Source organism: Amblyomma americanum, chromosome 7, assembly GCF_052857255.1.
Source record: "Amblyomma americanum isolate KBUSLIRL-KWMA chromosome 7, ASM5285725v1, whole genome shotgun sequence".
NCBI classification, from domain to species: Eukaryota; Metazoa; Arthropoda; class Arachnida; order Ixodida; family Ixodidae; genus Amblyomma; species Amblyomma americanum.
In genome coordinates, this window is record NC_135503.1 from 54,741,256 (window position 1) to 55,029,613 (window position 288,358).

The 288,358-nt window shown below is 47.8% G+C and overlaps 5 protein-coding genes and 3 pseudogenes across 18 annotated transcripts; 5 read left to right on the forward strand and 3 right to left on the reverse strand.

Moving 5' to 3' along the window:
• The first annotated feature begins 22,146 nt into the window (after positions 1-22,146).
• LOC144099131 (dual serine/threonine and tyrosine protein kinase-like) lies at positions 22,147-118,291 on the forward strand. Of its 2 annotated transcripts, none has more exons than XM_077632227.1 (17): positions 22,147-22,515; positions 92,282-92,569; positions 96,905-97,098; positions 101,797-101,925; positions 102,984-103,184; positions 103,862-104,089; positions 105,507-105,688; positions 107,299-107,600; positions 108,496-108,654; positions 109,162-109,265; positions 109,647-109,709; positions 110,098-110,328; positions 110,448-110,843; positions 112,441-112,524; positions 113,987-114,236; positions 115,059-115,311; positions 116,882-118,291. In XM_077632227.1, exons 2-17 carry the CDS (start codon positions 92,419-92,421, stop codon positions 117,000-117,002), a joined length of 3,048 nt encoding a protein of 1,015 aa, XP_077488353.1. In that variant the 5' UTR covers positions 22,147-22,515; positions 92,282-92,418; the 3' UTR covers positions 117,003-118,291. The 2 variants fall into 2 exon arrangements, with proteins under 2 accessions (XP_077488353.1, XP_077488354.1); XM_077632228.1 differs by having other exon boundaries at positions 22,193-22,515; positions 117,796-118,291.
• A 5,758-nt stretch (positions 118,292-124,049) lies between these two features.
• On the reverse strand, positions 124,050-126,289 carry ND-B17.2 (NADH dehydrogenase (ubiquinone) B17.2 subunit). The gene is made up of 4 exons (XM_077632230.1): positions 126,106-126,289; positions 125,367-125,449; positions 125,218-125,290; positions 124,050-124,339 (listed from the first exon to the last, which is right to left on the reverse strand). Exons 1-4 carry the CDS (start codon positions 126,198-126,200, stop codon positions 124,162-124,164), a joined length of 429 nt encoding a protein of 142 aa, XP_077488356.1. The 5' UTR covers positions 126,201-126,289; the 3' UTR covers positions 124,050-124,161.
• A 352-nt stretch (positions 126,290-126,641) lies between these two features.
• On the forward strand, positions 126,642-132,664 carry LOC144099132 (rRNA N(6)-adenosine-methyltransferase ZCCHC4). The gene has a single exon (XM_077632229.1). It carries the CDS (start codon positions 126,842-126,844, stop codon positions 128,219-128,221), a length of 1,380 nt encoding a protein of 459 aa, XP_077488355.1. The 5' UTR covers positions 126,642-126,841; the 3' UTR covers positions 128,222-132,664.
• Positions 132,665-134,027: 1,363 nt separating this feature from the next.
• Positions 134,028-199,232, forward strand: LOC144099137 (uncharacterized). 10 transcript variants are annotated; one of them, XR_013307318.1, is made up of 4 exons: positions 134,060-134,149; positions 143,120-143,295; positions 148,469-148,614; positions 152,821-152,960. XR_013307318.1 is itself a non-coding variant. In XM_077632237.1 (3 exons), the coding sequence occupies exons 1-3, from the start codon at positions 159,041-159,043 to the stop codon at positions 195,086-195,088; spliced, it is 312 nt and encodes a 103-aa protein (XP_077488363.1). In that variant the 5' UTR covers positions 158,916-159,040; the 3' UTR covers positions 195,089-195,831. The 10 variants fall into 10 exon arrangements, 2 of the variants coding, with proteins under 2 accessions (XP_077488363.1, XP_077488361.1); XR_013307315.1 differs by lacking the exon at positions 134,060-134,149 and adding an exon at positions 134,506-134,809; XR_013307320.1 differs by lacking the exon at positions 143,120-143,295 and having other exon boundaries at positions 134,028-134,149.
• Positions 140,331-154,637, reverse strand: Ts (Thymidylate synthase). Of its 4 annotated transcripts, XM_077632232.1 has the most exons (8): positions 153,233-154,637; positions 153,069-153,132; positions 150,802-150,929; positions 148,454-148,633; positions 147,919-148,089; positions 147,664-147,764; positions 146,160-146,306; positions 140,331-141,664 (listed from the first exon to the last, which is right to left on the reverse strand). In XM_077632232.1, exons 2-8 carry the CDS (start codon positions 153,104-153,106, stop codon positions 141,527-141,529), a joined length of 903 nt encoding a protein of 300 aa, XP_077488358.1. In that variant the 5' UTR covers positions 153,107-153,132; positions 153,233-154,637; the 3' UTR covers positions 140,331-141,526. The 4 variants fall into 4 exon arrangements, with proteins under 4 accessions (XP_077488358.1, XP_077488360.1, XP_077488359.1 ...); XM_077632234.1 differs by lacking the exon at positions 153,069-153,132 and having other exon boundaries at positions 153,233-154,634; XM_077632233.1 differs by lacking the exon at positions 153,233-154,637 and having other exon boundaries at positions 153,069-153,185.
• LOC144096806 (uncharacterized) lies at positions 178,650-189,310 on the reverse strand (annotated as a pseudogene).
• Positions 199,233-252,712: 53,480 nt separating the features above from the next.
• Positions 252,713-252,882, forward strand: LOC144099602 (U2 spliceosomal RNA; annotated as a pseudogene).
• Positions 252,883-268,643: 15,761 nt separating this feature from the next.
• On the forward strand, positions 268,644-268,813 carry LOC144099594 (U2 spliceosomal RNA; annotated as a pseudogene).
• Positions 268,814-288,358: the final 19,545 nt, after the last annotated feature.

Here is a 288,358-nt window from a genome sequence, read left to right on the forward strand (position 1 = left end):
TTTGTCGTTAACGGCGGACTAGACGAGCCGTCCCCCAAGGATAAAAAGCATTCCGGTGAGATTCAGAAAAGAACTCTTATCAGTGAAATCAGAGATATTCGCCTGCGTGCAAAGACCACAGACAGGCTACCCTGCGCAGTGAAGGGAGGCTCAGGTTCCAGGAAGACAAAGGGCAGAAAATAAAAAAAATTGAAATTGGGTCAGAAATAGAAGTGGGACCATAAAATTTAGTACTGACACAGTTTGTATTTTGGCGCGCAGGGATATGAATGAATGAATGAATGAATGAATGAATGAATGAATGAATGAATGAATGAATGAATGAATGAATGAATGAATGAATGAATGAATGAATGAGGGCCAGGCGCCCAAGAGTGTGAGTAAGGGGTGCGGAAAAGTGTAAGTTGTGGAAACACTGCACAATAGGGCACATTGCTGCACACTGTGTTTTTAGGTGGACCTTGCATTCACGGGCGAAGTTCCACAAGCTTATAATAGTGGCTGAAGGATCTTGTCTCGGTCGGATACACTCACCGTAGCAGTGGACGTGTGGGGTCCGAGGTCGCGCGCGTGCCGAGGCGAAGGCCGGGAAGTGCGACAGCCGTTTCCTAGTGAGGCAAATGCTTTGAAGTTAAGGAAATAGCGTTCAATGTTTGTCGTTTCAAGGAGGATGACTGCTCTCTCACTGACGTTAGAGCAAGTACCTCGAACCTGGTAACGGGAGGGCATTCTTATGATGACATCAGACCATGAGCTTGATGATCATCCGAGATGCCATCATCGAAAGAACACAAGCGCCATGAATTTACTCCACTGTGGTGCATGTAGCCGTGCACTTCCTCCATAAACGAGGAGGGTTATATAATAAGGGCTATATTAGAAACAGGTCATGCGATCCATCTTAAGGGGAAACATGGCCCATGAAACCCCTCACAAAGCATGACCATCGCCGTCTTGCAGACACATTACCCATGAACAGCTGACACCTAAACTCGCGTCGCATCAGGCAAGCACCCCTCAGTTTATTGTGTGAGTGTTGTTCCAAGTTCGGAACTGGCCCTTTTCTCTACATTGGAAACCACGCGCACATTAGAAGGCAAAGGCTTCACTCACTAATCATGTTCCTGAGAACTACTTAGAGGTAAGTATGTATAGTAAAATGTGAGACAGTGTTTTTCAACCTCCAGTTTGCGCTGGTTCCAGTTCTGGCTGAAAAAAAAAAATGTCTCGCAATCTACTGTAAAGTTATTCCCTGCCAGACAGGCAATTCTGCCGAGATGTTCAGTTTCAGGAAAATACTTGACAAGAATTCTGCCGACGAGGTTCATTGCGCGCATACTGCAACAACCGCATAGGACTGCGCACCCATTTCTCCACTTATTCCCATTACAAAGAAAACGCTAGTCACTGGGGGGATCATTCCCAAGGCTTTCGACGCCGGCGCGACGGCCGGCGAGAACCGACTGCCCCGCCCCCTAGAGTCGCTTATCTTGTCCACCGGCAGGACCCCGTCCGCGGAAGCGCCAAGTGAGAAGGGGCGATATTGCAACCCGCCCGGCGGGAGGCATCGCGGCGCCTCGGCGCTTCACTGCTCCAGTTTGCGCTGGTTCCTAGCGGGGGTGGACGGGCTGCCCCGCAGGGAAAGCACGGGGCGTTACGGCGCGGAGCGAAAGCGTCCACGAAAACAACGCGACAAATGGCGCCGTCCCACCGGCTATCTTCTTCGCATTAAAACTTACAAACTCATCCGTTTCACACACACTTCGCAAGACGCGGTGGCAAAGTTCGGCGACTTCCTGGAGACGACAGTGCGCAACTCCATGACGCAGAGTCTGAACCTCCAACCGCTAGGGAATGTAGATTTATGGTTTGACATGTCAGCTAAGTGCACGGAGCAAATATGTGCAGGTCAATTATGGTAACGAAGTCGGTACTTAAAAACCAAACGTAGCAGGATGCTTAAGATGCATGGTAGCGACGAAGATTGCGAAGGTTACGGGAACAAGATGGTCGCAGATGGTTCTTGGAATGATTATTTGGAAGGCAACAGGAGAGGCCTTCGTCCCGAAGTAGACATAATTGGTCTGCTGCGGCTGCGGATTATGATGCCAGGTTTAAAGGCCCAAAGTTGCAACCAGTATAAAAGATATGCCGTAGTCGAAGGTTTGGGGTCAATTTCGACCGACTGGATTTCTTTATCCGGAACTGCCGACCTTTAACGTGTAATGACGTCGCGCAGTACATCGGCGTCTTGGCATTTTTCCTACATCAAAATGAGGCCTCGGCGGCCGGGATTCGAATCTAACATGCGATGTTGGGCTGAGCAGCCCAAAGCTGTAGCCACTTCTTCATTTATTTGCCTCATTTAGGATTTCATTTATTGAGATCTCCTTAGACATTTTCTTAAACTCACTAAACAGATTTCATCGTCAATGCCACCAAAGTTCCTTCTAAAAAACAATGTTATCAGTATAAGTGCATCTTTGTTTGTGTTACTTGTCCTGCGTCGAAATCAATTAACCCTGTTCCTACTTTAGTGATTGGCTATAATTGCTCTTCAGTTTGTCTTCCACACAAGACTCCAATATCCGTCCCATACGTCTGCCCAGAACCCCGAAAACTACCAAGATATTGATGTTTCAAGAGTTTAAACTGTGCAGACTTCACAAGCCCATAGAAATGAAGTTCTTTCTAAAAGTGAGGATGATTAAACTTATTGATGAAGGGTTCTTTTTCATGGCATCGAACAGCAGTACCGTGCCGCGTCATGGCACAGCCGGCCTCAGATCCAGTGGCCTGAGCTAAGTACCGTATTTGCTCCCATAATAGAAGAACCTCCTACATTACATCTTAAAATTTGCAAACATTTTCACTGATAGGAATTGAAATTTCCATTATCGTAAAACCTGTACGATACGCCCAGCGATGTAATTCTCGTATGAAAATGAGGAACATCGTCTTGGACTCCGAAATTTTCCCCGACCGGCGTTTCCAAATGTTTCGGAGCAGCCTTGCCGGGGTAACATTCGGATTAACGGAGGTTTAGGTTATAATCGAATTTCCTCTAATTCTTCTTCCAGATTTGAAGCAGACAAGAGTGTTAAATATCTGCAGCGTTAAGAAACTCGCAGGCAGTCACTCAGAGATGAGACGTTCCTGAGACCCCAAAGTCACTGAAGCTTGATAAACGACGCTCTGAAGCCGCTTTTCATCACGACTGCTACAAACGCTCAGGAACTGTCATATTTCTGTAGTGTTAATGCCGTGACAAAGAAATCCCCCCCCCCCACCAATTCGTGCTTTTTAATTTATTCCTACTCAGCTCAAATGGGCCTCCTTCCTGATATTTTCAGTAACGCATCAGAGAAGTCAGATTCATGAGTTAGTTTGCTTTTGCTTTAATGAGAAGTGGTTGGCCATGTTACCACACAGTGATACCGCATTTTATCTGATGTGCGATGACTAGTGAGATGGCCAATCACGTTCACTCTATCCGCGAGTTGCAGAGGGCACCGATTACGCTGTGGCGTCACTCGTGTCTCCAGGCGCCGATCACTCCATGGATTTACTATACAGTGACGCGCTAAAACACGTCTCCAGGCCAGATGAGCCCTCTGGAACAAACCATGCAGTCTGAGAAGTCACCGTCAGCTCCTCAACAGAGGTCAGCGAACTATGTTTCTTCCTGTAGGCGTCGGAGCCCGCAGCCTCTGCGCTGGAGTCGGTAGTACACGCATACGCCCCGTTCAATTGATTATTCTTTTTTTATGATTGATCTTCAGTCATTCACATCGATGGCGTTCGAGATCATTAATATATACCTCCTCCGCATCTCCCTTCTAGATTTTTTGTCCTAATATTCGTTGCGGTTCTTTGCTCTTAAGCTGGACTCAATGCCCGACATTCAAGTTGGTTTTCTTTTTCTTCATAGTATCCCTTTCTGCGATGACTCTCAAGTAGTGGCAAAAACACAAGTGAGTAAAATTAAGCAAACTTATTTTTAATACTTTATAACCATGTGCTGGGACAAAAGTGGGCAGTTGTCCCTGCTTAAAATTTGTGCCTGTTCTCTCTCTCTCTCATAAAGGCCGTTTATGGCAGCGGCAACTTCGAAGAAGAAATTAGTTGTCTGTTCAACGGCAAATATTTCAGCCGAATTACGCACTCGCCAGGGATGAGAATGATGCATTCAGGAAAGAATGGCCCAAGAGACGTTTTCAGACGTTCCATATGTAAGGCACTGTGCAGCTTGTGTTCCAATGTCGGTCTTCTAAGAAAACGCAGGAAGACAAGTGTAGTTAGCCCGCACGCGAACACGTGTCAGCTTGGAACCATGAACAGCCTGTTGGAATCTACATATTAAAAACTCTGTGGAAAAGTGGCGATCATCTGCTGGGCCCTTTGCCGGACGCTTGGGAATCTCTTCAGGCAGTCCGGAGTTACTTCGCTATGTCAGTACAGTAGTGCCGGTTTCGATTCTCGGCTGTGATCCGACACGTCATCAATCTGCTTGTATAATACATCCGCCCTTCTGCAAGCATCGTTTCCAACCATAACGCTCTCTCCCCTTTCCCCCTCTCATGTTGAGAGTAACAAGTTGGAAAATCCTAACTCACGTAAACCTCTCCACTTTTCTATGAGAAAAAAACTTCATTCTTGATGTTGTGGAGAGGTAAGCGAAAGCAAATGTCTACCGAAGTCCTTTTGGCCGAGGTCCAAGATTAATTCAGCTTAGGGCTTAAGTGCGATAGCTTCAATGTATACACTCTGAAGCAGCCTCATGTGAAATGAAACATGCACAAAACAATGTAAAACGCGAACAACTAAACAGGATCTTAGTTGAAGAAGGCTGAATACTAACACAGCTGCTTTTCACTTCGAAGGCGCGATTACCCTTCTTTGCAAATGTTAACGAGCCTCACTTTCCACCCAAGACACGTCATCGTGTGCAAGTGAAGATGGGAGCGGGGTTTTGCTCCTGGAGCTCTGACCAGAAGTATCTGTATCATTTTAAACGTTTATAAAAGATGCTTCCAGACTCGCCGCCCTCATACAGATCAGAAAAGCAATAACTTATCCGCTTTCACCGACAGGGACAGCGTGCAGTGTGAGGCCCCAAATACGCCAAGATCACGTGGCTCGCAGGACCACACGCAACACGTCCTCGAAGACGTCCACCTGTACAGCATTGCCGTTGTTCTGGAGCTGAACCCTGGGTTTTTATGTAACGACGCAGGAGGCTAACGCCGCTTGCCTCCGTTAGTCCATTTTGCAGTTATCGTTGTAATAACGGCAGCAAAGTATTCATCCGGAAGAGGCGAGTCCTTTGAACGCGTTTGATGCCATGATGTAAGACACACCACACTGTCAGAGTAGCAACAACAGCACGCGCAAAAAGATTTGCGATTCCAGGGATCGAGTCAGCCGTCTTGGAGTGAGACCTTGGAGGCGTGTCCCTCTTCCCCTCTCGTGTTTGTCCGCAAACAACCGCTACTATATGTCCGGCGCATGTGGCTCCTTTGGCGGCCAGCGGTCTTGCCGATAGCATGGCGCTTGTGGCATTTGAGCGACGCTCGTATTCGGGGTCGTGGTTTCGTCACACGCTCCCGCAGTGCATGCATATAACAGTGAGGAAGCCGAGAGAGAAAGCCGCTGCTAGCTGCAGCAGATCTTGTCAAAGATACACGCGGAGAGGGTGACGGACACCCGAGCTCCGCTGCCGGCTTGTCACGATACGGCAACCAGTTTGTTCTGGAGGGAACCGGACGGGAGCCTGCGCGTCTGGGAAAACCAAACTAAACGCTATATCGGCAAATAAGACATTACCAGCTCATGGTACGTACACGATGGTAAACCAGCAGCTTGTTAAAATTGTTAAACAAGACATGGAATGGCTGAGTATAGTAGGAGATGGATCAGGCCCGTTCAGAAGCCTGAGACAAACATATTTGCATGCACTGTACAGCAGATCAAATGTACTACCATGACCGCTTAAGCGCAGCAGAACAGCGGGAAACGACGCATGCGAGATAGAGCCTTCCGGCTACAGACACGTAAACATCCCGATGTACCTTGCCGATGTAACCGATGCATGTTGCCAGTGTGCACCTGTGAGGCTAAAATCTGGAGGCAAATTGAAAAGCTTGAAATCAAATTAGAGACTGCACTGCGGGCTACGGAAGGAAATTGATAGCGTAGCGGTAAGAGCCAGAAAGCGAGAAGCAAGAATTAGCGAACACAATATCGATATACGATCTGATTTGAAGATGAGAAAACAGACTTTTGTGGGATATTTACTGTGCGTAAAAGAAAGATCAGCATGATTTCTTAGGAGTGCTTTCTTAGTAAAGACACGCAAAGTAGGAGGGTGCAGGGGTAAGGTCGGGAGAACAGATAAGGATATTCACTATCATCATTAATATCGGCCAGGCTACGTGAGCTACCTCACAAAGGTGTCTCACAATGACTTCCAACCAGCCTTGCCCCGCGCTAGCCGTGGCCATCACATGGCACCAACATTTCTTAGTCTCAACACCCTACCCAACCTTGTCTCTTCCGCCCACGGTTCTGTATTTATAGCAGCATGGAATGGGTTTCATTGCAGTTCTCTTGCAGTACCTGACTGAAATGCGGTCTCTCGCTGGTCATTAGGCAATGCAGATGATTATCTTCTTTGGTGACTTCCTATGGAAACCATAAAACACATTGCTAATGCGTGAGCATTAGTGGGGAGATGTCGCGGAGAAAGTGAAGACCTAGGTGAAGCCCTGAAGCCCTGCTCATCGGATTGTGAGCAAACTGTCCACAATGGCAAGTGACAAAAATAGGGTGAGGCAGCCAAAAAAGAATGTAAACCAATAGGCCCCTGCCTGTGCCACTTATGTATAACAGGCTTAACCCAATCGTAATATAGATGAAAAGGCCCGAAGGCAATGTTGTGCTTTTGCCACCCGTAGGTGGGAAAACTAAAAAAAATGAGGGGGGGGGGGGGAATGCTACTAAGCGACCCACAGCCGGGGGAGCGGGCCCGGGGAGACTCCCCTGATCTCCCCTGGGACGTAGCGGAGGGGGTGGGACATAGGTTGTGGGAATGGGAATGAGGGAAGGGTTGTGGGTAATGGGATGGGAACTGGGGACAGCGAGACATTGACCCTCATTTTATCATTGCTCGACTCCTGTCTGGCTGGTGACATCTACCTTAATGACATAGGCAACTATTCCCTCACTAACATGTTGCCTAGAGGAGCCAAGTTATGCCACAGGCAGAATTCCACCTGCCCAGCTGTGAGGTGGATGTCCAAAGGGCATCAGGTGGGGCCTATGCCATGAAGGACTTATGAACAATCTAGAGACTGTCCCATCTGTGGTCGTATAGTCACGTGGGACTGGGGATGCAGTGCAGCTGTATTGTGATTTTGTCGCCCAGGAGGAGAACGAAAAGTTGGAGGGCTTTTCGTCGCAGGATGAGGTTGGTCAGGAGTAACTGGTTGAGACATCGGGCCCTATCCAGTTCAAGGACTCGCTGGCCGATTTTCTTAGCCCTTGCACAACATGCCAAAAGCAATGAAAGTAAAGAAGGAACGAAAAAGGAAACAATGAAACTTCCGGCACATTTTTTACCCTTCCGGTACAAGAAAATTCTGTTGACTTTGTTGGTCAGGTGAGCCAGGGCTTGGCAGTACTGCGGGTGAAGTGCTCTGCCTCTTCGATCACACAGCAAATAGCCTTTGTTTACGAGTACAGGTCAAGATATTGTTCCACTGTTGAACTTGCGGCAGATAAGTTCAGGATGTTGACGTACAAATAAACAAATTGTGTAGACAGATAAGTAGAGGAATGCACGTGAGAGTTGTGTTCTGCTTGGGACGCGCCTGCGTTAGTGCCAATATTAGTCATTGTTTATTCTGCTTCATTCTTAGTTTGTTTTTTCTTGGTGCGAGGGTGGGGGGGGGGGGTGTTGTTTCTTTCAGTCGGTTCGTTGAATGGTGGCGTTACGCATGACAGCCCTTCAAGGAGTGTCTTCTCTTATTTTTCTTAATGTGTCTTGCTGGTTTCTCATGGGGGAAATGGTAGATGCATCAACATGTTCTTGATGCGTCTGCATCTTCTTGCCTTGATCACTTGACACTCAGTTTTATTGTCTCTCACAGTCAACGACATGATAGTGAGCTAACGCCCCTGGATAAGTCTACTTCAGTCAGAAATTTCATGTCAGTTTCGTTTCCTATTGTTTCTTTGCGACCACCAAAGAAAATCGCCCGTGGCTAGGGTATTTGTAGATTTTTCTAGATTTTCAGTCATTGAGCCGTCGGTGGAAGGAGAGAGCAGTAGAAAGTTTCTAATATCCAGCTTTCAGCGCATATATGAATGTCATTCCATGTTTCTGTATGCTTTTATTTTAACACGTAGCACAAGACAATCTACGACCATTCTCTTTAGGCGTTGAAACGTTTTTTTTTTTTTTCAGCCCAGTTGTACGTAACATACAGAAATTCGCAAGGTCTTCCCGGACCAAGAATGCAGGGTCGCAATATATGGAACATTTTTCGCAACATGCTCCGACAGTCTATAGGAAAATATCTTTTGATTCGCTGCTTTCCACATCCCCCTCCAGAGCCCCATAGATTTCATTCATTCATTCATTCATTCATTCATTCATTCATTCATTCATTCATTCATTCTTTCCCTCTTTCCTTCCTACATTTGTTCGTATGCTGACTCATCTATTTCACACAAGGAGCATGATTACTAGAAGCGATTATCCCATGAGGCTACACTATTACGGGACGTCAAAATCGAAATAGGAGAGAAACAGAATACATGTGGCTTTGAGTGTTTGCTCTAGCTCTCCTCGTTTCCATCGTGATAGCTTAGTCTTATCGGCAAATTGTTGAAGCACAGGAATGTATATACGTCTCACGTCTAGTATAAAGAGTGCACCACAGCTCTTTCCGTTTCGCGATGAAATTTAGGGGCCATTAGCAAGTTCGAAGGCCTTTACTACATCTCTAGCGTTTCTCGGCACTTGAACCTGACACTGGCATCTGAGCTTTTGATCTCATTCTAAGCCACTGAGCGATATTAAAGCAATCAAAGCAAATAAATAAACACTTGTCGCACATTCTTTGCTTTCGATAAGAGCGCTAGTGATGGCTGCTGGGCCTCGGCGAACGACGTACAGGGTGAAGGATGTCGTCTGGCACGACAGTGATACTCTGGACCTTGAGCGTGCTCCTCGTATTCGGGTTGTGTACGCCCAATGATACACACTTAAGGGGAAAGTCGCAGTACGCACACATACTTGTGCCAAGCCCTCTGTGCCTCTCACAATGAAGCTGCTCGTCCTCGAAGCCAGTAAGGAAAAATATTAAATAGTTTTTTTTTTCATTTGACGCCTACTTGATCTCCTGCAGATTCGTCTGGCTATACGTAGGTGCCTCAGCCGACGTGTCGCGTTAATGGCCAATCACGCGGTGATAGCCGATCGCGGCATTTTATATTTGTTTTCGCCACAGCACTCTCCTCTGACGCACTCTGTTGCCACTGAACCAGACTTGTCGGACAAGCCATGCCGTGGGAATGAATGTTGGCCTGGTTTGCTTGTCATGTTGATTATCAGTCTGATCCTGACACCAAGGGATTAACTTCACCTCTCTGACCCTGCCCGCATACAATCACACTCGGCACATACCAGGAAGTCCAGGCTGGCCACGTTGGAACAGTTATGTGTTCTTAAATCTGGATTTAGTGTTTTTATTAGACTTTACCACAGTCTCTCTTTTTCCCACATCCCATGCACGTGATGCAGCTGGCATGCCATAAGATGGAAGCGAAGCTCCAAAACAGTTTTGTTCCCATGAAGATTCATTCATTCATTCATTCATTCATTCATTCATTCATTCATTCATTCATTCATTCATTCATTCATTCATTCATTCATTCATTGAGCTTAACCGGCTTGCAGAACAGAAAGCAAAAGTGAAAGAAATGGCGGTATTGTCGTCAAGCTGAGTGAAGGCGCTATTATCGTCCTCCCGACTCATAACGACCATAATTATGCATCCCAGGTCCGATTCAGAAAATAACAGCATTAACAAACTCAGGTCATCAAGTGCGTAATATAATTCCTAATTCTCTTGTGGAACGAGTATTGCACTGATAGAGACACGCTTGCTTTCTACGAGAACAATTTCAATTCGTTCACTCGCAGTCGCAAAGCTTGAAAAACCTTAGATCTTGATACTGAAAACGGAAAGTTCTCGCAAACTTTTACGATACGAAAAACTGGCTTCAAAGCCTGAATCCCGGTTGGCCTGAGAACCAAGAAGAAAAATCACACACCATAGATATCAGTACCAGTCTTGAAACACCGTCATAGAAGAACGGCCAGGGAAAGAAGGGCAAAGTGCGGGCATCGCGCGCTGCGACATGGTCTCAGAGCGACCCCTGAGAGAGCTGCCGCAGAACCGCATCCCGGGCGCGTGGCGGACTCCGCGCGGCACAAAAATAGACCACTGTCCGTTGCTGATAACGCCTGCGATACTCACTGCAAGCTGGTTTTCTCTGAAGATAGCGCTCTATGTGCTATGTAACGCTATGTGCCAGCTTCTTGTTTTTTTATTCATGCTTGCCAATTCCCGCAAACGACCCAGCAACGAATTAGTGGTTTCGCGTAGGAGAAATTTTGAGCCTTCAAATTTTCGAAACCACGACTTTTTTCATTCCATTCCCAATGCATGAGAAGAAAAGAGGTCATTACGCTGGACTTGCAGGATAAATCTGCGGAATGCGCATTCGCATGTTGAAGTTCATTCCAGTTGCTGGTTAGCGTCCATGCCGCTTCTTTAATGCTTACTTGTATTCACCACTCTGTTCGCTACGACTGTACAAATGTCTCGCACTTTTTTTGGAGGGGGGGGGGGGGGATGTCGTCGAAAACAATGCAGATAGAGGACCCACTGCTTAGCGCTGGAAGGATGTTATAAATTTGCACATTTAAAGACTCAAGTAGTGTTTCCACGAACACAACGCATTTTCGAGGCTATCAGCAATCTTATTTACCTGACAAGCGTGCTTCTTACTGCATCCCTGCCTTTAATCCAGTACAGGATAACCAATTAAATGGAACACCCTTCTGGTTAACCTTCCTGCCTTCCATCTTATTGTGTCTCTGTACACAGCAGCACGTCATTGCACCAGTTTATATATCTTTACTGTCGGACTCGACACATCAACACAAAAATATATGCCGTCAAACAAGAAAGCTTTAGGTTAAGGCTGAAGAATGTGTTGACCACGCATAGAGCTTTGGGCACATCTCAAAACCTTTTTAAACTGGATAGATGCTCCATCGGCCTCCGCGCTATGCCACCAAAACATAAGTGCTGGCATAACAGGGCCACAGGAGTTTGACATTCGTAGTTTAGTACGTAGTCGTGTGTAGCCACGTCGCTGCCGCTAGCGGCGCCATATTCGCGTGCTGTACAGGCTCCATGTTTCTTATACGTCGGGGGGGGGGGGGGGGGGGGGGGCAGACACATGTGAAGTTGGTAAGCTTCATAAGGGATTCACTGTAGTGTGATCGAACGGCTAAGCATGAAACATTTTCTGAAATGTACAGAGTAGGTGGAATAGCCTCGTCATGTTTGCTGATTATGCTGCTAAACCGCAGCAATCAAGGCTGCGATTTGAGCGGGTTGGTGATGATTCATAGCTTAGTACAGAACCGAGACAGACACGACACAGAAAGTAGATATGAATTGAACGTGAGGTGGACAAAAGCCATGCCACGCGTGTCCTGAAAACGCTCGAGCCTTGCAAACACGAATGGCCAGAGGGTCACGATGATCACGGTATCAGTGTGCGCGAGCTCATCATAGTGCCCAGGATCATCGAACGCAGTATAATCTTGTCCTCACAGCTACTTTATGTTTGTCCTTTCTCTATATGGTTTGCCCTCGCCCATGAACTACAGCAGCTCAGTGTTCCTAGCAGTTTGTACGGGTTTTAAATTACCTTCGCAACTCAGTATAATATTATTTATTTGATCTAGGGAAACGCACGGTGCCTATTGCTATCTCTTTATGCGTAAAAGACTCAAATGTAAATTAAAGTATAGACGCACCCTTTCACCCTTTCATTCTCTCCTCTTTCATTATTCTTTCTAAATTTTATAACTGTGACAAAAGAAAACGAGTTGCTATCCTAAGAAAAACGATGAACATCGCGAGTAGAACACGGCGCCAAAACAGCAGCACGAAAGTCCGTAAATCCGAGAGCACACCCTGGCTCTTCATTTCAAGGAGCACGCGGTGACATACTTCATAAACTGTTATCACTAAGGTTGTCTCTCAAGTCGGAAGTAAACGTGTTTGAGCAAACGGGAAAGATAACCTGTTGCCCAACGAGTGACTGTGGCCGATATCAAGGAAGCATGCGGTAGCAAGACATTATCTCCTGAATCAAGACGCCATGCCCAAAAGAAGGCCAGTTACTACAGAAGCTTCGTAGGCTTTTAATCGGACGCTCTGTAACAGAGAACAGAGACAGACACGGAGTGATTAACAAGGGCTAAAGCGGGGGGCGGGGACGCAGATAAGATTACGGGTGCGAAGACCTAAGGAGGAGAAGAAGTGGGAGAGCACAACAGAGGATTAAGGTCACGAGCGAAAAAGTACGAGTGCGCAGGGGTTGACGACAGCATATATGCAGTCCAAAGGAGGAGGGACGCGTTCGAGGAAAGACAGAGAGTAAGGGCCCCACGTTTCTTTGGCCAGGGTTCCTCTCAAGGCGCCTAGAAGTCCGCACAGAAGCGTTTGAGATAGCTTGGTTCCCTGAGCGGACTGGTTCAAACCAGCTAGGAACGTGCATATGATTTTTCTGTTCCGGTTCCGGAGATTCGTGAGTATCGTGTGGCACAAGCTTCCGGAAAAGCCGACACGAGAGGGCCGAGATGACAACAGCAGAACTTGCGGTGGAAGAGCATCCGCACTGTGAAGCTTAACAGGCTGATAGATAGATTTTATTTTATTTCCACAATACTGTAGACCCTCATTTGAGTCCAGGCAGGGAGGGCAGAAAAATAGATTCACTCAATGCAAGAGCAGCTACATCGTAAAACACAGAACAATAAAATTGTCTAATGTAGTATGTACATATATCTAAAATAGCTCACAGAGTGTCTTGTCAAAATCAACAGCCGATATCACCCGTAGAGGCAGGGCGTTCCATTCGTCAATCGTTCGCGGAAAAAAAGAAAATTTAAAAGGGTTAGTATGCGCGAAGTATGGTGCTAAAGTGTGATCATGATGACGACGAGTTCTACGCGTTTCTGAAAACTGCACATAGGGGATTGAAGAAATGCCTAGTTTTCCATGAATTAGTTGGTGAAGGAAGGATAGGCGGGCTGTCTTGCGTCTGACGTGAAGTGGTTTGATATCATTTGCTGCCATTAACGAAGATGGGGAATCAATTCTATTGCACCTATTAAATATGAAACGTACTGCACGTCTCTGTATTTTTTTCTAATCCTCTTATGTCTTTTTTTGCATGGGGGTCCCAAACGATGGCAGCATATTCGAGTTTTGATCTTATAAGCGTATTGCAGGCTAATAGCTTGCAGCTGCTAGGTGCACCCCAAAGTTTATGGCGAAGAAAACCAACTTTACATAAAGCTGAGGATTTAATGTGGTCTATATGGTCATTCCATTTTAGTTGCGAGTTTATTATAACACCAAGATACTTATACCTTGGTACTTCTTTAATTGAAACGCCATTAATGCAATAGTTGAAGGAAAACGGATTTTTTCTCCTTGTTATCCGCAAGAGCATACTCCTTTGAGTATTTATTTCCATGCCCCATTTTTCACTCCAGGAAACGACACTAAGCAGAGCATTATCTAAATGTTCCTGGTCAGAAACGGAAGGTACCGGAGCATATATCATGCAATCATCGGCAAACAGAGCAATCCTAACAGCTGGATTAATACCGGGAATCATTTACATAAATCTTATTGGACTTCCCTTCGAATCGGGACGGTGCCAAGTGCTACCTTTGACTAGTAAAACAAAGTGGCTGTTTTATTTATGCCGCATGCTTTTCTTTTTTATTTTAATTCTTTTCTGGCTGTTTCCGCTTCCAACCTGTTTTCTGTGTTTTAAGCTATGTTGCTTTAATTTGTCACAGTTCGCGCAGTTTTTTACTCTACGTTTAAGCCACCAGAACTCCAGTATTTTCTTTCTCGTCTCCACTGCTGACGTGGTAATTGTGCTTTCTATCTCTAAAACCGAGAGCTTTTGCAAGGCTGATCATGTTCGCTTTGATATATGGCTACATTGCTTTACAGTATACGAGAACAGGTTTAATGTTACCTACACTGCTCCCAAATGCTACACAACCACCATCTGCTTGTTATATTGCTAGTGGGAAGGGAATCTAATCTAGTCTAAAAAGGTCGGGCACAGTCTCTAGAATTACCACGCAGCATGTCAGACTGAATTTCGCAATTTCAGGCTCGCTAATCGGTCAATGATTCTTTTTCCTATTATTTTTTTCTAGTTAGCAGTCTAGGTTTCGCAGACATTCTTTTTGCTGTTGATGGTAAATTTCTTTTCCTTGTTGCCTGTGTTCTATGTCTTAACCTTTCTAGTCATTTTCTTCCACAGCGTGTCCACGTGTTTATTTACAAGTACCTCAAGACCATGGCGGCCCACCTCTTCTCCATCTATTCTTCTTACTCTCTGCTCAAATGATATTTTGCTCTGTGCTACCCGTGCCTCAAAGGAGGACCAACTCACGTCCCCCTGAATAGCTTCGTTTGTAGTCTTTCCATGAGACCCTAGAGTAGACGTCGCAACCGTTCTTTGGTTTATCTCTATTCTCTGTAGGACATCGTATTTCAAATAAAGCACCGTGTACGCAAATGTCATCCCCGGAACCATTGCACCCTTCCACAGTCCTCGTATTACTTCGTATCAGTTGTAACCTCATAATGATCCAAGTCTCATAATGACCGCGTTCCTCTTTCTTTTATTTGCTAGATGTTCTTGATGGGTGTTTAAATATTCTCTTATTCCTTCGTTAATCTGTACCCTCATATATTTATGCTTCTCTACGCATGGTATTCCACCTATCTCTATGGATGCTATTCCAGTCCCGCGGTCGTCAAAGACATTAATGCCCCATTTTTAACACTAAATTCGAATCGAGTGTTTGTGCTCATGCGTTACTGTTTTCTTTTTCCGTTAATATAATGTAGTATTTAAGTGCGATCAGAAGTCATGCAGAGTTTATCTAGGTCTTTTTGCCAGCGCGAACAATTGATCACCTAGTAATTTACGCACCAATTGTCACATTCGAATCTCTGCTTTCAATAGGAAATTCTGCCGCCATTAAAAAGAATGCCGTTAGTTAATAAAAGCTTTCTCAAGGTAAAAACGGAAGGGGAAAAATTGGATCACCACGCTGTTGCGCCTGTCGAGTGAAAGGGAGGGGCATCACGGAGTCTGCGTGTTGACGGCTGCGATAGAATTGCCGCTGAGCCGTCGCGGTAACTCATGACGTCTGTGCATGTTATCGCGCCAATGTCCTTACAAGCACCAGATAAACCTACTTAATCCACCGCTCTTACCGTGTTGTACGACAGTGAACAAACAAAGCTAAGTTAGCAATGGCAGAACGGCGTTTGGCGAGGAGTACTGTAACTTGCAACGCCTGAAAAAGCTCAACTGCGCTCTTAATTCTGTGAAACCAGTCTCACCGAGCCCCTCCCTGGCTTTCCCATTTTGTTGGCATCTTCCTTTGACTAAGTGCAGCGCCTAATCAACAGACAGTTGGCTGGGGCAAGCATGCCAACGGTACTGCTCTTTTTCGGTTTCAATCGAATGTTAAGAAATGCTTTCGGAGTACCTTTGTTGGTCCTTTTTTTCTTTGAAACCCAAAAGTCCAACCACTGTGTATATAGAAGCCCGACTAATATTTCTGAAGCATTTTTGATGCGATACATTACAAGCGTCATGCGGCCAAAATGCGTCGTCGGTCGTAATATTTGCCCATTTGTCGGAGGGAAGGTACGCCACCTAGCTGGAAATGACGTCACTTTCATTAAAGGCATTAACGGCTTCTATTGCTATCGCAATGACAGCGCATGATGTAATAATGCGGCCCTATGAACTTTTTTTTATTTCCTTCGAGCTTTTGACCAATGCCTGTCCTGAGTTGTGCCATGATTTCAAGGACGCGCACACAACAAAAAAAAAGTAGTGCAAACGCCGATTTTCTTCTGGCATCTGCTCATGGCGGGTTCCGGAAAAAACACCCTCGGAAAAATTGTCCCCGGATCAAATGTCCCAGGAAAAAATGCGCCCTGGGAAAACATTCTTCGAAAAAATGTCCCCATTTTCGAAGCAGGCGAAAATGTCTCCAGACGGGTGCCACCAATTGTCCCGTAACCCACTGTGATTTGAGCATCCGCCTCGCATGCGGGAGATGGGGGTTCGATCCCCAGTTCCACCGAGTACCGAGCGGTTTTCTAATGGGCCCAAGTCTTCCCCTGTCCTGGTGCTCAGCTTATCTTACGTCACGTGCAGTACCGGTATGCAGGGCGCTCTACACTGTATACTCGTTCCTGTTGGTTCCGTATTAAATGCAATTGCTGCAGAAGTGCTTTAATTTTGAACCGTTCCCCAAGGGACTAATGCCAGAAGCTGCCCGATGAATACTAGGCTGCTTCGATACACGATATATTTCTGTTACCTACAGGCGGGTAAACAGAGCTAAAACAGCACCTTCCGGCGAACGCCTCCTACTTATAACCCTGCGATGCGAAGCGCCCTCTCGGCTACTCTTGATGGAGCACACAGGGTCAACAATCGTGCAACATTGTACGCTACAGCGATTCCACTCATCGGCATCGAAGTGACTGAACAACGAGCATATTCTGGGCGTTCATCCTCGCGCTGGTATTGCTACAAACGTAATGGCTGTCCTCGAGCACCCTGACGGGTTCCGGACTGAGCAGCAATGAGTCTCACAATAACTCTTCAAGTTTTTAGAGGAAACTTGCTTTATGGAACAGTGGTACAGCCACAACCATTTAAATCAGTGATTCAGGCGGAGCAATTGCCTACAGGCCACTTGTCTAATCCTGCCTGTACATTCACACCACCACTACCACCCGCCCGCCGTGGGGTGTCCGTGCGAAAAAATAATGGCGGTGGAAAGGGAATTACCGAGGGCAAGTGCGTTTCTGGATTATTGGGCGCTTCAGTGAAGGCACCGGCGTAATCGCTTTGTGGTGTGTCTTTTCTTGGCATGACCTGCAATACATGACCATGCGTGATGTGGTACTGAAAAATGCTGCATGCTTGCATCTACACTCAAAGTCAAGAAACACTCCAATAAAGTGGGCAAAATTTTTCATCTAGGTTCCCAAAGAATTCATTGTTTGGGTAATTTTCAGTTGGGGACTCTTTTGCCTAGTGGGCGCTTGCTCAGTGAACTTTTTTACCCGGGAACGTTTTTTTTTTTTTGGTGACGTTTTTTCTGATGAAAGTCTTTTCCGGGGACATTTCTTTCGGGGTCAGTTTTTTCTACACTCGCTCATGACAACTGAGCTCGCGCTGTTTTCGGACGCAGCCTTCTTGTTTCGTTAGCCTTGGCTTCGAAACAAGTAGGGCACCTAACGTAAGTAGGATGCAAGTATAGCATCCCATGAATGTATCACAGTGAGCAATACCCCGTTAGTCTCATAAAAAACAAACACATTGCTTCTGTGTACTTGCTTCAGAGATTCGCAAGCACCGACTGCAATCACTCATTTCCGAAATGGAAGTTTTTGTACGCAAGGACATGGAAGCAGAGGTCCCTCGGTACGTATACCCTGCCAGTTCCCGATAAATAATTTCGAGAGCTCTCTGGCGGCTCTCGGAATGATACGAGAAGCACTCCACCGATCGTAAACGGCAGCATTATGTACAAAGAGGAGGTCGAAAGCAACTTTGAGACTTAATAAAAACGGACGCACGCCGCCATAAACACTTGGCCCAGACCGCTTGAGAGAGTGCGATTCGCAGCATCTACAACCCGCCGCAGAATCTGCCACGAACCTTATCAGAAGAGCGAGTCCTCAGATGAGTTCTCACAGCTAACGCTGGAGAGCATCGTACAAGTCGCAAATTTTTATTTCCTTGCTCGGAGCAGGCCCCTCTCACTACCGTGTGTCACGATGGCATGTCGTGCTGCGGAGCTTTATCGTACCTGGTCTGCTAGGGCGGCCATGTCGTCATGTGGTATGTACTGAAGTTTGTGTCTCCCTCGCTAGAAAGATGTGCAAGTTGCCTCAACTGAAGACCGAAGAGAACCTGCCTCATCACCTACGCCCCCATCTCTACCGACTCCCCAACAATGACCGAGGGCCATCCCTCTCTTGCAATAAATGCTTTATTGAATCATTCGTTTTCTTGATTGCTTGTTTTTTTGCGGCACCCTTGCGCCAGAGTGTCGCGGTGCTCCCCATGGTTTTCGTTTAAACCCGAATTAATCGCCTAAATATTTCCATGTTGAAGAACCCATGCACAGCCACGGTGAGTCCGACTATTCGACTGTGAGAAATATATGAGCGCGCTCTACTAAAAAAAAAGAAAGCAAGTACGTTTACAGCCCTAGATTAGCGCGAAACGGAGCTGAACGTTTCTTTTTTTTTTTTGCTTCTCAGCGTAGATGCGTTAGAACCAATCATCATTGCCCCAGCCCCAATGAGCTTACTATGCCTGGACGCAATGCCTGAAGAACAATGGCGGTCAACAGTCCGGCCCTCCGTTACCTCACCTGACCCCTCCTACAACATGGCAGTAAGCATCTCCATTCTGCAATCAAGTCCTCCTATAGAGTCCGCCACTCACTCCAGCTGCGTTCCTACATTCACACATATTGTCTATGCCGCCAAGCCTCTAACTCCCCGACCATACCTCCGTCACATCTCGTGCCTCCCTCCAACAACCTCACGTGGGCCCAATGAACCGCTCCGCCAACCCCTCTGCAGCCCGTCCTCTGGCCGCTTCTAGTCACCCACATCCGGCACATTCCGTCCGCCGCGGTAGCTGAGTGGTTACGGCGCTCGGCTCCTGGCCCGAAAGACGCGGGTTCGATCTCGGCCGCGGTGGTCGAATTTCGATGGAGGCGAAATTCTAGAGGCCCGTGTACTGTGCGATGTCAGTGCACGTTAAAGAACCTCAGGTGGCCGAAATTATCCGGAGCCCTTCACTACGGCGTCCCTAACAGTCTGAGTCGCTTTGGGACATTAAACCCCCCTAAACCAAACCAAATGTCCAGCGCACCCAAGGTGCACGGGGCCCTACTCCGCCCTCTCCGCTGCATAGCGCCCATTAAAAAGGCGACTAAGACCCGGACATGAGCAAAAAAAAAAAAGTCTCTCTCCCTATCTCTCTCTGCGTTCAGCGTCAAAAGACCGAGAACTTGAACTCTAGGCTGTCGCAGCTTCCCGAGCCCAGCCGCAACATCTTTGCTGCAGCTGTGGGGCATCGCAACGGAGGAGACAATTCGCGAGGTATGCGCAGCAATATTTCATGCGGGCGCCTCCAGACATGCATGCGTGCAAGGGACACCTGAGCGCGTGCAGCATATTTGATAGCGAAAAGCGTACGAACGTCAGCTCGGAGGGCAGCCGCCGACAAGGCCCAAGACGAAATAAAAGCGCCCGTGCCTCGGGCAGGCAGGCAGGCAGCTTTGCAGGCAGATAAGTGAAAGCCGCTTGACGTCAACTGAGAACCTCGAACATTGATTGGTAACTAAAATAAATTTTAAAAAAGTCACTTTCTGGAGCAAGTGTTGTGATTTATTGGGTGCATGCTTTTACCGAATTGCCGCCGCGGTGGCTGATTGGTTACGGCACCCGGCTGCTGGCCCGAAAGACGCGGGTTCGATCCCGGCCGCGGCGGTCGAATTTCCATGGAGGCGAAATTCTAGAGGCCCGTGTACTGCGCGATGTCAGTGCACGTTAAAGAACCCCAGGTGGTCGAAATGCCCGGAGCCCTTCACTACGGCGTCTCTCGTAGCCTGAGTAGCTTTGGGATGTTAAACCCCCATAAACCAACCATAAACCAGCTTTTACCGACTTCGTCCCTTGGCACGCTGAAAATATGGGCTGGAATATTATAACGATTCTTCCCAGTCCTATTCATCCTTACCCTTCGCCATTGGCTGAGGTGAAGTCATGACCTCGTTGTTGCCACGATCAGCCAGAATTGGGTGAAAGGGTTCGTTTCTTGCAAAAGGAAACTACCGAAGGGTTACTTTTCGCTCGCTTTTGTCTCGATTTCGTCTACAGAGTACGTATCAGCCACATGCAGGTGCGCGAACTCAGTTCACTGTTCCACAGAAAAATCATAATAATAATGCTTGGTTTTGGGAGAAAGGAAATGGCGCAGTATCTGTCTCATATATCGTTGGACACCTGAACCACGTCGTAAGGGAAGGGATAAAGGAGGGAGTGAAAGAAGAAAGGAAGAAAGAGGTGCCGTAATGGAGGGCTCCGGAATAATTTCGACCACCTGGGGATCTTTAACGTGCACTGACATCGCACAGCACACGGGCGCCTTACGTTTTGCCTCCATAAAAAGGCAGCGGCCGCGGTTGGGTTCGAAAAAAGCGAGCGTTTTAAAGATTGGTTTTGGTTTATGGGGTTCAACGTCCCAATGCCACTCAGGCCATGAAGGGTGCCGTAGCGGAGAGCTCCGGATAATTTCGACCACTAGGGGTTCTTAACGTGCACTTACTTCGCACAGTACATGGGCCTCGCTTTTCGTCTCCATCGAATTGCACCGCCTCAGCCGGGATCAAACCCACGTCTTTCGGTTCAGCTGCCGAGCATCATAACCACTGAGCCAACGCGGCGGCAAACGTTTTAAAAAGCTAATAACGCTGTCCCCCCTGCAAGGTCCTCATTGCACATTACTATAACGGTCAGTGCATCCGACGTTAACGACTGCCAGCAATAACAAGCGATAACGATAACGAAAGCAGCAGAAAAGCTGGGACAAACGACCCAGAAAATGGAGATGCTAACGAGCGCATTCGTTTGAATAAAGTAATGGCGCTACACGTCCTAACGTTATGAGGGCTAGTTTGAAGCGGAAGAAAAAAAATCTGAAAAGATTTCATGCGACTAAGCTGCTTAATACTGCGAACTCCAGTTCGGAAGAACGGTAAAATACCGCACAGGTGACATTCACGAAGAAATTAAGCTGCGATCGTGTGGTAATTCGCTCTGAATAAAGCTATGGCAGAGAGGGAGTAGGAAGATCGAATCTTGACACTCACTAGGTGATGAAGGGATGGCAAGCACCCTGAGGCTTTCCTCTCCCTTGTTCACTTTGCGAGTGTAAATAAAGCTATGCGGATTAAGGAAGCAGGAAGGAAAGAAAGAAAGGAAGAAAGAAAGAAAGAAAGAAAGAAAGAAAGAAAGAAAGAAAGAAAGAAAGAAAGAAAGAAAGAAAGAAAGAAAGAAAGAAAGAAAGAAATACGTGCGAAATCTACGCGCGAGTCCGTGTACCCGATGAAGCTCTACGCAATAGGTGACGTCAAACAGCGCTTACGCCTAAACAACCGGCAGCTCCTTTCGTAAACAAGCTTCCGAGACGCATACCGAACGCTCAAAACGCCTTCCCTTCGAGATTTCAGTGGCGGGAGTGTTTTCCGCAAAGGCGAAGCTACAAAAGAAAACTTCATCGAACGTCGCAAAACATAGTCCGAAACGTGCGTGCTAATGCGCGACGTTCATTCCGTGTTTAACGTTAGTTACACCGCAAACCAGGCCACATGAGCACTATGAGGCAAGGTCTCAGCTGCGTGGACCCCAACAGAAACAAACACGTGCTAAGGAACAGCAATAAACTTAAATTGAAGAGATGTGGGAGGTCGGATGAGGGGGGGGGGGGGGGGGGGAGACAGAGAGTGGGGGGTGGAGACCACGCGACGCATTCGGAGGAAGACGTTATAGGAGGAAGACGGACAAAGAACTTCACGGACCCACGCCTGGCGAAAAGCACGAAGGTATGCGGCCCAGCCGTTTTGCTTTTTCGCCCTTTTTCTTTTTTCTTCTCTCTTTCTCTCGCTGCCGGAGCTGGAACAGCTGGCGATCGGCGCATGCGCGTGTGGCAGCCGCCTGTTTCGATTCACACGTAAGCAGGATAGCGGCGGTCGCAGCCGGCAGGCAGGCAACAGCTGAGGCGGCCGGCAACCGCCACTGATCCCGCGGACACGTTCATAGCAGCACGCACTGCAACTCTGCTGCGCATCACCTTCGGTTGCCAACTTCATGTCCGGTACTGCAGCGACGTTGCCCTCCAGGCCTGCTGGAACGACGAGTACCGTGCTACGAGGAAGCAGTGCCATGGATTACTGCTGACAGCTTCCGGCGACGACCAGCGCCTTTAAGGCGTACTCGCCGTTAGGATCGCTTTCTGCCAGACCTGGTTTCGTCGTCTTGCGTCACGAAGGTAAGTCTCGTGGGTGTACCACTCACTGCGCGTCTTTGGCGGGCATATGTTTGTAACATGCAACGTGCGGAGTTGTGTGCAGATGCGTAAGCTCGCCGACAAAGCCTCCGCTAATGATGTTTTGTTAGCGCGTAGCTGAGTTTTGCTGCTGCAGTCGTGTCTTGCTTGCTTGGATATATGTTAACTTTGCAAGTAATACGAATTGCATTTCTACCTGCATTTCAACCTGCTAAATGTCGACGAAAATTAAAAAAAAAACTCACTTTCGCAGAGCCGCGATCCTTTGCTGCTGAAATGCAGAATCGCCCCTGCAATTTTCGCTGCGGCCATAAATGTCGCTTTCTTAAGAGCCCTTCTCGGGCACATTACAATGTACCTCCACTGTTTCAATGCTTCTTTTAGTTTTATTTTTGTTTTCTCACGCATGAGGTAGCGCTATACAGGTGAGGCCCTGCATTTCATAGTAGCTGCATACCGTTTCCTGGATCGAAAGCGCGAGTGAATGCGCGACGTTTGCAGCCTGCTGATGCCGCTAACATGTCCGGCTTTTCAGTAACAGCGAATGTGTGTTGCCACATGCAGCAGCATTTCTGGAGTAAATCTGGGATTTGGGAACGTGTTATTTTCATTCCACTGAAAATGCACGCCTCCCTATGGATCTATGGATCTCTTCTATAGATTTATGGATCCAGGATCCTCTGGCGGATTTATGGACTTCCATAAGCTTCAGATTTCGAGAGCAGGCAGTGAAACTTATGCAGAATGTGTGTAACAGCCATGAAAGCATAACAGTGAACTTTTAATCTGCCAGCATAAAATTAATTGATAACGAAACGACGTTTATTTTCATAGAATGCAGTAGTGTCCCCCGGTCGCTACAGTATAGGCCAGTAATCGTAAATCAAAGAAAACTAGAAAATACCTGACACATATTTTTGAAATATTTTGTTTGTAAAAGAAAGATTGTCGATCGTTGTATTTTTTGTAAATGCTTTATAAACTTATAGGTCCCACCTCCTGTCGCCGCTATTAGTTTATAAAACGTATACAAAATTACAACGAGAGATAACATTTCGTTTACGAAGAAACTATTTCAAAAGTATATTTTTGAAATATTTTTCTCAAACGAAATGTTGTCGTCCGTTGTAATTTTGTACGGTGTTTTATAAACGAATAGGTTGCCTTTGCTGTCCCATCATTTACTGGCTGATGAGCCGCACGTTACCATGGAGGCGAAACGCGAAGGCGCCTGTGTGCTGCGCGATGTCAGTGCACGTTTAAGATCCCCAGGCGGTCGAAATTATCCCCGAGCCCTCCACTACGGCATTCATTTCTTTCTTTCTTTCTTCCCTCTCTCAGTCCCTCCTCTATCCGTTCCCTTACGGCGCGGTTCCGGTGTCCGCCGAGATGTAAGACAGGTTCTGCGCCATTTAAATTAATAATAATAATTGGTTTTGGGGGGAAAGGAAATGGCGCAGTATGTCTCATATATCTTTGGACACCTGAACCGCGCCGTAAGGGAAGGGATAAAGGAGGGAGTGAAAGAAATTCCTCAAAAACCATTTTTCATTTCATTTTCATTAACGCATAACTAACCATGCATGTATGGCACCTACCAAACACACAGCGTATAGTTTTCAGCCCCGAATTTTCTTTCCCAAGTTGCATTGCGCCCATCACGAAGAAGGCTGCGAAATGTCGTTGCCGCTAAAAGTAAAAAAGAAAAGTAAAGCAGAAAAGTGGCGCCTGCGCTGCTTCGTGCTACACCAAGGGCAAATTTCAGTGCGTCTGTGTCGGCGATTATGTAAAGATCATGAACGGTGACCCCCCCCGCCTTCTGCGCGCATCGCGCGCAAAATGTGGGGCCGCACTGCTGAAGGGTCAGGAACGAACGGTTAGCGCTACACCGCTCAATCATCCTGTCAGAACGAAGGTTGCGAGGGAATCGTGGCATTCGGCGCTCTGCTGCTGCTAATTCCGTTCCGCGCAGAGCATGTATACGACGCCTGCGCGCGAATTCCGCAGTGCCTCGCGATGCGCTCCTTTCGAATCTTCTCGACACGGCCGGTCTCGCCCATAGACGTGTTGCAAGCACAGTGGCTGTCTTTTACAAATATATGCATGTGTTTAAGTTTGTACGTCACCATATACGCAAAAGCGATCGCACTAGCATATGCACTGGAAGGAGAAAAAAAATGCTTGTTCAAGCTTCTGTTCTGTGCACTGCTCTTGACGTGGCGCCATTCACATGGCGTGTTGGTATGATGGCATTAACATAACATAAGCTAACGATTACTATCAGGTCATCAAAGCTAATCGCTGATTTTTTAATTAGCGCTGACTCACTGCTTAGACAACGTGCTGCAGGTGCAACACAGATGAAATGTTCTCTTAAGGCATGCTGTTATTGTTTGGAAGGAGGTGGGCGCAGACAAAAGACGAATCAGATTGGAGGGGACGACCACAAGCGCTTGCTATGGAATCGCTGTTCAAACGGCCCTAGCTTGTTCTAAACCGGGCTGTCTGGCGTTAGGAAGAACGATATCCAGGTGTTTCAGTTAGATATCTCCTGTTAACGGGGAGAACACGCCTCAACAATCGGCTTTTGGAGAATCTAGGATTCCGGAGACCCTCTCAAATGGAACTTTCATGGCAACTGGATACACTGTCACCATTTGCAAGGCTAGACAGGGGGATCTCTTTGGGCAAGTCAGCCAAGTATAGTGTCTCCACCCCTCCGATTAGGCTAGCAACCATCTATGCCCTTTCTTCTGCCTTGCACAACTGAGGCTAATCGAGCTTGACGCATCGCGGTTCAATGCGCTCAAAGGAAGTGCCGCCGCGTGTGATTGATTTCTGCGCCTCCAGCATTAATATCTTGCCTCGCACTAAGGAAATGGCTAACTGAGGCATGTTCATCGATTGGTCGTACATATGGAAACACGCATGACCAAATAGTGTAGCGGTCGAGTTGACTAAGGGTCTGTTTCTGTCACTACGGTATACAGCTGCAACCGCATCGGTTTGCCTCTTCGAAGAGGACGCTGCAATGTTCCACAAGCTGCGTTTTGATGGCGCCTGTAGCATTCGGGAGGTTAGCACCTCGCCGTGCTCTGGCGGGTGAGGCTAGATCCTGGCCCGCCAGCACCTCATTGCGACATATAACTACATCCTCCCGTGCCTCCCTGGGCTCTAGAACAGTTCTCGTTGATATCTCACTAAACTCTAGAACCTAACCCGCCGGCACGTCACTGCTCTGAAACCTCATCAGCCGGCACCTCACACTGTTCCGAGCGTCTCATCCTAGCACCCCACAGTACTACGGAACCTTATCAGCCGGCACCTCACCGCGCTCTAAGACCTCTCTCGCTGGAGCCTCATTGAGCTCCAACCTCACTAAGCTCCAACCTCACTCGTAGCAGTGGCCTTGAGAATGGCTTTGGCGGTGGGATGCTGAGTTCTGTGTCACGAGTTGCATTTGTACCGCATAAGCTGAATTCTGCTGGACGCAAAACTACTTGGCTGTTCTAGTTTTGATGCACGTTAAGCTTTAAAAAATGCGGTTGGAGAAATTTATGGGAAGGGTTTCTTTACAGCGTGGCTCACAGCTCCGTAGCTTTTTATGTAATCTTTACTTTTCGCTCTGTTGGCTCAGCAGTGAAGCCGTAGCAGGAGCAACTAGCCCAAACCACCGTGTTACTTCAACGTATTTCTTCTACACTGGGCTCTTTTCAGCACAGTCCTGTCTTGTTTGTTCCTTGTCTTCTGTGCGCGTTTTATTCATGCTGCGAAAGTTGTCTCCATTATGAACTCTTATCTGCCGCGTTAGTCATAGCACAGTCACTTCCAAGAGTTCACGGGGTCAACAGCCCAGCAAAGCAACAGTGACGCTTCGAGAAGGCATTTCTCGGCATTCAAAGGTGCTCTAGCGGCCGGGATAGCAGAAAACCGATGACAATGGCACTTCTTTTAAGTCGCATAATCTCCAGTGCTATGCTCTGAACTTGCAGCCATATGTTCATTTGTTCATAAACGAATATGAATCCGGTTCTATTTGCGTCGTCGGACAACATGGCTTAGTCTCGTCTGCGAGTGTGGTATCAAATGAAGACGTTAGATGTTCAGTGACTCACTCACTCAGATCGGATTTCGTGGCAACGTTTTACCTTTTACATAGTGCTTAAATGTTTTAGGGAGCACTGCATTGTCGAGCGAAAACTCAACATTAAGACTACGTAGACACCGTTTAAAAGTATAAGTCCGCGTCGGCGTAGTTGTATGTCGTGACGCAAACCAACGTCAATTTGCTGTTGCCTGTGAAAAATGTCGCCCATGTGCGCCTCATACCCACGGTACATGGAATTTGGTGAGCGGGTGATATACATACTACGCCACTTCTAGTTTTGGGGCCCAGATGGGCTTTGGATAGGGTTTGACGCTGGGTGTGACATGCGGCATGGCTAGCGCTTATCATTTGTCTGAGTGTGGGCGGGAAAGAGTTCTTTGGTTTTATTCGGTTCCCATGAGTTCACGGCTGAGTACAAAGCGTATTCACAGCAACTATACTATGATCCTCCATGCCAAATACAGAGTGCATGACGCAGGCAGTTAAATAGGAATTGCATATCGTTCGGGAAACTTACGCCGGAAAGAGAATGCGAAGCTACCATATATTACGACGCAGTTCCAGTTAAACGAACAATGACTTCAAAGCATCCGTACTGGTCCGGACCCCGGTGATTCATTGGCTTGCAACCTTTAAGAGCAAGCGGCCGGCAACTTACGGGCGGCAGTGACGACAATTGCTGTGTTATAGGGCTAAAAAGAAGAGCGCGTGTCGGACTATATTGCTTATGTTTTATTATCGCAAACTCATCCTGCTTTGTTTTAACGGTGCATCACTGCTCTCGATACAAAAGACTCGCCCTCAAGAACATGGAGCCGCAGATCAGGTGACCTGCCGCATGTAGCATCTTCAGTAAGGCTGCTTTTGCATACATTTGGGAACATGAAGCTCACGTCGTGTAAGATTATACAGTCAAAACTATTTATAAATGCACTGTTTATAACGAAATAATGGATATAACGAAGTAACGACGGTTCCCCTTTGAAGCTCTGTAAACACTGGATATAACAAAACTATGGCTATAACGAAGTAATCGTCGGGCCCCTTCAGCCTCGTTATAATGAGGCTCAACTGTAGTAGCTGCCATTTAGTCTGGAGCGTAGTATACCTCAAGATCTTCAACTTCCCTCTGACTACCAGCCGTTTATTTAAGTATGAGGCTTCCGTCTACTCTATAGCAAGTCGTAGGTTAACTTGACAAAACTGCTAAGACTATGCAGGGAATGTATCAGCTTCCGTACCATTCGATTACGTCATAACGCCCAAGACATCAATGTCTCCTGGAGCGGGGTCCTAACCGAAGTTACCGTAGGCTGCGTAAAGCCAGCTGTATGCCGGCTTGGTGCGAGAGTTTGGAGCGAGTCAGATCTTGACAACGGTGCAGATCGCCACGTAGGCCGCTGAGATTAGAAAATTTGCTAGCACTGTGCAAGGTTAATTGGATATTATAGGCAGAGGTTTTGTCCTACAGTGCACATTATGCCCAGAAATTCTGGAAAGCGCATTGTTCAACGGGAAATAGTTTCTGAGCGCAATTTTTTATATATCGTAAGATTTCACTATAACAATAATTAAATCCACCGATCTCCCCTCGGCAGGCTTGAATTTTTGGCTATTAAAGGTTTTACTATCATCAAAAACGTTCCCCACTGGTTTTCTGTGCCAGTCTTAACCACTTGACGCGAGTGATGAACGAACTTCTAAAACAAGATTTTGCTACACATCGGAAGAACGAACCACGCCTTCGCTATTCCCATAACAGTGCGTTGCCATATTCCGCGCTTGCCTCAAAATTAGAATTGATTTCCAAGAATCCTGGACTTTAGACTGAATGATGCTGATGTGACATGAATTGTTACTTCGAATGTCATGCCGTAGATAGTTAACTGAGGCATTCTGCTTTCACTGACGCAACACGTAGCATCGTCGCGTTCCAGCCCCACACAAAAGGCTAACCAAACAGGAGGTGGTAGACTGGCGCAGACTACAAGCCTGTACCTACCCACATCTACAGAAACTACTCAAGACTTTCTTTACACAATACGTAGACAAATGTCCGTGGTGTTAGTGTAAACTGACCCTAGAGCAAGTCACATGGACCTGCCCTAACGCAGACCTAGACCCAAGCATAAACAACAAATTGTGACTCAGTGGGAGCACTTGCTGGCCAGAGAGGACGATGAAGTGCAATGATTTCTCGTACGCCGAGCCACGATGGCAGCTGTCAAGTGTGGCATCCTGGACCGAGGATCGAACACGGCGTCCAGGGACACGTAAGGGTCACGAACACCCCAAATAAGTGGCGAATAGTTTTTTTTCGTGCATCCATCCATCTGGGGAATGACGAAGGGTTAAAAGAAACAAGAGTCCATGCTCGAGCATGACCTACACCCACGTTCAGCCTGATGACCACTCGAAGGTGGCGACTGCTGCTTTTTGTAGTTACGGACAGTCGATCGAATAGGCTTCACAGTGAACGCCCCTTATAACTGCCACGTCACGGTGGACCTGAGGCCGCCCGCCCAGACTCAGTTTTCACTTGTCCACGCACAATGAACGCACTGAGGGCCGACACAGTTGGCAAACAATGGAAGCGCTATCAAGCCTCCGAGGAATGTACGTATCCCTGCCGCAGTTCGTCGCCTGCGATTGTCTCCAGCACTATTTATTGGCCTTCTTATTTTTTTTTTATCCTCGCTATCAGCTACTCCACTGCTGACGCAATACGGCGCAGGTGTTTTGTGCTACATGTACAGAGACTGTCTGTTGCACGAAGAGATTTTTATCAGTTCCACCGGGTCGTGCATCCACGTCACGAAGACTTTTGTTCCCGCAACATCAAGTAATTTATGTCGCGATGATTCACTGCTACAGTTATCGGTATCGGTCACGCAGGATGTTTGGTGGAAAAGAAGACGAGCGGGAAAATTCGTCGAGTCTGTCACGCATCCTTCTGCAATGCGTCGCAGAAGGAGACGTTTGCTGTCAAATTTATGGGCCAAGAAAGGCTCAAATTCACGCGCATGACATTTCTTAGTCTGTAAGATATTGCGCTATATGATATGCTACAAAGAAGCGCCACGTATCTTGTTTGTCGCCTCCTTCGCAGCTTTTTTGGACGTTCCACCGATTTTACCCTGTATTTTATTTCACATCTTGAGCAAGCAAAACGGGTTTTGTTTGCTTTGCCCGCTTGTTCCTTAGTGACTGTGGCGTTCTGCTTTTGCGTGCAAGGTCGCGGGTTCTATTCCGATCGTGGTGGGCTCATTTCGCTGAAGACGGAATATTGAAACGATCCTGAATAGAGGTGTTTTTTCGCGTTCAAGATACTCCAGTGGTGGAAATTCATCTTGCCTCTCGACAAACCGCGTTGCATTGACAAGTAAAGGATCCGTTATATAGGTTACTTTGAAATGTTCTTGAGAAGGCATGAAATGTCGACGATCTGCCTTGTGAAATGAAACAAATTATGGATGCATGGTTTTATCGGCTATTTGGTTTCTCCTTGTTCTGACTAAATTTCGTGGCTCCTAAGTCTTTTGACCTCGAGCACAGATATGCATCTTGCACCTGAATCTTCTTTCTCCCTCTAGCCCACAAACCGCCATCTGGCGCCCAGTATGCCTAGTACAGGCCTATACCTTCCCCACCGCTCTCTACTACACTCTAAACACTAATACGCCTATATGGGAGTGAAAAGGGAAGTAAGCTGTCCTCGAGCACACTCCCTATCATAGCAGGGTGTGCGCTAGAAGGCACCTTACTTCTTCTTACTCCTTTCGGTTTAGAGCGTACTATCATCTCTACCGCACCGTCGGTCCGCCCCAATGTACCGTCTGTTGCAAGTTTACAATCCACCGCGCCATTCATTTCAATGTAGTGGTGAACTGCAAACTTTTGCAAGTCTGTACTTGCTGTGTGTGTAGGCTTATACTTTCCCCATGGTCTGGCACTGCCACGCCATTCGTACCCTGACCCTCATCTCAACCTTACGTGCTGTCAGTGGCGCCCTAGCCAGCAATGAATGACTGGTGGAGCTTGCAGGAATAATGTCCGCTACGACTGATACAACTGTCTAGGTGCTTAAGACATTATTAAAATAAAGATGTTCAATGACTAACCCACTCACTCGGGTCGTATTTAGTAGCAACGTTTGACAAGCGCAATACTTGAAATATTACTGGCGTAGGTCGTCTGAACCATTATGTTGTGTACGTTGGAAATGGAAAATAGTGACCAGTTTTCCTTTGCCACCTTTCAGAGAGCACACATATCTCATGAAAACCGTGTCGTCCTAGATACCTGTGTGAAACTACGCGCTTTAAAAATACATAGATGACTATATCCTCTCGGCACTGTATCCAGGTAAGCCCCACCATCGATTGCTTCATTCCGTCCAATGCCACAATTCAAACACAAGGTAGCCAGGCGATAAAGAACTACCGGCACCAACCTTTCCAGTTTCCTGTTCTTTCTGATTTTAATGAGCACCGTTTGACATTCCGCAAGAAAGAAAGAGCTGTTTCAAATTTTTTGGCCATTTAATGAAGCCAAGTCTATAGACTACGTTCTAAATGCGAGAAGCACTGAGTGGGGAGTAACGCCACCGGGTGTCCACGCACACATAGCAGGCGATGACGTATGCATAAAAAGCTGTGACGCGTCCCCTACGCGCCAGTATCTCGGACCAGCCGTCAGGAGCAGCCGTCATCAGACGTCAGCACAACTGACTTAAAAAAGATGTCACCCAATACATCATCGAGCAGCACAGTATCGTCGCAGTTGTCAATGCAGCGAGCCTTGGTGCTTGAGTCTTTCACCTCGCTCTACATGATTCAAGGTGTTTTCTATCATTATTTACGAAGGAAATGTTAATTGCGCACTTAAGCATTTTCCTCAATGTTCCGTTCTAATATCCTCTAAAAGCCACATTGACATTATCAAAGACTCCTCAGGCGCCATCCGCAGTCTGCGGCGTGTTCTCAACCCCGACTTTATGGCTCAGGAGACTCAGGACCTGACAAATTCTCTGTGACGGTGCGGGTACAAGGACCCGTCAAAGTGCACACCCCACACAAGCATTGGTGGATGGAGCACGCCCCAACCAAGAGCCTGCTCGTCCTTTTCAGTCGGCCCCCACCTCAGGAGACGACTCCGGCGTCACTCGAGCACTTCTCTTAGTGTTTTTGTATATGCTATATACAGGAACACCAGCTTCCCCCACCGCGCGGCACCCGCCTTCCTTGTGGCACTGTATGATGGGAAGAGGCTTTGCTTCGAAGGTTACGCCTTCATGTCGCCCTCACTCCTATGTTAACCAAGTCGTAGCCGGCACAGTGCCATGCCCCCTTCGGCAACTCCTGCCCCCGATGTCCCGCTCCGGCTTGCGAAGTGGGCATTGGACACCTACTCTTGACCTGCCTCACCCATGCCTTCCGACAGAAACACCCGCTCCGATGCGGACCGCAGCCAAATCGACAGCCAGATGCGGAATATTGGATGTCGGGGCCCGACCACCGGACCTTGTTGGTCTTCCTTGGGGAATCCGGCACGAATCTGTATCTGTAGGGTACTATTTAATGCCAAAAGGAATGCTGCTGTGGTTATTTTCACAAACGCCTCATGGGAAAAAAATAAACTGGGTGTAAACAAAGAGAGACGGTTAGGAGAAAAGGCGGGGGAGGTTAATAATAATTATTAATAGTTGGTTTTGGGGAAAGGAAATGGCGCAGAATCTGTCATATATGGTTGGACACCTGAACCGCGCCGTAAGGGAGGGGGTAAAGGAGAGTGAAAGAAGAAAGGAAGAAAGAAGTGCCTTAGTGGAGGGCTCCGGGATAATTTCGACCACCTGGGGATCTTTAACGTGCACTGACATCGCACAGCACATGGGCACCTTCGCTTTTCCCTCCACGAACCAGTAGGCGGCTCTGGTTTGCTGGCGTAGACTCTGGAAAGGAAAGAGGGCGCATAAAGGGGAAGGGGAAAAATCAGCTCTTATTAACAATGGAAAGCCACGACAAATAAAACAATACAAGTTCAACAGCCTGTGTGTCCCTGCAGCCGTCGCTCGATGTTCGCTGTTATGTCCGGTTCACTTAGTCCAATATTAAGCGCTGAGCGGTTCTTGCAGTAAAACACGTTGATAGGTGAGCTCGAAATGTGCATAGCTTAAGAAGCGCAAGAAAGGACAGCACACAGAAGAAGGGACGACTGGAAGCGCATGTCCCATCGATCCTTCTTCTGTGTGCTGTCCTATCTTGCGCTTCATCTTCTCAAGCTGAGCTGGTCGTTGGCCTGGAGGACCAGGCTGTATAGCTGCTTGTCTCATAGGGCCGACGCCAGCTAGGAACGTAGGGACGAAAAGGGGCGAAAGAAATGAGGAAATCGAATAGCGACTCGACAAGAGAAGAGGCAATGTCCGAAATTACCATCACTCTAAACAGAAAGGAGTAAAAAGGAAGTAAGATGTCCTCTAGCACACACTCTTTAATATAAGGGTGTGCGCAAGAGAACAACTTACTCTCTTTTTACTCCCGTATAGGCGTATCCGTGTTTGGAGTGTACTCGCAGGGACTATTGAGGCCTGAGAAGGAAGACACAGGTTCAGGCGTGCAAGAGCGATGAGGTTGTCTGGAGTTTACGAAGTATCTGTGACGAGCTGGCTTTAGTCGATATAAGTGATTCTGCATGATGCTTGACACCACCCCGTTGTCATTCTTAGCGCGGCATTCGAATGACCGGACATCACGTGTCCACACACGGATAGTAGCCGCAGCAGCAACGCGCCGCTTCTCGTGCTGCCAGGTCGACGCCCTCGAGTGCACGGTGGCAGCGTCCTCCTCAAACACACGATGACCGTGCGCACGCGTCTCAGCGTTTCCGCGGTGGAGTGTCCTGAGCGGCCGTTGGTATTTAGCAAGGCCAAACAGCGCTCTGGGCAGTTTGTTTTGAGCTAAGGCTCTGTCTAACCACGATACTCGCCCGGTGCCGAAGAACGGAGTCCTTGGACGGCCCTGAAACCCTGCCACGTTCGGCTTCGCTTCATGAGGGTGTCGCACTTGTGGAGCAGGTTGTGCGAGTGGTGCACACTACTCGCGCTGATAGCAGCTGCGGTGCAGTACCCCTTTTTACAGTGACACCGGCCATCATCAGCAGCATAAATACGTCCTCTGCAGGAGAAAGGCATGTGCCGTTGACCTCTGATTGACCCTGTCCTGCGCCAAATGCTGCCTCCGTATCCCAGGAGACTTCTTCATTATGTCTGTCCGCCTGAATCTCTGCCGCCGCGACCAGGTTTCCTCTTTCTTGGAATCTACTGTTAATAACCATGACAGACCATCTGTCATGCCTTCTTCGGTATAGCCGGTATGGTTCCTGAGTGGTTATGGTGCTCGGCTGCTGATCCGAAATACGAGGCATTGCCCTGCCGCGGCGGTCGCATTTCGATGGAGGCGAAATTCTAGAGACCCGTGTACTGTTTGTTTTTAGTGCACGCTTAGGAACCCCAGGTGGTCTAAATTGTCCGGATTGCTACACTAAGCTGTCCCTCGTAGCCTGAGTCGCTTTCTTCGAATGTCTTACCCCGCCTAGGTCCATTTCCCCCTCTTTATTTCCGCTACAAAAAATAGAAGAAAATGGACTGCAGCTCATTTTATATAATGAAGCGAGATAAAAGACTGCTAAGGCCAAATCTGGGCTGTTACAAACCAGTCTGCAACCTCAACTATTCTCTCTAGTTCGTATGTCGCAGTACCATCCTGTATAGATGCGAAAGAGCAGTGGCCGGCATTTCCTTTTTTTTCACTACTTTTGTCTCCGCTACTGTCGTTGACGCTTGATATTTACTATCCGTTTTTTTTTTGCACTTCCTTTTCACATAGGTTTTTGTTTTTTTCTGGGCTCAAATGCATGCATCATGGAGTGAGGTTATTGGCCTTTGCCAAAGCATGTTTTGGATCTCAGGAAGCGTTGGTATCTCATTCAGGTCGATGCGCAGAGGCTACAAACGCCGATAGAGGGGCAGTCACTCTTCGTTCACGGGTGTCCCTTAGATGTTAGCCTTCTAGATCGGTTGTTGACCGCTCATGGGAAGCTAATGTTGTCCTCAGTTCCAGCCACGTAGCAGTAACTGCATAGCCCTGGTGCAGAAATCGTCGCCATTTAGTAAAGGTATTAGAATTCGCTTCAGCGACCACCATCCTGGACGTTAAACTGCATTCCAAAGATTGAAAGGTAGGTGAAGGAACGGCGAATTACTGTGACAATATGAGTAGCCCAAATACTCAGTGAAACCACCGTGTGTCTCAACGACAGAGGGAGAAGGCGTGCTCTGTAAATTGAACGCGCGCAAGTTTATACTTTGCCTTCCACGAGAAAAAAAAAAACGCGCCAAACATTTACAAGTTTTGCCCTTAATCGGAGCTCTTGTCTGTCTGATTAGTTCGATCTTTTCATGCCGGATATGCATTCGCCCCCTTGAATGGAAATTATATATTTCGGCCACCATTCACTCATAAATCCGCACGCCATAACAATTTCATGTGTCTCAGATACTTTCTTGCCTCATTTTTTTTAATGGCTAAAATTCTTTGTTCGGCTACAGTTCTACTTTTCTGTGACTACCTACATTTGTACCTCCGCCACTCTGTTTACGGACCATCTCGCTTGTTTGTATAGCGCACTCGAACTTGTACGAATATCTAGTGCGTAAAACTTTCATTCGGAATAGAACGTGCACCTCAGACAATTGCTTCCCGCAGATATGAAGTAGACGGTAGCTAGACGTCACCTGTGCGGGAACACGCAGTCTGTACATCATCACTGACGCACGTGATGAGACGGCACACACCGCAGCTCAAACACTATACCGCCGGAATTTCGCCACCCGAGGGCTATCCTGTTCCTCGTAGCGCTCTGAGAGGTCGCGTGACTGTTTTAAGCACTGCACGGAGCATCGACCTTTTCACCCCGTAGTGTCTCGGTTAATAAATAAGCTGCGGAAGTGCAAATTGCGGCCTTAACGGAGCAAAGACGCTGGGACGCAGGGAAAACTGCTCTGTGCACCTGATACAAGCATTGATATTGCCATAGTGTGATATCGATACTTTATAAAAACATTACCAAGATGATTGTGGCTCAACGGAAGCACACAAGTGAGGACTGAGGTACGTCCTGCTCACTTCTATAATAAGAACTGAGGAGGGAATGAGTGCCACATGGCGCTTTGAAAGACATTGTTTCCTCAAGGAGGAACCTGGTACTTTGCAAGCAGATTCATCGGCTTATTGCCAGACACATTTGTGAATGGGGCCGCTGCGGTGCCTCAGTGGCTCTGACGTTCAGCTGCTGAGTCCAAGGTCTTGAAATAGAAGCCCGGCCACAGCTGCCGAATCTCAATGGAAGCTACGCGAAATAACGCCCGTGTGCTGTGCGATGTCAGTGCACGTTAAAGGGCCCCAGGCAGCAAAAATTAATCTGGAGCCCTCCACCGCAGCATCGTATACCCTTTTCAATTCAATCGGATTCTTCTAGCCTCAATTTCCTGTCCCCGCGCGCGAACCTGGAGCGCTGTCTCCAGGTCTCCAGGGCGCGGTCGCCTAGTCGCACTTCAATCTGGCTTCATCACTCACCCTGCACTCTTCCCTTGGAGCTATTGGCTTGCGTCGGATTGCTCGGTAGGCCAAACATGCCTTATCCACGAGCGCTGGTACACCTTCAGAGCAGACATTTAATTTACTCTGAAATAAGATAGGTTTTCCCTTCTTAACCCTCGAACAGCTGTGGGATGCTTAGCACCACCTACCACCCCAAATACTATAAACACTGAATATGGCAGCTATAGGGATGTATGTGCCCTATTATAAGCTTGCCGTTCCGGTTAGCTCAGTTGGTAGAGCAACTGCTCCGGTGAAGCGTTGGTCCCGGGTTCGAACCCAGGAACAGGACGAATTTTTCTTCAACTGCAAACTTTCTGAGAAAGCTGTATAGCTTCCCTTTGTAGACGCATGGCTGCGTTCAGGTGGATGCCAACGAGTAATTACTCCCTTATTACATAGTGCTATTTTACATGCAAATCACGAGTTCACTACAGCTGACAAGCGGATCAACTCTTGCTGGTCTGTCGAAGCACGTTTATATAATTATATGTCCCCTCCGCACAAGTTAAAAGCTGTTGGCAGTCAGCGCCTTCCATGCCATTAGTGTGTCCTTACTATGCGTACGTTTAGGCGAGCTAATACGAGTCATCTAGCTCTGCAGCGCTGCCTTATAGTAACAGTTTTGCCTAACGTTTATCTGAGGCGTCGCTATGTGATAACAAATGCTAAGTATAATGCAAAGCCTGTCGCGTCAGCCACCAGCAAAAACCCTACCCTCAATACAGGACAAGCGAGTCTATAAGCTGCCTTATTTGTCGAAAAGCTAGGCGGAAGGGGGGAGGCTTGCCCTCGGCCTTCGAGGCTGAGATATAAGAACTCTCACCAGTTGAGATGAGGGCTCCTTGCCACTGTATTGGAAAATGTTTATTTCGTCAAAATGCAGATGCAGAGGGTCCGCGCTAGATGGCCTCCAGCCCATAGCTAGCGGTGACCTTAGTGGCCCACTCGGTGGCCAAGGCTTGAATGCCCGGGTCCTAGCTGACCAAAACGGCCTCCCTTTGCTCAAGAGGAGGAACTTCTACTAGATCCTCCGGTGGAGGTTCTTCTTTACATTACCATACTATGGGATCATACGTAGCTGTCTCGCCACAGAACCTGCACTCGGGGTTAAAGTCATCCGGGTACATTTTTGCAATAGATAGGGGCTAAAAAAGGACCTCGTTTGGAGTCTCCTCCAGGCGGTCTCTTGCGCCTTATCCAACGCTTTGTCAGGTGGTGGAAATTTGTTCCTTTCCAATTTGTAATGGCTTGTAATACCGCGGAAAGAGGCCAGCCCCTCCTTGGAGTAACCCATGGATACGGCAGACCCGCCGACTCGGCTGACGAAACCTCGAGCCATGTTGTTATATCTGTTGCTAAAGTCGGCGTCGTCGCTTCGGCGGGTGCGATTGTTGCGACGAGCGTCTCTTCTTTCAGTACTTCCTCTCACTTCTCTTTCAACTCTCCTCTGTCTGCACGTGGCAGCGATTGGAGCTCAGCTTGAGCCAGTGGACAGGTCCGTCCACTTTCCTTTTCATCCTATCATCAGTTACAACAACAGGAACATATATTACCGTGGAACTTTGTAATCGTCTTTTTTCTTTCTCTCAAGGCATTTGTTTAAAGCCACCGGCACCCGTCCTTGTCATTTTGGTTGTCAGGCAAGAGACGACCAGAGTCATATTTAATTAGTTTAGCCGCACGCTCAACTGTTTCCGCAGTATTCATGATTGTTGCATGTGCTATAGGCGTGTTGTCTCGAAAATTCGTCGTCACCTTTTAAAATGAGCACTATTAACTCGACGATCGTTCAATCCACCCGCTACCCTCTCTGCCGAAGAGTGGTTTTGTTTGTGGACACGAGTTCGTGCAATGAACATTTTGAGCTGTGCCCCAGCCTGATCGTCTGTCGTCAGCTGTAGTGCCTGTCACAACCACGCTACAACACAGTTCACGAAGAAGAGACGTCCACGCGTTAGAAGCATCAACAGTTCATAGAATCACCCGCAGTAATTGGGCTGAGTGTAATTGAGAAAAAAAATGGCGGTCGATTTGCGTAGTTAGGCCAGATGCGAACTGTGTGCGCAGGCACTTCGGTTTTCCGGTGCTCGGATCCATTGTTCACGGATGGAAGTTTTTTAGATGGCGATAATGGGTGAATGCCCACATATGCGCAATTGGGACTTCTCTACTTTACATTCATAGGCCCCTGGGAGTCCTCATACCACTCCTGGCGCAGTGGTGCAGTGGTTAAGGGATACGCCACTACTAATCCACAGCGGAGTAGCGAAAACTCGTTTGCACCGCGCTTTCCGCGGTGGCGCTCGATAAAAAGATGTGAAAGACGGAAAAAAGGAGCAAGGCATTGAGGTCATCGCTGCGAAAGATGACGGAGCGATGAAGCGCACACCGAGGGCGGAGGACGTTGATCTCGGGGCGTGGAAAGATAGTCACGACTGATTAGCAGTCGGAGTGATTGCGCTCTGTTGTTCCCCGGTTGCATCATTTTAGGCCACGCTCTTTTTCTTGGTGTATATGTGCTCGGCGGGAAAGCGCAGAGAAAAAACATGCGCAGCTAACTGAGCTCCTGCAAATGCTCGCATTTGAAAGGCCCTGTGCCAGAGAGAGAGCAGTATGTTTTGTAGTACATTAGGCTAGCATTTCGAGCCTTCAGCGTGGCGGCGTCGTGGTCGGTCACGTGGCTGGTCACGTGGTGCGGAGCAGCTTCCGGCGAAACCGAGTGGAGGGGGGGGGGGGGGTAATGGACAGGAGGAGAGAGTGAATCCACTTCCAGGGACGAAGATGAAGAAGGAACGCCCAGCGAAACGGAGCGGCGAAAGACTGACTTTGCAATTCGACTGAGCAAGTTCCACTCGGCCAGCTGTAGCTATCGCGTCACTCCAGGTTTAACCAGAGCTAAAGCACAGCCATTTTTTTTTTTGTTAAGCGAAGCTATTAGTAGCTCTCTTCTGGCGTGAGCGTCGGCGTTGTCGTCTTCATCGAGCGGAGTAACACATCACGTGATCGACACAGATCATGTCACTGTTACGTCACCATAACGTCAACGAAACGGTAATGCCCTATATCTGACAGTGAGAAGTTGTCCGAGCGAGCTGAGCGCAGGTGAGCGAGCTGAGCGAGCTGAGCGATGAAATCTCTTGATTTCATCGCAGAAAAAGCGATGACACAAATCACGAAAGCACAGACAGCCCATCTTGGTCGAACGCATTATTGCGAAAGCATAATCGTAGAGGAATGTTCTTTCCTGTTTCTACATTTCCACTAGCCTCGTGGCTGCTTAAGACAAGTGGACAATGTTATCTTCTCTATATCTAAATTTCTTGAATTTTGTGACTGGCAGATGATTTTTTTACTTCATACATCTGAGGTCGTCGGTGAACATTTCCAAATAATACTGATAACCAAAGAGTGCTGCTAACACATACTGCTGGGGTTTTCCGGTGATGTTCAATGCACACATACGCCCGCACACGCAAACACGTGTCCCTACACGCGTGCACGCGCGTTATGACTTTATGCGCTGTCCAGCGGCGCTTGGGTATCTTTCTTATGTATTTCTTGTTTGTTGCTTTTTTTCTAATACAAACATGCTTTCTTGGGCTTGCGAAAGTCGTTTTCACGTCCTCACGTAGCACCCACGTGGATAACAATCTAGACTCAAGACTACCTGGGTAAGAAAAAATACCAGCCTTTATTTAAAAGCCTTCACTGTATTCATATGCGTGGCCGCGTACAGTGTACGCTGCTTACATGACCGCTTAGATAGCAGTAGACGCTGTCCATATTGTCCAGGTGAACTTGAAAGAATAGTAGACGACGAAAATAAAGTATAGGCAGAGGAAAAAGAGAGCCTCTCCTATCAATCGGCGGAGATACATTTTTTCAGCAGCTGCGCGCATCGTCTTGCATGTATGTGCATTTTTCTTTTTTATATGAAAGCTGACTGACTCGCCCGGTCTGCGATCCGGCAGTTGCTCGAACACGATGAAAGCCATGCAACGGATGCGAAGGTTATTCCCGCCGTCGTCGGCACCTGTTTTTTTTTTATCCCCAGCGTAACGAGGTTCAGTGCCGCCTACACAATACTAGAAAACGTCGTTAAGTCGTATGGAGCATGTTTTTGCCGATGTATCGAATGAAGGTTGGTCGATGAACCCGCGTCATCAAACACGCAGTGTTTTTCGCGGACGCCACCGGCCCACACCATGGATGTTGGTACACGGCCACAGCCGACCACCAAAACACCTCAGTGAACAGCCTTACGTTCAAAGCACAAGACGTAAAACATGCGGAAGAGGTGGCAATCGCGCTCGCCGCCGCCGATCAATACTCGCGAGTCATCATTACCTACTCGCGAGGGGCCTGCAGGAACATCGAAAGGGGCTTTATTCCCTATTCGGCATACCTAATACTTCAGCATAGTAATCATCTCGGGGCTCCCGCGTCCCGCACAATAGTATGGACTCCCGCGCACACGGGTCTCGAGGGCAACGAAGCGGCCGACGCCGCTGCCCGCGCGCTCACTCTCCGGGCATCACCCTCGCCTCCCCCCGATGCGGACTCCGACCCTAATCCGGCTTTTACCTTCAAGCAAATCATCCAATATTACCAATTCGGCCACGCAATCTTTCCTAAGCCCTGCAAGGGTCTCACGAAGGCGGAGGAACGCTTACACCTTCACCTTTATACTAAAACACTTCTGTGTCCGGCAGTCATCAAACATTTCGACCCTGCGGGCACAGGGGAGTGCCCGCACTGGAGGGAAAGGTCTTCGGACATTTACCACATGGTGTGGGCATGCCAATCAACTCCGCATCTTCCCCCTATCCCCAGCCTTACCCGGGAGGACTGGGAGGCGGCCCTGCTCGGCTGCTCTGACCTGGCGAGCCGAAAGACCCTGGTCGTGCGCGCCCGAGCAGCAGCTACAGCCACAGGGCTCCTGTAATGAGCAGCCCACCTAGCGTTTGTAAGGAACGGCCCCTTAAGGACCGCTCTACTAGCTCCCCGTGCATATTTTGAACAAAGTTTTTCAGTCAGCCAGTCATCAACATTGTGGCGAATCAGGTGTGAAAGGGTTCTGAAGGTCTTTTATTTTAAGGTCGGTCCGTTACAGGAACTGCGACTTCAGTCTTCGATCCTTATATGCAGTACAGAACAGCAGCGACAGGCTCCCAACTGCGGTGTTCCCCTGTTTTCCCTAATGCGTACCTGCAGTGCGCCATTGCCTCCGCTTTCCCCTGTTTCCCCAATGTGTATACCTAAGCCGCAGCATTGCCTCCGCTCTAATCTCCGTACATTATCACATGCTCAAAGGACGTATGCTTCACAGTCTGCTGCGTTTCCTCGGTAGAATTTGCACGAATGAAGCAGGCGGGTGTGCACGGCATTTTTCTGCACTCCAAAAACGGAAGCCCGTTGTATTTTTGCATTGTTCCACCCTTAGCTAGCGTTGCCAACAACTTGGCTCGGCGCGGGTCGTTCAGTGAGATGCGTTTAGCGTCGGCGCCTTTTCAGGTAACGCAGCCGTTCACCATTAATTTCTGGCAGTTAAGTATCTGCTCCCCCAACCCAAGTAAAAAGTGGTGTAATCTGGCTGCAACTAAAAGAAAGTTGTTGCTTTGGTGCCAATGTGCAACCTCTCTGTCCGAACTCTAAAATTCAAGTCGTCACGACAAGCCAGTTTTGATGCGGCGACAGGAGACAGTGCTACACTACACTAAATTGCACTACACTACACTACACTGCACTACAGAAGATGCTACCGCTATGCCAAAAATTTGTCGTTACGACAGGTTCGCTCTAACATGTTACGCTTATTTTTCTGTTAACAACAAGAACACCTTAGATCTTTCCTGCGTGTGTCGCTTCTCCCTTCGCCTGTTTATACGTGCGGCCTTGCATCATGTTCATTTTCGAGTATAAAAGACAAAGTGGAATGCACAGACAGGTTGCACTTATTCCAGGCCGTTTGCCAAGACAACATGCAACGCCTAAGTTCTATAGTTGTTTTTCCTTGTTCGCTTCAGGAGAAAAGATCAAAGTGTAAACTGCACAAAGTGCTTCTCAAGCCAACGTCCCGGGGTAAAAAAAAAAAGAAAATGCTTCAATTGACGACAATAAACGCTTCTTGCTCGTTATAGCGCCTTTTCGCAAGGGCAAACCGACTCTTCGCTTAGCGTCGAGTAGGGCGCAAAATAAGCGCTGCACTATGTTTCAACATTTTTCGTGGTTGCAGTAAGAATTGTCGTTAAGCGGAATTCGCCGTGCTGCGCAAGGCAGCAGTAATGCGCGCGGTCGTTCTGCCATATCTAAGGTGATGCTTCACAAAGCGCACTGAATACAGTTAACACGTCGATTTTCTTGCAGGCTGTATTGTCCTCGCATTACACTGTCGGCTATTGCTTTGCCATAGCAGCACTCTACACAAATGCCAGGTATAGAGATCGCCCCTATTCGTCGTACAGTTAGCCGTGATCTCAGTGTCAACTCATTTCATTGTGAGTTACAAGAAACCATCGGATAGCTAACATAACTGACACCATTCGTACGTCCAATTCGGCCGGTGTATCGCGGGGCACGTTTAAACGGTGAAGGTACCTTCAAGCCTGTAGCTTCTATGCAGAAAGTAAGTCCGGCTGTTTACGGCTAAACTAAAAAATAGAATAAAGGGCGGCTCTGAATAACTTGAAAGGCTGGGTAGCTGTCTCACTTGCAGTGAACACTTCTACCCCAACATACAAGGAGAGGGTTAAGGGTGTAAACGGCGAAAAGGAAGACACTGTAGGGATAAATCACGCACGACCCTTTCGCTTCGTCGGGCTGAATTCGGCTACGAGAATGTGGCAGCACGAGAGCTGGAGGTGGTTTGTCAATTCCTGATACGTGTGCAGAAAACAGACGGAAGCTTAGCAGCCAACGTACAGGCATGCACAAGTGGATAACCATAGTCGAACAATGAAGCGTTACGGGGAGTGCTCCCAGGTGGCCTTCCTGGTTGAAGCCTTCCTGGCAAGAATTTATTTAGGCGATATCCTCATCATCATCACGCCCACTGCAGGGCGTAGTCATAAGCGGTGGCCACCGCCTCCATCCATTTCTCCAGGCATTGCTGACCAGTGCTAACGAGGTCGATCAACCGAGAGCCAAGATGAGCCGATTCCCTTCTCTGTAATTGAGATTAAACATGGTTTGTTACGAAGAAATATCCCGCGGGCACAGTTGAGATCCTAAATAACGGGATTCGATGCCTTGGAACTGCAGGGGTAACAAGGATTTCCATTCCCTTTGCTGTCACGCTTACCGTGGATGCATGGCTGCAAACAGCACAGTTCCCCAGTTGAGCCTAAACGGCTGGAACGATGCCAAATGAAAGCACACGCAGCCCTCGTTGCACTCAAAGCTGACATCGCCCTAACATCGAGCTCGAAACAGATGGCGGCACGGAAAGCTGGAAAATATCACCGCGCTTTATTTTCACGCATGCACTTGTAGAATAAATTGAAGCTCACGACGTGAGGAAGAAAAAGATGTCGAACGACGCAGTTTAAAGTGCAGTTCTTGCGTTTTAAACGCTCCGTGCACACAAAGTGTGCAGAAGGTCCCACGTGTATACGCCACCTGTTAAAAGTCGCCACGACAGTTTGCACATAAAGCGTACTTTCTTATTGCGGGTCTAATTACTCATTAGCATACCCTGAGCCCAGCCATGCGGCTACAAAGAGCAGCTACACATCTTTTCTCAAAAACTTCGCAGTTGAATAAAAATCATTCCCGCGTCGAAGCTCAAACCTGAGACCACAGCCAGCCTGAGACAGTCGCTCCATCAACTCGCTAACAAGGATGGCTAGCAACTGGCAGAACAATGACCGAATTGATCAATAATTCAACATTTCAGCCGTGTGGCTGCGCTGAGCTGTATGTGTGCAATTACGGAGCCTGGCAACAATGATTAGGGCGAAGCTGTCGGAATTATTTGCCCGGGAATTGTTCCAGGGTAAATACGGCAGCTCGCATGCAACCACTGAGCCAAATATGTATGAATTTCCTCCTGGGTTTGACTGACAAGTTTCGGCAATGCCGCGTTTAGTTCCACCACTGTCTTCCCATTTTTTTATCGCTTTGTCCAATCCGTTCGCAAAATATGCACGGTTTCAAAGTGTTTCAACCACCGCAATAAAGCGCTGAGAACAACGAACGTGGCCGCCAGCAAAATAGACAGCCGTCGAATTTTCGCCGAACACCTGACGAGCACTTGCTTCACTTGTGTCAGCTTTGCTTGCTTATATTAACTAACACAACTGTTCTTACCTATACTCCAAAATAATCACTATGCAAGTGCTATGCAAACGCTATACTGTGGAAATACGGGGGAAACAAAGGCCTTTCTCCGGCCCGCACTCCCACTCCGCGGATGCAGCGTTCCCGCTCGCTAACCGCGGAGGGGTTCGTGCTCGAGGGACAAAGGGAAGGGACGACACAGCGTTAACACCCATATGCTATTTATTACACTTGCAATTAATACACAGAGTGGGCCAGCTAGCTTCAAAACATCAACGAGGCATTCCTCGGAAATAGAAGGCTACGTAAGAAGGACTTCCGACTTACCGGCTGGGGCAGGGGCGCGACTTCGGAGGTATCGGCGGCGAACGTTTGTATGCGCCGATAATGGCGGCCGGGTTTTCCCGTGCGCGCTGCATTCTTGGGGCAAAGCCATTCCCTAGCATTTGCCGGGGAAGGCGACCAGAGCGCGCGTTTGCTGCGCTCGTTTCGTTGCCTGGAACCAGAAGTCCAGCGGCAAGGCACAACGGATCCCCGTGCGCCTGCCGCGGAAGGTGACGGAGCGTGCGGCTCCAACCGCTCACCACGCTGGCCGGATCCCGAAGGGCCTCTCTCCGGTTCCGCAGAATTCCGCGTAACCTACGAGGTGGCGCTCCCGTCGCCGTTCTCTTTCCCCCATGAGGGAGACTTCCCTCCTCGCCCAGCCGGGGGCTGTCCGTCCCGGCGGCCGACGATGAAGATGGGCCGCATCGAAACGGAGGGGGGAAACAGGTTCTCCACATCCCTCCCTCCTTAAATGTCGGCCTACGGTTGAACCCGTCCATGGATGCCATCGACGAAGGGGCCACGAGCGTTGCGATGATGACTGCAAGACAGCTCGTACAGGCGGGGTGCCGGGGTCATCCGATGAGCAGCAAGGTCACCAGGCACCCGTCCTTGTCCCGCGGCAGGCATCCAAAATTAGCGTGTCGGGAGGGTGTTGTTCGCGCCGACGCGCCTTTGTTGGAAGGTAGAGGGGCTGGCCCCCCTCTCGTAGCCGCTGCAAACTGCTCGCCGGAGACTCTGCAGCTCGATGACTCATGGCCGCAAGGCAGCAGGCAGAGACCCATACAATGGACAGCAGGCCGGGGCAGCTTCTCTTGAACTCTGCATATCGCTCCTAGGATCTCCAAAAGTTTGCATCAAAAACAATGGAGACCGCGTAAACTCACCATTTGGTAAAGTGCGGAGCAATGCAAGTGCCAAACAATCCTATCCGGCACCGCCCAAACGCTCGGTTCATTTGAACGTAGCTGGCTCACTTCGGACGAAGCACGTTCGCGGTTCGCTTTCCGGCATGGTGATGTTAAGCTCACTTGAGCTGCGTTAGCGTATCTGGTTCCGCGAAATTATAAATTCGCTTCGCAGCCCAAAAAACAAGTTCGTTCGAACAAAGTCAGCTTTCTGTTGTTGAGCGAGATCTCTCGGCTCTAGCGAGGTTAAATATAAAACAAGCAAACCCGTTTGCGCGTGCTTGTGCCACGGTACGACTATGTCCTCCCAAAAGCGACAGGCAGCTCCCGAAGAGCCTTAGGCCTACTCGCTCTTACACTTCCGGGTGCCAACAAAGGGCCAAGGACAATAGCTAGAACACAACGCCACGAGGAGATACGTTTCTGCCAAGGTGACCCTAACGCGAACGGCGCCTACCGCTTCTCGCGGTGTCGCAGCGCCCCGGTGCTTTTCCTGTAATCACGACTGCAATCCAAAACAGCTGACTACGGCACCCGGCTCCCAGAACCAAAGAGACAGAACAGAGAATATTTACAACTATGTACAAGAAAAATCGGGCCACCCTCCAGGCTTCCGCATTCACTCGCTTCTGGCTTGCTGTTCTCCGTGGACGTCTCGGTCTCGCTCTCCATGAGCGGACCTCGTAGGTTCACCTTCCACAGGTGTACCGATGAAGTGCTCATCAAAAGCGTAGCATGCACGGCAATCCTCCCATGCTGCTATTACGCTCATCTCGCTGTCAAGAAAGCATCTTCGCCTTGTTAGCAACTCCGAATTCGGTTCAGGCCTAACGCTGTTCCAAATCCGGGCGGGCATTCCACGAACCGAACTGACTGCCGTCCCTCGTCCCAAGAGCATGCCACACGTTGGGGCGCCATTGTGGAAATACGGGGGAAACAAAGGCCTTTCTCCGGCCCGCACTCCCACTCCGCGGATGCAGCGTTCCCGCTCGCTAACCGCGGAGGGGTTCGTGCTCGAGGGACAAAGGGAAGGGACGACACAGCGTTAACACCCATATGCTATTTATTACACTTGCAATTAATACACAGAGTGGGCCAGCTAGCTTCAAAACATCAACGAGGCATTCCTTGGAAATAGAAGGCTACGTAAGAAGGACTTCCGACTTACCGGCTGGGGCAGGGGCGCGACTTCGGAGGTATCGGCGGCGAACGTTTGTATGCGCCGATAATGGCGGCCGGGTTTTCCCGTGCGCGCTGCATTCTTGGGGCAAAGCCATTCCCTAGCATTTGCCGGGGAAGGCGACCAGAGCGCGCGTTTGCTGCGCTCGTTTCGTTGCCTGGAACCAGAAGTCCAGCGGCAAGGCACAACGGATCCCCGTGCGCCTGCCGCGGAAGGTGACGGGAGCGTGCGGCTCCAACCGCTCACCACGCTGGCCGGATCCCGAAGGGCCTCTCTCCGGTTCCGCAGAATTCCGCGTAACCTACGAGGTGGCGCTCCCGTCGCCGTTCTCTTTCCCCCATGAGGGAGACTTCCCTCCTCGCCCAGCCGGGGGCTGTCCGTCCCGGCGGCCGACGATGAAGATGGGCCGCATCGAAACGGAGGGGGGAAACAGGTTCTCCACAATACAAACGATGCTTTTCCTGGAAAACAGCATTTGATTCGATTCCACGGAATGGTTTAAGGTCATTGCAGGTCGCGAAGGCACCGTTAACGTCAGGAGAAACCGGAACGCGTTAAAAAACTGTATTAATCTAAGTCGGCCTGTGAAGTCTTATCCCCGAAGTGTAAAGTCGTTCCCCCTGAATTCTGCTGCAAGAGTTGCACGTTTGATCACGTGGATTAACTGACACGGGCATAGTGCTACCGTAAATAGCGTAAATAATTTCATTTTACTTGTTACACTAGAACACTCGGCATCACGTGTGACCGCGGAGGTAAGACGAATTGCCGCCGCCGCTGACGGTAGTGTCGATGTTGCTGCTACGAACTTATTAAAGTGACGGCTATGTGAAAAAAATCCGCAGTTGTATAAAGGTTTCGGCATCGGAGCCGTACAGTGAAGTACTCCAACGCCTCCAACGCCTAACCTGCTACCCAAATTCACTGGTGGATATAAGGCATAAAAGGGCATGTGGACGAATAAGAGGGCATTGTGGTCACGTGACCTATAGATGAGCTTCCCCGGGTGGGGGTGGAGTATTCGTGGCGGTGACGGGTAAGCTGTAGAGTTTATTTCGGGCGAGAACGAAACGAGAACGAAAGATTTGCTTCTTTTGTAGCGAGAGCTACACTACGCCAGCTCTTCGAGCCTTCAGCGTGGCACCCCTTGAGCTCCGTGGCGGCGCCGTGGCCTTGAGCCGGTTGGTCACGTGGTGCGGAGCAGCTGTTGCCAGCGGCGCGGCACGCCTCTAAACCGAGCTGCAACAGCTGTGCGCATGCGCCGTGTCGAGTGGAGAGGGGAGTGAAGAGGGTGAGAAGTGCTGTAGCTGTATTAGTAGGCTGCTCGGCGGAGCCGCCGGGGCAAAGATGGAGAGCGGAGGAGAGGACGAGCCGAGCTCGGCGGCTCTGAAAGAAGCCAGGGCTCGGCGTCAGGCAGATGTAGCTCTCGCGTCACTCCAAGTTTAACCAGAGTTAAACCACAGGCAATTTTTTTTTCAGTACGTGTCACTCCTTCAGCCCGTAGACGTCACTAGACGTGTCCAGTGAGACGAGTTTTAACTCCCGTATCTAGAGTGCCTACCGTATCTGTCCCCTTTACACTGTCTCGCACAAACTCCGCATGTAGTGCATGTAGGAAGCCGTCGCGACTCGCGAATATACCGCAACTGATACCGTCTCAGCCGCTTTGCCGTTCTTATCGGAGGAAAACTCCCGTTATCGCATCCCGATAGCAACAACTAAAAACGTCTCGTCTGGCGACCATTCCAGAGCAGCTCCTGTGCTCGCAGCGCGGGCCTGTCGGCGCGCGTTCAGCGCTGCCTGTTTTTGATGTTTACACGTGGACGAAACACGAGCTCGGTGAAACGGGGAACATCCGTCTATTTGTCTTCTCATTTGTTTTAATAAAAGGCACCCTATAAACCACGGGCGGGAAAATGAACGGTACGTAAGCCAGCTGAGTCTGAGAAGCTTCAGTTTAAGATTATTTCATAAAGTTATTTTGGTGCTTTGTCAACGTGTTGATTACGTTTTGCGCGCTAACTGGCGTGCGATTCACTTTTATTGATAGAAGACGTGCCTGTGCAGCGCTTACCCAGCCTTTAGCGAGTATCGAAAGAACTTTTCTCTGCGTCTCATTCCACTGCCAGCGATATCCATTGTCGCTACTCTTGCTAACTACACCGATCCATTCTGCGTGCTGATTAGAAGCCCCATGGGGCCAAAATGCGTCTTCGGTCATAAAATTTGTCCATTGGCAGGAAGGAAGTAACGTCAGCCGACCGGAGAATTCCCATTGGCTGACGAAAAATGACACCAGACCAGAAGTGACGTCCTGCATCCTGGCATTAATTCCGCAATGGGTCAGCGCAAACTATGATGAGGTACTTTAGGTCCAGTACTACTGATAAAAAGTTCTACACAGTATGTTTTTTAGTACAAGAATCAGTGCGAAAGCACGGATTTCTGCTACGTAGAAGACGACGATGAGCGAGCGGTGGCGCGGGACGGAGCGCTTCTTTTATAACTTACCTCGCGGCGCAGTTCAGGTGTCCAGCGTGATTGAGACACTCACCGCTCATTTCTTTTCGTCGTAATCCCATTCCTCCTCCTTTTTGCGCGACAGCTGACACACCTTTCCACGCACACCGAGACTCGAACACTCAAGCAGGCTGACGCTTGGCTTAACGAGAAGACTACGAGCATAGAAAAGGCGCTTTCATTCCGGAAGTAGCTTATCTAGTATTAATCGGTGAAAATAAGCTTTATATATGCACAGCGACCAAACAGTAAGCAAGTTCCCTACGCTTGTTCCTGCGGTTGACTATCAGACTGTTTGTAAATTTTGATTTAAATATACATTCTTGTACTAATACCCGATTGAATAAATGGTGGAGGACGTACTTCGCTGCCGCATTTTGAATGCGCCAAGACCTGCAGTAAGAAACCTTATAAAAAATCACTGGGAAGAACTTTTCGAACATCGGCTACAGATCTGTTTGCCAGCGTTCAGGGCACCATCCAGACTGATTCACGCCGACACATGATGCTCTTTGCTAAAGTGTGGTGTTGCTCACGCTTGTCATCAAGCGTGTTAAACAGAGACTATACCGGACTCATGTTTTTGGTCCAAGCGTGAAACCGCGCAAGCCACACATGTGGCCTTACCTCATAACCAACGTTCTGGGCTTAACAGGTGTACAGCCTTTGCCAAAAGTAACCAGGCTGCGTGGTTTGCTTCTCATTCGAATAGTGGAGCCCTTACGGCTTGCCTAAAGATCTAAAAGATCTCGGAAAGTGAGTACAAGGTTTATCCTTACCACATAGAGTATTAGAGTTTAAAAACTAACATAATAGCATAAATTTAGGCCTGAGAAGCAAACCATCTAGCTTGGTTACTTTTGGCAAAGACTGTACATGTAAGTTCGGCTTGGTGTTCCTGTACCGCGGGTTATACGAGACTGTCGGCCTATTGAATTTGGAACTGCCTCCTCACCTCAAATACCGTATTCTCTAGTTCGTACTAATGGCTTCATGACAGAGGATGAAGAGATGAAACAGTAGATGCTCGTTCCACCTTGCCATGCGGGCTGTACAAATCTCAGAAGAGAATGCCAGCTTCTCTCGACCGAGAGGCACGCGACAATGCCACGTACTTTTTCAAATTATATGGACTAAATTATGGAGGAAAACTGCGAAGACTGCGCAGCTCCAGTGTACGTGACCCAAAGGAACACCCGTAATTAAACACCGATAGCTGTTCAGCATGGTGATTCACGGAGTCCTATCGGAATATATCCAGCGGACGGCGTGGGTTTTTTTTTTTTTTTGCAGACGATTGCGACGCGGATCGCGCGAGCAGATAGACAGAACAATGGCACACCGTTGCTTCGGCTGGCCGCAAAGCCAGATAGCGGCGCTTTCGGTCGGCCGACGCGCGACACAAGTAGTCGTGCCACGGCAACGGCCTTCCCCGCTCGCCACGTACCTACTCTACCGGCACACAAACACTGAGAGCTACGACTTAAGTGTCGAGACTCCGTGGTCGGTGCCACCAGTGATGCGGATAGTTTAGTTCGGGCTCGACGTGCTGTGTAACGTGTGCGCTATTGGAGGAACGTCTACACTTACGAAGTATCCGCACCTTTCCTGTCTCAGCGGTGTTTGGCGGCGGCTTGGATTCTTCTGACTCGTACGTATAACCACTTCGGATCTCTTTGGAGTCGCCGTCTGCTTGCATAGATCGACCGACTGCTGGCGTGCCTATCCTTAATACACAGGTGGTCCCGACTTGCAGGCTTCCTAGGCAAATGTTCCGCGGGCGTGACGCGGCGGCCGTTTGTTTCAACAGGAGTGAAATTCGGAAACGCCGGTGAACCGGCACTTATGAACACGTTAGGGAACTCCAGGCGGTTGTAAAACCACTCCGGAATCTAAGTAATGATGTCCTATTGGAATTCAGTGGAGATTTTAGTGCGCGAATCTTCATTACACCTTCGAAGCTTACGTGTAAGTGTTTGTATCTATTGTTGGTATACGAAGTGTTTTGAACATAAAACTTGCGTTTCGATTGACCGCCTTGGTCGCGCACAAATCAGATGGGGAAACCTGAAAAGTATGAGGCGCCATCTTCTCGCTCCGTTCTCTCGCATAAAAGTTCTTTCCCGTCGAGATAAAAGTCAGGCTAGCTTCAGTGTTGCTAAGGCACACCTATTCTGGGAAACGTAACCGATATTTTCGTCCATCGTTCGCTCAAGTGCGCTTTATGAAACACGCAGTGTTTCACGAAGGATGGTTGAAAGCAGACGTGGGGATTTTCCGCGCTTCCTCGTCACGGGCATATCGTATGATGTGACGTGAGTGGAAAGCGCGAAGACTTTGTTTTATTTCCACTTATTACGCTTATTTTTTCGCTGCGCTTAAGGCTGTTCCAACACGAATACGAAATCCTATGAATGTGTGTACAAAGCGTGTCAGTACGCTGAGTCACTATAATGATTTTATCTGTTTGTTTTTCAATTTCATAGTTCTGAAAATGTATATATGTTGAGTACTTTCCGCGCAGGGAAAGTCATTTCAAGTCTGTTCGAATTGCTTTATTTCTTTTTCTGCTCCAGTAAGCTTTTTTCGCTCCAAACCTGCCGAGACATGCCACTAAGTAAAACCCTCACACAAATTTCTTTGCACAGTTCAAAGAAAATCTGTGGACGCTGCAGTGAAACTTTTGTGAAGGATGCCACTGTCTGTTTTCCAACTTATTCCACCGACGTTATCTTCAAACATGTGCCGCTACGGTCAGCATCTGCGTTTAGTCCACTGATTTCCATGCACCGACGCGTAAAGGAGAGCATTTAACCCACCCTAAGGAGAACCGTGTACTCTTCATCAGAAACAAAGTCCCACGAAATAAAAAAATATAATAGTGGGTAAAAACGAGTAAGGGGGAAAAATACTCGGGATGTACATGGCATACGGGCTGGACATTGGACGACTTGTGTCCCTGTTCTTGTGCCTTGTTCCTCATGTTCTGCGCACCCCGTATTGTATACTTCACTGATTACAGTTGCGAAAACAAAACCGGCGGAAAAGTTCCTGCGAAGAAAAAGAAGCTAGTCTTGCGGTATCTCTTTTCGTCATCGCGTATGGGTGTAGCCAGCTACCGTCAGCTCGGCTATCAAAAAAAAACACGAGAAAACTGAAGCGCTTGCTGAGAGATAAAGCACTCGGCCGCTTTGCACACTCGTGTTCGAGAGTTCTCGTTGGTCGGCTGTGTGCGCAAACTGCTTCTTTGACGAAACTTGCACTGGCATTTGAGCCGGCTCTCTAAAGAAAGAAGATGGGGCTATGAAAACGGAGAGGCTGAAGAAAGAAAGGCAGTCGAGGAGGTTAACCAGGCAGTGCCAGGCTGGCTACCCTTGAGCAAAGGGCAGGGGATGCAAGTAACGAAATAAAAGATAGATGGAAAGTTGCGTTCAACTCACTTGTGTGAACGGAATATGTTCATGGACCCCTTTGTTGTTTCTAGGAAGAATGAACATCCGATGAGTGTCTACAGACTGGCGCTCACGCATGTGGCTCTTACATATTAAGCACTTTGATGGCCTTTCTAGCTAACGAAGGTTGGGGCCACGGTTCAAGAATATTGGTCTCCTTTAGAGGAGGCGAGCATAAATTCCGCAGTGCTGCCTTGAAATACACATATGCGATGTCAAAGCGGGGGCAGTGACAGAGTAGGTGCCCGGTCCTTTCTTCGCACATTGTGATCACTCGCTAGAGATTCTACCATCACAGGGAAGCGAGAATACGAGGGAAGAAAGAGGAAAGGAGATGGATAGGAAGAAAACAATAAGGATGAAGAGGAAGTGGTTATGAAGCAGAGAGAGGTGCAGTGCTTGTATCCCTCAGACTGGAAAGAGCGAAGTGGTAAGGAACAAGGAGCTAGACGAAGAGATAACGGTCGTTTATCTGCAGACTTCCCGAAATACGCAAATGAAGAAGTGCCATCCTTTTGGAACATTGCTTCTCAACCGTATCATACAGCTCTAGTAGCTTTTGCGGAAATTGAAGTACTGTGATAGGCGGTGGAGGAAAGTTTGTTTTTTTTTCATCAATGCGGATTTGAATCACCCGGAAGGCCAGAAGCAAACCGGTGGCCCCGGAAAATTTTGAAAAATACGTTACGGGCACATAGGTTAACTTGTCCGCATAGGCCTTGAGCGGCTTTTTCGGACTGGTGATATCTATTGGGGCAGAGTCATTCTCGTACGCTTGTCGTGCGCTGTCTACTTTCGCGCCTGTGTGCGTTCGTTTTAAGCTTGTGCATGCGCTCTTTCTTCACTGTTCTTCCTCGGTTCTATAGCTTCCCTTTCGTCAAATTTCCTGATTCGGTCTCGTCAGGCGTGCACTTTAAGATGTAATTTTGGCTAACCGGATCTGAACGGTAGCCAGTCATCACGCAGGTTCATCTGCACGAGCTAGCAGCACATCAAGTGAAATACGGTTCTCCGTGTAAACTCTGGATGTTGTTTTATTTAAGCCGCGCTGGCTGCTGTAGGAAGGAGTAAGATGTGACGGATAGCGTTCGCTGTTGTCCTCACTCGTAGGCTTGCGCGACTTGAATCCAGAATACTGCCCCCCTACAGCGCACACTATAAACAGGAATACGCCTATATGGGAGTAAGAAGGGAGTAAGCTCTACCCTGGTACATTTCCTTTTAATAAAAGGGAGTTTGCTCAATGATATCTTACTCCCTTTTTAACTCCTTTCTGTTTAGAGTGTAGTACTCATGGCAGGCGTAAGACCTGTGTTGCAACGTATCTCCATAGTCCTTCCATTCAAAGGCTCTGGTATCACGAATATGGGAGCGGCCGCTGGCTAGGTTACATTGTTTTCACCGTAGGCCAGAGCACAAGCGCAGAACGCTGTACACAAGAGCATAGCGCAGATATGTTAATGAATTGATTGAATTACTGATACAGCATATTACTAACACAAAATGGAAGAGATTAAGAGACGGCTCATATCGCACAACATGCGGTGCCTCTGGTTACACGACTGGTTACACGAATGCGGCGCTATTTTGAAGAATAGTCGCTCTTAAATAGAAAGCCATACTGACGACGCGCTATCGCGCGCAAATTGCAGTTTTCGTCTTTCGCGTGCTTCGTGCCTTCATTTATCTCGTACGTTCATACACATGCACTGTCGACGCTTCAGATAATTTAACTGAAAGTCGGTGCTGAGTCTGCGTGTTCTATTCCAAATCTGCGCTCTGTCTTGAATCCGTAAACAGTGTGGCAAGTTAAGAAGTGGCCAGTTACGAGGGCTGAAGGCCGTTGGTGTGTCTTTGAAACAAGTGCTTCAGGTCCCGTGCAGTGTCATCGATGGCGCAGTGTCTTTGTCTCTGATACTTGTTCTCTCTTCTTGTCATGGCTAACACGTAGGGAACTCAAGGTGGCAGTCAAAAGGAACTAATTTTCAGCTATTATTTTATTCGCGAAAGGTATACCTATTTAGGAAAAACAAAGGCATCAATCATACCGGAACGAACCGCTTACTCCGGCACCTAGCCACTAACAATGCGCAGCAAAAAAAAAATGCTTCTAAAGTAATGTCGTGCGCCGGATAAACAAGAAGAAACATAAAAATAAACATATTAACGGCATATTATATATTAACGGCTGGCTATAAAAGCAAAATTCAATGTATCCGTCATGATCGGCCGCATGGACTCGACGTAATAAAATAATTCGCGCGCATTTTGTTTCTCTTTGACGTCATCCACAGCTAAGAGCTGCACGAAACGGCCATGTGCACATTTATCACCGCACACTTGACAATACACTTTTATAAACCTCAGCCAGCTCTCAATGTCAAACGAGCACAGAAGAACGCCACAGAGCGTTCTCGGAAAAAGCTGTCTTGCAAAGCTTTACTTACAGTCATTATGCTTTGTCCTTTTAATGCGCTCGCGTTCTGAACATTTCACCAAGCTTCGTTCCAGAAGCGACTCCCGTCTGACATTTTTCAGGCAATTAGTCCGACCCTGGCTGCTGTTTGACTTTTAGGAAAAAACACATGCATGAAACAGGGAAGATTCAATAATCAAGCTTAAAACTCCAAAACATTTGTCACGTGTTTTGCTAGCCATTTATTGCCGCTATATATTCGTCTTTGTCAAATGCTTATACTGCGGTCCAAGGAGTGCAATACAAAATATCTAGTTCAACCTTTCCCAGAATCGTCACAACTAGCGTGTTGTGCGTGTATTACTTGTGTGCAATAATATGCTGTATCAGCGATTCAATCAATTCATCTATGTACTGTTATGTGCATGCTCCTTGGCCTGCGATGCAAGCAGTGTAACCTAGCCTGGGACCGCTCCCATCTTCGTGATACGTTGGAACACGGTGCTTACACGTGTCATATGTACTAATCCCGAGAACTGGGCTCGCGGTACCTGACTTGCGCATTTACGCGTTAAACGCATGCGTCCCTTCATGACTGGTTGGTTCCCCAAGATTCTTCCTTTCCTTACTCCTTTATTTTCCTTCCATATTTCTTTTTGTGTCCCTCCACCCTGGAAAGTTTTGTTTTCTTATTCGCTGCATGTTCGTTTTACGCGCCTCGAAAATACCAAGCAGTTATAGTATAAGTCGGTTACTCGAATGCAAATAAAAAAACTACTGGTCCTGGAAAATAATTCAGACACTTCGATAAAAACTGATTTTTGTGTTATTCCGTTCTTGCTCGAATTGGATTATTCCATCTACAAGCTAGCGGCGCATATCGCTTCGTCATCACTCGCTGTACTTAATGTTGTTGCTTGTATGTCTGATGTTCTTCTGCCATCTTTCTGTAAACAAATCACGAACGGGCTTAAACGACAGAATCTTCATGCTTGAAAAGTTCATGGCATCGCACGTCACTTGGGGTCTGCAGAGCAAAACATCTTTTGAAGTGAAAGCTTCGTGTTTTCAAATAAGCACTTTCAACAAGCTGTTGAATAATTTATGTAAGGTGGCTTTCGAACACGAAAAATGAATAATGACGAGTCAGGGGATGCCGCCAGCATTTCACCTTTTCGACGCCGTCTGAGTGGAAATACATTATCAAATGCCAAAATTGTGCGCAGCCTTGATTTCTTCTCGGTGAAACCGAATGTGATATGTGCGTTCTTAAAAGCCGCTCCTTCTTATCTTCCTTATTTAGCATGATTTTGAGTAACCGCGGTTGTATTTCTGGCAGCAAAATAAATTCGCTGGATCATGTGTAAGGAAGCATTCACCGGAACTAAAATGAATGTCAGTGAGAGCGCCTATCTCCTGCAGGATTCGTTGATAAGCAGGCAATGTTATTAGCATTGTCACTTTCCTTTGCTCTCTAGACAAGTGGAAGCCGCCGCGGTGGCTGAGTGGTTACGGCGCTCGGCTGCTGGCCCGAAAGACGCGGGTTCGATACCGGCCGTGGCGGTCGAATTTTGATGCAGGCGAAATTCTAGACGCTCGTGTACTGTGCGATGTCAGTGCACGTTAAAGAACCCCAGGTGGTCAAAATTTCCGGAGCCCTTCACTACGGCGTCCCTCATAGCCTGAGTCGCTTTGGGACGTTAAACCCCTAGAACCAAACCAAACCAAGTGGGGTGCTCGTTCGACCTAACAGGAGGAGGAGAAACCACCTTATTTTTGCTGCTTATTAGGCGTCCAAAACGTTCAGCTAACAAGTGCTTACCTGTCTCCGAAGTCACTGCAGTCGATGGCGTCGTGACAGCCCTAATTTACCTTAGCTGGCACGCTGTGGCTCAATTTAGGCAGCGAAGTTAGCTTATTCATAAACATATAAGACGCTTTGAGGTACTTATTACTTCTGCACTCGTAACACTAAACCACCGGGACATCAAATCCAAAAGATTGAGAACACAAGGTTGTTGTGATGTTTTTGGGGCACAATGAGCTTTGTAAGTACAGCATCACCACTGAGAAACTCGGGCGAGTGACTTTTCTCCTTTTCATCGGCACAGAGCACTCCACAAGGATAGTGTACGTTGGCCTCAAGGACAGCACTGTGCATAGCCGGCGGCACGGGTGGTACTACCATTGTAGTGACTGCCATCGAACACTGTGAACCAAATTAAAGCAAGCAATGCGTACACTCTGCGCTCATAGTCTTGCATGAGAAGTTGAGAAGTTAATGCTTGCAGACCGATAGGAGTTCATTTCGTAAGTCGACATTCAACGGCATCTTAGCACAGGTTAGGCTCTTAGTTTTGTCATTGCCGTTTCTCTAGCAGATCTGGACAGTGAGAGCTCGTCGGAGACTAGGACCCATAAGTTTCGGTTTATAACGCCCATTCTGGTCCGATGTACCCTCAGTCGGGTGGGCCCTGGCTTTCAAAGACTCATCTGGAAATTATGTGCTTGCCATGCGGGTAATGGGAATGGGGGTTGTTTGTTCTCTATGAATGATGGGGATCATCTGCTGCACTAGAATGTATACCAGGACAGGAACAAGAGCAGGCTTTGTGCCGAGTTTTAAATTTGTTGAGGGTTTCTTGCTATAGTTCTACCGTCACAAAGCTTCCCCCGAAAGTTCACACAGTGGCAAAACCCGCTCCTAGAGAAAAGCGTTAAAGGTATTAGCACGGTTGTATAAATCGTTATTTGTATTTGGTTCTCCGACAGCTTGCGGGCCCAGGGAAGCTCGGTACACTGTTGACTAAACTCTAGACAGTGGACCATTTCTTCTAAACCGTCCATACTGCCACCATGGCCGTTCTAATTCATGCACATCGGAAATATGCTTGACCTTAGCACCTGCTCCAGAGCGCGAACTGCGAGGCAGAAAAAAAAATTAAAAAATACCATCGATTTGCAGAGTTAAGGCAAATGCGAATTATGTGCGCTAGCATTTCCGTTTCCACTTCGGCTCTGGTGTTCGGAAAGTTCACGGATGAAAGTTGTTCGGATAGCGATAATGAATCCATGTCCATATATGCGGAATTGGTCATTCTCAGCATTCATAAATCGCTTAGAGTCTCCAAGCCTCTCCTGACGCAGGGGTGCAGCGGTTAAGCGATGCGCCACTGCCTCGACAGGTGGCTGTTTCAAACACAGCCACTGGTGGGGCTTGTGATACCCAGGTTCCTCTTCCTGAGCAACCTCTGGCGGCCAATCATTAATTGAACTGCCACCTGTCGCGAACGTCAGTTCGCTCACAGTCCGGTGATAAGGTTACACACACACCTGGCCAGGTTGCCCATGACCGGGTGTGCAAGTGGTAGGTTGCCCACCACCCGGAGGGCAGTTGGGAAGCCTGCTACAAAGCACGCTTCAGGCAAACAAACAAGCGAACAAAAAAAGGAAATACAAACCGATTAAATGCGGGTGATGACCATTATAAGTGCTAGCGCACTAAAAAAAATGGCGGTGGTTTACCTCTGGTTAAACCTGGAGTGACGCGATAGCTACAGCTGGCTGAGTGGAACTTGGTCACGCGACGAACCACGTGATCAGCCACGGCGCCGCGCCACCGGCAGCTGCTCCGCACCACGTGACAGCGTGGCGACGCAGCCGCAGGGTGGCGGCGCCGCCACGCTGAAGGCTCGAAATGCTACCGTAATGTAGCTATCGCTACAAAAGGAGAGCTCTTTCTCCGGAAATTAAGCGGTAGTCGGTCCTAGCGCCAGGTAACCTGGGCTCACAAGCATCTTCCGCGTAAATATAGCAGCTGTATATTCTGAACGTTACCGGCAGGTCACGTTGAAGGGTTCGCTTGTTTTTGAAAGTTCGGCTATTCTCGGCATCACGAGTTAGTGATTCGGGTGCTTCGTGACGTCTGTGTCTAATATATGCTCCGTTCGGCTGTTTTCCTAACAAAGAACAGTCACGTAAGCCGCGACTGGCGTGGTTTTGAAGGAGCTCGAACAATGCAGATAGTATAGATAGCGCGGAAACTGCCAGCTTGGCGCAACTAACCTGGATTCCGTGAGTTCTAGTCCCGACCAATTATCTCAGCTGCGCACTAAAAATGTGTTTTCGAAGGTCACATTTAACCTGGGTATGCTTATCAGCTAGCAGTACAATGCACCTATCCCAGTTAATTGTTTTTGTTTCATCCTCACACGTGACTCAAATCTTCAGTTTGTGGGCAATCCCTTACGCTGTTAGAACAGAGGTTAACCCTTAAAAAAATTTTGTATGCAGTTTATAGTGTGCCCCACAGACGTTTGTCTATAAAATCTATGCACTATCTCTAGACAAATCCTAGAGGACAGTCTCTAGGAAATACAGATTCTATAGACGGTCTATGAACAATCATAGATTTATGGCCATACACTTTTAGCAGACTTTTGTCTACGGACAGTCTATAGACTCAAAAAGAAACATCTATAGGAAGGCAATAGCATCTACAGAAAGTCTATAGACTCTTTATAGACCATATTTATGAAGGCTTAGAGGCAATGTCGCCTCCCCCCCCCCCTCCGCGCTGCAAGTTTAACCCAAACGTACGTCTCTTAAATACCGCTCAGTAAGCAGAGAAAATGTCTCACGAGGGACAAGAAAACAAGAAGTTTGTAAGGTGACGTGAGCTGCAAAGAATTCAACGAAAAGCATAACGGTGGAACAACCCACTAACAACGCGTTCTGATCGAGCAAGATTGCGTAACGAGTGTCTCTATTTAATCCTAGCCTCCGGTCCAAGGTCGATGTTATTCCACTCCGGCGGAAGGGAATCCAGGCGTATTTCACGAGTTAAGAGAGGAGGAAATCTTGATGTGGGCGCTGTGCCCATGGCTGGAATCCGTGCGAGTCGCTGGATTAGATTCGGCTCTCAGGGATTGTAATATGTCTTCTGTAGATAAGCCCCTCCGCGGATGGCCCGCCGCATCAACCGTTTCGGAAAGAATTACTCAGACCTGCCGTCTATGATGTTTCCCACAACGCGTTATCACGCAACAGCTGCGACAACGAATGGCTTAGGAAACAAAGCTGACGAAGGAAGTATTATCCCTGATCGGTTGAAAGCCGTCGTTTGAAAAATGGAGGGAGATTTCTAGGCTCGTTTTCTGAGCCTCATTCCTTTGTCTCAGCGTACAGCGCAGCTTAACCCGTTACTGCAATACTTAACGTGCATATATAGCGTGGCATGGTTGGAAAGGGATACCTGTAAAAGGCGCGTAGGTCTTGCCTCAAAGAGTGCCTACATTTTTGTGATGTGCACCATGAGATGCACCATGAGGTTGCTTCATGGTGCAGCATGTGCACCATGAAGCAACAAGCAGGCAGGCAGATTGACAGGGAACAAAGACAAACCAACTCCCACATCAACTGCTCTTTCAGCGTGAAGACTATTACCCGCTGAAATCGATCAGCGCATATCACCGCTCACGATCCACTAGGATGTGATGACGAGGAACAAATTATCCAAATGCAGCTCGAATTAACTCCAACAGTTCTACAAACTGCGTACCGGTACTATTAACAAAACATCCCTTATGTGTATTCACATGGCTCAGAATAAGACTGAACACTGATTTCGCATAAAGTGTGGTGATTCATGAGCAAAGTGTAACGTTTGTCTTTCGATGCCACGCCAGTGCTCTAACATTCTACATCATCCATGAACTTTGTCCTGAGCACCTTTAGACGCAGCGGCCATGTTTCGCTCTATTATTTAGGAAAATGTAATATCAAGAATTACTTGTAACCAATCTGTACAGTAGTTTAGTGTCCAAGTTAATACGCTAATTCATGTTTAAATGTGCTTACTTACAAGAACTCAGTCTGCACTCCCAGCATCCCTTAGATAATGATGTGATGCGTAGCAAAAGATTAAATGCTCGAAATAAAGCAAGAGGAACATAAAGCAAAGCCGAAAACATTCTCCATTTTTCGTCCGAAAAAAGAAACGGGAAACAGAAAGAAACTGAGAATCGGAAAAACGGAAGATGACAGCAATGCTCGAACTTATCTAGTTTCTGAAATTCAATGTCCCTATTGTCGACCAGGCCTAGAAAATAACAAAAAAAGATTTATGCACAATGCGCTCGTGTCTACAGGCTTGTTATGAATCTTATGACGTAAGTATTTTGTATGCACATCACAGTCACAATGCCCCGATGTTACCTTGGCGTCTTTGTCCGCAGCTCTTCCTGTTTTCCTCTTTAAAGCAATACAGAAGAAAAACAACCCCGCCTCTCAGTTTAATCTTCTCATCGCATCCATCTATCTCTTTCTGTTCTCCTGTCGATAGAGTCCGTAAAAATCCAAATGCGCGCACAAAAGTAAAATTAAATCACAGAGCGTCGAGCAGTCTGGAGAGGCCAAGCATTTTCCTCGCAGAGTATGCCGACAGCTGGAGCACCTTTCGCGGTTCAGTGAAAACAAAAAATAAAACAAAACTGGGAAGGACCTGGGTATTGTCTCTCTCTCAACACGTATGCACGCATCTCTCGCATGCGATTCAACGCGCAAGCCGACAACGTGGAACGCACTTTGTCTCTCCGCGTGATAAAAAAAAAATCCCCAGCTCCGAAGGGGTTTGCAGTGCCACGTCCTTTCGTCAGCTCGACAAGGAGCTATAAGTTTCAAAAACACGTTCATTTCAATGACGTCGACACTAGGATTATGCGGACCACTCGCAAAATAAGCGAGAGTATAAAATCTGTGCACAGCGGCGGAGTGACACAAAAGACGTGCACGATATCTCCCCTGGTTGGTCGACCTGGAGCTGCAGCTTTTCCGTTTGGTGCACGGAATTTCGCGGAAGCGCGAGCGAGCGCAGTCGCCTGTTGCCGTCCGAGGATCTGTCAAAACAAAAGCGCAGTGTTATCGGTTAAGGGCGGTCTGCACCGTGGGTCTATCCTCTTCGTTGTTGGCCCCCTCCGCATGTACATTCGTAGAGTGAGGCGCGCGAGACAATGGAGACCCTAACGAACTCGGGTCGGCGGTGTTGATCGCTCGACCACTCACGTGCGCTCCGTATTTCAAAAGCTGCCGCGGAGGCAAACGAAAGAGAAAAAGAGGGCGTTGTCCGCGTGTGACTTTTGACCGGAATGAAGGCAGGCCGATGCTCGAGGACTGTCCAGACAGCTCGCCACACTGCTCCCATTTCTGGGTGTGCTTTCGAGCACCGCCGAGTAAAGTCCGCCGGCTCTGTCTGAAGATCGACGTTCAAGTGGCCGCAGTTTCGGGGAGGGCAGTTTGAAGCACGTTAACGAAGCTTTTGCATTTTTTTCTTTGCTTCAGCGATAGCTGTCGGAGAGGATTTCACCGGGGTTGAACGGGCGTCGCAAAAACAAAACGTTCCCGGCGTCAATACTGTCCAGGTGAACTCGGGCTATAAGAAACGTGCTTAAGACGAATTCACGTATGAACCGGGTGCACTTGTACGCATGTAACCGGCCCGTGTGTTCTTTTAAACACTAACTTGTGGCTCAGGTCCACCTGGTCAATATGTGGTCATGTGGCCACGAGTGCATGTGGGCACATGTAACAAAAGCATATGTGGACCCTACAGGGAGTGTGTTGATCTGCTGGCCACTGATAATGCATTATGCAGGTGGGTCCTCGAGAGGATGGTTTTATGAAATGGAGAATTGTTGGTATGACATTGCACGTTATCATACGGCCTGGTTGTCGCTCTCAATTCTTCGGTCCTGCAGGAGTGCGCCAAGTATGTGCGTTTGAGGCCTTTTTAGCAGTTATCGTGATGACAGCTGTATAGTTAGGTGTTGTTTTATGTGTTTGTGCCGCAGACTAGATGTAGTCTGCGGCATAATATGGACTGCGCGTCACCCGAAATTTTCGCGCTCACTACACAAAGTTCGCAGCCGTCCCTACATGATCAGGAACTGTTTCAGACACCTCTGAGTGCGACAATAAACAGTTTATGTAAGTGTGCAGGTGCTGATTGGTAGAAGGTGACCAGTGACTCGCCCTCACCCAAATAAAACGCTGAATGTCAAGTTTTTAGGATTGGTGCAAAGGACACGCATCCTGTCCCACACCGGTACACTGAAGCTGACTGCTGTAAAACGCAGCCAGCCTTGATAGTGTTGCCGCGCGGCCGACAACGAAGACTTTCTCATAAGGACAAAATTCACCCCTCATCATAGCTATGAGAAGACAAGGGAAAGAGACATGAGGCGCTCGTTATGACATACATTTATGTCGTGACTGCCACACGGCCTCTGCCATTTGCCGGCCTGCTCATCCGAGTAGCCATGTGGGCATATGTGGGGCGAGACGCGCCCAAGCCACTACGCATGCTCAGTAGGCGCCCTGCTGGTCCATTATGTGCCGAGGCTATAGTATGTCTCCGCTGTGCGAATATTTTCTGTCTTCTCACAACTTTACGGCATTTTCGACTCACGCTTGCCATAGCCACGTTTTCAGGACCGAAGGGCGGTGGATGTGTGACCGGTTACCTCAGCCTCGCACAATCCTTGCCGAGACAAACATCTAGACATTTCGAGCTCTTTTGGGTCACAGAAAAGGCAGCTTTATCTGTACCATACCCCCGCCTCATGAGCACCTGTTCTCCAAGAAATAAATCTGTAGACTTACATATGGGCTACGTAGTGGGAGCTAGGATGTGTGTGCTAGGCCCACAGATGCTAGGCCCACGTATGCAAGGTCCACAGATGCTAGGCCCACGCATGCTATAGGTCCACGGATGATGGGTCCACGGATGCTCGGCCTACGTGCGCTGGGTCCACGTGTGCTATGAATGTGCTAAGAAGACACTTGTTAGGCGCTCATGTGCTATACTCGAATGTGCTAGGCCCACCGTGATTGCATTTGCCTTCCAAGCTCACTTTGATAACATCCTCATTGGCCGGAAATTGAACGCCATAGTTTACGGTAACGACACGGAACGCCGCCGGCGCCTGCGACAGGCGTCATCTAAACCCGCAGAAAGTCTCTTGTAACTATCACTGCAAAACTATCAAAGGCCGCTGCTGCATCACGGAGAGGCCCCGTTGTGTCCTCAGAAAGCACAGCTGCCGGATTGTAACTCCTCGCGGAAAAACAATACTCCAGCGTACAGTGAACCATGATACCGCAGGAAGCCTTCGGCGTACGTGAAGATAAACAATCCATACTGCGCTGTTCTTAACGGCCAACAGCTGCCGAGACTGACAGTCATAACTGATATGAATGCAAAACAGATATCGGAAAGCAAAAATAAAAGATCAGCGCAATACACATCTCCATATTCCTTGCAGCTGTCTACTGCAATTTCTTTATCCATACCGGCTGCGCAAGGCAGCCGGCTCGGATAAAGCGTTTGCACGCGGCAATCATTACAGTGCGCTTGAGGGAAGGCCCACACGGCATGTGTGCAGAACACTGACCTCTGTGGCGTTTCGATCGGGGCACTTATATTGAATCAACAAAGACTATACATTTCTGCACGCATTGTACCCGCTTTTGGCATAACCGCAACCTGCGTCCGTTTTGAAGCCCGCCAAAAAAGCAAACAAATAAAAAAAGCCTTTGCGTTCATGCCTGCTCTCTCCTTGCAGCTGACACTGCGGAGATACTTTCGACATCGAACGCCGCTCGAGGTCGACGGTTCGATTCACCGCCGTGGCGGCTGCACTTCTGTTGTGCAGAAACGCAGAGAAGCTGTATCAGAAGATTTCTGCACTGGCTGTGTGACAGAGTCGAAATATATCAACACCGCGTTTGCTTGGAGAACAAATGCAGTTCCTTTAAAGTGGGAGCTTTTGGCCCAAGCCATTTAAAGGAACGACTCAGTGTTTACCACCCGATTCTCTTCCCCAAGTACGAAATGACACATAAAGCCCGTGCCTCTCAGGGTTTAGGTTGAGCGAATGCAACTGACCACTGCAGTTTTGCAAAATTCTAAGATTATCTTGACCCCCAGTGTCGTCAACACAGGGTCTGTCCTCAGTAGTGTAGAGTATAGACCACATATGATTACTTCCTACGCTGACAGAGGCATAGGATATTTCTCGTGCTCTGCGCTCATCTCAGGATTTTACAAAGCACTGAATGTGGAATACACCGCTTTCTTCGAAAACCTGAATGCGAACGTACAATGCATCCGGGCATCAAGGGGTGCAATGCGGTGTAGTCGCTTTCCGAAGAGCACAGTGCGCCTTGTTATTACAGTTTCATTATATATAGTTAATGTACTCCTCCAAAATTTGCTGCCGATAGTACGTTAAATGTTGCGTCAGTGTCGGGTGACCTGCCTACCACTGAGTGTCCAGCTGCAGAGTCGGCTTCAGAAAAGTATGTGCGAAGTCATTGCTTTATCAGGAGTTATAGATGTTGGATGAAAATAGAGATGACTCGTTTGGAGTACTCACAGTACAAAGAGTTCATTTTAAAAGAGAACGAATTATAATTTGGTATATATTTAAGTTCGCTATCTGATATCGGCAAATTCAGTTCAACGCTCAAGAACCAAGGTGAAGGAGATTAGCCACAAAGACATGAACCTCACTGTGAGATGGCGGCAGCCCTTTGCTAAAAAAAAATAGATTGTTTCATCTCAGTGCCGCAAGGGAGCTGCAGTTGACGGCTATGTGACGCTCTCTAGCTATCAGCGATTATGCCACGAACTTTACACATCCGCGTAGATATGTCTTCGGGAGTGAGTAGCGAATCACTCATTGCCTTAGCAAAATACACTGCATGAGTCAGTCAACACTGCAAGGGCTGCACATGTTGAGTACCTTTGACAGAACTGTGATTTTTTGCGGCAAAATCCGATTGTTCTATCTCGATTCCGTCCTAATAGACAAAGACTATCGGCACCTTCCAACACCTGAAACCCTGTCACTGTAATCTGCAGTAACCTCTGTAAATTTATCTCGCCCCTTGCCACCACAGTAACTTCGAACAGCAAGAACAGACAAAAACTTCGCAGCATTTCTTGGCATAAAGTTTTGGTCGTGTATTTAACGCGTTTATTAACTCATACACGTTTCCGGGGAAAGGCCAATATAAGTAGGCTATCGAAGTCACGCAGATGAAGAGAAATCGTACAAAACTCCAGTTACGGTAGGCCGTTGCAGAAGTCACTTAAAAACAAAAAAGGCCACATACCGCGTACGTTATCGCTATCGCTCGAGCTGAAACAATTGCGTCCGCAAACGCTAGCCCGCGCCTCGTCAAGCTTAGCCGCAATCAATCTCTTTCCAGAAAAGATTATGAGGTCGTTCTCATAGGACAACACCGCCCTCCCCTATCTTCTTAACCACCCCCCCCCCCCCCCCCCCGCGCGCGCAATGCCACTTGCAGTTACTTGCTGCTGCTGCATTAGAAGGGCTTCGCTGGTAGCTCTGTAAACGTCCGGGTTCCCTGAGGACGTCACATGACAAAACACCTCTTTGACCTCTCTTGCCTTTCTACTTTTTCGGGCCACTTATCGAGGAACACCAGGAAACCCTTTTCCCTTTGTGCTTCACGTGCGACACATAAACACATGCACGAGGGCTTTATGCGCTGCATGCAAGACGAGGCCGATGCGCCCCGAGGGACGTCCCGCTTCGGGCGTCAAGATTATGAGGTCGTTCTCATAGGAACAACACCGCCCTCCCCTATCTTCTTACTCCCCCCCCCCCCCCCCCCCCCCCCGCGCGCGCAATGCCACTTGCAGTTACTTGCTGCTGCTGCATTAGAAGGGCTTCGCTGGTAGCTCTGTAAACGTCCGGGTTCCCTGAGGACGTCACATGACAAAACACCTCTTTGACCTCTCTTGCCTTTCTACTTTTTCGGGCCACTTATCGAGGAGCACCAGGAAACCCTTTTCCCTTTGTGCTTCACGTGCGACACATAAACACATGCACGAGGGCTTTATGCGCTGCATGCAAGACGAGGCCGATGCGCCCCGAGGGACGTCCCGCTTCGGGCGTCAACGGGCACTCGAGTCGACGGCCGCCGGAGATTGCGCCTGACTGATATACTCATCGCGAAATGCCGGCGCTAGACTTCGAACCAGACGCGGAAAACCTAGTGCGCGGCTACTTGGTGAATCGTTCCACTGTCTTCATTTTTGCGTCTATAAAGCGCGCAAATAGACGCTGGCTGGACCCTTTATATATTATTCTGACTGATAGCATCACTCTTCCGGAAGCCTTGCACAAAAACCCCTGGGTGATATCGAAATTCTGCCAGATTATCTGGCTTTAAAGTCTTGAGTTGGACGAAAACTCGCCTGGTCGGGTACAAACATATTAAAGCGTAAAAATGGCACGTCGACCACAAAATAAAGGGGGAAAAAAAACAAGACAGTTCGGCTCCCCTATTTTTTTTTCGTTGTGGTAGGCGTTCTATTTTCACGTTTTAGTACATCCTACCTTTCGTGATCTCGCTCTGGAGCGTACGCGACACCCTCTCTCTCCTTTTTTATTATGGACATCCCACATGCCCGACCTGTACTTATATTATGTAAATAGAATACTTGTATATAGTACCTCTCTCCCCTCTATCCTTTCTGGCTGTCCCCTCACCTCTTTCATTTCATTTCTCCAGTCTGCCTGCTATCCCTCTATTTCCGGTGCCCCAGCTCAGGTGCTACCCGTAGCGATGGCATGCATATGCCGGGGCTAGCAAGAATATTTTCTTTCCTTTTTATTATTATTTTTGAATAAACCACTACTACACCCTCTCTTGCTCTGCGAACAAACCCGGTTAACGGTCGTGCAGCGCAACGCGCCAGAGCATGAAATGTATTGGTCGGCCTTTTCATACAGGTGCTTCCCATTTCTTTATCTTTTCTGTCGTTACTTATGCGACCTGTAGCTCTCGAAGTAAAAGCATTGGGCACACTTGACCACACTAATTTTGTTATTGACACCATTTTTCGCCGTTCATTAACAGGTGTCAGTCGTCTTATAATGTCGTCGGTGAGTAGTGTCGACCTTGGAAGTTAAACCACCGGTTTCTGTCGCTTGCTGCTTTTATCCGGCCCCGGAATCTGCTGTCTTTTTGGCACATCGAAAAGGCAACTCAGTATATAAAAACGCCCAACATCATGGTCTTAAACTGAAAAGTGATGTATAACCGGAGAAAGGCTCTAGTAAACCAACAGCCTTCAGTTTCTTTAAAAAAAAAAAGGAAAGCCAGGTGGATTTACGTTAACATTTACGTAAGAAATTGTTACGGTTGCTTTTTTGTCCGTTGTTCATTCAATTTTTACCCGCGTATGTCACTGCGACCTGTTTTTTTTTTTTCAGCGAGCTGCGAAAAATTTTATGGCAGGCTGACAGTTGAGGGAAGGACAATTTAGCGACAGTGACGTCGCAGGTGTTCTTCGCTTCGTGCGTGACAGCAAACGCCGGAAATCGCGGAGCGTCCAGAATCCGTTGCGGTCGTTAGAGTGTCTGTGTCAAGGACACGTCGCATGAGCTTGATTTGAAGTCGAGGTTTGTTAAACCCGTTTGGCGAACGCATTCCACTGTTTTTGCGGAGGTCGACAAAAACAAGAAAGAATGACCCTATTGCATGCGCTCAGTTTTCTCCCCTGTACACAGGCCCCTCTTCTACAACACTGGATATCATTATGTGGAATGCTGCACAGCGCGCTACCATACCGTTGTACAGCCCATCCTGGCCAGTGCAGAATAGAGCTAAATTCGTTAAGCCAGAAATAGTTCACCTGCAGCGGTGGTGTACAGTCCTCATTAGGTTCATCTAACTTAGATTTGGTCGACACAGTCGAGCGCTTCTTTAAATAGAAACACTTTACCTTTGCCCCAACTCGCCTTTTTTTCATTTTCGGGGCAAGGGCTGACGTGCTCGCACCAAACGTTTACTACCTGGGACGTAAAGAACGAAGCATTCCTTGCTTATATCTAGCCTCAGCTAGATGGAGCATGCTGCTAAATGGAGCATGGAGCTACATGGAGCCCTGGCAGTCTCCAGCCGTGAAGGCACCTCGCGAATTGTGGAGCCACTACGACAGAATCTAGCAAACTCATCAAGTGACCCCTGCAAGATATCCCTGTTTCTTATCGATGTGTTTTGTTTCTTCCCCTCCCCTGCATTATCTACTACCCTATCCTAAGGGCAAGATATATGAGTGATTATACGTACAAGTAAATTGAAGTGCAGCAGTCGGAAGGATGCCTGGTAGCCACAAATCCACAGGACGTCTGAATAAAACTGAGCTTGAAGACGTGCATCGGCCATGCCTACACCGCCACCGTGAACCTGTATTATTTGACTATATCGCGGAGCACTCCGTGCTTTTCTGTCAACAGGCACTTTTATCGGGGCCGGACCCGCGAACATACATATCGCCGCCGTGTCACTAATTTTGCCATCGCTCTGTACCGGGGTCTCCACCCTCTTTGGTGCTTCACGTCACGTGATGCCCGCTTAACAGCCACGTGGAAAGCTGGTCACAGTCTCAGCTGGCACAGTGCGATGCACCAGTGCTTGCTGATTAACGCTATTGAAGGAAATACGCAAATGCCCATGGTGTTCACCACTACAGGCAACCTGCAATAAAATTTGCCATGTCGATCGCAGCGCCATCACATACGGCCCAGCGAGAAGAGTATTTTTTAGGCACATCGGTGGTGCCTTTCCACGCCGCCTGCGTGCGCCTGTGGATATTAGCTTCCGCGTTCGGCCAAAGCCACATGTGGCGTGCGTCGCCTACCTGAACTGCATCGAGAACACCTAGGTTAGGATGTTATCAGCCAAACGCACGCCTCTAATAGTTCCTGATTTGGGTTTGGGTTCAGGTTTGGGTTCAGCGACTCAAGCTATGGGGACGCAGTAGTGAAGGGCTCCGGAAACTTCTACCACCTGGTGTTTTTTAACGTGCACTCACGTCGCACAGTAGACGGGCCTCTGGCATTTCGCCTCCATCGAAATCCGACCGCCGCGGCCGGGATCGAACCTGCGTCTTTCGGGTCAGCAGCCGAGCACCTTTACCACACAGCCACCGAGTTCAGGATGTGGACTTGCGTTTGTAGCGGCCAAGTGGCTGACGTCAGCGGTTTTTTGGCGCTCAGTGGAAGAACTGCAGCGCCATCTGGGCACTGCAGGTTGCCTATATCATAACGATGCACTTTTAGCCAGTTTTTATTCGCATTCATATCCTTGTCCTTTCCGTCAACAAACACTACTAACTGCCAGATAGCCTCCCAGCAGTTACGTCCAGGACAAATTTCGTAGGTTGTAGTTATGTCAGGATCAGGTTTAAGTGTCCCCGTGCGAATAGCTATAACATCTCCCTCCCTCCCACTTTTCTGCAATTTATAAGCTTATTTTCCTTCCATTGAATTGTCTTGCTTAACTGCGATCCTTTCTTCAAAATGTGAAGTTCAAGTCATGGCTACAGATCCCGCGAAAGCTTGGCCCTGTTCACTCATTCATTGTCAGTTATCAAATAGCGTGATTGCTTCTTGGGTGAAGCACTGTAGACAACCGGTTCTGAGAAGCGAGCAAGAAAGTATTCTTGCATTGCTGTACGCTTTCTAGAATGTTCTCTGTCGTTGCAGTGACGTGGTCTTTGCTCTGGCCTTCGACTTCTGAGTGAATTCAATAGCTCCATCATTTTTCGCTTTGTGCGTCATCCACTTTCAACTATCATTAATGATTGAACACTTATCTGTTTCCCAGTTGAGACAGGACGACACTGGTAAGAACAGTGACCTGGCCCTAGCTGCCGTTAGTAAAAAACAGCCTCAAGCCACTCGCCATCCATCATGCATCTGTTTAGTGTGCATTTACGTCTTCGCAAGCCATTCAGTTCACCGTGCATCTGTCGCTAAGCCCTCCGTGTGCGCCTACGCTAAACTACCGCGGTCTCCTTTCACGGGAAAGCACAGATGACAGTCGTGAGAATATTGAAAACATGTCATTGCCTTTTTCTCCAGAACACTTTAACCAGTTAATGTAACCAGCACGGATGGAATGACATGGCTGGTGTCGCTGATTAAAACCCGCGTTACATATGCGAAGGAATTCATAAAGAAGGAAGCACTCTTGACAATCTGGTTATTGTGTAGTTTTCACAGCTGCAGCACTGCAGCAAACGGCAATCGATTTAATGGAAAGAATATATTTCAATTTTCTAACGGCGGTCTAGTCACTTTGCATCTACGAGCGTATGTGACGGCAAGTAAGCGTTATTAAAGAATTAAGTTGGGCTAGTTCGTGCTTTTGATTCACAGACGGCGACATATTACTAGCGTTAATAAACACAAAGGACAGAGAGCAGAAACACACAGGACAGACGCTAAACTTCAACTGCCGTTTATTACACACGCATGAGAAGATATACTATGCGCTTCTGCGCATGCTCGAAATACAAGACAAATCTGATTGACAAGAATGCTGGCTATCGCTGACATATAGAGTACTAAAAAAGAGAGAGAGAGAAAGAACAATGTAAATTCACAATAGATTGAATCGCGTGCTTTTTGCCAGGTATGCAATTTCTTTACTCGTGAGGGCTATTGAAGGGGTGCTCACGCATTTATCTCCTGCCTTATCAATACAAAAGGCCTCAAATATTTCCCTATCAACCTGCTTGTTGAACCGCATCAGCACGCGAGTGCTGCGAAAAAGAGGGGTGCACTCTTCCTCCTCTATTTCGCCGTGTTTCTTTGTCTTGCACTTGCGGCAATGGGTCGCCAAATGGCCACCTCCATTAGCGCTGCGACAGCTGTGCGATGCTTCCGCAATCTTTCGTTGAGGCACTGGCCCGTCTGGCCTATGTAGCACTTGCCACAAGACAGTGGTATCATGTAGACCACCCCAATGATGCAGTTAACAAACTGCGTGGCGTGCTTGGTTCCACAGGCTATGGGTTCCCTGGTGGTGTTCACCATGCGGCACATCCTGGACATTTTGAGCGGCGCCGAGAAAACAACGCGTACGCCGCAGTTTCCCGCCACCTTTTTGAGGCGGTCGGACAGGCCATGCATGTATGGCACACACACAGGACGCCCCTGTGGACCATCAATGCTGAAGTGCGCTGACTTACGTCCATGCCTTAACTCTTTGACAAGGTTCTCGGCGATGGACGTGAGAGTGCTGTCTGGGAAGCCAGCACTGCTCAGACGAAGAGCCTGTTGTTGAACACTCAAGTTCACCTTGTGTGCGCATGATTTTTGAAGGGCGGCTCTCAAGCAGTTCAAAGCTATCCCTCTCATAACAATTTTTGAATGGGCCGAATTATAGCTTAGGATTGGCTTTTTTGACCGAGGACAATATGTCCAACATACCGAATGATCTTTAAAGCTGATGTTGAAATCAAGGTACTGCAGGCAACCCTCAATCGGAACCTCACGAGTTAGTCTCAGTCCCTTCGCACATTCTTTAAAAACGCTAAAAACGCCCTCCACGATGACATCTCTTTCCTCAGGCGGCACTCCTTTCAACAGAACAAGATAATCGTCAACATATCTACAAATTTTTGCGACAAAGGTCTTGTCAGTGCGCGAAAAAATTTCTTTGTCAACACAGGCTAAAAATAGGTCACTTAAAACTGGTGCAATGCACGAACCAATGCATATACCTTGTTTCTGAACGTAGGAGTCAGCATTAAAATCAACAAGAGTAGAAGAAAGATAAAAACTCAGCAGTTCCAAGAAGTTGTCAACTGACAAACCTGAAGAATTCTGGAAGGAGACTGTGCCATGGGACTCGATGCTCTCCCTAACAGCGGTACAGAGCTCAGCCTGGGGTATGGAGTAGAAAAGTTCCTCCACGTCAATAGAAAACCCATAACGCACATCTGCGATGCCTTCGTGTGTCGAGAGAAAACGAACAACCTCATTCGAGTCCCTTGCAAGGAAAGGATCATTCAATTGCAGTAGGTTAAGGCTCTTTTGAAGGAACTTCGAGAGTTCACCCTGCCAGCAGCCTTGCTCAGTGACAGCTCAAAAGCACTGCGCATGCGTGGTTCTTACGAATCCAAATAAGGACTCGGAGCCGGAATCGTATTACCTTTCTGCTGCAACTCTAAGAATTCAGTAACAGGAATCCCGGGTGTCGTCAGTAAAGAGGCGATGCTCCCTGACGAACCTCAGTGGTCGGTGACCGAGAAGCATAAAGAAAAAGAAAAAAGCGGAGTGCAAATATTTCCGTTCCAATAATTGTGAGCACTATGGCGAAGTGCATCACGACAGCGTGAGGAACTGCAGTTTCGGCAGTGGCCCTAAACCTTAAGTGACTCCTTCCTTCTTCATTCTTTTTTTTTTCTGATGCTTAGCTTGTGAGAGTCTGCAGTAAAAATACTTTCTTGCCCAACAGCTCCCCGCCGCGGTGGCTCAGTGGTTAGGGCGCTCGACTACTGATCCGGAGTTCCCGGGTTCGAACCCGACCGCGGCGGCTGCGTTTTTATGGAGGAAAAACGCTAAGGCGCCCGTGTGCTGTGCGATGTCAGTGCACGTTAAAGATCCCCAGGTGGTCGAAATTATTCCGGAGCCCTCCACTACGGACCTATTTGTTCCTCTCTTCTTTCACTCCCTCCTTTATCCCTTCCCTTACGGCGCGGTTCAGGTGTCCAACGATATATGAGACAGATACTGCGCCATTTCCTTTCCACCAAAAACCAATTATTATTATTATTATTATTATTATTATTATTATTATTATTATTATTATTATTATTATTATTATTATTATTATTATTATTATTATTATTATTATTATTATTATTATTATTATTATTATGCCCAACAGCTCCGCGTGCATCTGGGTCTGTGTTTGCCTCGTGTGTCCACGCGTAACGTAGAGGTGAAGGCGTTGTTTGGGCTGATGGCACTCCTCTCAGGGAATGACAGATTTCGAGCAAACGTTAAACCATTTGCTGTACACGAGCATAAGAGTGTGGAAAAGTGTATTATTCTTGCGAAAGTCGTTGCGTCAAGTGCTTTCCCAACACCTGCCACTTTCCGGCCCTGTTACGATGACTAATGACTGCACCCTGCGCAACTATAGCACGTGTCGAGGACCGACCGTCGCAAGGTGCGTCATTGCTACCGCGTGGAAGCTGCAAGGCTTGCGCGGTGGCGTACTTAGTCTTCGCTTAGTTAGACATCTGTAGGGTCTTCAGCCAACACAGGGGGTTAGCCAAAGCAGCCTCCAGATGAGCAATGTATTCTGCTGAGATATCGAAAGACAAAACCATTGTTTCGGCCGCGATCTGTCGACATGCTCTGTGTGGGGCGGTTGTTAATGTAGTGAGGAAACTTGATCGTTATAAACTCGCGTGGTGGTGGTGGTAGTGGTTTTATTAAAAATAATAGTAAAAAGGAAGGAAAAGATTTTTGCTAGCCCCGGCATCTGCCATCGATACTGAAGCACCTGAGCTGGGGCAGCGGAAATAAAGGACAGCAGGCAGAATGGAGAAATGAAATGAAAGAGGTGAGGGGACAGGAATAGAGGACAGGGGGAGAAGTAATATGTACAAACTATTTACACAATAAGTAATGTGTCCAGGTTGTGCGCGTGATTAGTTCATTTAAGAGGAATTAAATCACACACGCGCACAGCACTGTGTAGGTTACAACTGGAGTGGGGCGTCCAGTTATTAATCGTTCAAGGTAGAACTCGCGGAGCGTTCGGTCACTGCGTGTAACTACCTGACGGAGAACAGACGGGACGTCAAGCCCGTGTGTTCGAGGAATGCACAGAGGCTCACCAAAGTTCGCTCACGAGTGCGCGCACTGCCCTGCGGCCACAATAGCGTCTTGATGGAGTCTGGTAGTATGCCCTGCGCCCTATAGGCCGCGAGCATATCGCGACGAGCATCGGCGAACGCGGAGCAGCGAAGGAGCAGATGTTCTAGTGTTTCCACTGCACCGCATCCGTCACACACATCACTCGTCGCGATTCCGTGACGCACCCGTCGTTCCCCGGGCCACACGCAGCCAATGCGCGCGCGGAGGATCATTGCACGTTGCGACCGTGTAAGTGCGCGACAGCCGGTGACACTGTCGATGCGCTCACCTCCCGCGATGCGTGGGTCGGGGTGCTGCTTTCGGAGATGGTCGTGAATGGCCGCACGCACGTCCTCCAGCGCAAGGGGCAGATCGCTGGCAGGTAGTTGGTGTGCAGCGGTCGCGAGGTCGTCAGCTTCTTCGTTGCCGGCGATGCCGCAGTGACCGGGCACCCAATGTGGACGCACGGCACAACCTCTCTGCGCGAGGCGCTCGATGCGCGAGCGAATTTCACGCACTAGTGGGGTACCGCGGCCGTTAGATTGCAGGCGGCTGAGGGCGGTGCGGGAGTCGCACAGCAGAGCACTCCTGGGCGGCGGAGGGCCGAGGGTGAGCAGCAGGTCCAGCCCGAGCCGGATCCCCATCAACTCCGCCGTGGTGGAGGAGCCCAGGAAGGTTGCGTGTTGCTGGCTGTGCAGTCGCAGGGCGGGGATGGTGGCCGCCGCAGCAAGGGAGCAGCTGTCGCGGGCCACTGAGCCGTCGGTGTACACGAGGAGATGGTCCTGGAGCTCCTCGTGTATGACGGCTCTGGCCAGCTGCTGCACAGCGCAGAGGGGTGTGCTCCGCTTTCCCGCGATGCCGACGATCTCTCGCTGTACCTCCGAGGCAGCAGGCCAGGGCGCGCAGGAGCCGTAGGGAGGTGGGCCTTGGGTCAATTGCTCATACTCGAGCAGCGCCGCGCCCATTCGTGAGCGCGGGTGCGAGCGCATACGCTGCAGCAGCAAGCCGCCGTCCGGTGCGCGGTGAAGCCGGTCGATGTGATTCAATGCCCTGCGCGCTGCTTGGAGCTCAAGGGGCCACGCTCCTGCCTCGGCCAACGTTGCGGCGCACTGCGAGTTTTTGGGCAGGCCTAGGCACACGTGCAGGGACTCGCGTGCCGTAAAAAATATCCTGAAACGTTTATTCTCATAAGGCACGAACACCTCCCGTTACACCTTTGCTGCTAGCGTTTCACGAACAGTGCTCTAGGTTCACAATGATCCCTTTGTGAAAATGGCACTTTGTGAGCTTGGAAACTACACTCGTGTACTGCTAACGAGTACGAAGTCGACTCGGATTCGGAAAACAGAAGCCGCTCCATGACGTTGAAAAGCTCTGCCATAGTCTGCAAAGGGTAAATCACGAGGTGAACATTATATTTTGGTGCAATCTTGCAGCCTCTATTTATTATATTCCGACCTCCTGGCGACTGTTCCCGACAGTTCCCGTACAAAAGCACATTGACATGCTGCGCATTTTTCGTAGACCTCGCTGGAGTCCCCATGCATTTTGTGGCCAGCTTTTATTGGTGGTATGTTGAAGGCCAACGCAATTGTTTTCTGATGGCGTTGCTTCTCTGCTCATGCTCGGCTCACTCGGTCGCTGTATATCCAGGCACTGCGCTCCTGTGAGTTTTTCTCCTTCAGTGCAGCATAAATCAACAACGCAGAGTTTTTCGAGGGCAGCGTTTTTTTATCTTGTTGCCCGAAGAGATTCGTTATGCGGCTGTCGCAATGAACTCTCATTGCAACGCGCGAATCTGCTTTAAGAACTCTTCGGAAAGCATGCGGCACGAACTGTACGTGTCTGTAGACTTCTCACGGTGTTTGTGAGCGGTTATTGCATAGCGTTGCTCACTTTTTTTCATATCGAGCCTGTGAGAAGGAGAATCTGCACATTCACGTCCATGCTATCAGGCCCGAGGGACTTTTCTGTGCGCTCTGAGAAAACATCCTTTCAATGTCACAGATGCCATTTAGACTTGCCTGCCGTGGGCTGTTATTTTTCAAGCTATGGGGGGACGTGGTCACAGTGAACCACATTTTAATTTCACGCACAAAACCCTTAAAACCTGAGAATAAAACAGTTCACGCTTTTTTTTAAGACAAATACTTCACTTTTCACCTTAGTGTGCTTTAGGGAAAAAAGCAATTATAACGTGCACTGACATCGCACAGCACACGGGCGCCTTAGCATTTTTCCTCCATAAAAACGCAACCGCGGCGGCTGCGTTTTTATGGAGGAAAAACGCTAAGGCGCCCGTGTGCTGTGCGATGTCAGTGCACGTTAAAGATCCCCAGGTGGTCGAAACTATCCCGGAGCCCTCCACTACGGCACCTCTTTCTTCCTTTCTTCTTTCACTCCCTCCTTCCCCTTCCCTTATGGCGCGGTTCAGGTGTCCAACGATATATGAGACAGATACTGCGCCATTTCCTTTCCCCCCAAAACCAATTATTATTATTAATTTGTCAACTTTCTTGGTTTCTAGAGGTAGGAAATGTTTCAAACAAACTGTAACAGCTCGAAAAAAAAATAGTTCCTTTAATGTAACCAACACGCATTTTACCTCGTGTTTGGTGCATGATAGGCTCAACCGTTAACATAACAGCGTTCCCAATCTCATACAGAGGGAACCATGTAATGTACAGCGGATGCGGCGCATGATTTCTGCCCTGAACGTGTGCGTCACTGACTGGGCTGCGTGCGTTCGCTTCTTTCCAAGGCTTTCTGGCCGTAACGCAAGCGAGTAAGTTCGGTAGCCTTTCCACGAAGCGCGAGGGCATATGTTTTCCGAGGCTCCGGCATAAAAGTCGCAATCAAGCGGAGATGTGGCCTCTTCGCCTCCTTTTTTATCATTTCCGGTCCTCGAGAGTGACGCTTGAAGCTCTTTTACGCTATTCAGCAGTTCATTATATTTTACGCAGAGCAGGACACTACAGCGACATGCTGTGTCATATTTGCAGTCTAGGTCAATTTGCGTGCCGAATGCGTTAGTTCGAACAAAAAAAAATGCCGTTATTTTTACTAAAGAATTTTCGGGTCATATCTGCTCCCTGATTGCCGATTACCGATGTTTACAATTGTGAAATAGCCTGACCTCAGTTTTTCCTGTCCTGCGATAGCTCGCGTTTTGCAAAGCTGGCCTCGACTTCACACCATAGGGACTGAGATCTACCTAAAGCGCTGTGTTAGGTCAAAACCGTGGCAGTTTCTGCCGATGCACACAGTGCTCGGCATAGATGAACTTCTGCCATCTTAAAGACTTGACACTTAAGGCCACACCCGTCAGCGCTGAACCAACGCGTTCATGTAGGTCAAACAAATCCTTGAGACACTTTCGATATAGTGCCGATTTCGATATAGTTCATACTAGTTGTAACGCTGTCCATGAGGAGACAGTGACAGAAGGTGCGTTTGCATTGACCCGCGCAGGCATAGCGAGCAGTGTATTTTATCGCCTAAACACGCACATACAGCACATATCTCATCAGCAGTCTTGCTTGTACAAGAAACGATAATTACCTTGCACCGCGTTAAACAGGGCCCGCCTTTACAAAATTTTCTATACACTCTCCATAGATTTCTGTCTATAAGGTTACAGACTCTCGTTAGACAAACCCTAGAGAACAGTCTACAGGGAATACAAATCCTATAGACAGTCTACAGACAATCTATAAATTTATGGTCACACATTTTTAGTAGACCTTTGCCCACAGACAGTACATGGACTACGAATAGACAAAAAATCTATAAGAAGGCAATAGAGTCTGTAAGGAGTCTACAGAATGTCTATAGACCGTTTTTGTAAGGGCGAGAACAAGAGGATGCTGGCCACACACTTATGTGAGCCTTCCGTTGCTCTTCTGCACAGTGCGCAACGAGCTCATACCAAATGACCCAACAATACATTCTCCTGACGCATATTTCATGTCTATTTAGTAACTGATGAGGAACCTTTCGAATTAAACCTAATTATTTATCGTGACAAACGACAGTTTATAGTTAATAGTCATTAAATACAAAGTTGACGCCAAAGTGCGACGCCTGCATCATCGCACACAGTGCAGTAAGTGTTCTAAAGCTTTCTCTTTTGCCGTCTTCAAAAGGTACAAACACGAATTAGTGCCCCTCCAGGTTTGCGTACAACCTTATCCGTTTACCACGGAAGTTGGGATCCTACCAAACTGTATCTTCTATCAGTTCTAAGATGACTATGGCCATTGAATGCAGTATACATGATTCCCACGTACACTAACATCCGCGCTTAGGAACCAAGCTCATTCTTTGCTTCACGACCAAAATTCTTGCCCTCCATATTTCTTCTTCTCTTTACATCATATCTTAGTTCAAGGAATATGTCTCTAATTCAGGGTATTAACACATTGTTATACGTCAGGAAGAACTCAATTATCGAAGGCATACCCTATTTAGATCCGCATTCCTTGTATGTTGGCGTGCGTATAATTTTTTTTTTCTGGTAGTGCCCGAGCCGTTCGCAAACAACTTCGAATAACAGTGGCGTTGTTGGGGAAGTGGCGGGACGAAGCGATGGCAGTGGTGTGAGATTTTCAACTGAATAAACTAATTGCGCCTGCTTCCAACAGAAAAGCGCAGCGCCATCTTGGCTCAAAAATAGTACAAAGATAGCACTCAGAACAGATAACTAATTTCAGAGCGTCACACTAGTTCAAAGATTTATTTAAAACACTTATTTGTGACTAAAGGCTGGAGTTGAACAAGACGCCTAACAAGACGCCTCTTGCATAACGTGGAAAATAATCGAGAAAGTTCCCTAAGCACACACAAGGAACAACTGCAACGCTCGAAATGTAGTAATATAACGTGCATTCGTGAAAGTCATTGAATCACATGGAGTGTACACTGCATATTATGATGGTTCCTAAATCGAATAGTCGGCAACGGCAGCAATTATGCACGGTTCAACAGTGACATTCGAACTTAATCCCAAATCATCTGTATACACAGCCCAGGTACACAACGCAGTTCTTGCTGCAGGCCGCACAAAACTGCCTTCAGTTTACATGCTCTTATATCCTTGTTATGGCCGTAGGAGGCATTCCATAGTGCAAAACTATTCTAGTGAGTCAACTGCGCTCTGAACCCCTCACAAGTAAGCGCAAAGGAACATGCATACCTTCTGTTGGATTCCTCGTTACAGTGAGGTTCGATCCCGGCCGCGGCGGTCGAATTTCGATGGAGGCGAAATTCTAGAGGCCAGTGTACTGTGCAATGTCAGTGCACGTAAAAGAACCTCAAGTGGTCGAAATTTCCGGAGCCCTTCACTACGGCGTCCCTCATAGCCTGAGTCGATTTGGGACGGCAAACCCCCTAAACCAACCAACCAACATTGAGGCTAGCGGAACCGCACAGGGTTCGGATATCTGTTCACGTAGTTCGGATATAAAAATAATGGCGATATTTTTCAACACACCATCGTGACGGTTAAGGAAACAGTGAGAGTTCAGTGAAAGCGATACTGGAACACTAAAATAAACAAAGTGCACATTTTAATCAAAACGGTAAAAAAAGAGCCACATGTGCAGAGACCGGTTTTACAAGTAATCTCTACTAGACTAAGTGTGGATTTCTTCTGTTAACCGCAAACCAGCCCGCTTGGCGTATACTGCGGAGATAATAATAATAATTGGTTTTTTGGGGAAAGGAAATGGCGCAGTATCTGTCTCATATATCGTTGGACACCTGAACCGCGCCGTAAGGGAAGGGATAAGGGAGGGAGTGAAAGAGGAAAGGAAGAAGGAGGTGCCGTAGTGGAGGGCTCCGGAATAATTTCGACCACCTGGGTCACTGACATCGCACAGCACACGGGCGCCTTAGCGTTTTTCCTCCATAAAAACGCAGCCGCCGCGGTCGGGTTCGAACCCGGGAACTCCGGATCAGTAGTCGAGCGGCCTAACCACTGAGCCACCGCGGCGGGTACTGCGGAGATGTCGTTTCAGTTTTGTAGTTCCTAATTTCATGCCTGCCGTATAAAGAGGAACGGTAGGACCATTGCAGAAGATTTACTGCTAAAGTACCTATTAATATTTTTCTTCACATCGATCATACACTCATTTGATTAGAAAAAAAACTTAATTTTCTTTGCGACATGTCCTTTATTTACTTCAGCCTCCTCCTGATACGTGTCAGTGAGTGTGTCTACAGGTAACTTGGCTGCTTATTTTATGCTTTATTTTGAACTCATCTTTTAAAACGTCATTCTTAAAGAGGACTTCAAAACAGACCATATGATATAAATAAACAAGCATAATTCTTTCGGCCTCACATGCGGGATGTGCGGGGCTCAATCCCCAGTGCCGCCGGATAGCCGCCGGTGATAGAATGGGTACAAGCTTTCCCCTGGCCCGGTGCTCAGATACTTTAGAGTGAAATGCTTGGGAAATGAGTATTTGACCGTACCTTGAGTACCTTGAGTAAACGACAAAAAAAGTCGTTTTATGGGTCTCTTTGGACACAGATGTCCTTACGCCATAAAAATTCGTAATCATAAAAACTTAATTCTTACTGGCTGCAGCTAAATTTATCTCCTGCATTCGGCGCACAATGGACTATTTGGTTCTGCGCCGCAAAAATCGAAATACTGCTACTATAGCTATATCCTATGTTCTGTATAATTTCTTTATCTCACGCTCATCCTCAGCGATTCACCTACTCCTCGCCTTGATCCGCTGCGTTGTTCCTTGCGCTGCGTGCTTTTTGCTCTTCGCGTGCAGATATAAAAGGAAAGGTTACGGTGAGCCGGTGTCAGAGTCTTTCTCTGAGCTGCGCCAACAGGTCGACTTGGCTCCAGTATCATACACCAACGACCTGCAACTGCGCAGCCACTGTAGTACGTAGCGGACCGGCTTTGACCGACCCTCAGCTCGCGGGCACCGCCCCACATGGCATGACAGCCCGGACAGAGAGGGAGAGAGCGCCCGACAGACGCAACAGATTGAGAGGGTATAGCGACAGAGTTGTGATACGCGATGCTCCCGGAGTGCTGCCCGGCGCATTATCACGTTCGCGCCACCAATCGGTCTCAGTCTTGCGTCGCGCCGAGCTTGAAACAGTAACCCACTTGTTGATCTGTTTGCGTCTTGGTGTTTACGAAGATGCGCGGCAAAAGAAGGGGTTACGTTCTGTAGTACACGAAACGCAGAGCATATACTCTGTAAAGGCCTCGCCACTTGTGTGCTTAAGCACACAAGTGGCGAGTTCACGAGAGGTCATGGTCCTGTTCGCCTCATACGTAGGCGCCAAATCTTGAAGGCTCTCATTTTTTTTATGCTTCGATGGTGCTTGGGACTGAAAGAGAACAGTGCTTCAGTTCAGTAACTTCGTTTCCACAAGTTTGATCCTAACAATCCGGTCGAAGTTGAGCCCCAGTGCGCCACAAAGAAACGACTTGTTCAATGTTTGCGGTATATGAAAAATTTCAATGAGAGCTTCTCTGGTTTTAACGCGAAAGCGTTAAGGCTCCCCCCGTGTGCAGAAAATTCAGCGTCGTCGTCAGTGTCGGCGTTGCGAGCGAAAAATTCCCGGAGAAGCGACCTAGGCCACGCGACCTTGTGACGTCATCACAACCTCCCCACCGGATTGTGAGAAAACTGACCACCGTGACAGGTGGCAGTTAAATTAACGATTGGTCGCGAGAAGTTCCCCACGAGGAGCAACCTGGGTCGCACAACCCCCACAGATGGCAGCACCTGTTCTCGCAAGGCCATCTCTTAACCGCTGCGCCACTGATAATAATAATAATAATAATTGGTTTTTTGGGAAAGGAAATGGCGCAGTATCTGTCTCACATATCGTTGGACACCTGAACTGCGCTGTAAGGGAAGGGATAAGGAGGAAGTGAAAGAAGAGAGGAACAAATAGGTACCGTAGTGGAGGGCTCCGGAATAATTTCGACCACCTGGGGATCTTTAACGTGCACTGACATCGTACAGCACACGGGCGCCTTAGCGTTTTTCCTCCATAAAAACGCAGCCGCCGCGGTCGGGTTCGAACCCGGGAACTCCGGATCAGTAGTCGAGCGCCCTAACCACTGAGCCACCGCGGCGGGGCAGTGCGCCACTGCGCCAGGAGCGGTATGAGGACTCCCAGGGATCTACGAGTGTAAAGTCGGGAATGACCAACACCACATATGTGGGTGTAACCAATACCACCTAGATAACTTTTGGTGTAACCCACTAAAGCTTTCGCGTGATACCCTTAAGACGGAGCAGCTGAAGCGTTCCCTCCAATTTCTATTCCTTTTCCTAGATGCATTTCCGTCTCACTGGCTGTGCACAAAAATCTGTCGCTGCTCAAAAGAAAGCGTAATTATCGTTAAGTACGAAGCAGCAGCTTAAATGCAAAATGTACCGATTATATTTTAATGACTCCCGTTCAATCACACCCCAACTATGTTCATTAGCTAGGCACTCTGTTTAGATGTCCTAAAAAATACTCAAATGGCTGCCTGAAAAAAAAAAATGCCACTTCAGACAGTCGCAAAGGAGAAAATGCGCACTCTGTAATAATCTCCAAAGTAAAAGGCCAAATTTGTGGAAAAGGCCATGGTAAGACCATGCAAAAACCATGGCAGACAAGCGCAAAGATCACAAGTGACTCCAACGATCCTAGCGAGCCAAATGAAAAATGCTCAAAACCTTACGGGACTGTACTCGCAGGCTAACACGAAAATTTCGAAAAGGCATAGCCAAAATTAATGGAAGCTGTCAGCAAAGATGTCGACCAGTTGCAGTTAAAATGCTCGCGGGCTGCAGGAAAAACATTTGTATAGGTTGTAGCAAATGAGTATTCAGGCTCTGGCAGAGGATACAGCTAGCGGATTCAGGGATGCTAGAAAGTGAGTGACATCTTAGATAATTTTAGGAAACTATATTTTCGTATGGCAATATCAAGAGGCCGATGAGTTTGTGCATAAGTGTTTTCCAGTTTAGCAAAACACCGCAGTGATTCTCCATTTCTCAGGGCACCTGAGAAGTAAAATTTGGCGAAAAGAACATTTTTACTGAGTTTCTGGGAATTTTAAGTATCGAAGTTGTCTCGCTTTTTCCAAATCGATTCAGAGAGAAAGGGCCTCTAATTTGGATTTTTTAGCCTAAATGAGAGAATTTTCGATCACAGCATGAAACGTCACTGAGACACTGGTAGTTTGCACAATTCGTGGCAATACCGTGCATATGCCGTGCAAATGCTGTCTAGAGCTCGTGCAAAGGCAGTCTCGAGCACGCGCATAAACTGTCGTAAACTCGCACCGAGATTGTCATAAGCATATGTGAAGAAAAATTACCTGAGACTTGTGCATTGTTGCAAGCTCGCAGAAAGATTATGTCGAGATCGTGCCACGATTACCACGATCATACAGAGGCTGTCTCGAGCAGGTTTATCGATTGTCTCAAGCTTGTTCATCGACTGCCACAAGATTTTGTACGATTGTCGCGAGCTTTTGTATTTATTGTCGTAAGATTGTGCATTAATTATTGCAATCTTGTGCAGAGATTGTAGCTCGATCAGTTTCAAGATTATCTCAGGCTCGTGCAGAGACTCTCTCAAAGACGTACAGGAACTGTTTCCAGCCCTTGCTGAGGCTCTTTTTTATCGTACATAGGTTGCCTCAACCTTATGCATAAATTGTCGCAAGCTTGTATAAATATTGGTGGAAGTTCTTTCAAAAATTGTCAGAGCCTTATGCAAAGCTACGTCTTCTCGTGCGGGCCCTCTCAAGTTCGTGCATCTGTTGTCGCAAGCTTGTGCAAAGGTTGTCGCAATCTTCTATAAAAGTTGTCGGAAGCTTGAGCAACTATTGTCGTAAGCTTGTGCAAAGACTTCGGAACATTGTGCAAAGGTTGTAGCTAGTTCTTGCTAATACTGTAGTTTGCTCATGCAGAGATCTTCAGGTCGTGCAGACACAGTCTCGGGCCCGTGCAGAGGCCGTGCTGAGCTTGTGCACAGATTGTAACAAAGTTGTGTAAAGACTGCCGGAAGTTTGTGCAAAGAATGTCGGAATCTTGTGCAAAGATTTTCTTGTGCTCATGCACTCTCTCAAGGTGGTACAGAGTGTGTCTCGAGCTTGTACATGGACAATCGAAAGCTTGTAAATTGTCGCAAGCTTGCGTAGAGATTGTCCTAAGCTCATGCAAAAAGCATCTCAAGCGTGTTCAGATACTCGCTCAAAGTCGTGCAGAAGCCTCCTCTGGCTCGTGCACATGCTATCTGTAGCTTGTGTATAGACGGCAGCAGGTTGCGCATTGTCTGTTCCGAGCTCGCAAAAAAAAAAAAAAACTATGGGAACGCTTAGGTCACCTTAAAAGTGGAATGAGACAGCATTAGATTCCACACTTATCGTAGCTTTTGTTGCAACTCATTTATGCGTTTGCGTCAGCTTATTTGCCATATTTGGTCCATCACCCGCCATATTCGGCCTGCTAGCTGCAGTAGCAAGTGTCCGCTGTGCTGTGACGGTGCCGACATTTACATATATCACTTTTTTTTCTGATTTTGATGCGAAAGCATTAGATGGCTCATAGAAACGAAAACCCGGCGTCTCCCAAAATGTTGCTGCGTTACAAAACTCGCAGTTGGTCGAAATGGGGTGACGTTATCAAAGGTGGGAAAACAGGTTTTATGGGGTTTATCATCCCAAAGCGACTCAGGCTATGAGAGACGCCGTTAGTGGAGGCCTCCGGATAATTTCGACCCCCTGGGGTTCTTTAACGTGCACTGACAACACACAGTATGTACACGGGCCTCTAGCCTTAATCGAAATGCGACCGCCGCGGCCAGGATCGAACCCGCGCCTTTGGGGTCAGCAGCAGAGGACCACAGCCACTGTGCCCGGGGGCGGGGGAAATAGGAAATGTTAACCAATATTTGTCAGTACTAGTGCTTATAATTGCACCAACTACAAAGAAATAGAATTGGAATAGCATTATATTGGATTTGGAACAGAATTGCAATGCCTTTGCATTGCAATTCTATTCCAAATCGGGCTTTGAATATCGGGCTTTGAAGATGACCTGTAGGTGCGGACTATACGGCATTTTCTTTTCACTGTCGCCCAATATCCCACTCAGAACCGTATTTTTTATTCTGATAGAAAAATTATATCGTTTTTGTTGTTCAAACAATGTGAAAAAGCATTGAAAGCTTATTGGAAAATATACCTGCTGTAGTTGTCACAGAAAAAGAGCGCCAAGTATATCGGACACCGGCATTCATTCGAAACGTTGCGAACCTTATCAGCAACTTGTTGTGAAACAACTTGTTCACATGGTTTGGATGAACTTCAAGCAGTTTTTCCCGGGCTTCACATAGAAAAAAAAAAAAACACCGCATGTCGTGCACCGAGTTTGCGATCTCTGTGAGCATCCACGCATCTTGCACCTCGATACATTTCCATGAGCATTGAAAACTTTCATGCTGCATTTCTTTGTATTCAGCGTTTTCCGGTACAGGCGGAAGATGAAATCGCTCAGGCCAGCCCCCCCCACCCCGTTCCTGGCATTGTAGAAGCGCATCCTTGCGTCGTTTTTCACTTGAATGTTCTTTATTTCCCTCTTGCCACAGCGACTTGAAAAGTCCACTGGATTAACGCCGCAACATCATGAAAGAATTGTAACTGATTTTGTATCCATACGTTTCGTGAAACCCATTATCTAATTGGACCTTACTCGTCACTGAAGGCCTGAATTTCACTTTGGGAACATTTAAAACAATTACATGAATAGTTGTGACAGAAAAACAGCGTCCAGTATACTGAACACCGGCAATTATTCGAAGCGTTCACAAGATGAGATCACCTGACCTCATTTTATCAACATGAATCCTGATCACATGGATATACAGATAAAGCGTAAATGGCGAAATACCGAGACACCTAATTTTGCTTACTTTCGAGAGGGGGGGGGGGGGGGAGGGGGGGCATACAACCCTTCAGTTCAATGCACTGAGCATACTAAATTTGATGCCAAACTCAGAAAGTGAAGGAAAGTATGGGCATGTCTTTGCACCAATAGCAAGAATAGGGCATTATAAGTGCGTGCTATTCTATCTGTTTTAATTGAAACAATAAAAATGCAAAAACAAATACACTTACTGGACGACGTCGCAGGGCTCGTGATTCTACTGGAGGACGCCATTAGGTCGTGCTTCCCCGTCAGCATTAAGCAATTGATGCCGGGTTTGTACTTTCCATCATTACTATCATCAGAAGCACTGGACGCGCTTCTTGATGACTTTATATTGACGACAGTTGGGTGTCGCTTCTCTCTGATAAAGTAGGCATTTTCTACACAAAGTTCTTGTCGCTAAAGCATCAAGTGGCAGTTTAATGTGATCCACACCTTTATCTGATGTCGGAACCACTGCCCCACCTTTACAGTGGTAGTATAAATACTAACAGCGGAAGCGTTAGTGATCCAAATAAAGGATGAAGGCCAGTGTAGGCCTGTGTGCAAAGTAAATGTCTTAAGGTTTCCGTCGATGCCATTTCACCAATGGGTGAGCGGATAAGGATGTGGTACTGGCAGCCTTGATGCCATAGCTACAGGAGGGCTTGCGGGTAGCTGACGCCTTGCATTTAGATCACTTTCCTTGAGGCCACGATAATGCCACCTGAACAAGAAAGCTGTGGCTAGTTGGTGCACGTTAAAGATCCCCAGGTGGACGAAAATATTCCGGAGCCCTCCACTACGGCACCTCTTTCTTCCTTTCTTCTTTCACTCCCTCCTTTATCCCTTCCCTTACGGCGCTGTTCAGGTGTCCAACGATATGAGACAGACACTGCGCCATTTCCTTCCCCAAAAACCAATTATTATTATTATTATTATTATTATTATTATTATTATTATTATTATTATTATTATTATTATTATTATTATTATTATTATTATTAGCTGGGGCTGGGACACTGGGCTGGAACTGAGTTGATGTCTAGCGTGTGCCCCGTCTGTTTCTCTGTCTCTGTGCGCTGTTTTATTCGCGCTAGCTAACATGTCGCAGCCGATAATACCACGTCCGCCACTCATGATGGCCGGGTGTAACGCTGGTGGGTAGCGTCAAGGTTAACCTGCATTTAAATCACCATAAATACGTCCGAGGTGGGTAGGAGAAAGACCCGCTGTCCTAGCCCAGGGCAACGCACACGACATGCGTGTAGGATCTGCTCCCATCTGCTGCACGTCGCCTTATATATTTTACTGTGTAAAATTAGCTGGTGTCTAAAATTACCAAGTTACTTTTACTCTCTCACAGAAAACAATAACAGCAAAGTTTCTCTGTGCTTTTTTTTTAGGTTTCAAAAGACTGTTCACTTATTTCCTACACTGGCCTGGGGGTGTTTGGAAATTTTAGTTTAATTTCAATTTCTCAGCTTTGCACAATGGATGTGTGCCGCTTCACGCCTGAAGTGTAATGGAACGAAACACGCCTTTCGTGAGCACTCTGTACCAGGCAGGAAATCTAGCTTTACAGGAGCTATCCAACCTGTACAAATGTTATGTGCGAGCGATAGAGAGAAATCCGTAGAATAAAGGAGGACGGAGAGGTCGGCCGCAGTAAAAACCACCAAACTAGCCTGCTACTGTACACCAGGGGAAGGGTAAAATAATTAAGCAGGGGGAGAGTGAAGATGAAAAGCGATGATATATGGCAGACGGCAATACGCTGCTTTGTTAACGACGACCAAATTTCGGTTTTCTTTCAGTGCGAAATTACTACTCCAGACGTGCCAACCCCAATAAAAAAATCTTGTCTTTTCTTGTGTACCTTGTTTTGGTCGGCTGCCCGGAAAGGGCAACATGGGTAGCACAATCTCTACCTGTGGTTGTGATAGAAACAACCGCCTGCCAGTGCAGTGATGCATCGCATAACCATTGCGCTGGTAACGGTATGAGGACTCACCCCCATCTATGAATGTCATGTAGAGAATGGCCAATTCTGCATACATGGCATTAACCCACTAAAGATATCATAGCATACCTTTAAGGCGGAGCTTAAGTGCCCCCTCCAACTGAAGAATGAACATTTGCTTTCGCACTGCTACTGAGCTTAACAAAATTAAGCTCCCTAGCATTTTTTTCTTTCACACTGCCTTTCAAATGATTTTTTTTTTGTACACTGGTGTCTAGAGTCTTTCTTCGGGTGTGCCAAAGTGCAGTAGTTCGACGAAATTCTTTGTATCACTCCAGAATGTTGGATAGTCATTGGTAGAGCGCATAACGGAACGTTACCCTCGTTAAACCCATACTATGGCCGGACCCCCATGTGTGACGTCACCCTATCTTTCTTGCTATCACTGGGATTTTCTGTACCATCTGCGAGAACACACACTAACAGACACACGCCGCCGGCTTTTCTCGTAATGGGGCTAGTAATGCTTTCGCATTAAAAATGGCTGGCAGTTCAGCATTGCGAAGCCCGGAATAATGTGCGAAATGAAAACTGAAGATTGGTTTTTGGCCCCGCCGCGGTGGCTCAGTGGTTAGGGCGCTCGACTATTGATCCGGAGTTCCCGGGTTCGAACACGACCGCGGCGGCTGCGTTTTTATGGAGGAAAAACGCTAAGGCGCCCGTGTGCTGTGCGATGTCAGTGCACGTTAAAGATCCCCAGGTGGTCGAAATTATGCCGGAGCCCTCCACTACGGCACCTCTCTCTTCCTTTCTTCTTTCACTCCCTCCTTTATCCCTTCCCTTACGGCGCGGTTCAGGTGTCCAAAGATATATGAGACAGATACTGCGCCATTTCCTTTCCCCCCAAAAACAATTATTGTTATTATTATTATTGGTTTTTGGGGAAAGGAAATGACACAGTACCTGTCTCACATACCGGCGGACACGTGAACCGCGCCGTAAGGAAGGGATAAAGGAGGAAGTGAAAGAAGAAAGGAAGACAGAGGGGCCGTAGTGGAGGCCTCCGGAATAATTTCGACCACCTGGGGATCTTTAACGTGCACTGACATCGCACAGCACACGGGCGGCTTTTGCGTTTCGCCTCCATCGAAACGCGGCCGCCGCGGTCGGGTTCGAAACCGGGTACTCCGCATAAGTAGCCGAGCGCCCTAAACACTGAGCCACCGCGGCGGGTAAATAATGTACGAAAGCACGGTTTTCCGGTGGACATCATCACCATGTACCTCAAAACACGATTGAGGTGTCCACTGACCCAGCATGCGCCTTTCCTTTCCTCAAAATCAACGGAGTGGTTTGTGAATACGGCGGTTCTTCCGCGCCTACGCCGCCGCGATAAGGCAAGCGACTAGGCGGCGACGCACGATCGCGCGGTCTCCGAGTGGAGCCGAGCGCCGCCGAATCGCGGCCGGCGAGCGGCGAGCGGCCACGAGTGACCAAGCGAGCGACAACGACGCGGACGTAGATGTCGGTGACGAGCGCTGGGCGGAATGCGCCCGCGGCTGACCGCGGCTGCGCCCTCGAGAACGCGAGACGAGCCGGTGCCTCGCTGGAACTCGCATCCCTCCCACCGACCTCCTCACCCCGCAACGTGCGCCGCGACGGCTGCGCGATACAGCGTGCCCCATTGTCCAACCGGTCGCACATAACACACGCAACGCACATGGCCATCGCTTGCTCTCCCTCCTTTTTTTCAAGGGCGGAAAAGACGTTGCGGCGTCCGGCACAGCTGTTTCGCGGTGCCGCCGAGGCTCGCGCTTCGAGCCGCGCCCGAAGGAGCGGTCGCGCGACGACGTGCTTCTGCGGCTGCGTACGCGTGTGTGACGTCTATACTAGAGCACAGTGCGCGCATATGTGTGCGCCTAGCGCCTGCCGCAACTGCTTCGCCTGCTGCTGCTTTATGGCGCTAACTTCTCTGTAAAAACATCTTTGTTTTTTCCTTCCTCTGCACTGGACGGCGAGAGTTGGCGCGCCGCGTTCGCCGACAATGGATTGGTACTTGAACAATAATGAGCGGTATATGCGGAGGGGGCAAATACTGAAACAGAGAGGGACAATGCCGGTGTTATTCCCTGGCAGACGGTTTTCGGGGAAACCTGGAGCCTGTGTGCGACGCGGGGAATGAGCGATCGAGCCTCGCGCGAAAGTCGGGCTACACGCCGCTGCATGCAGCTGGCAACAAACGCACATGAATTCCTGTTGGCTGGTTGGCGCTGTACTGCCACATATTATATCCGCCTTTCCCGCTAATACATTTCCCACGTAGTTCCTTCTTTGCGGCACAAAAAATCTCTCTGCGTTTGCTTGTAAATGTCATAGCCAACGTCTTAACAATAGATTCCGTACGAATCCCTCTTCCTTTCACGGGAGAGGGATTCGTACGGAAGAGGGATTCCCGCGTCCGGACGCGATATTCGGAGGTCGTGGGTTCGGATCCCACCGGCGGCATGGTTGTTTTTTCTGCTGCTTTATAAGTAATTTTCTTTAAGCGATTTATTAATCGGAGTAATATTATCCCACTGATAAGCACAACACATTAAAAAAAAAATAACGTTCCCCTATGCACCTTGGTTTCGGTGTCTGTTGGCTCCCTTCATAAGTGTGTATACATACATACATACATACATACATACATACATACATACATACATACATACATACATACATACATACATACATACATACATACATACATACATACATACATACATACATACATACATACATACATACATAAACGTTGGCCGGAACCGCGCACGACATGGTTCCTGTGGTAGCTTTCATACCACTGATTGAATAGAAAGACAAGAAAACTGAAAAAAAAACTACTTCCTATGCTTTAGAGGGAAATTTTCCCTTGCCGCCGGAGGTTTCACAGCACTCCAACTCGTACGTCGCGTGGCGCGTTCCGCAACTGAGCGGAACAAACCGGCGTGATACCAACGCGAAAAACGCGCTCATTTTCTGTGCTCTTTTTTTCTTTCCCGCAACTTTCCAAAAGAGGAATAAGCTTCACACTGGAGGAAGGAAAGAGATAGAAAGAATATGAAACTAAGCCCAAAAAAAAAGCACGCGCTTCGAAACAAACATCGTTGAAGCGCGCGCGCGTGGTGGCGAGCGAGCCAGTAGACAACGATCTCTGACAGATTCGGTTTCGTTTTTGTGCGCAGGTCACGTGGCAGCCGCTCATGACGCCTCCGCTTCCTGTGTGACGCAAGGGAAGTTAGGCTTATCGCTCAGCTGTGCGAGGAGGAGGCTGTGCGAGCCGAAAGTTTTTCTCGGTGGCCGTCCCCAACTACGAGTGCAAATGAAGAGATCAGGCCGCAGGAAGAGGATGTCGGCCAATTTGCCCGGCGAGTTCGGCAAGTTTGCAAAGAACAGCAAGTACCTGCGGAGAATATGGAGGGACACGAAGGCCTCACTCGACGACATCGCCAAGTGCGGCTATTTCAGCGACGGTGAGTGAAGCAATGCTCGCAGCACCGTGCCCCACCTGCTAACTTTTACGACGACTCGTTGCCGTGCTTCGGTTTTTCGGCCCTTAAGCAGCGCTTCCGCGCGTACGCAAACTAGTACTACTGTGTTCGTGTGGTGTCATTTAGCGGATATTCTCTTACGCCTTGATTTTCGGAGCTGAAGGATCGTTGGGGGCTTTTTCTACTTCCTTTTGTTTTAGTCATTTAGTTGCGCTGACGTTTCCCCGTGACCGACCAATCACCTGTTGCACATGCGATGAGTGCGTGAAGCAAAGCCGCGTCATGTATACTTTTTTTTTTTTAGTCTAAACTTCGATTTCGCTTCCTCGTTTGGGTATTTCGCGTTGTTCCTTCATACGCGCGCCGAGTTTCCTCGTCATAAACCGTTATCGCGCGCACGTTGACAGCGCTCCCGCTCATTCTTTTTACAACCCGCTCTATTTGAAAACAAAGGCGGACGAAAGTCGCGCCGTGCCACCCAAACATCGTCCGTAATAAATGTCACGAGTTCGGCCAACGCGCTCCGCAGGCTGGTACGTAGCGGCCGCTATTTCCGAGTGCTCGCAAAAGCGCTTGAGTCGCACACGGAGCGGCCTGCCCTGGACGCCGAGCTTTCGGTAAAGTTCAACTCTACGCGGCATCTCTGTTAGTCTTGTGCATCGTTTCAGTCAGCTCCTGGCTAGGCGCGGTGGTTCACGCTGTTCTAAACGTTCGTGCGACTTTCGCGCACTCATGGCTGCGTCACAATTCCCGCAGCTATTTCTCGGGCACGGGCTTGCGACATGCGGCATATTGCTGCCTTTCTATTTCCGCGATAACAGCTTGCTCTTAAACTACCGCTTCTGCTGCGCTTGCGTCAGAATTACGAAACTTCAGCCCTTTCCGCGTGCTTCGCTCATGATCGTGCCTTCGACCGCACCGTACAGCACCGCGTGCTAGCGAAGTGCCTGTCCTTTGTGGAAATGCACACGTGCGTGCATTCAGTATGTGCGAGAAAGGGAGAGAGAGAGAGAGAAAAATCGTGCGTGACAAGTGGCCCTACTTGCTATATTTGCTGTGCCGTCTGTGACTTTTTGCTCGGAGCATATGCAAGACGGCGACGCTTGCAGAGCTAGCTGTATTGATTGTTTTTGGCATTTTTTAGCGCTCTTTTTTAACGAGATATTAGCATATTCGCTCAAGTTGGAACTGGTTGAAGCAGACTGCTCCCGGCTGCGCGATCGGGGCAGCTCCAGCTACTTTTTATCTGGCTTGCCCCTGTCTAATCAAAGATCTGGCACCCCAGGGTCCTCTGCTAGTGGGCTCCGCCTTGATTAGATTAGAAATGCGTGGCGAATAGCCGGCACCCGCTGGCTGGTAGCAGCGATGCCCAGTTCTGTCCACACAGTCTGTTCATGACAGCTTGAAAGTGTCGTGTATTCTGCATATGTACCCACGTGTCGTGTCGTGTCGCTAGAGGCTGTGCATGATAGAGATGTGGATGCCGCATAGGATGGATGAGGGACGTGTTTTTACATGTTGTGGTTCCTTTTTGCATGAACAGACGTGAAGTTTCTGATACAACTTATTCTGCAATGAAGTTCCGCCCACATTCAGAACCGCCACACAGAATTTCTCCAATACAAATAAGTCATCCATAGTTACCGTAGTCATCCGTAGTTCTTGTTACTAAGCAAGAAGCAAATCACAACAAAGAAAAATGTAAGCTCTAGAACTGTTATACCTGTCTTGTTTAATATACTCAAACATTAAACATCTGATTTCCTTTACTGTTGTCGTTGGCCAGCAGACTAATGCAGGATGCTGCAAGCCATGGCCCGGTTTTAACTCCTGTTTTTTTAAGCTGCATCCTACTATATGCGTTTGTTCTTTCGAAAATATTTTGAGTTAAAAATGACCTTTTTTTTTTTACTGCTTAAGGAAGTCAAGTATAGACTGTTGCAATGTTAAACGCGCACTGTGCAAAAGCTGCTTGTCATAGGGGGCTGCCAGTGCTGCAGACAACGGGGATTTAAAGTTTTTTCTGGCAAAATCAGGTAAGCACGTCATCCAAAGTTGGTACTGCAAAACCAAGGCTATCGTATGCCATGTCTGCGTTACATTCCAGTGCGGATAAGCGAGCGGTTTAACTGAGAGAAGCATTCTATGGTGCTCATTTAGCGTTGCAGCAGTGTATACACATATCCCACTCAAATTCTGTTGTGAAATTTCTGGAGCATCAAAAAATTAGTTTCTGACCAAAAGTTGAGCATACAGCCGTGACATTGTTTACTTCGGCACACTGGATGTTGCCAGTTACTACTCATTGTTCTTAATTGTAGTCAATATGCTGAGTCGTACTTATCAAAAATGATTCGTAGATTTTCCCTTTCTCAGTCCACAGCACTGACTGAAACTTTGTGCGGACTTGGGTGGTTACAATATAAACAATATCATTTGTATCCTTCTCACACAAGGCTTGGCAATTGCTCAACACCCCGTGTATGCTTCCTCCAAAATAGCATTGTTACAGTCATCAAGTGCAAATATGCATGATTACTACATCAACCGTGCAATGTGCGCAATAGGAGCAAGCAGCAGTGGCTGTCATATGGTTTGCCTATCTGATATTGTGCACTTGCTCGGAATCACTGTTCACTGATTATTTAAGTTGAGTTTACAACATGTTAAAAATGTGTAGAGAATAGCCAAGCTTATTGCGTTGAGATGCTGCAAGCTTGCATGAATTCTAGCGGGAGCACAATTATTGTGGAAATGCCCTGCACAAGGCTTCACTTGTGGCGTGCTGAACCTTGAATGTAATTATTTCCATGCTGGTGTAGTGCTTGGTGCACAGCTTGTCTTGTGAAAGCACCTGCAATGATTGGAAGTTTGGCACATGTTTCATGTCTTTTGTTTTGGAGTGGAGCTCATAAGCGCTCGTTCTTGGGTTGAGCCACGTCAATGTAACCAAACCATAAATAAATAAAAAAAAACATTGCCGCAACTGGGATTCGAACCCGCAGTGCCGCGAACAGATCAGCTTCGCTGGCCACTGCACGGGAGCTCTAGGCTGTCGCCGCAACCAATGACGCCTCATGTTAAGCTACAAAACCCACTCGCGCTGAGCATTGCACATTGCCATCTTCCTCTACCAAGACTGCTATAGAACTAATATCCACATTCTCGCACGCTGTGCATTACACATCGTCGTCTTCATAGACTAATACTACCATCGAACTAATATCATCGCCAGACGTGCTAACAACCCAGTGAAGCAAAACAGTGAGCCTACAGAGGCTGCTAGCACTAGGCGATCACCACAGCCAATCAAGCCTCATGTTAAACTGCCACGCACTCTCGCGCTGTGCATTGCACATCGCAGTCTTCTACTACCAAGACTGCAGTATGGAAAATAATATACACATTCTCGCGCCCTTTGCATTGCACATCGTCATCTTCATTAACTAATACTACCATCGAACTAATATTATTGCCAGATGTGCTGACGACCCAGCAAAGCAAAACAGTGAGCCTAGAGCCTGAGACACCTACACTGCTGCGTTCAAATTTTGCATTAGGAGTATCGTAATCGTCCTTAGAATTTTTTTTTTAGCTATCATTGTGTCATGGCAGAGTGCAAGCAAACTGTTCATTCCGTTGTGTTCCTGTTAAGCTTTGCTGCACAGGCCATGAATTTAGCTGTTGCTCGTATTTGTGTATTTCTCTTGCTTGGGGACATGTTCAGGACGTGCTTTCACTATGGTGTCATAGTTGTTGTTTTTTGGTGTGCCATAGCAGACATATTCCACTAAAGAACAGTCACAGTTCTCTTGGTGTATTCAAGCCAGAGTTGGAGCATATTCCAAGAGTGGATAAAGGATATGTAGTCGTATTGAGTGATTTGCTGCACTGCTTCAAGATAAATGTTGGCTAATCCCAGTTGTCCCCTTATTCAAGCTACTTTTGTAGCCCACGTCGTGTAATGTTTCTTTGATGACACTGCTGCTGCCAAGCTTGGAACAGCTTGCCCAACCATTAGCTGAGCAGTAAGCTCACAACCTCATCTAATGCTGTTCTTGCTCCCTAAGTGGAATGCTGGAGACCATAATGAAGGCAGGTAAGATAGTGATTCGTGACAGATTCGGCACTCCAATTCAGTGCCTGCAGCTCTGTCCTATTCTGCTTTTGTGAGCTCTCAGGCAAGCATTGCTCGGCGGAAATATAGTGAAGTGCAGCTGTGACCTTGCAACTCAGTTTCTTCCATGCGAGCAAAAAGCCCCCAGCGCCCATTGGGCAATGCCGCCTCATGTTTTCATTCCTCCCGACTGTATGCAGACCAGCTGGCACAGCTGCGGCTGACAGAGACGGACGACCAGTTCATCTCGAGCGTGGTCACCCAGCCTGTAGCCCTGGTGGTGCTTGGCCACAGCTGTTGGGCCAAGGCTCGGGTGGTGAATGAGCTGTTCGGCCAGTCTGTGCTGCCAGTCACATCACCAGTGGGTGACGAGAGCCAGCTCACCTGGAGAATGGTGAGTGGCAGAGCACCATGTCTGCTTCATCTCAATACCTCTGACTTGACTAGTTTGGCAGTTGTTGCATAATGCTTATTCATTTCTATCATCTTTGTTAATGCATCCCCTCCTCTTAATTGTCCATATCTTTTCATCTTTGCTCTTTTCTCTTCTAACCTTGGAGAGGAAGGAAAAAGAGCTGAACGCTGGTAAGCTTAATAAGGGCTGTCTGTCACAAAATTCGGCGCATCTTAGAAAAAAACCGGCGCTACGCGTAAGCAATTGCGCCCGCGCACGGTAAAATGAAACAAAAAAAAACAGCGGGGAAGAAACCCGGGGGTTGCATAACTTTCCACTCAGCTCGCCGGCGCGGCACCGCGGGGGGCATGGCCGCACGTGGCGTCAATTTTTCTCGAATGTTGGAGAAAATTTTGCTTGTTGTCGACGCAAAGGGGGTAACCTCGTGCGCGCCAAAGTGACACCCTCTCCCCTTCGCTCCGGCGCCGATGACTCAGCGTGCCGCGAATGACCTAGATTGTTCTAGAAGGTGGTTTCCGCGCTCGACCAATGGGGTCGCGCCCGACGCAAGAAGGAGAAGGAGTCTGTGCAGTTGAAGCTGCGTGTATGTGCGCGTCTGCCCTGGCGCGAAGAACAAACAGACGCAGACTGCACCTATAAATGAGGGGCTTCAACCGCTGTCTGTTAGCCCGAGCCGCCGTTTAAGCTTCCGAGAAGCGCGCCCGCTCGACTCCCGGGAGAACACCACTCGACCAGCCAAGGACCAGCGAGGCAACGTGCGCCAGCCTGTGGATCGGCCCCGTGTTGCTCCTCAGGTCGTCGGACTGTTGCAGTGCCCGGTGAACGAATTGTGTTTTCAATATTTGTCTCTCTCTGTGGTAGTGCACTTTAGGTACAAAGATTTTGTTGATTTGTATCTTATCTCTCTCTATTGTGACTTTGCATGAGTTGCATTGTATTTGTGAATCACTTTGTATGTGCTCGTACGAGTGATTGAAAATTCCTCTGTATCGTCTCTTAGCTGTATAAACTTTGTTTTGTTTTGTGAACCTTTGGCGCCGACCCATTCTCTGGCTTGCGACCAGCGAAAGCTGGGCACCAAACGACCAACCCCCTTGTCACTTGGTAGCTGGTCTCCGGCGGAGCTTGCCACGCTGAGTCGAGGGCATCTCCCTTGTGACCGAGACCGCTGCCCCCACACGCTCTAAGGGTGTGTGGCAGCGCAAGCAAAAGTGCGCGAAGTGGTGGCATATTCTGGCGTCTGCGACAGGACGTTTGGTGCTTTGTGAGCTCAGAGAACGGAGAAAGAGTCGGAAGGAGTTTACGATGAGGTCGTAAACGAGTGTTTAGCAGCAGAGCGATATTGTGAGGTGCCACGCTGAAGCGGTTGGAGAGGTTCACAGAGCAGAGGTGATGTGCTGCATCTGAAGAGTTCAGGCTCAGAATGAATCTCAAGGAGACAGCCGAGCTAGGAATTCAGAAAATTCTGAAGGGAGCTGAACTTGTTCAGTGGGTGGACCAGAAATGGAAAGAGGTTCGAGAAGAAAGAGAGAGAGAAAGGCAGTGTGCCAGAGAAGCCGCTGAGAAAGAGAGACAAGACAAAGACAACGAGAAGAACGAGAAAAAGAATTTCAAACAGAGTATGCAATCCTTGCTAAGAAGCTTGCTGAAGTTCGGTGCTTGAACAACATCAGGGAGCCAGTGGAGCTTACCCCCGGAGAGGCCGGGTTGAAGACTAACCTGTCTGAGTTGTCAGCAAGCACGGAAGAGGTTGTAACGAGCGCCACTAGTGATGGCTTGGTCGAGGAACGGCCAGTTCCTGCAGCTGAAATTAGAGAGAGTGAAGACCAGATCAGATTGTCGCTTTCTCAGAAAAGTGAGAGTGTGGCTGCTACCGACGTAGTAGGCAGTGTGGAGCAGGCCAACCTGACACTTCAGTCAGAGGGGACCTTAAGGCGGGCGCCTGAAGTTGAGGAAGAAAGTAGAAGCTTCACCGAGAAGTCAGAGTGCTGCACGCCTGATTCTTGCAGTAGCGACCGTGAGAAAGGCGAAAGTGCAGTACAGACAATGAAGCACGACTGCGCTGAAACCGACGAGCCCAAGAACGAATTACCGGAAGCTGAATTGAAAACAAAGGAGAATGCGTGTCCAACTTCTGGTGAGCCGTGCCCTCAGCACGCTACACGAGGCAAGGTACAGAAGAGAACCAAGGTGAAGAAAGCAGAGTCGGGCGCAAGCAAGCTGCAAAAACATCACAGCAAAATGAAAAAGAAGCTGCGACAAACGAGCCCAACTTTCAGAAGCGACTCAGTTGCGGAAGCGGAAACAGAAGAGCACGCGCAGAGAAGAAACACACGACAAGTGGAGGCGACATGAGCGAACTGGCCGAAAAGCTGTTCATAAGAGACGCCCTAGCCGAAGGAAAAGAGGAAGGGCTCGAAGTCTGAGCAGAAACACTCGGAGGGGTACGAATAGAAAGCAGAGCCAGAATCGCGTTCGGAAGAGAAAACTCTGTAGAAAGAGGAGAACGAGCAGAACGCGCCTGAGGAAGAAAACCCAGAGTCGAGTTAGAAAGCGAGCCACAAACGCTTCTGAAATCTTGAGCGGGGAAAGTTTACGCCGAACTGACTCCATACGCCGAATTCGGAAATATAGGCGCAGGAATGCCTTGAACTTGTGTGCTCCCTCATTGTGTTGTGTTAATGTGTTGCCGAGTTGCGGCATGAAGTGAATCTTGACAGTTGCCAAGTGTTATGTACATGGAGACATCATTATATTGATGTGTGTATTTTGGCATTCGCCAATGAGTTTGTGAGCGCATGCATGTGCGCGCGAATTTTGTGTTTTTGTGAATATTGTTGCACAATATTCTTAAAAGAAGGGGCAGTGTCACAAAATTCGGCGCATCTTCGAAAAAACCCGGCGCTGCGCGGTAAAATAAAAAAAAAAAACAGAGGGGAAGGAAACCCGGGGGTTCTGCAACTTTCCACTCAGCTCGCCAGTGCGGCGCCGTGGGGGGCATGGTCGCACGTGGCATCAATTTTTCTCGAATGTTGAAGTTTTTGCTTGTTGTCGACGGAAAGGGGGTAACCTTGTGCGCGCCAAAGTGATACCCTCCCCCTTCGCTCCGGCGCCGATGACTCGGCGTGCCGCGAATGACCTAGATTGTTCTAGAAGGTGGTTTCTGCGCTCAACCAATGGGGTCGCGCCCGGCGCAAGAAGGAGTTTGTGCAGTTGAAGCTGCGTGTATGTGCGCGCCTGCCCTAGCGCGAAGAACAGACGCGGACTGCGCCTATAAATGAGGGGCTTCAACCGCTGTCTGTTAGCCCGAGCCGCCGTTTAAGCTTCCGAGAAGCGCGCCCGCTTGACTCCCGGGAAAACACCACTCGACCAGCCAAGGACCAGCGAGGCAACGTGCGCCAGCCTGCGGATCGGCCCCGTCTTGCTCCTCAAGTCGTCGAACTGTTGCAGTGCCCGGAGAACAAATTGTGTTTTCAATATTTGTCTCTCTCTGTGGTAGTGCACTTTAGGTGCAAAGATTTTGTTGAATTGTATCTCTCTCTATTGTGACTTTGCATGAGTGGCATTGTATTTGTGAATCACTTTGTATGTGCTCGTACGAGTGATTGAAAATTCCTCTGTATCATCTCTTAGCTGTATAAACTTTGTTTTGTGTTGTGAACCTTTGGCTCCGACCCATTCTGTGGCTTGTGACTGGCAAAAGCTGGGCACCAAACGACCAACCCCCTTGTCACTTGGTAGCTGGTCTCCGGCTGAGCTTGCCACTCTGAGTCGAGGTTATCTCCCTTGTGACCGAGATCGCTACCCCCACACGCTCTAAGGGTGTCTGGGAACGCACGCAAAAGCACGCGAAGTGGTGACACTGTCCCAACTGGTAATTGGTGCAGGAATTAGTCGCAAGCATTTGCTCAGGTTTGACTAATGATGTTGCACAAGGAGCTGGAAGAAACTCACTGTGGTGGTTCAGTAAGCTCAATTTGTCCATGCACTATGCGATTTCAGCGCGTTAAAAGAACCCCAGTTGTCCTGAATTAATCGAGACCGCCTCTTCAGCATGCTTCATAGCCCTTGTGTTGCTCTAGGAAGTTAAACCTCAATTTACAAGGAGCCACAAGCAGTTCTGAGAGCACCTCTAGCAGGGTACTCTTTTCCTCGTTAAAAGTTCTTTCACTGCTAAAAGACACCCATGTCGAGACAGGCATGTATTTAAATGTTTGTAATTTGGAATATTATGATCTTCACAGTTATCAAATGCAAAAGCTGACAGACCGTGGTGTCAGCGTTGGTTTGTTGAAGGTAACGACAGTTTGCAAGAAAAACTGATCAGTCAAGTTCTGTCTGTACATGTTGTTATGACATGTTTCAAAATTGTGTGTTGCTATTATTTCATGTGCAGCTCATGGCAAAACTGTTGCTAAGTTATTGCTGCTGGTAGTGTTACCTTTAGGCTTTAGTAGTATGCAGTGCAATCAGCTTGACCTGCTCGTCTTTCCCTTAGGCTATACTTACAAGCTAGTAAGTTTGTCTCTGAAGCGTAACTGCTCCATGCAGCTTATCTGGGGTAAAAGGAAAATATTTAATTTTGGAGTAGCACCTGTTGTGTTGCAGTACTCTCAACTTCTTAAAGAAGGCCCTTGCAGGCTGTAATGGAGGTGTCGCTTCACTATATCCCCACAGGTTCGCTTTTCTGCAGGCAACCAGACAGAGATTAGCCTGGCTTTGCCCAACAGTCTTGAGCTCGTGGAGCACTTGGCAGCATATGACCAACCCTGGAGGACCATACCGCGCGCTGACCTTGAAGTGGAGGTGAGTAGAACAGTGCTCGGACTCCTTTTTTTTTTCTTGCTTGACTCCATTTGCAGGCAGGGACCACGGAACAGGTGGGGCAAGAAGGCAGTTGCCCCCCCCCAGTCTCCAATTGCTTGCATTTGGGTCAGATTTCTGACAATTGAAACACTTCAGTTCTAGGACCCTTTTAATGCAAATCACAGTAGCTCTGACCTACTTGGCTTCGTAGCCAGTTGTAAAGCATTTCATATATGAGTAACCTAAACCAGGCATTCAATTCTTAGTGGGTGTGAGTCAGCCCCTTGAACAGTTACTTTTGGAAGCCTTTTCGTTGTCTTCCTGACTGCTGGAGTGTCGTCACCACAACATGACAGTTTGCATCAACCTTTCAGCATTGAAAAATAAAAAAAACAATAAAAATATAAAATTTATTATGTAAATTAGCATTAAGTAAATAACAAAATAAGCTCGAAGTCTTGCACCCCCACTCAAAAAAAAGTTCCAAAGTCCCTGTTTTCCGGTCAGGTGTTTGCCCACTTTAGCTAGGCCTGTATTCATTGTTCCTGGGAGGGATTACTTGGACCATTTTGTTTTCAACAGCCAATTTAATTTCAGCTGTGTGTCCCTGTTGAAATCGCTTGTCATCCAGTTGTGTCTTTCCACGCGTGTGTTGCCATGTCGAAGCCTTTCTTGAGGAGCTCTGTGCAGCATGGTTAAAGGTGCCAGGCAGAGTTCTGTGAAGTGGGTTATCTTCTCACCGTAAGTTGCCCTACTCAGCTGAAGTGTGCTGTACTTTGTAAATGGGTAGGGCTTTCTCAAAGTGAGCATGCCGCTTTTGTAATGAGTGATTACTTCCTGACATGGTTTCATCGTGCTCTCATAGAATATCCAGAGCAGTTGTTTTCAACGAGCGTGCAGTGGTGCTTTACATCTTCGGAAACAGCTTTACTCTGAGTATAGACGTTTGGAGCCTTCTGTGAAATGGCCCGATTTTGTTGAAATTAACCAAAGAGCATTGCAGTGGTCTACTGCCTAGGTAATGTGAAGTTTAAAAAAAATGTCTGCTGTTTTTCTAGGGCGAGGCCCGCAAGGACCCAGCGCTCAGTGCTGCTGCTCTGGAGATCCGCATGAAACACTCACTTCTTCGTGATGAAGTTCAGGTTGTGGCCACACCTTGCAACGACAGCCTCTCGTTCGAACAGACGTATCGACGAGCCACTGAGGGCTGCACCCCACTGCTACTGTATGCCTTTGCAGAGGAAGCCTTCACTGAGAAGGTAACAATCTTTTCGAATGAAAGCTTTATTACTCCCTTCCGTAGCTTGTTCGGCGTGTGTTTCATAACCGTAGGACGTCGCCGAGCCGCAGCTGTGCTGAAACTGATAAAGAGCTGGAGCTTCGAAAGCAAAGGAGAGGCGCCTAACTGGCCCCCTGGGACAGTGGACACCTCAGTCGCACTTTAAGCTAGTGGCAGTAGTGAACTGCATGCCTTGGTGTTGACAGCATTCTATACTCTGATGATTTTGAGGAAAGGAAGGGTGCATAACTGGCTTCCTGGGTCAGTGGGCGCTGCAGTCAGGCTTTGAAGTGCGTGGTGGTGGTGAGGGAGAGATGTGGGCTGCATGCATTAGCACTGACAATGTTGTGGCAGACACAGGGCACTGCAGCAATACGTCACAGCATTCATTGGGTGAGCAAGCTCTCGCAATCAACCACTAATTTAACTGCCACTTGCTAGGGTGGCATGGTGGGCGCACTGCCTATCCAGTGTGCGGAAGGCACGCAACGTTAGACGCCAAGCTGCATCCAGTTGCCCGATACACTGCAGCTTTTGCTCTCTAACCAGGTTCAGCAGTAGTTAAACCGAAGCTAACTATTTTTTCTAAGTTCCTTGAACTGGTATATTCAGCATAATCCAAGGCAAGCCTCTCATGTGGCATCTTCTCACCTACAGGAGCTTGCTGACCTGTATGAGTTGAAGCGGATTGCCCCCAAGACTCCGGTGCTCTTCATCCGGGCCAACATGCCTGCCACGTCAGAGCTGACTGAGTCTGAGCAGCATGCACGCAGCCTGCGCAATGCTAGGCTAGCTGAGCAGGTTCAGCTGTGCAGTTCCTATGCTGACGGAGAGAACAGCGGCAGTGAGGCAACTCAGGCGGCCGAGACCCCCATGCAAACCGAGGTGAGCGCTGCCCCTCCTTCTGCACTTGTAGCCAGAAAGTTGTTTTTGATCATACGTGCTCTGTGGAAAACATTCACAGATGCTTGTTTGTGGAATGGTAGGCGTTTTGGCATCCAGGAAGTGCAGCATTTTCTGGTTTCTGACACTAGATGCGGCTAACATCTTTGGCGCCAAAGCCCTCTCTGCTTGTCGTGACCTTGGCAAGGCTTGTTTGCCTGTCAAAACATTGGCGCCAACAGAAAGCCGTGCCAAACTGTTTGGACCTCAGCTGTGTGGATGTCAGCAGACAGTTCTAGTTGGCTGCAGACATCCTCGTTGCATAGTTTTGTTGATAAAAGATCTCGCTTGTAGTCGAGGCAGTCCCTGTGTTACATAGCTTTTGACATGGCCTTTTATTGCAACTTGTCAACAGCCCCTAGAGCTGCTACTCCACTCAGGCCCACACTTTTGAATTTTATGGAAAGAACTCTTGGCAGTTCCCTGTCCTGTGATGGTCACTGCAGAGCCTTCGCTACTCCAGACAACTGATCTGCAATTTTATCATACCTTTCGGTTTCCGTATGACTAGGGATTAGACTTTTCAGTTTAAACGGCAGAAAAAAAGATAAAATTACGCCGAATTTAGTTTTTAAAATTGAGTTTTAAACAAAAAGTCAGTATTCTTGGCATGAAAGGCATAGCTAGCTGGTTGTTGAGTACGGGTGACACTGTCAGAGTTGAAAGTGAAGTAGGGAAGACAGGGCTGTGCTGAGATAGTGGTATTGTTGGATAAGCGGCACATTTGTGCGATCCGAGGCATTTTCTTGCTAGCTTGCACGCCTCTGCAGACCGGGAAGCACCACCTCTTCGCCGCCTGTTAGTTAGGCACTATCACCACCTGTTTAGAGCAGTTACTGGATAAGTAGTTTTATAAACTGCATCTAGGACACTGACACGAAACTGTGCATGGTCGCCAGGAAAGTACCATGTTCGGGCTATCGTAGCATTTCAGCCGCAGTTCCTTCGCTGCCACCAACACGCAGACCACATGATGTCCTGCCCTTTCTTTCAACCTAGAACGACAACCAAAAGAAAACTTGTCAACTTAATTCTTAGAAGTAAACTTCCTCCTGTGTTCTTGTCTGGCAAATGTCTTGCCTCACTTTTTTATGATGAAAGCAATTCCTTCTACAAGCGCATCCCCAAGTGCAAAACTACTAGTAAATTATGTTAATTACTGGCAAACAAACTGTTCATGCTGACAAAAATGACAATTGACTCAAATGACTTTTGACCACATAGAATTGCCATATTAAATCACCGAATAAAGTCGGTATCCATTCATAGAAAATAATACTCTGTGGAAAAAAAACGATGAGTGTAGCGAATTTTCGAAACATAAAAACCGAAAAGTTCACCCATACATATGACCCTACAGGAGGAGCCTCCCAAATCTGTGATCACGCTGCCAGTGACTGCACAGCAGCAACTCTACAACCTGGGCTACATTTCCAAGCACTTCCCAGAGAAACGACACGACCGGCGGCGGCCAAACATGAGGTGCACAGGCGGGTGCTCAGCCAGCTCGGAGCTTGTGGAGAACTTTGACGATTTTGCGGGGTGAGTGATTGAACCCAGGCCACGAGCTTGTTGCCTGTATCTGCTGTAGCGGTGTAAGCCTGGGGACAGCTTGCTCCAAGCTAGTCGCGATTTCCGCCCTCATGTAATGCTGTTCATCCTGTCCTTAACCGTGTTGTCTTGCTTTCTTCCTTGTCTCTCCTTCTGTGCTCCTGCTCCTTTTCAGTCCGGCAAGCACTGCACCTACTGCTGGAGGGTGTCGCCAGCCTGTCATTCTCCACCTTGGTCTGTTTCCATTTCTGATGCATTCTCAGCTGCCTTTGCAGAGATGCAGTGTCATTCTGACATGTCTAGCTTGGAAACTATCCAAAGACTAATACATGTGCCACATGCACACAGGAAATGGCAATAAATGCTTAATGCTTTAAGTTTGTTAATCGGAGTTTGTGCTACACATACAGATTTAACGTCATGATACGAAAGTCATGATGACAATACTCCTGGTAAATTGTTGACTACTGGCAAGCGAAGGTTGGTCAAAATTTCACCCGAATATAAACAGTGCTAATGGGCACAATATTTCGGCAAAGTCATTCAATTGTATATAAAAATTATTTTGCAAAAAATGCTGCTGTTCTTGCTTGATAGGTCAGAAAAGTAGCCATAAACTTCTGCTCCAGCACACAAGCAGAGAGCATCTGTCATAAGTGCTGGTAAAAATGTCACCTTTCACATCGAAAATGCAGTAACGATGCCTGATCTGACAGAAAGGTATGACTAAGCCATTTGCTACTGGATAGGAAGTTGTTACTAACAAAGTTGCGTACTTTTCTGTTTGCAAAATGGGGACGAGAGTACGCCTTGCTTGGGCGAATGAGTTGTGGTGAACTCGGTAGGTCGCGAATGGCATTAAGGGTAATGCCATTAAATTTATGTGTTGCCATTAAAGCGTAAGGCAGTTAGCACTTTATGGCATTAAGTTTGTTCGTGTGGCACGGGGATAAGGGGATAAGCCTGCAGTAAAGGATTACTGCATGTTTGTGAAAGGTGCTGTCTGAGGTTTTCAGTTGCCTACTTGTGACACCATTTTGGGGATTTGAATTGCATGTTGCTGCACAGTGCAATTTCGCATGGTGTAAGTCACCTGCCATGAAACCTTTTGACATTCAGAGCACTGCTACAGTACATTATGTAGCATATTGAGGTACCAGGTTTGTATGGGACACGCTGTAGACATCTCCAGGCACACATCTTGAGGCATGAGCATTTTAGTTTCTGCTGATGTCAAAGCACAGAGCACATGCATTGCATGACTGGGTTGCTTGGGGCATGCCAAGCTAAGTGGTACTATATTGCCAGCAGAAACACAGCTCTGGTTTCATAGTATACCTTGTTTTCATCAAAAGGTCAAGTGGCTGTTTCTAGCAGTTTAAATAAAGGTGTCAGTCATGCTGCCATTTGGAGTGCAGGTTCCCTCCCCACTGGTGGGCTGCTCAAAAAACACTGGCTCTCCTGTGGGGCTGTTCCCATGTGTTTTTGCCCACAGAGTGCTTCTCACATAGCACCAGTCCCAATTGGTGCAAATATTTAAGGCCTTTTGTCTAGCCGGACCGACGTTTACTTGAGTAACTTGGATGCCGTCTCCCTTGCAGCAATGCGTGTCTCTTTGTACGGGGTGCCCTGCAGTCGCTTCTCGTGAGTGCCTCGTCGCTGCTCAACACGACACACCTGCACTGCCTGCGGTCTTTCATTCTGACGGCGTTTGACATGACGCGGGACATGATGATCACACCCAAGCGGCTGTCCTACGCCCGCAAGCAGGAGACGGGCCTCTACCACGCGCTTATGGAGGTGGCCAGCCACAAGCAGGAGGAGATCCGGCAGCTCATTGTCAATGCCATCGAGAACATGCGTGGCGAGGTGCTGCAGCGGGCGGCAGAATATCGTTTCGAAGGTGAGGACTGAACTGCACCGTGGGCTCTCTGCTGCTGTGTTCAGTAGCAGTGTTTTGCTGCACTATGCATTGGCAAATTTAGGCGTACAGAAGAATCTCAATCATACGAATACTGCAGGGTCGGGAGAAATATTCATATCCAAAATTCTTTTAATCGAAAAACAAAATTCGTATGCAGAGTTAACATAGATCTGTTTTGGGCTGATAGGGTTTATTTATGGCCACATGCCACCGCTGACTTGCAACACCAGCACTATGTAGAGTAGAGGTGCGCACCTCTACTCACTGCTCACGGCGCACCCCACGATTGGTGGTCCCAGCGTCAGTGATGTGTGGCCTGCAAGTACCTGGTGTTCGAGGGTGTGGTCGCGACTCGCGCGTTCATAAGGTTCGCAGCGAGGCGTGGGGTTGTTTAGAACATCTGAATTTCTGCTTGCTGCACGCAATGCACTCTGGCCAGTGCATTTTACAAATTCTTATCAGGTGAGATCGTATCATCGATACTCTGCTGCATCTTCAAATCTTGGCACTGAAAACGGTCACTGAAATGGCACACATATGAATTTCACTGCTAAACCATGTATACTTTTGCATGCCAGATACATAATTTACTCGAAGATGAGTGCATTACATGCACATATCGTGTGGCGTGCAAAATTCTGCCGCCATGGCAGATAGCAGATCACACGAAACGGAAAGTATAGCTTAAATGTATGTGGGCCACAAACTGTGAAACTGAGTGTTTGCAAACATTCAGATGATGAAGTTGGCTCGACACAGATTTGTTTTTATGCCTGCTTTATTGCTGCCGCATAGCATTGCTCAGAGGTGTTCAGCGCAGAACACTTGCCTAGAGTGGCTTTGTTGTACTATGTGTACTTCTTCCCTTCTGCAGGAGTGATAGTGGAAGAAGGTGAAAACGCCTCTCCGCCAACAGCCAGTGCCCTTCAGATGTGCACAGCCCAGATTCAGGACCTGGTGTTGGGAATGCTCAATGCAGCAGTCGCTGAGCAACTTGTCGGTTCCGTCAACTGCCTCCGCGAGAGCTTTGTTGGTGAGTCCACCCATCTTCTGCCATTACTGTTGAATGGTCTGAGGTTCCCCCCATTCTGGACAAATGTAGTAGGGTATCTGCATCTTATTCTGCCTGATCCTTACATAACGAATCGTGTGTCTTGTTTACCTTCCCAAAAGTGGTGGTGGGAGTTGATGTCAAAGAAGACATGAAAAGCGAGTTAATACAAGTAGATGTGCACTTCATGGTACTTTATCTTGCATCTGTTATTATGACTACTGCAAAGGGCACGGTTCATCTCCTTGGCGGCCTACACTGTCATATCCTGTAGCCCCTGCATGTTTGCGTGAAGCTTGTAAACTGCTTCCTATGACAGTACAGATTTACCTGGCACCTTGTATTGTTCTTAAGTCACACACAGGTTTGCATAAGGAATTGGTATTCAGTCATTGTACACACCTTTGACATGCTTGCGTCCTATTACTGCAGTATGTTGACTTCAGTGGGCAAGGTAACCTGAATGTGCTTTCCACTGACTGTGTGCAGGCACCCTGGAAAGATGTTTAGCAAGCTTGGAAGGTGTGTGCAAGGATGACGAGTCTATGCAGGCCAGCAACGCTCTCAAGCAAATTCTGAACGCAGCATACCAGGTCAGCACTAAACTTGGAAAGTCTCTAAATGGCAAATCATGGGGCAGCATTGCACGAATGGCTTTTTTGAGGGACATCTGACATCTTGTCAACTGCTTCTAAATTGCATGTCTGCGAGCCAGCTTGAAAAAAAAAAAATTGAATGCTTGATAATGCCATCCAATCTGACGTTAAACCATGCTCTACTTGGTACCTCGGGTGGCTACCTGTTCTTTTGGCTTCGAGGGTTTTAAGCAGCTGTAAACAGTGTGCTGAGTCTACTCAGACACTTTTAGCACCATGCTGCTTGAAGTAAGCATGTGGTCATTAACCCTGTTGCAGTTAGAACATTGACGTTGTTGTTTGCGTCATCTTGAGCAACTTCTCTCCTTTCCTCCCCAGGTTGAAGTAACCGTGAAGACCAGCTCTTCCTTCCTGTGGGTCCTTTGGGAGAAGATGAAGCAGGTCAGTAAATTCGACTGCATTTTATTCCAACCATTTTTCTACACTTTTTTTGTGTTTGGAACAGTCTGTTCTTTCAGTGTTGTAGAGTTGTGATGTGCGTGCTGATCTGTAGCAAGTTTTTATTGCTCAATAAAATTGGCACATCTACTTGTAATTCGCTTGTAAAGCCTAGATAGAACAGCTATAAGAGGTGCAGCTGCTGTACATCTTAGCAGTGGAAAATAATTTACTTGGGTAGCTATTGTTGCAATCATCTGGCCCCCTGGTTGGTTCATAGCGTTGTGCTTACTAAAAATTGTTTTACCATATCGGCTGGGTTTCTGTTTGCAATGTTTTGAAGGCAAGCCTATTTCTGTAGCTCAGCTTGCTTCCTCTTGCCCATGTGCAGCTGGTACAGACATTGCCGGGGCGGGCTCCCCCTCGGATCGACACAGAGTGGCGCCAGCGGGTGGCTGCGGACATGCTTGAGTCTCTGAGCGAGTGGCGGCTAGCACGCTGCATCTGCGCCCAGTTCCGCGAACGGCTGCGTGCCTCCCACGAGCAGTTTCAGGCTGCCATGCGCCAGCTGGAGGCTGTCCACTCAGGCCGTCTGGAGCGCACCGAGACACAGAGAATTAAGGTGAGTTGTTTGGAAATGTCTTTCGGCAGGTATTGAGGTGTGAAGCTTTTCAGCTATGGCACAAGCCAACTAGCAGGTCAAGGATCCCTTCAAAGTTCGCTCTACTGGGTCTCTGGCAGGTCCGCAAGTTACATGCACCACGGCTGGCTCGCTGTGCCCTGGAGAGCACGTCCCTGCGGGACGAGATCCTGCATGGGATGCCCCAGCTGGGGCGGGAGCTCGGCCGGGGCCAGTATGGTGTGGTGTACTCCAGCGAGCCCTGGGGTGGCCGCTCCCCGTGTGCCGTCAAGTCAGTGGTGCCGCCCGATGACAAGCACTGGAATGATCTGGCCATGGAGTTCTTCTACACTCGCAGTGTGCCCGACCACGAACGCATAGTGCAGATCCGGGGCTCTGTCATTGACCACAACTATGCGGGTGGCACAACGCCAGCCGTGCTGCTCATCATGGACCGCATGCAGCGAGATCTCTACACGGCCCTGCGAGCAGGGCTCAACTGGCCGGCCAGGCTCAGGGTGAGGGCAGCGCTCTCGAATACTTGACGGGTTTACATTGGAAATTCAGTTCTTCACATTCAGTTCTTCAGTAGTACCAGGCACTCCCCCACTCGCTCTAGTTTTGTCCCTCACTTTGCTGCATAACCCAAACCTGCACTTGGTCTTGGTAATGAATTAATAAACTCATTTGACTGAAACCAACTGCAGGGATCAGTAGTTGGGCTTAATTAATAATTAATTAATGGAGAAATGCGCAGAATATAACCAACCCCTATATATAGCCTTTATTGATTACGCGAAAGCATTTGACTCAGTGGAGACCTCGGCAGTCATGCAGGCATTACGGAATCAGTGTGTAGAAGAGCCTTATGTGAAAATGCTGGAAGACGTCTATAGGAACTCCATAGCTACCTTATTACTCCATAAAGTCAGCAATAGAATTGCAATAAGGAAGGACGTCAGCCAGGGAGATACGATCTCGCCAATGATATTCGCCGCCTGTTTGCAGGAGGTATTCAGAGGCCTGAATTGGGAACAGTTAGGGATAAGAGTTAATGGAGAATACCTAAATAATCTGCGATTCGCTGATGACATTGCATTGCTGAGTCACTCAGGACAGGAATTGCAAAGCATGATCAATGAGTTAGACAGGCAGAGCAGAACGGTGGGTCTAAAAATTAACATGCAGAAAACTAAAGTAATGTTCAACAGTCCAGCAAGGGTCAGCTGTTCACATTTGGTAGCGAGGTGCTGGAAGTGGTAAGGGAATACGTCTACTTAGGTCAGGTAGTGACCGCTGATCCGGATAATGAGGTGGAAATAACTAGAAGAATAAGAATGGGGTGGAGCGCATATGGCAGGTTCTCTCAGATCATGAATGGCAGTTTGCCAATATCCCTCAAGAGAAAAGTATACAACAGCTGTATTTTACCAGTACTCACCTACGGGGCAGAAACGTGGAGGCTAACAAAATGGGTTCAGCTCAAGTTAAGGACAATACAGCGTGCTGTGGAAAGAAAAATGACAGGTGTTAAGTTTAGAGACCGGAAGCAGGCAAAGAGGGGTGAGGAATCAAATGCGGGTTATTGACATCCTAGTTGAAATCAGGAGAAAGAAATGGGCTTGGGCATGGCATGTTTTGCGAAGGCAAGGTAACCGCTGGTCATTAAGGGTAATGGAGTGGATTCCAAGAGAAGGCAAGCGTAGCAGGAGGTGGCAGAAAGCTAAGTGAGTGGATGAGATTAAGAAGTTTGCGGGCATACGGTGGGCGCAGCTGGCAAAGGACAGGGTTACTTGGAGAGACATGGGAGAGGCCTTTGCCCTGCAGTGGGCATAGTCAGGCTGATGATGATGATGATGAATGAATTCATTGCTTAGTTCATTGATTATTACTTAATTTCAGAGAAGGAAGGAGAGTGACTGTTGGCTGGCAAAATGGGATGCAAAATACAGGTTTGGTGGGATCTCGTAACCTCTGAACTTCCACAGAGTTGTGCATCAGTTTGCAGTTGTGCAGCTTGGTTTTGGAATGGTGCTTTTACTTATGACACCACCTGTATGGCATGCAGTCCTGTGGTGCCATGTTCAGTTTTTTTGTATCTGCTCTTCCTTGCAGGTTGCATTAGATGTTGTTCAGGGTATCCGGTTTCTCCATAGTCAAGGCCTCGTGCACAGAGATATCAAGCTGAAGAATGTCCTGGTAAGATCTTACTGTGGTGCTTCTTTAACCTCCTCCACAGTCTTCTGTTCTCTGCCTCCTTCAAGTAACTCCGGCCAAGGTGCCTGAAGCACTTGGTATAAAACAATGGGTAGCATCCGGCTGCTGTACAGTGCTGTCAATGACTTGGTGAAAAGCACCTCTAACTGAAGGATCTTCGTGAAGCAGTGTTTGAGCGCATGACAAGTCGGTCATTAAGAACGACTGCAATAACTACTTTTTCAAAAACGTCTGGACAGTTGAGTTCACTAGCTCAAGGGTTGCCTCAAGTGCCACGCAGCATGGCCCTACAGCGAACCCTGCGAGACGGGACGTATTCGACAAATAGTGTACCTTAATTGCCTCTCGGCTCTCTATCTGTATATTGAATTTCGATAAATTTAAATGAAGAACTCCCTAAAACCATTGAAAAATGGCATTCGGCACAACATTGAACTCTCAATGATCACTGAAGTCAGTACACAAAGTTATCCAATATTTACGAGTTTTGTAGAACGTGTAAAGGGATTTGACTCTGTACTACTGAAACTTTTTTGGTGATGTTTGATGATTTGTGGCAAATCAGTGGCTTCAGCCATCTTGAGCCATCTTGTTTTGTTAAACTGTGCTCTCTTCAAACCGTAATGCGTAAGCCAAAAAACTTTCTTTTTTTTTTTTCGAACTTTTGTTCAAAGAAGGCTGCGTCTTCCAAGCCATTGGTAACAGAACTTGCAATGTTGATTAGTGTTCAGGTTTTTCAAGTTTGCAGAACTGACACGATAAAAGTTGTCCCACTTCTAGTTCTTGCTTAGAAGGTGCTAATGGCTCTTAGTGTACACTGTCTAGTGGGCTGCTTCTTTGGAGCGAAATGCTTAAAGACAGCATTTTTCACATTTTCATAACCAAGATTTACACAGCCAAAGCAAATTTCACTGAAAACCTTGGATCTGCACCAGAGAACGAAGCCACACTAATGGACCCTAAAGACCTCAAAGGGATATCCGCAAAGTTGAGGCTTGGAGGCACACAGGCTGCATAATGGTTGTAGCGATGTTAAGGGGGGCACTGCTCTTTGGGACAAAAAAAATCTCGAAAAAGTCGATTTTCTGAAAATAATGTTTTCGAAATCTGCAGCTAATAATATACCTTAAATTCACCAGGTCTTCAGTCCCGTGGTTCAGTATTTTCGCCACAGTATCAATTTATAACATCCCTGCGAGAAACAGCTTTAAGAGCCATGTCCCCCCCTAAATGCATGTATTCTCATGGTACCGTATGCTGCTAAGCACCCCACTGAGGACGTTTCATGCTCACACTTACTCTGAACCACAGGATAAGCCTACACATTTCTTAGTTGCTCCTGTGATATTGCTTTGTGCCACTGTGTCTGTATAATCGGTGGCGTTGCATTGGCACTGCGCTTTGAGCTGCGGAGTGACCTCAGTGTTCATTTTTTCTCCCGCAGCTGGACAGGGCGAATAGGGCAAAGCTGACTGACCTGGGTTTCTGCAAGCCAGAGGCCATGATGTCTGGCAGCATTGTAGGCACACCCATCCACATGGCCCCCGAGCTGTTCACGGGCCGCTACGACAACAGTGTCGACACATACGCCTTTGGCATCCTCTTCTGGTACATCTGCGCGGGGCATGTCAAGCTACCTTATGTCTTTGAGCAGTGCCAGACCAAAGACCAGCTCTGGTCCTGTGTTCGGAAAGGTAAGAGCCCAAACCTCATGTCATGCCGTGTAAAGCATTTGGAGACATCATTTTGCAGTGCCTTACGTATCCGTTGTGTCTAGACCACAGAACAAAAACATGACAAAGGCTATACTGCCCACTGGCGCAAACACTTCTTATGTCTTATAACAGGAGACACCCAGGAAAGCATAACGTTGGTGACATCCAAGGAAATGATAAAGCAAAACAGGCTTGGGGTGCACTCCTCACCAAGCACGTCTGCTTATGCTTAAAACTGTAAACAAGTTCTTCAAAAGGCTGTCCTTCCCTATGTCGCTAACTGTGAATAGCTGTGAGCAGTTTGAAGCTTAAGTGACACTCTTTGTTGCATCACACCAGTGAAGTTTTCTTGCCTGCGTGTTCAGCATCCACTGATGACACCTCAGTTTGCCAATGCTGCAGGCAGAAAGCTCAGCCTATGTGTCATCTTTAGTTAATGACCAGTAGAAAGTTATTTCAGCCATTGTTCTTTGATTTGCCCTGTGTATGATATGACTGCTAAGAGCTAATCGGTATGCTTGCCAAATGGAATGGTTTCTGTGTATACCTTTAGCTCGGTTCATTTTTACACTCGGAAGTTATGACCAGAGCTGTGTAGGGATTAATGGATGGCCATGCATACATAAGTGATTTTTGTCATCAAAATTAAAGTGAAATCTGCTTAGGTTTTTCTTGGGTTATTTGCTTACGAGAGGAGTTTGGTACATGGCTCCACTGCTTTCTTAAGCCCTTAGATCAATGCCGAAGAATGGTAGTCTTGAGTGCAAATTCAAATCAAAGCTGATGGAATCGCACCAACAGGCGCCCGGCCCGAAAGGCTCCCACAGTTCAATGACGACTGCTGGCGGCTAATGGAGCACTGCTGGGCCAGTGACCCCCAGAGGCGGCCGCTGCTCGGCGATGTGGAGCTCGTGCTCGAGGCTATCTCTGAGCGGCAGCAGCGAGAGGCCTCTCGCACAGAGGAGACCCAACAGCTCTCGGACAGCCTGTGCGCCAGCCAGCAGGCCAGCGGCTACGGCTACCCCTGCCGGCCCATTGTGCCTGCCAAGGACAAGTACGAACTGGCCATCCCAGTGTCTGAGCTCAGCGTCAGCACTGAGTGATGTAACTACTCGCGCCGCTCGCGAGATTTTTAGTGTTTGCGAAACGGCATATGCCGGTTCGAGGCAAGAGTGCAGAGTTGTGCAGTGCGTTTGGGCAGCGTGATCATGACAACACAGATCAGTGAACAGGACAGAGCATGACTTGCCATGGGCGCTAGTGTCTCCAAGCCTGCCATCAACGTTGGGTGACTTTTGGCTTGTCTCGTGCTATCAAAGTACTCAAAGGTGTACCATGTGGGGACAGTGCAACGGAAGTTGGGATAGGACTGTGCAGTACTGCATCTGAGCCTGGTTTTGATGAGAAGCTCCTTCTCTCAAATAGGCATCAAAACTGGGAACCAGCCCTTATCGTATTTAGCCACACATTTCTTCCTGCTGTGTGCTGCTACTAACGCAGGGTATTGCACTGGAAAGACAGACCTGAACAGGTGACGGCAGTGTAGATGTGCTCGAAAGGGACAATGTTTTGAGGTGCTTGCAACTTTCAGGTGCGTAAATTTGCCTCAGCACTCACTGGGTGTCTGCTTGTCAATTTCACAAGCTCATGCTGGAACAATGCCATGAGGCAAATGGATAGCTTGCCAGAGCTGAACTGCATCGATGTTCACTGCTCTGTCTACTTGTCTCTAGACTTATCAGCTGTAGAATTGACGGCCCCCTCTCTTCACATTCGCTATTTACTGAAGATGCAACTCTTACTGCATTTTGCAGTGACAACACAGCAGCTCGTGCAAAAACGTTTGCACGTCGAACTTCGCTGCCTGCTTTCTTGCTGCCTTTTCCATCAATGGCGAGTGGCTACTTGCACTTTTTTCCAGGAAGAGGTTGCACTGACCAAGTTGCAGTGATAGTTTGAGTGGCCTTTGGAACAAAAATGAGACCTCTTGTAGCACTTGCAGAGTATGGTCACGTATCAAGAAGTTCACAGTACCTGAGGTGGGCACTGCGCATAGGATGCCATACAGAAATAGCTGTGCACTCAAACTTCAGCAGCACGCAGTAGGACGGCCAATTGTACAGCACTATCTTTGTGTGATTACCTCAAGACATGGTTTGCTCGCAAGCTGGGACAGCTGGAGCCACTAGTCAATTTTTTTTTTTTCAAGATGGACATGCAAGACAGCTTAGCATGCACCTACACATTTAATCTGTTAGTAGAGCTTTCTAGCTTGCTCTACTACAATGTGACATGCATGAGTGCCTTTGTGGCTGTGTTCTTCCATGCGCACTTGCCAGAAGAGAGCCTGGCTTTTACTGTGCATTCTCAATGCATGTGCATTCACAAAAAAAAAAAAAATTGCATTGTACGTTAGCTTTTCGTCTTAGTGAGAGCTGCTTTGTTTTGTCGCTAGGCTACGCCACTAGGTCATCATTGTGGTTTGGGGCACTAACTCAAACCGACCACTGCAGCACTCTGCATGTTTACAGTGCGACTTCATTCTGGTGTTGGCAATGTGAAGTGCGGCTGACCGCACCTTTCTCACTTACCGGTTTCATTTTTTTTTTCCCCTCCTTCCTCAGATGGAAGTGCAGAAAGAGGGCAGCATTGCCACGCATAACTCGCATGCAGCGGCTCGTGGCTTGTGCTGCTGACATCATTGAGCAGTGTCGGAATTCTCGCAGCTTGTTCGTAGCATCTTAACCATCGAACGCAAGGCCGAGGAGGTGAAGCATTTGTATGCCTACTGGTTGAACGGCATGCTGCACTTGGTTGTGACCGCTCTGCTCTGCGTGCCTTGTGCGTCTTTCTCTGTACCTTGCAGTTGCCTTCTCACTTGTGGTGCTGCGTTCCGCAATCTTGCACACACACACACACATCACAAGCCAAACTGGTTCTCCACATGCTCTGACCATGCTGCTCCGACCATGCCGACTCTGCATGTTTGGGTGGGTGTCGCACATCCTGTCCTCTGGCTTTCGAACCTCACAACTGCAAGTGCTCCACTCAACTTTTTTGGGACCTGAACTTTGGTGAACAAGCACACCAGTTTTTCATGGTAAACGAACGCACCAACAGCCTCTCGTTGTGATGCTCACGACATACTCCTGCTGACCATGCAGGCTCATTGCGGCAGCCTGACGAATCCTCCTGTTTGTAAACAATTGGCATTGACAACAGAATGCAGGTATGAAGCCTGGAGCTATTTAAACTATTCCTGACTTCCCTGAGATTGAGCTGCCAGCAGTGCTTGCAATAACTTGCTATTGAAGCCTCTGGTCACTTTGCTTCTCAAGGTGGCACTGTGCGTGGCATCACAACCTTCAGAGTGGGCAGACTTGCATGCGGTCGTTCATTAAAAGTTGTGCGTGGAGGCAATGGCATGTTTGCATGCTTCTTCAGTGACCAATGACTGCAGTGCCCCACGCATGGTGCGTGCGGTGCATGTTGCAGGACTCGAAATCACATGCGGGTCTCCCACATTTATTCTTTGCAGACGAGTACCTCCGAGAGGCATCGATGCAGTGACCGAAAGTGCGGACATGTTTATTCAAATCTATGCCCACCACTTGTGTTATTAAGACAAGCCCACATTGTTCATTGTTCCCGCCCGTCGTACATTTCCCTTGTTCTTCTTTTACTGTATTTTATTTTCCTAACGTGTTTACTTGTATGTTTAGCTAAGCTGACGCGAGGCTGCTGCGCACACAAGCAGACGCACGGAGGCATTCTTACTACCCCCCACCCCCCTGACATTGACAAGCAGGTCTGCACGAGAGACCTGCTGCCTCCTTTGTACAGAATAGTTTTATGTTTCTTGTACATAATGTTAATAAAGGTGTTTAGTGAGTGTAGTTGTGTAAATGTGGTGCATGTTCTTGGTTTCAAGTTTTAATATGTGCAATTACGTTTGCGGTACATGTTAATATATGAGCTGCTGCAGTAGCAAAACAAATGTGCGAGGCATAAAATAAAGCATTTCATCATGTTGCTATGACCGGCTTCCCCTTCTGTCTGCACACACACCTTTGGTATCGCAGTTTATAAATATGAACAGGAGTGGCTGAAAGGAAAGCTGCATCAGAGTGCTCCAGACTGCAAGAAACCATTAAGAGTTCTTTAAATATCCATAACGAACTTGGCACATGAACGTTTTTGCAGTTTGCATCTTTAAAAATGCCGCTGCCAAAATCAAACCTGCAACCTACACTTCGTATCGCAAGCTGTTCGCAGCACTGTAGATACTACAGCAAACTGTGCCAATCATGATGGCACACGCTCCATAAATGTATTCCTCTGTGCCCCTGTTTGCCGAGTGGTGGCTCCATCTCTTGAGAGGAAAGAGTACCAGTAGTGACCTGATCTATACATATCCACAGCAAGTGTTGCTTGGTGTTCCTTATGCTTTTTTTTTTTTTGACACTCTGTGATAGGACTCTCAAGGCTAACTGCTTCGCTTGCTTGGGGAAACTGCACTTTCCGCATACGACAGACGCATACGAGACTCTGCAGATGCCACATTTGCAAATGCCACACTCCACTTCGGAGCAGCGCTCCACAGAGCTGTTTCTGTGCGAGCTTTCTGTGTTAATTTAACCAGTGATTGAAACCAGACGCAACTATACCTATTCAGTTACTGTATTAAATGTTCGATAATAGTTCTGCACTATACAGGTATTTCAGGGACTATTTTTTGTTCCTGCAGCCCTGATTGGATGAGAGAGCTGTAGGTTCCACACTGCTGCAAATTGCTTGAGGTGGAATTTAAATAGCAGTGCACCACAGGCACTGAGCCACTGCATAGTCCGAAAAATCGTGTTGAGAGTCCTTAAACCACAAAAACAAATGCATTGCATCTTTACGCATAGGAAAGTAAACGCCAAGTCCCTGGAAATATCAAACAATGTGATTGAAAGTCATTGTGTAATCTACGATGTGCGAGTGCATGCATGGTCGTACAAGTGTGTTCGCAGAAAAGCCATGTACAGCATCTGCGAAATGTACACAACCAAAACCCAATTCACACATTTAACAGAGCTGAAGTACAGTCTGTGTCACCCTCCTGTAGAGCGCTTGAGCAGTGTGCCCTTCCCTGCATAAAAGTCGATAGCTCGTTGTAGCGTCAAACTTTTAAAGGCTATGCTTGCACAGAAGTAGAGCCACACGAACTGCAAGCAAGGTGGGCACAAGCAAATTTGCCTGCAAACCAAGGACTGCTTTCTAATTTCACTTTTGACTGCGTGGTGCAGACTGTTTGAACGCTCTACACATGAGTGACGCAGACTGTATATATGTAAATGACCAATACGTGAAGCTTTGCATTTGCAAGGCTCCAATGAAAAGCATGGTGCTTTCTAAAGATCTTCAAGATGCCTAAATCACCTGTTGTCTGTTAACTATCCTCTAAAATCCTTGGAAGAGAATTGTGACATCAGTTCTATCAATTTCAGTTTGAAATCTTCCAACGTGTGCGCCTACCATAGAAGTCCACCACTGCACCCCCAGCCTGCGAGACTGGTGTGTGGCCCGAATCTTGTATGTGCGCAGCTTTCAAAATCGGCTATGGGCTAAGTCTTGAGTGTTGCCACCCAGCACATGCAACTTCTGTCATCCGAGAATTGTACAAGCAAAATGTTATGCTTCAGTAGTGCACTTTTCTTTCAAATTGGTTCATTTTTTCCACCTGCTACATTACAGATGGTGGGGAGCTGCGAGAAAAAGCTGTCCGTAGACAGCCCGGTGGCTCTGCAGCACACTATTTGGAGCAGCACAGAAATAAAGAAATAGTACTCCAAAATAGCCATACAATAAGGACTACCACATTTTAAGAGCTTCTCCACACAACAGGAAAAAACTATTAGAAAGAGACATTAATATTTACAGGTTACTGAATAGCTCCTAACACTCACTTCAACGCTCCCGCGTGGGATGCTGCAAGCTATGGCTTTTACCTTTAAAGTCTCTCTTGTTTCTCTGGACCATTTGCCTTCTACGAGATAAATAGTGAAACAGTTGCACAGGCACTCCATGAACAGCATATTGTTGAAGCTTTCGAAGCAAAATGTTATGATCAACAAGGCCAAAGGCCTTCGAGAAATGAATGAATACACTGACCACAAATGTTTATTCTTAAATTGAATTGGAATATATAATGTTCGCTCAAGCAGTGCCTACTCTAGATTTATTTCTACGAAAGCCAAATTGATATGGCACCAGGAGGTTATAAGCATCAATGAAGGCTGATGTCACAAATGCAGGATTTTCATAATTGCCATTCAGATGTGAGACAGATACTAAGCCATTTCCTTTCCTCAAAAACCAGTTCCGAACTGAAAAAAAAAGAAATGGGGAAAACTGAAACAGGCCAGAGGTTGCCCAATTTGTAACCTTTTTGTAGGCAATAACCTTAGCTACCTATATTTTAGCTGGACACACCTCTGGCGACAAACACGTGTTTAAGAGGTGAGGGAGAATTGGTGCAGTGATGTCGGCCACACGCTTGACAGGCCACATCGAGTTACCACCGATAGCGAAGTTGCTAGAATCATTCACATTTTTTATTAACTTTGTGTCAAGCACAATCACTTTGATACTAGTGCTTTCTGAATTGTGAACCCACAGAGGGCCCACACTATGTAACTCTATGGAGAGGAAGCAAGCTGTAAAGCACATTCCTCACAGGGCACATTGAGACTAGGCAGCACGTTTACAGCAGAGAAACTGGTTGCGAAGTATAGTAACAAATGAACACCAAGTTTATCGATCCCCTAAATCTGGCACAGATCTAAAAAGTCATGCAGACTGAGAAAACCAGTGACTACTGGGGCTAATTAGCAGTAAAATGTGATGGCAAAATGAACTGCCTGGAAGCAACAAAGACAAATGCAGATTTGCAGCAGCTTACTCGAGTACTTGCTATAAATTTTTGTAAGCAAACAGGGATAAGGGTGATGTTTAGTTTGGTTAATGCCCAGGTGGCCTCACCATAGAGTGCGGGCTTTCAGGTAAGCTGTACGGAGATTGGTTAGTTTATAAATGAATGAGCGATTTCAACAGGAGGCGACAACAAAACAGTTAATGGATAGCAAACTACAATACGGTGGAATCTTGATATTGATGATACAATGACGGTTCATATGAATTTCGGGATGATGTGAATTCACGAAATTCACTGGCCAAAGTGCATTGCATATGTGTGAAGAATTTTGGGTGCTCCAAATGCTCTCCTACGCTATTGCAGATGATACGAATGTGCAGCTGCAACTGTAACCTCGAGCACTAAGTGCTGCCTGCACATCACCGACACGACCACTAGACTCTCAGTGCACACTGTAGGCAGTGCGCGGCGGCACGCGGCCATAAATAGATCCCGTTAGCCATACACAGATCTGCATGCATGCATTTCTCGTACTTCTGCGCATGGGTTTTGCTCATTCTGGATGACACAAATATTTCTCGCGATCCTGTGAGATTCGTGTCATCGAGATTCTAATGTAGTTATGTGTTCGTTACATGCAAAAGTACAAAAACATAAAGGTACCAAGGTTACAGTACACTGAAACTACAATGCCATGTACGACATCGCTCAGCCCAAAAGTCATCATGGTATTGCGCTAGCTCATTATTAGCACATGCACAGCACCGTCAAGCAACCATGGGAGCAAGTGCATTATCGCAGCTGTGAACATTCGCAAATCATTCTCCAGTCACCCCATCCCCTCAAGCGCACAGCTCGCCCGCTCATGATTTTGTCCCAGTGACAAGTAACTGGTTTCCCCTTCGCCAGACAAGGGAGGTCGGTGTAGTGAGCAGGTGTCACTCCTGGTTCATGGTGGAAGCAAGGCTACATCTTGAAGGGAGCAGTCACTGTGTGTGCACACCCTTTTCACAAGCGGTGCATCTTCATGCCTGCTTGCACAAAGTATCAAACTATCTGACTAGAGCTAGGTCACTAGAAAAACCCCTGGCAAACAGGTCACTGAACAGAATCGATGCTCAGCATCACAGGGTCCATGCACAGCTGTTATAATTTACTGTGAGGGTTCAGCACAGAAGCTTAGTGCTAGTACTACAGTAAGCTAATGTTTTTGCACTTATCCTTTATAGTGCTGTTCAGTTTTCACAGGAAATCAAAAAAGTGACAGTGGCCTCTCAACAAAACCCCTCAATTTACTACTCACTGGTTTTCATGTTCAAACTAAGCACTTCAGAACGTATTACAAAATGCACTTGTACAACCCCTTCAGGCATGCATTATGGTCTACTATGGGGAAAAATCTCTTAAAATTTTTGTGTGCTTAGAATCCCCTATTTCACAAAAATAAAATGAATGGCTCAGAAACTTTCAGAATTCACGCATACCACACTCTTCCATACCTGCAGAATTGCAGCCTTATTAAAAAAAAAAAAATTTATGCCCATTATTTTCTTTCATTCGAAGCTGTTTCTGCAACAAAAAATCAGTTGCAGTGTTTTTTAGTAAAACATTCCACTGCATAAGAGAAGAAAGAAGTGACAGCACCAAACAGTACAGTCGCAAGTATAGAACAATGACTGCACCGGAGCGGCAAAAACTGCACCGCACAGCTGGCGGGACGCCATGCATCGCAAACAGACCTGGCATTCTTGTTACCAGCACATTCGTAAGCGTAGCACGGAGCGCTGCTATCTGCCATTCGTGTGGCATGTCTTTAGTGCTAATCTTTTTTTACTCGCGACTGTACTTCGTTATGCCATGCAACTTGCAATGTCCATTTCTACTTCTGGTGGAAGAATTCTGGGCTAGTTGGTGCATGATCCACGCTAACTTCTTGATTTGGAAAAGCTATTCTTATTTATGGACAAGAAGTAGCCCTGCCATTCTGTCCAGTTCAGATTTAAAATGTAGCCAGCATCACTGACTTCCTGAAAGCAACGCTAGATGCTTCAAGAAAAAATTTGAGAAGTGGCAACCATAAACGTGGATGTCGTGCCACAAGGGGTTAGTTCACATTCAGCAAGCCAGTTGCCAAAATGAAAACTACAGCTATTAACTGGCAGTGCAGATCCCAAAACTCCACTGCTTAGTTTATGCCGGCCCGCCGCGGTGGCTCAGTGGTTAGGGCGCTCGACTACTGATCCGGAGTTCCCGGGTTCGAACCCGAACGCGGCGCGGCGGCTGCGTTTTTATGGAGGCAAAACGCTAAGGCGCCCGTGTGCTGTGCGATGTCAGTGCACGTTAAAGATCCCCAGGTGGTCGAAATTATTCCGGAGCCCTCCACTACGGCACCTCTCTCTTCCTTTCTTCTTTCGCTCCCTCCTTTACCCTTCCCTTACATTTAGACAGATACTGCGCCATTTCCTTTCCCCAAAAACCAATTATTATTATTATTATTATTAGTTTATGCCCACCTCACTTTGGTGAAAACAAAAGTGCATATCTATACAAACTACACAGCAAGCTGAATAACCTTTGGCTTGTTCAGATTGTTCCCAAAAATCGTATCAAAATCTCCACTGGGGAAGTTAGTATTAATTGCTGACAGAACTCTCTTCTTTCTTCATCTAGTAATGCCTCTAAACGTAGCATATATCTAGTAAGCAAATAAATGCATCTTTCCACTCGTATGAAAATCACAAACACTATCAGCACCCTCAGTTGGCCCATCAAGATGCAGGTGTCATTATCAGTCGCGGTCACTCGCAGGCATAGTGTCAACACCTCTGCACCATCACCATTATTGGGTGCCTCATTCAAAGACAATGCAGATATTGTGACAGTGAAAACACCTTTATTGGCCTAAGTTTTATATTTACAGGCTCGCTACTCTCGCAACACAGCAGTGCAGTCAGCACTGTGTGCTCAACCTTCTAATGGGACCACTCACATCCTCGCCGTCTTGGGTGGCACCCATGGCTGAATCTTGGGTGGGACAGTGCTATACGGCATGTATGCACCCTTGGTGCCGGTCATGTTCTCTGTATGTTGAGCCAGCCACTTGTACTGCGGAGGAGGGGCCTTGGTTGGCGGCAAGTCAGTCGTGTAGTGTAGCCAGCCATGCCTGCAACAGAGTACCAGCAAGAAAATTGGTGGAAAGCCATTGCCAGGCTTGCACATACATTTGGCCATTACATGTATTCACACAAACACATCAAACAGGACTAATAATAATTTACAAGACATGGACACCTCATTAAGTGAAAAATTATTTAATACACAATGTTAAAGAAAATTCACAATATACTTAGCATTTACCCAATCATCAGCTGCCTAAACAGCGATGTAATGTACAGGGTTGTCCACACTTAGGGAGAGCGTGCGAGCACATGCCCATGCACTTCGGAGCACCAGTGCGTCCGACATGACCGCACATCAAAGCAGAGTGACGTAGGCTAAGAGAGACCACGAGGCGGTGCTTTGTACTGGCTGCTACCTCGGTTCAATGCGTGGCCCCTACAGACACAATAGTGCTCTAAAGAGAGGGGTCAAGCGTTCGTATGTTCACCCTAAGGATGTAAGGCCATGTAAATCATATCTGCTACTTTTGAAAACCATTGCTCACTGTAATCATGGTTGGTCTAGTTTAACCTCAGCGCCTTTCCTAAATGCTGCAAGCATCAGACAGGACCAATGCTTACATTTTCATATCTCGCTCTAAACTACCAAAAAACAAAATGCATAAGATCAGTTTGTGTTTCAGGGTCACTTCAACTTTTGTGGCCACAGAGCAAGGTTTAAATGCACTGAAACCATGACGTGACTGAAACACGTGGGCTCCAAATATTGGCTTGTAACAAATTATTACAGTACCGAAAATGAAAACGATTGTCAGCTTATACACTAAGATTTCACTGCGTAAACTGCTTACATGTAGCCCCCAAGATGAACAACATCGCAGCTTCACTAAATGATTGGTTAAAACACAATGCCATGGCTCACCATTCAGCTGGCACTTGGCTGCCATCGTAATCAAAGTAGTAGTAGTCAGCGTACTCCACCCAGCGGTTGCGTCCTGCAAGTGTGAAAGTTAATAATGTTACTTCAAGATAACAAAGCTGGCAGTGAAAGCTCAAGCAACCAGACCCTACCGAAGAAGAACCTGTTGTCCTCGTAGTACTTGTTTCCATACTTGTCGACGCCTACCAGCGTCCCCATTCGCAATTCGTCCATTCTAGAACGAAATGAAATAGTAAATGCACGTACAGCGTTACCGTGAAACACAAGTTGAAGCTGCAAGATTTAGCAGCGTGACATGCACAATGATATGCTCTACAGGGCGGAAAATTGTACGTACCGCACGCACGACGCTATCACCTAGTTTTAAACTGCTGTGGTATGTAGCTGCACCAAAGTGTGCCTCGCTGTTTGTTTCTCAATGCTCAGCTGTCTCAATGGGAGGGATATATGTGAATCAAATATGACCGACCCTGCATCATTACGGTAAGCTCGGGGTTACGGTTTTCATAAGGCAAGGGAAATATTCAAGTGACAGTTCAAAGGTGATGCAAATTATGATTTTTTTGTAAAATAAAATAGGCAGCAGGGTTTGTTTGTTTGGTTTATTCTTATTACTCGCGACCTAAACCACTTAATTACTACGCCACGATCACTTCTGACGTACGGATATGAGATTCGTAGATATGGTTTACCTCAAAGAGCATTATAATATCCGATTTACTGTAACCCCGGCTACAGGTCACTACATTATGACTTTATTGTTTTCGAAATAAATGACAATCTTCACATCAGCCGCCGGAGCAAACGAAACCTGCGTTTTTGACCTTCGCGTGCACAAACTTGAAAGGGACTGATTAAAGCATGTCTTACCTCCACAACTTAAACGCAGACCTCATGAAACCTCCATTGTGCTTCACGATGTCGAAGAACCGCTGAATCTTGTCGAAACCGAAAAACGATGACATCGTTAGGCCGGGAAATTTTCAACGCGACTTCTTTCGTCGGAGGGCCGAACAGCAGCCATAAGCGGCAGTGGCGGACTCTTGTGCGCAGAGTTGGCGTTGCTTCAAGGCAAAATGCATATTTAATCTTCAAAACAGCGTTTGGAGTTATTGTATTGTTTTAAATCGCGTGGTTTAAAAAAATAAGTATTTTTAAAGAAAACAAGTGCTTTCAGACTTTCAGCGATACGCATGGCGTGTTTATTCATTGGGGCTGACTTACCCAAAGCATTGGGGTTTAGGGATAGTGAAGGGAAAGTGGATTTTAAGAGGTTAGAAGTAACCAAGCGAAGGTTATACGATTGGTGGTTAAAACCAAGACAGGAGTAAAATTTCACTGTAACATGGCTAGGTGGCCTGAGCCACCGCCCGATTTAAAGCGTTCAGCCGTATCCATCCATCCATCCATCCACGTGATTCCGGCCACGGACCTTGCCACGGACGCTGTGAGCCACATGGCCGTGTCGGCGATTTTCATCGCGTTAAGGAAAGTTTGTTAAGCGATGCTGTTCAGAAGAAGCGTTGCCCTCAGTCCCACGAAATCATGCGAGATCACCGGTCTCTTCAAGAGGTAAAGATGTGCTGGTTCTTATGACGCATTCGCGATGAATTTCGCGACAAGCTGTGTAGAGCTGCTGCGCGACAGCAGCGACGGTTCTGACAACGCTGACAACGTTCTTTGCTGCGAGCATGGGCCCGCGCTGCTGTTTCGGAGGCTAGGTACTGACAGTAAGAACTGCGCACGCCCCTTCTACGCGTGTTCTGCCTGCAGGCAACGCAAGGACTGCTCTTTCTTCGTATGGAAAGACGAAGCTTCGCGCTGCGGTTTCAAGTGGGACGCCGTTAAACGGCGCATCTTGCCCACTTGGACGCACGAACAACTGCACGCGAGGTTCTTGAAGCTTCTGAAATGTGAGTCGAGCGAGCGATACTTATGCTGCCGGACCCTGCTTTCCAAGAAAGAGATGAAGAACCACTTCCAGCACCCGTTCAGGAACCCCCTGACAGATGACGAGCTGCGGCGGCCCAGCCGACTCCTCCTCGCTGACGTGAACAGCGCCACTAAAGCGCAGTTCTTCTTCGATGATTCGTGCGTTAGCTTTGTCGTGGACACGCTCTCGCGGCTGGGCTTCGATCGCGTCCTCTGCGTGGGGACGCCCAGCCTGCACGAGTACATCAGGGAACACCGTCCCAGCATGGACAGTCTGCTTCTCGACATCGAGCAGTCGTACGAACAGTTCTACGGTCCGGATGAGTTCTGCTGGTTCAACATGTTCAACAACTTCCACTTTCGCGGCGCGGAGTCTGAGACCGCGCTACGGAACAGTATGGCCAGTGGCACCCGGTGCGCCCTGCTGGTGGACCCTCCTTTCGGCGGCCTGGTGGACGCCGTCGCGAGGACTCTAGAACGGATCGTCGAGGAGGCGACAGCGCAGGGCTGCGAGCTCAACGTATTCTGGTTCTTCCCCTACTTCAACGAGAAGCGCATCGTGGCGGCCATGCCTCGTCTTCGAATGCTCGACTACGCCGTCCACTACGAGAACCACACTGCGTTCAGCGGTTCCTCCGAAAAGCGAGCCAAAGGCTCGCCCGTGCGGATCTTCACCGACGTGCCTCTGGGACAGATCCCGCTGCCCGAAGAAGACTACGCTTTTTGCGCGCAGTGCGACCGATGGGTGGCGCGTCACAACAGACATTGCGCCGTGTGCAACGACTGTCCGTCCAAAGATGGCGGTCCTTACAGGCACTGCGACAGGTGCGGTGTGTGTGTGAAGGAAGCGAATGAGCACTGTCCGACATGCGAAAGATGTCTCCCGCGTGGCCATGACTGCCAGTCGAAGGGACTCACCTGCTTCCTCTGCAGGCAGCCTGGCCACAAAAGCACCGAGTGCGTTCAGAAAGTGAAAAAAGGGCATAGAAACTTAAAAAGGACCTTCATTCGCAATCAAGAGACTGTTGCCAAAGGCAAAAAGAGAAAGCGGTGATGTTAGCATTCGTTGCACAAAATTTTTTACCCATTTCATCAAATACCACTGGACAACATAGAGCACATGTTTTTGTAACATTGCCAGTGAACTGCATCATTTGCAACATTGCATCATTTGCAACATTGCATCATTTGCAACATGCTGAAACTGCAGACAGTTTCTGAATTGCATGGGGCAGGGCTCATCCTACATTCTTGTTGTATCGGTAATCTGCAGGATACAAATGCAGCATAGCAAGGTTGTGAAATTGCGGCAGTTGCGTATTAGGTGACCCCCAAGCTGCCACCTCATAGTAACCTATATGGTACTACTCTGTGGTACCATTCCGTCTGCTGCGACAGCATTGTGTGCCATCCATTTTTGGCCACATATGTGCCGGAGTTGGTAGTGGGGTTTGACATACTGAAGCTGCGCATGGTTGTCAGGAACACAGTGTAAAGAGCTTTATTAGCTCCATGGAAGCGATGTCGTTGGAGAGGTCGTTCCAGTCTACAGAAACACTGAAAAAAAGCGGCACAGGTAACAGTACGGGCACGTGGGCGAAACACTTGGAAAGGATGACGAATGTGGTGAAATATGCCGGCTGGGGGAGCAATGTAGGGAGCGCAGCGCAGCGGACTATGGAAAAATTGATGGAAAAGGCAGCGGCTAGAAATACGCCAAAGTGAAAGGGGCACTAAACTGGATTCCGCTTTTACAGATGTCACACTGATGTATGAATAGGAGGAATGAATGAGTCCGGCTGCTCTATTTTGAAGTGACTCGAGTGCATTGATAAGATAAACTTGATGAGGGTTCCAAATTGGCAATGCATATTCTAACTTTGACGTGACAAGAGATTTGTATGCTAGTAATTTTACTTTTTGTGGGGCGTGGCAAAGATGACGTCTTAAAAGCCCGAGCATTTTATTAGCAGAGGAAATAATGTTAGTAATGTGTGTAGCCTATGATATGTTGTTACACAGCGAGACACCTAAGTATTTGTACGATGAAACAGACTGCAAAGGAACGTTAGCGATTATGTATGGAAAATCAAGCGGGTTATGGAGGCGGTGGAAGGACTAACGTTCACATTTACGAGGGTAAAGTTCCATTAGCCAACGGTCGCACCATTCCTGTATATGGTTTAGGTCATCTTGAAGGATATGTTAGGGCGGAGATCGTTAGTAACTGTGTGATAACGCAGTCGTCAGTGGACATGCAAATATTAGAGCACACATTGGTCGGCAAGTCATTAATATAAATTAGGAATAGAAGCGAGCCTAGTACAGAAGCTTGAGGGACGGCTGATGTTACTGATAGCGGATTGTAATTTTGATTGTTAACGACAAACTGTGAGCGATTAGTCAAATTCTTCTATCCATTTTACTATGTCGGGGGTAAGTTCAAACGGGAAAGCTTTAGGACTAAGCGTTTATGAAGTACGTTGTCAAATGCTTTTGCAAAATCCAGAAAAATGACAATCTGTAGGTTAGAATCGAGATTAGCATGTAAACCATGAATAAATAAGCCTAGCTGTGTTTCACAAACAAGACCTTTTCGAAAACCGTGTTGTGACGAATGAAAAAAATTGTTCGAGTCAAGGAAGTTTATAATATGCGTATAGATCACATGTTCCATGATTTTGCAGGGTATGCTAGTAAGGGAAATGGGTCGATAATTTAACGGTAAGTCTTTGTTACCTGATTTGTAGACCGGAACGATCTTTCCAGTTTTCCAATCGTCCGTTAGTTGTCCTGATGAGAGTGACTGTGTAAAAAGTAAGCATATGAACTCGGCACAAATATCGCTAGTGTTCTCTAGATGTTTCGAGTTAATATCGTCTACACCGGGTGAAGATGAAATTTTCAAATCTTTAATTAAGGACGCAATACCCAGTGAGGAAAATGCGACTGCCGGCATAGTATGCTCTAAGAATAAATTAGGCGTAGGAAGTTGTGTTTCGGTTTCATTAGTAAAGACTGAATGCATCGGTACAGAATTTGAGTCAGCTGCAAGCTACCAGTTGTGCTGAATTGCATACATGCTAATTGCAAGTAGTCTGTCTGTATTTAGCACTGTGTAAACACAGTTTTTACAACGAAAATTAATGTAGTTTTATGTCATGAGCTGCGTTGCAGGCTTATATGAAATGCTTAGCAAGGATTCCAAATTATTTCGGATTAAAAGTTTCTTAATGGTGTCCATTATTATCATGGTTCATTAAAATTTTTGCATTTTTTTCCCAGCGATTACGCAACAGTGACATTCCTGGTGAACATTGCCTGAAAAGGCTGCTGAAGTTGACATCATGCGACAGTTGCTGCGCCTATCACTTTCTTCACAGCTCTACTCCACGCAACACTAAGTGTGCTGGAGTGCACAGAAGTGGAGTAGCACTACAGCTTGGATCCTTCCCTCTTAGCTACCTCCTCACAATGCTAAGAGTGCCCCAGCCCAACTATTAACAAGTGCACAGTTCAAATCTGGGGGTCAAAATGGCGTAGCTATGAGAAGTTTTCTCTGGAAACATTGACTTTTAGCGGGCAGCAGCAAGCGTTGTGTACAACGCTGACCACGCTCTGAGCTGTTCGCCGGCTTGAGTAAGTTCTCTACCTATAACTTGGTGTGAAACTTGCAACCTCGTAGCGAGATGTGGCTCCTGATATGCCAAGAGATTAATTACTATGCGAATCTATGTGGCATGAGAAAGGGAGGTCAAACCTTGTTGAGTTGCTGCCATTATATATATATACACACACAAAGGTCAGTCAGAAATTAACGCACAATCCACTGTAGCTCAGTGACGGTAAGCAGTAGGGAAATAAAATTTTGTTGATAGGAGCAATAGAGTTTTGGTCCTTTGGAAATGCCACTGAATATCTGATCCACTTGAGTCGCTGCACTGCAGCCATCTTTGTTTCAGTGACACGAATGCACATTCATACAGGTTAGTCAATGTGCAATTTTTTTCACGCATATAATGAACTCGTCATCTCTAACCTGTTTGCCATGCAGATTGTGCAAACAGATGGAAATCTTATAGCTCTTCATGAATGACTTCATGAAAGCACTGTGGACAATCCTCAAAGAAACTTTAGAGGAGATAATCGCACACATTGATCCCGATTTGCATCATCTCCTTTGTCAAAAGCCGTGGAACCAAGCGAGCTCAAATTTTCTGTATCCCAGTTGTTCTGTTAGCATTGAGACTGATCCTTCCACCATAACTATTTGTTTCATGACCTGTCTTGTAGTGACGCATCTGTTATTTTGAACGAATTTATGAACGACATGCACTTTCATCGGCTGCGATGCTTGATGGTCTACCTGAACGCAGCAGGACCTGGATATTGCAGTCACCACACCGAAATGCCATATAAACACATTACATTGATTCATTGTGCACTTCCCCTAGATTGACAATAGCTTACAACGAATTAACATGCTGAGTTATCGACAGACTTCTACCGGAATTCGATCACTGCACACTGGTGTAGTAGGGTGTCATGTTGATCATCCATGATGGCTTATGTGAAACAGCAGAAAACGGGAAATAGGTATGGATTAGAGTATAGAGTATAAAAGAGCATTGGTTCTACATACAAAATTTTCTCTAGTGCGTACCGTTACAGCTACAGCAGATTGTGTGTTACTTTTTGACCAATTCTTGTGTTGACTTAAATGGGAAGACGAAATCAAGGAGGCCATTTACGGGAACTGTGCAGCTAAGTATTAGCTGTAATGTGTAACAGCACATCCGCAAGCTGTTTTGGAAGCTGCTTAGTCTTCCCTCAACAACTGCACAGTAGTTGGGTCATTACAGGCTTCATTAGTAGGAACTCTCTGAAGAAAATGCACAAAAGAAAATCAATAAATGAATTACAGAAGGTGGAAAAATACAGAGCACCACTTTAAATTGCTTGCTTTCAGCGCAACTCTACCAGTGCCCCGGTACGTGCAGCATAAAACATTGGTGCTCATCCTCAACTGTAAATTCACTTAAACATGGTTACCTATCCTATGCCAATTTTAACCCTTCAAAGTGCCTTGTACACAACTGTATACATTGCAAACTTGCCACCTTTTATCAGAACATGCTAAGCCCAGCACTATTTATTTCAGGTCAATTGACCATCCTTCATATGGAAAATTGATTGCTTTTTTTACTCTAGCTAGCGAACACAACAAATGCCATTTATTAAAACAGTGAACATGGTAGCACATACTCTGCTATTTTCCTGCAGACATATTTTGCCACCAGTACTAATTTCAATTTTTTTTTTGCTGAATTTCTAGCTTTAAGTGCATCTTCGAAAGAGAAACTGATTACATGTTAATTTTAAAATTGGTCTTATTTCAATATTACAATTTCCACCTATCATATGACAGTTTGTAAATCCGTGTAAAAATATAACCATTGCTGTGTTCCATTAAAAAACCACTGAAAAGGCTTGATTGTGGCTTGGATATACTATTCCTCTGCGACAAAAAAGTATTTCATTGTTAAAACTTCTCTTGTCAGCTAAACAAGAAACCAATCACGGGAAAAAGTTGTGAGCTCTAGAATTTTGATCCCTGGCTTGTTTAATGAAGCCAAATATTAAAAAGCTGATTTCGTTTACTTTTGCACCTGGCTAGCGGAGTGATACAGTACGCCACGAACCGTGGCCCAGTGTTAACAACTTCTGTTTTTTTTTTTAAGTTGTATCCTACTATACATGTCTGTTGAACGAATTATCCGATGGCCGAATCATTGCATGGCTGCAAAAAAAAACTCAAAAACCGGTTTGCACCGCTGAAAATTCAGGTGGTTAAAAACTAGGCAATTGGCCTCGGCTTTTGAGTGAAAACTGCGCGGCGCATTGACGATTTTTTGCAATTCCGTCATGTTGTGCTGTATGCCAACTGTCGGGAACATCATGGCAAAACTGCTCCAAAATAAGGCCTTCCGCAGCCTCCTCCACAGGTGGAGTGATCGAGGTGGCGTCCACGTAAGTATGCTTCACCATGCTAACAGCTAGCGTGCTTACATGATGAACGTGCATTTTCGGCGCACAGGAGCACACGGGCGAAAAAGCACCAGCGGCACACTTCGGAAACGGCGCGCTGCTCGGCTTGGCTCGCTTTTGCACGGGCGAGAAACGAAACTATACGCGGTGACGATCGAGACGCCTCCGATCGCTTGGAGTGCCGGTCGGACCTCACCAGTTGGGGGGCCGAACTTTAGGCTCACGGGGTGCGGCAACTTTGATGCATCCGGCCTCGGGCGCCGCACTTTCGCGCGCCGGGAGAGTTGGAGCAAAACAAAGTTGAAACGAATTAAGTGAAACCATATGGTACAATTAAGTGGCCTTTAAAATATACCTATAATACCTAGCCAAGAAAAATTTTGAAGTTTGTTTGAATTAGCTGAAAGTGCGAATTATCCGGGATTTCGAGTTATCGCTGGTCGACTATATTTTTAATATATTTTAACCAATGCTGACAAACCTTAATTTGCTCACGTCTGAAAAGGTTATACCTGTCTCAGCCATGAATGTCTTAAAAATTATGGCTCAGGAGGTATAACCTCTCGAGAACCGAGCCAAATTAAAATACGTCTCATATCTGGTTAATTGTTCTCACGAGCGTACAAATGTTATAGTCGTACGAGGCCTTGGGCAGTTTTTATTTTCTCAAATGTGGTCAAAGGATATCAGCTCAGCAACTTAAACTCGGAGGCGGCCGTTTGACTTAAGGGAGTCTTTATTATAAATATACTTCATGACGGGACGAAAGCGACGGTTCGAATAACCCAGAACTTCGAAATAACGAGCGTCCAATTTGCCAGGATAGGGAGCGTTCTTGCAGCGTTCATTGAGGGGCTTTAGTGCTTAACTGGATTATCCAGTGACTCTAGTGCCCGTATATCATTTTGTTTTTGATCAACTGATGCATTAACAGGTGAGAAAAATTGTTTCTAAAAGTCTACGAAGTTGAAGGACTGCTTTCTTGTAAGAAGACATACTTTTGATTCCAACCACGACGGAAAATGTTGAAGCGGCTGCAGTTTAATTACAGCAAGATCGTGTGTCGAGCGCGAATGAGTTTTACAAATAAGAAGCATGCACTGTTTGCACAGCGACCAAAGACTTTTCGTGACACTGTTTTCAGAAAGAACAATGAGAAATGGCAAAAAGGGTCACGGAAAATATTCCGAATTAGTCCTAAGAAACTATAAATAAAACGCGCCTCAAACCTCTCAAGCCAGGTTCTCTCGACTGCGTCAAAGCGCAGTGTCGTGTCGCCGAGACGACGCTCCATAATTAACCAGCCAGAAACGGCGCAGCCAGTGCAGGTACAGTAGTGAAGAGTTGGCACGCGTCCACTTAACGGAAGTGCCCCGACTCGGTACCTCAGTAGCTCGATCGAAGACCCCGTAGCAATTGACAAACTCAGCCAGCAGTCCACGATCGCCGCAGAGGCAACATTTCAGCGCTTTGGCAACAATAACGCGGGAACGGAGTCGGAACGGGCCAGCCAATGCGCCGTCCACGCCCAATCGGTAGGCCTCGTGTGGCGGCTCGCCAAGCTCGCTGGTACCGCCAAGAACACCTCCCTCTGGTAATTATCATTGTTTTATATTTATCGTTACTTTTTCCTCTTTCACGTTCTCCACGCCGTAATTACAATTTTTCTTAAACACGTGAATTCCCTTTGTTCAAGTGCGAGGTTCAGCTGGTTCAGTGTTCCAGAGCCCCCACGTGGGACGCCATAGTGGCGGGCGCCGGAATAATTTTGGGTTCCTTCCCGTGCACTGACGTCACATGGCACACGGGCGTTTTTGTATTTCACCTCAATCGAAATGCGGCCGCCGCGCCCAGGATCCCGCGCGGCGTACGCGGCAGCCAATTATGGGCTCCGTGCGCTGCAGTTTGGCGCGCGCGAGTGGCGCTACCTGGTTAACAGCGGTGGCGAAAGGCGGACGCAGCCAACGCAGCTCTCTGGTTCAGTTTGCAGTGAGCGAGGCGAGCGGTGAGGTGTTTCGTGCGAACGCGAAAACAAACTTGGATAATTATGGGTGCTCTACCTACTGCTGTGTTTACCCAATGTCATAACAGCTATAAAAACACTGCAGTCAAGGTAGCGAATATATTTAAACGCTTTTCTTGGACATCGTGCATGCTAGCTCATGCACAGAGGGTATGCTGGAAATGAGTGCCCTGCGGAATTAAATTCATGAGTGAACTGGGAAAGGGTTTACATTGACTGGGGTGTTTCGAACGTGACATCATTGGTAGGAGCTGCTTTATGTAGAGTGAAGGAATGCGTTCAGTCAGTCACAGGAAATGGTCTACGGTGAAGTTCTCGGAGCTAGCATCTGAAGTTTAAGTCTTCGTTTGTTATGCTCATCTGTGGTTCAGCGTGTCATTTTTGTTTCTAGTTTTTTCGTGCGTGTATGTATGCAGTGGGAGCGACGTCGTACTTCTGAGAGTGCTTGTCGTTTTTCACATTGTTTCACCTAAGCTTTTGTGTATTTATTTGCATCATTTTATTTGCTTCAGTGGTTTAAAATTTTGTATCTTTATTTGTTACATTTATGAGATCTCAAATCCTGTTCTAGACGAATAAAAAGAAAAATAGAGAGTGGTTCAAATTTCTCCCTATATATTTCTTGGATTTCACATAACTAAACCCTTAATTTCGGGAATTAATCTTTTGATTTTAATTAGGTTTACCGTCCCAATGCAACGAAGACTATAAGGGGTGCCATAGTAGGAGGTTCCAGATAATTGCAACCACTTGGGGTTCTTTAACGTGCACTGACATCGCGCAGTACGCGGGCCTCTAGAATTTTGCCTTCACCGAAATGCGACCGTCGCAACCAGGATCGAACACAAGTCATTTGGGTCAGCAGCTGAGCACCATAACCACTGAGCTACCGCGGTGGCCTTTCTATAGTGAAGTATTTACCAAAAGAGAAATACGACCAAAATAATTCATGTAATTGGTGTCTTCATAACATTCCTGAAATGAAAGTTCTGTGGAAGATACTTTGCAAGAAACCCATCGTCTTTTTGTATGCTTAGAGCTATGCTTCTCTGAGAGGAATACACAAAGTAAAGAAGTGTCGATCCTGAAGGATGTAGAGCACTATCATCTGATATATACGTGTAGTAAGGTTGCGTTTTTCGCATTTCTAGCCGGCCATTCACATAGTCGATGTCACAGTGGATGTAAATTACATAGCTGATTTCATTATTTGGGTCAGAGCCTTGTTTCTCAAACTGTAAAGGTACTTAATAAATCTCAGTAAGCTCAACTGCGCTGCCAGATATTGCAGTGCCGTCGGGACTGCAACACAATCATGGTTGCTCGGAATCGGTGATCAGCCCAACCTGAAAGCAATTGAAACGAAATGCAGCAGTGGTGGCGCCAAGGCTTTCAATGCGTTGAAATCCGCAGAGAAGAAGGCGTTGACTTAGAATGGCGTCGCGGTCAGTGCGCGTCTTCTATGCGGCCGGGCTGGCGCGAACGCATCGGGCATGGAGGAAGGCGCAGGGCCACCACGGCCAGTCTCGAGGGAGGCGCGCGCGCGCTCTCCCTTCGAGAGACCGCCCGTGACTGAGCGTCCGGTTAACGCGGCGAGTGCCACGAGGCGGCGCTGGCGATGCGGTCGCTGCTGGCGCCACCATACCAGCGCACGGAGCCCATAACGCCGAAGCCTACGAGACACCGCGGCGAGTCCTCCTTTGTTCTTTCCGCTTCCTCATACGATTACGCTTTCGTATACAATTACGTTTTCTCACCTTCATTTTTACTTCAACAGACTTCGTTTTTGAATTTCTTTCTCCTAACTCGTGATATTGTTTATATCAAGTCGAGAGGTAAGAGCACTCCAATAATGGCTTTCACTTATTCATTTATCCTTGTCGAAGACAGTAAAAAAAGGGACTGCATATTTGTTTCCTTAATGTGTGCATGCTTCCCAGTTCTGTTAATCTTGAGTTTAAACTCAAGTATATAGCTAACTTAACAAGGTGATGGTTCGGGCTAGTGGGTATGCGTTATGATCCATAGCGCAGCAACAAAACAGGAGACAAACACAAAACAGGGGACAAACACAAGCGCTTGTGTTTGTCCCCTGTATTGTTGCTGCGCTATGGATCATAATATATAGCTAACCTGGCTTTCATCCTACATTTCTCCTCTAGCGTCTCATTTCTTTCTCAGTGATTAGTGGCTTTTACTGGTGCAAGAGCAACATCGCCCAACATTGCCTAGTCTATGGTTTAATCCAAAAATGTGAGCAATAACAAGCTGGTGTGGAGTAGTATATCCCATGGTATGAAAATGGTACAGTTAAGATATGTAACATGCATATGCATGAGGCCCTACAGATGGCAATAAAATATCTTGAAAGGTGAGAAACAGCAACTCTGCATCAGTTACAGCATATTGATGTGTGGCTAAAGGATAAAAGACAATGTAAAAAATACATAAGTATAAATTGTAGTAAAACGACTACAAAGTGGTATACTGGTGTATAGAGTCACACAAAGACCTTATGTGCATTATGGGGCAGGTATGGGCTGCAGAAACACTACAAAAAAGGTATTGCTGCTTAGCCTCAACTATACAGTGCCCCTCTTTCAAGAGATGTAAAGAGGCCAGCAGTTCTTGAGTGCACTTGCACCCCATAAGCTTACCTTGGGAGGCTGAGCAGCAGCCATTTTCGGGAGGCTACGGTATCTGCCTCAAAAAGGTGAATTTATTACAAAACTTGGAAACCGTGCCAAACTGACACATTAACTAAGAGCATCCTTACACACTTGGATGTGCCAGATAAGTTCAGGAAAACACCACTTCTGTCCTGTTTTGATGCATTTGTATTCTACAATCACCTGTCAATTATTCAAGCTCCAAGAAGACCCAGAATTTGTTTTAGTTACGTGGATTTTAATTGAGAGCAGCCTTATAAACTTACACTTAATGCTGAGAGGGCCAAAGCTGGAGTTCAAATCAGCCAGTTGCTCGAATTAAGCAAGCCAAAATTAATGCAATTCCTCTGTATACGGAAGTATGCTGTTACTGAGAGCTTTTCATAGCATCCATCACACATAGGTGACCCGGAGCCAGTCATGAACTGGCAGAGAGTGCTGTGTGTTTTCTTTGCTTGACAATGACCGGCAACATTTAAAGGGGCTCCGATAAAGCTGCAGTATGCCTATGATGTTAAAGGACGGCGCTTCACGGATATCCTTCACCAAGAATTTTTTTGATCCACTTTGTGGAAGCTGAATTATCTGTAGTGAAAATTTGAATGTCAGCATCTTAGCTCCTTTCCCTCTACTCGTCACTTTTCGCACACTGAAAGGTCGGCGCACATCCGCCGGCCCCACCGTCAGAGGCAGGCTTCTGACCCACCAGAGCTACGCCGCTTTTTGGCCGCAGCCATGGTAGCTGCCTGATTTCTGGGAGAATCTAACCAATAGCCATACCTGAGCTGGTATACGCAGAAGCAGGGTGATGCAGGAGTGTGCGAGCTTGAAAAAGTCGCTGGAAAGGGCTCACAAACTTTTGCGCGTGATTGTGGGTTCTCTGTTGCCTGTAGAAGTGGCTCAGGCTCAGAAGATTTACTCAGGTGTTCATGACAACACAATGCAGTGATTAAGCGAATTGATGTGCTCTCCTCAAAAGGCGTTTCAGAGTCCTTTTAATAGACATGCCTTAAAGACCTGTCTCTTGCAAGCTGACTGTTACACTCAGCAATATCAGAATGAAGATTTTAGCACATTGTTATTGTTCCCAGAAATTAGGTAGAATTGAATGCTGAACCATAGCTCAAAGTTGTACTAAAGCTCCAGCCTCTGATTCAAAGAAAATATATCGGCCTCTCTGCTTGACATGCTTTACATTTTATAACAGGAACTTCAAGCTGATATCAGGCATTGGGCTGCATCAGCACTGCTTATCATCCCGTGGGTTGCACTGCACAGTGTTCAGACAGGGAGCGTGGAGCGCCAAATAATACGGTGCGCCAAATAAACCAGGTACTAAAGAACAAGATTTTGGAACAGGCACGAAATATATACAGCGAGATAACCAACTGGAGCTGTACTGTGATCGCTTTTGATTGTTTGCAGCAACAGCCGAGTGACTCATGCAAGCAGGTGCTCTTGGGACACAGACACTTTCCACGGGGCTGGGAAACTTTCCTCTTTGAGAAACTTGCAAAAACATTTATATTCAGGTACTAGAAGGCTACGCAACCAATTTGTATGAAGAATAATGCTGGCTATTCCTTGCTCTCTTCTGAAGCACTTGGTTAAGATGTGAAAGGTATAGTACATGTGCGAGACCACGGCAGAAGGAATTTTGCTTCATGAACTACTGCCATACAAAGATATTCTACTAATGTATGAATATTATAAGAGTTTATGCCAGGAAATACTGTGTTCAGATAGATCTCTTTTTGAATGCTGCTTAATGACTTGCGCATGGGCTTACTGTTGCATTGATAAATAGCTACTGGCAACTGAATTGAAAGTTGGACAGATGCTAAAATAGATGCGCAGAACTATAGCAAGGGGCAAGGTGCCGAAAACATAAAACAGCAACGTAACTTAGAGGAATAGTAAATGGCAAAAATATGGCACTGATGACAATCCTGCTCACAAATAGAGGTTTCTCAAAGGAACTAGCACATTGTTCCTGGTCTCTTGTGATGTTTGTAAGGTCTCGGAATGATTCTACAGATAGTATCCTACTTCTCGAAACTGCAGGTATTCTAACAACATCTCTTAAAACAAAAGGTGTATTTTAAGTCGCTGATTCTCACAGGAAAGCAGAAAATTCTTAAAACAAATGCTGAGCCTGCACACTCTCCGTGTCTACAAACCTTATGCACAGCATGGATGTCAGGTCCAGAAATACTCCGTTCTCAGAAGCTGGTCATGCCGGCCACAAAATGCGGTTGTGTTTACTTGCCACGGAGTGCCACTCTCTTCTTGATGAAATTGGCACTAATATCAGTTGTATGGGAGTGCACCAATATGGTCAGATGGAGGTAGTGCCAGGGGGTTCATATGCAGGGAAGACTGGCCAACTGCAATGAATCTTTTAAGCCTTGTTATACGAAGGGTTGGTTTTCTAGAATTTTATTGCAAGCAAAAACTGCTGCCACAAAATACAGAATATAACGAACAAGTAATGCCCAGTTCAAAATTTGCTCCTTGCTGAACCTTATCACTGACTTAATATTTTTTTTTTTTTTCACCTGGAGCTGAGCTTGTAGAAAATGCACAGCTCAATAAAAAAGGGAGAGGGGTGCCGTAAGCAATATATGTGCAGCCCAAAAAGTGCAAAGAAAGCATCTTGCATCAGAGAAAAATAAATGCACACTATCAAAAAACAAGGAGGCTTGTTTCCAACTTGGAGTATTTTCGTCATGCATAATGTGCTGCTTTTTTCGTCTGCCTCATACCTGGTCACATGTGTCTTGCACGGGTCTGTTAGCATAAGGTGTGAAATGTTAGCCTTGCTCAACAAGTGTGTTCTCTCTCTTTGTCAGCATTTTTTTCCCTACTTCTTTGAAATTCCAGACAGTAATGAGGGTGCAGACAATTGCTATGATATTTGCTATTATTTGCAAATGTTGCATGTAGACACTAGATTCTAGGTAGTGTATACTATGTGTGCAGTCATACAGACAAAAACAACCCTTATGCATGACCAAAAATGTACTGCCAGTAATACCAATAGCAATGAAACTAAATGCAAAACCATGCTAAAATGCAACAAAATGCTTTGTGTAAATGCATACAGTTGACCTCCAACATTTACTTTGAAGCAAAACTGAGAACACTGACCTTTATCACAATGATAAAATTAGGGACAAAAGAACAAGGGCCAGGATTTCAGCACTTAACTGAACAAGCAAAAAGGCTAGTTAGCCAGTTAACATACCTGACCCTGTAACCAGCATGGCAGTGCCCTTCCATGGCTAATTGGTGATGTCAAAACAGTGTCTTAATACTACTTTAATGCAGTATTTTAATACCAGGTGTCCACTGGGCAGATGCATCTTGGCATCATTCAGTAGAATGCTGAAGTGTGGCTTGACAGCAATAAAAGCTGGCAGCATATTATGCCTTGATCTCACAAAATACTGGCACGGCTCTGAGGAAGTGAAAAAAAGTGCAACAGTCATACTATTATACAAGAATGAGCGAACAGTGATGTCACATTAAAATCTGACAGGTTAAAGCCTGACAACACTGATATATCAAGACAAATGCAAAATACTATGCAAATCACCAACGTCAGCAGCCACACAAGCTACACTGACATTTCCATCTTGATGGCTGGGTGTGGGTTGTAGTTGACAAGCTCAAAGTCTGAAGACTTGAAGTCAAAGATGTCGGTGACGTCACGCTTGATCACCAACTTTGGGAAAGGTCGGGGCTGTCGTTCTAGCTGTAGAAAAGATGAACACCACAGCCATAGTCTTCGTTACACTTGTCCACGATAAATAAAGCCTTCTGTCAACTGTACAGTTTTATCGTGGTTACCAGGAACGCAATTTAAGCACTTAATTGTCTTCTCTCAAGGAGGCTGAACATGAGGTTTCCAGCAGCTGCTAACTAGATTGGCCTCCTTCCCAAGCTGACGAGGAGGAGAAGGTTATAAGTAAAGGCTGGCGTTTTCGTTTTTTTATTGTTTGAAAATTAGACGGACTTTTTTGGTGTTCATTTCAGAACGCAGGTTTCTTTTTTTTTTTGGCAAATGCTATTTTATATAGATGAATTACTAGTTTTAGCGTGACAGCGTTAGTGCCCCCAGGTTGGAAAAAATTGTCTGGCATCGATGTCGGCGACCGTTTCAAGCCGAATCGGCCACAGCACACAGATGGAATGTGGCGCCTGCCAAATAGGTCATGTAACCTTGTGACGTCATCACAACTTGCTCAGTGTAGCAGGTGACGAACTGCTTATCGTGGCAGGTGACAGTTAAATGAATGATTGGTCACGAGAAGTTGCTCGGGAAGAGCAACCTAGGTCTCACAGGCCCCATAGGTGGCTGTACTTGAAACAGCCACCTGCCGGGCAGTGGCGCATTGCTTAACCACTGCACCCCAGCGCCAGGAGTGGTATAAAGACTCCCAGCTATCTAGTATTAATGTAAAGCTGAGAATTATCAATTCCACATATACAGGCATTAACTCATTAATGCTATCGCATCACACTCTTTAAGGCTGAGCTTAAGTGTCCCCTCCAGTTTTCTTTGTCGGTGCTATAATGTGGCAATCCTCTGCAATCAAAAGTCATTTACGACTGCAGTGGTGGCCTAGTAGTTTGAGCATCCGCCTCACATACAGGAGGTGTAGGGTTCGAACCACAGTGCCACCGTGTACCCACCAAGGATACAATGGGTACAAGCTTTCCACTGGCCTTGTGCTCGGATTCTTTACGGTGAATTGCTTGACAAATGGGTCATTGACCCCAACTTGTGTAGACGAAAGCACCTGGTGCCATGGTGCTCTTTGGCCACAGATGCCCTTGCATCATAAAAATTCATCATCAGCTTCAAAAGTCATGTACAGTTTTCCTTGGCCTTTTTGCCAACATAAGTCGAGCTACCAGCAATTAATGCACAAATGGTCGTACTGAGAGCAGTGCTTATAGAACGAAGTGCTACCGCCAATAAAAAAAAAAGTAACAGAAGTGAATTGAGGAGCACTCAAACAAAAACGCAAGCGTCAGTTTACATCTAAAAACTGCGTTGACATGTAAGCATAAACTTGTTGCACTGGATTGCGCGAGATGGTGGAGTGTCACGTGGTCTTGTTATGGCAGCAATGTAACTGCCACTGAACTGTAGCAGTCGCCATAACATAACATTTTCTTTTGCTTGGTCATACTTTCATATCAGAGTCCTTATGCACAGTGGAGAGGCCTACTCATCAAGGAACTGCCCTAATCCGGTGTTGGCAGTGAACAACGATGCTTCGCCAGCAGACAGTGAGGAGGTGGAGCCTCCCGGTCAACAGAGGCGTGTTAACAGTAGCCGAGCAATGCTTCAAAATGCACAACTGCGTTAATCCAACGGTACCAACTTCTTATCATGCCACCTGGCTGCTTTACTTTAATCCTTTTCAACTTTGACCTAGTATAACTCCTACTCAATAGCCAGATAGCCGTGGTGCACATGTCAAGGATACTGACCTTCTTCGGCTGAAAACTGAAAATTGGTTTTGAAGGAAAGGAAATGGCGCAGTATCTGTCTCACATCTCGGTGGACACTTGAACTGCACCGTATAGGAAGGTTTATGGTTTATGGTGGTTTAACGTCCCAAAGTATGAGGGTCCCAGTAGTGAAGGGCTCCTGAAATTTCGACAACCTGGGGTTCTTTAGCGTGCACTGACACCGCACAGTACACGGACCTCTAGAATTTCGCCTCAATCGAAATCCGACCGCCACGGCCGGGATCGAACCGGCGTCTTTCGGGTCAGGAGCCGAGTGCCATAACCACTGGGCCACTGCGGCGGCCGTAAGGGAAAGAATAAAGGAGAGAGTGAAAGAAGAAAGAAAGAGGTGCCATAGTGGAGGGCTCTGGAATAATTTCGACCACCTGGGGATCTTTAACGTGCACTGACATCCCACAGCACATGGGTGCCTTTTATGTTTTGCCTCCATGGAAACGTGGCCGCCATGGCCGGGTTCGAACCCAGGAACGGTTTAAACCGAATTTTGAAAATTGAATTTGCAGTAGCTTTATTTTCATTATAAGGAAAGGAAACAGCAATAATTTTTTTATTCCGAGTGGATGCATAAAGCCCATTGTGAGGGATGGGTTGGGGGATTGGGGGAAGGGGGTGGGGTTGAAGATGGTGAGAGAGCCCAAAGCCACTTGTGCTCATGATTATGGCGTAAAAACTCATCGAACGCCTGTGCACTACATACACCTCTTTGGGGTAACAACCTGCTAAAATCAGGCAAACTATTTCTCAGACTTGATAATATCTAAAGAAGATGCTGAACAGGGCGGGAAGGAGTAGCTTTATAGTTAGAATTCAAAGCAACAGGCAAGGCACTGAATTCTATGCAAACAGTATTTCCTTTTTTGAAAGATGTGCTGTTGTAAAATGCTGCTGCAATGCCATTTTAAGTGCAGAGGTAACTGTAAAGGTGCACTTAGAAGTAAAGAGAGCACAAATTCACAGTGTTGGTGGCATTCACACCTGTTGTAGAAGAGCGAAAATCACTTTATCAAAAAGTGATAGATTAAGCAATCATAAGACCTCGAGCATGGAGCACCAGAGCACGCTGGTCGGCCAATTGATCCGACGCCAGCCAGGTACAGCCGGCCAAATCTTTAGCTAACGTGCGCGACAACCGCTTTTGAGCGCTCCTGCACTTTGCAACGAAGCAAACTTGCAGAAAGCTCAATAGTAAGCATGGGCTTAGTGAACCCGTGCTTAGAGTTGATATTTTTGCAAGTTTTCTCCGTCATAAGCTGCACGAGCATGGAAAATGCAGCTGTCACGCAGGTCAGCTAAAGATTTGGCCAGCTGTACTCTAAGCAGAAGGGGCCGAGGACTGGGGGGAGGGGTGAAGAAGGAAGATTACAGGACTACTGGGCACTGAACGAGACAGTGCTCCAGATTGGCATAGGGCAAGCGGTAGTTGGGGCACCACTTGTGAAAGAGGTGCAGGCGAGCTGGGGTGAGAAGGGTGTTAGTGTGAAAAGAAATTTGACGTCAAGGATTTACTTACGCCATGCAGAAGGCACTGTCATTCATCGCATAAATGACATCTCATCTCACTATGCAATGCATGTGTAGAGCTCAAACAGCATGGTGTGCTCCGTTTACTTTTGAAAATGCCTGTATGATCCACTGGCAACAACTACAGCAACAGAAGCATACTGCTCGAGCATCGGTGCAAAAAAAGATGCGTAGGTGTACCATGTGCTGCATCACGTATTAGCACAGCTGTACATGCTTTCTGCTACCTGACCTACTGGGCCATTCACATTAAAACTATAAAAGGAAAAGAAACTAGACGTTTGGTTTTATGCAACACCGCATTTGCAAAATTTTGTTGCCTGTTTTGCTCAGAATAAAAAGATAATCTATAAACGACGCCTGTAGAGAAACTCCCAATTTGACTGTTCTTAGGGGGTGCACATTTTACGCTGTTAGCAGATATCACTGCAGCACTAGCAGGAGTGAAATTGGTTAAGCCAAATGTTGGCAAAACCATGGGCTTTGCCCAATGAATCCTGCCTGCTTCTACCACCCCAGCCATTCCCATCCGGTGGACACCACAGTGTGGCATCAGCTCCAGACAAACTCCTTCCTGAACCTCCACCACAAGCACACCTTCTTCTCTTGCAATACTCCTCCCCAACCCACTTTATATCACTCCATGTGGGAGCGTCCATACACCCCTGCACTACTTCCTCATGGGAAGCTGTTTTGTCCAGCCCTAGCCTCGGCCGACCGTCAGCAACGACTGATCACACAGGCCCGCAGGACAGCAGAAGCTATTGGAGTCCTGGACTGCTCCCACAACCGTCCTAAACATAAAAATTTTTCACCACCACCACCACCCTCTGCATGCCACACAAAACATATTTCGTCTTCAGTGATGCAGGCAGCTTTCATCATTGGAGGAAAGCTATGCACCTTATTTAACCCATTCACAAACTATATCAGTCTCCATTTGCAGAGCACGGTCATCTGCCCCCATGTGTGTAATCTCTCTGCTCAAAACTTAGCGTGCATTCCTTGCAGCCTGTTCAAATGAGATACATGGGACACAAAATGAGTGAAAAGGCTAACATTAATTTACTCATAAGCAGGAAGAATTATTGCATTTCCAATATTAGGAAGTGACGAGCACAAGCATGTGAAACCAAGAAGAGGGAAAATCCAAGAAGAGGGAATTGACACCATTGCTGCATTACCTGTTGCTTGAGAGCATCAACATGGTTGAGGTAGATGTGCGTGTCACCGAGGACATGCACAAACTCACTGGCCCGCTTTCCAGTCACCTTGGCCATCATGTGCGTCAACAGGGCATAGCTGGCTATGTTGAACGGCACACCCAAGCCCTGGCAGAAAGAAATGGCCATGAATGCAGTAACCACATCTAGCGCACATCTTACGCCTGATCGGCGATTAGCCAAGGAACCCTGCTAAGCATATTGTTGCTGAACTGATCTGAAAATGAGCAATTTTGACCTTTTTATGCTTCCATGTTGTCTCATGGAAGTTCACACCTTTTAAGTTGGTGCTGTCTCCTGCACACATGCAGGTATGAAAGGAGAATGCCCAAACTTAGCTTCATGATTGGCCAGACCAAGAAAAAGAAAGAAGCACATCATACATTGCAGCACACTTTGCTTTCATGCCCTGTTGGCATTTTTTTTTGTGTGTGAAGCTATTATAAATGGAAGGTTTTGAGCAACACATCGTGAGAAGAAGTGTTTTTCACACACTCAACAAATCCACCAACAAACGGACAGATTCAGTCTGCATTTCTGTGTGTAACTAGCACAATGAAATTAAAAAATTCAGTTTTCAGCATCGTATTTCACTGACTTCCAGAAGCTAGCAGCTCTGCATGCAATGAGCAAACATTTCCTGAAGTTGAGACTTCAGCCTAAGCAAGAAAATATTGCACGGTTTTCAACAAGAAAAAGCTAATGGGCTAAACACCTTTTTTGGGTGACTAATATTTTGCAGTAGAGAATTTTACATCAAGGAGCAAACTGTACTTTCATTTGGAAAATATACTGACCGTCGCTGTAGTTCACTGAAAGGGCTCATATCAGACCTCAGTATAGCTTACAGCGATTGTGACAACATACCCCGCAGTCAAAAGTTTATGAAAGCCAATTTAATATAATTAATTTCACTCCCATCTTTTAATGTATCCTGAAATACATATATGCAGCTTAATTCTTATAGTCAGGATTACACAGTACATAACTAAATTTCAAGCAATATGCTTAAATAGGTCAACCTCCATTAACTTTTGATGACTAATATTATTGATATGGACTAACAAAACTACTGTCAGTTTCCAAAAGGTGCCCGCGTGCTGCATGATGTCAGAGCACAATAAAGAACCCCAGGCGGCCTAAATTATTCCCGAGCCTTCCACTATGGTGTCCCTGATAGCCCATGTTTCACTTCGGGACATTAAACCTTGCAATTTACTATTCACATATTTAGGTTACACACATTTAATGCTACAAGCTACAGAAACTGTTAAGCACAGACAAAATCCATGCTCGTGGCAGCTTTCACTTAGTGAACGAGCTGGGAATGAACCAACAGTGTTTGATTGTTATAATTTAAAGGCATGAAAAACCACACACACACACACATGAGAAGAGAACGGGACAGTTTGATTGACATGCTATATGATAGCAATGTGAAGAATAATCAAGATATTGCACGTACTACGTCAGCTGACCGCTGGTAGAGCTGGCAGGAGAGCTCATCGTTATAGACATAGAACTGTGCCAGGCAATGGCAGGGAGGTAATGCCATCTTCCTCAGATCTGTTGAGAAAGAAAACGAACACAACACATATAACTCCACAAGAATGGCAGGCTTCACGGGTGCCAACAAGGTAGGCTCTAGTGATTGTACTCTGTTAGTAAGCTGGCACTCATGCATTTCAACAACCACACTTCAGAACTAATACATACGTACCTGCTGGGTTCCAGGAACAGAGGATCATTCTTCGATCATCTGGATTGTTTTTGATGGTGTTGATGAGATTTGTGATCTGGTCTACACCTTCTGTTCCATAATTGGTTCGCATCTCTCGATATGGTGCACCAAAGTGCCTCCACTGAAATCCATACACTGGACCAAGGTCACCTGCCGTGTCAAAGAATGTCAGCCATAACCAATCAGATCCCAGTTCATGATGATGACCACAATGGATCATGAAGATGGATCACTCTAAACAGCTTTGAGAACAAGACTGGGAACAAAAAAATGAAATTAACACAATGTTAACTTCCGCAGGGAGACATGCTTGCAGCATATGGAAGCTGAAGGGAAAAAAGGTCGGACAAGAGCTTCCCAGAAAAGGAGAGAAAAAGTTATGATCATTTACGCAGTTCCCCACCTGCACATGTACACATAAATACAACCATGCACAGGTTTTAGGCGCACATGTGGAAAGCAAGGCAACCTGAGAAAAAGAGATGTACTAGAGAGATGAAATGACACCACAAACCTTCCTCTCTTTCAGTAAAGCCGAGGCTGTCCAGAAACTGCCGGGAGCCGTTGCCATCCCAGATGTGGACACCTTCCTTGGAAAGTTCATTGGCATCGGTAGATCCCCTCAGGAACCAGAGCAACTCTTCAACCACTCCACGCCAAAACACTCGTTTGGTGGTGAGCAGTGGCATCGTGTCTTAAGTAGAAAGGGCAGTGGTTAAGAATTTCACATGGCAGAGCACTGGTAAGGGTGCAGTGCCCCAAAGTGCATTCCACACAAGCCACACTTTTCAAAACGGTTCTCAACATGCTATGTGGTGCCATTCATTCAAATGATGAAGCTCGCAACAAATTGTTAGCGATTAAGGCTGGGGGGTCAGAAGTGCCAACTTACTAGTCACAAGTTACATTCATAATTAAAATTAACGGAGGCTAAAAGAACACAAAAACAGAATATACCAACAAAAACTTGTTTAAATTAGGGAGCAATTGCTCATTAGCATCCACCTAAAGCCTTAACAGAAAAATTTGGTTAAAATCACTCTATCACTGAGTCACATGTGTGCACAGATGCTCACACTCCTTGACTTGGTCTGCTTGTTTAGTTTTCTCCTCGCATTATTTTTCTCATATAGCTCGCACGCTCACACATAAATAGAGGAGACACATAGCACATGCGCTGGGTTCCTCGAATGTCAGAGTCTCGGGCTTGCCCAGACTGTTCCACTGTAACTTCAAACCAAACATTGGTGCAGACCACACACTCCACTAAGAGCTTCACTTCCCTGGTTTCCAACCACAACACTCCTGCCACCCTTGGTCACAAAAAGATGGGAGGCCCCACAACAAAAGATTACAACAAAAAGAAAACACCTGCTGATCAACTGCACAGCAAAATTAATTTCGAATGAGGGCAGTTGCAGCACAGGCAAAGTTGATCACTGTGGGAGAAGGGATAGAGGCCACATACACAGCAACGACTCGCTCACTTTGAAGATGGAAGTTTAGGTTAGGTTTAGGTTTATGGGGGTTTAACGTCCCAAAGCGACTCAGGCTATGAGAGACGCCGTAGTGAAGGGCTCCGAGAATTTCGACCACCTGGGGTTCTTTAATGTGCACTGACATCGCACAGTACACGGGCCTCTAGAATTTCGCCTCCATCGAAATTCGACCGCCGCGGCCGGGATCGAACCCGCGTCTTTTGGGCCAGCAGTCGAGCGCCATAACCACTCAGCCACCGCGGCGGCAAGATGGAAGTGGTGCTGAACAGAGTGTAGAGCAGTTAACTGTTTCAGTAAATCTGATCAATAAAAATTGTAAATTCTAGAATCCAATGACCGAAAGCCGGCTATGAGAGACGCCTTCGGATTAATTTATATCACCTGAGGGCTCTTTTAACGTGCGCTGACATCACACAGCACATGGGTGCACAGCACGGCAGGCAGATCTGAAGAATACTGCTTTATTGGCGCCTCTGGAATGCTGTATTTCACAAGTTTATTAACTTATTCATTATGGAGAAATTCAAACTTCAGAAGATCTCAAAAAAGTGCATAAGGACACCTGTGACCACGCAAACCCCTCTTTCTTACATGCATGCAACAAAATGTCCAGGTGCACAATTCCTTGACAGACGTCTACACTTAATCATATGGCTTTTCAAGGTTTGTGGCACAAAATGACGCACACACACACACATAAGTGCAAAGTGTGCATCTGCTTTTCTAACAAGGAATAAAGTGAATGCATGCCTAAGTGGCACAAAATGTGACTGGGGATGGGGAATAGCTACAGGTACTGATGACGTGCTCAAGGAAAAACTCAAGAAGCTGTCATTGAGCACTGCTTGGAAACCTTTGTTATGCTCAAGAAATTCACATGACAGAGTTATCTGGACCATCAAAAGTGGCCATGTTGCACAGTCAGTAGCAGTGATCTAATACCAGTGAAAAAAAACATGGTGCCCAAGTCATATCAAAATGTGCATCTCTACCAAGAAGGTAGAGTGGTACAAGCCAGCAGCACTAACTCTTGGTGATCCACTTAACCTGAGGATATGAATGGTATGGAGGCAACAAAAGCTGTACCACATTGGTCAAATCACATACTTCAGCGTGATGTGATGATGGCAGTCTGACAAGCCTCAAATTACATTGAATTTAAAACTTGCCATTTGAATGCAGAGGTCACCTTAAATGTGACACAAACGTGGGACACTTGAGGAAGTGGGAAGTGCTCACCAAGACGGCACAACTCATTGTTCAAGTGCCCACAATTATGCTGGCAATGAGACTTGCAGTATGCATGAAAGCAATTTTTTATTTTTTAACAAATTTTTTTAATAGCCGAAGGAAATGAACATACCATTGGCAAGGGAGTATCGGCACTGTCGACCAAACACCGACAGTGTCCCTGTTCCAGTCCTATCATTCTTGCGCTTGCCATTTTCCAAGATGTCTCTCATGAGATTGAGATACTGGTACTCATCGTGGCTGTAATGGGATGCCATTGGCTTCGTGAACATGTAAGGAGTGCTACTGGCTGTTCCAATCGTACAAAACTGGTAAAATACCAACTTTAATAGCTTTTTAGGTGGAGAAGGTGGAGGTTTTGCATCATCGGTTGTGATTTTGGACAGAGACATAAGATTGACAGAATTTGTTATACATCTCATGCTTAAAAACGCTATTGGTATGTCTCATCTCCTACAGTTATGCCTTGGTTCACAAATATTACAAGGATCACTGGGAGCTTCAAAAGAATTGTCACAGAGTTCAATAACTTGCAAGCAATAATGGCAAAAACTGCATGATACCTGATAAACATAAGATGCATCCAAACTTTGCAAAATTACCAACTTCTTCAAAATATCATCCTAGAATATACAAGAAACTTCTCTGCTTAAGTTTACGTTGATACTGCCATCTGCCACAGTGCACTCAACTGACTGAACAGAATCTTTACTCTGTCCCGAATCTAAACGAGGACTTCCCAGCCAGCACATATGACAAAACACAGCATATTATAAACAATAATCTGGCAAGTGACGACTGTATAGTGCTGTCAGTTTTCCCAGCGTATTCTCAATGAGAAAGCTAACAATTAAAATCAGGCTGTGAAGCCTTCGAACTTGAGAAAAAAACTCAAGTCAGTGATATAAGTGTAAAGTCTGAAACCAAAGAAAACTTGAGAAAGATAGCAGGGAGTCAGGTGAAATAAGATAATTGCAAATCTTCTAGGATAAGGCGGCCACAGCAGGGCACATGACCTAAGTGATAATGATGTCAAGCCTTCAAGAGTGCCAAGGTCAGAATGGAACACAATCTTGCACTCGCACTCATATTAGATGGTTACACTTGCACATTGCCTGGTACATTGTATTCCAAGTCAACCTAAGCTGTTCCACATTTGTTTTAGCATCTTTTTATGAAAAAAATGAGTCTACATCTGTAACTAACTTACCAGCTAGCTGGGTACACTGCCCCATTGGCATTTCCTTCTTCTGACATATAAGTGTAGCAAGCAGCTAACGTGCAAAAGCATGCCATTTTGACAGCCTCGGGAGTTGCATACGGTGAAAACCAATTTGTGTTTTATGAAACTGATACACAGACGTTACTGTAGAGTTGGCTGTAACTTATACCCTTTGCAGAATCAAACGGTCGGTGCTCCTACATCATGCAAATACCTTAATCTATGTTGGTCCTTGAGGGAAACAAAAAAAAAAATTCAGGGGGCACTGCTTACGTGCTGTGAATGCGAAACCATTAGTGCGTAATAGCGATGGTTCGACCTCGACGCAGGCTGAGCACTGAAAAATGAAGTGAAGGCGCGCCTCCAAAAGGTGAATCCACAAAGGTCCGAGTGAAACACTCGGACACTTGGTTCGAATACCTGTCGCTAGACAGCCTCAAACTTGACTAGCACTGCATGCTATGTGCAACGAGAACTCGTATTACACAGCCAGGAAAGCTGCACGAAGCATGGTTGCGTTAAAATTTTGATACGAAAATCGGTTTTTGAGGAAAGCGCGCCTTCGCAGTGCGGCTGGCGCGAAGTCCCGGGAGCCGCACGCGCGGACTGCTCGCGCTAGTAGTACTGAACCTAATTTCTGCTTGAAAGACGCCTCTGCCCCCTCATCTCAAGCATTTCCCGAAGCGAAGCTTATATCACCCTGTCCAGAAGCAGTGCATCCTGCAGAGATCTAACGACTATCTAAGCTTTAACAGAAGTAATAATTAAGGTTTTCGATCACAGGCACTCTAGTAGGGCCTTCGGCCTTGTTTCTATTACACCTCAGCTTTTTAAAGTCGAAATATATATCATAATTTGGCTAAACGATGAGCGTTCAGCCGACTAAAATCGAAAATTTTTTTCGTGCAGGAGCGTTGCAAGTGGAAAGGAGAAAACGCTGCTGTCCTACGTTAAAGCATCTCACACTCACGTTTTGTCCTTAACGTCCGTATTTTTGGTTTCTGTCGTATGCAGGTCACCGTTCATTTTACCGGTTTGACAATGACGGCTCGCTGAAAATGAAAACTTGGGCACCGACGGAGATGATTTTCAGCCTTAGCTACTTCCAACAGCAGACCTCCCGCGTTTTTAAACCAGATGAGAAAGCGGCGACGAACCATCCGGCATGCGGCTTTGGCTTGATTCCCAGCGGCATTTTGCATAGTCAGCCAACCAAGCCAGCTGAAGATCATGCGAGAAAAAAAAAAAGATAATGTTGTCTTAACACCTTTTTCATGCATCGAGCGAGCGAGCGACAATGGAGAGCAGGCACGATTCTTACTCTTTCTGCGACGCCGCTACATATCAACGGCAAGTAACTTGCAAACTTGCTCAGCCAAGAAGAAATCTGTTTATTTCTATTCTAAACCCGACGATCAGTGCGGCTTTACGCTCACTGAATTCGGTGAGGGCACCATCGCCGAACGAATTTCCTCACATCGCCTGCTGCGTTACACTTGCAGAGTTCCATGTGCTTTCTCGCCTTTCTCCGTGCTTGCTTTATCACCTATTACGCAATTACTTCCTCCACGACTTCTCTCACGACCTCATGTTTCTCTCAAGACCAGTGGAGCGCGCAGCGCGCACTCCTCTTGAAACCGGTCGTGCGTCAGCCATAGGCTAACCGCCGTGTGGCGCGAGCTTCTAGCGCTCAGTTTCGGTTTTGAAAGAAAAATTCTCACCGCGTGCATTTGTTTCTGTCGTTGGCAAGCTCGCAGAGTTTATTCGTGTGTACACTGCACAGAATTTGAGTAAAAGCTCACAGGGTGATTGCCGGATGGTGCCGAAGACTCTGACCGGAGACCAACAGCACACACTGAAGAGAAAGGGATTGCGCTCATGGGCGGCGATCACAGGACAGCCGGCGCTTTCACCTTCACAGAGCAGTGGAAAAAAAAAAGAGAAGGGCGAAAAGGGCGTGCTTGCAGATTATTGAATTCAATAAAGAGCTTTGCGCCCGAGGGGCCCTCTAGTCCAGGGCTCCTGATGCCTTAGCTAGCTGTTTGCTGCGCCCGCGGTGAAGCTCCTCTGTGGTCCTGTGTAGTCCTTTGGGCAACGCGACCTCCCGAAGTCCCGTTGCTGAAGTTTTCTGTTTTGAGATTTTCTGGGCTGCCCGCATGCTTTGGCAAGTCCATGTAATGTGATATAGTTTGGGGCGTTCCCCGCATAGCAGGCATATGCGTTTGGGTGTGGCGTACGTATACAATTGAGGCATCATGTGCATGTGTATGCCCCCAGTTAAGCTACGGTTTTTTCCCGCGAGAGCCTCTCGTGTGGTGAGATGCAGATTTGCTAATTTAGCTTGTGCTGATAAGGAATTTCACCGCCTAACGGCCCTCTGAGTCTCCTTGCAAGGCCCACTTAGTGACTGGTCGGGGTATATACTAGTGCGCGCTAGCTGATTACCGCTTAGAGACTCGTGATGACCAGTGGGCTGGCTGCTGTTACATGTACCGTCAATATAACACTTGGCGTTTATACCAGCGACTGTGCCCTAATTTTCCGAAAAATTGCCTCAAAATTTAACCGTTGTCGTTGGTGGCCAGCGGAGGGCTGGTGTCGCGCTTGTTTACTTGCCTATGCGTCGGCGGAAAACTATTGCCAGGGGTTGCCAGTGGTCGCGGTTGTTTGCCTTATACCAACCTCTGGGCGACATGGCAGTTGGCCAGCCGTTGACCGATGTTGTCCCGTATTTAGTCTGCCGAGCAAAGCAGCTACCAACGACCGGCGACATAATTACCAACCGTCGGCCATGCACCTCCACGCTTGGTATTCGCTTACGATAATAATAATAATAATAATTGGTTTTTGGGGGAAAGGAAATGGCGCAGTATCTTTCTCATATATCGTTGGACACATGAACCGCGCCGTAAGGGAAGGGATAAATGAGGGAGTGAAAGAAGAAAGGAAGAAGAGGTGCCGTAGTGGAGGGCTCCGGAATAATTTCGACCACCTGAGGATCTTTAACGTGCACTGACATCGCACAGCACACGGGTGCCTTAGCGTTTTTCCTCCATAAAAACGCAGCCGCCGCGGTCGGGTTCGAACCCGGGAACTCCGGATCAGTAGTCGAGCGCCCTAACCACTGAGCCACCGCGGCGGGGCTCGCTTACGACCGCTAATTTCTTCCCTCAAATGAAACGCAAGCTGTAAAACGAGAAGATTGGAGAGTTAATAATAGCGCACTTGATTTTCCCTTCGGCTGATGAAACCGAAACAGTATGAGGGAAGAAATTAGCGGTCGAAGCGACCGCTAATTTCTTCCCTCATACTCTTTCGGTTTCATCAGCCGAAGGGAAAATCAAGTGCGCTATTATTAACTCTCCAATCTTCTCGTTTTAAGCGACCGCTAATTTCTTCCCTCATACTGTTTCGGTTTCATCAGCCGAAGGGAAAATCAAGTGCGCGATTATTAACTCTCCAATCTTCTCGTTTTACAGCTTGCGTTTCATTTGTTGCGGATCAAGATTTGGCGCAGAAAACATTGTTTTGCACGCGACTGCACCTGTCCCAACACCTTGTGTTTCTCTGATGCGTTTCTCCGCAGCCTCCCTGCACGGTATACAGTGCTCATATTCGTCCGAAATGCACGTGATGGCGATACCGGTATCATTGCTGCGCAAGCGCTTGCTGTTATGGTTCGCCGTCGCCACAGACGATGGAAATTTCCTATTTATTTGATCGAATCAGGCAAGTACTTCAGCCAAACATAATAAAAACAAAACTAATCGCCAAATACCAGTTCCATGCGAAATTTGAGCCGGATGAAGTGGGCGGTAGACCGAGATAATTTTTTTTTATGGTCTCTGACCGACGCAAGTCTAGCTATGACAGTTTTCCTTTCTAGCAGCGATTACGCCATCAAAATTCCCAAGTGAAAATTTGCAACTGAGACTCAGCTGGTTTGTGCTGGTATCGGTCGGACTCAACAAGAACGTAGCCTTAAGTTGGTTTTGTACTGCGGCAGCTGGTTCCATCTACAGAGCTTGCTGATTTTCAACTGGTCCAACTGCTCCCAGCAAGAACCTTGTTTTCTACAGGGCCCACTGGTTCCAGCAGAAGCCTGGTTTTGAACTGGCAGCTGATAACTTTCTGCAGTTCACTTTGGAGAACTCTTCTCATTGTTTTGATAGTAATAAAGCTCTTTTGCTAAAATAAATTTTCAGCTAAATCTCTTCGATTGTGCTCGCTATAAACTGCATAATGAGTGCCAAAATTTGATAAGAAAACTTTCCTCATTAACCATTCGTCACTGACACAGCTAGTACACCCTCAATGGAAGTTCCACATGTAAGCTATATATATATATATATATATATATATATATATATATATATATATATATATATATATATATATATATATATATATATATATATATATATATATATATATATATTTGTGTGTGTGTGTGTGTGTGTGTGTGTGTGTGTGTGTGTGTGTGTGTGTGTGTGTGTGTGTGTGTGTGTGTGTGTGTGTTGCTGCTCTTGTCGCTGCTTGCCGGGTGAGGTTTGAAGCTGTACATGTGCTCTCTGCAAGGTATACCGAGTTTTTAGCGTAGGTCCAACGGCTGTTGAGATGCTAATAACCCAACACTGTTGGAAACAATTCCAAGCAACAGTGCTCGAGGCACCAGATTCCCAGTTCAAAATTTTCAGCTCCAGCGGTTTACTAAAGTGTCGGGCTAAAAAAAAAATCAGGCGGCGCCGTGACGTGGCTCTGCTTTCAATTAAATCGTAGGGAACGTATACATGTACCGCATTGCTTAGGGTGGGACATGCCCTTTGAGGTACCCCTTGTCGACACTTGCTAAATTTCAGTGTTGCCATTTCTGAGGTTTTCGTGGAAACCGCGCCATTTTGGCTACCAATTACAATAGCGCAGTGAGCTTCTTTCGTATAGGCAGCCTACAGCTAAGTGTTTCTACTTTTGAGTGCCGTGGGGATGAGGGGTGGAAGAGAATTTCTCCTCTCAGCCCTGCACCCAATTTTCCTTTTTTTCTTCTAGGAACAAGGTCTTCCATACAAACTGCTCCCAAGCCCATCCCCCCAGTTCCCTTTGTGCTGCGGTCCCCCCTTGTGGTCTTTGTCTTTGTGCTCCTGTCCTCCAGCCTTGGCTACCCTGGTGTTGGGCCACAAAATGGCGGCCAGAAATCGCCGCCCACTTTGTTTGAGTGACAGTGAATTTTTGTGGCGCATGGGCATGTGCTCCCAAAGATCGCCATGGCAAAAGGTATTTTTCGTTTGCTCAAGGTGAGGTTAAAGACCCATTTCCCAAGCATTTCACCCTGAATAAACTGAGCACCAGGCCAGCAGAAAGCTTGTACCCATTGTATCACCCGTGGGTACCTGGCGGCACTGGGGATCGAACACCGCACCTCCGGCATGCGAGGCGGATGAACCACGAGGCCACCGCTGCGGTCGCCCACTTTGTTTCACAGCCGAGATGTCCCCATTATAGCGTTCTAGTAGAGGACATCTCGGTACTATTATGGTCGGTTAATTCAAACAGCCTAAAGCTACAGTAACGTTGCCTTAAACGGCCCACGTGAACTTTGTTTGACGGTCGTTTTAGGCAACGTTACTGGTTTTAGGCTGTTTGAACCTACCTTGTACCGAGATGTCCCCAACTACAACACTATATAGTGGGGACACCTCGTAGCAATCCCCACTAACCCCTCCCTAAGCAAAGCGGTACATGTAGGTATTCTAGCCGCCCTAGATGCATAACTGCGTTTCCGAAGTGAACGCAAAGGACCATGGAAAAGTCGTCTGCCAGCTACTTTCGGTTCCAAATTTTTCGCTCACGCTGTCTTTTGCCGTGCATGCGTGCATCATTTTGTAGCGTACACGATTTATTTGTGCTGTGACATCGCTTATTGCGCAGCATGTGCTCTGAACTAGTTTAACGCGTGGCCATTACACAGTGTTGTGCGTTTTTATCGTGAAGACTTTAAAAGGTTTCCCCGCCTCAACCGCGGGCTCATTTGCGATGAAACTGCACACAGAGCTTGCGTATTATGGTAACTTTTGTATCGTAGCAAGTTTGACAACGGTACTTACTTAGTTGAGCCGTACTTGATGTGAAAACGCAATCGTCTACGTAAAGATCGTGACCAGCAAGCGACGTTTTTTTTCCGCTGAGTTGCGGCAGTGGCGCCATCTGTTTTTGGCAGTCGAAAGCGTCACGACAAGGCCGCCGAGGCAAGCGTTTCGATAAGCGCGGCCCTTTGAATATGCCGATCCGGCCGTTTCGTCTGCTTCAGCTGAAGCGCTTGGAACATTTTCGGCTAACTGAGCGGAAAAAATATCAGAACAACAGATTTAAAGAGGCTTTACCTTTCAAAGAATATTGTTTGAAACGCTCGTCTCGGCGGCCTTGTGACGCTTTCCACTGCCGAAAACAGATGGCGCCACTGCCGCCCTTTAGCGAAAAAGCGTCGTCTGCGGGTTTTGGTTGCCGATCTCTACGTAGACGATTATGTTTTCGCATCATGCGCGGCTCAGCTAAGTAAGTACCGTTGTCAAACTTGCTACGATACAGAAGTTACCATAATACCCAAGCTCTGTGTGCAGTTTCACGGCATATGAGCCAGCGTTTGAGGCGGGGAAATTTTTTTAAGTGTTCACGATAAAAACGCACAACACTGTATATTTGTTTTTTCGTCGCACTAAGGTGCCAGCGGGATAGCAAACTATCCATCATGCGCACAGCGCGTCTCAACATGCACATCGCACTGCATACGCATAGGAATTAAGCCTCCTACCGTCTACGTTATTTTGGTTTCATTTCGTGCGGAAGCAAGTACACTGCGAAGCAGAACAGAGTCGACGTAGCGTTGGTCTTGTGATGATGCAATACTATCCGCGGTGTTGCAGTTCACATAAATTAATGTAAAAGTTAGCGACTGCCACGAAGGAAGCGAGCAGCAGGAGAAAAGTTTGGAACCGGAAGCCGATGTAGCAGACGACCTTCTCACGCTGAACCTGAAAACGCACCGCACCCATGTACCGTGTTTCATTACCATCATCATCAAACTGTCAAGAGAAAGAGAGAGGGACAACTGGCAAGGGTGCTGTTCGGGGCTGGCATGGCTGGGGCGACAGGCATTTCGTGCGAGAAGCACTTCCTTTTGGCGCGCTTGCGCTTGCTGCGCGTAGTCAGGCGAGGTGGCCGTCGCTGCCGTCGCCTGCTGTCCGTTGCGTTTGCGTCGGCTGGTGTGCCAACTTTTATCACGGTAAGTCCCGGAGGGAGTTTGGTGGCTTATGCTCCTCGTTATACGGTCATAGCTGTATCAATTATCAGTGTTTCCTTTGACTGAATGCAGTCACATTTCTGTTCCGATGTGTAGTTTTTGTTGGCTGCACGTGCGCGCCTGCCGCATCGGCGTGGATGAATGTGCGGGCGGTAATACGTTACGTTTTGCCATCGAAATTTGAATTCGCCGAATGGATGTAGTACGCGTAGTAATACTTTGTGCGCGTTATGTTCTGCCATGGATGTAGTACGTACGCCTAGTCAGTGATGACTGATAATTTTGTGTCTGCGATTTAGCAAAGGGGAAGGCCTTTGTTCACGACGGGGTGGCCGTTGGCGTCGTTGGGCGTGCCTCGTCGTGCGACGACCAGTCGAGTGTTGAGCTCGATAGCTCCACAGACGGTGCGACCGAAGTGTACTGCTATGCACGCAAGCCCATGATTCGTGATTATAATATTTATTGAGTCATATTTATTTACACTTCAGTGAGGGCAGCGCTCACGAAGCGTTATCTCATCTGCGTAGCATTACAGACCGGACTCGCGAGGCCTTGTCGGTGCTTGGATTTATAGTGGCGATGTGTGCTTTGGTTTTTTCTCGCGATATGTTAGCCAGTGCGCAGCACCAGACTGCGGTTTTTGCCGTTAGCAAAGGCCTTGGTGACAGCGTTGGGTTTTAGTGCGTTTGTGCGAAATCCTCCACTTGTCTGCTTTCTTTCTTTGGCTCTCTTTTTCTTTTTTTTAGCCCTTAAATAGTGCTGTTTGATTTTCGGGTAATAGTAATACTTGCTCACGCAGTCCGGTTTATAACGACACTTTTTCAGCCATCGTGTGTATGGCTGTATGTTAATGGATGCATGTAAGTTGGTTTTTAACGCCCTTGTGACTTATATTTTGAATTTCATTCTCTTACTGTGGTGGTTGAATATTGCAAATCATCCTAGTTCTTGTAAAACTTGTATTTTCATTTAGGAGGTCATTTCAGACTGCCGTTAATGAAGGGGATGTGGAACGGTATAATTTATAATTAGCAGCCTTCCATAATGTTATCTGCGATAGGTGGCATGGAGAGTGCATGCCGGCAGCCAGTTCTCATTACAAAAGGGATGCATGTAGTGCTGGTACTGGCTTTGGGCGTTTGTGACTTGTTATCACTGTAAGCACCCTTTTTTCAATGAATACTCTTTGGGGAAAGCTACGTAGAGCCCAAGGGGTCTTGCTGTGAGCCATGTTGTGTTGGATGTTCTGCATTGCCAGTGTTCCAAATCTTTTAAATGTGAGATGAACTGCTGTCCTTGGCCCCCTGAAATTTCTGCTTCCATGGATGCTTCAAAAGCATTTCTACATATCATAGAAGAAAACCTCTTGGGCAAAGGTTTGACGAAGGTTGTATCTGTCTCATGTCTGCACAGTATGACACCTGAGCAAACTGTTGCTGTATGCTTGACAGGTTTTGTTAGAGCTGGTTTACAAAGTGAATACAACCCATCGTCCAGCTGTTAGGTCCTGGATATATAGGACAGCTTCTCGTCACCAGCCAGTCTCTCATGGCCTTGATTACCTACATCATCTGGACAGCGTTTCAGGCCACTATATACTATTCCATTGGATTCCAGCGCACTGGCATTCAGGGCAATAAAATGCACTTGAAGCAGCCCATAAAGGCCTCCAGCACTGGAACTCCAGGAAGGTTTTCGTTTGAAAAATTTGACGTGCCCCTAGTGACAAAAATACATGCATATGAGCAGAGGGTTTGGCTCTGGAGCTTGCCATCTGATCAGTGTGTTTTCTTTGTTCCATTGGTCCGCACTTAAAATCTAGACTTTTGTATAGACTTGCTCGCCATATGGAATCTACTTTGACTGACTGAACACTGCATTCACAAGCAGCTACCAGTACCACTTAGGACGAGCAAACAATACACACTGACAACTACGGCTCAATTGAGACAGTGCGGCACATTTTGTTACACTGCTCATTATATGTAGAGGAGCTGATATGTTACAAACACAAAATGGACTTGCATTTTTGGCACTGAGAATCAAGTGTTTCAGGTCCTTTGGCCTGCCCTTTGTAGCAGTCAAGCACTGAATTTTGGAGTGGTAGGTCTACTCAACGCAAAAGTTGCTCTCTATTCCGTGCCTGATTTCACCTTGGTTTAACCTTGAGAAGCAAAGCGTAGCAACAGATAGACTTTAACAGATTGACCTTGGCTGATTTGGACGAAAATTGTTGCCAAACTATAATTGACTGTACCCTACACAATGGCAACCTCCAAATTTGGTCTGGGTCCATTCCAAAATTTGACCTTGGCCAGTTTGGGTCAAATTCGATGTCTAGCCATAATTGAGCATCCCCGACACGATGGCGACCTCTATTGCCATTGACAAAATGCTGTCTCTTGACTTGGGTATAACCATGGTTTTATTACCTTTCTGCAGGCCATTGACTTCCTGGCAATATTTAATATCTTGTATCCCCCTGACATGTACTTTCGGAGCAATGGCTTTTTGGCACACATCCATAGGATGTTAGACTTTACAAGCTTCAAAAATTTCTTGTATTCTTTTTTGATGTGCATGCATTCAAGTTCAATGACCGTAAAATTTTATTCTTTTTAAAATTCTTTTAACTGTTGTCCGTATGTGGCGGATGCTGAGGATACTTGTTGATGCTCTGACCATCTTATGTTGAATTCCAATGGCAGATCCGGATCAAGTTTTTCTGCTCTGTTGGGAGCAATCACATTCCAATGGCAAAATGGGAGTGCGAGTTGTCTGTTCCAATGGCATATTGGGATCAGACCTTTATCCCGGATCGGATCGCTCTGTGGAGCATTTGCTCCACCGAAATCGCCAGATTTGACCGTAACCCCGCATGACGTTTTCCTTTCCCCCATGCCTGCTTCCGGTCACAGCCGGCTGCGTTCTTCCTGTCATTGCTACACGGTGATCCGGGCAACATCAAGAAACATTTATGACCTTTTTTCTGGATTAAATTCTCCCAAATGTAATTATTTTGTTCGCATCCACACATAAAAAAAATTGTCTTAAAAGGAAGGATGTCAATTCTTCGTAACCACTTTTAAATCGTTGGCCTGTTTGAACCTCCCATGCCTTCTTACATCACACAACGTGTACTCGCTAAGTCTGACAGCTCTGTAAATACGGAAGCAATCTGAAAATTTGGCGCATTTTATCACTAAAATTTTGTGCTGTGGGCTGCATCACACAGAGCGAAAGCTTTGTGCGCCTTTTGTTTGCCCTGAACATGAGAGACAGAGTGGCGGCAAGGACGTATCGCTGGTGACGCAAGAGTGCGTGCTTTGATGGGTGCCGCCATGTTGCTCGAACTTGGAGCTATTCTTGCCCTTAAGTACCCAAGCAGGAGCGCGCGCATTCCATTCACAAAATGGGGAGGGAGCGATCTCCGCAGGAGCTACGCACTCCGTGATCCAGCGGAGCGCTCGCGATCTGCCATTGGAATTCAACATGAGATAGCTTTTAAACTCATCCCTGGTCGGTTGTTACCTTGCTGGGGCAGCTGAAATGAGATCCAACTGGCTAAGAGAACAAATTCCATTGTGGATGTCATAATATTGTGTACCGAAAACTCTTCAGTCTGGCGTGTGTAGTAGTCAACGCAGGTGAGGATGTAGCATTTACCACGTGACCGAGGCTGACAATGCTGATGTGAACGTGTGTGCATGGCGAAGGCGGGCGGAAGGGCTGCAGTGGCATCTTGGTGGGGCGGGTTGTTTTTGCACCTTGTCAGTAAAAACTCTGGAGCCCAGTGGCAGAAATCAGCATTGATGCCGGGCCATACAAAATGGGAGGTGATGAGGTGCTGAGTGGCACGGGCACCAGAATGGCTTGAGTCATGTGGCTTGTCAAAAACACGACGACGATGCGAGGGTGGCGTCAATGGGCAGGCACAGCCTGTTGACATGTTGCGCACGATCGTATCAGAGGAGAATGGCAGTGCCACCTCAGAAGACGAAAGGTGTAGACCCCGCGCACACTTCACAACGCTCACTGTCAGTATGTTGTGCCTGTGCAAAAATCTCTGAAGTCCACAGCACCAGCAGAAAGCGCGTCAGCACGCGACAGGATGTCAGCAGCCTTATTAATGGGTCTTTTGATCTATTGGAGGTCAACTCTGAATTTGGAGATGAAATGCTTGTGCAGAATTTGCCAGTAGGTGTGTGTGCTATGGTTGCCACGGAAAGTAAATGTCAGTGGTTTGTGATCCGTGAGCATGTGGAACACGGTGCCTTCAATAAAATGGAAGTGCTGTATGGCAAGGTAGTAGACAGTCAAGAGTTTGCGATAAAATGCGCTGTACTGAGTTACTGCTGGCTTCGTCTTTTGCAAAAAGAAACCAAGTGGGCCCTACTAATTCTGCTGGAGTTGTTGGAGAACTGTTTCAGCGGCATGGGAGGAGGCATCAGTGGTCAACTTCATGGGTGCATCTGTTGCAGGATGCATAAGGAGGGTAGCATGGTCCAAAGCATTCTTTGCCTCTTGGAAGGAAGCGTCTGCTTCGCGTATACAGTCCGAGGATGAAGATGGTGCCTTTGGAGACTTCAGCATGTTGGTCAGAGGCAGACTAATGTGGGCTCTATTTAGCAGGTAACAGCCGAATTCAGGAGCCAGAGAAACTCGTGGAGCTTGCGAAGCGATGTGGGGTGTGGAAAATCGCGCATGGCTTGAACTTCCTGTCCAGTGGCTGGATTCCCTTAGGGGTGACAAGGTGCCCGAGAAATTCGACATCAACACCAAAGGCACATTTTGCTGTGTTGATGGTCAAGCCATGTTCCTGGAGTCATGAAAACAGCAACCGCAGATGGTCATTGTGCTGCTCGGGTGAAGAACTGGCCACCAAACAAGTCGTCAAGATATGAGATTACAGAGTAGAGACAATGGGTGACTTCATTTATGAAGCATTGAAGAGTCTGGCTAGCACCTTGGCACCAGTGTCAACACTCTGGCGAGAACAGTCCTGGATGGAACAAAGCTAAGGAAGGTGATGGGAACGTACGGAACCGATGCTGGCGCCACGTCACCTGTTGTAGTTTAGTCAGATTTGTGAGGAGGGTCGTGGATGGTTCACTAATTGCATAATGGAAAGTGATTTCAGGGTACGAGACCATGCACTCACGAGCATCCGCCCAGACGCTGGCAGGCCTTGCTTGGCTGACTTATCCTTCAGCAAAAAGGAGTGGGCCACTTCGTTCCCGGGGTGACCATGGGAGTGTGGTCCCATATTAGTTGAATGGGGTGGGGGGGAGGGAGGTGAGCTGCTGGGCGGCTGGGCCGGAGATCCGATTGCGAGCGAACTTCTGTACTGTGGGTTAAGAGTCGTTGAAGTGTGTGGTGGCAGGGGTAGTAGATATGGCGAGGGAAACCGCCACCTTCGGGAAGTGGAGGCGGAAATAGGGCCGGCCGCAACCAGCTAGAAGGGAGTTTGAGCTGAGCGGAAGGGGTAGGTAGCCTACATACTCTAGCTTATACTCTATCCCATAACTAACTTGCAGCACTACCAAAGGCAGAGACCTCCTCAGCCAATCAGGAGAACGCGTTAGGAGTGTTCCTCTGCGCCCAGCCGTCTGCGTGTCGTCTGCTCATGGAGTGCACAGATGTGGTTAGAAAAGAGTATAAATTGACGCCGTCTACATACCATCTCTATACACGCATGCGCACGCCTAACGCAACCATTTTGCATGCCGTTACGCCATTTGTCACATTCGTACATTTAGTTCAGTGCATGCAAACTGAGACAGAACGATAAGGTCAGCACAGTGGCACTGACTGGTGGTTAGAACTGGAAGCATTTTTGTCAACAAATTGACGCTTCTCTTTAGGACTAACAGTGGCACAATCATCTTTCTAAATAACAAATAAAGCAAAATTATCGCTGATACACACTATTATATGTGAGATGTGACGAAGCGAAGGCTCGGTGCCCCGTTTATGGCCAGTGAAAATACTGAAAACGGAAGCACCAACGACGAATTCAGTCCGAGGAGAGGTCCTGCTTCGAAGGTTACCGCCATTTTGGAAACGAGGTTCTAGACCACACAAGAGTCACGTACGCAAAACTCTGGAAATAGCGTACGTAAAGCAAGCGTATGTTAAGGCTCGATGTGAAATAGCGTCTGGCACATGCGCACTTTAAGCAGTCTATACCATATGGCTGTATACGTACTTTATACCGGCTCTACATTCCAAAGCGTTAGGACGTTGCTTGTGCACACATCGCACCTTTGGTAGTGCTGCGAGGAACTACTGGGATGGAGTATAGGGTGGGGACATCCCGGTATAAGGTTGCTTAAAACAGCCTAAGACAGTTGACAGCAGCCATTTTGTGGCCCAACACCTGCTATTGTATTAGCAGGGTAGCTATGGCTGGAGGGGAAGCACAAAAGAGCACAAAGGGGACTGGGTTGATGAGCTTGGGAGCACTTTATGGAGGACCCTGTTCCCAGAAAAAAAAAATCCTGAGTTCAGTGTTGAGTGAAATTCTCTAAACGCCCTCGCCCCCATCTCCCTGTCCAACATCGTCTAGACTAGATAAGGCCTCTCCATATCCTCCTCTCCTTTGTGGCTATCATCACCGACCGCGTTTTCGAGGAGCGACCGTCGTACCCCCACCTGCTCCAACCATTTTCCATCACCTTGGCGCTATTGCGCATGTGCTGAGAAGCACAAGCCAAAGTATCGAATTTAAGAACACATTTTGATATTTTTATTTTGGCTTTAATGCAAAAATAAAAATATTATTTTGTAGAAACTTATTCTTTTTGTTGAACAGCATGTTTTGTAAGGTAATATTGTTTTGTGTACGTGATTTTTCTCTTCTTTTTCATCTTCGTACACAGTGCTCGCCTGGAAAATGCGTTCGCACTGCAGTAAACATCAGTTGCTCCTTCGTTTTTTGATGGTAGTCACACGCAGTCTCATGTTTTCACCGTTATACATTTTTTTTTTTCGTGCAGCATGTGTCGCGAAACTGTCAACGCTGTGTCACAAGTGAGCGCCGGTACAGTAATGACGACGTAAGTGCGTCGGTGCTGGGAGGTGTGTGTGAAGTTTGCAGGCTGCCATAATGCCTGGGCACTGTTGCGTACCGTGGTGCTGCGGGAACTATGATGGTGGGGAACGTGTGCGTCTTCACCTTCCTTTCGGACCCAGCAAGAAGGGCTCAATGGATTAAAGCTATCCACCATGCGGCCTTCATTCCAGGAAAGCGGTCGGTGGTAAGGAAAACATTATTTTTTAACTGTCGTTACGCCTCCCTCAGTTGCATTGTAAACGCGGGTAAAGTAATTGAAGTCATCACGTTGATGCTCGTACGGTTACGGCCTGATGAAGTTCCAAGCATACTTCCCGACTGCCCGGCATATCTTTCTGCCCCTAAATGCAAGCAGGTCTTGCGAGGCCCCAGATGAGAAGAGGACGCGCCGAGAGGCAGCTACGTTACAAGATGCCATCAGCAAGTGTATTGAGGCACACCATGTGGAGGACGACAAAAACAAAATTGGGCACTGTTACAGTGCCTACCATGTATCAAGGTTTCCAAATTATGGACGATTATTTCACAGCATGACTATATACTCTTCCTCATTCTGACTTTCGATGGTGCCCCAGCAATCAGAAAGTCAGTTAATGTTAATGAAGACCTCTCTATAAACCTGTATTTTCAAGATGTCGAAGTCACCAAACATGATGGCATGATCATTCCAAAAAGTTTGAATGACGCTCGGTGCTTGACACGCGTCTTGGATGTTGTTGAGAGCTTTGATAAGATTCCTGCCTTCGGCAAACCCGAAGACAAGACAGGTGGCATATTGAAGCTCGTGCTATCTCTTCGTGAAGACTCAACAAATCCAGAAATGCAAGACGAGGAGCGGCAAGATATTTTGACCTTTTTAAAAGAACAAGTCTTTCTCCTTTTGAGCTAGTCACCCCAGTACCCTTCAGAGCTGTTGGTATTTTCGAGCCTCTTATTTACCACCTCTCCTCATGCTTATAGGTACTTGCGGAACTATGGAGGTCTGATATTGCCGCATGAGGCCACGATCAAACGTGTCTGCAATTCATATGTTGGCAAATCTAGCAGCTTAGCAGCAGGATACTTCTTTCCTTCTGTATGCGAAGAAGCTCGTGGGTGCAATGAAGGACCGTGAGAAGTCTGGAGTCTCATGATGGATGCGATCCATCTACAGACATGTTTTGATTATAAGGGTGGCACAGTTGTCAGCACTGCCAGCAACTCTTCAAATACAGCAAGGACAGGTCATGTCTTTATGATTCAGTCTCCTTTCATAGCAAAAAAGTGTTCACATTTTACCAGTTGAACAAATCAATGCCCAACAGCTGAACACTGTGCTCCGCAGCATCATAGGCGAGCTTGAAAAGGTTGGGCTTCGCATCATTGCAGTCTTCACAGATAACAACTTAACCAACCGCAAAACAATGTCTCTCTGGAACGTCATAAAAAGTCAGCAGCTCCTATCCTGACCCATCAGATCCCACTCGTCCTCCTTTTTTTAATTACTGACCCTGTTCACCTGTTGAAATGTATTCAGAACAGTTGGATCAACCAAAAGAACTATGAAACCTGCATATTTTTTCCTTCACTTACGAGATTGAACTCCGACACGAAAATTATCATTGCTTTGTTCAAAACCCTCTGTGATCTGCACTCAAAGGAAGATCAACTTAAGGCTGCTCCAACACTGTCAGTGAAGCCTTCAGCCCATCCAATATGGAAAGGCAAAATGTTTAGCTTGCTCTGAAAGTGCTCAACCAATCAACCATACCTGCTCTAGAAACATGCGGTCAACGCAGTGCACTGCAGCATGCAGCTGGGAAAGCAGAATGTTTAAAGACCATCGAAACTTGGTGGAGGATTGCCAATGTGAAGTCGCCTAGCAAAGGACGCTGGCCTCGTGTAGATCTGCAGAATCCCATCGCTGAAAAATTGTGTCCGCAAGTTGAATTCCTTCAAACCATCACGCAGTGGCTTGACCTCTGGGAAAGTTTAAAGTTTGAAAATGGAATTTTCACTCTGAAGACTCGCAGTGCCTTGCGTCTTACTACGGAAGCCTTGGTCAAGGTCGTCTTGCCTTAAACACCTTGGATTCGACTAAGTACTCGTGGGGAAATTCCAAACGGACTGCTTGGAGGAATGATTTGGCAAGTATAGGCAACTTTCCGGGTCGCAGTACCATGTCAGGCAAGTGTTCGAATCCGAACATAAGCCTGTGCTGCAAAGAGCCCTGGAGCTTCCAAACATGGACTCAGGGGCACCTACAGTTAGCATTGATGAGGCCATTCTGCAGAACTTCAGCATTTAAGTAAATGACAAGGACAAATGACAAATGAAAGCACAAAATCTTCCAGCTAATACATACGTGGCCGGATACTGTGCCCATGCGGCATTTAAAAAACTTGCATGCAAGGCGCGTCGAGCAAATTAGAAGATGAAGAGATCACAATTTAAAACGTAGAGATCATAGCAAGCATGAATCGTAAAACGCTCAACTGCTGCCAGCCTCCAGTAGTGAATACTGTAATGACTGCTGAAATCATCCTGGACAAGTTGCGAAGTGAAAAGTATGCTGTGTAGTTCCATTCTCTACAGAACCAAAGGCAAGGTTTTTTCACACTGACTGCCAACCTAATAAAAGACGGCGACAGTTCGAAGAGTGTGAAAGTGGTCATAGCCCTCATTTGGGAATGCATCACATTCTTAGTGTAGCAGCAAACCTTCTCCTGAAAAACTATTGCAAAACTGGGACTGACAGTCTGCGCAAGTTAAAGTTGCTCAAAAGCGGAAGCTTAGCTCTGGGAAATCGTGATTGTTTTGACTTTTTGTGGGCAACACCTGTATAAGTTTTCTGAATACTTGTACTCTGTAATAAACATATCCTTTGTACATAACACAGCTTGAACAATTATCATATTGAGAGGCAACTGTTCAATTCAAATGCCATGCTGTAAGCTGCTATGACAGCCATAACTTACGAGAATTTTTTTTTGTGTGGAGGCAGGGTGAGTGCTTGGAAGAAAGAGCATACAAGTAAAAGCCAGATTCATGGTAAACAGTCCCCTGTTGGTGATAGACCACAGGGTAAAATTTTTTCCTGACAATAATTACTCAGTCTGCACCAGGAAACAAGCTATTATTTAAAAGAATGAAGACTTATGGGAAGGCACAGCAGAGGATCACTACCCCCCAAAAAAAGTAAGTGTCCGGACTTTCGGGCAATATTAGGCAATAGTAAAAAATACTGAATACCAGCAAACATATTCATTATCTGAAAAGCGCTAACTTTCAGTTTTTAAACCTATCGGCCATGGACTGCATACCGGAAATTACATTATACATATGGGTCATTCCAGGCCAAACGTTCCAGACGTTGCGCTCGACCATCTCCAATTTGTCCAAAAAAATTCATGCAAACTTATCGTAATGTGCGTAATGAAAGCCTGAAATATTTTTTCCGAAAAATTTATTCGTGAGGTGAGGGGAGTTTGAATATTTAGAAAAGGCGAGAAATCAGGCTCTGCTCAATAATAAATAAGTTCGAATTTTTAGAAAACACTTAAACATTTTTTTCATTGACATTTGCACAGATTCAGCCTTTCGATATAATTCGGAGCATGCAGATTTACACGGCATAAATATCTTTAAAAAATCGGAAAAAGTATGAAAATGTACCATCTTTGTCGTTTTTTGTTTTAAATATCAACTTGCTCTCGGAAGTAGCCGTTTTGTTCCCCTAGATGTCTAGTACTTATAATAAATGTTCCAGGTGATGAAACTGCGTACATCAAGGTAAAAAAAATATTTGTTGCAAAAAGTGCGTTTTGAGCCAAAAACAGTCGTTAATTTCACCCTGAGATGGTCCAAGTAAAAATACAAACAATAGCGGGTTACGTAGAACAGTTTATTGCCTTTCATTTCTGGAATTCTTATCAAGGTAATTTTTTTTTAAAGCGAGAAAAGAACTTTTGAAGTTAAGCTCTTGGGCCGAAGTTGCGTCGTCTCTTAATGCCTCTTCACTGCAGAACACTGTCCCTGGCATGTGATGACACTTATGGCCAGATGACTTCGTTTGCTGTCGTCCATTTTTAGGGATGCAGCTAAAGAAGATATTGCGCGACATTCGGCGGATGGTATTCAATAAACGAGATCATTCTCGCTTTCCAAGTTCGAGCAGACCTGCTTTGGTGTGGGACGGCCAAGAGAAGAAAAACAAGGGTATTCAACGTGCTGTCTCGCATGGACCATGAGGAGGGATGACCAGCTGGCATGGCAGGCGTGTCACAAGTGCTTTATTTATATCAGAAAAGATTGTGGAGAGGGTGCGCCTCTGAGTGCATACACGTGAAGGTGCAAACTGCACGCCGCTATGGTGAGTAACACGAGATGCTCTTGCGCATAGGCGTGTCGCTCGCATGAGGTTGCTTCGCCAGCATAGTGTCTAGTCTACAGTTGTCGCTGGAGTATGAATGCAGAAATTGCACTGATTTAACCAACTACAACAAACACATCACATCGGAAACAACCGTCATGAGCCTCTGACGGCCACGAGGGTAGGGACCACGTGGTGCTGCTGCGTCGCGGATTGCTTCAACATCGGATCGTTCTGGTTATTTCCAGATCGATGTCTCACAAGCTCTTATGCTGGTGATTGCGTCTGTCATAGCGCTGACAAGAATGACTGACTGATTGCAACAGAAGCACACTGAACAATTAGCTCACTTGGGCATGTGCTGCCCTAGCAACGTTAAGAAAATCTTTTCCCACGAATACCTGTTCGACTACTCAACGTTCCCATGCTTGCCTGCAGTGCGAACCTCACCTAAGAACAAGAACTATAGATTTCGTGTGGCTACAGTGTTGGCAGTATCGTGCTCTGCGGTGAAGAGGCATTAAAGGGACAGTGAGGAGAACTCAATTTTTTTTTGTTAGCAAAATCTGATAGTTCAGCATTTCATGGCTTTGTTGCCGCTTGTCCGGGAACGAGATGCATTTATTTCAAAGAAATTTGGATTCGAAGTTGAAAAAGTTTTTCTCGCCGCTCCGATTCAAACTCTGGAACTCTTATGACGTCATAGGACAGAGTGACGTGAAACGTGACGTAAATGCAGACTCCGTGATTTCTGGCGGCTAGCAGTGCCAGTCTAGCAGCAGCCGAATTGAAAGCTACTGCCGCCGCGCGTTGAAGGCATCTATCGGGGGTCGCTACCGTCGCTTCGTTTAACGTTTGCACCTGCGTCTTGCCAGCGTTACGATGGATCTCATTCTCGAACCCAACGGCGAAGTTCTCGCAAAAACTCCGGCCTGCATTTCAGCGACCTCAGCCCTACAGAGCTTGCGATGCTTTTGAGGGAGCACGGTTAGGGGTGCCGGCGGCTTGTTTCCCTCTTCCGCCGTGAGCAGCCGTTGCTAATGAAAAATCATAACCCCAGTGCGGGGAGTCGCGAGGGGCCAGGACAAGGTCGATGCGTTGCACCCATCGGAGGTTGGCCGGGGCTTTGGGGCCAATGGATTGTGATCCCTTGAAAGGCGCTGTTGCACCGTGCAGCAGGCGGCGTTGGGGAGGTTTCTCACGGTTGCTAGGGCCAGGTTATTTATTTTATTTTTTTTTTTTGCCACAGGAAACGAATGGGCGCTGAAGGGCACTCGCGTTTAAAGTTGGCGGCTTTAAAGTAAAACCGACGCACGACGCTTCAACTGGTTTTCTGAGGTACGGGGTCCACTGGATCGGGTTCTCTCGCTCACTTGCATGTACTTTCAGATGTGTACTGTGAATGGATTAAATTAGACGAGAACTCGTAGGGATCAGCTCCGCCCAACTGCCAAATCTATTGAATGGAGCCGCAAACAAACGAGTTGGAGGAGGGCGAAGTCACGGTCTCTGCAGGTTCCAAATCTTTTTCTTAACTGCCTTGTATATTGTCCCTAATAAACGATTTCCATTAAGTAGGTTGAAGTTGACTGGCACAGCCAAGAATGTTTCGCTGGGTGAGCGTGTGAAGACACAAGTGCTCTTTATACTGCGAACTGCCTTGCACGATCACCGACCATCGTGTCGTCATAGTTTTCCATCGACCGTGGCGATCATCGGACCAGCCTTAACAGGCTCCTTCAAAGGTTAACTAGCACTTGAAGCGGTACTTGGAGTTCCTCTGCTGTTCGGCGCTTGTAAATCGAGGCACGTCAAAAACAAAACCACGGGGCACGCAAAGCTCATAGACGCGAAGCGCCATAACGAATCGAAACTCTCCTGGCCGCCTGTGGCGCCACCAAGCATTGGTTTTCTTTGCTTCCAACATTCAGGTTGTCTTTTGTCTGTCTTCCTTGTGTGATAAAAGTGCACTATCGGTTTTAAGACAAAACTTACTTCAATATTGAACCGCGCAACCTTCTTTTGTCAGCCTGAAAGATTTGTGGCCTCCATGTAGGAAGGAAAATTCCCCCAAGGTGCCGTCTCTTGTCCTATGACGTCATAACGCTGGTACTTGCGAGATTGGCCTGTGGCGGTGACACCTGTATTTTGGTTCTTGCTATTTTCTACTTTTCTAGAGCTTTGGTTTCAATAAGAGTGGCGTTTTTGTGATCAGGAGCTAGTATTCTATCGATACAAGCCAACTTCAATTTCTCCTCAGTGTCCTTTTAAGAGACAACGCAACTTGCGGCCCGAGAGCTCAACTTCAAAAATTCTTTTCTCACTTTGAACATTAATTATCTCGATAAAAATCTCAGAAATGAAAGGCAATAAACCGTTCTACGTAACCCGCTATTGTTTGTATCTTTACTTGGACCACCTCAGGGTGAAATTAACGAGCGTTTTGGCTCAAGACGCACTTTTTGCAACTTTAGTATTTTTTTTACTTCTGTGTACGCAGTTTCATCAGCTGTAACATTTATTGTAGATACTAGACATGTAGAGGAAGAAAACGGCTATTTCCGAATTTCCGATAGCTAGTTGATGTTTAAAACAGAACAACAAAAATGACACATTTTCATACTTTTTTGTCGATTTTAAAAAATACGCCGTGTAAAGCTGCATGCTCTGAATGATATTGAAAGACAGAATCTGTGCAAATGTCAATGAAAATATTTTTGAAGTGTTTTCTAAAAATTTGAACTTGTTATTGTTGAGCAGTGCCTGGTTTCTTGCCTTTTCTAAATATTCAAACTGCCCTCACCTCACGAATAAATTTTTTTCGGCAAAAATGTTTCAGGCTTTCATTACACACATTACGATAAGTTTCCATGAATATTTTTGAACAAATTGGAGATGGTCGAGCGCAACGCCTGGGACGTTTGGCATGGAATGACACATATGCATCAACATTAAACTATGGGGCCAAAATCTTCAGAGAATGATTTCACGAGAAAGAACGAGCGCACAGCAGTCTTCCTTCGTGTAGAACCCGAACTCCTGCAACCCATCATAGTGTGATCCTAGTCTAGCGGGCCGGTGCGGCGGCTGAGTGGTTATGGCGCTCTGCTGCTGGCCCGAAAGGCGCGGGTTCGATCCCGGCCGTGGCGGTCGAAGGCCCGTGTACTGTGCGATGTTAGTGCACGTTAAAGAACCCCAGGTGGTCGAAATTTCTGGAGCCCTTCACTACGACGTCTCATAGCCTGAGTCGATTTGGGATGTTAAACCCCCAGAAACCAAACCAAACCTAGTCTAGAGGGTGTTGCCCTGTCCCGTGGCCTTTTGCTAGGTTTTTGTTAGAAAGGCAGGGAGTTTGGAAGAAAAGGCTGCTATAGCTAGGGAAGCTAATTTGGCTGACTGACCCCCCACATCATTGTTCATTGAAAAAGGGGCATTATGCTCTTCGTAACAACCAGGCAATGTCAAAAGCTGATGGCAGCCCTCCAGTGATCAGCCCCTCTTCCACTTCCACCCCTCATCCCCACAGCACACAAAAGTAGAAGCACCTGAAAGCTCCCTATACAAAAACAGCTCGCTGAGCTATTGTATTTGGGGGGCCTCAAGGATGTCCCCACCCTAGGCAAGGATGTACATGTAGGCTCCCTAGGGGGAGGGTACAAGGCAGTGTCTACATAGATGGTGTCTGGCTGGGCTGGAAGCCGTAGTGTTTATGAAGAGCTTTCACGTATGCCTTGCCGCAGGTGAGGGGGTGATGTGGTGCTCTGGGTGCATATATTTAGGTGAAGGATACACCAGGAGGATGTGGTATATCGGGATGTTTATTTTGTGTAGAGCAGTGACAGGGAGGTGAGAGATGGGCGCGAGCAAGGATGCTGTTGCCGATGAGTGTTAAGGAGAGTTGCTCTAACTGGGCTGAACGGTGAGCTTCGCCAGGGAGCTATGGATGCCCATGTGAAGAAGGGGTTCATTGGAGGTGTGAATGGTTAAGTTGAGGGCGGCCTGGTATGCCTCTTGGATAAGGCATTGACCTTTTCTTCCTTGCCCGTGTGAGGAAAAGGTAGGGGAGGGAGTATACGACACTGCTTAGGATGAAGGTCTGTACTAGGTGTTCGAGGTCATGCTCGCGCGTGCCACGATTGTGGTTGGCAATGTGGCGAATGAAGACGGATTGTTTGATTAGCCATCACGGTCGCTTAGTGATGTTGGCAGTATTCTTGTCGTTGTTCTGTATCAGGATACCGAGAATGCAGACCTTGTCCAATTTTGGTGTCCAAGTGCTGTCAAGGGCCCCGCAGATGGGGGGAAGAGTGCTGCTGTCTGTGTGGCATCTAGAAGGTTGGATTATGAGAAGTTCCGACTTGGCAAGGTTACAGGCCAAGCCGTAATTTGCGGAAAAGAATGCTACAATGCTTGCTCTGGCCTGTAAGGTTTCTTCTATGGCGCCAATGTTGCATGTGGAGGCCCACAGTGTAATATCGTCTGCATAGGAGTGGGACGGCAGGGATTTGGTCGAGGGTGTGTGCCATTGGGATAAGGGTAATATTAAACAGCAGCGGAGAGAGGACAGAGCCCTGAGGAGTGCCTCTGCTAGCAAGCGTGAAAGTGGGGGAGGAGAGGGAGCCGAAGGTGATTTTAGCTGTACGGTCACGAAGAAATCGGATATGTACTGGTGGGTGCGCGAGCTGACCTGAAGTGAAGAAAGCATCTAGAATGGTGGCATTATGGATATTATCAAAGGGCTTAGAAAGGTTTAGGGCAAGAATTGGTCGGGTGCGCTTTGCGTGGAGGGAGTGAAGGACATCTTCAGACAGCTGAAGCATAACATCCTGTGTGGAGAGATGTTGCTGGAAGCTGACCATTGCGTCGGGGAAGAGATTATGGTTGTCCATGCGGTTCTGGAGGCATGCGAGACCAGTGTGTTCAGAGTGCTTGCCAAGGCAAGAAGTGAGAGAAGTGGGTTGGAGATTCTTGATGTCGAATGGTGTGCCGGATTTGGGGATAAATGTGATAAAGGCGTGTGTGCACTGGGCCGGAAGGGTTCCCGTGCGCCAGCATTGGTTGAAGAGGTTTGTGACTGCCTTAGCAGACGGGCCATCCATGTTATGAAGAATCTTGTTTGTGACTTGGTTCATCCCCGGGGCTGAAGTTGTCCTGAGACAGTGCATTGCCTCCCTGACCTCAGCTGAGATTTCCTCATCAACGGCAAGGTTGGGGGAACCTGTCTAAAAGGGAGGGATGTGGGATGGGTTGTAGCGAGGTTCCGATCTTTCAAGGCCGGAAAGGGGGCCTTCAATGGAAGCTGGAGAATGTGGGTAACATTCTTACACTGCATGGCGTAGGTGTGTCCGGGATGAAGGCAGCGTAAGAGTGACCAGGTGCCTTTAAGGCAGAGATTGTCGCTCATGTGGTCAGACCTGCCCCAATGGCTGGTGTGCAGGGCTCCATATGTGGGCTGCAATCTTTTGCACAAGGCATGTAAATCAGCATTTGAGGGGGCAGTTATGCTTCTGGGCCAGCCAGCATTTCTTAAGGCTGGCGTGTGCTTCCCACATGTGGAGAAGGCAATTATCTAGCGCCAAAGTGTCCTCCAGCTCCGGAATAGTGGATGTAGATGACTCCACGTCCGGTGTGAGAGAAGCCACCCAGGCCTCGATGTCTGCAATGGTGTCCGGGGCGGTTTGCCGGGTGCGGTGAAACTGATCCCAATCCACCACGAGGCCCTGGTTGGGTTTGCGTGGGGTGAGGGAGGAAGTGGAGAGTGCTGCATAGAATGTAGTGATCACTGCCTAATGAGTGGGTGGTGTTAGTTCAGCGGCTGTCTCGGATGTGTTTGGAGAGGGTCGGGTAAATTCTTGTGCTGAATGCTAGATCCGATTCGGGTGGGGTAGGAGGAATTGTTGAGAAGAGAAAGTCCCTCGTCCTGAACAAAGGACCAGATTACTTCACCCTAGCAGCAGTTCTTGCGGTAATTCCAGCTGATATGGTTAGCGTTGGAAGTCGCCAACCGCCAATAAGGAGTTACCTGCGCTGACTGTGGGGGCTTTCTTGATTGCAGCAATGAGGGGGGCAGGAGGGCTCCTGGGAGGGCTATAGATGTTGAGAATAAAGAGGCTGTGTGCCTTTCTTGTGCGGGGTAGGAGTTCCAGCAAGAGACCATCCATGTCATCCACCTCGACAGAGTGCTCGGCCGCAGTGAAGTTGTGGTGCACCAACGTGACCCTGGTTTGAGGCTAGGTGGGGGGCTCGTAAGTCGTATAGTTGTGGAGCTTGACCAAAACAGTGATCTTCTGCAGCGCTATGACTGCTGGTACCTGGCGACAGGGTAGGATAGGTAACTGAAGCTGCAGATTATCCGGCTTTGCGCGCAAACTTCTGGAGCTCCACTGCCACACTGTAATGCTGTTTGTGTACTGCCATGTTGGGTGCTAATAGTAGGAGCTTAAGGATTGGGGGTGGAGTGCGACCTTTGGGGAGAAGCTCGCATACCTGGGTCTGGAATTGAGAAAAGGCCTCTTGAGCACTTTGATGTTGCTCAATAGCCTCGAGTAATTTGGCTGTATTTGTCATCCAGTTCTGGGTTTCGGCACGAAAAGATTGCACTGAGCGTTCCGGGGACTGTATTGACGTCATCAGGAGGGAAGTTTGCTCTGCTATTAGTGGCTCGGAAGGAGCTACCCCATTGGCTGGCTTTCGTTTTGTGGGAACACCACATACAGGTGACGTAGCGTGCAAGGAGGAGGGAGGGGGAGAGTCTGAAGGAGTCCTGGGCACGGTGGGACATGTCTCGGGTTGCGACACTATCTGTAATGCTGCCGGGGACTGCCCTCATAGCTGCCACTTAAGCGAAGCAACTTCTTGACTGTGGGTGCTTAACTGAGCTCAGAGTTCCGTGTTCTCTCGCTCGAGTGGGGATGATTGCAGTTTCCAGCTCATCTGTTTGGAAGATTCCTGGGCTCGTTGGCCTTGGAGTGGCGGGAAATACACCGAGCAGCTTCTACTTTGGCCATAGCGGGACCCTGTCCTGGAGCGGCTGGGTGTTCGAAGATGATTGAAATCAATTTTTTGATGCTCTTGTGGACTTGAGAGTTGTCACAGGAGATGGAGTGTTAGGGGGCATTGTCTTCGGCGTGGAGTTCTGGGAAGAGCTGCCGGAGTGGTCAAAGCACTTCTTGCACCGTTTGGCCCCCAAGAAGTGGGCTTCACCGTATAAGATGCACTTGGGCATGCAGTCTGGCGCTGGTCTGGGTGGAAGGGCAATGCTGCAGTGGGAACATAGCTCGGTTTTTTTCTTGGGATGGGCATTGGCATGGTGTCCGGGCTTCCGACAGTTTAAACAAGCTTTAAATTTGGGCTTGAAGGGGTTGCAAAAATAAAGTGTTGTAGAAGTTCAATTGACGGGAGACTTCCACGGGGTCGGATGAACATGACCAGAATTGGCTTGGTCCTGCCAAGCTGGCGGCCGTCGGTGATGGTGAAGGACTTTCTCTTATTGAGCACCACCAGGGCATTCTAAAGTCTGATCATAAATGGCGTTGTAAACGATGCCTCTGAGGGTGTTGTCGGGGGCAGCGATGTACTCCTTCAGAGCGCCATCTGGTTTTTGAGTCGAAGTCCTTGCAGACAGACGAACTGCTTCATACGTGGTTCAGAAGGTGTGCTCACCGTGAAAGAGTGGTTGTGCGGGTCTTGTCGTTGCTTCTGGCTTGGTGGTAGTCGATTACTGCTCCGGCACACAGCAGAGGGAGGAGTGCACCTCCGTTCATGGGACGAAAATCCAAGCTACTGCCTGGTCGGAAAACAATCTTGTAGTCCGATGTCGGCAGCCGGGGAAGAGGAGCATGTCGCAGCTTGGAAGTGGAAGGATTGCCCTTCGGCGAGGAAGCATACGCAAACTTGTCAGCTGCCGCAGTGGCTCAGTGGTTGTGGCGCTTGGCTGTTGACCCAAATGATGTAGGTGCGGTCCTGGCCGCGGCAGTCAAATTTCGATGGAGGCGAAATTCTAGAGGTCCATATACCCTGTGATGCCAGCGCATGTTAAAGAGCCGCAGGTTGTTCAAATTTCTGCAGCCTCCTTCACTACGGCGTCCCTCATAGCCTCAGTCGCTTCGGGACGTTAAACCTCCATAAACCGTTTATTTAGGGCTGCAAACAGCTCCTTGGCAAGTGTAGCACATGAGGATGCTACAGGGTGCTACATCAGTAGTTGCGCATGCTGCAATGCCTCGAATGGAGAGATTATTTCTGAAGTCAAGGTGGCACTTTCGCCTGAAATCACGAGGAGACTTCTCGAAGCCGCAGGCTGAGGGTCAAAGAGTTGCTTGTGTACATACGAATGCGTGTTCCGTTGACTGCTAGGAGATAGAAAAATTGTAGCAGAAGCACATTCTGCTTTTGCAGCTGTAGGGGCCCTCACTGGCTCTGGTGTCAATGAGGAATTTCTGTGCGGTTGCTCGGTTGGCGGCATGGAAGCGGCGACATTCGTGGTACTGACCGCTTGTCACCACTAGTGGCCGGCGGGGTGGTTTTCTGCCCAGGTGCATGGCAAGAGGCACTGGTGGGCGTTGGCGCCATAGCGGCGATGATAGAAGTACATTCGTGAACCTGCGGACCCGCTTCGCTTACAAGGCATTGAGGAGCGACGACGTTGGTGCCCATGGCGTGGGGACGACTCCAGAAGAGTAGCTGCTGTGATGAGTTGCTCGAGCTGAGCACAAAGGCGGTCAACCTCTGAAGGAGCAACGGGGGTGGCTGTGGGATGAGGTGGCTGGGGAGTCGTGGCAAAAGCGGCAAGCAGCAATGATTGCTTGGACATATTGACTGTGGCAATTGAGAGGTGTGGAGTGGCCACCTCCCTAACTTTGACGGCAAGCGCGGCCAGCGTTGCCAAATCCATAGTTGCAGCTGTGGCCAGCACCATTTGGACATCATATGGTAGACGCTGGAGGAAAAGTTCGTGTAGCACAGCGTTATCCGTGATTTGCGAAGTAGTGCCGAGGAGCTGTATCATTCGCTGCAGGAGCTGGCTTGGCCGTCTGTCACCGAGCTCCTTCGTGGAGATTAGCTGTTATATTCTGGTCCTTTCTGACGCGGCCGTTCTTTGCTGTAGATCTGCCTTTAGGTCATCGTATGGCTGCGCGGGGGGATTGTTCCAGAACGAGGTATGTTGGACACCTCTTCAGCAGCTGCTGATGGGAGCACGCTGACTATGTAGTGGAGTTTCTGCTGCTGCAATGTAATTCTCAACTGCTGGAATTCGGATTCCACTTGTAGGAACCATATAGAAGGGTCTCGATTCCAATACAGTGGCAAACGGACAGTGACAGCAGAGACTGCTTCAGCATGTGACCGATATCAGTGCTCTTGAAAGGCCCTAGAAATGCTTCCTGTTGCATGCGGGTTGTTAAAGGACCATAGACACCTAATTTTTGTTGCCTGTTTTCTTCTTGTCAAATGGTGCATTAGATGTCTAAAATACATGGATCATCACTGCATGGTATTCGCCTGGAACCGTTAAATAATTCAGAATTGAATTTCTTCTTGATGCTTTTTCGGTTTCAATTTCTGGAATAGGACTGTGACACATAAGGAGTTTGTCACATGAGGCACAACAAAAACTGCAGTATAGCCACTGATACATTTGCTTTCATTCCAGTACATAAACACTGCTGGCTTAAGTGTTGCAATGAATTAAAACTATATCAGCAGTTATTCTTTAATGCCTCGAGTGACCTAGCCAGTCTGCATCACAGCCATCTTTTGGTTGATGAAACCATAACAGCGTCAAGAAGAAATTCAGTTATAAATTACGCAGCAACCATAGACGAATACCACACGGTGAATCGTATTGTAATGTGTAACGCATCATTTCAAGGCAGAAAACATGCAACTAAAACTAGGTGTCTGTAAGTCCTTTAAGTAACTGAGTGTTCATAGTCTTTTCTCAAGAATTTTCCCCTTAATGCTGTACTAAAAGGCAACCTCGGCGTTCTTTCTTTTATTCAGGTATCTAATCAAACATTTACTGTAGATCCTCCTTCTAGTCCTGGTTATTTCCATGTTTGGCAGCCATGCAGCCATTCATTGCTATGCAAAATCAGATTTAAAGTTTATCGTTTTTGCAGCCTCAGTTCAGGTGCTTTCTGTCAGCAGCGCTGCGTTTGCGACGTCACAGACATTAATTGCACTTTATTGCCCACTCCCCGCGCAAACAAAATTTATTGCTTGTACTAGGTCGTCTTAGCATTTAAAGATGGATTGGTCATTTTCAGTTGGTCTTTCAGCCATTCAATGTGCATACGAACATTTTTCCAGTAATGCCTGCGACATTATTGCAGCATCAACCACAGCATCGTTCCTGGCCACGAACAGTGTTTGTTTGCTGTTCTTGCTGTTTTAAAATAGCTCTGCGTAGTAACCCCGCAGGGGGGCATCTGTTTCATGCAGATGGTGAGTGGCGACACCACGGGTTCCTGAGTATCTGCAGGGACATCCCCGCAGGGGGATGATGGTGAGAAGTGTGTCACCACGGACGCGAGCAGCCGCGCTTAGCCGTGCGTGGCATTGCTGTGTCCGGGGAAAAGGGGATCATGGTGGTTGCGCTGATGCCGAGCATTTGGACCTTTAAGGCCCCTCGGCGGAGGCAACGCACCACTTTGGCCCTAGCTTCCTGTAGACGGCACCTCCAGCCTGGCACCTCCAGCCTGACCCGGCTGGTGGAAATAGGCAGTCGTCGTTTCCCGTCCTCCTCTCCATCTTTTACTTTCCTATCTTTCTCACAACTTTCATGTCTCCTCCTGTCTTCTCGTCTTTCTGTTTTCACCTTGTGTGGCATAACTACCCTAAGTTGCCCATATTTGGTTATAGCAGTGGTGTACAGCTGGCGTGGGCAGGACTTTTAAGTTCCTGTCCCGTCCCCTTGTTGGGCTCCATAGTGGGTGGCTGGCACCTTGGCCGAAGAACACTTTTTTATGTCTGCCTCTGTCCTTTCAAATGATCGCCCTCTTTTCAGAGGGTGGACAGTTTTTCAGCAAAAAGAAAACAACGTTCCCAAAGTATCACATTGTTCATAGTGAACAAAAAGTAAAGCCAGCCAGATTAATATCCGTTTCTAGTATCAAAAGTCCTCACAGATTCTCTGGGCCCTAAGTATAAATTGACCAAACTAGCTAGTTACGACCTTTTGCTCGAACTGCTTGATATCATTCAAATTTAAAAGCTGGCAAACATTGAAACCTTTGGTGATATCCCTGTCTCCGTGACCCCACACACGTCCTTAAACTGAGTACGTGGTGCCATTTCTGACAAGGACTTTCTGCACCTAACTGAAGAAATGCTCGAAGGATTGTTCGATCAAAATGTGACTAATGTACACAGAATAAAAATCCGTAAAGAAGACAAAGAAATTCCGACGCACCTGGTCCTGACCTTTGCCTCCCGCACCCTGCCTGAGTCAATCAAGGTAGCTTACACAAATATCTCCATCTGCCCGTATATACCTAACCCCCGATGCTGCCTCTAATGCCAGAGGTTTGGCCACGGCTCCCAAAGCTGCCGCGGCTGCAATACCTGTGCCAAATGATCATCAAACGACTGCGATGATGCGCCGTGCTGCGCAAACTGCGAAGATGACCAAGCTGCTTATTCAGTGTCGTGCCGTGCATAGAAGAAAATAACGAAATTATTACCGTAAAGACCAAACTGAATGTCACATTTAAAGAAATGACACATGACAATTTCTCCTTCACTCTGCACACAAAGTTCGCTGATGTGGTGCGTGGGCGTGACACACCACACCAGTCTACGGCACTTGTCCAACTCACACACGATGAGGCTGTGGCAGGATCATCTGCGCCTCCGGGAGATGCAGCGAGAGCTGCTATGTCACCCTTGAAAAAGGGCCCGCCGGCCACCAAGTTGGCAGCCTGCAAGGCTTCCCCCGCCCGGGAGAAGTCCACAACCCCTCTGCTCGCAGGTTCCCCGCGGAACTAGCGCTTCCACTGAGGCGATGAATACAAGTCAGAGCTCGCCTTTGTCGCAGTGGTGGCGGAGCTCTCTTGACCGAAAAAAAGAAAAAAACACGATAACAGGCCCTCAGGAAGGGGACCTGGGGCTTTGAATATATTCCCCAAAATTTATTTTGGCGTTCCTTATCTACTGGAACTGCCGTGGACTTTTAAATAACTATAGTGATGCAACAGATCTCTTACATTCTCAGTCTCCTGTAGCACTGTGCCTTCAGAAGACCAACTTGGGACCATTGCACAAAAATATTTTTTAACAGTATAAAGTCTTTCGCTGTCATTGTGAGCAGGCGAATAGGCTCTCTGGAGGCATTGCTGTCGTAGTTCAGAACGGTGTTGCAAGCCATGAAATCAAGCTCCAGACGAAATATGAAGCTGTTGCATTCACTGTCCTTAGCTTTACAACAGTTACCGTATGCTCACGATATCTTCAACCACACTCCATGACCTAGAATCACTTTTTAATTGGCTACCGGAGCCATATCCCGTAGTTGGGGATTTTAATGTGCACTCCATGTTTTGGGGGAGTGAAAAGACTGACACTAGGGGCTGTATCAAAGACTTTATTCTGTGCAATACTGTTTGCCTAACCAGGCCACATTAAATTCCTTTCGCGCAGCACTTGCAGGCGTGGACTGGCATCTCGTGCTCGGCAATAATGATCCAGAGGACGCATATGGTGCCTTCATTACTACATTTAAGTCTGTCTATGACCAAAATTTTCCACTTGTGACTTATAAAAAACCCCGCAAGGCCCACAAGCCCTGGATAACAAAAGAATGCCTTGAAATGGTAAAACAAAAAATGAATCTTTACAACTGCTTTATTAAAAGCCGATCCCTCGATGACCTAGCACGTTTTAAGGCGTATCGAAACCAAGTCACTTCTTTTCTACGCCAAACAAAGCAAGAGTATATGGAAAACTATTTAATCCAGACGTAATTAAAAGGAGTGACCTTGTATGGAAAACAATAAATGAAGTTTTAAACCCAGGTGGACATGCAAGCGGAATGCTTGAGGTCTTGGTTGATAACACACCAGTCAGTGGGAAACCTTTGGCAGAAAAATTTACGATTTCTTCGTATCACTGGTAAATGGCAATCACGGACCCCAGGATATCAAATGCCTCGACTCGCGGGTTTCTTCCACTGCATTCTTGATGCCAACGGACGCCAATGAAATCAAAACTTGGCTACTCACTCTCCGTAACAGCAGGTCACGAGACATAGACGATCTTAAACTCAGACCAATAAAATATGTAGCTGATGTAATTAGCCCAGTTTTAGAGCACATTTTTAATTGCTGCCTCGAACATGCGGTGTTTCCCCGATGATTGCAGATTGCCAAAGTAACCGTTGTTCATAAGGGTGGAGACAAAAATGACCTGTCCAATTATCGGCCAATTTCTATCCTCCCCATTTTCTCGAAGTGTTTTGAAAAAATATTATACAAGCGAATGTCCAGTTTCTGCGAGAAATGTAACATATTAACGCCTAGCCAGCATGGCTTCAAGAAGAACTTTTCTACAGAAACTGCGCTTCTAACCCAAAAAGAACTAATTCTAGAGTCCTTTGAACAAAAACTTTTCACTCTCGGCATCTTTATTGATTTTTCGAAAGCGTTCGATCGCATCAATCACAGCACAATGTTGGCGAAACTCGAACTGGTTTTCGCGGAAAATTTCATCAAATAATTACCTCATACCTTAGTTGCCGTGTCCAACAAGTAACAGTAGACAACGAGTCATCAAATTTTATACATCTGTCTTCTGGTGTGCCGCAAGGCAGTATATTGGGACCGCTGCTTTTCCTTCTTTATGGAAACGACATAGTCTGTATAAGTAAATTTCCAACTTTTGTCATATACGCAGATGACACCACTCTATTTTTCCGATCAGCACATGTGCGAGATCTTGAACAGCAAGCTACAGATTGTTTGCAGAAACTTCACGAATGGTCTGAGTCCAATTCACTGATCATAAACACTGGAAAAAGCAAAGCTGTGCTTTTTAGACCTCGTAATAAGGATCCTGCTGTCTCACAAGTTCATTTAAAAATGGGTTCCTCAGTCATTCAAATAGTTCCTACGGTCAAAAGCCTAGGAGTGCTTTTTAATGAAAATTTATCATGGGATGAACACGTTGAAAAAGTCAGGGACAAGTTGTCCAAGGCTGCTGGTATGGTATCCCGCCTGCGATACCTCTTTCCAAAGCGTATTAAGCTGATGCTGTACAACACACTGTTTTCCTCTGTTGCTAACTATTGTATTTTGGTCTGGGGAACAACATCATTTACGAATATCAAACGGTTGCATTTACTTCAAAAGAAAATTGTTCGAAATATTGTTAACGCTTCACGTTTTGAACATACGGAACCAATCTTTGCATCGCTTCGCATCACCCCCCTTCCCCAAGTCTTTGAATCTATACTACTGAGGCGGTATACAACAAGTATTAGAAAAAATAATCTATTTATGGTGCACCTGTCGAACTTAAAATGTAAAAAACTGATGTATGCCACCCGTACTGGTTTCACATGGTTCGTGCCAAAAACTCGTACGAATTATGGTCGCCAAATGCTTTCACACACTCTTCCGTCCTCATTAAATAAGGCATCTAAATTTGTGTGCACTTAGGTACCGTGAGAGTTGTACTTATTATTTGTATTTTCTTTCCTGTATGCTTACTTGCCGTTTTATTTTATTTTCATATTCATGTTATGATCCTGTTATTAACATATATGACACCCTGTATACCATCCTGATGCTGCTGTCAAGTCATTTTAGGGTGCGTCGACCCCTGTCAAGCCTTCTCTCTGGCTTTTTGTCGACACACCCAACATCGTCAAGATGTTGAATAAATTGAATTGAATACAGGCAAGCCCATATATTGCTCTCGAGCCTCAGGAAAAATTAGTTGCATAGATTTGTCTTCTAGCTGTTCATCTGTTTTTACCGATTTTAAGTGGGGTGTTCTTGATAACCGTACGGAAGCGATCACCTTCCTGTGGTGATTAGCTTTTGATTGCCACCATCAATCATCCCAAGCAAACCATGCTGTTGGAAGCTACATTTAGCGGACTGGCAACTTTCGAGAAAAGGCCAGTCTGGAGAACGTATTTTCGAACAATCTTAACGTTGACGAACGCAACGAAATTTTTACAACTTGTATTATTGCTGCTGTGTACCAATCTATTCCTCAATCGTCAGAAATAATACGACAAAACAAGGTCTTGTACATACAAGAATGCCGAGAAGCGAAAAACAAACAAAACTAAGCCTGTAGAGTTTTCCGAAGATGCCCAACTCATGAAAATCTCATATTAAAAGGGAGAGAGCAAAAGCACGGCACATCCGTCGTAATACTGAAAAAACATGGAGAAACTACGTATCATTCATAAATAGTTCAGTTACATCCAAACAAATAGGCGAACAAGTCCGCAAACTTAATGGAAGCTTTTCTCTGGCAATTCTTTTCTTCTTGACAGCTCCGGATACACAAACAAGTATAGAGGAACAGGAACAAGCAGACATCTTAGGTGAACATTTCTCAAACATTTCTAGTTCACATTACACAGAATCGTTTAAAAGTATAAACACACAGTGGAGAAACAGACCTCCAACAACTGGTTGCACAAACGAACCATACAATGGTTTAATAACAGTCTAATAAAAAAAGTTATCTCGGCCGGAAGAAATATCACACCCGGCCCTGACAATATTCAATATGAAATGCTGGCGCATCTTTCCCAACAGTCTGTGGAAGCACTTTTAAATTTTTTAAACAAAATATGGGTGTTCAGAAGACTACCAGAAGCCTGGAAGAAAGCAATTATCATACCATTCCTGAAACCTGGAAAGCAATAAACATCCCCCAGTAGTTACAGGCCAATAGCGCTACCAGCTGCCTTTGCCAAATCTTTTGAAAGTATGCTGAATAGAAACTTTTTTTCAATCCTGCGAACTTATTGGCATATAAGTGCGGATTTGAAAAAGCATACTCAACAACGGACCGTTTGGCTCGCCTTGAAAATACTGTCCGAGAAGCTTTTATACACAAACAGCACTGTCTTGTCGTCTCTTTCGACCTCGAGAAGGTATACGACACAACTTAGAGGTTCAGGATCCTTTGTGACCGAGCAGAGCTTGGCATCCGTGGCAGGATGTTAAACTGCCTAAATGATTTCCTGTCCAACCGTTCTTTTCAGTACGTCTAGGCTCAAACCTCTCCAGGAACATCATTCAAGAAAATGGAGTACTTCAGTGGTGTATTTTAAGCACAATGCTTTTTGTTATAAAAGTGAATTTCGTAGCCAAAGCAATTCCGAAGTCCATTACGCATTCAGTCTATGTTGACGATCTGCAAATAGCCTGCACATTCTCAAACCTGGTAACATACGAGAGACGAATACAGTTGACAATGAATAAACTAGTGACTTGGGCAGACGAGAACGATTTCCAGTTTTCCCCACAGAAAACAGTGGCAGTTCTTTTCTCACTCAAACAAGGCCTACAAGCCGACCCATTCATACACCTGAACAAAACACAGCTACTCGTAAGAAATGAACACAAATTCGTAGGCATTACTTTTGACAAAAACTCACTTTCCTGCCTCATATAAATACACTGAAAAGGAAAGCCTCCTGATCCCTTAACATACTTAAATTACTGTCACGAAAATATTGGGGTGCCAACAGGACATGTCTTACAAATTTACTGCTCTGTAGTATAAATACACTGAAAAGGAAAGCCTCCTGATCCCTTAACATACTTAAATTACTGTCACGAAAATATTGGGGTGCCAACAGGACATGTCTTACAAATTTACTGCTCTGTAGTACGCTCTACTGTTGATTATGGATGTATAGTGTATGGGTCAATGAGACCATCATACCTTAAACTGGATCCAGTACATAATTTAGGTTCACGTCTTTCCACTGGTGCTTACAGGACTTCGCCCATAAACAGTATGTAGAAACCAACGAGCCATCACTTCACAGAACCATGCTCACATGCTCATAAAATCCATTCACTGTCCAAACACCTATGTTACCCTATAGTCACAAAGTGCCCATTTAGAACACTTCAAAAACAAACCGCTAGCTACAAGGCCACTCCTGCGTTTTGAGATGTGCCAAAACCTCAGCGTACTAGATACATTACCTGTCATTGTATGAAGACGAGACCCACTGCCTTCATGTACAATTCTTCTGCAATCTGTGATTTAACTGTTATACAGTTCCGTAAAAAGCAAGCTCCACAATAACATGTAATACAAGAATCCTTTGCACTCGAAGAATACGCTGGTGATTCAAAAACGGATGTTTACATAGGAAGGTGTTTACGCAGTGTTGCGAGGGAATTCGGAGAAAACAGTATGACTTCCACACTGCGCATCCATCTTCTCTGCTATGCAATTTGTGTGGCCATAGGAAAAATAGTGAACGAGAGCCTCACTAACAGTATTATTTGCACAGACTCCTAAGTGTACTTACAGCTCTCTATTCTAGAAACGCAATCACTCCTGTACTTGGTGACATCATGCACAACATAGTAACAGCCACAGCTCGAGGACAATGCATTAAACTCTGCTGCGTCCCGAGTCAAGTTGGAATAACAGGCAATGAGAGAGCACAGAGCAAATTTGTGTGCTGCTCAAGCTCGTGGCAAGGAAATAAAAAAGTAAACATACTCTTTAATGGTGGACTAAAGAGGAATCTGAACTCGTCTTTTTACCGCGGGGACTCAACACGTTCTGGGCATTCTTAGAAACTTCGAATCATTGTCCCGTGTGGCCGATTGCCCTAATTAAATCGGATTAAATGGCCCGACTCCCACCTTTTTTTTAACTCAACGCAGTAGGTAGAGGAGTCCACCAACGCATCAGCCAGTCCCGTGGCGGCTCTTCCGTCGGTGGAGTGATATGAAAATCAGATTCCACGTCTATTTTTATTCCCGTGGGCCTAATTTGTGGCTATATTGTTTGTGACTGAAACTGTTCATTCACAGAAACCTAAAAACAAAATAAAAGTGAATGCGAAGCCACCACTGAACTGGCTGAAAGGCACTCCACAAATTGATTGACTCCGCCTACCTGCCGCATTCAGTTAAAAAAAAAAGGCGGAAGCCAGGACGTTTAATCTGATTTAGTTAGGGCAATCAGCCGCACAGGATAATGATTTGGAGTTTCTAAGAATGTAGAGTTTCCGTGGTAAAAAGACGAGTTCAGGTTCCTCTTTAATGCACTTTCAATGATTGCATGAAATTAGTACAATAGAAATTAAGGAAAAAATGACAGTCGGCTTGGATTGCTGAAGTGAATAATATAACTACACTTGGTAAAGCTGTTTTTGGGTGAATTTAAGTTGTGTGCACCAGGAACGTTTTAAGGAAGTGATTTTATGCAGTCTCCGAATAAGCCACACGCACCTTACGCACAACTTCCTGCTAACAAGACTAACCTGTTTGCGAAGAATGTGGAGATGAACTTACGGTTAACCACATCTTATTCTCGTGTGAAACTGGAAAAACTAAAACGTACTTTTCTCAATTTTATAATGCACGCCTTTTCATCCAACACTGCTGTTAGATGACAATGCCATTGTTAACATACCTTCTGTTTTTAGCTTTTTAGAAGAAGCAGGTGTACTTGACTTAGGCATAGTATTAGTAAAAAAAACAAAAGAACTAGACACCGAGAGACACAGATGCCACATCTGTGCGCGTCTAGGCGTGTCTCGGTGTATAGTCCTTTTGTGTTTTTTTGCACTGCTACTATGTCTAAGACAAGTAACCAACTCGCCCAAGAGCTCGTTTTACTGAGGCGTACTTAAAAAAACTAAATTTTGAACCTGTGGTTCGCTTCACTGCGTGATGCACCTCAGCCACTTTCTCATTCCTGAGAAGAAGGCTGAGGTTTTTATTTGATTGCTTGGGAGCCTCAGGATCCTTGCCCAGCCAAGGATAGCTGCTGAGGCTACCTGGCCTTCTTTAAGACTTACCATTAGACATTTTCAGATTTCTCCTCTGTTATTAGTAGGCATTACTATCTGTTTAGGCCATCTACACCATCGATTTTTCACATTGCCCATCACTGCATCACAGTCACTGTCTGTGTATGGTGGCAAAGTATTTTAATTTGTTGAGTAAGGTCATTAAAAGAAAATCTGCCGAGTTTAAAACTTGTAACCGCTGGGTTCTGGCATCCTTATAAAAGGATGTTTAGTGGTGCTCGTATCGACAGCGGCGCTGATAACGAAGATGAAGCTTGGAGCGCGACCTCGTTCACGCAGAAAGGAACTGATTCATCAACCAGCCTGGCCAGCAGAGTTGACAAACCACTCCACCTGCTCACCAGCTGCGGCTGCCGGGCCTCCTTCAGTACATGTGGATCACCTTCAACATCTGGTGACTCAGGACGACAGCTTCAATGCACGCAGTGCTGCACCCACTGGCTCTGCGCTTCTGCTCATCCTACCCTCCGCTTGGCCCTGCTGCTGCATGCCAGCTGTTCGTGCCTGGCTTTCGGCCGCTTCCTTTCCACCGGTGACTGAAATCCTGACGGAACCTGCCGCATTGTACCCACCTCCCACCATATACAGTGAGCTCCAGCCGTATTAGCGCTCCTTCCTTGGCTGCCCAGCCTGCCTATGTTCTATTCCAGGGGCACCATTTTGTCGCCACTGCTGGGCACACACTTTCACATCAACAATGTGTTCAGCCAGCTTCTCCGTTCAGTTGTTTCAACCACCTGCGTTGTGAATTCCGGTGCACAAGCTCCTGCGTGGTCTCGTCATGAACTCGACACCCAGTGTGCTTTTGTCCTCGTACACACATCCAATTTCCCTCTGCTTGGACACCTCAGCAGCAGCAGCAGTCGTGCAGTTCCGCACTCTGGCCTCCTGCAAGCCCAGGCACTTTCACATTGTCGTCCGTGCTCTCGCTCTTATGACCAGTGCTCTGTGCCTCAGTCCATCTCAGTGCCGCCCCTTTCACCTGCAACTTTCGTGCTTGACAATGTCTACTTCCCATTTCCCAAAATCCCTTGCCACCCTGACACTTCGGCTTTCATCAGCGATTTTCTTGGGTCACCTCCCAACACACTGTTTTCCACGTGAACTGTGCACCGCTTGCCTGTGAATACTGGGACACTCACATTTTTGATTTCGCCCTACTGCCCCATGGCCCTTGCTCTGTCACCGCCCTCGTCCACACGCCCGAGACCTGACTGCACTACCGGTGTCCTCACCTGGATCTCCGACTTTGACCTTTCCCTGGACAATTTTATGCTCTATCAAAGTCCCATGTCCTCCTTGGGCTTTGTACATCACTGTTTTTTTTTCATCGTGCATTGCACTGTGGGGGGGGGACAACTGTGGCAGCACTGATGACGAAGAAGCTTGGAGCGCGACCTCACTCACGCAGAAAGGAACTGATTCGGCAACTGGCCGACAGCCTCCGCCGGCTGACCAGCCACAGCTACCAGGCTTTCGTCAAAAAATGTGGATCACCTTCCACAGATGCATTGCCATTAGTTGGTACACGTAGGTGCACAACCATTCTTTGCTTTTGATAGGTTCCCTGCCTGGTACAGAAGCTGAATATGGAAGAGAAAAAGAGGCAGGGTTTAACAATGGTTAGAACCAAAAGTTGAGCTATGGAATGGCTAGATGGACGGTAAAGACCCCTCTTCTTCCATGGCTAAAGGGGCAAGCGTGGCTATGTGGCATTAATATACATGCCATATGTTGATGCCACGTGACCTGACAGCAGTGCCACCTTGACAAAACTCATTTAAGTGAAATGTCAAGGGTCAGAGGGCAAGCCACCATGGTGGGCATGAGGCACCATGGTATACCTTTGGTAGACGTGGTACAGCATAGGGTTTTAACTTGGTTAAACCTATTGTAGTGTGATAGCATTCCCAAATTTGGAGGTTGGCATTGTGTCAGCCATGCTCAGTTATGGTTGGGCATCTGATGTTTAACTTAAAGCTGTTGGTAAGCGGCTTATCAAGGGCAGTCAAGGATCGCACCGACATGACTTTTGCATCTAGTAGAGCTATCGCTCTAAAAAGGAAACCTAGACAGCAGCCTGCTTGTTGGGAAAGTTGGCAGATATGCCATATCTTCTGAATGTGTGGGTGTGTACTGCGCTATCTGCGCGTGCTAGCCTGCGTTGTGTTTGATGTGCAGAGCTCCTCGGGCTCCTCTTTTGCCACCACAGCTCGCTCTTGTGGTCCCCTTCCGCACTTGCTTGCCCACTTCCGCTGCTGTCCCCCCCCCCGCTGCTCATGCATCTCCTCCTCGTATTGGGCTGACTTTCATCTTAAGCCCCTGGTCCACAGGTGCACTCATGGTCTTGCTCTTCTTGCCTTTCCCTCTTTTGTTGCCATCATAAGACCCTTCCCATCACTTTGCTTTTTATCCTGTTCTCCACAGCGCAGTGACCATTTCGTCGCACAGAGATTTCTTCACACACTGTGTCCCCACTTTCCTCCCGTCATCAACAAGGATCACTCTCTTCTTGCCGAATTGTCCGGGAGACTCCTGATAATTGTCCCCGACTTTGTTCAGAATTGCTTGTTATGTGGCTGAAGCCACCGGGACTGCAGCTGCTACAGCCACCGGCAAAATTTTTTGCAGAATTTGTTCCGTTATGACAAGCTGCCGGCTTACACGTTTCCGACCAACTCTTCACAAGGAGGCAAGGCCGAAAGTTCGGTTTTTGAATTGAACTAGTTTCTGTCACATTTCCTCACAATCTTTGGGATGCGTTGAGAGAAAGTGAAAGGCAGGTGGAAAGGGTTTGAATTCGAAAGCTGGTGGGTGCCCCAAAACTGTCAGCATCTTAATATTAGATAAAAGGAACAATGCAGTGTAAAGATGAGCACTGCAAGCCCATTTTTGAGCCCCATTCATTTCGGGAATGACTAATTGTATTTCTTTGTCGTGCAAGTTAGAATGTGGAGTGAAGACTGCAGTGCTCATGGGCAGCCCACATTATTTGAAAGAACCCTTGCAAATATGCATAATTCAGAAATGGTCGGTTGTTACACCAACCTCTGAATTTTGGCAATGAATTTTGCCGACCAATTATTTTTAGATGCTTGCTGCCATTTCTACCTTGCACAACGTGCCGCTGGGGCATAACTTAATGCTCCAAAACTGGCTGGTGAACAGCTGCCACTTAAAAATACCTTCAGAAAACCTGTTGCAGAAATTTGAAGCGAACGAAGATTTATATGGCAAAGTGACTCTTAAATGTAGACCAGTACAACCCCCGGCCTCATGCACTGTTTCACGCCTCCCCGCCCCCTCCCGTTATCTCCAGAATTTTGGCGTTAGTAGCTTGGCTGGTTATGGAAGTAGACAGAAGGGTGGCCAAAGATGGCCTCTCCGAGCGAAAACATCAGTAGATGAGCTAGCGCTCAATGATCCAATCATTTAGCAGACTTGGCAACTATTTTCTTTGCTATTTCTTGTATGACGCAGCATTCCTCCCTCCTCAGACTCATTACTGACTAACCTCCGTGGGTCAACTGCTATAGTGAAATAAAAAATGGTAGGATTTCAATGTATTTGAACAGAGTAGACGTGCGAAAGCATATGTTTACCCCGATTAACTCGTGTTGCTTTGCTGGGTTGGCACGTGTGGCAATATTAGACTCGGGTTAAGATCTGATCAAAGTTAAGCTCATCTGATCTATTTGTGCCACTGATGAAAGTTGATGAAGATGATGTGCAACGCACAGCGCGAGAGTGTGTTGCAGTTTAACACAAGGTGATCGGCTGCGGTGATACCATAGTGCACTGGCCAGCTAAGCTGATCTCTTCACGCTGCCACGGGTTCAAATCCCAGTCGCAGCATTATTTTATTATTTATTTCGCACAACAAACTTAACGTGCCATCGCTGTTGCTGGGCAACAGCTCAAGATTGTAAGATCGGTTGTCAATATTTATGGTCGGGGTTGGTGAGCGTATGGGTGCTTTCGCACTAAAACTACGTGCTGAAGGGAGTAAATCTTGTTCAATTGTGTTGGCCACATATATGCTCATCATTTGTACATATAGAATGCAGAATCTTCCTAGAGATTGTGGTAAAAAGAATTAAACTATTTTCTCACAACAGTTTGGGAAGTACCCGTAACACACTGTAATAGAGGGCCTGCATGCTAATTTTAGTCTGTTCATGATGATGATGATAGTGCATCTTTATGGTCCAAGGGCATCCGCTGCCAAAGCGCGCAATGGCACAAGGTATTTTTCGTTTTGCTCAAGGTGGGGTCAAAGACCCCATTTCCCAAGCATTTCACCCTGATTAAGCCGAGCACTAGGCCAAGGGAAGCTTGTACCAATTGTATCACTGGTGGGTACCCGGTAAAGCATTCTCATGTTTTACTGAAATGTGGGCCAAAATGAGCCAGTGACTGCATTCTTACTAGCTGAATTCTGGCTGCTCAGCCTGTGAAATTGGTAGCCTGAAAATTAGTGGGAAGACTACAGACAAAGGCTGCATTTGATATTCAAATGTCGCTGCAAGGATGACTTGAGTCCATAGATGTGCTGTGTAAATTTAGTGAAGTTCTAGTCCTTTGAACAGCATTTGCAAACCTGAACTGCTGAGCCTATCATCATTTAAAACTGACTGCTTAACGTGGGTACTGCTTTACTGTGCACAAACATAAGTATGCGAGCCTGATGACTGGTGTCCCAGCTGGGCTCATATTCCAGCATCACTTCATTGATGGACTTGAAGCAGTTGTGCCCAGTTGCAGAAGTGTATTAGAGCAATCTGTGTACCCTTTGGTATGAAAAGCCCAAAGTTGTAGTTTCATAAACTACTCTGAAACAGAAAGCACAATCCATAAAAAAGTGAGATACATATCCTGATATCATTATAAATGCATCTGGAGATATATTTGTGGTCAATAGCAAGAGATTATGTTCAGGTTGCTGCTTTTGAATGTAGCTGCTGTACAGTTGCTTATGCTGCTCTTTGTTCAAGCTACTTTGGCACAGTGAGCAATTTTGGAACTGGAGTGCCTTAGATTCAACTACTCTAGCCCTATTTTCAGTGTGGGGTCATACAGCAAGAATGGCCGAATCAAGGACTTTTCAGTGGCAATGAGTGCATTCGTATCTTTAGTTATCCGTCATTTTGCATGTGATTGGTGTGATGGCCATTTTTGCTCTTTTAGCTGATCTGCAAGTGTATGAAGGTTCAGTCATTCGGGTGATTGTAGTTAAATAATATATGGGCCCAGGATTGTAAATTGAATGTCTTTATACCGGAGCAAAAAGGCGTTCTTTTTCAGTCTTTTTTATTGGGCACACTGTGATCTTGAGAATTCTTGTCTAATTGACTTTTTGTACTTGTTATTCTTCCAGGCTGTACCTGCTGTTGGTGTCCAAAATGGGTGACCCATATACAGAAGTGACATGGGGTCACTACTACCATATTGGAGGTGGATCATTTATTCATTCATACCAGTATCCACCACCTGCATCATTTATCCCTGTGGCCTTTCAGCCAGGTTTTTATGGCGGTCATGTATCACAAGTTAGCTATGGCTATTATCAGCCAGGCTGGTATCAGGCTTTTCCAGGACCCTCAGAACTTGAAAAGAATCCAGGAACATCTGTCACCATCAACAAAGACTGCTCTGAGCAAGAACCTTCTGCTTTTGCCTCTGAGAGTCATGACCCAACGCCTATGGATATTTCGCCGAATGTAAGTCCTGTAAAGCAGCCAAGCCAGCCTTTGGCGAGATGTGGAACTGCCAGATCCTTTCAGCCAAACAAGTATAAATGCACAAAGTCGACCTGCACGCCAACAGAAAACGTTCTGCCATGTTCTACTTCTAGAACAGCAACTTCATGTATAAGGAAGACAGAGAATACAGCAAAGATTCAGTGCTCTGATCTTTCACCAACTGCGCTGTCGATGCTTGTGCTGGAAAAGTGCAGTGCTTGCTTGAGTAGGACGCTGGTACAGGCAAAAGGAACAAGTAGTGTCAAACTGAAACCCTGCACCTGTGTACAAAGACCTCAAGAATGTGAACTAAAACCTCAAGAAGGTGAAAGTATAAAACGAAAGTCTCCAAAGACAAGTGCACAAGCAGCAGTTATGTCAGAGTGTCACAACAAATTTGTTCACATAAAAAATTCCAGAGAGACTAATGTCGCCATCTCCACGGAACCTGTGGGGTCTCGTGTAGTAGGATCTGTTTCCAATCTGTCTCGACATGCGGTGCCCCATATTCTGCAGTCTGTTGCCAGTCACCCTCTACATGTAGAACATTGTGTTTCGGGATCTGGTGCCAGTCGATCGCGACATGTGGAGCCTTGTGTTTCGGGATCCGGTGCCAGTCGATCGCGACGTGTGGAGCCTTGTGTTTCGGGATCCGGTGCCAGTCGATCTCGACGTGTGGAGCCTTGTGTTTCGGGATCTGGTGCTGCTCAATCCCGACGTGTGGAGCCTTGTGTTTCGGGATCTGGTGCCGCTCAATCCCGACATGTGGAACCCTGTGTTTCGGGATCTGATGCCAGTCGATCCCGACATGTGGAGCCCCGTGTTTCGGGATCCGGTGCCAGTCGATCCCGACATGTGGAGCCCCGTGTTTCGGGATCCGGTGCCAGTCGATCTCAACATGTGGAGCCCTGTGTTTCGGGATCTGATGCCAGTCGATTCCGACATGTGGAGCCCTGTGTTTCGGGATCTGGTGCCGGTCGATCCCGACATGTGGAGCCCTGTGTTTCGGGACCTGGTGCCAGTCGATCCCGACATGTGGAGCCCAGTGTTTTGGGATCTGATGCCAGTCGATCTCGACGTGTGGAGCCCATCATGACAAAGCCATCCTTTGACCAACACTTGCGTGAAGGTGACGGAGCAACAAACACAGCCGTAATACCACGGAGACGAGCGATAGTCCGTCGCATAAATGGAGTAGCAAGAATATTTGCTGTCTCTGCTAGGTCTCCTTTAAAGCAAAAGACTGAATATACCCTTATAGGGAAAGCAACAGTCCAACCAGTTGGCAGCCCAATGAGCCACCCCATGGAAAAAGTAATACCTATTCCTGAAAAATCTTCAAAGCACGAGTTTGAAAGCAAGAGTTGCACACAAGACATCAAGAAGGACAAGCAGTTTGGCAGACCTATTGGTCATCGTAAGAGCGTCAAGGCACATAGGGATTCTGGCAATGTGAGACTCGTGCCTGAGAAATTGGAGCGCCAACATGGGAGATCAGCCCGTAGGAAGCGGTACAGATGGAGGCAGAAACTGCGGAAGACTGATGGTCTCTCGCCTGCATCAGCAACTGAAGCGTGCACTGATGAGTTATCACCAGGTGCCCTTTGTTTGCAAGAAAAGTCAAACTCCGTTGATTTGACTAAAATTTGTGATGTTGGCTCAAAGGAACCTGTCCACAATAGGCTACACTCATCGAAGAAATGTAGTGTTTTGCAGTGTGTCCAAACTGCTAAGGCTGTGTCAAAAGCAACAATTTCCTGCTCTTTGTCTGTCAACAAAATCCCTGTTGTAAATGATGCAGATAGCACTAGACTTTCATGCGAAGGGCAGCCTCAAACCAGTGATGTCTTGTGCTCAGAAAAGCCTGTCATCAGGGATAACATCAAAATAGTGTCTGGAATTTATGTACCAAGACAAGTTATCAATTTCACAGTTACAACTTGTACTGGCATAGAAGTGGATCCCATCCTGGGTGGCTGTGAGGAACATGGGGATGGTCCTTTTGAACTTCAGTCACAACTTGAAAAGCTTGATGAAGGCTGGATGTGGTCCTTTGACTGACACTAAAACATAACTTTTTCCAGAAAACGTCTGCCAGTGAATGCTTGAAGAATTAGCTCTTGTGTTATTCTTTAGGTGAGTAAAGCAAGTTACGGGGTTGCAGTGAACCCTGAATCAGGGTTAAAGCCACTGCAGTAGCTGTGACTGCATCAGTTGCCGCAAAGACCAACTCATGCAAGACCTAGGGATAGCAGGCAAAGGGTTTCTTCGGCATCTCACAAACTGATGACCTGTTTTGGCCACAGGCACAAGATTGGAGCGAAGACTTCATTTTATACTTGTGGTCAAGTTTCTGTGGCTCTGCAGCCAAGGCTAGCCAGAGGAGACTGGCCTTGGCTTCCTAAGGCTGGGGGACCAAAGCAAATGGGTCATTTTGTGCCAGAGTATAGTGCTGAAGATGACTGGGACAAGCAGAGTTCACATAAATGTATTGATTCCTCTCTTGCCATTAATAATTGAGTGACCCCACTGGTCGCCCCTTGCAATATAGGATTAAGGGAAAGAAATGGGTGGTCAAGTCAGAGTGGTTGAGCGCTAGAATGTTTTTGTGCAGTAACCGGTCGAAATATTGTCCCTCGCTCACTGGCTAGATGACTTGCTGCTGTGACGTAGCATGGTGACAGAGGCCCGTCCCCTTTGCTGCCTAACCTTGGCTGCAGAGCCACAGGAGGTTGACCACGAGTATAGCAGGTTCACGATCCCAGGTGGGTGCTTGCCAACCTCCTGCTCTGCCGTGTCTACTGTGGTCACCCTTGAACTCAAATGTTCTCACCTGGTCTCACGTGTAATTTTCCAATGTTCTACCGAGTAGGCAGACACGATTGATTGGAAGAAAATTGGTGACCAGATGCAGGTAAAATTGAGCCGAGAAACAAGCATAGATTAACTGAAGACTACAATAGAATTGCATGATGCAGTATGGGACATGACAGAGCTTTATATCCACAAGTATACAGAAACACTTGATGTATCATGCCCCTTGTATAAAAGACTCCTCTTGATAGCTAATGTATCTAAAGATGTAGGGCAAGCCATCATAGAAAGGTCATGGAAACACTTTAGGGACAACTGGCAAGTCTTCACGACGTACATCTCTCTACCACACAATGTCGTGATGTTTGGAAACTGGGCATAAAGAGGGCACTGTAAAAGCCAATTCAGACAGTGCTGACTCTTCACAACTCAGTCGTAATGTGAAGCTGAGCCTCGACTCTCTACTCAGCCTGGACTTGTGTGTTGATTTGTTATCCCTTACAGCAGATTACAATTTGAATCTGAGGGGCTCGCTTACGATTCAGATCATTGAGTTCGAGCCTTCCAGTCTTTACATCACACTACCCATGCATGGAACCCCAGTTGTCTAATGGTCTTTTTAGAAGTTGTTTCGAGAACCTTGGACATTGCTTGGTTTTTGTATTGCTGAACAATACAGATAGCCTTGGAGGATGACAGTGATAAGCCTTTCTATGAGGTTCTCCCAGACAACTGATGAGATGCTTGCAACAAATTATTTCTCAGTGCCTGCTTGACGAATGGAAATCTGTGTTGTGGGTAGCTCACTGAGGGCACCTAGAAAATGCATAACTTTTTCTCTGGTGTCTCGACAGTACTGGTTGAAACTGGCTGTGTTCTAAAAGACCGGCAACTCTTGAGTTGCACTGAGTTGCTTCTCGCGAAATAAATTCTCTGGCCTTTGGTGCAGATTTAAACATTCCGTTCTGCTCAGGTCAAAGCAGAGTTGCACCCATGGCCATAAGGTAAGCTTCAAAGGGCCTGAATCAATGAATGATCCGGAGACAAACCTCAGCTGGATGAAGCCAAAAAGTGTTTAGTTGCATTCCTGCCCACTGCATTGGCTCAGTAGTTATGGCATTCGGGTGCTGAGCACTTGGTTGTGGGATTGATTGCAGTCTATTTTGATCGAAGGTAAAGCAAGACACCCGTGTGTTGCGCAGAAGATTCAGGGCACAGTAGAAACTGTCCCGAAGCAATGCAAAGCAATCGAGAGAGACTGCCAAGACTCCCCAGCCAATAGAAGACGCACCATCATTTATGGACTTAAGCCTGTTAGCACCACCCTTGACATCGAGAACTTTGCCCTATCTAAGCTGGTCAATGCTGTAACGGGCCCTTGTCAACAGTGCCCGAGAGAAAGGCTGAGTGACCTGGACTGCGCTAGATAACCTTAGGCTGCTCCAGAAAAGTGACGTTCTCTACGTGCACACAAGGTCCGTTCTATTCGCCTGCACTACCTGCACCAGTTCTGTAAAGTTCCGCAGCGGTGCCACGAGCGTGCAGCGCCAGTTCCAGCAGTTCAAGTGCTGCTTGCTTCCAAAACGAATGGTCGAGTGCAGGCCTGGTCGTCTGCTAGCCTTGGCGTCGCCACCAAATTGCAGCCAGCAGCGTGGCGCCCAAATCAACGGCCGCCAACATCCCGAATCGCGTGAAGAATTTTCAAACAGCACATCACAGCGAAGTGTTGCCATGAATGTCTCGATGCAACCTTGCGGCAGCTAAGCGAAACGCACGTGTGTCCTTTTACTGAACACGACTGAGGTGCGCGCGCGCCGACTTGCATGCTAAGCGGTTGCAATAACGTGCATCATGCGCTGCATGCACGTGTTTACTTTTTAGTTAACATAACCGGCTTCGAGTACTAATATAACTATTAGTAGAAAGGATCGATAGACGCCGGTTACGGGTCCGTCGAGAGCACGATGGTCGAGAGATGCGAGGGCCGCCGTCCCCACCTCCGTCGTCGCCTTCTCGGGTGGCCACACGTTCCATGAGAGTCGGCGGGCCCGTGTGATGCACTGTTGTCATCGACGAGTGGAATAATTTGAGTATGTCCGCCGTTTATCGCAAAGCGCAAGCCATCGTCTGCTTCCATGGCGGCTACAGCTGCACCATTTCGGCGCCGACCATTGAGGAGGTGCACAGTTTTCCTGAACTAGACGTGCACAACGTCTGCACTTTTTTGAAACGAATGGCGTCGTGCAGACGGCGCCATCTTGCACTGCTGAAACGAATGGCGAAATGCAGCACCGCGGGAACCAGTTCACGAAGTGCAGACGAATCGAACGGACCTACAATCTGCGAGACTGGTGTAGCTCCAACAGATTTGATGCATACAGTAGCAGCCCCTTCACCCTATCCGAGCTGGTCACTGTTGGAACAGGTGTCAACAGTCCCCCAATAAAGACTGATCTGGGCCATGCTGTGTAACCTTGTGCCACTCCAGCTTCTCTTCTGGAGGCTGGAATAGCACCAATGGAGTTGAGGCACAGTAGCAACACCAGACTCCAAGCCTGGCATATACAACAGCCAGCCTCAAATAGCTTTGCGACGCTGTGTAAACTGAATGGTAGCTGCCCGTCTGACACTACCTAGAAGCCCAACTTCCAAGCCGGGTTTCGCCCTAACCTCGGAGTACAGGTCTACACCTATGGCGACGAATGTTCAATACCAGGTATACAGAAGCGGTGCAGCATCCTAGTTGCAGTGGATCTGAAGGGCCCTTATACTGACCCACAATACTTTCATTGACGCTTTCAAGGAGGCATACCCAGAGAGACTAGCCCATCATGCCCAGGTTGAAGGGGCGCTCTTGGCCTATGTTGACGTTAACACCTGATTTGAAGCACAGGAACACCGCAACGCCCCACCAAACCGTCGCTTACCTGTAAAACGGCCCTGGATGCATTTGAGGAAGACCTCGTCGCCACAGACATGCATGCATACTAGGGAGTGGCGATGGCAAAGTCGCAAGTGAAGCAGCATGGGAGGCAAGAAGCTGAAATGTCCGGAGGGCCCATATTTTGGAAATTCCGCAACTGAACGGAAGAGTCGGAATGGCTCCGCCTGCTCAGACACAAGTGGCAGCAACTCCTAGCTCGGCAGGGGGTCACAGACTAGTTCGGAGCTACAACACCGGAAGTAGCGCATACCTTGTTGAAAGCCATTCTGGTGTAGGGGCTGCATATTGTGCCATTTCCTTTGCCCTAGCCAAGATGCAGAGAACACAGCTCGGCCACTCACCTTCACACACAGGTGGAATTTTATCGCTACGCTGGCTTACACGCCCTGGAAGTGATTTTCATTAGTTGAGCCCAAAGAGTATGGTGTGCTCTCACCCACAAAAGCCAGCAGCTGCTCGTAGAACACGGACAGCAAATATTTGATGAGCTAAAGAGCGCATCCTCTCAACCTTCCCTGGGAAAATGAGCTTGCACCGCGATGACTCCTACCAAGGAAGATGGACAAGCAAAAGCACAAATAGCATGTGCTAGACACGTGAGGAGACGGTCCGGGCATCTGTGGAAGGCTCGTGTTGCCCCACCACCTCCACATCGGCGAGTGCAGCCTACTGCGAGAATACCAGTATGTATGTACCAAACTTGTGCTACACTAAGGACAGTAACCAGCCACATGAAATAGAGATTTATGCTGCCTGGAAGGGCACCTTACGGTGCGGAAAGTAATCTGACGATCAGGCACCAATGCACATAAAAGGCATGTGCATCTACGTGGACAGTACGGCAGTACTTTGGGACCTGAAGGCAACTGCCTAGGCACGACACCACGGAGCACCATATCAAAAGGCATGCGAGCACACGCTGAGGCCGGCATTCGGACAACGAGCAGGTGAGTTCAAGGTCATGGAAATAGGCTAGAGTGCAGAAAAATAGCGCAAACTAGACAAGACAGAAAATTAAGACTCCACAAGTGCTGAATGACAACACGAAAAGTAGTCTGTGCTTGTGCCTTTTCTATCTTGTGTGTTTAGTTTGCTGTTTTTCATCACGAATATCCACCAGCTTGCGAAAACTTCTGCTTAGAGTGCTGACGCGTCCTCGGAAACGACCCATCTTTATACTGACACCACCAGCTAATGCAAGCCGGCCATGCGCATGGTCATGAACGACGGGCATGCACAAATAGCTGGACCGATCGCCTACGAGCTCATGCACGTCACCGACTCCCAGGCAGTCTGCCGTGCGATGCATCCGGACTGTTCACTCCCCATGAGCAACGCATACTGAAGAATCTGCACACTCCCCATCTGGGCTCCAGGCCATGCGTACTTGGCAACTAGCGAGCGAATGGACTCGCTCGAGAACTTGCAGGCCGGGCACTAGGCGGTCACAGCTTAATAAGTCGTTACCGACAAAGCCACCCATATACTCGAATACTACACTCCAACAAAGAACGTTTCCTCAACCCCCAACCACTGTCCAGAGCAGATGGCACGGCGTGGTGCCTGCTCGACGAATTCATTCCAAACCTCCACCACAAGCACATCTTCCACTCACAATGCCCCTCGCTCTGGTCATCATGCAACAGAGCCTAATCCACTCTATATTACTCCACGTGGGAGTGTCCACCCTCTCCCGGCAACCACCAATACCCCACCCTACTACCTTACAGGAAGCTGCTTTAGCCTGAGCGATCAGCAACGGCTAATCGCGTGGGCCTGCAGGGTAGCGGAATCTATCGGAGCCCTGGGACTGAGGGCTCCCAGTCACCCTTCCTCAACATCAGTTTTTAACCACCAGCACCAGGTCATGCTGGTAGACTGTAACGAGCGGGCACGAGGTTAGCGAGCAAGTCATGACTCGGTCACCACTCCCAAACCATGAATTCGATTCCGAACCTTCTGCAGTACAATCCTGAAGGAGAGCGACGGCGCGTGAAGACGCTGAGGATTGACCCTGAGAGTGCGGGTTTTCAAGCATGAAATTCTTTGAGCTTCCGTTGGCGCCGTGGGGGACCTTGGCGCCAGAGCTGAGAACACGGGAGCCGAACGAAAACGAACATTGGCGAAACTTTCAGTTCACCCGCCCTTTGTGCCGACTTGCTGCGTTGCCGCCTGAGCAGTACATGCGTCAACAGCGTCTTCATGGTCCCGTGATGGTAAAAGCCAGCGCGAAGGACCGCAAGTTATGCCCCGCGGCTGGAGAGGCACACGCGCAGTCTTGGTGGCACATGGAGGCGAGGCGACAGCGTTGCGTAAGTTGGCGTCATTACATATCCGCACGCCGGTGACACATAACCAGCTCTGATCGCGCGGATCGCCATACACACAAAATAGCTGTGGCTTAACTGTGGCTAAGCCTGTATATACAAGCGAAAGCTTCGCGCGCTTAGCATTTGGACCCTCTCCAGTGAAGCAGCTCGCCGGGCGATATCCGCGGGGTGGTCAGACGCCGCTCTCCGACGACGGTTCAGACTCCCGCTCCCGTGCCTCGCTCATGCATGGCCAAGCTCGCACTGACTAGTCTAGCGCGGCGCTCCTTTTAACCAGGGGGAGGGGAGTCACGTTTTAGGCGGCAACCCAGCTGCAGAGAGCGCCAAGCCGGGGGCGGCGTTGCCAATGCTACGGCGCAGCTCCGGTCAAATAAAAGTCAAACTGCAACCCACAGCAAAATCGGCGCCACTAGGCCAGTAAAGCTTCCACTTTAAAAGCGGCAAAGAAAGCTGAGCTGAGCACTCGCTCGGGAAGAAAAGCTTAGAGTAGAAAAGCCGGTGATGTGGGACGTCCCAGACTCGAGTGCAACTTGGTATCTATGAGCTGTCCTAGAATAAGCGCCGCCTTTCCTGCAGTGCATTTCATTCTTACATGTGCTCTCGATGGCGAGATTTTGAATTTTTACACCAGCAGTGCAAGAGCCGGCTACGCCATAATAGATGTCATGTCACATTGTGGAAATAGCGACGCCATTGCAACGCCTACGCGAACCCGCTGTCACCGTCGCCAGTGCAGTGCTGCGCGTGTGGCATTAAAGGGATCCCGAATTTAAGGCTTTGCGATAGGAACTTGAGACAGTGATGTGTGGTAATGTGAGAGCATGGAGCCCCACTGTACCTTCATCTTCGTCGAAGCACGCGACGGGCCTGTGTCCGGCGATCTGTTCTGGGTGCAGACACATTCAGCCACGTTTACGCCCAACCAAGCGCAGCTGACGCCGCGCAGGCGTTCTGCACTGCCACGCCACGTGAGGTGTGACGTCATGCAGAAGCCAACCAATGCTCTTCCCGGACACCCCCTGCCACAGCAGGTTTCACACAGAAGAACACTGTCTGGTGGGGCTTCTCAGATCCATGCTGCTCTTCCATACACCACCTGCCGCTGCTGGCAAGTGGAGACTCCACAGGCGAACCTGGTCCGGTGACGTCTCGTCTCTCCGGCCAATAGGAGCTTTCCGATCTGGTGACGTCGCTGCCCGCCAGTGACCACGCAGGTCGCCGGGTTTTCGCTCCGAGGCCTCTATGCTATTACATAACACGAGGAGCTTCAGAACGCACAGGCACCGCCCCCTACAGTGACGTTCTTGAGGACTGGATTCGGTCCAAAAACACCATGATAAAGACCCTGAACTCACCTAGGAGTTTTCCATGCCAAGCCGCTATGGCGGGTCATACCTTGGCCCACCTCCGTTACCCCAATAAGTCCTTGAGCCAACCTGTGTAAAAAAATTCACATCTTTGTGCAGGTTAGAGGGCACCAAGGGGTCGAAATCAATCGGACCCCTTCATTTTCCACTGGAGCGGCTCAAGTGTACACCTTGAGCGATACATTTACTGTAGTTTCCTTAATTCATAACCCATTCACATGTAGTAGAGGAATGTTACAACTGTAGAAAATAAAGACGAAGCGCCGCCTTCGCCCAAGCTAGCGCGGTCGCGCAAGGGCTCGCGGCAGTTGCTTCCCATAAGCTCTTCGTGCCGAAACCCGCGCAATCGCCGTTTGGCCCAATGATCGACACCTATGGACCATCGCCGACGTCGCCGAGGGTTCATGCGCTCCCTCAAAGCTCTCCTGGAGAATATGGCCACACCGGCGCTCGACCTCCAGATGAACCTCGGCTTCGTCTTGGGGAAGCACCGCGAACTCACCGCCTTGGACAAACGTATCGCCGAGAGTGCTGTGGCCGAAGAGCTCGACGCTGAGATGGCATCTACGTTAAAATATGACCGCAAGGGTCATGGTTGTCCAGGCGCGTTCGTCTCGCCACCCAGCCTGTTGCCCTGACAGCCCCGTCACCGCCGAGCCTCGCTCTCTAGGCACCCCTTGTTCTCGTCAGGAGCTGCACGAAGGTTGTCCTCCGCCTACCCTCCAGCACCTCTACTACCCGGCTCCTCAACATCGGTACCCACAACACGTTTAAGGAGATGGCAGAAGCCACCCTAACAGCACAGCTGACTCGCCTGTCGAGTACCGCGGCAGGTCGCACTCTACTCTGTCAGCTAGGCATCACCCCGATCACCCATCCTACCGATGGGGTTCCCCTACATCCAGATCTACGCTCCCATCTCATCATCCTTCCAATGCCAAGAACATGCACCCCGAGCACGACTGATAACGCAGGGTAGCCCGCGCCAAATCCCTGCACAAGCTCTACGGCAACAGTTCCGAGGTAGCCTACGTGGACGCGGCAGCGTACTCGTCGGGCTCCCGCATGGTTCTCGCCGTCGCTGATAATCAGGCCCGACTGATCGTATCAGGATCCGTCACCACAGACCGATCGGAAATTGCAGAGGAAGCGGCCATTGCACTCGCGCTCATCTCCACCTCTGCCACCAAAATTTTCTCCGACTCAAAATCCGCCCTATTCAATTTCGCCAAAGGCCTGATATCCCGCACCGCGGCTCGGCTTTTAGGTTTCTGGCACCCTGCGCACCCCGTTACCCTTATCTGGACCCCCGCACATGCAGGCCTCCCGGGTAACGAGGAGGTCCGCTCCCTCGCCCGAGGTCTCATTTTCGTGGCCAGAGTTTGACCTCGTTCACCATCCCAGGTACGTCTGCTCACGTTCAAAGATATTCTTACCTACTACCGAGATATCCGGCGCATTTACGCATCGCCAGCTCCCTCCCTAACCTTAACCCAGGCCTCCCACTGGCGCAGACTACAGACCCGAACTGCTCCCTACCCTGTTCTCCACGCCCGCTACCCCAATCAAATTCTTGTAAGCTCTGCGGGAAACCGGGAGACTTCCTTCACGTCCTCCTCACTTGTCCTACCTTCCCGCATCCTCCATCCCCAACCATGGCGGAGTCATACTGGGAGACTGCTGGCCAGCTCCGCTGCTGCTGACCAGCGCCGGATAATTCCCGACGCCCTGAAGCGGATAGCCCTCCCAGGGCTGTCCTTTGCCCTGTAAGGGCAGCCCCCTAAGGGTTGCGTCATGCCATGTTAGGGGGTCTGCCCCCTCTGTATTTGGCAATAAATGTTTCCACAACCACCACCCCTTGTTCTGCCTGGGCCCCAGTCTGTTGTGCTGCCAAAGCTTCAGATCCCAATGTTCCTTGTGGACCACCAAGACTGGCAAGGATTTCGGAGCCATTACCAAGCAGCGATTCATAGCAATGTCACCCTGCCGAAGATAAAGAGATTCAAATATTAGCGGTCCTACCTGACCGGCAAGGCCAAGTCTGCAATATAAGGCATCCGGCTCTCTGATGGCAACTACGACTCTGCAGTGCAAATCCTGATCGATCGCTTCGGACGTCGCGACCTGCTATTGGATGAACACCTAGACAATACCTGTCTCCAGTGCGCAGCTCAGAGGATGTGGTCTCGTTGCGGGCTCTTCACGATGACCACTTTCTGTGTCAACACTTTGGTTGTGCTCGCAGTCTCTGCGGACCACTACTCAGTAGTCCTACATCGTGTCTTAATGGAGGCCCTTCCGCGTGAGGTTGGCATCCTCCACCGTCAAAAGCTCAGAGTCGACGCCAGGGTCTGATACGGCACCAGATCCGGCAGCCCAAAGCAGGCAAGTTGAGATCCTCGTTTTTCTCCGAATCCAAGTGGAAGTTCGGGAAGAGGGACAGCTTACCACTCCTGCGGTGCTCCCCCGCCATCCATCGGACAGACGCAGCTTTGTCCCTGCAGACTGTATTCCCCTGTCGGCGATTGCATTGCATGCCGAGTCCCGTTCTACTCGTCGCCGCTGTCCGCTATGCACTGACCTTAGGCATTTGCTTTCGGACTCCACAGTCGACCTTCCCCCAGCTCAGAAACGGACGAGACTGTAAGCTCGTGGGTGCTGTTTTCGGTACGGTAAGCCGAATAATACTTTCAAAGCACGCCGATCTGCAAAGAACATGGTGTCCAGCCGCCGTTCGCTGAACCATTTAACGGTGCTCTGCGACATTGCTTTGCCGATGCAACAACCTCTCCGCTTACGGGACTAGAACAGAGCACCTAAGGATACCATATGGTGCAATACAAATGTATTCATAGGAATTTTTTTATTACAGCCGAAATTCAGAATGCTTTGTTGAATCATCCCCAGTAATTTGAACATGAATTCAACATGAAATCAATGCATAAATTCTGTTGAGGATGCTCAACTCTAGCACGGTGGCTACTTTTTTCCATTGACATTCTGCGCTGCCTCAACAATCGACCAATGCAAGCCCTTCCTGGTCTCAACATGAATTCAAGATAGAACGTTTAGTCTGCTCAGAACTTCAACGCGACCTCAACGAGCATTTTTGTAAGGGGAATTCTTGCTGTTCGCTACTATCGAGCGCAATCAATTCTTTCCACAAAGCCTTGTTTACTCCCTCAGCACCAGCTTTAGTTCCAAACACTCCTACTAGGCTAAAAACAACAAAGTTCTCTCCAGTGCTTCACGCAGCCCTACTCTAGGCTACAACAACGTGTGCTAGAGCAGTCTGGCGAATTGAGGGGAAAGCATCAGGCACTCGCCGCGCCGAGGTAGGTGACGCCGGTTGATCCCGCAGCTGCCATCTACTACTACGACTAGACGTCCCAGCCTGTCACCACTGTTGGGACCGGGCTATCTCAGCCTGCTGCCACTGTTGCGCAGAGCTGAGCGAATACAAGGTGAAAGCGACGGTGAGTCAACGAAACATTTAGGTACAGCAAAAAAAACTGCGGTTCAACTACTGCTAAACCTAGTTAGCGAAAGCTGTGGTGTATTGGTTAAGTAAACGCGACTTGGCCGCTTTTTGTGCGTTTCGCACACTGGATAGTCAACGCGCTCACCCTGCCAGGTGACGGTTAAGTGAATGGTTAATCGCGAGGTTGATCACCTAATGAAAGCTGTGGCTCATTTGCTGCAGTGTAGCGTGTCTGCCACAGCGTTGTCAATGCTAATGCATGCAACCCACATCTCTCTCCCCATCGCTACATACCTCAAAGCGTGATTGAGGCGTCCACTGCCCCAAGGAGCCAGTTGTGCGTCTTCCTTTCCTCAAAATCATCGGAGTCTAGAGCGTTGTCAATGCTAACGCTAATGAACACAAAGAACGTCGACGGTCCATAGCTCGAGTGCCGCGTTTCTGCTACAACGCTGTGAATGCCAACGCATGCACCGCACATCTGTCACTACCGCCACGTATCTTAAAGGGGCTCTGAAACGCATTCCGAGGAGAGCACATTAGCTCAATCACTGCACTGTGTTGCCATGAAAACCAGACCCAAATAATACTCTTCTACACGCAGCAGACGACCCACAATCGCGCGTCAAAGTTGGCGAGCCCTTCCCGGCGACTTTTTCATGCTAGCACCCTCCTCCGTCCCCCGCATCTGCGTAGACAAGGTGAGAGGTGGCCATTGGTTAGATTCTTTCAGACGTCAGGCAGCTACCGTGGCCGCGGCCAATAAGCCGCTAATCTCCGGCGGGTCGGGAAGCTCCGCTCCCAGAGGGGGGTCGGCGAAGGAGCGCCTACCTTCTAGTGTGCAAAAAGTGACGAGAGGAGAGGAAAAGGCGTGAAGATAATTAATAATAATTGGTTTTTGTGGTAAGGAAATGGCGCAGTATCTGTCTCATATATTGGCGGACACCTGAACCGCGCCGTAAGGGAAGGGATAAAGGAGGGAGTGAAAGAAGAAAGGAAGATAGAGGTGCCGTAGTGGAGGGCTCCGGAATAATTTCGACCACCTGGGGATCTTTAACATGCACTGACATCGCACAGCACACGGGCGCCTAAGACGCTGAAATTGAAATTTTAATTACAGATAACTCGGCTTCTACTAAGCGCATTTAAAAAATCCTTACTGGACACTTCGTGAAGCGGCGTGCTTCAATAAACCAGGCATGCCGCAACTTTATTAAACAGAGCCCCCTTCACAGCCCCTTTAAAGCGCGACTGAAATGTCCACCGTCCCAGGGGGCCGGTTAAGCGCCTTTCCTTTGGTTTCGAAGAAAATTGGATTTATTTTTAAAATTGGCATTGAAGAAAGGAAAACCCGCCGTGGCAATAATAGTAATAATTGGTTTTTGAGGAAAGGAAATGGCGCAGTATATGTCTCATAGATCGTTGGAAACCTGAAACGCGCCGTAAGGGAAGGGATAAAGGAGGGAGTGAAAGAAGAAAGGAATAAAGAGGTGCCGTAGTGGAAACCCTCTGGAATAATTTAGACCACCTGGGGATCTATAACGTGCACTGACATCGCACAGCACACGGTAGCCTTAGCGTTTTGCCTCCATAAAAGGCAGCCGCCGCGGTTGGTTTCGAGCCCGGGAACTCCGGATCAGTAGCTGAGTCTGCGTTTTTATGGAGGCAAAACGCTAAGGCGCCCGTGTGCTGTGCGATGTCCAGAGTACCCGGGTTCGAACCCGACCGCCCCAGCAGCGTTTCGATGGAGGCCAAACGCCAAGGCGCCCGTGTGCTAGCTGTGCGATGTCAATGCACTTCTCTCAGGTGGTCGAAATTTATCCGGAGCCCTCCACTACAGGACCTGACTCTCTCTCCTTTGACTCCCACCTTGCTCGCTTCCCTTATGGCGCGGTTCGGGTGTCCACCGAGATGTGAGACAATTACTGCCACATTGCCTTTCCTCAAAAATCAATCTTCATAGAAATTAACGCCTGCCGCAGTGGCTCACTGGTTAGGACGCTCGGCTACTGAGCTGGAGTACCCGGGTTCGAACCCGATCGCGGCGGCCGCGTTTCAATGGAGGCGAAACGCAAAGACGCCATGTGCTGTGCGACGTCAGTGCACGTTAAAGTTGCCAAGGTGGTCGAAATTATTCCTGAGCCCTCCACTACGGCACCTCTTTTTCCTTTCTTCTCTCAGTCCCCCCTTTATCCCTTCCCTTAACGGGCAGGTGAAGAGGTTTTATAATTCGACGAGGTTAAAGGGGTAGAATGTGTGAAACGTGGAGGTTACGCTTGCGAAGTATTTTTGTGCTAGGATTTGAAATGGTGGCGTAATCGTAGAATAAATCCGCATTGTCGGTCAGGCTTCACTGCAGTGCGCATCGATGGCTAGAGGCCGCAACGAAGACGTCACATAGGGCGGCGCTGCGTTTCCAGCTAATAAACGATTTTTGCATAGAATTAAAGCAACACCGCTGACCGTGAAGCCCACGAAACATTGCTTGGCGGTGTTGGAAGGCTCACTGCAGCTCGTGGGCGAAGGTAGCGGACATCTGAAATTTCGGCAACAATGACGTCATCACGAGTTTCTCCGCCATTCTCTAACGTAGTGAGGAGGAGCCTGATTATGGCTGCGGTTTTAGTCAGCGATTACGTCACTATTTGAAATGCTGGCGAAAAGTACTTGGCATGCTATACCTTGAAACTTCATAGATTCGATTTTTTGAAGAACCTCAAATTCTCAAAAAAACCATTTCACCGTCCCTTTAAGGCGCGGTTCGGGTGTCAGCCGAGATGTGAGACAGATACTGCGCCATTTACTTTCCCCAACAACCAATCTTCATTGAAATTCACCCTAGCGGGTAAGAACGGCATCTCTTTCGCTATTTTAGTGGTGGTGGTGGTGAAAAGCATTTATTTATCTATATATGCTGAGAGTGCGAAACCACTTATAGCCGCACTCCCCGGGTTTCAGCGGCGTCTCCCTCTGTGGTGTGTGTGTTTGAAGTCTAGTGTAACTGACTCACTGGGTCAGTAAGCACCTCCATCGCGCTGCAAGTAGGGTTATGCGCCGTTCCTAGTCTCAAAACCAGCGGAAAGTTAAAACTGTTTTTTGAGGGAAGGAAAGGCACATAACTGACTCCCTGTTTCATCCGACTGTGCGGCCTGCTTGTGCCCCCCGCCACCGGTTACGGGCCGGCGTAGTTCCGGCTACTAGGCTTTGTTCCGGTGCAACGCCAGCAATGGGGATGGGTTGGCCGGGGCCCATCCTCTGGGGATGCGAAACCCCATGGGAGTGGCAGCGACTCCCAAGCGACTGTGAGGGTCAGTCGCGCTCGTGCGGTCCGATACCTGAACGGAGGCAGGCCTGGAGGCACACCAGGGTGGACCCACGAAATCCGGCATGGAAGGCATGTGAAAAGACAAATTCTTTTTCAAATACTTGCAACTTCCCCCCGACTCTATCGACCCGCCGCGGTGGCTCAGTGGTTAGGGCGCTCGACTACCGATCCGGGGTTCCCGGGTTCGAACCAGACCGCGGCGGCTAAGTTTTTATGGAGGAAAAACGCTAAGGCGTCCGTGTGCTGTGCGATTTCAGTGCAGGTTAAAGATCCCCAGGTGGCCGAAATTATTCCGGAGCCCTCAACTACGGCACCTCTCTCTGCCTTTCTTCCTTCACTCCCTCCTTTATACCTTCCCTTACGGCGCGGTTCAGGTGTCCAACGATATATGAGACGTACTGCGGCATTTCCTTTCCCCCAAAACCAATTATTATTATTATCCCCCCGCACGTTGGGGTGCGCACGTCTGGCGACCGGCGCTCCGGTTTCTGGTTACGGATAGGATAGGATACACTTTGTTGCTCTAACAAGATGTTTCGGTCAGACAGAGGCCTTCATCTTCAATCAGATGTCTCCCTCCGTCTTTCAGAGGTCGACGCCCCTATTCCAGGGCACCGCTGAGTTTGGCCGCTCGCTGGGCATGGATGACCAGTCCTCTGGAGGATTGGGTTGTCGCTGGAGAGCACTCTCCAACAGAGACAACGCAAACACCCCAGAGACGTGGGAGTCTCTCCTGTGTACTTCCCAGCCAGCAGACCAACGCTGGCTTATCCAGCGCGCGGTGGAGGCCGCGGCATCCCAAAGGATCCCCGCCGACCTCCTCTAAGTCAGCGCAACCGGTCCTTTGACTGGTCCCCTGTTTTTGGGCGCAATAAAAGAGTTTACCTACCTACCTACCACTGCTCCGCACTCGGATTTTCTGAGCCATGGAATGCTTTATTTCTGTCACATTCCCAAGTAATATTGTATAGGGTGGGTGTTGCACCGCACCATGGGCAGATGATCCTGTATTAGTTCGGGAAGATTTTGCTAAGGATGTGTAAATTGGGGAATGCTCCGGTTTGCAGCTTCCTCCAGTAAACTGCTTCTTGTTGATTTAATTTGTTATGGGGAGGAGGATACTTTAGTCTCGTCCCTCTGTAATAATTCAGAATGTCGGAGTACGTCGGGATTACCCTCAAGAAGTCCTCCGGGTCTTCATTCAAGAGTGCTCGGTTAGTGTACTCGCGAGCGACTCTATCGACCCTTTGGTTGCCTTCTATTTCTGTGTGTCCCGGTATCCAGCAAACGGTGTGTCTGCGATCTTTGGGTAGGCCTACGCGGAGGAGGATTTGGAGCGCTATATGACCTATTCTGCCGTTAATGCAGTTACGGCATGCCTCTTTCGAATCTGTGCGGATTGTTAAGGACTTATTCGCGCGATAACCTTCCGCGGCCGCTAGAGCAACAGCCATTTCCTCTCCCTCGGTTACCGTGCAGTACCGTGCCGACGCGCAAGTGACCTCTGTATAGTATGAGCCTATTACTGGCGCGACGACTTTTTGCTCCGTTGTTCCCCGTCTCCGGGGGCACATCGCGGCGTCCGTTGTAGACGTGTTCGCTTTGACTGCCAAGTATTTTTCTACATATTTCGCTCGGGCGTTTCGCCAAGGTGCGTTTAAATATGGATCCATATTTTTGGGGAGCGAGCCTATTTTGATGGTGCTGCGGAAATTATCAGGCAGACTCGCTGTTCTCTGCTCTGCTCTTTGCGTTGCTTGATGCCCCAGTCTTATCAGGAGCGCTCTGCAAGTAGTCGTCTGCTGGAGCCTGTCTCGCTGTGACTCTAGTTGCACTTCTTTGAGTTCCTCGAATGAGTTGTGAAGACCGAGGGCCAGCAGCTTCTCCGCTGATGTGGTGGCTGGTAGGTGGAAGGCTGTCTTGTAGGCTTTCCTCACGATGGCTTCGGCTTGGTCCCTTTCGCCCTTGTTGGTGTTGTAGTACGGGAGGGAGTACGCGACTCGGCTGATCACGATGCTTCTGAAAAGCTTTATCGTGTCCCTCTCCCTCATACCGCTTCTTCTTTGCGATACTCGGATGATCAATCGGGTGACTTGCGTTGTTGCTTGTTTGAGAAGGCCGATTGCGTGTGTGCATCGCTGGTTGCTTTGCACTCACATTCCCAACACCCTAATTAGTTCTTCGGTATTTTCTGCCCTTCGAGAATGGCGATGAGATCTTCTCCGATTGCCTTCTTCGCCTGAATCTCAGGAGCTCAGACTTCTCCATTGAATAGGCGAGTCCTCTTTTCTTGACGTATTCTTCTACGCACGTTGCTGCTGCTTGTAGGCGTTCTTTTTGGCTGAGGGAGCCTTGATTGGTCCAGACCGTGATATCGTCGGCATATATCGTGTGTTGTATGCCTTCGATGTTTTCTAGTTTACGGGTCAATCCTATCATTGCGATGTTAAACAAAATCGGAGAAATGACGGATCCCTGCGGGGTTCCTTTGTTGGGGGTGTGGAACTTGTCACTTCGCAGGTCTCCTAATCCCACTGTTGCCGTGAGATTTGAGAGGAATGCCTTCACATACCTGTGTATTCTCTCGCCGCTGTTTAGACCGTCCAGCCCTTCCAGGATGGCTGCGTGGCTAGCGTTGTCGAATGCGCCCTTGACATCCAGGGCCATTATCACGTTCTCTCCGTTGTATGGAATGTTGCAGGGGACTTCTTCCTTGATCTGTAGGAGGACGTCTTGCGTAGATAATTTGGTGCGGAATCTGAACATGCTGTGGGGGTACAGATCTTCGTCTTCCATGTGTTGCTGCAGTCTTCTTGCTACCACCCGCTCGTAAAGCTTGCCAAGGCATGACGTAAGTGATATCGGTCGGAGACTTTCTACTTGTTGCTTCTTACCAGGCTTGGGTATCATTACTACTTCCGCATGTTTCTATTCTTCCGGCACTGTTCCCGCAACCCAGTGCGCATTGAGGAAATCCGTCAGCTGCGTGACTGCCTCATCGCTCAGATTGCGGATCAGTGCGTTCCTAATATTGTCCGCGCCAGCTGCTATGTTCCGGGTTGATGCCTTGATGGCCGCCAAGATCTCTTCCCTGGTAATCGGCCTGTCCAGGTTTGAGTTCTCCCGGCTCACCCGTGTACGCTTCGGGTCGCTCCGCTCCGTAGTACATGACGCGGACTTTTCCCAAAAGTTCTTCGCTTGTTCCTTCATATTGATGGACTAGTCTTTGAATGGCTTTGTTGCTCTCCGATTTGTTTTTGTGGGGTCTATTAAGGCTTTGAGGATACGCCACGTTCTTGCTGTGCTTAGGGTGCCGTTTAGCGAGCTGATAAACTGTTGCCAGCTCTATCTTGCAAGTTGCATGGCGTACTCCTCTGCTCCTTTGGTGATTTCTGCAATCTTCTTCTTTAGCTTAACCCGCCGCGGTGGCTCAGTGGTTAGGGCGCTCGACCTCTGATCCGGAGTTCCCGGGTTCGAACCCGACCGCGGCGGCTGCGTTTTTATGGAGGAAAAACGCTAAGGCGCCCGTGTGCTGTGCGATGTCAGTGCACGTTAAAGATCCCCAGGTGGTCGAAATTACTCCGGAGCCCTCCACTACGGCACCTCTCTCTTCCTTCCTTCTTTCACTCCCTCCTTTATTCCTTCCCTTACGGCGTGGTTCAGGTGTCCAACGATATATGAGACAGATACTGCGCCTTTCCTCCCCCCCAAAACCAATTATTATTATTATTATTCTTTAGCTTCCTGTTTAGTCTCTGCTTTTTCCACTCTTTAGTAAGTCCGGCCCCGCCGCGGTGGCTCAGTGGTTACGGCGCTCGGCTACTGATCCGGAGTTCCCGGGTTCGAACCCGACCGCGGCGGCTGCGTTTTTATGGAGGAAAAATGCTAAGGCGCCCGTGTGCTGTGCGATGTCAGTGCACGTTAAAGATCCCCAGGTGGTCGAAATTATGCCGGAGCCCTCCACTACGGCACCTATTCTTCCTTTCTTCTTTCACTCCCTCCTTCATCCCTTCCCTTACGGCGCGGTTCAGGTGTCCAACGATATATGAGACAGATACTGCGCCATTTCCTTTCCCCAAAAAAACCAATTATTATTATTATTACTAAGTCCGCGTCTTGCCTCCCATAGCCTGAGGAGCCGTGAATCCACCTCCGGTGTTTGTTCCGTTCTGTCCACCTCTTGAGTGTATCTCTGCTGTATGTCTTTCAGCTGCCTGCACCAAATTTCTATGGAGGTTATCCACCCTTCCATTTGCTTGCAGTCCTTTCGGAAGGCGTTCCAATCTGTTATTCGGGTTGTTCCAATCCTGCGCTGGACGTTTTCTGCTGTCACTTGTGTTCTTATTATATAATGGTCTCTTCCCAGGTTCTCCAGCAGATTTTCCCACGTGGCTTGCCTTGCTCCTCTGACTGACGTACGTCAGATCTGGGCATGTGTCGGGGCTAACGCTGTTCCTCAGACGCGTTGGATGATTTTCATCCGTTAGGAGGGTACAATTTGTGGTTTCAGCGGCCTCGCTTACCTGCGCCCTCTTTTTGTTGTGTTTTTGATATCCCCAGCTCTGTCCGCGGGCGTTGAAATCTCCCACTATGAGCAGTGTATTAGATTTTGCCAATTTGCTTGCCCCTGCAAAGAGTTTCTGGAAGTCTCAGTCTCTCTGCCGCGGCGGACTATACAGATTTATAACGAATGTGCTTTTCTCTTTCCTCTTTTTCTTGTGTATTACTTCCGTCACGATATGTTCTATCTGCGTGTCCTGGTTACGGAGAAACCAGGTCCAAGCGGGGGTTCGAAGCAGCCAGGCTCCTCGGAAACGATGCCCCGGGGAGGCAGCCTCACGGCTGACCTCGGGGTTATGGGGATCATTGCGGGACGCCGAGCCAGAGGGGCGTAGTACGACCAGTGCGAAAACCGTTGATGTTGTGGTGTACCGGCGGTGTAGGCCCGGATCATCTCACCCTATGCAATGGTCTTGGCTTGCGGCCTGGTCAGCCCAGCCTCTAACGCTCCTCAGTAGGCGCGGGGCAAGCTGAGAGAGAAAATAAGTGCATGTTTGGCCTTCGCGAATTGGTAGCGCGTCCCCGACTTTCCCAAGGGGAATGCTATCACGTGCAGGCTCGAAGAGAACAAAGAGATCAAACAAAACAAAACGAAGTCGGGTTTATAATTTAAAGGAAAAGGGGCCAATAAGAAAGGGAAACACCAAGAAACACGCACAACACGCGTGCAACACTACAGTATAAAAGGAAAGATTTCACCACGTACTGAGCGTCCCAGGTGAAGAGGGGAAACTTGCAGACAGAGCGAACGCGGGTCGATGCAGTGCGACGCGTCGAAGAAAGCGAGGGAAGGGAGTCAGGTGGTAGTAGGAGCGGAAAGACGGCACAGCTCTTTGTCACCGCCGTCGCCGCCTCGCACACACCCTTCGCACGCGCACACGCGCAACGCTTGGCTGGCACGCGGAGCTCTCCGCTGACGCACCACTGTCGTTCACAAATCCGCCGAGGATCTTTTGTGCACCTCACATATGCCCCCCCCCTTTCGTGAAAGTTTTTCACATAGAAAAAAACTGCCGTTGGTGCACATAACACTTATGCTCATGTGGTAAACAGACAAGTTACACGCTGCCGAAGTCACCGAAGGCACTTTACACATGACACATGGAGGCACATGGAAACGCACACAGAGGAAACATGGGGGCAAACATTGTACATCTAGAAAAAGGAAAAATAAAGATCATCCAAAACATCAGACAAAAACTTTAAACCCATCTACATCATAAAGCTGAAAATTTTCACACTGAACAACACATCACCGGAAAACGAAGAGCAATAATAATAATTATTATTATTGATATTTGAGCTGATGACCCAATTTTCCGCATCAACTGCTATCACCTTGTTCTTTTTCCTTTTTGATTCTTCCTCTGTCATCAATGAAGAACACTTTTTTTCAACTTTTAGGGACTACTAGACTACATTTGCAAAGGATGGATGGATGGATGGAAAACTTTATTGGGTCCTGCAAGTAGTGATAAGTAACCACTAAGCGGGCCGCTCCCACGTCGGGACCGGAAGACCAAGCCTCACGGCCACGTCGTGAGCCTGCTGGACAGCCCAGAATTGTTCATCCAGTTCCGGGCTGCGAAGTGCAGCCTCCCACTTGGACGCGTCCTTGATCGCCGAGTCTTCAATTCTTGCGCAAGACCAGAGCATGTGTTCGAGCGTGGCTAAATCACCACAATCCTGGCAATAAGGCTCCGTATACGTCTCAGGATAAAACATGTTCAACCTCCGTGGGCAAGGATAAGTACCAGTCTGTAGTAAGCGTAATGTAAGTGCCTCAGCCCTGTTTAGTTTAGGATGCGGAAAACCTTAAACCCTGCGATTAAGAAGGCAATACTTCGTGATCTCATTGTATGTGGAAGGGGAGTCTCTGTTCTCGGGGAGTACCGCCACGCCGTGGCGCAGTGCAGAGCGGAGGGTAAGGTCTCGCGCTGCCTCATGAGCGGACTCATTGAGATTCGGAGGGGCTCCCTCAATCATCCCAAGGTGAGCAGGAAACCAACATAAGTAGTGTTGAGAGATCTCACAGGTCTGCATAATCTTAAAAGCAACCTTAGCCACCGAGTCCTTCTCAAAGGCCCTAACGGCCGACTTTGAATCACTGTATACAAAAGGCCTGCGCCTGTCGACCAGGGCGAGAGCAATAGCCGCTTCCTCCGCGACCTCTGGCCTATCAGTACGAACGGTAGCAGCGTTAACGACACTGCCCTCATTGTCCACGACAACTACGGTAAACACCTTCCTCTCCTCGTTACATGAAGCATCGACGAAGCCAACCTTCTGATTCTCATCACGAATGAGTCTCAGCAAACAAGCCCCCTGGCCTTTCTTCTACCCACATTTCGCTCCGTATGCATGTTCCTGGGAACAGGCTTGACATGATACCGCTGGCGGACCTTCAAGGGAATACCGACGTGAAGCTGCGAAATATTCTCCTGAGGAAGACCTAACTCTCTCAGAATCTTCCGACCGGCGCTAGTCGTAGAGAGACGCACCATCTGTGTCCTCTCCTGAGCCTCAGCTATCTCATCCAAGGTATTACGAACTCCCAGCTGGAGAAGTCGGTCGTTGCTGGTGCACATTGGCACTCCCAACACTTTCTTGGTGATCTTCCTAATCTGCGTGTCAAGCTTCTCCTTCTCTGATGGTTTCCACTTGTGCATGGCCGCCACATAAGTAAAGTGACACAATCCAAATGCATGCATAAGCCTAATCACACTATCCTCCTTCAACCCAGTCTGCCTGTTGGCCACCCTCTTCACTAGGCGTACCGCATTTTCTGTCTTGACAATGATCTTCTGGATCGTCAGCGTGTTGGCGCCGTTCGACTCAATCAGCATCCCCAAAACCCTGATCTTATCTACCCTAGGGATGAGATCGCCATTTCTAATGCTCAGCTTGTCCACGGGGATCCATCCCCTTGGCTTGGGTCCCCTTCTAGTGGGACTGTGCTGCAACAGCTCCGACTTGGAGGGGGAGCACCTCAATCCCGTCGGGTTCAAATAAGTCTCGATTACATATACTGCCTCCTGCAGAACACACTCGATATAGCCCTCATTACCCCCGGGACTCCATATGGTCACGTCATCGGCATACATCAATCAATCAATCAATCTTTATTTTCATTCTGTCAGTGATACAGAAAGAAGGACTGTGACAAAAAGCTGTTTTTCAGAACAGCTTGACTAGGCCACAGCCCCATGGAAAAATTTCGAAGCGGTAACAGCACTACCGTAAAATAAATCAAAAATTGAAATTTAACAGACTACAGGGCACACACTAAGTAAAGGAAATGCTAAGGTAATACAGAAGGCAGTTTTTACAGTCGTCAAAAATGAATACAAAACAGTTTCGTAGAAAAATGAATATCTGAAATGCTATCAAATTACAAAATGTGTAGAATAAATACACTGAATGTACAGGAAAATACAATATAGAAATCAATTTGTTACATGGTGTGCTTAATCCCTCAATCTCCGAGAGCTTCTTGGCCAACCCGACCATGGCCAGATTGAACAATGTGGGCAAGATGACGGCCCCCTGAGGAGTGCCCCTGTCTCCAAGGTTTAACATCTTTGACTCCAGCTCCGCAACCCTCAAGGCGGCCTTCCTGCATGACAGGAAGGACCTGACGTAGTCATGAAAGCGCGCCGAGGCCAAGATCCGAAATGGACTTTAGAATATAAGAGTGCCGAACGCTGTCAAAGGCCTTCTCCAGGTCCAGGCCTAGGGTGGCCTTGACACCCCTTCCATCTCCATCAAGCACCTGACGCTTGATTAGCTTCATTGCATCTTGAGTCGACAGCCCGGCCCGAAAACCAATCATAGTGTGGGGGTAGACCTCGTTCTCCTCAAGGTACCTTGTAAGCCGATTAAGCACCGCATGCTCGGCCACCTTGCCCACACAGGAAGTGAGCGAAATAGGCCTTGAGTTATCAATGCTCGGGGCTTTGCCAGCCTTGGGAATGAGCACCGTGAGAGCTGTCTTCCACTGCTCCGGAACCACCCCATCTCTCCACATAGCGTTAACCTCCCCGGTAAGGTACTTGATCGACCTATCATCCAGGTTTTTCAAAAGCTTGTTCGAAATCCCGTCTGGTCCGGGAGCCGACTTGCTGTTAAGAATATGCAAAGCCGTGCGTATCTCTTCCACAGAAAAGGCCTCATCTAGGGAAAAGTTGTCCTCTCCCGTGTAGGCATGTTCTGTCAGAAGAGCATCCGGGTCCGCAACAGGGAGGTATTTGTTGGCCAGCTTCTCAACCAGCTCCTCCTCCGAGGCAGACCCCACTGCTTCGTGTACAGCTCTAGCAAGGACGTGCCCCTGACTAACTCTCGTATTGGAGTCGTTCAGCAAATGTTTAAGCAAGCCCCACGACCTCCCGTTGCGTACCTGCTCGTCCACCGAGTTGCATACCTCATCCCACTGTTGCCTAGACAAAAGCTTACAGTGCTCCTCAATCAACTTATTCAGCTCGGAAATCTTTTTACGCAGCCTGCGATTAAGCCGATGCCCCTTCCACGCACAGACCGCTTGGCTTCAATCAGATGGGCCAGCCTGCTATTAACACTGTCCACCTCCAAATCCGTAGTGATCTCCTTCGTAGCCTCCTTTACATCCTCCCTCACCTGGGTGACCCAATCCTCCAGGGACGGCCGGTACAGGCCTTCGAATTCCTTCCCCCTTTTTCCTCTCCTCCCGGATCATCCGAAACTTATTCCAGTCTATAAACGTTAACGCCCTAGGGAGCCTAGCTACCCTCAACCTCAAAAACGACTTGGTTAATATAATGATCACTACCTAGGTCTTCGGCAAGATTGCACCAACTAGGCTTGGAGGCGTTCTTTACAAAGCAGAGGTCAGGGGTAGTATCCTTACACGTCGACGTCCCTATACGTGTCGGAAAGGCAGGGTCAGTGACCAGCGTAAGGTCAAACTCCGCAGCGTTCTGCCAGAGGTCTCTCACTTTAACTGTGTCATGCTTGTACCCCCACACGTGATACGGAGCATTAAAGTCCTCGGCCACGATCAGCGGATGGTCCCAGGCAAGCTTAGAAGCCTTCTGCAGAAGCAGTTTGAATTTCTGCACCCTGTCCCTCGGGGCACTATACACGTTCAGAATATACACGCTTTCCTTATTCACCCGGTTAGGAATCACCTCAATCATGGCATATTCCAGGGAACTGAAATGTATCTTAAGATCAAGGACCAAGTGCGTCAGTTTGCTATCTAATAGAATGCAGGTCCCCCGAGCTTTGGATCCCCCGAAGACGGTTCGGTAGCCCGTCAGAGAAACTTCTGCCGTTATTGTCTCCTGCAGTAGAATAGCCTGCGGCCTACCCTTACACGCGCGAATACACTGCTGTAGAGGCGCCCGTTTACGAGCATACCGCCTACAGTTCCATTGTCACACACAAAAAGTCTCATTTTGTCGCGCCGTGTTGAGGCAGTTGCTTCGAGGCATCTTGCTGAACCTGAGACTGCCCCATCGAGGAACCAGCCGACTGAGATCCCGACCTAAGGAGGGCAGAGGCACTCAGGCTGGACTTGTTTTCGAACACCTCTATTATACATTGCAGCTCCTTGAACCTCCCATTGATAAAGCCGAGCGACTCTGTGAGATACGTATTCAGCTGCGCTAGACCATCGTTGACCTGCTTGACACTATCCACAACACTCGACAACATCTCCGTCACCTCAGATCTCAGCTTCCTCGACGCGGGCTCCGCCTCATGTGTCAACGCCTTCCTCTTTGAGGGACGCGACCCACTAGCCTCACCTACATCAGCAAAATCCATGCTCTCTATGGGCTCAGGCATTGCCCTCTCCGCCGATGCAGGGTCTGCCACATCCTTAAGTGCCGAGATTCTGCCTTAAGCGACCTCACCAGTTCTCTGAACTCTGCGTTTTCCTGCTATAGCCTCTTGAATCTCGCCTCATTCTTGCTATGATCTGGCCTTACCAAACTAAGCATCTCCACTCGTGCACTTGCGTGCTCCGCCCAGGTAGTACCACTGGCCTCTTCATCGGGGCCCATGCCTTGTAGACCCGGCAACACACCACTCTTGCGCACACCCTGTCTCTCAGTCGTCCCATTGGGGCCATGCGCAGTCTTAGTTCCCAACTTGTCCGTTCATTCCGAAGCGCACCTTAGACGCCGATCTGCTCCCAGACCGGCCACCCGAGCGGCTGCGAGATGCTCTTCCTGGTCTCCTTGATCTTGATCTTGAGCGTCGACACTCACGATCATGTCCTTGCCCCAGCCTCCAGCGTCTTCCCTAACGTTGGGAACTGGCTTTCGGCGTATCCGAACCCTCCCTTCTCTTCATCCTCCGCCTTGATATCCGCCATAGCCCACTCAAAACGGTGGCGCCGGACCACATATGGGGTACGGAACCACTGCTGGCACTCCTTGGCAGCCGTGATATGCTCTCCCCCACACAGTTCACATCTGGGTGTACACCGATGGGCCTGATCGGGATTGGTTGAACCGCAGCCCCTGCAAACCACTTCTTCCGGCGAGGGGCAGGCGCCAGCGCGATGCCCCAGCTTTCCGCAAGCATAACAAACATCAATCTGCTTGCGGTAAAGCGTGCACCTAACCAGCGCGTTGCCATACCGAACGTAGTTGGGCACCTTGTACCCGTCGAAAGCGATGATGACCGTACCCGACTCCTTGATGCGTTTTGCCGCCAAGGCCAGGGGATTACGCGGGTTAACAATCTTGCGACTGAGCGCTTCGGGTCCCTCGCTGAGAGGAACATTTCTTATGATTCCCTTGCACATTTCATGCGCGCGCGCACGATATGCCGCAGCTGCTGCATGCGTGCCCCCAGCAACGCATAACTCCTTGATCCTCACGTACTTCGTAGCATTTTCTTCTTCCGGCGTGCTGACCACCACATTATTCGGCTGATAGTTGGGGCAGATCGTGTCCGCTTCTCGCTTCACCTCGTCTATGCAAGCAGCAGCCGTAATTGCATCAGCTACCGCGGCCGCACCAATTTTAGCAATATTCAGACCTCGCCTGATCCTGACGATAATCTTAATATCATTTTCGGCAGTGGAGGCATTTTACCTCGCCGGATGATACCCTTCTTGACGCTAGAAGGCGAGTTTGTACTCACTTTGCCGTTCTTGGGTCCCGGCCCGCCGTTAGGGCTAACAGTCGTTGCCGCCCTATGACAGCTTTGCCTTGTTCGTAGAATTCCTCTGGGTGTTAATTTTCCAGCCAGCATCCTCCGAAACGTCTTTCGGAGAAATATCTTTGCCTTCCACAGCGTATTCCATTATGACAAGTGTGTCGGGTGGCCGGGGAGCCGGCGCGGCCCACGAGCACGGCGGGTGGCGTAGTCAAGACGAGAAAGGCCGTAAAATCAAGTACAGTCCACTCACTGCAAAAGGTCCTATATCCCGGTGTAGGGTTTAACTTCGCGGATCCGTTCAGCACAGAATTAGGCGCCGAAGAGAGAAAAATCTAGTCAAAACTGCCCATTAAGCACCCTTCTGAAAGAAAGGACGCGCGTCGCAACAACCGCGTCCGCGGCCTCGGGCGCTCTCCGTAGTCGCTGGAGCTCCGAAAAAAAGCGTCTGCCTCCGACGGCGTCACGAGCCAAAAAAAAACAACAACATTTGCACAGGTAACCATGGCAAACACACCGGATAGCAGCACTGTACATTGGGCATTACCCTCCGGTAATATATAAACCACTCATGCAATCAACGCCTACGTTTTCCAAGCCTGTCACCCTTCTTCGGATACGACGAAAAAAGACGCCTGCACAGTCTCTTGGGACGCACGTTCTTCGTGTCTTTTCAGCATAATGATGTGTAATAACTTCTTAATGTGGCCCAAGTCGATCCAAAATATCTACGTCTTTTTCCAAAAACCACAAAGGGACCTTTCCACTGCATTAGCAGTTTATTGTGGCTGCTCGGCAAAAGAATGAGGGCATGATATCCAACCTTTAAATGCCGCTTCTTGCTGTTCCTGTCATATTATTTCTTGTGAGACTGTTGGGCACGCAACAAATTTTGATGTGCCGCTCTCACAGTTTGCTCGAGCCGTTCTCTTAAATCGAGAACGTAACCATATGTCGTCTTCGTGTCTTCTCCCAGCTCTTCCTTTGTCCAGAGCTCTTTCAGGACTGCGAGCCGTCTTCGAAAAATGTTGGCGTCCAAATATCAACTCAAACGAAAAAAACCCGGACTCGCCTGCGGCACCTCTCTGTATACGAACAGAAGCAGAGCGATACAATAATCCCATGTTTTGGGCTGCTCCTGACTGAGCTTCCGCAGCATCTGCTTGAGTACGCCGTTAAATTTCTCCACCATACCATTGCAGCATTGGATGGTAAGGGGTCGTGCTGAGATGGTTCACCGCCAAGAGATCATTGAGCTTTCTCATCATTTCGGAAATGAAACAGGAGCCCTGGTCACAAAAGACGTCTCTCGGAAAACCTATACGTGAGAACATCTCCACCAAACGTTCAGCCACGGTTGCTGGATCTATCTTTGGCAGAGCCACGGCGTCGGGATACCGCGTGGCAAAATCGGAGAGTGAGAATATATCTATTCCCTTTCACCGATGTGGGCGACAGCAGACCGACAATGTCGACAGCGACCCGACCAAATGGAGTGTCGATAAGAGGCATGAGTCCCAACGGAGCTTTCCCTACTTTGCCTCTCGGGCACGTCCTTCGACAGGAGTCGCACGACCTGACTTACCTCTTAAATTCCTCCTGCACTCCCGGCCAGTAGAACTCTTCTAGAACTCGATCTTATTAATGCCCTAATGCCCCGCCAACGGGCTGTCGTGGGCAAGCCTTAACACCTGTGATCGACAAGACTTGGGAAGTACTACCTGTCGAACCTCTCTGCCAGAGGCGAGATGATAGAGGCGGTACAGCGAACCTTTTCAATAGAATACGAGTGCGAAGTGCCGTGATTGCCATGGAACACCTTCCCTACTTTCACTCAACACGCCTTCAATGACTCATCGTCTCTTTGCTCTGCTTCTAACATTTCTTTGGTGAACCTCCTGGGACCAAACCTTATAGCAGCATTTTCCCTCCTTCGTCCAGAAACTTCCTTTCCAGCCAACACCACTTCTGGGCCCTCGCCCTCACCATTTTCACTGGCGACCTCGTCAATGAGGATGTCATTACATAATTTAGCAGTGCCCTCAAATTTCTTCCAATTAATATCTGGATTTGACGGCTCACGGGCCTTTGGTGCAAATCCAATTATGACATCGTATAAAGGTGTATCCATGCACTTTACCAAGGCCGTGCCAGTGAAATAAGGGGAAGCGGTATAGACTTCTGCCTCGGGAACTTCCAGACTACTGTCATCAGGAAGGAACACCGTAGATGTCGAGCCAGTGAGAGCTGAGTCAGGAACGAGGGCTCTCCGCACCACCACTGTATTGCTCCCAGTTTCCCGTAAAACACGAACGGGTAGACCTCGCAGCTCGCCCTCTAGTACAGGCACGTGTTGGGCATCTGCAGGCTTTTTCCGGACAAGTCCGACCACCACCTTATCCTCAGCTGGTTCAAGCCTATCTGCAGCTGTGGACACCGTTCCGGGCGCAACACACTCTAGCTGAACACAACAGGACGATTGCTTCTGGTTTTCATGCTTTTTTGAGCAGGAACTTACATCATGCTCGGTTTTTCGGCAATAAACGCAACAAAGCTGCTTTGGCTTAGACCGACAGTCGGCAGCCTTGTGTCCCGGTCGGTTACAAACGAGGCACCTTCCTGACTGTCTATTTGATGGAACATCCTCTTCTCTCGGGACGCCACCTCGAACGATTCTTTGAACGAAGACAAAGAGGCCCGAGGTAGCTGACCCCGGGATAGATTCTCCTGTCTCCGGCGGTCGGAGCCCGTTGCGTTTAGTAGGTGGTCGGGCATCCCGTGAGCGGGGCTGCACCATTGGTCAATCTTCATGTCCTCCCTGTCCCGCCAGGCAGGCCAGCAATTGAGTCAAGACATTCGAAGGATCAGAGCAAAAGACTCTCTGTCCCCATTCCCATCCTTATGCCCATAACCCCATTCCCGACGACCATACAACCTATCCATTTCACCCATCCTCTCCACTACGTCCCAGGCGAGATCAGGGAAGTCTCTCCCCGGGCCCACTCCCCAGGCTGTGGGTCGCTATGTAGCTTCCCCCCCCCCCCTTATTTTTTCCATTTTCCCCACCTACGGGTGGTAAAATACCATTGCCCTCAGGCCTTTCATTTATCTTCAAATTGGATTAAGCCTGTTATACGTCAGTGGTGCAGGCAGGGGCTTATTATTTTTCAATCTTTTTAGGTTTCCCCGAACTTATATATATATATATATATATATATATATATATATATATATATATATATATATATATATATATATATATATATATATATATATATATATCTGTGTCAGTGGGGACCTCAATCGCGCTTTGAGGTGGCGGTAGTGTCCACCTGCAAATAATTAGCTTCGGTTCAACTACTGTTGAACCTGGTTAGAGAGCGAAAGCTGTGGTGTGTAGGGCAACTAGAGGCTACATGGCGCCTGTAACGTTGAGTGCGTTCCGGACACTAGATAGGTAGCGCGCAAATCCTGCCAACTTGGCACGTGGGAGTTAAACTAATGGTTGATCGCGAGAGGTTGGTCATCCAATGAAGGCTGCGGACTACTGCTGGAGTGCCGCGTGTCTGCCACAACGTTGTCAGTGCTAATGCATGCAGCCCACATCTCTCTCTCTCTCTCACCACCGCCACATACCTCAAAGCGCGACTGAGGTGTCCACTGACCCAGTGGTTCAGTTATGCGCCCTTCCTTTCCTCAAAATCATCAGAATCTAGACCGTTTTCAACGCGAACGCCAATGGACACGAACGCGGACGGCTGATAGCTTCAGTGAACAAAAAAAATGAAATTGATTTTTGGCACCATTTCCTTTCTCCAAAAGCAAATTTTCGAACCCGACCGCGGCGGCTGCGTTTTTATGGAGGAAAAACGCTAAGGCGCCCGTGTGCTGTGCGATGTCAGTGCACGTTGAAGATCCCCAGGTGGTCGAAATTATGCCGGAGCCCTCCACTACGGCACCTAATTCTTCCTTTCTTCTTTCACTCCCTCCCTTATCCCTTCCCTTATGGCGCTGTTCAGGTGTCCAACGACATATGAGACAGATACTGCGCCATTTCCTTTCCCCAAAAACCAATTATTATTATTATTAATTTCATATCTTACTGAAGCTATATATAGGCTGTCGGCTAGAAACCCGGGGAGTGCGGCTAGAAGTGCTTTCGCACTAAAAAGGAGGAGCGAAAGAGATGCTGTTCTTGCCCGCTAGGGTGAATTTCTATGAAGAATATTGGTTGTTGGGGAATGGAAATGGCGCAGTTTGTCTCTCACATCTCGGTGACACCCGAACTGCGCCTTAAGGGAAGGAATAACGGAGAGACGGAGAGAAGAAAGGAAGAAAGAGGTGCCGTAGTGGAGGGCTCCAGAATAATATCGAGCCTGGGGATCTTTAACATGCACTGACATCTCATCACATGGGCGCCATTTGCATTTCGCCTCCATCGAAACGCGACCCCGCCGGCCGGGTTCGAACTCGGGAACTCCGTCTCAATAGCCGAGCACCCTAACCACTGAGCCACCGCGGTGGGTACGCATAGCTGTAAGAAAAAAAAGAAAAGGAAATTGGTTTTGAGAAAAGGAATGGAGCAGCAACCGTCTCACCTCTAGGTGGACACCTCAACCGCGCCTTAAGCGTAGGGTGTAAGTTGAGAGTGAAAGAGGACAGACCCGCCGCGGTGGCTCAGTGGTTAGGCGCTCGGTTACTGAGCCGGAGTACCCGGGTTCGAACCCAACCGCGGCGGCCGCGTTTCGATGGAGCCGAAGCGCAAATTTGCCCGTGTGTTGTGTATGTGATTGAAAGAAGAATAGAAAGGAATTTGCACGGGACTGCTCACTGGCTCGAGCTGAGCCACAATCGCTGCCACGTGCAGACAGAGTATAGCTGTGCTGTGCGATGTCAGTGCACGTTAAATATCCCCAAGTGGGCGAAATTTTTCCAGAGCCCTCCACTACGGCACCTCTTTCACTCCTTCTTTATTTCTTCCCTTACGCCGCGGTTCAGATGTCCGCCGAGATGGGCGACAGATACAGCGCCATTTCCTTTCCCCAACAACCAATTTAATTTAAAAAAAAAAGAAACCTTTAGTTTTGACAGCGCTGCACCTGATAGGTGCACCGTCGCCATCCACCTCCGAACCTTCGTCTCCACTAACAAACGGTGAAATTATAGGCTACCACTGCCTTAATCGCAGGAAATACGCAGCCCCCACTAAGACCTCACTCGTCGCGAAGCCTCTATATGGCGAAACATGCAGGCCCATATACTACCAAACTTAGCTTGATCAATAAGATTTGGCCTGCGCAATACCCAAAAAAGGCATGCTCGGCCTGCGGAGAGATTTCAGACACCCTCCACATGGTTTGGAACTGTCCCGAATAGCGTAAAGCGCACAGCTTACAGGAACTCAGCCGTGAGCAGTGGGAGGCGAAGCTGGCTCACACAGAGCTCCCCCTTCAGCGCCAGGTGATCGTTCAGGCCTGGGGCGGGGGGCGTATTCGCCAATGGTTTCCCGGACCTGGGTGAACCACCCGCGTAATTACTTTATATTAATAAACTTTATTTTCTATCTCTCTCTGTGTTTAAGAAGTGTGCTTTTTATCTCTCTCTGTGTTTAAGAAGTGTGAGAAGAAAGACGAAGCAGCAAGCGCGCATGTGGTCTTGAAGTCGACGGAGAATCTCGAGAGAACGTGCCGCTAGGTATGTATGTGCCTGTGGCATGTTTTGAGAGGAAGAAGAAGCGCGTGCCGCGTTCTGTTCTATACTCCTGAACTTGCCCACGCGTCATCGTTGGACGACCGGAACCGACCGCCTGCGGCCATCAACTTGCAGCGAGAAAAGAGCCGAGTGTGGTGTGTTCGGTACGTTCTCTATGTATGCCGTAACAACGACTGATACGAGGACAGAGCCAAGTCTGTAGGACCATTCTGCAGCGCGCAGGAGCACCTGTAGGACTGTCGTGGGCTTTCGGCCCTGTTGTACTACACCAAATCACCAGCTCAGTGAGTACTGCTTTCTGATGGCGAGCTAAGGTTCGCCAGTTCGATCTTTCTCGTGGAGGCCGCAGTTCAGTAGAATGCAGGAGAGATCCAAAAATTACAGCTGCTTACCTGAAACGGCCCGCCGCGGTGGTTCAGTGGTTAGGGCGCTCGACTACTGATGCGGAGTTCCCGGGTACGAACCCGGCCGCGGCGGCTGCGTTTTTATGGAGGAAAAACGCTAAGGCGCCTGTGTGCTATGCGATTTCAGTGCACGTTAATGATCCCCAGGTGGTCGAAATTATTCCGGAGCCCTCCACTACGGCACCTCCTTCTTCCATTCTTCTTTCACTCCCTCCTTTATCCCTTCCCTTACGGCGCGGTTCAGGTGTCCAACGATATATGGGACAGATACTGCGCCATTTCCTTTCCCCAAAAACCAATTATTACCTGAAACGTACGACGAGTGACCATTCGCGAAGTGATTAATGCAGTGATAACGACACGCATGCTGGTACGACCATTCTGAAGGGTTGCAAAGAGTGATTGGTGTGAGAGACGTGTGGGTCCGGACGTAAGGACCTTGAGGCACACCGCATTTGCTGGCAGTCTCCCGAAAGCATCCGGCATCTGCTCGACTCGTTACGTGTGTGTGATGAATAATTTTAACGGCATAAGGGCATCTTACCTATGGACCAAACAGCGCCATGGCACAATGTATTTTCTGTTACCCAGTGTGGGCTCCAAGACCCATGTTTCAAGCATTTTGCCCCCAAGAAGCCGACCACCAGGCTAGGGGAAAGCTTGTACTCATTGTATCACCGGTGGGTATCCAGTGGCCCTGGGGATCGAACCACACACCTGCCGCATTCCTGCACGTTGTGGCTTCTGTCTCCAGTATGCATACCAGCCGTGGTGGCTCAGGGGTTAACGCGTCCGGACGCTGAGCCCTCCGAGGACCAGTTTAGGCTTCAGTGGCCGCGTTTCGATGGCGGTGGTGGTGGTGGTGGTAAACATTTATTATGTACAAGGAGGTGTTTGGGCCCAGGTCCTATGGCCCAGGTCCTCACAAATCTAGGTGGAGCTCTTATTCCGGAGTCCCAGTGGCATCTAGCGCCGCTCGCGCCCTGGCGACCAAGGTCCGTTGGGACTGTACGTCATGGCAGCTGAGCAGCGCCGGCTTCCAGGCCTCCCTAGAAGAGTGGGAGATGAAGGATTTGGAAGGGTGGGGATTGGAAGGGCAGGCCCAGACCATACGGAAAACGTCCGAGAACGTCGCTCCGCACAGCCTACAGCCACCATCAAATTCTGAATTGGAGTGTTTCAATACTGCCGGGCACAGCATTGTATTTGTAAAAATTTTCAGAAGCCGTTCGTTTGCTCTCCGGAGACCCTTACAGGTTTCCGGAAAGCGACGATGACTGTTCTTATAATATGTAGTGATGTCTTTGAATGTAATTAGAGATTGGGTAGGCTCGGAGTAGGCTTCCTGAGCAAGTGTGAGTGCCCGGGGAGATAGCGCGCGGGCCGCCTGATCGTATAACTCATTGCCCTGGAGTCCCTGGTGGCCGGGAGCCCAGATGAGCTTACAGTTTGGAGAGTCGCTGGACTGACAGCAATTTTGTAGGATGCGCCAGGTGAGAGGAGGTATCAAACCCACCTCATAGTTTCGACGGGCCTCTTCGAGTCGATAATGATGTGTTTCACTTGTGGGAAGGAGAGTGCGAGCGCAATCGCGATTTCCTCCGCGTGTGTAGTGCTGTAGGCGCGGAAAGTGAGTCCTGCCACTGTGGTGGTGTCGTGGACCACTGCTGCGGCGAACCACCCCCCTCGGTGGGGACCGGCAATGTCCACGTAGTACACGTGTTGTTGTCGACCATAATGTCGCTGCAGTGCTTCCACATGCGTCTGACGGTCATTGTGGTCAGAGTGTGACATGTGTAGGGGAATGAGTTGGAGTCTGAGGGCGCGCCTTCAGGGTTCTGGCGCTCGTACGCGTTCCTCAAAGGCGATGGTGTGTTGGATGTGGAGTTGGTCAAGAATGCGGCGACCAGATGGCGTTTGTGATAGGCGCGTATATTGGTTGACGAGATGAGCGTCTCGGAGTTCCCGATAGGTGTTGACCATCCCCAGGTCCAACAAACGCTGGTTGGATGTGGTAATGGGGAATAATCATAATAATTGGTTTTCGGTGGAAAGGAAATGGCGCAGTATCTGTCTCATATATCGTTGGACACCTGAACCGCGCCGTTAGGGAAGGGATAAAGGAGGGAGTGAAAAAAGAGAGGAACAAATAGGTCCGTAGTGGAGGGCTCCGGAATAATTTCGACCACCTGGGGATCTTTAACGTGCACTGACATCGCACAGCACACGGGCGCCTTACCTTTTTTCCTCCATAAAAACGCAGCCGCCGCGGTCGGGTTCGAACCCGGGAACTCCGGATCAGTAGTCGAGCGCCCTAACCACTGAGCCACCGCGGCGGGGCATAATGGGGAGGTCAAGAGCCCGTTTGATGATTTTGCGGTGCTTGACCTCGAGTTGGTCCTCGTCGTCTTTGCGCGTGTGAAGGCAGGGGGTTGAGTAGAGAACTCTCGTTACAATGGCATATGCCAGCCGCAAGGCATCTTTGCTTCGTAACCTCCCACGCTTGTTGGAGACTCGGCGGACCATACGGCCCACCTGATCACCATATATGCGGAGTTTTGCGAGTGTTGTATCCGGTCTGCGTTGTTGGTGAATAAAGAGACCGAGGATGGGGATCTCCTTGGCCTCTTTAACCGGACCCGAAGGGAGTGTGAGGTGAATTGAAGTGTCGTACCGAGGAGAGGGTCGAATATGGACAAATTATGATTTGGTGGGAGCACAATCGAGACCACAGTATGCAGTATAAGTGTCCACTGCCTCCGCTGCATGTTGTAGGCTGGTCTCCATGTGTCCGATATCGCCTTCTGTTGCCCAGCTAGAGATATCATCCGCATGTAGGGCATATCGGGCATGGAGCTTAATTTTGCGGGAAGGTCTTTCATTGCGAGGTTAAAGAGAAGGGGAGATAAAACCGCACCCTGTGGTGTACCCCGGGATCAAGTGGTATAAGGTCCATGTTCCTTGTCTTCAATTCGAATGTAGGCCTATCGACCCGTGAGAAATTACCAGATGTATAGGTATGTATTCTGACCACAGTTTGTATCTTGGAGGTGGTTGAGTATTACTTCATGTTTCACATTATAAAAGGCTCCTTTCAAATCCAAGTCCGGGACTACCTTGTCATTCTGAGGGAGTTCTTTGGGCTCTAATATGTCATGATGGAGTTGTAGAAGGATGTCTTTTGCGGATTTCTGTGGTCGGAAACCAATCATAGTGTCTGCAAAGGGGTGATGTGTTTCGAGGTAAGTGGACAACCTGTCTCGCACCATAGTCTCCATCAGTTTGCCGAGACAAGATAGGGCGCAGGTGCTCCACATCAATTGGCTTGCCTGTCTTAGGAATAAACGTTACTAAGGCTGTTTTTCAATTCGGTGGGGAGAGGAATCTCTCCAAGCCAGATATGATGAATTCAAGGAGGGTACGATAGGCTGCATCCGGAAGGTTCGCAAGAAGTTTGATGGTAACCCTGTCCCGACCCGGTGCAGTACCGCGTTTCATTTTGGCTAGGGCCTCCTTAAAATCATGGAGCTTGAAGGGGGCGTACAGCTCCTGATTTGTTTGCCCTATGTATGAGCACTGAGAAAGGCGAGGGTCCACCGTGGTACAGAGATATCTGTCATACAATGTTCGGGCCAGTTGTGTTGTAGTACCGGGAAAGTTATGCATTGCATGTTGGAGGTGCCGCGCCGTTTCTGCACGCGTTTGATTGGGATCAATAAGTGCACGAAACATACGCCAGGTGTTGCGGCCAGACATCTGGCGTGCAGCAGTGTTGCATCGATCCACCCATTTAGTGTCTGCTAACTGAGCGGCATAGTCGGCAGCCTTGTGGGTGAGTTAAGAATGCGGTGTCTGAGTTTGTTGTTGTGTTTCTGCTTTTTTCCATCGTTTGGTGAGACTGTGGCGGGCCTCCAAAAGATGGAGAAGATGGTTTTCTACTTCTGGGATGGAATCAGTGAGCTGAATGCATTGTTCGTTTTGCGGAGTTGTCATTAGAGATGTCACCCATTATTGATACCCCGAGCGAACATAGTCGACAGAGGGAAGTGTCGAGCGGAGCTTAGTCCAATCTGGAATATGTGCTTGCGTTGTGCGGCGTTTAAGGGGCTGTAATAGGATGGTAAGTTGGGCTAGTTGGGTTACGTACATTTTAAAGGAAAAAATACAGCGCGAACATAGACGACGGACGAAGAAGAGGTGCACAACACAAGCGCTGTCTCGGCCATGTGTAAATGGTTGTATTAATGATGCAGTGGTCACTGCCAAGGGTGTCTTGGGTGCTAAGCCAGTTGGCGTGCCGAATATTGCGGTAAGAGTCAAATCTGGGCATGTATCCCTGGTTACTGAGTTGCCCATGCGAGTGGGGTTGGCCGGATCGGTATGGAGGGTTACACCGAGAGTCGAAATTAGTTACGCCAATTTTCTGCGTCGGGGTTCCTCCCTAGGGTAGCGCCATTGCCGACATGGAGCGTTGAAATCTACAATGAGTAAAGGCTCGCGTCCAGGCACTCCCTTTGCTTCTGTAAAGAGCTTAGAAAAAGTTACGTCTTGAAGTTTTGGGGAGCAGTATATATTAAGCACATGAATCGAGGGGTCTTTGCTCCGCAAAGTTAAGACCGTGACCATGACATAGGAGTATTCGGGAATCGATGGGAGGGTTGTCACGGATCTTCCCGGAGAACACTCGGACAAAAAGAATGGACTAGGTGACAGGTGTACCCACACAGACGCATATTTAATACACCCTACGTGACACAAACACTAGCACAAAACTAACAAACCTAACAAAAAACACAGACTATAAATACACACGACCCGAGAACACTGCTTCCAGCGTCTCCTACTAGCGTTCTACTGTTAGTGGTCTGCGTTCGTGCTCACGGTTGATTCGGTGCGGCTGTGGCGTTGTATGGGTCCAGTAGCCGGCGTCGATGTGGCGTTAGACTGGCGTCGTTGGCTGCGTCGTACAAGCGCCCGGTCCAAGCGCCCGTGGAGGTGATGCCGGTGATGCTGGCGTGGGGGCACCACCCGGATGGGTGGCAACAGCGTTGGATACACCACTGGCTGCAGCAGGTGGTAGCGTCCTCAGTTAACTCCCCAGAACGGGCTCAGGAACGGCAGGAAGTCCACGATGCGAAGCCGTAGAATGCGAGCTCACCGGAGCAGTAGCTGGCGTCACTCTCTTCCAGCCGAAGCGTCGCTGACCCGCCGGAGCCTCCGCTACTCTGTTCTTCCCTCCCGTGCCGCGCTCTCCCTTGCCCTTTTATAGCCTTGGCGTTAGTTCACGCATGCCTTGCCGTCGTCTCCTCCTTCTTCTCTTTTCCACCAATCGTCTCTCTCCACCTCACCGAATGCTTCTTCATCTTCTTTAGTCTTCGGTTAATCCATGCCATCCTTATCGCCAACCTCTTCGTCTTCTTCACACCTCTTTCCTTAATTTTATTATAGACTCCCTATTATATGTGGCAAGGTGACCTCTTGTGCTGTGTAGTCTTTGTGAACTAGGATTCAGGTTTGTGTGTCCCTCTGGAAAGTCTGATAATTAAATACGATAGCAAGGCGGGCGAGTTGGTGATGCATATTTAAAAAATTACAGCGCGGAAAACGAGGACTTCAAGGGTAGGAAACACAGGACAAACGCTGACTCTCAACTAAAGTTTAATCAGAGCAAACAGGCAAACATAAGCGAGCAGGCAACAACCAAACATTAAAACCACAAGGCACGTGCACTGTGTTGGGTCAAGATAGGCAACCTCACTGTCACGCAGGAGCAGGGATGGTTTGCTGACGCACAATCTTGGTTTCTTTCTCATTTTGTAGGCTTCTACGATTTCTCTGGTCAATTGATCGGGGTGTTTATACAATATGTCACTATAGTACAAGGCAGGAAGACATGATTGACACTCTCGGCAATGATCAACTAAATTCGTGAAGCGGCTAGAATCTAATGAGTTTAGATGTTCTCTCAGTCGTGTTTTTATACACCGTGCGTTAATACATGAGGGTGTGGTGTACAAAATACCGCTGTCCTGTGGTCAAATTTACATTGGTCAAACAGGACGGTGTATTAACACACGACTGGGAGAACATCTAAACTCATTAGATTCTAACCGCTCTACGAATTTTGATGATCATTGCTGAGAGTGTCAATCATGTTTTCCTGCCTTGTACTATAGTGATATATTGTATAAACACCCTGATCAATTGACCACGGAAATCGTAGAAGCCTACAAAATGAGTAAGAAACCAAGATTGTGCGTCAGAAAACCATCCCTGCTCCTGCGTGACAGAGAGGTTGCTTATCTTGACCCACCATAATGCACGTGCCTTGTGGTTTTAATGTTTGGTTGTTGCCTGTTCGCTTATATTTGCCTGTTTGCTGTGATTAAAATTTAGTTGAGAGTTAGCGCTTGTGCTGTGTTTTCTACCCTTGAAGTCCCCGTTTTCCGCGCTGTAATTTTTTAAATAAATCTCATAATTAGTGAGTTTGGTGTTGGCTCCGGGATCCTGAAGGGCGACCAGGGCCACGAGGAACTCAAAGGTTTCAAGGTAAAGGTGAAAGTGGGCTCGCTTCTGCCGGTCCTTGAAGCCCCTGCAATTCCACTGGGTTACTGTGAAGGGATGTGTTTGTATCGATGCTCGCGATCTAGGATTGGGGGCCATGATCAGAGGTTGAGGGGGTGAATGGTGCTGCTGAGTTAAAGAGGTTCGATCCACTGCAGCCCGAAGCCGTTCGGATGGCGCATTTCTCGTTATCGGAATCGTCAATACGACCAGAGAGTTTTGTGGGCGTGTGGAAACCCTACGGAGTCCTACACGTTTAGAGAGACGTGGGTGTTCGAGAATCCATTTCTGGGTTAAGACTGATACCGAGTGCGTGATGCGGGCAGTTATGCTATCCATCTGGGCGGCAATCGCAGCATTTATGGGTAGAGGAAGCTGTGCAGCAATGTGTTTTTGATAGTGGCCACTCGGGCATACACGGCATGAGGGTGCCCTTCAGTCGGTGGCGGGGGTATCCGTTCAGTTATGTTATCGTCGTCCTCCGCAAGGGAGGGCATAATAATAATAATTGGGTTGTGGGGTAAGGAAATGGCGCAGTATGTCTCATATATTGTTGGACACCTGAACCGCGCCGTAAGGGAAGGGATAAAGGAGGGAGTGAAAGAAGAAATGAAGAAAGAGGTGCCGTAGTGGAGGGCTGCCGAATAATTTCGACCACCTGGGGATCTTTAGCGTGCACTGACATTGCACAGCACACGGGCGCCTTAGCGTTTTGCCTCCATAAAAACGCAGCCGCCGCGGTCGGGTTCGAACCCGGGAACTCCGGATCAGTAGCCGAGCGCCCTAACCACTGAGCCACCACGGCGAGGGGAAGAGTTTTGTGTGGCCAGAGCGTTAAGTCTGGCTTCAAGCTTCTCATATACTTACCTGGTGCCGAGGTAACCGGAGAAGAGAAAGCTCTCGTTTAAGTTCAGCTTCGAGGGGCGAAGGGGAGTTAGTGGAGGTGGGAGAGAGGGGAGAGGACGGGGAGAATGGGGAGGACTGGGAGGCCACTTGACTTGCCCAACTGCCCACCTGTGATTGTTTTGGCTCCCGCTGGGGGGCGCGATCGCCGACGCCTGTTTGTTGACGTGGCCCGAGCGCTGGGATCCCGGTGCCGACGCTTGATGGCACGGCCTTCTTGTGTTGTGATGTTACCAGTTGCTGGCGTCCCTTGTCGTCTTGCTTGGAGGTGTTGGCGCGATCCCCTCGTTGCGCGTCTTGACTGGCACCGCCGGGTGGCGTGTTCGCCACCTTGTCCGAGCGTCTTGGTGGTGGTGGCCCTTTAGCCCGCTTAGCGGGCCCGCCAGGTGTGTGAAGTTTTCGGAATTTGCCTTTACATTCACGGGAGCTGGTGAGCTGACTAGCCCCGCAAACAAGGCAGGTTGGCTTGCAGTCGTGCGGTGCCATACCCTCTTCAGTGGCGCCGACATTTTGGCTGCATAGGCCACAGCGTTTCGCGTACTGGAGCTGGACAGATGTCGACTCGATGGCCCAGTTCACCACACCGGTAGCAAGCTGGGATTGTACGTTTGTACTCACGAACTGGGGCAAGCTTGCAGTTGTAGTGCAGTGGAGCCCCAAAAAGTCAGCACGCCTACGTTGGTGGTTCCCAGCTTGCGGATGGCTATAAGTTCACCACCACGCCACTGGATTTTGGGTTGAAGTGATTCACTAGTTTCACGGTTGTGCGCCGTTATAACCCCACGGCACACATCACCAGTCAGTTTTCCATGTCCACGCATGGCAATGAGGCCCTGACCGGAGGGGAAATGAAAGTCTGTGAGCAGGCGTCGGACCACCTCTTCTTCTTGCGTGCCACACACCACTGTTCCCAACTAGGGGAGATAGGGCATTGGGCTGAGTTGGTCTAGCGTAATGAGTGAGGTCAGCGCCCAACTCACCGGTTTGTAAAGCTGTTTTTAGAAAAATCGTCGTTGTAGGCTTGACCACTACGACATAGTCTCCGGGGTTGCATGCGCACAGGTGGTTTGGGCACACACGAAGATGCCGGTGTCTTCTGTTTCTTCGTAGGCGTCTTGGTGGAGAGAGCGCGATTCTCCCCTTTCGGTGAGTTAAGTGTGGAGCCTGTAGCTGTGATCCCTTCCTTGCCTTGTTGGCGACGGCGTCGCTGCATAACTTGGAACGCGTCCTCTTGTGAAGGTGAAGGTGCTTCCGCTGAGGCCACAAGGTGACTTGCGGGGATATTCGCCCATGATAGAGTCGTAGGGTCGTATACGTGAAGAATTTCGGTGGCCATGTTGTCACAGGTGCGCCGAGCGTGCTCCGCTGCCAGAGTCCGGGGAGCTGGAGCCGTTAGGCTTAGCTCCGCGTCCACGTAGCAGACGAAGAAACACTCGTAAATTGGCGAAAATTGGGCCCACCTGGATGAGAATAATGTCTCCAGATGTCGGATGAGTTCACAGTTGTAATGAGCACGTTGGTTTTGGAATCAGAGCCATATTTCCGCGGCTCCTGCCTAAAGTTGGCGGAGCCGATGCGCTGCACGTCCAACGCGGCCGCGCGGTCGCAGCGTTCCCTTTCGATGGAGGCCGAATCCCCAATACGCCCCTATCCTGTACGATGTCAGAGTGTGTTAAAGAGCCGCAGTGGATGTTTTCTCCAGAGCCGCACACGTGTGTGACAGTGGGGTGTGTTCTTACATGAACAGTTGGAGCCTGGCTAGGACTATACGTGTTCGAATAACTTTACTACACATGATGTGAGAGGGATGGGTCGCAATTGATTTAGGGACCGCTGCTCAAGGATGTGCTTCCAACTAGCCGCAGTAATAGCTCTTTTTGAAGGTGTGAGTATCAGGGTGATATCGTCATGGCGCCACTATTGTGATAGTGTGCCCTCCTGCCATTTGCAGTAGTAGTAGTAGTACGACATCACTTCCTCTCTGGACCTATCGTCGAGGTTCTTTAGAAGTCCGTACTGAATGCCGCCCGCCCCCGGTGCGGTGTTTCTTACTGCCCGGTGGAGCAGTGCCCTGATTTCCTGCTCGGTTATGTATCTCTCTGGATTAGTTAGTTCCCCACGTGAATAAACTTTGTAGGGGGGGGGGATAATGGTGCCCTTAATTAAAGGCTTTACCCTTTTACCCTCTGGGGGCTATATAACACAGGACGAAAAAGTTACACAAGGCACTTAATATTACTTACATGCTGTGAATGCGAAAGCATGCACGAGGGGTGTTCGGTTTCGGCGATGGCGTGCTTTCCTAATGCAGTGGCAGCTGCTTTAATGCAGTGGCCAGCGAAGCTGATATGTTCGCGGCGCCCGAATGAAGTTTGATGAAGATGACGATATCCAAATTCAGTGCGAGAGACTGGTAGTTTAGCACGCGGGGCCATCGAAGCTGATCTGTTGGCGCCGCCCGAATGGAAGACGATGATACCGAAACTCAGCTCGAGACACAGGCAGTTTAGCGCGCGGGATGTTGTGCTGCGGTGATGGCGTAGTGCTTTAATGAAGTGGCCAGTTGAGCTGATCTGTTCGCGCCGGCCCGGGTTGGAAACCCATTTCGAAAGAATTTTCTCCTCCTTTTTTTGATAGCGTTGTTTATTGCTCTGGGCATAAGGGGAGTTTGGAAGAAAAGAGAAAAGAAAATAGTGAGTGGGTGTTAAATAAAGCAGGAAGGATGTGTCGATCTAATGAAGGCGAGGAGGGAGCGGTGATGTGGCCCCTGCGTCCAATGAATATATGAGGACGGGTTGTCTGGGTGGAGACCCGGTGCTGCCAGGTAGCGAATTCTAGTTGGCCTCAGTGCCGGGCAATCCCACAAGTGGGGAATGTCAGCCTCAGTGTCTTGTGAGTTGCAGACTGGACATCCTAGGCGGGGATATAAGTGGCGAAATTGAGGCCACGTCCGAGTTACGGCAGGAGCGAGGGCAACTCCGACCCGGATCCTCCGGAGCACAACCTCCTCTGCACGGGTAAGACCGCGGGGGAGGGTTATCGCACACGGAGGGATGAGAGCACGTGTGCGGCGCCGAAGGTGTTCCTTTCTTGTGAGAAGGAGAGTAGCGTCATCCATGCTGAGGAATTGAGGCATTGACGTGGGTAGGGTTGGCAAGCGGGTTGCAGAATCTGCAGATCTTTGTGAATTGAGTAGGTCACGTGGGACCCACTCAATTCGAATGGCTTGCGGGATGCGAGCCGCCAGGCGATGTATATTCTTGCACATTTCTGGGCTGCGGCTGACGCGTCGGAGTAGACGAGTTGCTTGAAAGGCGTCAGTACGGATGATAACGTGGGCTGTAGGGATCAAGGTAACTGCGACTACAGAGCGAAGCGCATCTTGTATAGCAAGCAGCTCAGCACAGAAGGAAGCAGGGGGTTCCGCGAATCGAAACTTGGCCGTCTGTTAAGTGCAGGCTGGCAGGGACATTAAAGTGCAGTCGTCGTTACACAGCCCTGGATACTGGCATCACCACACATAATAATTGAGCCGCGGGGTAGGAGACTATCTTGTTCTGCGATTCGCTCACGAAGGGACGATGCCGCATAAGGTGAGGTTGGGCGACGTAGATCGGTAGTTTTATTGTCGCTCAGCTGCACAAAGTCCCATGGAGGAAGAACTGACGGTGGCGGCGACAGTATGGTGTGTGATGAAGCAAAGGTCCGGCGTGTTCGCGGTGAATGAAAAAGGGTGGCCTTGAGGCCACGAGCATGACGGCGCTGCTGCACAAGGTCGTCAAGGGTTTTTAACTGAGCATTTTCTTGAAGTGCCACGATCGGCGTGATGCGTGGAAGGCAAGTGATAGCTCTCATTGCCTCTCGATTGACGGCTTCCAGGCGATCCCACTGAGCTCTGGTTAAGTGTTGAAACTGTGCTTGGTAAATGAGGCGCGGTTGCAAAACCGCTTTCACCAAATGTCGTGTGACATGGGAGCGAGCGCCACAGGTTTTGGGAGCAATACGTCTGCTTAGGCCCAAAGTCTGTAATGCCTGCTTTTTAGCCTGAGAAAGCCAGGCAGTACCCGTTCTGGACTGATGTATCGAAAAACCCAGAATTTTCAATGTCGAAGATTCTTGAACTGGGGTTCCAGATAGTTGGAGACGGATTGGCGTGGCAGCGAGTTTACGGCGTCCCCAGCGGTTGGCCACTGACATGAACGTAGTTTTGCTCAGTGCGTAATTGGCGGTAATATATAAGGCTGATTGTAGGACGCTTTCGCATCAGTAAATCAGGTAGACACCGGGGCCCTCCAGTACTGCGCCTCTCTCTCACTTCCTCGCTCCCTCTTTCGTCATTTTCCCTCAAAATAGTGGTTTTTCGTGGCACGGTTGAAATTTCCACCGAGAGTGACAGTTCTGCGCCTTGCCTTTCCTATGCGAACAGCGATCCTAGCATGATGCTCCGCCTCGGCTGCATCCATGGTCTTTCTGCAGCGCCACTGACGTGTTACGTTGCCGATGGCAGTTCTATCATCACTGCGGTGGCCGCTACTGCGTAGCAATGCTCGTTAACTGTGATTTCGATGGTTGTGAGAAAGCCGCTCGTGGTAGCGATTAAACAGGAGCCCTCATCTTGTGCGTGCTCAGCGGTTAGAGTGCTCGGCTACTGAACTAGAATACCCAGGTTCGAACTCGGTGCGGTGGCCGCATTTCGATGGAGGCAGGACACAAAGGTACTCGTGCGCTGTGCGATGGCAGTGCCCATTAAAGAACCCCAGGTGGTCGAACTTATTCCAGAGGCCTCCACTAAGGCAGCTCTTTCTCTCTTTGCTTCTTTCCCTTCCATCTTCCTCCCCTCGCTCACGGGGCGGTTGAGGTGTCCACCGAGGAGTGAGAGTTACTGTGCCTTCCATTTCTCCTTAGGCGTGTTTCGCAGTCTGAGTTTGCCTGGCGCTTACAAATCTAGCTCGGAAGGAACTGACCACGTACAGAGCCTTTCTTGTTTGGGTGGAACAATAATTTTTTGAGGGCTAACTTGTGCCAGACCTTCGGAAGCGCCTATGCTGTAGTGGTCAATTCCAGGTGTGGTAAGTCGTACCCTGAAATTTCATATTTGGCACTCCTTGCAGTGGATGTAATCCAGGCGGTCTACCCAATGAGTGTGTGCCTCCTTTGCCATTTTGATCCAACGACGCCCTGGCCATACAGTCATATGGGTCAGACATATGGTCATATATGGACATATGGGTCATAGACGAGCGGGTGTCGCGTAGGGGATAGGAATGATGTTGGAGAGCTGTCGCTACCTGTTCTTTGCCGCGGTCAAAAGTCTGGCTTCCTTGCAGTAATAACAGCACAGGGAGCTAACCCTTTACGCCATTTTGCGTCGGTTGGAGAAAAGACCCAAACTGTTGCAGCGAGAGCTGTTGTACTTGCGCTTTTGACGCTCAGCTGAGGACCTGACGGGTCGGCTACGCGCTTGGCTTGAGGGCTTCATGTGACTTTATCGCTACAGGCAGTGCTGGCGGCCGGAGCGCGCAGCCATAGTTTTTGTCTTTCCGCTGCTTATTGGTCATATAAAAGCGAATGGGTTGACTTCGGCTAATTGTGATTACGCGGGGACAGCCTTCTGTGGCTGCGCAGTAAAAGCTACGAGGGCGCATCGCTATAGCTTGCACTCCAATGTATTTCGCTATACCACACCCTTCGCAACCTCGACTACAAGTCGATCGAGACACTCACAAACTACAAGAATGAATGCTGGCAAAATGGGAAACTACCCCGTCTGGGAAAAACGCGAAGGTGACATTCATTCCCAAACCCGACAAGAAACGCGCTAGAGAACCTCAGGCCCATCCCCGTTACCTCTTGCGCAGGTAAGCTGATTGAGCATGCTGTTCTTAACCACGTATACAAAACCACGTGGACACAAGCAACCTCCTCCCTATTACCATGCTAGGCTTCCGCCCGCAGCTCTCCACCCAATACACCATGGTACGCATTTCTGTAGAAGTGCTAGACCCCGCACAGACTAAGAGGAGAGCCATGCGGGCTCTCGATATCATAAAAGCCTTTGACAACGTCGAGCACGAGACTATTTCCTCCCTTTCCAGACTAACTGTAGGGGAACGCGTGACCTCGTGCCGTCTTTTAGGAGTGACCATAACCAGCAGTTTGTATTGGAAATTGCATATTGATAATATGGTGTCTAAAGCTCAGCGCACTTTTTGCTACTTGCGCCGAAGTTTTTCTTGTGGACCATAATCATTAAAACAGTTGCTGTCGACCACTTACGTTCGCTCGCAGCTTGAGTATTATTCATCAATATGAGATCCCTGACATTCAACACTAACACACACCCTGGAGGCTGTACAAAACAGCTAAGCCCATTTCATTTCAATTAACTACTATCGGGCAGCAAGCGTAACACACATTAAATGCTTATTAAACTTGCCTCTCTTATCCGATCGCCGAAAACTTTACAGAATTTCTCTCACAAATTCCATTATCATAAAAGCTATTTACACACTCTGGATCTCGCCAGCACCTTTCCTCTCGTGATCATAATCAGAAAGTTAGCATACCGCATTTTAGCCCTGTCATGGGTGCTAACTCATTCTTTCATAAAACTTGCAAGGACTGGAACAGCTTATCCCCCTCATTAACAGTTATGATTAATCCACTCGTGTTTAGAAATGCTTTTGTGAATGAAGCGTTGTGTTGCATTTAAGATTTGTTTTGATATGTATAGGTATATACTATTCTTTATGTCAGTGTTTTCGTCATAATCACCGTCAAAATGCTAACAATGAATTTCGAATATCTGCCGCACTACTTAATATCGCATGCCTATTTTTCATTGTGTTCATTACATTTATACCTTTTGTACCTGGGTGTTTGCCATCAATAGATGTCAAATCGAAATTTGCAATCCCTTCTGTTGTGTTGTTTGTTTTGTGCGAATTTTTAGGCATGCTTATTTTGTATTCACTCAGCCCCTCTCCCCTCTAATGTACTGACCTAGAGGGTAAAATAAATGAAATTCAATTAATCCGTGCCCTTGGCACACTTCTTGCGAACTTCCTGAGGGCGCAAAATTTACAAAAATGCGAGGATAACTATTGTGAAGTATTGTTCAGTTGGTTGTTATAGGAGTCGATGAGTCAGCGTGAAGCGCGTTGGACGGCGGGGGGACATAATGAGCCCCGTCGCAGTAATGACATGGCTAAGAAGGGTGACTGGTGACATTGTCTGAATTAAAACACCGGCAGCCGTCGGGGAGACAGGCACCAACGTGTGGCCGACAGCCAGTGGTTCGTCAGGAGGCCAGGGTCATTACCTCTTTGCATGCAAACCGAAGAACTTCCCTCGACCCGACACCCGTCCCTTCAGTAAGCCGCCGCCGACAGCAGAGGTTGCTCTGGAGGCAACAAAGAAACGCCCCCCCCCCCACCCCAAGGGGGATGCACGACAGTGACCTTTCCTGCGTACCGCAACTTCCTAAGCGTGGGAACCGCACGGGGGGTCATAACCATAGGCCGGTGGACTCATGAGTCAGCTCACTCAGGCTCATTTCAGATCATGATCTGAGTCGTGAGTGGGCCCGGACTCACATTCAGATCATGATCTGAGTCGTGAGCGAGCCCGGACTCGCATTCAAATCAAGATCTGAGTCTTGAGTGAGTCCAAAATCACGTTCTGATAATGATCTGAGTCGTGAGTCCGGGCTCACATTCAGATCATGATCTGAGTCGTGGTGAGTGTGTGCTCATCACATTCAGGTGGTGATCTGTGTCCCCATGATCAGTCCGGTAGAGCGTGGGCCTATCAAGTCCATGATGTGAGGTTAAACAATCTATCCCAAGTGAATCCATTATGCCGACTGGGCGCAAGTTTGTAACGTTCATAACCGCATAACCGCGAGTTTCCCGTGCACTCGTAGTACTGAATACACTTTTGGTCGAGGACGAGGACTTGTCAAGCTGCTATCGCAGCTTTTTGCCTCGCCTCCCCCATCTTTGATGGAAATAAATGGAATATATGTCGACCAATTTCATTGTTTCGTGCTGTGTAATTTTTGTGGCTGCTGCACTCTAGAACATATCTAAAAGGCAAGAAAAGTTGATTAGTCGCTGCACTTGGTCTCGTTGGATATTAGCTTTGAGGGGCATCAGATCATTACGCCCCGCAAGTAGCAACTGCAGGCCTCTAGGCCTCTCAGCCAGCTGGCTACAAGGCTAGCTGCAGTTAAGAGTTCATTGCATCGCCGTGTTTTTAACAACTTGTTTTGGCATTTGAGGCGCGTAACTTGGACAGCTTAGCGTAAAATCGATTCAGCTGTCCGATGTGTGAGCTTATAGAAGTCCTGAGTCAAGGTGAGCCTGAGTGAGCCATGAGTTGAGTGAGCTCTAATGAGTGAGTGCAGATGAGTTGAAATGAGTGAACCCAGGGGAGTCATGAGTCGAAATGAGTGAGTCCAGATGGATCGTGATTCAAAATGAGTGAGTCCAGGTGAGTCGTGAGTCAAAATGAGAGCCCAATGAGTAGTGAGTCGAAATGAGTGAGTCCAAATGAGTCGTGAGCTGAATAAGTGAGTAAGCCTAGATGAGCCGTGAGTCTGAGACGTGAGTCGCTATGTTTGGTTGACTCCAGATGAGTGGTGATTCTGAGTGAGCCTAAATGAGTTATGAGCCAAAATGAGTGATTTCGTGAGTTCGAGTGAACCCGAGCCCCTTAATGTGTTTGAGTGAGCCTGAGTGAGCACTCGTGATTTTGCCGAGGTACGGTCATAACTGAATATACCCTAGGAAGGCGTCGGATTGACCCGTGCAGAAAGGGAGTCCGGTGTGCGTCTAGTTTGTTTTTTACTTCGAGAGAAGGTTTTGTGGGCATTATCAAAGTTGTAGGGCGGGACGCGCGATTTGGAGAGCCAGTCACTTTTGCGAAGATCGCTCTATGCTTCGCATTTTGTTAATAATTTGATAATTTTGGGGGTTTTGTGTTTTGGGGAAGAGTTATTATTACTGTTAAAATTGAATGGGATAGCACCCAGCAAGGAACCAATCGTGTTGAGGCTTGCTGCTAATGATACTTCGTGAATGTGAGAGGGACTCTCGAGGGCTTAAAACGGAGCCCGGGAGCCCAATCCGTCGTTCTGGGCTAGGTTTAGATGATGAAACTTCGGCTATGCAGTGAATGGAAGATTTTTCTGTTAGCCAGTTCCATCTTATCTGCCACTCTGTTTCATATGCTGTACATCTTGCAAATCTCCTGTATATTAACTGCAGTTTTTTCTCGTCACTTCCCGCCATTGCAAGTAGTCATTACAGCGTCACCGACAAGACACCTCTGAAGCAGGGAGCCTTCAAGCCAACAAACCGTCTCTGACGGCGCACCCCTGATGCAAAGCAAGAGAACCATGAGTAATATTGCTCTGGTCCTGCTCAGTACTTTTTAGTTGCTGGTCAGTTGGTAGTTGTCTGACGTCCGTCTTTTCGTGTTACATGCCTCGCGGAGGACTGTGTTGCTGTGAAGTACCAATTGGGCCATAGCGCAGTTATGTTACACCACAGGCAGTAGGAATAGTTATAATTTGCAGAGAACACTACTGTGACTAACCTGCAGCTAATTACCATTTCTGCTTCCGGTGTCTGAAGTTTCAGCAACATGGTTGTCTGCACCGGCAGCAACTTCTTTGCAATTCTGGGCAAAGGAATTTTTGAGCGGGGGAAACCGTTTATGAACGCAATGTTTTCATATATTGTAATGTTTCACTATAAAAATAAATATATCCGCAGATCACCCGACGGCAGTCTTGTATTTTTTTTCGATTCATGTTTTTGCTATCTTCAAAAGCGTTCCCCGTTGGTTTTTTGTGGCAGTCTTAACTGTTCGATGAGGTGGCTGGAAACACTTTAAAAGAGATTTTGCTACATATCAGAAGAATGGACCATTACCTTCAATATTTCCATGACAGTCCCCTACAATTTTCCAATTTTCAAAAATTTTGCCCGAGAAACCTGAACTTGAATATGGTACTTGTTGTGCTTTTAATGGTATTACAAAGCCATAAAATATTATGCGCGGAACAAGCTGCATAGTTCAGTTTGTTTCACAATGGTACACTTCACAGTTTTATAATTTGACTGACTATCTGCTTCGCTACTCGTTATTTCGTTGAGAGCGGTGAAATTTTGCTTCCTCACTAAAATTTTCTAACCAGGTGACCGTCTAGGTGACTGGCGGGGCATGTAACGGGTATAAAAATGACTCACGTGTTTTAGGGTAACAGGATGAGTTATAGCGAAAGGACGCGGCCAGGGGTAGCAGAGAGTCGAACAGGGAGCTCCATCTAGGATGCTTGCTGGCCTTCGGCGGGCAGCGGTTGGTGCAGTGCAGCGACGAAAGGACATCTTTGAAAAAGGCATCTGTCCTAGAGTGGACGGGATGGTAATGGTGGTGGTGGTGGTGGTGGTGGCAGTGGTAGCGGTAATTGTGTGATGCCACCATTCTTATATCCCAAGTAAAGCACCTAATTTGGCTGAATTAATGTTTTCAACAGGTCGCTCATTACGCAGGCATCAAATGTGGGTATCAACCTAGCGCATTTAGAAGTAATGAACTATCTAAAAGCTACAGGCAAGTAGAAGGTTCATTCAAAAGGGCATGAGTGTCTTAGGAACCAATTAAAAAACGAGGAGTTTATACTCACTATTTCTCTCTACTAGGAGAGCTGAAGCAACCTCTCGGCCACTGAATTCACTTTAAAAATTCGGAGTTTTATTAACCCTGTACTCCAGTCAAAAGTGTGCACTAAGAAAACGGAGCTAAGACAGCTACATGTGACATCTTTCGCTTTTGTACTCCAGGATGCTGCTTCTCATGAGCCATGGACGACGCGTGTGAACAGGCAGCAACGCCGAACCAGAACCCTGCCGTGAACGCTTCTTGTGGGCAGGCAGCACTGGTGAACCAGGAATGTGCAGGGAATGACTCGTGTGCACAGGCAGCCTCGTTGAACCAGCACTGTACCTGGGGCGACTCCGCTTTCTGGCGCCATATTCCTCCCCCTCTGCCCTCGTTCCTGCCCACACAACAGCCGCATCCCTACTACGGCGGTTTTACATGGTCACCGTACGATCCCTACCAACAGTACTGGAATGGAGCCTACTATGGTTGGAATGGAGCCTCCTATGGTTGGAATGGAGGCTACTATGGTTGGAGTGGAGCCTACTATAGTTGGCCTGGACAGCATGCGCCCCAAGCCACGACAGATTTTGAATTTCATTCTACAGTCATGCAAGAAAGGCTCTCATATCAAGAGCCTACCAGCCATACGGGTGGGAGCTATGATGCCACGCCAATGGATATCTCACCTTGTGCTAGCCCTGTAGATGCGGATAAAAGCTATGCGCCAACGAAGACTGAAGGAGAAGCATCTGCACTGAAAGGAACAAAATACTCCCAAGGAGTAAACGAATCCCTCGACCCGCATAAAGCGCAAAAAGTTGACCCCCGCTTAACTTCGTCATCTGCGCTGCCGCTGCCGGAAAGATGCCAGCCTTGCAGGAAAAAGATGCTGGCTCAGACGAGAGGTGAAGGTAGTGATTATTTAGCGGATCAGTGTTCCTCTAAAGTGAGATTAAGTTCAGAGAAAGCGGCTCACAAAATGTCTTGTGGCTCCGGAATGACAAAAACAGAAGTAGAGAGAGCACATCAGGGACCGACTGCAGTCACAGAATCGACGCCTGTACCACACTGCGGACCTGTGGGTGCTAGTTTTCAAAAAACTAGCGAGTATGTCCCAAGTGGGCTTGCTGGGTATACGAAGCACACCGCAAAGCCCATTTCCGGGTTCGTTACAGTCGCCAACGATCTTAGGTCCCAAACTAATACCGTTGTGAAAAAGCAAAGATCAAGGACTCTTGTTAAGATTGACTGTGTGAACGCAGGGGATGCCCTCAGTTCAGGACAAGACTTCCGTCAAGAGCGACGGCCACTATTTGAAAAGGCTGACATGTCAAAAGGGACCCAGGCTGGAAAGCCGTGTTTCACCCCGCGCCCACAAAAATTTTCTAAACACTCGGTTAACGGAGCAGCAAAGGGAGCTTGTGGAGGTGGAGTTCGTCCTACTAGTGATCATGCCAAAGGCCAGAAGCTGTCGGGGTCTTACTCACCACATCCGGCAGTGGACATGTCTGCTACAAATGAAATCGACTGTGAAGTGGGCCTATTCTTGGGCAGCCGTGTAGAGCATTTGGACGAACCGCTGACGCTTTCGTCGGAACTTGAGAAGCTCGATGAAGGCTGGGCGTGGTGCTTTGAGTGACGCTGCAGGGCTGATCGTAATGCCTTTTTTTTTGTCGCATCAGAAACACTGCATTTATCACAGGAACTTCCTTGCCTGCTCCTTGCATGTATTTTATTTCTACTCTGTTAAACATGTGTGCTGCTACAAATGAAGTTCGGGCGCAAAGTTAAACGTCAGTGTTCGAGTTCTTTGTCTTCTTGATAAAGGTAAGCTTTGGGAACCGTACTTAGCTGCTATTTAATAGCGTTGAGGAAGCGTCACACTGACGAAGTTTGTCCTCCCGAAATTAGAGTTTACCACTGAAGCATTTTCAAGAAGTTCTAGCGCTTGTTAAGTATGACAAGAAATTGAAGCTTGAAACTAGGCAAACTCGGTATGAAGGAATCGAAAAGGCAAAACTTCTAGAATTGTCGCAAGAGAAAGTTGTCTTTTTGCCTGTGAATCCCCTCAAAATTTATATCGACCTATGAGTATTGTCCTCTAGACCCTAATTGTCTAGATAACAATGTTGTAAAATTTGGCTCCTGTAGTATGGAATCCAGGTCGTAAAGCAGAGGCGGAGACATGGTGTTGAAAGTGTCTAGAAAAAATTTGGAACACGCTAAAAAAACTCGCTCAGATGGTCTCTGTCTTCCTCCAGAATTGTGTGGCGCCACCCCTTTACTCGCCAGGAGAAGAAATACGCCCTCATCTCTTGTCTTGTGCCTTTATATCTCGAATTCTCTTAACCAGAAGAGCTTTAAAAGCTTCAGCTGTAGTCATTACATACCTAACTCACTGGGCTTTTGCCTTTATAGAAAAACACAAGCCGAGTGAGTTAGGTACATAATGGCGCCAGATTCACAATGTCGATCAATTATGCATGTATTCCAGAGGCTGTGTAGTCGAGTCTGAATGAACATGTCTAAGGGTTCATCAACAAATGGCAGTGCAGTGAGAAATCGTACAGAATGCTGTGTAAAATTGTCATACCATGAAAAGGGACAACAGATCTTGAATTCTCTGACGTGTGCTAAATTCAGCTTTTGACAAGAATCAAGTCGTATGTTCTCTGTCTTGACGTAAGCAAGGATTTCGATAGCATCTGCCACTGTCTTTTGCTTGATAAACTCTCTGCACTGAGATTTCGAGCTTCCTTTTTACAACTGCTTACTAACTTTTTACAAGACAGGCTCCAATATCTGTCGATTTCAAGATTCCACAGCGATTTCACGGAAATTACCTCCGGAGTCCCGCAAGGTTCTATGTTGAGTCCTTTGTTATTCAATCTATACGTTAACGATCTTGCTAACAATGTGCCTGTTTCATTGTTCCAGTATCCTGACGACACTGTGATTGTTGCGCGCGCAATGAAATACACTGATGCTGCTACAGCATTACAGATGGCAGCTATTAAAGCCATGGAATGGTTTAGGTCTAACCTTATCGTTAATACTTCTAAAACACAACTTATAAGTTTTCATAACCCATTAAAACAACTTGAGTTGAGTCATCCTGTTTGTCTGCATACTGCCTCCTGTTTTCATTGTAACTGTTTACCAGTAAAATATGCGTATTCGGTCAAATTCTTGGCCCGATCTTCGACAGTGATCTCTCTTGGAACACACACCTCCCTTTTGTTTGCCAAAGACTTCGTGGTGTATCGTGTGTCCTGTATATATTAGATATTTTATGCCTTTTTCTGTCCGTAAATGTATTACACACGCTGTAGCCTATAGTGTGCTTAGATACGGAATCACTGTTTACGGTCACTGCACGGTTCGCTGGCAGCACAGGGTAAATTCACTTCTGCGTTCACTTTTAAGGAATGTTGCCTACGACCTGCCCATTGGTAAAAACATTGATATTTTTACAAGACTAAAGCTTCCAAGTTTTAACGCTTTGTTAACAGAAACTATTGTGCTTAAACACTTCTGGTATAGTCAGTTCATCATTCCGTATGTTCTTGCACGTGATTTAAGAACAAAATACCGTTTACTGCATTCCTCGCTCCTCAACCCGGTACGGAAAGCGCACACGTCAATACTATGTACCTGTCTGTTTCACCACCTAGAGTATTCCGCATGAAAACAAAATACACCCTGAAAAAAATTTTGCGGTATGTTTCGGCGTTGCTGCCTGGCCCACAATTATTTCATAAGAGTTACTGTCTTAATTTCATATTGCTGTCATCCCTTTTGATATTTTAATAGTTATGTCTCTATATTTGTCTCTCTGTGTTTAGCTTTTTTTGTCGAGTTCGTTGCAACATCTCTATTTTTCCTTTGCTTTGCCCATGTTCGCTGTCTGCCAGGCGCTGCCACTCAAGCCCTTTGATGCTTTGGTAGGCCTGACTTTTGGTGTACGGGAATTGACATGAATAACAGTACTGTAAAGGTACTCCTTTTTGTTCAATGTCCGCTGCAAGATATCCCAGAAAAGTGTTGCATCTTTGCAATCGATGAAAGAATACTCAATCATTTCTGGAGCATCACAAAGGCGGCAATTTACCGTAGACACAAAAGTGCCCTTTTTCCGCTATGTAGAAAATAAAATAAAAGGAGCATGTTTCTCATTACGTGCGGAAATGCGAATGCATTTCGAATTCCGTTGCCTCCTCTGTTACTTAGTAATGTAATTAATCACTGGTTGGAATTATCTAATCAGTCAGTTAAATAGATAGCTAGTTAGCAGTTTTAAATACTTAATTTTATCACTATTAATCGAATTATTTCATTGTTATTATTTTTTTGTTGAATTCTGGAGTAATTACTAGTAATTCACCAATTTCGTGAATAACTCGGAGTAATAACGAATTAAATGTCTCATTTGATTATTTAATAATTCGGCAATTTAAATTTTCCATTCAATCATTAATAGTCATTATAAACCATAATTACACTCTTACTGGATGATCGACAGTTAAGGATTACACGCTCTGTCCACAGCCCGTGGTGACACATCCTGTCCACGCCACTCATGAGGCAAGAAATGCTTTGGCTTTAAAAAAGGTCGCCACCGTCTGGAAGACGTTGAAGTAACGAGGGTCAGCTGTTTGCTTACTAAATGAAGAAAGCGAAGAACGCGCCGCTTGTCTCGAGAAACGGAATGTAATAACCCTTTGAAACGGGGTGGATTTCCACCATGCTCGGCTACGCGTGCACACTTGCCGACTAGCAGAGCGATCGCCGCCTAACGCCATCTATCAGAGAAATTACGATGCACGTCTACCCACTGTCGAGTTGCATCCCCTCAAGATACGTTCCAAACGAAATTTGCTTCGTTTGGGAGGTCAAGGTAGGCCTAGAATTCGGCTTGCGGTGCGATATGGTAACGCTTCAATTAGTAATTGCATGTATACAATGTTTACCTATTATGTAATTGCGGTTTTACTTCTAAACCACAACCCTAGGGTTTTATTTGCCTACCAAATTCGGTATACAACTGTCCCCAGATGGGTGCCCGTTGTTGCCGGAGTATATATAGCAGAACGAATGTATACATCGTGGTGATATCTGATACTTGATTTAACATCTGCTGCGGGTCCTTGGACCCAAGATCTTAAACTTATTTTTGTAACATGGCGGAGTGCTTAGCTTGAAGCACTCTGGCACGGGTCGTCCCGGTATTGCACTGCCTCCGGGATCGGCCCGGGGCTTATTACCGCACGCTTTTCCTTTCTGTCTTTGCTCTTCTATCCTTTAAGTCTCCTACTTTCAGCACGCGGCAGCGAGCGTGGCTCGGCTTCAGCCAGTAGGCAGGCCCGTGCACCTTCCTTTTCTTTCTTCCTATCAGGAGCAGCAGCATGTATACATGTATAGCGGTCCCGCAAGGGGACAGTTTTCCTACCTGTTTTAGGATATTTTTTGGTGAGGGGGAAATAGATGAGAGGGCACAACCAATGTTAATGACCGCCATCTTGGATTCGAGAAACCGAAAGTATGCTGTCATTTCGACGTCATACTCTCATAGTTCCACCTCTATCCACCATATTAAACCGTTACGTCATCATTGGCACGCGGCAGGCTGTTGTTTCTACAATGCTATTGTAGATGGTGCTACAAGTATCAATGCGAGATGTGCTGTTGTCTAGTTGCTGGCACAGGTGGCGCTGTGATCTCAGGGCGCTAGCAGACCCCACAAAATCTCGAAACGTGATGAGTAAAAGCTAACGCTCTTAAAAATATCTTGGCACACGGCGAGAGGGGCATTTTACATACTCTTGTGGGTATGTCGTGTCCCAGTAATCCAAAATGCCCAGAGCAGTACATTGGCGGAAGGAAGGACATACAAATTAAATCCTTGTACAACCGTTTCCTGGACACTGAAAACAGGAACTCGGGGAAGAAACGAACAGGTAGGAAATGAACAGCCAAGTGCACATCATGCATTTAAGCCCCACAAACACGGATGATCAGAAACAGAAGGCGCAGTGAGGTTCTGTAGAAAACGAAATAAATTGACTTGCGAGGATGCACGCACTATTGGGAGTGTAGAGTAACGGAAAAACATGAAACGTTAAACTATATGTCGGACATACAGGTGGACTAAACCAAGGCCGCCAGCGCTTACAGGCTGGAAATGGTTATCACTTCTCATAGATTCAAAAGACGTATCCCACGCAAAAGTGACGAGAACGCTGGATATAGGATTTTGTGCAATGAATAATTTTGAGTACATACCAAATTTAGTTGCGACATACATATTACATGCTGTTGCCCTGCCAAAATTGCGATACAAAAGGAAACAAAAGTCTGGGGATAGAGCTGAAGAGTTGGCACACGGTTTTTCCAATATGTGCACATGCTTATAGGCACTCATGGGACGCCAAGGTATTTAGATGGCCTACGCGTCCATTGCATACCAGCTTATTACGCAGGTGTCGATCCCCACATTCCAAACCAGAGGTCGCAACTCTTAAAACGATTAATCCGAGCTTCTGACACTGAACCAAAGTCCTCCGTTAAACGAATAACCTCATCGATACTTGGCTTATCAGCGCAGAAAAACGCGAGGTCGTCTGCATAAGCAAATACCTTCAGTTCGTGACCTACTATACGGAAACCACTGACGGCTCTACAGTTTATAACACTTACGCAAAGTGGGTCCATGTATACAGTGCGGTTAAGAGCTGGTACAGTGAACAACCTCGTTTCGCAGAAGAATGAATGCAGATTGGTTGTGAGAGACAGCCATTTAAAATCAAACACGTAGAACAGTGTTTGTAGCAAAGGCGTATCCCAGAAGAACGAATTGAACCAATATCGAAGTGATTTAAAAGAAATAAAGAAAAGATTTAAAAGACGCCTTTGCCAGGTCAATTTGCAGCAGTGCTATAATTGTTCATGAGTGCCACTGCATGCAATACTGCAACACCGTGCGCGCAACAAATAGATTAGACTGTATTGCCGTCCCCTCAAGCCACATATTTGAAGAGGTCCAGTCAAAGTAGACATTGCAAGTGTAGCCGATTTTAGAATACTTTAGCGAAAAACTTATAATAAACATTAGAATGTGTTATGGGCCTGTAGCCATCTACAAATCGTAGTTTTACCTTTTCATTTAGTTTTTGGCATTAAGACAACTTGGCTTTTGGTAAATGACGGTGGCCAAAAACCCACATCAATTCTAGTCTCAAAAATTTGGAGGAGGACAGGAGATAAAACAGATTTAAATATCTAGTAAAATTCTCCTGAGAGGCCATTAGATCCCGAGGTTTTCGAAAGTGGCAATCGAGATGAACTTGCATCTTCAAAATCAATCAAGGGCCACTTATTGCCGCGCGCTCATCCTCAAAAAGCGAAGTAATCATACACAGCCAGTGCGCTACATGATTATCATTAGCCATGTTTGAAGAGCAGCCAAAAGAGAGGTGCAGTGATTTGCAAACTCAGTAACTATTGCATATGTACTTGTGACCAAGGCGCCACCACAGTAGAGCTCGAAGACTCGCTTGGCAACCACATGGCAACGCTCATCAAGCAAGGCCTGTCTTGTTGGCTCCTCAGAGTGCAAAGCACGATTGCTGCGGGATCGTACGCGGGCCGCCCGAAAGCGTTCAGTATCGAACTTTGGAGGTGACACTGAACCGTTGCAATTTCTTCTGTGTACAAGCCTGGAGACTCGCACTCAAGTTCGTGCAAATTCTAAAGGCTCTGAAGCGCACCGTTTCTGTTCACCATGCTTAAAATAAGACCTCGTGGAGCCGATCTCAATAGCTAAGTCACGAAAGCTTCTTGTTTAAACATCTCTCAAGCATCAAATAATGGGACTCTAATCAAGCAAGATTCCAAAGCTGTCCTGACTCGCTGCTTCAAGTCTTCCTCGTTCAGCAACGAAGAAATAAGCCTACATAGTGCGCACTGCGGCTGAAAATTGGGACTGACACATTCTTCAATCCATGCAATCCCCATAGCATGAACGGAGAAAGAAACGGGCATGAGATCGCATGAAATTCGCCTTTTAAGGACATCCGCAGAAACGTAAATTCGATCCAGACTTAAATGTGAGGCTCCTCTAATATATGAGAAGGTGGATATGACATCCGGCATCATTTAAGCCTGCGCTTTCAGTGATAGTTGATAAAATATCAGGGAACTTATCGGCGTTTTCGCTAAGCCCTGTACGGTCGCGCAGGTCGACTACGCAGTCAGTCACCCATGACTACCGTATACCGACCGCATTCTAGAAGAGTGGCAATATCCTGAAAGAAAACTGCTCGTTGCACGCGATTATTGGAAGCCTGCACGTTGATGAATCTCCACGATTCGCCAAGTCGAAAGTCTCAAGATATCAGGCGCCCTTCTTTGTCCACCTGGTACATAAAGTCAGAAACAGAGAGACTATTTTTGAAGAACAGAAAGGAACCTGCTGAAAGGCCCACCGAGTGCGACACACATACGGTGTAATCTGTTAAGAAGGGCCACAAGGCCCATCTTATCCAATTCTGCATACAATCACTTTCATCTTAGTCTTTTGAACAGCCACAATGTCTAGCCGACTGCTGGAAAACAATCGGCACAACTGTATGTGTTAATACTTAGACCGGAGCCCACGGACGTTGAGTGTTGCGAAGATTAACTGCTGGACGTGTGCCATGTTGACCAAATATAGTACTTAAGTCAAGCATCCGCGACGCCTGGCGCCAACCTGGAAGGAGAGAACTCCATATAGAACTGACACCATTTTTCCTCGATCTGGAGCGCCGAGGAGAATTCCTGCTCTTAGACTTTCGCCGGCGCTACTTGTGCTTGGTAGGGACGGTGTCCTCCTGGGAGGAGACACACCACGCTTCGAGGCCGCACTTGGACTTGGCACATCCACGCCACAGTTGTCGCCATGGAGAGAAGTTCCAGGCTGGAAATCGTCTGCCTCCACGGCACATCCGGCAGAGGCATCAAGAATCGCAGCAGTGCAGGGACTGTCCACAGCCACACACCGCCCTTTATTTACTCCGGCTCATGCACAACGCAGGCACGCGCACCAAGAGTGTCATTGTGGCCGCTGTGTATTTCCGGTGTGTGTTCCGCCAGGCACGGACGATCGAAATCTGCAGACAGCTGACTCGTCTGTGAAGTCTGGGCAGGCTCACGCTGTACGTCAGGAACGACACCAGAAACAGGGCCAGCAATTCAATACGTGTAATGACTGACATGCCACCAGCAGCATCCAAAACTTCTGCGCCATCCATCAAATGCTCCTGCAAAGTGTCGTCCATGGCATGGGTGGCATTGTTGAGTTTATCAGCATACGACACGACGCACCCCGCTGTACTGTTGTCAAAACGCCGACAGTCATTGCACCGAGGAGTACGGCAGTGACGGTGTATATGCCCAACATTGTGCCAACAGAGACACAAGGGCGGCCTCTCTGAAACTAAAACCAGGCATTAGACCACAAACTGCCAAAAAATGAAACACGTCGTTGCCAGTGACGCCATCAACAAGAGTCAAGGCAACAAAAACCTTTCCGCAAGTTCAAATGCCGTCACGAATGTAAAATACTCACAAGGCGGTTACGAATGTGCAACGCGAGGTTCAGCGATAGCTGTTTAGACGCTTAGTTTGGGGGATATATTGCTGGCGCACTGGTGTAGAGGTCACGTGCTACAACCCTGCACTGGCAGCCGGCTGTTCCAAACAGAGCCACCCGTAGGCTTATGTGGCTCAGGTTGACCGGCGCAACCGTGGGTGCTAGCGCACCCGCTGGTTCCGCCGACGGCGACAAGAAAGCCAAGGACGGGCGCCTAACAGCATTCGCTGTAAAATCCTCCAGATGCTCTGGGAGCGAAAAAAATTGTCTGTGGTTTAGCTCTGGTTAAACCTGGAGTGATGCGATAGCTACAGCTGGCCGAGTGGAACTCGCTCAGTCGAATTGCAAAGTCAGTTGTTGTTGTTGTTAGCCTATCAAAAGATGGCACATACCCACACTGAGGGATCGGCCAAGAATCGGGTGGCTATTCACCTGAACGCAGTTAAAACAAAGGAAAAGCACGTGGGAGCATAACACCGGTGAATTTTTCGTCAAGAACAGAAAAGGGATGAGTCTTTCGGCTCCGTTTCGCTGCGCGTTCCTTCTTCATCTTCGTCCCTGGACGTCATTCACTCTCTCCCCCTCTCCCCCCACTCAGTTTCGCTCTGCGCTGCCGGCAGCTGCTCCTCACCACGTGGCGGCCTCGCCACGCTGAAGGCTTGAAATGCTAGCGTAATGTAGCTATCGCTACAGAAAAGCTTGAGCTTCACAGTCTTCGGTTCTGAGTCAATGAGCAGACAACGGCGGCTCTTCACCTGTAACTGTCCAGAGCTCACGAGCTTAGCTTTGGCTGACGCTGTCTTGCACGTTACCATCCACACATGGGACATCTCGATCTGTCCGATGGAAGTGATTTCACTTAGGACTATGACGCCACGTAAGGCACTTCGAAAGTCCTGGGCACAATAGGGACGGCCAGAAATGTCCGTATGCAGAAAAACGCTTACCAGTAACTTACCAGCAGGCTGGCGGGGCAGAATAGTACGGTAATTATTACTGGTGGCAGGCGCCGCAACAGAACCTCGGCCTAGGGCCGATTTATCTATTTCGGCGCAGAACATCAAAATCGCGACCGAACGGAACGCAGTCTTCGTCTTTCTCCCCACTATGCTATCGCCGTAGCCGATCACGCCTCGTGTTGTTGTTGCCTTCGTGACATGGCACGTACCTCGTGTTAGGCGGTGTGCATTGCACGTCCTCGTCTCCGTCAACTTTCGTCTGTGTGCAAGTCACGAAAGGTGAAAGAAAACGCTTTCAGTCGCGCTTTGGTGTCCGCCTGCAAAAACCTGCATTCGCACAATATTTCGTGGTTAGCAATGCTAAACCACCAGCAATTTTTGTAACGATAGATTCATTACGCTAGCATTTCGAGCCTTCAGCGTGGCGGCGCCGTGGCCACCGTGGCGCCGCCACGTGGTTGGTCACGTGGTGCGGAGAAGCTGCTTGCGTGCGGCGCGCCGAACGGAGCCGGTCGCTGTTCAGGCCATCTTGCACAGTCAGCTGTCCCTGTTCCCACAGGCGGACGTGGTCTCACTGGGCGGTGTCTGGTCGTATCAATAGCTTCTGATTGCTTCATTGTCTTTCGCTTTTGCAGGGCACTTGCAGGTCGCTAGGGGCGCATGTCGACGTCCTCTCCTGGCCAGGGGAACTCCCCCTGGTTGGCCAGCCTCCCCCCTAACCAACTTCCCCTGGACGCCTTCTTTCGGGGTGGCGTCGGCACTATTCCCGTGGCCTTGGTTCCATCGGATGGTGGCGCCATTCGACTGAATAACCCGGATGCAGTTCAGACTGCGCTACAGGCGATTACGCCTCACTTCTTAAAAATCAGTGATGTCCGACAGTACGGCAGAGGAGGCGTGGTGTGCAGGTCGGCCGACCAGGCCTGCATCATGGATTTGTTAACGTCCACAGCTTTTGGAAGCCAGTCGGTAAGCGCATTTATACCGCCGCACTTGGCGTGCTCTAAAGGGCTGGTGCGAGGGGTTGACCCACGCCTTAGCCCTAAGGAAACGCTAGAGAAACTCTCCTCTGCAGGGGTGATTTCTGTACATCGGTGCACTCGGGTCGTTGAGGAAACAAAACTTCCAACTGAAACGGTAATTGCCACCTTTGCGGGTCTCTCCTGTCCATCTGAGTTGAAGGTGTGGCCCCTGGTTTTCAGGGTCGATCCGTATTCTTCAAGGCCACTTCAATGCCGCAACTGCTGGAGATTTGGCCACAGCGCGAACGCCTGCAAGTCGAGCTCAAGGTGCAGTGTGTGTGGTGGTAATCATGACCGTGTAGGAAGGTGTTCAAAAGATGAGATGTGTTGCTTGTGCAGCGGTAGTCACTCCGCCACATATTCTAATTGTCCTGCAAGGGCTGAGGAGGTTAAGGTGCTGGAAGTATTAGAAAAGCGCCGGTGCTCAAGGCGCGAGGCTATGGCTATTGTTAAAGAAAGGACGTACGGGTACTCAAGTGTGGCAGCACGGCAGACGACTGCGGTCGTGGATTCAAGTCTGACAGATGCGATTGCTGCAGCAGTTGAAAAGGCAATGGCCAAGGTCATGGATCGGCTAGTGAATTCAATAACAGAGTGCATATCGCAAGTCATGGTGGCGCAAATGACCTCTTCAGTAATGACCTCCAATGCTGCGTTCAAGTCCTCCGTGGATCCTGCAGTACCTACTAAACTCAGTGCGGAGACACCTTCCCTTGTTTCAATGCAGCCGCAAAAAGAGCGCACGCCTCCAACTCATGTACCTGAAGTCACGACCGGAGCAATTGATGGGTGTGTTGAACTGATGGAGCTCGATGCTCGAGCTCAGAAACGTAGCCGGTCTCCTTTAGCCGTTGCTGGTCCGTCTAGCTCCCCTCAATCCAAAACAAAAAAGAGTAATTCAGGAAAAACTGGTCACCACAGCATTTTGGAAAAGGCAGTTGCTGCTGCAGATCTCTCCCCAGAATAGGGTCTCTGAGAGTGCTGCAGTGGAACTGCCGTTCCATTCAATCAGCTTTCACTGATTTAGTAACTCTTTCAAATCGATTTTCTCCTCATGTCATTGCGCTTCAAGAAACCTGGTTGTCGAAAGAGTTTTCATTTCAAATGGAACATTATCGAATTTTTAGAATGGACCGCCCATCAAGGGGGGGCGGTTTGCTTCTGCTGGTTTCATCCAGATTTTGTCACAAGGCACGATTGGTGTTTCAGCGGGTGGACGCTCATTGCGAAATTCAGGCAGTGGATCTTTCAGTTCCTGGTTTCCATCCCATTACTGTCGCAAATGTATATTTTCCATCTGGGGTTCATGACTCACGGCCATTAGATTCCTTACTCTCTGTCAGCAGATCACATGTGTTGCTTGTTGGGGATTTCAATTCGCATCACTTGACTTGGGGTTATCGAACAGACCAGTGCGGTTTGCGTTTATGGGATTGGGCTTGTGTGAATAACCTGAACTGTCATAACTCGGGTTTTCCGACCTTTCTCCGTGGGCACTCCCGATCAGCATTGGATTTAACGTTTTCAACCCCAGGGGTAGCAGTTTCCTCCTGGACTCCGGTTGACTGTGCCACAAACAGTGACCATTTCCCACTCACTTTTGACATTGTGTGTCCGATGACTTCTATCGGCGGATTCAGTTGCACCCTAGTCGATTACAACAAGTTCAAAAGTTCACTCAGTTCAGAACTACACTCTTTGCCGAATTGGTCTCAGGAGAGCAGGGTGTTAGGATTATGCTCTATTTTAGATCGGGTACGGAGGCAATCAGAGTTTACAGTGTGCGATAGCATAGGCACTTCTCAGAGCCCTTGGTGGAATGCAGAATGTTCAAAAGATTATAGGCGGCGCAAGGTAGCCTGGAAGAAACTTATCCATAATCAATGTCCCCGGAATTGGATCGATTATAAGTTTCTTGCAGCTACCTTCAAGCGCACAGTCGCTAGGGCAAAAGAAAAATATGATGAAGAGAATTATGCCCATCTATCAAAATCTAATAACAGACAAGCCTTGTTTCGCTTTCTGAGGTCAAGGAACAGGCTGCCACCGCCTCACAACATCCCCTCTAATGTGCTGACTCCAGTAGAGCTTGCCAGGTCATTAGAAGAAATTGGCAAAGGCTTGGAACACCGTTTTTCGGCTGCGCTCTCTCGCCCACAACTGCTTGGGAATCACTATGATGATTTCCTTAATGTGTCGGTTTCTGAGCTCTCCCAGGTGATAAATCGGTTACCTTCTGCAGCTCCTGGTCCTGACCGTGTCACCTCTGCGATGATTAAAATACTGTTCGACGAATCCCCCAATGCTATATTGGAGCTGGTAAATTACTCTATTAGAACCCCATGGATCCCGGATGTATGGCGTGTTTCTAAAATTATCCCGGTGCTTAAAAAGCCAGGCGAAGGGTTGGTCTTAGACAACATTCGACCAATTTCATTGACATCGAACCTGGTGAAATTGGTTGAACGCGTGCTGTATGGACGAATCATGCCCATTATTACTGAAAAGGGACTACTTAACCCCTGTCAGATTGGTTTCAAGCCTGGGTGCTCTATATGGTGTGCGCATACTGACCTCGAAAGCCGTGTCCGACTGGCGCGCCGGCGTCGACAGTATGCTGCGCTGGTAACTCTTGACATCTCGAAAGCATATGACAGTGTCGAACATGGGCCTCTGATGTACAGACTACGTGCTCTGGGATTGCCAAGTTATTTTGTGGAATGGGTGTCAGCTTTCCTGGCTGACAGAGAATTTTATTGTTGTCAACGCGGAGTTTCTACAAGGAAATTTCATCAATCTAGAGGTGTGCCTCAAGGTGCAGTTCTCTCCCCTGTTCTATTCAACCTCTTACTCAGTTCGATTCCGACTTCCCCTGACGTGACTACGTACGTGTATGCAGACGATATAGCTTTCTTTGCTGCTGCGAGTGATTTACATTCTGTGTATATGGTTTTACAGTCATATTTAAATTCCCTTGACCGATGGTTATCTGAATTACACTTAAGTCTTAATGTAAACAAGTGCGCTTTATTACCTTTTCCGGTTACTCAACAGGTACACATTTCATTGTCTTATCGTCATCATGTCATTCTTCAGGTATGTTCCCTAAAGTATCTCGGGGTAACTTATGATTCCTCTCTCTCTTGGCGGCCACATATAGATCAGGTTGCTGCGAAAGGGATTCGGGCGGTAGGCCTTCTGCGAAGGATGAGTAGCCCTCGCTGCGGTTTGCGCAGACATGCTCTGCTGCTGATTTACAAAATGTATATCCGGCCAATCTTGGAATTCGGTTGCGTTTTGTTTTCTGGAGCAGCTGCATACAAAATGCGCCCACTTCTGCTCTTAGAGCGAGAAGCTCTGCGCCTGTGTTTGGGCCTCCCTAAATACGTGGCAAACAATGTTTTGTATCTGGAAGCGCGGGTGCCGTCTCTTACTGCAAGGTTTCGCCTTTTGACAGTACAAACGTTTTTAAAGTTTTGCGACTCGGACCAGCATGCATCCGCGTTGATCTTCCTAAGGCAGCGAGCGGAGTTCTTGGGTGTCGGATGGTCTCGCCTTCAAACTCCCCAAATCTGTTTCGTTGAATCTTTGCTGGGCCCACTGAATGTGCGAATACCTGAAATTGTTCCGGTGCGGTCCATCCCTGCAAATGTGTCTATCATCTACGATGATATTTATCCACGTAATGCAAAATTAATGCCTTTCTCATGGTTAAATGGTATGTTGCAGGATTATTTGTCGACCTTCAGCTCACATGTTGCAATTGCGACTGATGGCTCGGTGTGTGCAGAAAAGGCAGGTGTAGGTATTTACTCCCAGTCCCTTGACTGGTCTTTTTCTCTCCGTCTCCAAGATTTCACTCCTATCTATCTGGCTGAGTTTCTAGCAGTGGTTCTCGCTTTGCGCAAGGTACCAATTTCTTTATCAGCAGTAATAATAATTACGGACTCGTTATCTTTATGCACTTCCCTCTCGGCGTCCACTGAATCGCAGCTCTTTCGCATTCTAAAATTCCTGATCCCTCCACACATCACATTAATTCGATTTCTTTGGGTTCCTGGGCACAGGGGTCTTCTATTAAATGAATCAGCTGATGCTTTAGCGAAGGCAGCCCTGAGTGGACCGATTGTTGACCCGCTTCCAAAAACTGCTTACATCACGGCGGCACGCTTCCGACGGTACACCGTAATGAACGAACTGGGTGCATCAGCGCTTACTTCCTTGGACGACTTCCAGCACCTACTGTTCCCATGGAGAAGCTCAGTCTGGCGATCGCGCAATCTTGAAGTTTCCTTCACGAGGCTTCGCTGCCGAGTACCGCAACTAAATTTTTACCTATACAGGCCTGGTCTGGCGATCTCCCCATTGTGTCCGTATTGTGCGGAGCCGGAAACAATAGAGCACTTTCTTCTTTTTTGCCGTCGTTACTCATCGATTAGGAGGCGACTATTAGAAGTTCCAATACAGAATCTCAGTTTGCGCCTGTCTTCTGTGGTTGTTCTGTCTCTTGGCGCTTCTATGCTTGGCCATACCAATGGGAATGTTTGCTCTGCCGTTCAAAATTATCTACTGGAATCAAAACGTCTACCTTCATGATCTTTCGTCCTGCCCCTCCCATTATCAGCTTCTGTATTTCGGTTTTTACAGCCACTTATAGTAATCCCTACCCCTTCTTTGCCTAAATTTTAGTTTGTATGCCCCCCTAACCTCCTGCAACCTCCTCGGCTACGAAAACTGTGCGATCCAAATTTTGGTAGGTCATCCCATGCTTGCCACATGCAACTGGTCATTTAAATAGCCACCGCCTGGTTATGGCCAATCCCCCTTGTGGGTATGTGCCATTGTGTGAGGTCAACAACAACAACAACAACAACAGAAAAACGAAGAGAGCACGCGAGCTGCCGCCATTGCATTTGTCAGGTTTAGTGACGGCTGACGGCTGCTGCCTCTGAGCTCCGGCACACGTACTCAATCATCTCGAGGTCCTCGTTCGACCCAGTGGCGTTCGTCCTGTTCATCGCTGCCCCGACGGCTCTGCTCTGCTGGGAACGATCGGCTAAGTTTCGGGTGGCTAATTGTGGCATTTTCTCTCTGCGTCTTTGCGCGGTAAGGCAGTAAGCCCGGGCTATGTCCACCCAGTCTCCCGGCCAGGGGAGTTCCCTCTGGTCGGCTTCTCTGTCCACTGATCTCCTACCGTTGGAAGCTTTTTTGCGCAGTGGTTTCGGCAGTATCCCTGTCGCGCTGGTGCCTAAGGATGGTGGTGCTATAAAGATGAACAACCCTGGTGCTGTTCGGGCTGCTCTCCAGTCGGCAACTTCTCTTATGAGTCAATCTCAGAGGTTCGCCAGTTTGGACGCGGCGGGATTCTGTGCAGATCGCCAGACCTCGCCTGTGTAAGAGATTTACTAAACTCCTCATCCTTTGCCTTCCTTCGGGTAAGTTCCTTCATCCCTTCACATCTGGCGTGCACGAAAGGTATTGTACGAGGCGTAGACTCTTCCCTGTCTCCGGCAGAGACTCTTGAGCTTCTGTCGGCTGCAGGTGTTGTTGCTGTGCACCGCTGTAGCCGGGATGTAAACAACGTGCGGATGCCCACTGAATCAGTGATTGCTACCTTTGCCGGCACTTCCTGCCCCTCTGAAATCAAGGCATGGCCTCTAATTTTTCGGGTAGACCCATTATCATCTCGGCCTCTGCAGTGTAACAACTGCTGGCGCTATGGACATAGCGCTGGCGGTTGCAAATCCAACTTGAGGTGTTGCAACTGTGGGGATGGTCATTCAACGAGCACCTGCACTGAGAAGAATGAGAAGTGTTGCCTTTGCGGTGGTGCTCACTCTGCAAACTACTCAAATTGTCCCTCTCGAGCTCAGGAAATTCAAATTCTGGAGATAATTGACAGGAAACGCTGTTCGCGCCGTGACGCTACTTCAGAGGTCAAAGAACGTGCCCACGGTTATGCCGGTGTGACCGCTCGGCAAGGTGTCATGTTAGACTCAACCCTGTCCCAGGCAATTGCGGCTGCTGTGGAGGCTTCGATGTCTAAAATGGTAGAAAAGATTGTCGCTAGTATGTCGGAGTGCCTTACAAATGTTTTAGCGACTCAGCTTACACATGCCGTGCAGGCTAGTTTGGCACCTCTTTCGACAGCAATTCCCTCTCCTAATATCCGGTCTCCAATTCCAGTAGCATCACAACTCCAGGAACAAACTTCTGTCCCTTCCGCTGTACCTACCTCGGGCACTTCGAGGGATGTTGATATAATGTATGATTCCGAGATGGTGGAGCCTGATGCGCGGCTTCTTAAGCGCAGTGGGTCCCCCATGTCTCATTCGTTGTCTTCTCTGGGCACCCAGCCCAAATCAAAGAAGCAGCAGCTTGGCACTAAACCCAAGGATACCATTTTGGAGCAGGCAGTTGCTGCTGCTAGACTTTCGCAACCATAGCGTCGTTGCGAGTTCTGCAGTGGAACTGTCGCTCTATTCTTTCCGCTTCCACAGATTTACACTGCCTTTCTACTCAGCTTAATCCGGATGTCATAATTCTGCAAGAAACGTGGCTTTCAACCGACAAACATTTTCATATCAAAAATTACCGTTCATTTCGCCTAGACCGCCAGTCAAGAGGCGGGGGTTTACTAACTTTAGTCTCTTCAAAATTTTGCCACAGGGCTGTGGTATCTTTTCAACAAATGTCTCCTGACTGTGAGATTTTGGCAATAGACTTTGTACTTCCTGGGTGCTCTCCATTTTCAATAGCAAATTGTTATTTCCCCAATGGAGTCCAGGATGTTAGACCTCTGGACTTTTTACTCGTAAACTGTAAAAACCCAGTTCTCGTGGCTGGGGACTTCAATTCTCACCATGTGTCTTGGGGTTTTAGGACTAATACATGCGGCAAGCGCCTTTGGGACTGGGTTTCTGATCACAACCTGATGTGCTTAAATTCAGAATCGGCCACTTATCTTCGCTCACACACTCAATCTGTTTTAGATCTCACGTTCATTAGTCCTGGAATTGGCGTAACGAATTGGTCGACAGTTGATAGCGGAACCTCAAGTGATCATATACCTATTCATTTTGATATCATATGTCGTGTTACTCCAGCGTCTTCTCAGTTGCGGTCACATGTAAATTATGACAGATTTCAGACGGCGTTGCGCTCTGCCCTTGCTCCAGTGTCTAACATCGCCGAGGTCCACCAGTCAGCAAGCATATGTCTGGCTATTGAGGAAAGCCGTAAAAAGTCGGAGTTCCTGGTGAGGCCAACAAAAGGGAATTCTTCTAACTGGTGGAACGCGGACTGTACAAGAGATTACAGGCGGAGGAAGGCAGCATGAAAAAAGCTGGTTTAGGTCTAACCTTATCGTTAATACTTCTAAAACACAACTTATAAGTTTTCATAACCCATTAAAACAATTTGAGTTGAGTCATCCTGTTTGTCCGCATACTGCCTCCTGTTTTCATTGTAACTGTTTACCAGTAAAATATGCGTATTCGGTCAAATTCTTGGCCCGATCTTCGACAGTGATCTCTCTTGGAACACACACCTCCCTTTTGTTTGCCAAAGACTTCGTGGTGTATCGTGTGTCCTGTATATATTAGATATTTTATGCCTTTTTCTGTCCGTAAATGTATTACACACGCTGTAGCCTATAGTGTGCTTAGATACGGAATCACTGTTTACGGTCACTGCACGGTTCGCTGGCAGCACAGGGTAAATTCACTTCTGCGTTCACTTTTAAAGAATATTGCCTACGACCTGCCCATTGGTAAAAACATTGATATTTTTAGAAGACTAAAGCTTCCAAGTTTTAACGCTTTGTTAACAGAAACTATTGTGCTTAAACACTTCTGGTATAGTCAGTTCATCATTCCGTATGTTCTTGCACGTGATTTAAGAACAAAATACCGTTTACTGCATTCCTCGCTCCTCAACCCGGTACGGAAAGCGCACACGTCAATACTATGTACCTGTCTGTTTCACCACCTAGAGTATTCCGCATGAAAACAAAATACACCCTGAAAAAAATTTTGCAGTATGTTTCGGCGTTGCTGCCTGGCCCACAATTATTTCATTAGAGTTACTGTCTTAATTTCATATTGCTGTCATCCCTTTTGATGTTTTAATAGTTATGTCTCTATATTTGTCTCTCTGTGTTTAGCTTTTTTTGTCGAGTTCGTTGCAACATCTCTATTTTTCCTTTGCTTTGCCCATGTTCGCTGTCTGCCAGGCGCTGCCACTCAAGCCCTTTGAGGCTTTGGCAGGCCTGACTTTTGGTGTACGGGAATTGACATGAATAACAGTACTGTAAAGGTACTCCTTTTTGTTCAATGTCCGCTGCAAGATATCCCAGAAAAGTGTTGCATCTTTGCAATCGATGAAACAATACTCAATCATTTCTGGAGCATCACAAAGGCGGCAATTTACCGTAGACACAAAAGTGCCCTTTTTTCGCTATGTAGAAAATAAAATAAAAGGAGCATGTTTCTCATTACGTGCGGAAATACGAATGCATTTCGAATTCCGTTGCCTCCTCTGTTACTTAGTAATAAAATTAATCACTGGTTGGAATTATCTAATTAGTCAGTTAAATAGATAGCTAGTTAGCAGTTTTAAATACTTAATTTTATCACTATTAATCGAATTATTTCATTGTTATTATTTTTTTGTTGAATTCTGGAGTAATTACTAGTAATTCACCAATTTCGTGAATAACTCGGAGTAATAGCGAATTAAATGTCTCATTTGATTATTTAATAATTCGGCAATTTAAATTTTCCATTCAATCATTAATAGTCATTATAAACCATAATTACACTCTTACTGGATGATCGACAGTTAATGATTACACGCTCTGTCCACAGCCCGTGGTGACACATCCTGTCCACGCCACTCATGAGGCAAGAAATGCTTTGGCATTAAAAAAGGCCGCCACCGTCTGGAAGACGTTGAAGTAACGAGGGTCAGCTGTTTGCTTACTAAATGAAGAAAGCGAAGAACGCGCCGCTTGTCTCGAGAAACGGAATGTAATAACCCTTTGAAACGGGGTGGATTTCCACCATGCTCGGCTACGCGTGCACACTTGCCGACTAGCAGAGCGATCGCCGCCTAACGCCATCTATCAGAGAAATTACGATGCACGTCTGCCCACTGTCGAGTTGCATCCCCTCAAGATACGTTCCAAACGAAATTTGCTTCGTTTGGGAGCTCAAGGTGGGCCTAGAATTCGGCTTGCGGTGCGATATGGTAACGCTTCAATTAGTAATTGCATGTATACAATGTTTACCTATTATGAAATTGCGGTTTTACTTCTAAACCACAACCTTAGGGTTTTATTTGCCTACCAAATTCGGTATACAACTGTCCCCAGATGGGTGCCCGTTGTTGCCGGAGTATATATAGCAGAACGAATGTATACATCGTGGTGATATCTGATACTTGATTTAACATCTGCTGCGGGTCCTTGGACCCAAGATCTTAAACTTATTTTTGGAACATGGCGGAGTGCTTAGCTTGAAGCACTCTGGCACGGGTCGTCCCGGTATTGCACTGCCTCCGGGATCGGCCCGGGGCTTATTACCGCGCGCTTTTCCTTTCTGTCTTTGCTCTTCTATCCTTTAAGTCTCCTACTTTCAGCACGCGGCAGCGAGCGTGGCTCGGCTTCAGCCAGTAGGCAGGCCCGTGCACCTTCCTTTTCTTTCTTCCTATCAGGAGCAGCAGCATGTATACATGTATAGCGGTCCCGCAAGGGGACAGTTTTCCTACCTGTTTTAGGATATTTTTTGGTGAGGGGGAAATAGATGAGAGGGCACAACCAATGTTAATGACCGCCATCTTGGATTCGAGAAACCGAAAGTATGCTGTCATTTCGACGTCATACTCTCATAGTTCCACCTCTATCCACCATATTGGACCGTTACGTCATCATTGGCACGCGGCAGGCTGTTGTTTCTACAATGCTATTATAGATGGTGCTACAAGTATCAATGCGAGATGTGCTGTTGTCTAGTTGCTGGCACAGGTGGCGCTGTGATCTCAGGGCGCTAGCAGACCCCACAAAATCTCGAAACGTGATGAGTAAAAGCTAACGCTCTTAAAAATATCTTGGCACACGGCGAGAGGGGCATTTTACATACTCTTGTGGGTATGTCGTGTCCCAGTAATCCAAAATGCCCAGAGCAGTACATTGGCGGAAGGAAGGACATACAAATTAAATCCTTGTACAACCGTTTCCTGGACACTGAAAACAGGAACTCGGGGAAGAAACGAACAAGTAGGAAATGAACAGCCAAGTGCACATCATGCATTTAAGCCCCACAAACACGGATGATCAGAAACAGAAGGCGCAGTGAGGTTCTGTAGAAAACGAAATAAATTGACTTGCGAGGATGCACGCACTATTGGGATTGTAGAGTAACGGAAAAACATCAAACGTTAAACTATATGTCGGACATACAGGTGGACTAAACCAAGGCCGCCAGCGCTTACAGGCTGGAAATGGTTATCACTTCTCATAGATTCAAAAGACGTATCCCACGCAAAAGTGACGAGAACGCTGGATATAGGATTTTGTGCAATGAATAATTTTGAGTACATACCAAATTTAGTTGCGACATACATATTACATGCTGTCGCCCTGCCAAAATTGCGATACAAAAGGAAACAAAAGTCTGGGGATAGAGCTGAAGAGTTGGCACACGGTTTTTCCAATATGTGCACATGCTTATAGGCACTCATGGGACGCCAAGGTATTTAGATGGCCTACGCGTCCATTGCATACCAGCTTATTACGCAGGTGTCGATCCCCACATTCCAAACCAGAGGTCGCAACTCTTAAAACGATTAATCCGAGCTTCTGACACTGAACCAAAGTCCTCCGTTAAACGAATAACCTCATCGATACTTGGCTTATCAGCGCAGAAAAACGCGAGGTCGTCTGCATAAGCAAATACCTTCAGTTCGTGACCTACCATACGGAAACCACTGACGGCTCTACAGTTTATAACACTTACGCAAAGTGGGTCCATGTATACAGTGCGATTAAGAGCGGGTACAGTGAACAACCTCGTTTCGCAGAAGAATGAATGCAGATTGGTTGTGAGAGACAGCCATTTAAAATCAAACACGTAGAACAGTGTTTGTAGCAAAGGCGTATCCCAGAAGAACGAATTGAATCAATATCGAAGTGATTTAAAAGAAATAAAGAAAAGATTTAAAAGACGCCTTTGCCAGGTCAATTTGCAGCAGTGCTATAATTGTTCATGAGTGCCACTGCATGCAATACTGCAACACCGTGCGCGCAACAAATAGATTAGACTGTATTGCCGTCCCCTCAAGCCACATATTTGAAGAGGTCCAGTCAAAGTAGACATTGCAAGTGTAGCCGATTTTAGAGTACTTTAGCGAAAAACTTATAATAAACATTAGAATGTGTTATGGGCCTGTAGCCATCTACAAATCGTAGTTTTACCTTTTCATTTAGTTTTTGGCATTAAGACAACTTGGCTTTTGGTAAATGACGGTGGCCAAAAACCCACATCAATTCTAGTCTCAAAAATTTGGAGGAGGACAGGGGATAAAACAGATTTAAATATCTTGTAAAATTCTCCTGAGAGGCCATTAGATCCCGAGGTTTTCGAAAGTGGCAATCGAGATGAACTTGCATCTTCAAAATCAATCAAGGGCCACTTATTGCCGCGCGCTCATCCTCAAAAAGCGGAGTAATCATACACAGCCAGTGCGCTACATGATTATCATTAGCCATGTTTGAAGAGCAGCCAAAAGAGAGGTGCAGTGATTTGCAAACTCAGTAACTATTGCATATGTACTTGTGACCAAGGCGCCACCACAGTAGAGCTCGAAGACTCGCTTGGCAACCACATGGCGACGCTCATCAAGCAAGGCCTGTCTTGTTGGCTCCTCAGAGTGCAAAGCACGATTGCTGCGGGATCGTACGCGGGCCGCCCGAAAGCGTTCAGTGTCGAACTTTGGAGGTGACACTGAACCGTTGCAACTTCTTCTGTGTACAAGCCTGGAGACTCGCACTCAAGTTCGTGCAAATTCTAAAGGCTCTGAAGCAACCGTTTCTCTTCACCATGCTTAAAATAAGACCTCGTGGAGCCGATCTCAATAGCTAAGTCACGAAATCTTCTTGTTTAAACATCTCTCAAGCATCAAATAATGGGACTCTAATCAAGCAAGATTCCAAAGCTGTCCTGACTCGCTGCTTCAAGTCTTCCTCGTTCAGCAACGAAGAAATAAGCTTACATAGTGCGCACTGCGGCTGAAAATTGGGACTGACACATTCTTCAATCCATGCAATCCCCATAGCATGAACGGAGAAAGAAATGGGCATGAGATCGCATGAAATTCGCCTTTTAAGGACATCCGCAGAAACGTAAATTCGATCCAGACTTAAATGTGAGGCTCCTCTAATATATGAGAAGGTGGATATGACATCCGGCATCATTTAAGCCTGCGCTTTCAGTGATAGTTGATAAAATATCAGGGAACTTATCGGCGTTTTCGCTAAGCCCTGTACGGTCGCGCAGGTCGACTACGCAGTCAGTCACCCATGACTACCGTATACCGACCGCATTCTAGAAGAGTGGCAATATCCTGAAAGAAAACTGCTCGTTGCACGCGATTATTGGAAGCCTGCACGTTGATGAATCTCCACGATTCGCCAAGTCGAAAGTCGCAAGATATCAGGCGCCCTTCTTTGTCCACCTGGTACATAAAGTCAGAAACAGAGAGACTATTTTTGAAGAACAGAAAAAAACCTGCCGAAAGGCCCACCGAGTGCGACACACATACGGTGTAATCTGTTAAGAAGGGCCACAAGGCCCATCTTATCCAATTCTGCATACAATCACTTTCATCTTAGTCTTTTGAACAGCCACAATGTCTAGCCGACTGCTGGAAAACAGTCGGCACAACTGTACGTGTTAATACTTAGACCGGAGCCCACGGACGTTGAGTGTTGCGAAGATTAACTGCTGGACGTGTGCCATGTTGACCAAATATAGTACTTAAGTCAAGCATCCGCGACGCCTGGCGCCAACCTGGAAGGAGAGAACTCCATATAGAACTGACACCATTTTTCCTCGATCTGGAGCGCCGAGGAGAATTCCTGCTCTTAGACTTTCGCCGGCGCTACTTGTGCTTGGTAGGGACGGTGTCCTCCTGGGAGGAGACACACCACGCTTCGAGGCCGCACTTGAACTTGGCACATCCACGCCACAGTTGTCGCCATGGAGTGAAGTTCCAGGCTGGAAATCGTCTGCCTCCACGGCACATCCGGCAGAGGCATCAAGAATCGCAGCAGTGCAGGGACTGTCCACAGCCACACACCGCCCTTTATTTACTCCGGCTCATGAACAACGCAGGCACGCGGACCAAGAGTGTCATTGTGGCCGCTGTGTATTTCCGGTGTGTGTTCCGCCAGGCACGGACGATCGAAATCTGCAGACAGCTGACTCGTCTGTGAAGTCTGGGCAGGCTCACGCTGTACGTCAGGAACGACACCAGAAACAGGGCCAGCAATTCAATACGTGTAATGACTGACATGCCACCAGCAGCATCCAAAACTTCTGCGCCATCCATCAAATGCTCCTGCAAAGTGTCGTCCATGGCATGGGTGGCATTGTTGAGTTTATCAGCATACGACACGACGCACCCCGCTGTACTGTTGTCAAAACGCCGACAGTCATTGCACCGAGGAGTACGGCAGTGACGGTGTATATGCCCAACATTGTGCCAACAGAGACACAAGGGCGGCCTCTCTGAAACTAAAACCAGGCATTAGACCACAAACTGCCAAAAAATGAAACACGTCGTTGCCAGTGACGCCATCAACAAGAGTCAAGGCAACAAAAACCTTTCCGCAAGTTCAAATGCCGTCACGAATGTAAAATACTCACAAGGCGGTTACGAATGTGCAACGCGAGGTTCAGCGATAGCTGTTTAGACGCTTAGTTTGGGGGATATATTGCTGGCGCACTGGTGTAGAGGTCACGTGCTACAACCCTGCACTGGCAGCCGGCTGTTCCAAACAGAGCCACCCGTAGGCTTATGTGGCTCAGGTTGACCGGCGCAACCGTGGGTGCTAGCGCACCCGCTGGTTCCGCCGACGGCGACAAGAAAGCCAAGGACGGGCGCCTAACAGCATTCGCTGTAAAATCCTCCAGATGCTCTGGGAGCGAAAAAAATTGTCTGTGGTTTAGCTCTGGTTAAACCTGGAGTGATGCGATAGCTACAGCTGGCCGAGTGGAACTCGCTCAGTCGAATTGCAAAGTCAGTTGTTGTTGTTGTTAGCCTATCAAAAGATGGCACATACCCACACTGAGGGATCGGCCAAGAATCGGGTGGCTATTCACCTGAACGCAGTTAAAACAAAGGAAAAGCACGTGGGAGCATAACACCGGTGAATTTTTCGTCATGAACAGAAAAGGGATGAGTCTTTCGGCTCCGTTTCGCTGCGCGTTCCTTCTTCATCTTCGTCCCTGGACGTCATTCACTCTCTCCCCCTCTCCCCCCACTCAGTTTCGCTCTGCGCTGCCGGCAGCTGCTCCTCACCACGTGGCGGCCTCGCCACGCTGAAGGCTTGAAATGCTAGCGTAATGTAGCTATCGCTACAGAAAAGCTTGAGCTTCACAGTCTTCGGTTCTGAGTCAATGAGCAGACAACGGCGGCTCTTCACCTGTAACTGTCCAGAGCTCACGAGCTTAGCTTTGGCTGACGCTGTCTTGCACGTTACCATCCACACATGGGACATCTCGATCTGTCCGATGGAAGTGATTTCACTTAGGACTATGACGCCACGTAAGGCACTTCGAAAGTCCTGGGCACAATAGGGACGGCCAGAAATGTCCGTATGCAGGAAAACGCTTACCAGTAACTTACCAGCAGGCTGGCGGGGCAGAATAGTACGGTAATTATTACTGGTGGCAGGCGCCGCAACAGAACCTCGGCCTAGGGCCGATTTATCTATTTCGGCGCAGAACATCAAAATCGCGACCGAACGGAACGCAGTCTTCGTCTTTCTCCCCACTATGCTATCGCCGTAGCCGATCACGCCTCGTGTTGTTGTTGCCTTCGTGACATGGCACGTACCTCGTGTTAGGCGGTGTGCATTGCACGTCCTCGTCTCCGTCAACTTTCGTCTGTGTGCAAGTCACGAAAGGTGAAAGAAAACGCTTTCAGTCGCGCTTTGGTGTCCGCCTGCAAAAACCTGCATTCGCACAATATTTCGTGGTTAGCAATGCTAAACCACCCGCAATTTTTGTAACGATAGATTCATTACGCTAGCATTTCGAGCCTTCAGCGTGGCGGCGCCGTGGCCACCGTGGCGCCGCCACGTGGTTGGTCACGTGGTGCGGAGAAGCTGCTTGCGTGCGGCGCGCCGAACGGAGCCGGTCGCTGTTCAGGCCATCTTGCACAGTCAGCTGTCCCTGTTCCCACAGGCGGACGTGGTCTCACTGGGCGGTGTCTGGTCGTATCAATAGCTTCTGATTGCTTCATTGTCTTTCGCTTTTGCAGGGCGCTTGCAGGTCGCTAGGGGCGCATGTCGACGTCCTCTCCTGGCCAGGGGAACTCCCCCTGGTTGGCCAGCCTCCCCCCTAACCAACTTCCCCTGGACGCCTTCTTTCGGGGTGGCGTCGGCACTATTCCCGTGGCCTTGGTTCCATCGGATGGTGGCGCCATTCGACTGAATAACCCGGATGTAGTTCAGACTGCGCTACAGGCGATTACGCCTCACTTCTTAAAAATCAGTGATGTCCGACAGTACGGCAGAGGAGGCGTGGTGTGCAGGTCGGCCGACCAGGCCTGCATCATGGATTTGTTAACGTCCACAGCTTTTGGAAGCCAGTCGGTAAGCGCATTTATACCGCCGCACTTGGCGTGCTCTAAAGGGCTGGTGCGAGGGGTTGACCCACGCCTTAGCCCTAAGGAAACGCTAGAGAAACTCTCCTCTGCAGGGGTGATTTCTGTACATCGGTGCACTCGGGTCGTTGAGGAAACAAAACTTCCAACTGAAACGGTAATTGCCACCTTTGCGGGTCTCTCCTGTCCATCTGAGTTGAAGGTGTGGCCCCTGGTTTTCAGGGTCGATCCGTATTCTTCAAGGCCACTTCAATGCCGCAACTGCTGGAGATTTGGCCACAGCGCGAACGCCTGCAAGTCGAGCTCAAGGTGCAGTGTGTGTGGTGGTAATCATGACCGTGTAGGAAGGTGTTCAAAAGATGAGATGTGTTGCTTGTGCAGCGGTAGTCACTCCGCCACATATTCTAATTGTCCTGCAAGGGCTGAGGAGGTTAAGGTGCTGGAAGTATTAGAAAAGCGCCGGTGCTCAAGGCGCGAGGCTATGGCTATTGTTAAAGAAAGGACGTACGGGTACTCAAGTGTGGCAGCACGGCAGACGACTGCGGTCGTGGATTCAAGTCTGACAGATGCGATTGCTGCAGCAGTTGAAAAGGCAATGGCCAAGGTCATGGATCGGCTAGTGAATTCAATAACAGAGTGCATATCGCAAGTCATGGTGGCGCAAATGACCTCTTCAGTAATGACCTCCAATGCTGCGTTCAAGTCCTCCGTGGATCCTGCAGTACCTACTAAACTCAGTGCGGAGACACCTTCCCTTGTTTCAATGCAGCCGCAAAAAGAGCGCACGCCTCCAACTCATGTACCTGAAGTCACGACCGGAGCAATTGATGGGTGTGTTGAACTGATGGAGCTCGATGCTCGAGCTCAGAAACGTAGCCGGTCTCCTTTAGCCGTTGCTGGTCCGTCTAGCTCCCCTCAATCCAAAACAAAAAAGAGTAATTCAGGAAAAACTGGTCACCACAGCATTTTGGAAAAGGCAGTTGCTGCTGCAGATCTCTCCCCAGAATAGGGTCTCTGAGAGTGCTGCAGTGGAACTGCCGTTCCATTCAATCAGCTTTCACTGATTTAGTAACTCTTTCAAATCGATTTTCTCCTCATGTCATTGCGCTTCAAGAAACCTGGTTGTCGAAAGAGTTTTCATTTCAAATGGAACATTATCGAATTTTTAGAATGGACCGCCCATCAAGGGGGGGCGGTTTGCTTCTGCTGGTTTCATCCAGATTTTGTCACAAGGCACGATTGGTGTTTCAGCGGGTGGACGCTCATTGCGAAATTCAGGCAGTGGATCTTTCAGTTCCTGGTTTCCATCCCATTACTGTCGCAAATGTATATTTTCCATCTGGGGTTCATGACTCACGGCCATTAGATTCCTTACTCTCTGTCAGCAGATCACATGTGTTGCTTGTTGGGGATTTCAATTCGCATCACTTGACTTGGGGTTATCGAACAGACCAGTGCGGTTTGCGTTTATGGGATTGGGCTTGTGTGAATAACCTGAACTGTCATAACTCGGGTTTTCCGACCTTTCTCCGTGGGCACTCCCGATCAGCATTGGATTTAACGTTTTCAACCCCAGGGGTAGCAGTTTCCTCCTGGACTCCGGTTAACTGTGCCACAAACAGTGACCATTTCCCACTCACTTTTGACATTGTGTGTCCGATGACTTCTATCGGCGGATTCAGTTGCACCCTAGTCGATTACAACAAGTTCAAAAGTTCACTCAGTTCAGAACTACACTCTTTGCCGAATTGGTCTCAGGAGAGCAGGGTGTTAGGATTATGCTCTATTTTAGATCGGGTACGGAGGCAATCAGAGTTTACAGTGTGCGATAGCATAGGCACTTCTCAGAGCCCTTGGTGGAATGCAGAATGTTCAAAAGATTATAGGCGGCGCAAGGTAGCCTGGAAGAAACTTATCCATAATCAATGTCCCCGGAATTGGATCGATTATAAGTTTCTTGCAGCTACCTTCAAGCGCACAGTCGCTAGGGCAAAAGAAAAATATGATGAAGAGAATTATGCCCATCTATCAAAATCTAATAACAGACAAGCCTTGTTTCGCTTTCTGAGGTCAAGGAACAGGCTGCCACCGCCTCACAACATCCCCTCTAATGTGCTGACTCCAGTAGAGCTTGCCAGGTCATTAGAAGAAATTGGCAAAGGCTTGGAACACCGTTTTTCGGCTGCGCTCTCTCGCCCACAACTGCTTGGGAATCACTATGATGATTTCCTTAATGTCTCGGTTTCTGAGCTCTCCCAGGTGATAAATCGGTTACCTTCTGCAGCTCCTGGTCCTGACCGTGTCACCTCTGCGATGATTAAAATACTGTTCGACGAATCCCCCAATGCTATATTGGAGCTGGTAAATTACTCTATTAGAACCCCATGGATCCCGGATGTATGGCGTGTTTCTAAAATTATCCCGGTGCTTAAAAAGCCAGGCGAAGGGTTGGTCTTAGACAACATTCGACCAATTTCATTGACATCGAACCTGGTGAAATTGGTTGAACGCGTGCTGTATGGACGAATCATGCCCATTATTACTGAAAAGGGACTACTTAACCCCTGTCAGATTGGTTTCAAGCCTGGGTGCTCTATATGGTGTGCGCATACTGACCTCGAAAGCCGTGTCCGACTGGCGCGCCGGCGTCGACAGTATGCTGCGCTGGTAACTCTTGACATCTCGAAAGCATATGACAGTGTCGAACATGGGCCTCTGATGTACAGACTACGTGCTCTGGGATTGCCAAGTTATTTTGTGGAATGGGTGTCAGCTTTCCTGGCTGACAGAGAATTTTATTGTTGTCAACGCGGAGTTTCTACAAGGAAATTTCATCAATCTAGAGGTGTGCCTCAAGGTGCAGTTCTCTCCCCTGTTCTATTCAACCTCTTACTCAGTTCGATTCCGACTTCCCCTGACGTGACTACGTACGTGTATGCAGACGATATAGCTTTCTTTGCTGCTGCGAGTGATTTACATTCTGTGTATATGGTTTTACAGTCATATTTAAATTCCCTTGACCGATGGTTATCTGAATTACACTTAAGTCTTAATGTAAACAAGTGCGCTTTATTACCTTTTCCGGTTACTCAACAGGTACACATTTCATTGTCTTATCGTCATCATGTCATTCTTCAGGTATGTTCCCTAAAGTATCTCGGGGTAACTTATGATTCCTCTCTCTCTTGGCGGCCACATATAGATCAGGTTGCTGCGAAAGGGATTCGGGCGGTAGGCCTTCTGCGAAGGATGAGTAGCCCTCGCTGCGGTTTGCGCAGACATGCTCTGCTGCTGATTTACAAAATGTATATCCGGCCAATCTTGGAATTCGGTTGCGTTTTGTTTTCTGGAGCAGCTGCATACAAAATGCGCCCACTTCTGCTCTTAGAGCGAGAAGCTCTGCGCCTGTGTTTGGGCCTCCCTAAATACGTGGCAAACAATGTTTTGTATCTGGAAGCGCGGGTGCCGTCTCTTACTGCAAGGTTTCGCCTTTTGACAGTACAAACGTTTTTAAAGTTTTGCGACTCGGACCAGCATGCATCCGCGTTGATCTTCCTAAGGCAGCGAGCGGAGTTCTTGGGTGTCGGATGGTCTCGCCTTCAAACTCCCCAAATCTGTTTCGTTGAATCTTTGCTGGGCCCACTGAATGTGCGAATACCTGAAATTGTTCCGGTGCGGTCCATCCCTGCAAATGTGTCTATCATCTACGATGATATTTATCCACGTAATGCAAAATTAATGCCTTTCTCATGGTTAAATGGTATGTTGCAGGATTATTTGTCGACCTTCAGCTCACATGTTGCAATTGCGACTGATGGCTCGGTGTGTGCAGAAAAGGCAGGTGTAGGTATTTACTCCCAGTCCCTTGACTGGTCTTTTTCTCTCCGTCTCCAAGATTTCACTCCTATCTATCTGGCTGAGTTTCTAGCAGTGGTTCTCGCTTTGCGCAAGGTACCAATTTCTTTATCAGCAGTAATAATAATTACGGACTCGTTATCTTTATGCACTTCCCTCTCGGCGTCCACTGAATCGCAGCTCTTTCGCATTCTAAAATTCCTGATCCCTCCACACATCACATTAATTCGATTTCTTTGGGTTCCTGGGCACAGGGGTCTTCTATTAAATGAATCAGCTGATGCTTTAGCGAAGGCAGCCCTGAGTGGACCGATTGTTGACCCGCTTCCAAAAACTGCTTACATCACGGCGGCACGCTTCCGACGGTACACCGTAATGAACGAACTGGGTGCATCAGCGCTTACTTCCTTGGACGACTTCCAGCACCTACTGTTCCCATGGAGAAGCTCAGTCTGGCGATCGCGCAATCTTGAAGTTTCCTTCACGAGGCTTCGCTGCCGAGTACCGCAACTAAATTTTTACCTATACAGGCCTGGTCTGGCGATCTCCCCATTGTGTCCGTATTGTGCGGAGCCGGAAACAATAGAGCACTTTCTTCTTTTTTGCCGTCGTTACTCATCGATTAGGAGGCGACTATTAGAAGTTCCAATACAGAATCTCAGTTTGCGCCTGTCTTCTGTGGTTGTTCTGTCTCTTGGCGCTTCTATGCTTGGCCATACCAATGGGAATGTTTGCTCTGCCGTTCAAAATTATCTACTGGAATCAAAACGTCTACCTTCATGATCTTTCGTCCTGCCCCTCCCATTATCAGCTTCTGTATTTCGGTTTTTACAGCCACTTATAGTAATCCCTACCCCTTCTTTGCCTAAATTTTAGTTTGTATGGCCCCCTAACCTCCTGCAACCTCCTCGGCTACGAAAACTGTGCGATCCAAATTTTGGTAGGTCATCCCATGCTTGCCACATGCAACTGGTCATTTAAATAGCCACCGCCTGGTTATGGCCAATCCCCCTTGTGGGTATGTGCCATTGTGTGAGCTCAACAACAACAACAACAACAACAGAAAAACGAAGAGAGCACGCGAGCTGCCGCCATTGCATTTGTCAGGCCTAGTGACGGCTGACGGCTGCTGCCTCTGAGCTCCGGCACACGTACTCAATCATCTCGAGGTCCTCGTTCGACCCAGTGGCGTTCGTCCTGTTCATCGCTGCCCCGACGGCTCTGCTCTGCTGGGAACGATCGGCTAAGTTTCGGGTGGCTAATTGTGGCATTTTCTCTCTGCGTCTTTGCGCGGTAAGGCAGTAAGCCCGGGCTATGTCCACCCAGTCTCCCGGCCAGGGGAGTTCCCTCTGGTCGGCTTCTCTGTCCACTGATCTCCTACCGTTGGAAGCTTTTTTGCGCAGTGGTTTCGGCAGTATCCCTGTCGCGCTGGTGCCTAAGGATGGTGGTGCTATAAAGATGAACAACCCTGGTGCTGTTCGGGCTGCTCTCCAGTCGGCAACTTCTCTTATGAGTCAATCTCAGAGGTTCGCCAGTTTGGACGCGGCGGGATTCTGTGCAGATCGCCAGACCTCGCCTGTGTAAGAGATTTACTAAACTCCTCATCCTTTGCCTTCCTTCGGGTAAGTTCCTTCATCCCTTCACATCTGGCGTGCACGAAAGGTATTGTACGAGGCGTAGACTCTTCCCTGTCTCCGGCAGAGACTCTTGAGCTTCTGTCGGCTGCAGGTGTTGTTGCTGTGCACCGCTGTAGCCGGGATGTAAACAACGTGCGGATGCCCACTGAATCAGTGATTGCTACCTTTGCCGGCACTTCCTGCCCCTCTGAAATCAAGGCATGGCCTCTAATTTTTCGGGTAGACCCATTATCATCTCGGCCTCTGCAGTGTAACAACTGCTGGCGCTATGGACATAGCGCTGGCGGTTGCAAATCCAACTTGAGGTGTTGCAACTGTGGGGATGGTCATTCAACGAGCACCTGCACTGAGAAGAATGAGAAGTGTTGCCTTTGCGGTGGTGCTCACTCTGCAAACTACTCAAATTGTCCCTCTCGAGCTCAGGAAATTCAAATTCTGGAGATAATTGACAGGAAACGCTGTTCGCGCCGTGACGCTACTTCAGAGGTCAAAGAACGTGCCCACGGTTATGCCGGTGTGACCGCTCGGCAAGGTGTCATGTTAGACTCAACCCTGTCCCAGGCAATTGCGGCTGCTGTGGAGGCTTCGATGTCTAAAATGGTAGAAAAGATTGTCGCTAGTATGTCGGAGTGCCTTACAAATGTTTTAGCGACTCAGCTTACACATGCCGTGCAGGCTAGTTTGGCACCTCTTTCGACAGCAATTCCCTCTCCTAATATCCGGTCTCCAATTCCAGTAGCATCACAACTCCAGGAACAAACTTCTGTCCCTTCCGCTGTACCTACCTCGGGCACTTCGAGGGATGTTGATATAATGTATGATTCCGAGATGGTGGAGCCTGATGCGCGGCTTCTTAAGCGCAGTGGGTCCCCCATGTCTCATTCGTTGTCTTCTCTGGGCACCCAGCCCAAATCAAAGAAGCAGCAGCTTGGCACTAAACCCAAGGATACCATTTTGGAGCAGGCAGTTGCTGCTGCTAGACTTTCGCAACCATAGCGTCGTTGCGAGTTCTGCAGTGGAACTGTCGCTCTATTCTTTCCGCTTCCACAGATTTACACTGCCTTTCTACTCAGCTTAATCCGGATGTCATAATTCTGCAAGAAACGTGGCTTTCAACCGACAAACATTTTCATATCAAAAATTACCGTTCATTTCGCCTAGACCGCCAGTCAAGAGGCGGGGGTTTACTAACTTTAGTCTCTTCAAAATTTTGCCACAGGGCTGTGGTATCTTTTCAACAAATGTCTCCTGACTGTGAGATTTTGGCAATAGACTTTGTACTTCCTGGGTGCTCTCCATTTTCAATAGCAAATTGTTATTTCCCCAATGGAGTCCAGGATGTTAGACCTCTGGACTTTTTACTCGTAAACTGTAAAAACCCAGTTCTCGTGGCTGGGGACTTCAATTCTCACCATGTGTCTTGGGGTTTTAGGACTAATACATGCGGCAAGCGCCTTTGGGACTGGGTTTCTGATCACAACCTGATGTGCTTAAATTCAGAATCGGCCACTTATCTTCGCTCACACACTCAATCTGTTTTAGATCTCACGTTCATTAGTCCTGGAATTGGCGTAACGAATTGGTCGACAGTTGATAGCGGAACCTCAAGTGATCATATACCTATTCATTTTGATATCATATGTCGTGTTACTCCAGCGTCTTCTCAGTTGCGGTCACATGTAAATTATGACAGATTTCAGACGGCGTTGCGCTCTGCCCTTGCTCCAGTGTCTAACATCGCCGAGGTCCACCAGTCAGCAAGCATATGTCTGGCTATTGAGGAAAGCCGTAAAAAGTCGGAGTTCCTGGTGAGGCCAACAAAAGGGAATTCTTCTAACTGGTGGAACGCGGACTGTACAAGAGATTACAGGCGGAGGAAGGCAGCATGAAAAAAGCTGGTTTAGGTCTAACCTTATCGTTAATACTTCTAAAACACAACTTATAAGTTTTCATAACCCATTAAAACAATTTGAGTTGAGTCATCCTGTTTGTCTGCATACTGCCTCCTGTTTTCATTGTAACTGTTTACCAGTAAAATATGCGTATTCGGTCAAATTCTTGGCCCGATCTTCGACAGTGATCTCTCTTGGAACACACACCTCCCTTTTGTTTGCCAAAGACTTCGTGGTGTATCGTGTGTCCTGTATATATTAGATATTTTATGCCTTTTTCTGTCCGTAAATGTATTACACACGCTGTAGCCTATAGTGTGCTTAGATACGGAATCACTGTTTACGGTCACTGCACGGTTCGCTGGCAGCACAGGGTAAATTCACTTCTGCGTTCACTTTTAAAGAATATTGCCTACGACCTGCCCATTGGTAAAAACATTGATATTTTTAGAAGACTAAAGCTTCCAAGTTTTAACGCTTTGTTAACAGAAACTATTGTGCTTAAACACTTCTGGTATAGTCAGTTCATCATTCCGTATGTTCCTGCACGTGATTTAAGAACAAAATACCGTTTACTGCATTCCTCGCTCCTCAACCCGGTACGGAAAGCGCATACGTCAATACTATGTACCTGTCTGTTTCACCACCTAGAGTATTCCGCATGAAAACAAAATACACCCTGAAAAAAATTTGCGGTATGTTTCGGCGTTGCTGCCTGGTCCACAATTATTTCATTAGAGTTACTGTCTTAATTTCATATTGCTGTCATCCCTTTTGATGTTTTAATAGTTGTCTCTATATTTGTCTCTCTGTGTTTAGCTTTTTTTGTCGAGTTCGTTGCAACATCTCTATTTTTCCTTTGCTTTGCCCATGTTCGCTGTCTGCCAGGCGCTGCCACTCAAGCCCTTTGAGGCTTTGGTAGGCCTGACTTTTGGTGTACGGGAATTGACATGAATAACAGTACTGTAAAAGTACTCCTTTTTGTTCAATGTCCACTGAAAGATATCCCAGAATTGTGTTGCATCTTTGCAATCGATGAAAGAATACTCAATCATTTCTGGAGCATCACAAAGGCGGCAATTTACCGTAGACACAAAAGTGCCCGTTTTTCGCTATGTAGATAATAAAATAAAAGGTGCACGTTTCTCATTACGTGCGGAAATGCGAATGCATTTCGAATTCCGTTGCCTCCTCTGTTACTTAGTAATGTAATTAATCACTGGTTGGAATTATCTAATTAGTCAGTTAAGTAGATAGCTAGTTAGCAGTTTTTAAATACTTAATTTTATCACTATTAATCGAATTATTTCATTGTTATTATTTTTTGTTGAATTCTGGAGTAATTACTAGTAATTCACCAATTTCGTAAATAGCTCGGAGTAATAGCGAATTAAATGTCTCATTTGATTATTTAATATTTCGGCAATTTAAATTTTCCATTCAATCATTAATAGTCATTATAAACCATAATTACACTCTTACTGGATGATCGACAGTTAATGATTACACGCTCTGTCCACAGCCCGTGGTGACACATCCTGTCCACGCCACTCATGAGGCAAGAAATGCTTTGGCATTAAAAAAGGCCGCAACCGTCTGGAAGACGTTGAAGTAACGAGGGTCAGCTGTTTGCTTACTAAATGAAGAAAGCGAAGAACGCGCCGCTTGTCTCGAGAAACGGAATGTAATAACCCTTTGAAACGGTGTGGATTTCCACCATGCTCGGCTACGCGTGCACACTTGCCGACTAGCAGAGCGATCGCCGCCTAACGCCATCTATCAGAGAAATTACGATGCACGTCTACCCACTGTCGAGTTGCATCACCTCAAGATACATTCCAAACGAAATTTGCTTCATTTGGGAAGTCAAGGTGGGCCTAGAATTCGGCTTGCGGTGCGATATGGTAACGCTTCAATTAGTAATTGCATGTATACAATGTTTACCTATTATGTAATTGCGGTTTTACTTCTAAACCACAACCCTAGGGTTTTATTTGCCTACCAAATTCGGTATACAATTGTCCCCAGATGGGTGCCCGTTGTTGCCGGAGTATATATAGCAGAACGAATGTATACATCGTGGTGATATCTGATACTTGATTTAACATCTGCTGCGGGTCCTTGGACCCAAGATCTTAAACTTATTTTTGGAACATGGCGGAGTGCTTAGCTTGAAGCACTCTGGCACGGGTCGTCCCGGTATTGCATTGCCTCCGGGATTGGCCCGGGGCTTATTACCGCGCGCTTTTCCTTTCTGTCTTTGCTCTCCTATCCTTTAAGTCTCCTACTTTCAGCACGCGGCAGCGAGCGTGGCTCGGCTTCAGCCAGTAGGCAGGCCCGTGCACCTTCCTTTTCTTTCTTCCTATCAGGAGCAGCAGCATGTATACATGTATAGCGGTCCCGCAAGGGGACAGTTTTCCTACCTGTTTTAGGATATTTTTTGGTGAGGGGGAAATAGATGAGAGGGCACAACCAATGTTAATGACCGCCATCTTGGATTCGAGAAACCGAAAGTATGCTGTCATTTCGACGTCATACTCTCATAGTTCCACCTCTATCCACCATATTGGACCGTTACGTCATCATTGGCACGCGGCAGGCTGTTGTTTCTACAATGCTATTGTAGATGGTGCTACAAGTATCACTGCGAGATGGGCTGTTGTCTAGTTGCTGGCACAGGTGGCGCTGTGATCTCAGGGCGCTAGCAGATCCCACAAAATCTCTACAGGCAGGACACCGGATTGACTACTAACAACCATCTTTAGTCAATGCATAACGAGCTCAAGAAAAGTTATTTGGGAGGGTTTCAGAACTGGAAGTTCGACAGGCTGCTGGTGTCTTTGATGAAATTGTTCACTGACCGGGTAATGAAACAGCTGATCTGTCAAGTGAAGTGCAGGGCAGACCATCGCACAGCAGACTGCTTCAAGAAGCATGCTGCAGGAGTGGAAGTCTCCAAGTCTGGCGTGACCAGACTTTCTGATGGAAAGTGGTCTGTGCAGTCGCGATCTGAAGAACGTCCTGACAACACTGTTGTCAGGAAGGATACACAGTGCCAAGGGTGCATGCTTAGCTGCCCTGAATGTAACACTTGTTTCCACAGGTTCCAGTGCAGCTGTAGGTATTTTTATCTGTGCATGAAAATGTGCCACTATATCCATGCAGTTGTGCAGTGGGAGCTTCGGAGAAGGGATGCAACTGTTCATGATCCGATCATTGAGGATCCATCTTCTGTTTTGGCATCTGCAGATGATCATTCTCACTGAATGAACCTCCTGCTCACGAGTCAGTCAGTGAGGACACATCTGCAAACGATTCATTCCCAGTGGATGATCCTGCAGCACTATTTGAGAGCATTCAAGGTGACATGATTCAGTCACAAGACTCAAATGTGCTTGCAGGTGTTGACATTGAGCTTGCTGCTCTTACACGCAAATTCAGTAAAAAAACATCAACTGACCCAAAAGTGGGAGCATTGGTGCGTGAATACATTGGAAAACTTGCGCAGGTTGTTAGGGGGTGTGCCGACAAAGAGGAACTACCTCAGCCTAGGCTACCTCCTGCCAATAAGCGACAAGGAAAGCAGTCAAGGTATTGGTTCAAACGCAACAATGCCACTGCTTCTACATCAGCTGGAACATGTTCTCAAGGGGAACATGTGAGACAACAGCTTGAATGTCAACAGGGTCCACCTATCCGCATCGCGAATTATGATCCATGTTTCCACATTCTGTGAGAGCACGACTACGTAAAGCTCTCCTGAATACAATTACATCATGTGTTTCTGGTGTATGTTTTCCTTATGTTTCTGGTGTACGCTTTTCCTGTGACAAGTATATTTTACTACTGTAATGCAGTAAGCCTTAAAAAACCTTAAATATCTAGTACACTCAGATAAATCCAACTGTAACGGAGCCACTGATCTTTGTTCCGGAAGTAAGAAATTTATATCTATTAAGGCATAACTTTCTCATGTAAAGCTACCTAAATTGTACCTTAAACTGCTGATCTTGTCACTTCAGACAAGGTCTGCCCCTCTCCCTTGCCCTTTATCTTATGGTGTGCGTCTTATTGATATGACTTGAGGCTAAGCTGATTTAAAGGAACAATGTACTGACTTTTGCAGATTACGTTTTTTAGCAGCAATCAAGGGCTACTTTCTCCACTAAACCAAGATCTCTGATTCGGAGGTCAGGGACACAGCAGAACAATTGAACACCTAATTTTTCCATACGGTAGTCTCACTTTCTCGTTCGAGACAGGGACGCTTCTGCTTCCACTCCGCCACGACGGCTCGTGTACTGTGCGATGTCAGTGCACGTTAAAGAACCCCAGGTGGTCGAAATTTCTGGAGCCCTCCACTGCAGCGTCCCTCGTAGCCTGAGTCGCTTTGGCATGTTGGACCCCCAGAAACCATAAACCATCACTTTTTCGTAGCGATTGGAGTCTGCAAACCCTTTTATGAATGCAACCACTGCCACACTGCCTAGATGCCATGCAGTAGCAATATTGAGTGTGACTAACCGGGATACATAGGTTTTTATTAAAACTAGAGTTGAGAATGCTAAGGCAGTTTTGAGAGTACTGTCACTAAAATATCACGTTAAGGCAGGTACCAGGAACTGCTTTTGCCGGCTGTAGTGCTTGCATTGCTAGGCAAGCCACTAGCAGTATAGTGGCAGTCTACGTTTTTAAATACATTAAAAAAATGATCAGAAAGCATGGTTAAACCATGTGAGAAGCTACTACAGTAGGATAAAACTTAAAAAACTGCAATTACTAACACTGGGCCATTGTCTACGGCGTAATGTATTACTCCACTGGCCAGTCACAATGGTGGACGAAATCAGCTTGTTATTGCTTGACTACATAAGCAAGCCAGGCATTGCAATTCTAGAGCTAATTTTTTTGTAGCTGTGATTAGCCTTTTGTTTAGGGAGCAAGAAAAATTTAATACTGGGCTACTTTTTTGTCACTACTTTTTTCTGATGTGCGGCGGTCCTGAATGGGGTGAGCTTCACTGCAGACTTAAATTGCATCCGACTATAGTTGCAAGACAGAAAAAAAACTTTAAGATAACTAAACCTTCAAGCAAAAATAAAAGAATTCTGTTTTGCAGTCCGTCTTGTTTATTAAGTGTAGTGCAATAACCCGAGATGTTGCTTAACGGCTTAGAAAGCTACAATGTTTTAAGGAAGCACTGCACAACCATTCGCTCTGGCACGGGTTCTTTGTCAATTTAAAATGCAAATTTATGCCAAAATTGCAAGTTCTCCTCTTGCTGTTATCGTAGCGAAAGATGTACACGATGGTTTGGTTTATGGATTTAATGTCCCATAGCGACTCTGGCTATGACGGATGCTGTAATGGAAGGCTCCGGATAATCTCAACCACCTGGAGTTATTTAACGTGCACGCACACTGCACAGTACACGGGTGCCTTGTGTTTTGCCTCTATCGAAATGCAGCCACTCTGGCTGGGGTCAAACCAGAGTCGTCCAGCTTGGTAATAGAATGCCCTAATCACTAAGCCACCAGAGTGGGGAGATCTGCAAGAATATGCCAACATATCTATACTCTTTTCCGATAGTAGACTGTCCCTGTATGATATGAGGCCACAAAAATGAAAGGAAAAGTTTTAAATTAGCAGTTAGGATTACAATTGTTTCGTGATAAAGCCTGTTTTGTTTCCTTTTCTACACTCTGAAATATATACTCTGCGGCGAAGAAGCTTGCCGAGGCACGTCTGGCTGCTGCTGTGTGTTCACGAATCTATACCCAGAGTTAAGCCACACCATTCACAAGCAATTGGCTGACGTGCTTCCGTCTGCTCACCGCCAAACTCCGTGAAG

Bases quoted from the DNA above. Each gene is read 5' to 3' on its own strand.
- LOC144099131 (XM_077632227.1), top strand. From the start codon at position 92,419: ATGAAGAGATCAGGCCGCAGGAAGAGGATGTCGGCCAATTTGCCCGGC. The intron at 104,090-105,506 runs GTGAGCGCTGCC...ATGACCCTACAG, and splicing joins AGACCCCCATGCAAACCGAG to GAGGAGCCTCCCAAATCTGT. The intron at 115,312-116,881 runs GTACGAACTGGC...CTCCTTCCTCAG, and splicing joins ATTGTGCCTGCCAAGGACAA to ATGGAAGTGCAGAAAGAGGG.
- LOC144099137 (XM_077632235.1), top strand. From the start codon at position 195,986: ATGTGGAGCCTTGTGTTTCGGGATCCGGTGCCAGTCGATCGCGACGTG.
- ND-B17.2 (XM_077632230.1), bottom strand. From the start codon at position 126,200: ATGTCATCGTTTTTCGGTTTCGACAAGATTCAGCGGTTCTTCGACATC. The intron at 125,450-126,105 runs GTAAGACATGCT...ATTTCGTTCTAG, and splicing joins TCTGCGTTTAAGTTGTGGAG to AATGGACGAATTGCGAATGG. The intron at 124,340-125,217 runs GTGAGCCATGGC...ACTCTGTTGCAG, and splicing joins AGCCAAGTGCCAGCTGAATG to GCATGGCTGGCTACACTACA.
- Ts (XM_077632231.1), bottom strand. From the start codon at position 152,937: ATGAACGGTGACCTGCATACGACAGAAACCAAAAATACGGACGTTAAG. The intron at 147,765-147,918 runs GTACGTATGTAT...CTTTCTCAACAG, and splicing joins CTGTTCCTGGAACCCAGCAG to ATCTGAGGAAGATGGCATTA. The intron at 146,307-147,663 runs GTACGTGCAATA...TCTTTCTGCCAG, and splicing joins ACCAGCGGTCAGCTGACGTA to GGCTTGGGTGTGCCGTTCAA.
- LOC144099132 (XM_077632229.1), top strand. From the start codon at position 126,842: ATGAATTTCGCGACAAGCTGTGTAGAGCTGCTGCGCGACAGCAGCGAC.